Genomic DNA, 288358 nt, shown 5'->3' with positions numbered 1-288358 from the left:
ATGAAGACATTTTTTGTTTGTATTTGTGTTTCGTGTGCGAGAACAAACATGCAGATATTAGGCCTTGTTTCATAAGCATATATTTGGCTCGCATTAAAAATATAAGAAAACCCAAATAAACATCGCTCTATCATCTCACTTTTCCATGAAGATTTTAGTATTTTTCAATCGAATATTTCAACACTTAAGGATTTAGAATTATGATGACACATCAGCAATCTAGAAGTTGCACAAATGCAGAGGTGTTGCACTTTGAAGTAATCATAAGTGGTGATTTAACACATATCAATCAAAGTACTGAAGTACTGAACATCGGATGACCGCAAGTTCTTCTGGATGGTCCGACAAGCACTTGTCTCAGAAAATAATCACATCTCTATACCTGAAAGTGAGGTTAATGTACAGATATAATTTTTTTCTGGGACAAGTTCGTGCGTGGATGATAAATTAATGACAGGGAATTCAACCTCACCGTAATGACTATTATATTGTGGTGATACAAATCAGTATACTCTGGTTTATTGTTATATATTATATTAATACTTACAGTTACATGTATATATAATTTTCATGCATTTGTATATCATTCTATTCTACTATATTAATAATAGTGCAGTGCAAGTGCATGGTGGACACTCTTCTGTAATAATTCGATTTTTCTAATAGAATGGATTTGAGTAGGCATTCGTATTTTCCCGCAAAAAATGTTTAATCATCCATGCAGAGTTATCGTTCCTTGAGATTGCAAACGTTCTTGAGATATTCTTCCGCATGCGTGTGTGTAGATAATAATGATTTTTACTTATATGTATATACATACAACAAAACATTTTAATATTATTAATTTATCTTCTTTAAAAAGTATGTGATGAGTATTCATTAAAGAAATGAATTTATAACCAGCGATAAGGAATGTTAGTTTGCACTTGATGATGTCTACGTATTCATCATGTTTATAGATCGGTTAAAAACCCAAAACGAATATTACGTAATGGAAATCTAGGCGATAGCAATACACCGGAATGCCCTCACGGTCATCCGATGTAAAAACTCTTGTTGAATTTTTTAAACGCTCAGTTAATCTGAATAGATTATGAAATTAAATAAAGAAAGACCATGCATATAAAAACAAGGAGATGTGGTATGTTTGCCAAAGAGACAACCAAAGAGACAACTATCCACCAAAGTTCAAATTAAGTGGATATAAGCAATTATAGGCAACCGTACGGTCTTCGACAAAGAGAAAAACCCATGTCGGCTATGAAATACCCCGACATTAAAAATTTGAAACAATTCAATGGAGAAAACTAAATGTACATTTTAACCCAACAAGCACAAGTATTTAATGCTTATTTTACAGTATTTGCATTTTTTTTTTATTTTCATCTTCGCTATTTTTGGTTCATATATATACCATAATATATCCTCAATAATAAAGAAAGATCATGCATGTACATTTTAACCCAACATGCACAAGTTTTTAAATAGATAACCTTATAAGTGCATTTATTTCTACTGTAGAATAACAGTTTTTAACGCTTATTTTACAGTATTTGCATTGGTTTTTGTACCTTCATCTTCTCTATTTTTGTTCATACTATTTCATAATATATCCTCAATATTTGTTTTGTAGCATGTTGGTTGAACATCAGTATATGAACCAAATTTTATGGGCACATATGACGTCAGAAAACGTTATCATTCGTATATCCAAATGTTATTATCGCTGTTCTAAGATTTTTATCTTTTTTTCATATTTGGTTTACGTCCGATATACAAAAATGTACACATGTTATCAAAGTGTATAGTTCTATGATTGTCAATGAGACAACTACAAAACATGTATCCTCCTACGACAATGAAATAAACTGCATGTCACCGTACGTCATTCAAAAAGTAATACCCAATGGATGAAGTAAGATTAAAACGGAAATGAGATTCATATGAGTGGGAGGATTTAACAGTGTATGTACTAAGTCAGGACTGTGACATTTATGGATTTGGTGATTATGTTACGTCCTTCTTTGGTCACATTTCAGCTCTTATACATCCTTGGCTTTCAAATATTCGGCTTTGGGCGTTCCTGATGAAGGTAAATCCAAAAAAGCGATTCGGACGCAAGAAATATATAAATTGCTGTTTTCATTTTTGTTCAGTCCATGGATTTTCTTTTTGTAATCGATTAAAGATATTATGCAAAGAAAGTCGCCAGTGTTATTCACTTTGACTATATTTGGGATCTTTTGAAATATTTGTGTATTTTTAGTTATTTCCTTTTACTATTATTATTATTTGTATGTATTTTCCATAAATGGTATTATGGGGTGGTGAATTCATTTTTCCGTTTAGTGGTTCAATATTTTAAAATTTCTCCACAGTATATTCGTTTAATCTATGTTAAATTTGATTGTCTTTCAAAATTTCAGAACGTGAAACAATCTGTTTTCTTAACCCCTGATTTTGTTTATGATTTTCAGATTACATATTGTTCAGGTTTTAAAATGATGGCTTTTCAACCATGCTTTTATTGTCAAATACATCGGGTAGTCGGTACAATGTAACGGGGTAATTCAAGAAGCTTGCACTCTTGATGAGTTTTGCACAAGACAAGCTTTAAAGAATGAAATTTTGATTTTGTTGTTCAAAAAAGAACTTTGCTGTAAAATTATATATTTCGAAATATCATTTTATAAAGATAAGTTAATATTCTTATTTCATATATTTTTGGTATTTTTATACTCTAATCTGATAAAAATGCAGATCTCGCTTACTCTAACGAGCACAGCAAAATCAGAGATCTATAATATTTTAAATAGATTAGCAGTACTTTATTGTATTTTTAATTACGGACCATATAGTCTAAGAATTTTGGACCATACGTTTATGGTCATGACCATATGGGTATTTACTCATATGGTCCGGGTACTTTACGATACAGTTACAGGCGAGGTAATAACGTCGTTAACGTAAAATATTGTTTTTTATTATTTCTCGACGTCAAACTGACACATTGGGATGTATTTTTCGACTGATTTTTATCATTCAGACTGATTTAACTTGAAAACGAGCTCATGGACCCCTCTTTTTAAAAATCACGTTTGGCTTGATTATGTGTGAAGATTATTTGTGCCAATTTTTATGAACAAATCACCGATGAATTTTTTTAAATTATATAAATATGCAGCAAGAAATGCCGTTTTTTTTATTAAAATCAGGAAAATATGATAAAAATGAATTATTTTCAAAGAATTGTAAGGTACTGGGGAATGTTATATTGAAACAAATAGGTATTAAATTGTGCAGTGTAATTTATAAGTAAATACTTAATTTGTGGCAAGACTGACAAATATTTTATATAGATTTTTTACAATTGTGGCAGTAATCCACTATACTTATTACTATGATCACAAGTCAAAATTCAAGTTTTTACCAAATATTATCTTTTAAACTTAACGGTTGTGTTCTTACGCATAGTAACTTGGCTCGCAGCGAGCAAGCGAAACATTTTACATTTGTAATCAAAGATATGGCATTAATTTACTATTTTTATGGATTTCACAGTCCAAAGTTTCACTTTTTGCCAATAAATTACAGAGGGAGGCATTTCATTAGCCAAAATATAGTTTTACAAAAGAGGGACGAAAGATACCAGAGGGACAGTCAGGTGTGTACATATGTTGGTACTAGGGTGATATATATCCAGTAAAGCAACTGATTTTATGTGAAAGCTCTGGAATTTGAAATGAGTTTATCATTGTTTACATTTTTTTTTGTACAAGTGTTACGGCAGGGAATGTATGAAATTACTCATGGGTTACCTTCTTCATGCTATATATCATGTAATTCCCGTATTAAGGATCATTTCTGGTAACCAAATATTCATATTTAAACGTCTGATATGCCTGGTATACATAGGGAAATACTTTAACAACAATTGTTTACTGACCGGCGATTTTGCCGTCTGCCATTTTGCGGGGAATGAAACGTTGATTTTATCTCTCTTAATACCAATTCGTCCCCTGGACAATTGATCTAATATTGTATTTTTAATACCACACATTTAATATTTTATGGTTATACCCTGCCGGACACAAATATATTGTAAATATCTAGATGGTTGTGATGAAATATGTTTTATGTTATTTACTTCTATGTACTTGCGAATATCGTCTGCTAAATTAATGCGCACGCAGTGGTGTCCGATTGCATATTTCAAGTTATTTTATTGATATTATGAGCTCTATTGTTTAGTTTTAATGTTTTATGTTAAAGGACAATCATAGGACGAAGCAAGATGATTTCAATTCTATGTTTTTCAATATCGTAATTTTGTATAGTTCCGGCTTCCCGGAAAGGACAAGTAACTATTGGATTAGTATGTCACGTGACACTTATGACTTTTGTATATAAACGCGTGAGCATTCAGTAATGGCAGATAGCCCAAAGTTCTGCTGGCGGCAAGTTCAAAAAGTTCACTATCATTAAAATTGTAAACAAAGCAGTAAAATAAGCTTAAGGTGAGCATAAGGATAAATATGGAATATTAGTAGCCGTCTTTTTGTACAGTTAGCTATCTCCCACCACGTCGGACATCACAAATATGAATTTAGATCGTAATTTAGTTCCTATGCACTATGATATATTGTACTGTATGCAAGTATTAGAATTGTCATAATTCGTTATTTATTCAAATATATTTAAACAGTTCCACAAATAAAACTGTTAACATTGAAATGATATTCTATCTTTATCAATCTTGGATACATATAAAAAGGAATATGCATTTACACTGGTAAAACAACTTGAGCTGGAGGACGCTCGTTCGAAATTAAAAACTATGGAAAGCCGTTAGCAACACAAATAGCACAGTAACAAATAAATACAAAGGAAGCCGTTTAATACACATACATTAACCAAACAGAGGAACTATATTTAAACACAAACTGAGGTGCTCCGGGGAGCAGATACTGCATTTTATGAGTGTTCGTATGTAAACTGCCCAGTATAGGACAGGATACTCTCGGGTGGCTTACAGAATTATTAAACAAATTCAAAGCAAACTTATGTGGAGAAGATATTCCAAATATTTTTTACAATAATTCACATGCGTTTATATTTTAAAACAGAAAGTTAGGTATGACTTTCCAAAGGATAGAAATGTCTAAGAAACCGAAATTTCTAGTAAATGTTCAAAATTTCGACCCCATTTATTTCTAAAAGTAGCACATGAAGGTACATTTTTTATTACATATTTGAATAGACTAGGTGAAAAATAGCTTGTATGCAAACTTTCGTCAAAAATTCACCTTGGGATCTAAACTTATCGTATGCCCTGAATACGATGAACGTCGAAAAGTTACTTTAACTGTAAATTGCATAAGAATGGCCCTTCAAGGTGCCATAAATGAAGAGTTTTAAAATGAAATTTTGACTATTTAATCTCAATATATTAATCATTGTTGCATAACGTGACTTTTACTAACAAGTTAAAATATTAGTAAAAGTATTTTAAATGGTGATTATGCCTTACGAAACATAATATGTCGACTTTCAAATATAACTTCAAAAAATATCTAAGTGAACCGTTAAACAAGAAGTCAGCTTTTTTACTCACAGGCACTCAGGGCATTGAAATTAACACCTTTTTTAGTCTTGTGTTTGATAAATTATTTTGGATAAATTAGAATGTCTTAAAAGAGAGGCGAAAGATACCAAAGGGATATTCAAACTCATAAGTCTAAAACAAACTGACAATATCAAGGCAAAAAAAAAAAAAAATTGATTTAGATAACTAAACTTATGGAGAGTTGTCTCATGGGCACTCATACCATATCTTATTTCTATATAATTTGAAATATTTAAATGTTTTCCTGTTTATTTACATATGGTTTTACAATAAAAGTAGTTGATATGGCTATTATTCAAATATTCTTATGTAGAAAATAAGAATTAGAAGATTGTATTAAAAAAATACAATCACAGGGGAAAAAAAGAAAAAATGTCCATGTCCCAGACGCCTGTAGGTTCCCTTAATGACGAAAAAGATGGACAGGATAAAGGTGCTTTTAGTTGACCTTCAAGAGGCATGCTAACAGATACACCAAAATTCTGACAAAATGTCCTAGACAAAAGATTTCAGTTAGTATCTTGTGCCACTTTTGGTTCCGAGAACGAACCGCTGTGTGTTCTTTCGAAAGAAGTAAGAATTTATCCGAAAAATACCTATATGGTCTAAATATTCATATGATCTTCTCCATTAATAACCCAACGAGTATTTACTCATATGGTTTTTAAGGTGACCTGCACGAACACCATGTTATTATTGGATCACTGTAATTCTAAACGTAAAAGATCAAAGTATTTTTTGAATTACAATGGTAAACAAAAATAGTGCTCTGATTAGACCGTTTTATCTCCAGTCTCCGAATCTTGGAACTGAACGTGGATTTTTTTCTTTATCAAGTTGTGAATCGACTCAATGTCGGCACTTTTGCAACTTTAGACTTCGTAAAGAAAAGCATTAGTTAAGTTATTTTCAGTTCCTTTAGGACAAAATTGTGATGAATTGCCATAAAAATCAACTTAAAACCATTTTTATGATTATCTTGTATGATTAAGACCAATCATTGTAGTAGATGTCAATTTGAACGACATATTCTGTATACAATTAGGTAACACGTGATGTTTTCTCCCATTTAATGGGGATAAAAGTGATAATAAACGAAAGTTTAGCACACTATTCAAGGACAAAAAATGTTCATGTGTTATAAATATGAATCCATTTGCACTAGACCAACATGCTTAATCTGATTTATGACTTGTGCGAGTTCAAATAGAACCAGCGGAACGTTGAAGCAGCAACCCTGACCTCTAACACTCGAAGCGATCACAATACCATTTAAAATTTTGTTTTTTGTTTTTGGTTGTATATTTTGGGTTGAGAGTTGTATAAATACTTTTTTAAACATGTATTTTCAAATTGTGCAATAGAAAAGAATACTATCAATTTTAGTACACACGACAGTTGTTTTTGGGGTAACCTGATTAGGTCTTCAACAGACTTATAGTTGGAAAAAACATAATAAGTTAAAAAGAGGCCAAACTAGCTCAACTCTGCCTACAGGAGTTGCAACGTTAAATGACATTACATTTTCATTTATGCATAACAGTGTGTGTGTGTTATTTATGAATAAGAACAATCGCAAAAGGGCAGATTTATCAAAAACGCAAGTCAGTTATATAAAAGCATTTATACTGCAAATACACTGTTTTATCAAATAACAATTATAATAGTAAATGGAAGAACAATATGCAATCAATAATAATAATACCCAGATAACATTGGCTTTGTTAGAGTTAACACCACTAGACATATAATACAATTTTTTTTTCAAAATTGAGACGAATCGAATCTGTCAAACATGCAAAAGAAATGGAATAAGACAAACTGAATGAAACAGTTAATTTTTTAGTAGTTATGTACGATCAACTCTCGAATTACCTTGCAATATTCAGTATGGTAATCAAAACTATCATTAAACATTACTGGAAGCTTGCGCTTTCTTCTCTGCAAATCGAAATGTTGTAGAAAGAAGAAAAATGAAGCTGATCTTCTATATGCACTCTGTAGTATATGATTTCAACTAAATAGGTAAATTCAATAACTAGATCAAAATTATTGCTGGTATATCAAAAGCTTTATACCATTCAGTTCATAAATTTTCTATTAGATACAGGTTTAAATCTTATAATATTTTCAATGTAATGTCCTTGGAAAAGTACGATAAGCAAAAACTGGGAACAATACCCAATATATATATATAGAAAAAAACGTAAAAAATATTTAGTGAAAAGAAGAAAATAACAAATTAAGTGATCGCATACTGTAACAAGAAGAAACATATGTGACCTTTTTTTAACGTTGATTTAAAAAAGGGTAATATAGAATTAGGATTAGAACAGAAACGGTTTATAAAAATATTACTAGTGATCAGATATTGATCCAATAAATGAACAGACAGCGAAGTGGAAGAAAAGGAAATAGACAACATAAGAGATGTGTATTGAGAGAAAGTGATAATCATTATTGTAGTTAATGAGGAGTTCTACTGATGAGTGTGTATTGGTTGAATTGTCTTAGATAATTATATTGATCTGCCATCCACGTGGAGATTGTCCCGCCTTCTACAGAAAACAACTTGATTCCGTTGAAAGTTCGGAGAGGTGTGAAAGTTAGAAGAATTTCTCAAATGAGAGTTACGCCAAATATTTAGTTATACGAGGGCTTATAAACAAATAAAAATTCCAAGATGATGGTTGTCTGAAAATGGAAATTTTTATTCTAAATGTTGGAAACGAAATTCAAAATTTAAATATTTGCTTTTGACTTTTATTAACTGGTATATGCATTATGATACACAATATGGCTGGCGAAATAGACATTGAAAATACAACGAATACATATTTGACTGAATTACAGGCAACAACTACAAATACAAATTCTTTTAAAACTTTAGAGTTTACTTTTTGGAATCGAACCAAAACGAATTTTCTTAACGGCTCGTCGAATGGTTCCAATCATGAAATAAGTTTATCGGACGAGTCGTTGGCTGGACTTATCGTACTTTATACTTTAACAACATTATTTTCTGTGACCGGAAATATCTTTGCCGTCCTTGTTTTTACAAAGGGACGCCATTCTAGGACGGATTTGAGACACTTTCTGGTCAATTTAGCTGTAGCAGATTTAGTAATGGCAATGTTTTGTATGCCATTTACCTTTGCTGATGTCATTTTAAACGAATGGATATTTTCCAAACCAATGTGCCCTATTGTTTTGTTCGTACAGCTTCTAGCAGTGACAGCAAGTGTTTTAACAAACATGGCTATAGGAATAGATCGTTTTTTAGCCGTAACATTTCCTCTTCACCTGCGTGTGACATTTTCGAGGAAAAAATACGTCATCAGCGTCATTTGGATATGTGCATTTTCCTTAGCTTCAGTTCAGTTCTTTGAAGGACGTGCGGTGGACGTTGGTGGTGGGAACCTGAAATGTATAGAGACTTGGGAGAGTGCAGAGTCTCGTCGTATATATACAATTTTTATATTACTTTTTACGTATATTATCCCATTATTGATATTAGCTATAACGTATACTATTGTTGGGATTATTTTATGGAAGAGAACGGCGCCAGGAAACGAAGACTATGCTAGAGACAGACAACGGCTGAAATCCAAAATAAAGGTAACTTTAAAATGCTTTTCTTCTCAGAAACATATATGTTTAATTCCAGGGAGGAAATAAGTAGGAGCAAGTTTTTAGCCCACAGTCCCTAAAAGTTGATTTTCAAATTATTTAATTGTTAAAATATATATGGTAGGACTCTCCAAGGACAAGTTGCCATTATAATTTTTTTTGAACTATTTATGTCCCTTTGGTTCGATTCTACTAGTTATAATAGATAGTTTCATGTGCTCAACACGCACCTCCGAAATAACCTTCATCAATACGAAAAGTTGGAGCACCAAAACTATGAAACATTCGAGAAAATACGACAAATGTGGAGCTGCAACCTTTATAGTTACACATAGTTAATGAATTTGTCTAATGAAATTCACAAACCAAGTGTATCATATAAATAATGCAAGTACAAAAGTACTTGCAACTGGGGGACTGATAGTCCACCATTACTTATACCGAACCAGTAGTAGTGATAAAACGTATAATACCGATTTCCGTATCCATCTTACTGTTTATGTTCATCTTTGTTAATATTATAGTGTTATGTGCTTTAAGGCACATCATTGGAAGTCTCTGTTAAACGTGTTCATAACTTGTAGAGACGAGGGTCATTGTGAGTATGGTATATGGTGTAGCGGCTACACTGTAGCCTCTTGTCTATGGTTGAAGACATGTCGATTTTGGTGTGATTTAGTATGGTATTACTAGGTTACTGTATGAGTGTCTGGAGGGGGGTCCTCGATTTTTGTATTCTTTAATTTTTTAGGCCATTTTGCTCTATTCTTTATACATTTTGCCCTTTATTCTCTATTCTTTATATTTTAGCACCTCATTATTCTCTTTTTTTAATTTTTTGGTCGATTTATCTCTATTAATTATATATTTTTTGCCTATTATTCTCTATTTCGTAAAACCCATCCACACCCTCCTGTATTAATAAAAACCTCAAATCTTCTTTCATTTATATTTATAATGAATAATTCAGTACTGTAACTGCTTTAGAAATTTGTAAACTTGTAATGGAAAACTATGTACAATGTAAACTCACAGCTTCTCAATGCGATGAAATTCCAATGGAGGGATAGTTGTATGAAATTAGTATAAATAATCCTCTTTCGTGATAATATGGTAACCAAGGGATTCTACTGGAATTTCCCTGAGATTAATACTATTATATGCGGCATCTTGATTTAATTGGTCATTGCATAACGTTTAAATCTGTGATGTTTGGGAGAGTGTGCCCCTGGACACAATGCTTTGAGTTTCCGTATTAAGAACAGAAAATCTAACTAATAATCTCTGTATCATATGTAATGTAACGGTTGATATTGCTAACATTTCTGTTTTATCTCACCTTTTTTAACAGTCAATTTAAAGCACAAAAAAAATTCAGCTTTCTTAATGCTTAATTTGTATTACATGAGTGGAAATGCTTAATTAGTTTAATATAACGCTAAAATATATCAGACATAAATGAATGTGTAATGGCAATATGGAATGTCTTAATAATTTTACACGTAATTCTCGAATCATAAGAAAATATGAAAGTTAACCTGAAATTTCACTACTTTATCTGATAGACACTTATGTTAAGAAACTTTATTTTGATTATTGTCAGTACGAAGTTGGTTTTTATGTATATGTTGCAGCTAAGTTAGGTTTTTTAATTACGAGGATCTTTCACTGTCAGAATTTTAGCAATTATGGTCTATTTAAAAATGAGAATATGCTAGTATCCTTATCCTTTCAGTAAATGCATGACTTAAAACGATCATTTATTTTTCAAACCTTCTTTTTATTAATGAAGCAACATTTTATTGATGATTATACGGAATACATTGTCATAAATATAACGTAGAATAGTGGCTTTCGGCAAATTGGTAAAAACGTCTCTTTTGGTAACGTACCAACACGTTTGTTTTTCTATTTGTTAGAACGAAACAAATACATTTGATTATTATTGTTGCAGGTGAAAACGTTCAATTGATAATTTAGAAATGTTACAGTCGATAAAAAAAGTTTTCAATATCCGAGAAATGAGAACGAAGTAATTACGTTAAATTAATGGTTTTACATCTTTAGGGGAAGCGATACGATGAAAGTAAAATATTGTATCCGTTGTCATTAAAAGCATGCAATCATCATTTATGCAATAAACATGCCCTCCAATGAAGTTTTTCATCAAAACGGATGAAAGCCATCTGTTACAATACAAGTTACCGTTATTCTACAGAATGAAACAGAACAAAATATATGCTGAATTGCGTATAATTAATTTGTTAATGATATTATGATGGTTGAAACAAACTAAGAAACATCTTAAATGATGCAGCGTTAAAAAGGCAATACATAAATACAGTTTAATAATGGATCATTTATTTTATGACTCTTGCAATTAAAATTAATGATTTAGAACACAAAGACCATATTTCTATCGAAAGCATACATCTGATATGAAGCTTATTATTTCTTATCAACATGGGTAAATTCATTTTTGACGTAATCGCAAACGACATACGCTACAAAGTCTAATAGAGAAAAGTAAATTGAGCTTTATTCCTAATCAAATAATAGAAAAGTGATAACCATTTTCAAAAAAAATAATTAATTTTAGGAATTTGAAACAAATTAGTCTATATTATGATCTATAATGTCACTAAATATCCTCGCGTGATCACATTGGCCTCTCTTTGAAGATTTAAAAAAGTCATCGTTTATGTATAACTAATGATAAAATGTAATGCAAATATTGTTACGACGTTATTTCAAATACAAGCGAACTAAGAAGGCCTACATTTAACAGGGCATGCATAGCTTACCTTTAGAATATAATTCAGCTAGATTTCATTCAATTTTATTTTCTTTGAATCAGTATTTATATATAGTAATATTTACACTTGTAATTTGTATATTTCGCGATGATTTTCTAAGTAGGTTTGGGTAAATTTTATTCAAATGACATTGCCTTAGGACGAGGACAAAACAAATACAAAACATTATTGATTGACCCTGAGTAACACTAGACCTGCGTATGTTAAAGTTTACAGCAGAGTGTTAGAAGAAATTTTAGCTCTAAAATCGTCTAGATGCATATGGAATATATATTTATTATATACTTAGTAGTAAATACAGATAAATTGTATGTGTAATACAGTCATTGGCAAGCGTGCTGTATCAGCCACCCGTGATGATATCGATATCAACACGGTTGCAAAGGCTTTATCACACCTTTAATCTGCATGACGTCACGTCATCGATTGCAGTCACTGTTGCAAAGGCTTTATCAAACCCCTAACCTGTATGACGTCATGTCAAACCTCTAACTGTATGACGTCATTTCAAATCCCCTTATATGTATGACGTCATGTCAAATAAAAAACATTTACATGAGGTACATGTATATAATAAAGTGTATATGATATGGCTTTTTCAATATCACACACCGTATCAACCCTCAACCAATATAATCCCTCGAGCAGAGCTCTTGGGATTATATTGGTGTCTCGGTTTGATACGGATGTGATATTGAAAAAGCCATATGATATTCTCTATATAACGTCAGCTTATAATTACCGATTATCAGGTTTTCTGAATATTGATATTGTAAATTATCCCCGGCTTAGTATATTTCTAGGATTTTGATTGGTTAACGCACGTCAAAACCCATAGCCCCGGGTGTTGCTAACCCATATACCCGGACGTTGCTACCCATTACCCCGGGGAACTTCACGCGCGTTTTCCTTAGTTTCATGGTTGTTCTTGTGAAATATTTAAAAATTCTGTAGATTATCCATGATGTCTGTAATTAAATCCACTAAAGAATTTATCCTTTTATACCGATCATTTGCACTTATTTTAGTAAATGCAGCACTTGGCTGCCACATTATCAATAAATGGGACTACTGACCAAGCTATGCAAATTACCCACGTTAACGTCACACCAGCTATGACGTACCTCTCACAACATTGAGCGCCAAATTTTAAAAACGTCTTATATTTGACTACCTGTAGGGTTCTACCACAGGTAGTACCCTACACCCAGTTAAAAATATGTCAAATTCCCAAATTTCATAAAACCTTTTTTTTTTAAATGAAAAAAAAGTCGTTTCTTTCACGTTACACTTTGTTGTAGAATTTCCCTAAAAATCGCCAGATTCGGAATAAGACCGGGGATAAATTCGTTATATACTTTCATATCCGTAGATAACTTATAGTATCAAACTGCGAGTCATAATACGAGCTTGTTTTAGCGAGTAAGCGCAGCTAACACCGTGTAAAATACAATCGAAAGAACGTTATCTGATTAAAGATTATCGTAACTATATTGTATCCTTGTACATACAGTCAAATCAATACATTACTTATCGACGATTATATCTTACCACTAGATGGCGTCACTAGTGTTGCAGGAACGCTTTACTCTTCCATAGCACCCGAGTTCACACCGAATTTTTTAGTAGGTTGAAGATTTAAAGTTTAAGATCATTTCTGAAAAAGCATTAATAAAAATCTATGTTATTTTCATACATATTTGCAGTACTATTTTTGACATTTTCCTTGTAAGAATATATATTGGTATCATCTGTACTTTTGATTAAATATTGACAAATATAATTAATACGATTTTTTCCTAAGCAATATGTTTATACCTGTAAAAATTGAAATGGTGATGAAAAAAATCGCATTCCACGTAACACCGTTGATAGAATGCATATGGTTAGGGTTAGGGTTAGGGTTAGGGTTAGGACTCAAATCCCTCTTCGGCAAAAGCGAACTGAAAATATTGTATAACTGACACAGAAATTGTATTTGACTTTTTTTGTTTTCTAATTCAATACTGGAATGCAGGCAGAGATTCAATACTTGTCGTTTATTTGAATAGCAGTCACTCAATAAAAGATGTTTATTAAGAAGTCAATTAATACAGGGTGTTTGTTTACTAATCAGTTAATACGTATTGTTTATAAGGTAGTAAAAATAGAGGATGTTTATCATGACATAGGCAATACTATGATATTATTACGTGAGTATTTCTGTATTGGCCTTGTTATTGGTCCGAGGCTTGCCAATACAGCTGGCTGAGGACCAATAAAAAGGCCAACACAGAAATACTCACGTAATGATATCTTTATTAATTAACTAGTGTTAACATATTTTTATTTCATTTCACATGAGATTAACATTTTTTACCTTGAAGTGAACTATCCAAATCTGAGTTTCTTGTTATAAGCTGCACTATCAAATGATCTGGTGCTGTTTCCAGGTATCTTCTACATTTTCTGATGATTTGTTTTACCCTTTCCAGTCACTATAAAGTGTTACAATTCATATTTAATAGTAATTGGAAAGGTACTGCCATTGCATGAGTAACAAAAGGATTATTTAAAAAAAAATAAAAGTAGGAGTTGAATATGATTGAAAATGATACTACTATCCATAAACAAACTGACCGAAGAACGAAGACTTGAACAATTACAGGTCACCCTTCAACAATTCATATGCCTGGTTCGGGTTGAAAAATAAATGACAGAAGCGAAAGTAAACAGTAAATCGATTTGTACCTGAGGTCCACAAGAAATGAACTTTGTAATAAATTTTTCTACTATACGTTGCCCAAACCTGACATAATTCAATTGTCTGCTTACAAAATGCTTTTTTAAATGAATGTAATTGTCTTCAGCCTGAAATATTTGCCACACTGAACGTTTCGGCATGTCTATGATGAGTAAATAAACAGCGTCTTCCAAACAACATTTTACATTAAGATTGTGTTTATCCTGACTTTCGATCTAAAAACTCGAGACGTTCCGAAATCCTGCATTGGCCGGATCAGAACTCGGCCAATACAGAAAAAAAATCAATATTGGCCGAGTAATTCTGTATTGGCCGAGTTGACACTTTTGTATTGCATAGGCAGTTTTCATCATATTAAGTCCAATAACAGAGTAGTTAATTAATAAAAGTGTTTATGCAATAGGTCTGAATATGATACATATTCTTACCAGTGTAAACTTTATCTTTTCCTTTTGATACCATTTTATTCTATAATTAAAGCAAAATCTGTGGATATAAGGAAGCAATCATAGAAGTTGATTTGTTATTTTATTGTCCAACAGAAACAACACTGCTACAATACAAATTTCTGACGACTATTTCCTGCGGTGAAACTGACATTTTGTCAATGAAATGATCGAAAGGTTGTACATAAAATAAATCGACTGTATTTTGTTTTACCAATTTCAATTATCTTTGATGTTCGTCATCCTCGGTTAAAAATAAATTTTAATGCTGGGAAAATTGAGGAAATACTTGAAGGTGAAGGAAGTGACAACTAAAGACCAAAGCGAATATTTAGAATACAAATTGTAATCTCCGATGTCACTTCACTCAAAATAGTACTGCAATTTTGCTATCATGCATACTTATCTTTATTAATAATCAATTCAAGCGCGTACAATACGTCTTACTCGTTAATATTTATCCAGTAAGTCTCCACTTTTACTTCAGTTTCTAAGTCATATTTATCAATTATGGACTTTCGACGAGGTCAATACGTTATTTATGGACTTGTTCAGATTACTTTGACCGAGGACGAAGTCCGATGTTCAATAAAAACTAACATGTCCCTAATTTTTATAATAGATACGTGAATAGTGTACTGTGAAGATGGACCTCAATGTTCTTTCTATGTATTTAGAGACATATATATATGTATATGTTACAGGCATTTTCTAAATTTAGGCATTTTGTAAAATAACTGAATTTTCAGGCAATTTATAAAATGCCTAACCTTGACAGGCATTATATAGAATGACTAAAAATACCTAGTCATTTTGTAAAATGAATGAAATTTTGAAACAAAATTCAACAAATTGCCTATTCAGTTTCAGGTAATTTGTTGAAAGTTGAAACAGGATATCATTTAGATTCATATGACAAAAAGTGTGAAAAAACACAACATCTTACAAAGAAAATAACTAATGAGTCGGTAAAATTGATTTATTCTTCAAAAACTAGATGGGAATGTTCGTATGCCTATTATATGATCTTTTTACTTAAACTACGTTAAGTATGTACTCACTCTGTATTTCAGGTAGTAATTTTATGATCATTTTGTCAAAATGACAGAAGGACAATTTGCTATTTCAATAGAACAAAATTTACAAACGAATTTTAAGAAAATTTCGATTCAAAACAGAAATGAAACATATGAAGCAGAGAAAACGAAGTATGTTTTTAATTGACTGATTGCTGTTTGTTTGCATTCAGTAGCAAATATTTCACAATTTAAATAGGTTAGTTATGCAATGGATTAACCTGGAAAAAAGGACAGGAATTTCGACTGCCGCTTGAAATGAAGGTATTTTGGATAGGGGCAGAAAAGTCCATCTGCAGAACGGTCAAAGAGTTCTTAACGTGCAGACAGTGTTGCACTTTACTTATATGCGGCAACATATTTAATGTCCCCATTCAGATAGAATGCGTATTTATACACCCACATCCAAACAAATCCCCCTCTATAGCATGGGTTGCCATACAAGGCCGTGTTTGGTTGTGTGACGCAAAGATATGAGTATATTCATCTTCACTGCCTCAAGGGAATTCTTGGGTCTTTGCAATCTGATTAATTAATGATACAGTAGGTAACTGTGGTTAAAATTCGACCAAGAAGGGACAAATAACGGTGCATTAACAGGGTACGCGTCTCCTGCTATAGATGCATCATCCGTCATGGGCAGATCTGCTTCAGTCCGTTAAAAGCTATGATAAGCCAAAAGATTTAAGTAGAGCTAATCATTATAATGTACTTTGAATCTTTTGAGAACAGATAAAAAAGAAAATATTAATGTGTGACGTGTGTGCTTATTGCGAACCCAATGTTGTCGAACGTTAGATAAAGGCAACAGTAGTATACCGCTGTTCAATAGTCATAAATCGATTAAGCGAAAACAAATCCGCTTCACAAACCAAACCCGAGGGAAACACATCAACTATAAGAGGAAAACAACGGAACAACAGAAACACTGAACTGCAACAAAAACAAACGCCAGCATACATAGAAACGGACTATTTAATAACAACTGCCATATTCCTGACTTGGTACAGGACATTTTAAGGAAAAATGGTGGGTTGAACCTGGTTTTATGGCTAGCCAAACCTCCCGCCTATATGGCAATGTTAAAAATACCGCTAAAATGACAACATTACGTGACAGGAATACAGTACAGGTTAAATGTTTTATCAGAAAAGGTATCATAGTGAAAGCGATAAATGTGTCATGATCCAGGTTTCACCAAAAGTGCTTAAACCAGATTTTACGTCAAACAATGTATTTGTAAAAAATCAGGACAAATATTGTGTAACAGTTCTGCCATCCAAACATTTTATGAAATAACAAATAATTGTCGAGTTCTGTGATTGTGTGAATTTGGAATAATTCAGTAGAATTCATTTTTGATTATCAAAACTCTTAAAATGCAAGCTTTAACATTCAGTATAATTATCATAGATAAAACTGCTCTATTGTTCAAAACTTTCAATTTTTTTAACATTTCATTCTATAAAATAATTTCAGGCATTTTGTTAAATGCCTTTCAATTTAGAAAAATTAGTCAATATATAAAATGCCTGAATCTTACAGGAATTTTAGAAAATGTCTAACGTTTTTAGGCATTTTACAAAAAGACTAATAAATTAAGAAAATGCCTGTAACATATATATATATATATATTATAATATATATGTCTCTGGTGTATTTTACATTGTATTTTGTAAGACGTTTAACATTGACCGTGAACATTTATATAAATAGAAACATAACGTTCATTTGCCTAAATACCCTTTAAATCACGTGACCGTAATAACCAATGAAAAAAGAAGAAAGCTACACCATTTGTAATATAATGTTATAGATGTCTGCAGGTAGAAGATATTGAATCCATAAAGGGCCTAAAAAGGTTTCAATTATGAAAACGAACAAGGAGATATATTTTGTTTCATTAACATGACTATTCGGTTTGTTATAACTTTTTTACAATGTGGAATTCTTTTACTGATCTCACCCTTTTTCGTTGTACCTTTATATGTTTCTTTCCTAGATATATAATCAACTTAATTAAACGAATTTCATTGTTGCGATAAATGTTTACATTGAATAGCATTATTAAAGGCATTCTATTTACCTCGAATTCACGTAAATAGTTTTTTCGTGTATCTATAATTTACAAATGTCAGATATCAATGTTCTTCTAGATAAACAGTTAATTGATCAGCATGTCCTATAGACAATAAGGTCTGGTCCCTTTAAGTCGGTTAATATATTTGATCACATTCCGAATGAAACCAATAAATATGAACACTCCGTCGTTTGGCTTTCTTTCTACTTTAGTGAATAGTGGTACTGATCTGTTGTCTCTATTTGTTGTAAAAACAGAAAACTATTTTAACTAGTAACGAAATACAATAACGTAAATCGTGTTTACATTTGTTTTATATTAATGGGAACACTGTATTCTTCAAATCAGACATGACGTGTCTATTCTGGCTTTTCTCTTTTAATAAAGATAGGATATTGATGATCACGAATCATTTTGTTTTCACTTAAAACATAATTTCGCGAAGCAGTGTCTGGTGCAATTATTGCGTAAGTGGCATAATCAGTCTAAATATAGTCATTACTGTCATTTGAGTCACGGTAAGCCTCTTTCTCTTGGAAATTGTGGTCAAAACTGCATCTGCATAGTTTTAAAAATAGCTTTCTAGCAATTAAGATACATGTTTTGAAAACTATACAGGCGGTATACCCAGGACAAATAACTGATTAAGAATACTCTCCTGTACTTCTTAGGGATAATGTTTGACTGAGGGAATAAACATATAAATATAGAAAAATACAAATCAGTTAAAAAAAAACACCGTTTTTGGTGCATGATATGCACAGTTTGTTCAACCTTTATAGAACAATTTCGATTCCAAGGAAGGATAAACATGTATCAATAAATAAAAAGAGGTATAAAAAGAATATTGAAAACTTCGTCTGAAGGTTCTTAGAAAAAATGACAGCATTCATTAACTGAGAATAATATGAAGTAGTGAATCATATCAAAGCCGAAACATTCACTATCGGATTGATGTCACTCTTTCAGTCCATCAATATGGGTATCCATCGAGTGGTAGTACTGCAAAGTAAATCGTACCTTTCTTGTTGCACTCGCTGCACATTACTGGATTAGCCTTCTGGAACGCACACAAATAAAAGGACAGATTGTACCTTAATAAGTTAGAACCACAACCTCCTGGATTAACCCTCCACCAATAGTTATACCGACAAAGTAGTATCAGATAAGAGTAAAGTGTACTGTTTTGCTACTTTCGATGATCACTGCTAAATTAAAAAAGTATGATACCTTCAACAGGTGCGCTCCAGTTAAAATGTTTGAATAGCTAAACATATAAAACGTTCGAAAGCATACAAAATATATCCTTCACCCGAAACGCAAAGTGCCAAAAAGAATAGATCTTTTATTTTAGTTTATTATTTAATTGTTTAGTGAATAATTTGGATGTCATTGTTAACAAAATTGGCTATAACAACGTAGGACTTAAACAAAATTGTAAGATATAAATAAACTCATTATAGATACCAGGATTGAAATTTTGTATTTGCGCCAAACGCGCGTTTCGTCTACAAAAGACTCATCAGTGACGCTCGAATAAAAATAAAGTTAAAAAGGCCAAAATAAAGTACGAAGATGAAGAGCATAGTACCAAAAATTCCTAAAAGTTTTGCCAAATACAGCTAAGGTAATCTATTCCTGAGGTAGAAAATCCTTAGTATTTCAAAAATTCAAAGTTTTGTAAACAGTTAATGTCATTCTTTGTAAAACATATATTATAATAGATAACAAGTGTGGACACAGATCAGTGTGGACAGTATGATTGGATGTTTGACAGTGTTTTATATGACAAAAGGAGTTCTATGTTTTATGTTTTCTATGTATTAACTGTGTTGCACAATGACAACCAACATGAGCATTAGGGGTGTTGTTTATGTAATATTTAGTTTTTTATGTTCAACAGATACTAATTGCATTAATTACCAAATGATTATGATAGAATATATATGTTCCACATCTTTGATTTTGGATACATTTTGTAGCTAGGAGAGGAACACATAATAGGTTCATTTTTTTCTTAATGTGATTTTTTTTTATATGGGAGATGGTATCTGAGAACATGTATTTGCTTACTATTTGTATGGTTCTATTTATATTACTTTGTGGGGGATTGTCAGTATCATAAGTAAAAGATTTCGGTTAAATGTGGAAATTGTTTCTCAGTTTAGAAGACATTTAATGTTTTTTAGTAATGACAATGCCTGACATGATGATTGGGGCTAGATGAGCTAGAAAGTGAATTTCTGTGTTATTTTTTTATTAATTCTTTGAAAATATCTCCTCCAAAGCTGGTCAAAGCAAAAAAAAAGTTTTGACCAGTATGAAAATGATATCAACAAAAGAACCTTTGTGAGCATGCTTCAAAGACTCATAACTAACTACAGAAGTCATATGATAAAATGTCAAGTGGATATTATGAACATCTACTTAATATGTCTAAATATCTAAAAAGTTTTAGTATTCAATATGAAAAAGCTATTGCAAAAGTATTCTCTTTTCAGTTTTTTTGTTATATGGATACAAATATAAGTGATACCAATACAGTAAGGCAGTTTTGTTATGGTATGAAAGTGTAGTAACTTACATTTACTGTTAATTCACACAAATTAAGAAATAAACAAATGGATGATAAATGTTGAACATGTACAATGAAATATATTTTAGAAATCAATTAGGCCAGATAGGCCTTATAAATTCTGATCTTTTTCTTAAAATACTGAATGACCATTTACACTCAGAACTGAGTCACCAGTAGGCAGTACAGATGTAAAAAAAAATAAATGTGGATAGTGTCCACATGTGGACACAGATGATGCCCCCACCTGCATATCATATAGTTATAAAGGGACATAACTGAAGTGGTAAAAGTGACGCTACCCAAATTTGAACTTGATCCTAGTTTTGTGGTAATAAGCATTGTGTGCAAGTCTCATAACATTTGGTTGAGGCTAACTTAAGTAGAGAACAGAAACTAAAAATTCAGCAATTTCTATTTGTAAACACGCAATAAATAATTATAACTCTAGAACGGTTGTGTATAAGTTTTATAACATTTGGAAGTTAGAGAACGGAAACGAAAAATTCAGCAATTTTTATGTTTATAAAGGGACATAACTCAAGAATGGTAAAAGTGTTGCCACCAAATTTCGTACTTAATCTGTATTATGTAGTAATAAGCATTGTGTATAAGTTTCATAACATTTGGTTGAGGCAAACTAAAGTTAGAAAACGGAAACAAAAAATTTGTACTTGATCTTAGTTTTGTGGTAATGAATATTGTGTATAGGTTTCATGTTTGGTTGGGGCAAACTTAAGTTACAGAATGGAAACTAAAAATTTTGCAATCTTTCAATTTATAAAGGGGCATAACTCAATAATGATTAAAGTGACACTACCCAAATTCAACTTGATTTGTGTTTTATCAGTGGAAGTCAAAATTAAACATTGCATTGTATAAAGCATTGATTGTAGCTGATTCAACTATAATCATGGACAAAGGAAGATAACTCCAATAAAAAAATTACTTGATATTTAGAAGAAAATAAAAATTTTGAAATTTTTGCATTTCTTAAGGGGCATAACTCTAGAATGGTTAAAGTGACGCCACCAAAATTCAAACTTGATCTGTGTTTTGTGGTAATAAGCATTGTGTATAAGTTTCATAACATTTGGTTGAGGCAAACTAAAATTAGAGAACGGAAATGAAAAATTCAGCAATTTTTCCATTTGTAAAGGGGCATAACTCTAGACTGGTAAAAGTGACGCCACCAAAATTCATACTTGATCTGTGTTTTGTGGTAATAAGCATTGTGTATAAGTTTCATAACAGTTGGTTGAGGCAAACTAAAGTTAGAGAACAGAAACGAAAAATTCAGCAATTTTTCTATTTGTAAAGGGGCATAACTCTAGAACGGTAAAAGTTACAAAACCAAAATTCAAACTGGATCTGTGTTTTGTAGTAATACGCATTGTGTATAAGTTTCATAACATTTGGTTGAGGCAAACTAAAGTTAGAGAACAGAAATGATAAATTCAGCAATTTTCCATTTGTAAAGGGGCATAACTCTAGAACGGTAAAAGTGACGCCACCAAAATTCAAACTTGATCTGTGTTTTGTGGTAATAAGCATTGTGTATAATTTTCATAACATTTGGTGGAGGCAAACTAAAGTTAGAGAACGGAAACCAATTTTGGGACATACGTACGTACAGACGGACAAGGGTAAAACTTAATGCCCCCTCCGATACGGCTGGGGCATAAAAAAGTGTAACAAAAGTGATTGGCATCACATTGCTAGTAGCGCCAGTAGCATTGTTTGTTAAATTTGTGCTTCTTTTTTTTAGTTTGGCTAATGGACAAAAAATGTTTGGTTCAAATCTAAATAAAATGCTTTTATCTCCCTATTACTTACATTGTTCATAGAATGGATACTACTTTGACAATTCCTTGTACATGAGAGTTGTCCGTCAAATCTTTATTTCACAATGAATGAATTGCATAACAATGAACTGAGCTCAAAGCAAAGCAATTTAATAATACACTTAGACAATGAGCTCAATCCAGTGATATACTTTGTACTACAGGTCCTTCATGAACATCCTACTGGCCAAAACCATATCTCACAAACATGCCATACTACATGGTTGGATCAGAAGTCCTGAAAAAGACATGAACTTTATTTACATATTTTAAGTATATACACCGGTTAAACCTTTCACAAATTTGTGATAAATTATTCAGTATCTAGCAACTATCAATCACTTCATGCACAAATTGATATAGGTTGAGTACCCCTCTGTCAGAAATAAGAACATACCTCCACCTAATTTTAGTTAACTGATGAAGAAACATTCAAAACTATAAAATGTTATCTAATAGACTAGCTGCAATGAAATCCCAGTTTTCTAAAATGGTACCTAAAACTCAAAAGATTTTAAACTATGCATTTTAAATATTGCAAATATACATGCAATAATAATTCTCAAAAATTCGCTATATTTTTCCTCATTTTGTCTTTTGTTCGAGACTGTATATTGACCTCTAGATGTCTTTTAATTACATCCAGTTTGGCGTGGGTTGATGTTTGATGTTTGATTGTGGTACATGTTATATATCGACGTGGGATTTGTTTATATAAATTAGGCGTGAAATAATTTTGGTTAACTGAAATCCTTTAACTTACTTCCAAATTATTTGGTTAACTGAAATCCTTTAACTTACTTCCAAATTAATGTTAATACTGAGGGAAAAAAGCTACATTGCTAAATAACCACTTTAAAACACATGCAAACTTTTTGAGAGGAAGGCATAATGCATGTAGCATCTATTAGATCTTTTTTTAAACCATTCTAAACTACTGATAAGTGATAAAGTTTGTTAACTGTTACTTACCTTCAAAAAGGGGGTTGCAATCACTTTACTACATATACATATAAATATAATCAACAATACTGAGTGCAACACCTAGGATAAATAGAGGATTGTTTTGTAAGAATAGTTGCTGAAATAAGCAGGCAATATTCAAAGTAGAATAAAAAATATTACAGGACTGTGTTTTAAAGTAATAAGCATTGTGCAGGGCTCACGTTACCATGCTACTGGGGCGACAAAGTCGCTTTCCCGGTCGCCACTTCGCTTTGACCGACCTTCAAAAGCGAAATCTAGTCGCCCTGTTGTTTACGATACTCGCTTTCAGTCGCTTTCGTCATCGGCAATATTCAACATTTACCAAGTCGATGAAACAGCAATTTTTCATTTGAAAGTAAAGAAATTCAAAGACGTAAACAATTTATTTTCTTTAGGGGGTTAAAGCATTGATTTTAAAGTTGGTTGCATGTTATTTTCATAAAGACAATTTTTTTATCACTTCTGGTACTTGTTACTCAATTGTAGATCATATCATTCTAACTTTCGGCAAAATAAGCTTGTTAAACTTCATTAGAACGTGATGAAATTAAAGATTTCTTGCTGTTGTGCAAAACACTGTGCTGTTGCGCAATACTTAGTAAATCTGTCGTCAGACTATAAACAAATAAAGTTCAATTAATTCCTAGTGATATTAGAAATTTATGAAACTGTAAAGGGAGCTTGCATCAATAGATATAAACAATTCACTTAAGTTTCATGAGAATTGCTGACAGCATTTTTGAGCTATTGTCAGAAAACTGGAAAATCACCCCTTTTTTAATAAATAAAACCCCATAACTCAGAAATGTAAAATGTAAAATTTATAAAATTTTAAACGGAGCTTACATCAATATAGATATAAACAATTCACCAAAGTTTCATACGAACTGCTGAAAGCATTTTTGATTTTTGTCCGAAACTGGAAAATCCCCCCTTTTTCCATGAATAAAACCCCATAACTCAGAAATGTAAAATCTAAAATATATAAAAATCGAAAGGGAACTCATGTCAATAGATATAAACAATTCACCAAAGTTTTATGCAAATTGGTTAAAGCGGTTTTGAGTTAATGTCCGACATGTTGACGATGGACAACGATATACCATAGTACGTCCCGTAAACGGGCGTATAAAAATGACAGGGTGTCATACCACACCAAAACCTTCTGAAAGAAACACTAAAGTTGGCAAACAAATTTTTTTTTTTTTTCATTGACAACCCTGTATAACCTTGCAGCACTATCGAGTCTACATACATTACCTTGTATATTTCATGTACATTGAACTTAAAAATATGTGGTCATTGTCAAAGTTAGTTATGTCAGTTATAATTTACACATTTACTGAAACATGCCAGAGAAGTGCATGTACAAACTTTTGAATTTAATCTGCAAACTGGGAAAGCCATCCTTTTTTACGAATAAAATCCCACAATTTATTAAATTGAAAGGGAGCTTGCATCAATAGATATATATAAACAATTAACCAAAGTTTCATGACAAATAACAACTGCTTAAAGCATTTTCGAGTTAATGTCCGAAAACATGGAAATCCCCCTTTTAGAATGAATAAAACCCCTTACATTGTAACTGGGTAATGTAAATTCTAAAATTCCAAAACAATCTAAAGGGAGCTCACATCAATACATAAATACAATCCCATATAACTCTGAAACGGGAAACCTAAAATTTATAAAATAATCAATTCACAACAGTTTCATGCAAATTGGTGAAAGCGTTGAAGAGTTGGTGAACAAAGCATTTTAGAGTTAATGGGCGTTCATGAAAATCCCCCTTTTTTAATGAATAAAACCTCACATTTTGAAAATGTATATTATAAAATTCCTAAAAATCTAAAAGGGAGCTCACGTCAGTAGATATAATCAATTCACCAGAGTTTCATGCAAATTGGTGAAAATATTACTGATTGATTGATTGATTGTTGGTTGCTTAATGTCCAGTGGCAAATTTGTCATGCATATTCAGGACGAGAACAAATTAACAATAAATACAATAGGTAGGTTATTTAAACGGGGCGTCCGGGATTAAGGTCGGAGAAATTTAGACTGCCACGGGAAATGAGGGTATATTGGATAGGGACAGAAATTTAGCCTTGCAACTGGTCACCTACGGACCCCTAAAAGAGTTGTTGCAAGGGTTCTTAACGTGCAAAGAGCGTGGCACTCTCTTTACACGAGGCATCGGATTTAACGTCCACATTCTGACCGGACATGGCTGCAAATTTGTACATCCCGCACAGCCAAACGGACGCCCCACTTTAGCAAGGGTTTTACTGCCGGTCGGAGGAAGACCAATGGTGACCATACTTCTATTCCCCAGTCACCCTTGGGGGCGAAAATATTACTGAGTTAGTGAACAACATGCTAGAAACAGACAGATCAGGGCAGACAGACGGACAAAGGCATACCATATTTCTCATGAACAGGCGTATGAAAACTGCAGGGTACCATTCCAGGCCAACACCCTCTGAAGGAAACACTATAAGGGAGCTTCCTTTCCATTTTTATGGGGGAAAAAGAGGGGGGGGGGCTTGGATGAAAAAAAATTTTCCTGCATTTTTTTTTAGTTCGAGATGTAATCTGTCCTGCCTTTTTATTTTTCACTCTTTTTTGTCCTGCCTTTTTTTCTATTAGTTTATCCCGACTTGTTTACATAAATTGTCATCCTGCCTTTTTTTTCATATTGTCTCATCCTGCCTTTTTTTCAAATTTCATCCTAGACCCCCCCCCCCCCCCCCCCTAAAAATCAAATGGTAGCTCCCTAAGTTAGCAAACAAATTATTTTATTTTTACATTGACAAACCTGTATAACCTTGAAGCAGTATTAAGTTCATGTATTATCCCGCATATTATTACATGTACATTGAACTAAAACAAATTGTGGTCATTGTCAAAATTATAGTTTACAGTTTACTTTTCCAATGCTTTCAATTTAAGATTAGGGCATTTTTGTCATTGGAATTGAGTTTTGAAGTCGGAGATTACTCTAACCTCCGACTGTTTTGCGACACCAGCTAGGGCAGTGGGACTTCAGCCGGTCCCATATCAGATAGATGATATTTGCCTGTCCGAAGTGGAGTGACTGGATTCATATAAATCAAGCCTCAATTTATTCATTTTTCTCTTCATTTAAGTAAGTTTCATCAACCTGCCACCCGTTATCTTCTCATATTTGGACAGTTTTCACATTGACCCATCAATACTGGCATTTTAGAGGGTATGAATGCCCTTTACCGTCAGGCGTCAAACAGTCATTTTCGGTTACCGTTAGCATCAAATTGGTTAACATTTTACCGTGATTCGTCAGAGGTCTCAAATAATTATCGTTACCGTTATTTTTGGGGAAAAATTAACATGATTCGTCAAAATCTATTTTTTTATCGTCTTGAAGAAAGTATTTTATCGTCATGCACCAAAAATTACCGTTATCGTCATTTGGCAGGATTTTTTACCGTTATTCGTCATGAAGGTACCCCAATTACCACCCTCATTTTAACTTTCACTTTATAAGAATGTCACATGACCAACATTATGGGAACTGATTTAAGCAAATGACCCATATTCCATAGGAAAACATAATCTATATAAATCGAGCCTCAATTAGTTCATTTTTCTCTTCATTAAAGTAAGTTTAATCGACCTGCCACCCGCTATTTTCTCATATTTGGACAGTTTTCACATCGACACATCAATACTGGCATTTTTACTTTAACTTTAAAAGATTGTGACATGACCAACAGAAAAAGTAATTTTACAATGCATTACATGTATCAGAGAGCTGATTTATGAAAATGACCCTTATTCAATAGGAAAACATAATCTAACACCTCGTTCATTTATGATGCAAATAAGCTGAATGGCCGAGTGTGTTCAATTTGAAAATAAAGAGTTAAAATGCCGGAATCGCAAAAACAGATGTTGGACACCAGAGTAATCTCGGACTATGAGTATGAGTTTTGGGCAATTTGTAAGGGGGGGAGGGTTCAAGGGAAGCAAATGCTCTTTAAATTATGCATGTTTCAAAAATTGGGGATAAATTACACAGAGAGTTGAGTCATTTTTTTTCAGACTTAATTCAAATAATGACTAATGCAGAATTACCTTCTAATTCTATAAAAAAATTCACAACTACTGAACAGGAACAATCATGGTACTTTTTTACCTATGAAACTACACTATGACATCTATCGATGATCTGATCTGCAAAACCTACAAACAGACACAGAAATATCATCAAATAGTGAAATAAAAGATTGATTGCACCTTGTATGGATAGTTCCGACACGTGTTACATGGGGAGCCCGTTTGTTTACAAATAATAATGTCACGTGATCACGCACTGACCGTCACAAATTTTTATCACACAATATTACTGTACTTACACAATTCACAAATGCATAACCCATTTATCTTGCGGACATGCAATGGGAATGTGCACGGTCATCAAAAACTACAAAAATATTGCAAGTACAGTTAATGAAGAAGTTATTTCATCAAATAGATAAGATTTTCACTCATGACACAAATCGACTGGGTGTCATCGCCATTGATAAATGGGATTAAATTGACCGCCAAGAAGGTGTAGAGAACCACCTCTGGAGAACCTTAACATTAATAAGTAATACTCACCAAAATTTCTCTATAATTAACGCTATTTTCTGTTGGAAAATTTCAAAAAGATGCTGATAAACTTATTTGGTGACACAGATTATTTTCTTGTTTTGGCGCGAAATATATTCTTACTCTTAATGCTTGACGTAACAAAATTTGTATAGAATTATATTTAACTAAAGCTCAGCGTAAATATGCAGAAGCATGACAATACATTAATAATAAAATGTGTAAATATTTCTGTAAAAGAACATAATTTTACCAGTATACTTCACTTAGAATTACATTTGAGCGCAAGAAAATCTCTATGTGAATCGGCTCGGGATCGAAGTTCAACATATCAACGGAAATTTTTGCGTGTACTTGCGTTGCTTTAGATCGAGGCCACAGCTTTTCAACCAATCGGGGAATGTTTACTTGGGGCATACATCTATTTTTACTGCAGGTTTCGACATGTTTAAATCGGGATTATAGAAAAATGGAATGTTGTTGGTAGATACAGAACAGAAAATGATTAATACTTTTAGCAAAAGATAAATTGGATCGGGGGTCTGTGAATTCACATTATTTGTACAACTCTCCTTACTCTTGGGAAGCGTGTGCTTTACATCGAGGCTTGCGTTGCTTTACATCGAGGCTTTCGTTGCTTTACATCGACGCCATAGTAGTTCAACCAATCGGGGAATGTTTATTTGGGGCATACATCTATTTTTACTGCAGGTTTTGGCATATTTTAATCGAAATTAGAGAAAAATGGAATGATGTTAGGAGATATAAAACAGAAAATGATAAATATTTTTAGCAAAAGATGAATTGGATCGGGGTTCTGTGTATTCACATTATTTGTACAACTCTCCTTACTGATGGCAAAAAATGGAATTTCCGTGACCTAAATGGTTCGCGAAAATTAATATTTTTATATATATATAGTAATTACGTTTTAAATCATAATATCATCCTGAATACCTTTTATCTTTAAACCGGTTTACATTGATTTAAATCTCGAATCTAGACAAGTGAATGGTGAATAAATTTTTATCATCTGAGATCTGTCATGAACACTAAATTCGTTTTCACTATTGGTGTATGATTCTTGTATACTTTCTCTGATCATGTTTTGAAGTCATTTTATTTTACAATGCCTAAATGCATTATGACACCAAAGATTATAACCCTTTAAACCTTTGTATGAACCATTTTATGTATCCGTTTAACATTGTACTTACTTAGCTTGCATTTGCTTCGAAAACAAATATTGTAGTAAAAATGAAAATAAGTCAGTTGAAATTGACGAAACTAAATTCATGTAAAACCAATACCAAAACCGCTAATTATACCTAAAAATTGCAATAGAGATATTAAAGCAGACGGTGGTTGCTACTAAAAAATTATTATGCAAAAGAGCATTCTTTGCTGCGTTTTAAACGAAAACAATTTAACATGTCAGATAGCTATATAATAGATGAATCATAATAAATTTCACAGAATATGTCCATATTTTACCATTAGATGTACACAGTAGCATAAAGGATCACGGAAGATTTAAATGAAATCAATGCATTCAAGAAAATGCAGATCAGTGACGCCTTATCATTGAAGTTGTGATTGGTTTTGATAAGAAGAGGACTTCTACAAACTACCAGACTTATGATTTAGTACGCTAGGCGTGCGTGTCGTTAGTAAATGTCTCATCAGTGGTGCTCGAGTCAAAACAGTTGGAAAACAAAATCAATGACGAATGTCATACAAGTGGGAAGTTTCACTAGCTATAAAACCAGTTCTACCAAGTCAGGAATATGGCAGTTGTTTTTCACTTGTTCCGATAATTAATAGCGTTTGATTTTGTCAGTTTTTATGGACTTTCCCTTTTTGAATTTGCCTTGCACTTAAAATGTATTTTTGTTTTTTAACTAACATTGAAAACGACTAGTAAAACATTCCAGTAATTTGTGCTAAATCTGTCTATGGTCTTAGTTGCATGATTGTAAAACAACCTTAATGTTTTCAAATTATTTTAAAGTCGTACAAATATTAAATTTACCCAAAATGACTGAATCAATAGTTCACATCAGCATTAGAGTGGTGACTATTAGACTGAAAATTTCCAAGGCGACGAAACGTCCACCAGCAATGGTATCGATCCAGCGGTTGATAAAAGTTTTATCAAAGATACCTGTAACAGGCTTATCCTTTAGTACGCCAGACGCGAGTATTGTCTACACAAGACACATCAGTGGTCTGAAGAGCACTTATAACTTAATTTGTAATTCCAAAAACATATCTAACACATTCCGATCATGCAACGGAATAAAACTAGCCCGAAACTATGTAATTAAAAGTATTAAAATCGTTGAATATTCTTTGAAGTTGGCTGATATGGATGGAACCATACTACTGCCTCCAACAATTCTCAGTCAGTTTTATTTTATAAGGTAATATGACGGATTTAGCAAGCGGGCCATTATATCCTTACTCTTCCGGTACACTTTCCTATTTATAACTCTCAAGGTTCAGATGGTCAAATATTTAGTTTTGTAGTTGTCTGTCGTTTTTATGTGCTCACGTATTGTTTTTAAGTGTATCTTGATTTTTTATAGGTTTTCCTCTAGTCTCTAATTGGTAGAGATATAATTTTAGACTCACTCTTAAGTTTTATGCCTGTTAATCAGGAATTATATATTAAATTGAAAAACGTCAAGGTGGATTCAGCGGGATAGGAGATTGGTTTATAGGCATGATAGAAAAAAATGATTTCCAATCTGATACCTTTACATTGCCATTGTACGTCAAATACGTAAATTTTAGCAATTATATGGCGTCATAGTGACACCATAACTGACATTTTAGTTAAAATTGTCCAGACTATATCAAACAATTCATTTTTCAATAAAACAAATAATTGTAAAAGGATTGATAAATGGCTTTCATTTTCCCCCATTAACAAAACATATGCATTTTTCTTATACTTTAAGTTCAATATGCATAAGCTATACGAAAATATATAACTGAATCACCACACGTTTACGTGTTGGTTATTTTAGACTAGTTGTTGCTAAATTTTGCAAAATATAAAACAAACTGACTCTGCAAGCAAACCTACCAGGATTTGTTGAGAGAACAGCTAACTACCACCTTTAGTATAGTAAGGGCAAATAGTTTAGATTGTGCCAAGTATGAAGCAGAATACATTTTATATTCTCAAAGGTGCATTCATATCTAATCAAAAATAAAAGAAAAACTTAAGTTCCTAAAACCCATGCTAACGTGATGTGTGGTAAGTAAAAACAAGATGTGTAATGTTTTTGTTTATTTATATGATTTATTTACCGGTCTTTGATAAACCAGAGTCAGGTAAAACTAATCAAGGCAATTGCATGGATATATATAAAGGTGCAAACCTCTAACGAAGGTCATATTATATTTATCATTTAATTACCTACAACATCAAAGGTGTCAGGAATTAATCAAGTCTTGAAGATTACAGATAGTATGTAATGACACACATTCATCTGTTAAATAACTGTTTGACCCTGTATCTTTATTTTTAGCTCACCTGGTTTAAAATGCCATGTGAGATTTTGTCATCACTTGACGCCCGTCGTCATATCACTAGCCAGTCAACACTGAGGTTGTGAGTTCGAACCCCGCACGTGGCAGATGCATTCGACTCCAATCTTAATTGTTCAGGATTGGCAGTTTTCCTCTCGAGGGTCGGTGGTTCTTTCCGGACACTCCAGATTCCTCCGCCAATAAAAACTGACCGTCAAGCATCCGTCATCCGTTGTCCGCCCGTTGTTAACATTTTTACAGGTCATCTCCTTTGAAACAACTAAAGCAAATTTTTACCAAACGTAAGGTGAATGATCCTTAGTGTATCTAGTATAAAGTTTGTGGTTTTTATTCCGTTCAGCCACCATGGCTAAAAAAAAAACCATAAGATGGATTAAATGTCAGATATCTTGAAAACCACAATAGACCGAGAAATCTGACAGTTTACCAATGCTCAGAATGTCCAGATCAATCTGCTTCATATTTTCACAAAAAATATCCGAGGACTCCTTAAAGGAGTTTTTGCCCTTCAATGACGATTGTTCGCTTATTTTCATGTGTTTGTCTATCATCTCGAAAACTATAATAGATAAACAGCAACAGTGATCAGTCATGCAATACAAGATATACAACAATACAAAACGACAAAAAAACATTGGATATCTCCTTAAGGAGTTGTTGCCCTTAGATGACGATTTTTATCAAATTTTCGTGTTTAAGCTAATTATCTCGAAAAATATGATAGTAAATAGCAAAAGTTATCAGCCGTACTTTTATTTGAATATTGAAAAAAACCGGATTGTAGTAGACGACATAAAAAAGACTATTATATATAAACAATGATGAAATAATAATTTCTAGGACACTAGTTATATAGTGTTTATGAACTAGACTTAGCCGTGTTAATACAACTGAATTGCTTCCTTATTGTGGGAAAATATAATTAAGTATGATTTCACTCTTATCTCTCGCTATACTTTGATGTTTTTTTTCTATTTTATTTATGGCTCAATTACGTGTGTAAGTACCTGTAGAAGAATATGCTGAATGTGCAACCAATAAATTCTTGTATCTAGCTATAATATAGAAATCGCGTGATAAAAGTAAATAATAAAGTAACATAAATTGACAATAATTGTCCTCTGTACTATAGTGGATTCTGTTGAAATTTTCCCCATGATTTAGTTGTACGCTCTTATAGTTTTACAGTTATGGCGTATTATTCTTGAGAAACAAGTTACTTGTCTTAAGTAGAGCACCTCTTTCCTGTTAGTCTATATGTTTATCTATTAATACACAATGTAGTCCATTTAAAGGGGCATTAGCTGTCAAATACATGTTCACCGATTTGATTTAAATTCTCATATTGAATTAAAACATACTAAAACGTATATCCATATTAAAAAAGTCTAAATTATACAATTAACAATGCATGCAAATCGATAATATGTTTCAACATTTCGTGTGTATCTTTGTCTAGACGCCATCTTATTAACCATCGAGATGACATCCGAAGACTGCCGACGTTCATATAAAGCGATATAAACATAAATATAAATATAAATAGATAGTGACCACGTGCAATTGGATTTTTCTTAGTCTGTTTGATTTCATATTGTAGGTTAAAACTATGTTTATCATCATTTTTACCTGTATAAGATTGATTTTTTTGTGGATTGAATCAGTCAACCAAATGATTCATCCTTGTTTCAATTTCGATGTTGACATTATTTTCCTTTTAATAGCTGAATACATGCGTAACCCATGTCTAGCTAAGGGGTTAAATTGTAGGTCACATGAATACGGATTCAATGAGGTCGAATTATTCACTTGCAAGTGAATAATTCATCAGCGATGTTTCTTAGCTTATTTTTTTCAAAATTGAACCAAATTGGTTGCTAAAAGCGAATTATTATTTCACTATTGCACTGCCATTAATGTTTGAACAAAAAAAAATCATATTCTATTTTTGTTTTATCTAGTAGCTAATGGCCCTTTAAATTGAATATGCACTTAAATTGAAACTTTCACGTGTAGCAGTGATAAAATGAACTATATGCAACTCTGAACAACTTAAGGATTTGGAAAGCTTGATTTGTTATAATTACATTATTTAATAAAAAAAATGTTACTTTCAATCAAGTCCATATTGTCTAAACAAGGGAATATAAACATCGCCTTGGTCTAAATAAAGAAAAAGAATTCCAAAAGCCATTATTGTATTGCAGATACAAAGTTTAATTTCCTAGTACTAAGCCTATCATCTTGTTTTAGTAGGAAAATGATCTGGAGAGGCATATTTAGATATCGTCCTACGACAGAATTCAAAAGCATGTCTTGGACTAATAAAAACATATCTTATACGATATGAAATGGAATATTTAATATCCAAATCTTATAACACATTACTATAGTATGAGAGTATAGATAAAACATGATCGAATTTTAATATACCTTGCCCAAATGTAGTTTATATCGTTATATCAAAGATATGAAAATATCATGATAAATAAAACATAATTACATAGCTTGATTTCGAGATACAGGTTGTGTAAAATTCTCATATTTTATATAAAAACAGGACAAAAGCTGGTTACTGAGATAACATTTCAGGTTGCAATAGATTACGATAGTGTATGCGATCATGCCTTACGTTAGTCCTTAAGCTTAAGTTACATTAAGGTGGCTGGGGCGTCTTAATTAAAATCCATAGAATTTTTAAATAATTTGTCAAAATGAAGTTTTATCATGTTTTTTTTCAAAAATATAATAAAAAGTATGGGTCACCGGACTTTTTTTCACGCTACAGATTGTGCAAAATTGTCCGATTTTGTATAGATTATGCATGGAAAATCCAATTTTGTGTGATAAAAAGAAAACTACATGATAGAATTTTCAGATAAAATGTGAGAAGATAGCTTTTATAACATGCTTTCAGATAAGAAAAAGAAAAAATAGAGTCACCGAACTTGTTTTCATGCTACATACTGAAATAGGTAAATTCACAACACTTTCTATTATAAAATTACTTTATCTGAGTTATCTCCCCTACTATCTGAGTTATCTCCCCTTATTTGGCAAAGTTGAAAAAATGAATCAAACACAAATATGGTGTTTTTTTAGAAACTACAGCCGTAAATATGATAAAACACACAATTTCTATATTGACATCAAAAGTCTTACACATGAATTACATACTACTTTCAAAATTTGCACATTTCATTAAAGATCTAGACCAACTGTTATCTGCTACTTCAAAATCAATGATGGAGGAAGACACCCGAGCCACCTTAATTAAGCTAGACACATCCCTTTCAATTAATATCACTACGTCTGTATTTTTACAGACTAACTGTAAGTTTATAGTATTTAATACAAAGTAGAAATGGCAGTATGAACTATCAACCATTACCGTTGACGTCAAAGCGAATAGTTTTTGTCAATGAAACTATGAAAATGTTGTATTGTCTTACTGATAAATGTAACCATCCAAAACAATAAACGTCTGTTAATATCATTGTCTATTATCTAGCTAAGTACCTCCTATTGTTTACGATAATTAGAAGAATACAATGCTTACATGTATCTCAATCTAGTGTATCATCAGTAATATATTTATATACAACACGTGTGATCTACTACTGCGTATGTTATTGCACAATAAAAAAATACAACAGAAATTATATACCAAAATATGCAAAAACCCGTTGATTCCATTACACAGATCAAATTATTATATAATCTTTATGTACATGGAAAAAATAATATAATTACTTGTGAAATATATGGCGTACAGATGGTCGGACTAGTTTAACATGTGGTATTTATACCATAAAGAAGCAATTTTTGCAACACTTATAAGTTTTTTCTTAATATTATCATTCTCCCATTACGAAAGTAAGATGTAAATTAAAGGCTGTTAATTGTTATCAAAATAATTTGTTTATGTAATATGAAATATGTATGTTATCATGTTATGGTTCTGAAGAGATAAAAGAGACAATTCTCTGAGATATCTGGCATTATAAATTATAATATTTCACATTTGTGTATTTATTACTTTATTAAAATCGGAAAGAAGAGGAATGATATATAAAAATAGTCTTTTAGATGAAGAAAGGGCATTCATTTTAACTAGACTTTCGATACTTTTCACGGTTAGAAGTCTTTTGGTACAGGGAAAAGCAGACTTACTACCGTCACTTTTTTCTTGTGCTGGCTAAATCTGTGCAGTCATTGGTATCGTATGAGGACGAAAAGCAAGGGGATGTTCAAGAAAGAAAAAAAACAACATTAAAAAAAAATTATTTATGATTCTTAATGAATAGTTAGCTATCTTGGTTTTAATAGAACCATTTTCACGGAATTTATCGTGTGTCAGTGAAAAATCTTTGTCGACACCATCGTGGTGAAATAAAAGTAAGAAATATTTGAAGCAAAGAACACGATTATTTAGCAATATGTATCTTTGCAATACCCATAGCCCCATTGAGACATGTTGATATTATTACTGCTCCAATTGAATGAAAGGATTCCAAAGAGGAAAGTGACAACTATGCATACAATGCATATTTATGTAATTTAATGGTTATGTACAGAAGAGAAAGCATATCTATTATATGTAAACCGCATTTTATGTTCAGACGAAGCACATTACACCTAAATGCTCCTCTAATTACTGTTCTATTGCTTCTGTGCTTATATGTTAATGAATTTTGATAGAACGTCAATAAATAAAAAAGCAACAGATATATCACAGCCAGTAAGCAATATGCAGGCAGGGTCTGACTACAACAGATTAGCAACACAAAAGATAACAATTGAAACGAAGACTAAAAACAAATACAATATAATTGGAATATTCCATACAAAGTCTTGTAAAACTAAATATAAATTACATAAATTGGTATGGTTCCTCAATATAAGAACATAATTACATGCTTAAACGTCCATGTATAAAAGCAAGTGAAGTTACAAACATACCACAGTTAGGAAGTACTTTTATATAATAATGTTGGAATGTTATTCTTGGTACATATGTATCAATTCATTCCGAAAGTCTTCATCAAAGTTACCTTTAATGCCATCTGTTTTAATCTGTCAAGAAAAGATAACTCTGAAGTCAACACAAATTCAAACAAAAATATCTTTTTCTTTACAACAGCATCCTGTGCTGAAAAATCATAAAATATTCGTTAAAAGCCGTTTGAATGCGCAAAACACGAGTAATTGGTAATAACCTGAATAATCATAAGATATTTGACTTTAGGTAAAGCAGAACAAAATCCTTTCTGCTTCAGAATCACACAATTTTAAAATAAAATAGCGCCTAAAAGCTAATAACTACAACTTTTATGTTAATTTTTCTTATTGCATCATCTTGTTTGAAATTCATTGTTTGATTATATTGCGTACATCAAACCACAACCCTAGCGCAAACTGTATCCCAAAATCATTGAATTATGTAAAATAATGCACCGTCTGTGATAAAGTAATATAACGTTATTGTAAGAATAATTTAAAGTGAAAACAACTAAAGTGAGGTAATAAATCTATGAGTGGAACCAACTGAATCGCACTCTTTATTGAAGACTTATTTGAGATATATGATAGATGAATATATAATTGAGAGCATGAAAACAAAAGGGGAGCCAGTCTATCTAACACTGTCTAACACAGCTAACTCATGAAGAAGAATGGCCTTATGTTCAGAAAAAGTTATACAACTTCAGTAAACAGTTAGCAAATTGTATTTTTAATGTTAACCATCTTAGTGCCGTAGACCATGCAACTACTGGACGGTGTGTTCCTCCAGCAATCAGTAAGCTGTATATTATAGGGTTATTGCATGAATATTGGGGAATATTGTCCCGAGTAGAATTTTATATTGCACGAGCTTGCGAGTGCAATATATGTTCTACGAGGGACAATATTCCCCAATATTCATGCAATAACCCTTTTATTGTATAGCAATATAATATTTGAAAGTAAAAATTGGTTTAAACTAAGATTTTGTCGTTGATGACGTCATAAATTTTAAAGATTTATTACACTAGTGCAATATTAGAATTTATTGCACGCTAACTTTTGGTTACTTTCTGTGGGAAATATTATATTGCTATGCAATAAATATATATATAGTATTTGTAAAATTACTTTACATAATATAGGTAGCGTTAAATTGTGTGCGATGAATTGCACTTGTTTAATTGACACGAAAGACTTGTGAAGATAAGTAATCACCATTCATATACTGTGAAAATGTGTTTGTAAACTTGAAGCTCAGCATATAATTCTAATTTTTTTTTAGTAAATAAAAAATTAATTGAATCACCGATATGACGCTGTGTCTGCTGTTAACTGAACGTCATCATTTCCATAGGGGAAAATGTCTATATCAAGGTCAAAGGTCAACCGTATATATATATATATATACACCAAAAAAGTGAAAAAGTATATTTAAACAAAACGCATTTGACTAACAGGTCGAACAACGGATGTTCTTAAACCCTACTGACTGCAATTAGCGATTGCCAAATAAACGGATCACTAGATGTAACAAAATGGATCTTTATTATTAATTATCATTTAATAAATAATAAAGATCCATTTTGTTATATATATAAATAGTCTGATTTTTTATAACATTAACACATTCATAAACAAATTTTTAAAGATTAGTTCCATAAACATAACTTGAAAATATTTACATAAACATTCCCCTGTCGGCTCAATTACGTTTTTATTTATCTTTGCCATGAACACGCTTTAATAGTTTTGAGAAAAATAGGGCGACAAAAAGAATTCTGCTTTCCCACAGGGAATAGAAAAAAGCTTTACAATAGCAATGACCGTACATCAAACTTCCGATATACAGTTCTGTAAAGAGAACAACATTATATACAAACAAGATTACAAACAGGCTTTTAGATGGTTTTACCGAATTGTTCTGATACCGCACGTAAACCAAATAAAAAATAGAAACAAATAATATGTAATTACAACGTTGTTTACAGTTTTTAACAAACAACATCATACGGTTCAATACATAATGTCATTTAAATTATCAAGCAAGGTTTCTTTCATTACTTAAATTATCAGCAATTATGTATGTTTATTAATTTGTATCAAAAAAGCAACATTTGCCGCTAACATCTTCTGATGTCATAAAAATCTGGCTGTACTTCCATTTTAATGCTTTTTTGAAATATGTTGATTCCTGTTCCTATTGAAGTTGGTTATTTCTACAGATCAAGGAGTCTATTTTTAATAGTAAATTAAGATAAAAGTCAAATACTTTGCTGCATTTTGTTTTGAAGCAAACGTTTCCAGTTTGTATGTTGAAGCTATTACAATATATCTGCAATATAGTTATAAGTTTTTTATTTTGGGAGTTTATTTCCCACCTGAACCACTTTGAACAATCGTCATGTAATTTTTTTATGACTCAATGTAACTCAAAAAAGGCATCAACTTTAGGTTTAGGAATATGACAGTTGTTTTTCAATCGTTTTTTGGACTTCTCCTTTTTTAATGTACCTTGGAGTTCGGTATTTTTGTATATAATTTTTAGATTTTGACAAATTTCTAGTAATGATCGCTATAATAAGCAAGACGAACATTCTCACCTAAAATAAGATACTATTGGAAGGAAAGCTATGGGTTTAAGGTGCCTACTTTCCAAATTAAAACTGCTTAACCTATATCAGTTAAATCTTTAGTGTTAAAACTTTTGTTGTCTTCGGATTACGAAATTTTTCGTTGAATTTAAAATTAAAGCTTTTGCACACATAGTACCCATTTAACTTAACGCATTGAAACGGAAATTAAATTGTTTGTTTCTAATTACATTGTCAATTTATGTTTTAAAAACTGGCAGGAATTCGTATACCTTAATTATTTGTACTGAATTCTCGATCATAGATGTTTATTCTTTAAAGATTTTATGCTTTACAGAACGGTTTTGTTGAATATTGCGTTTACCTGCATATGTGATATTTTAGTCTAAGATACATGATTTTTTTATTAATTGTTATTGGCTTTGAACTAGCTGTAAGTAACTGCGAGTACTCTCAGATCTGTACTTAGTATCTTTTTTGTTGTTAGGGATGAGGAATGGATAAATACCCTGCCACGTCATGTCTGTGTTTTTGTTTGATGTTTTTGTTTGCTTTGTATCGATCTGATGAGTTAAGCCTTTTTCAACCGATTTTTATAGTTTGTTCTTATGTTGTGCTGTTACACCACTGTCCCAAGATAGGGGAGGGTTATGGCAAGCCGTTCTCGTCAAAACTATGTTTAATAAAGGCAACAGTAGTATACCGCTGTTCGAAACTCATAAATCGATATAGATAAAAACAAATCCGGGTTACAAACTAAAACTGAGGGAAACGCATCAAATATAAGAGGAGAACAACGACACAACAAAAACACAACATTAAAATGTAACACACACAGAAACGAACTATAATATCACAATGGCCATTTTCCTGACTTGGTACAGGACATTTTAAGAACAAAATGGTGGGTTGAACCTGGTTTTGTGGCATGCCAAACCTCCCGCTTTAATGGCAACGTCAAACACAACACCAAAACGACAACATCACATGACAGGACCACAATACAAATAAATGGGAGAACATATAGGACAAAGAAACACACGAATAAAAGCTAACAAAAGGTACTAGGCTTAAAATTCAATACGCCAGACATGCGTCTCGTCCACACAAGACCATCCAGTGACGCTCAGATGAAAAAAGCTTGAAAGCCAAAACAAGTACAAAGCCGAAGAGCACCGAGGACCAAAACTTCCAAAATGTTGCGCCTAACGCGGCCAGGGTTTTCTGCCTGGGACAAGAACATCCTTATTATTTAGAATAATTTATAATTTTGCAAACAGTAAATTTTATAAAATGACTACATAATAGATATACATGATTGATAAAACCGAAGTGGGGACTAACTACAGAATAAAAACGGATACATTACATAAAACAACTTAATCCAACATATAAAAATACACAGCCGAGTTAGCCAAAGCATCAACGCACAAAGTGACGTCACATTTGAAATTCTAAAAAAACACACAAAGTTTAAACCATTTTTCGAAAAAATTACACACTGAGAATATTAAAAAAATACACACTGAGATTAAAAAACGCAAAAACATACACTGAGAATTAAAAACTACACACTGAGATTTCATAAAAACGTACTGAGATTACAAAAAATGAAAAACACACACTGAGAATTGAAAATTACACAATGAGATTTCAAAAAGACACTCAGATGAAATAAACTGAAAAACACACACTGAGAATTTTAAACTACACACAGAGATTTGCGCGCACTTTTTATGCGCACATATCTAATTAGCATACTTAATCTGAATCTATTACAAGCTTAAAACAACTAGGGGACAAAACTCGTAAGTCCTTCAATTTGGCGCTAAATGTTTTATAAAAAACATTAAAAATACAACGTATAGAAAAACTACGTTATTAAAGACCAACAGAACAAGAAAAATACCCACTAACTCTCATTACAAAATATAACCAAATAGTGAAAAACTTTATTAAAATTATAAGAACACATTGGAACAATCTGCAAAATGCAAATGCAGTGAATTTTTTTCCCCAAGTGCCTATTATAGCATATAAACGTAACAAAAATATAAAAGATTACCTTGCGAAATCAGGGTAACAGTGGAAAGACTTTTGAAAAGGAACCATGCTTAAACAGTTTTAACTTACGGCAAAAAATCCCGATATACTGTTAGTAATAATCTGAATTGAAGGCAACAAACTTATGAATATGAGTTAGCAAATAAAGTTGAAACCGCATTTCATTATAATGACAAGAGTTCGGGAGACCAAGATATTAATCTGTTGAATTGTTCATCTCATGAATATTCATTAGTAATTTGCATATTAATCTCAGTGTGTATTTTTGAAATCTCATTGTGTAATTAACAATTCTCATTGTGTGTTTTTCAATTTATTTCATCTCAGTGTATCTTTTTAAAATCTCAGTGTGTAATTTTAAATTCTCAGTGCGTGTTTTTCATTTTTTTACAACCCAGTGTGTAATTTGAAAATATCAGTGTGTAATATCGATTTCTCAGTGTGTTATTTTAGGTTCTTAAATCTCAGTATATTTTTTTTAATTCTCAGTGTGTAATTTTTTCGAAAAATGGTTTAAACATAGTTTTGACGAGAACGGCTTGCCATAGAGGGTTGAGCGCTCACAAACATGTTTAACCCCGCCATATTCTTCATGTGCCTGTCCCAAGTCAGGAGCCTGTAGTTCAGTGGCTGTCGTTGGTTCATGACTGTCATATTTGTTTTTCGTAAATTGTTTTGGCATAAATTAGGCCGTTAGTTTTCTCTCAACTGAATTGTTTCATATTTTTCATGTCGGGGCCTTTTATAACCAACGATACGGTATGGATTTTTTTTCTCATTATTGAAGGTTGTATACGGTTGCTAACATCCACTTTATTTGAACTGTGGTGGATAGTTGTCTCATTGGCAATTATACCACATATCCTTATTTTTATACTGGACGATGTGTAAATATTTTTCTTCATCAAAAGTAAAATAACAAAAATACCAAACTCTAAGGAAAATTCAAAACGGAAAGTCCCTTACCAAATGGCAAAATCAAAAGCTCAATCACATCAAACGAATGGAAAACAACTGTCATATTCCTGACTTGGTACAGACATTTCCTTATGTAGAAAATGGTGAATTAAGGTGGTACCCAACACCTTGACTAATATTAATTTGGCTCGTTTAATTTTCATAAAATTTTGACAAAATGTTTACTTTGACCCTTTGACAAAAATATAAAAATTTCAAAAAATTTGAACCAACCACTTTATCAGAAAAATTTCATTGGTTATATAGCAGTTTGACAAACACTAATTTTGATCATTGAGAAGCTTAATATTTCCTTTACAATACAACGTTATTAAAACGTTTAGCTGATTTTTACAGAGTTATCTCCCTGTAGTGTTAGGTACCACCTTAAACCTAGTTTTATAGCTAGCTAAACCTCTCACTTTTATGTCAGTCGCATATAATTCCATTATATTGATAACAATGTGTGAACAAAACAAACAGACATAATAGGGAAAAATTTTAAAAATAGGAGTACAGTAGTCAACATTGTGTTATAAAGTATAATACTCAATTACGTGTCGAAATGGTATGATGTTCTTCTTACAATGAATGTTTTACTCAGCTGTTTTGTTGCTATATGAAACATTAACAGCACACCATTTGTACTCATAATTTCATTTGGCTATTGTCCTTTACAACTAACCCAAAACGTACGATATAGGTACAGTGCTACATCTTAATTGACCGGAATTGTTATAAGGTATACACGGTGAATACACAGATAAGCAAGAAAACTTCATTAATCACCATGATAAAGCTATTTTAACTTAATTTATAACGTATCGAGGGAATGTGATTGTATCTGTTATAAATGTTCTTCTATTAATACCGAATCACAAAAGTACTTAAAATGAGACTTAGTGTTGTTTATCAATTTGTATGTAGGTCAAAATTGTGAACAGTCTTTAAGAAATAAGAGATTTAGTTTGTTGTAAAAAGAATGGTTCTATCCTCGCTATCTGTCGTCAGATAGGAATAAGGTATTGTAATCAGTGTACATGACTCTTTTTCTGGAATAACCTTCATATGTTTTTTGGGGGAATAAGCATCATACATGTACGCTCTATGGTAGACCAAAATTTAGGCATCCAAATACACATACTATTTTGGAGGATCTAAACCTAATATGGACATTCACAGAAAGTATAATTTGTCTAATTTCAGATTAATAACATAATTCATCAGCTAAGAATTAACATTGAAATGTAACATTTAAATCAAAATAGTTCGATCGGTTTGAAATTTTATGCTCTATTCTTTTCACTGCTCTTTTAACGCTGTTGTTTTACTTATAAAGCTTAACCCGAGCAGATTGGTAAAATTTCTTTAAATAGTTTGGCTTCACGATACAAACTACAAGTGGGTCAGAACTTTTTATGGACTATGATAAGAATGAATTTAACACTTTGTGTCAAGTGAAATGGACTGCTTACCCTTCCAAAACATTCGAGTTCACTCCCGGTATTTGGAAAGGTTCGTGTTACCTTTCTTTGTAGTGTTTTGTGGAACAACATTTTCATATTAAATATGATGCACTTATGTTAGAAGTAATTAGATAAGTACAATGAAGTGTAATTTCGAATTCAAATAGATATAGGAAAATGTGGTATGAGTGCCAATGAGACAACTCTCCATCCAAGTAACAATTTATAAAAGTAAACCATTATAGGTCAAGGTACGGCCTTCAACACGGAGCATTGGCTCATACCGAACAGCAAGCTATAAATGGCCCCAAAAATTACTAGTGTAAAACCATTCAAACGGGAAAACCAACGGTCTAATCTATATAAAAACGAGAAACGAGAAACACGTATGAACTACATAAACAGACGACAACTACTGTACATCAGATTCCTGACTTAGGACAGGTGCAAACATTTGCAGCGGGATTAAACGTTTTAATGGTACCAAACCTTCTCCCTTTTCTGAAACAGTAGTATAACATCACAACATAGAAAGACACACTAAAAAATATCAATTGGAAGGTTTATCTCAATCAAAAAACGTAAATTAACACACAATGAACGAATAAATTTGATCTGTGATACCTGAATGCAAATACATAGCTAATAAAAATTATAAGCCTAGGGATAAATAATTAAGGTCAAAAGTAAATAAACAGGTTTAAACAAAGTTAAAGTATGATACCACTGTGAAATGTAAAACAATATTTAGAAAATCATCACTTTTGAAAAAACCTGCGTCATATTATACACAGGTAAATGAAAATAATTTTGTTGTTAAGTATACTTCTTCTTCTGTGTGTATAAAATCTTCCGTTTAGGAATACCAAGAAATTTCTTTAATATCAATAAAACTAATTTAACACTTGGTACATATGGGGTGAATATCAACAATAAAACTATACAATAAGTGCTAGATAAAACTTCCTGTACAGTATTTAAGGAGAAATGAAATAATTTTGATGTTCATAGTACGAAGAAGTGAAAATTAGTAGTAATACCAAATAATAAAAGCTGGTATATAGACAAGATCAATGTTAACATTAAATAACAAAAAAGCATTAAAAATAGTATCAACAGGTCAAATTAAAAAGAAAGTATGATTTGAGAGTACTCGCAGTTACTGACAGCTAGTTAAAAGCCAAAACAATTAATAATAAAACATCATGCATCAGAGACTGAAATCAACTAAAACACATCCAAGGGATTTAGTATTTTTACGTCATGAACAGTCAAAGAAGACATGACTTGTGCAATGCCAAAAATAAATGTATCGACAGGTAGTAGGATAGTTAGGAGTGACTTCTTTATAGATAAAAATGAACGTGTGTGTGTCTCTATACATCCCGTTTGAAAAGAAAATACAAATTTAGTTATGTTTTAATTTGCTAATGACAAAATCGATATTAGTGTCAATGTAAACTATATTCAGAGATCTAATTACTACATTGGTACGATAACCCTTACTGATAAGTTTGTTTAAAGGTTCGATGAGTTTACACGGATCACATAGTGATTTCCACGCTTTAAGTACAATATTACCGTAAAATTTACGTATGAAATACAATTAAATTCATCTTAATCAATTCAGCATCGAGGTAAAAATCTGCAGAATTTCATAAACTGAACATTTCAAGGTCGAACTTTTATATATTTGTTCTCTTTTACCATGAACTTTAGTTTGCATATTTACGAGTGCAATATGAACACTTGCTGAAACATTAGTTTTAAAATAAACCGGAAAGAAAACTAACTAAGTTAATTACTTATCGTCAATTTATAACATAAAAAGGAATAATCTGCCAAATTTGAAACGAATTCAATCAAAGCCGGGCTATAAATTTATTGTGAAACTACCTTCTCTATGTGATGTGGATAGTAATCAGAGAAAGCTATTGGAACTGCAATTTTTATTTTATTTTGATATTCATGTATAGTAAACAAAAACGAGCCGGTCAATAATTCTAATAAAATTTGAAAATGTGATAATGTGTAAATGTAAATAAGTATTCAAAAATGTTATGCGCTGGAAAATATAATAAAAGTAACTAAACAAACAAACTAACTTACTAATAAAACAACAAATAACCAAAAGCAAAAAAAAAACAACACAAAAAACAAAAACAAAACGAAAGTCAGGTGTTATCGGAAGTTTCACATTAAAAGAGATGACATGATGTTGTGTAGTTTTTAAAACGTTAAGTAAGTTAAGAATTGACTGGAAGATGAGTTGGACAAAAGAATAAATCAAAAACAGCAGCAAAATTGATTGTTTTAATCACCAGGACATCCTTTACACATTGTGGTGAGGTAAAATAGTTTTGATGTTATTAATGTCGTTTGAGAGAAAAGTATTTTCAAAGTTAATTATTTTAAACGGAATGCAAATTGAAAAACAAGGGTAAAGTTATGCTAATTATGGTTGATGTACATGTTACACAAACTGCGCAGGTAATTGACGAATGTTTGTAAGTTAGAAACAAGTTCAATTATATATATAACCTTATAATACAACGTTTCAAGTAAGATCAGTTTACTAGAAAATCAAACAAAAAATGTAATTTTGTCTGATTTCACTGATGTTTATGTTGTAATTAAATACCAATTAATTGTGCATGATCTAGCATAATAAAAATGTTATAATTGTCGAAATGTAGTTATATAATAGCATTGAATTGATTTACAATGCCAAATGGAGTAAAAGGATCATAACATGTTTTTGTAGCTTTTCGTAACCAGTAAAACTTAAGCGGTATAATCGTACTTTTATCTCCTGTGTTTTCCATATTGCAGTATATCTATATCTATAGCCAAGAAACACATAGAATCAATGTTTTCGCTTTATCAAAATGTGTTTTTATAAAACAAGTATCCCAATGGAATTGGCTATAGTGATTGCTTAGAGGGCAACACTCAAGAGTACAAGAAAAAGGAAATAATCCCATTCATAATCTAAAGTCTGTAGAGATCACTTTCAAAAATTATTCATAGTTAAAATCTCACAAGACCGACGATATGGTCTATTAAACGCGAATTGAGAATAAGAAAAACAGTTAAGGAGCCATAACCCGAAAGACCTTTTAAGCTGAAACGGAAGAAATAAACCTAATGTCAACCCATTCTATCACGACAACTCATTTCCGGTCGTCTATATTCCAATCACCAATCTGCTACGACACCGACACTCCTAGAAATTGACATTATTTTAGTTAATGAGACCTTTGGAAATGCCTTTTTCGTAGTTGTTTGTGCATTGAATAGATATCGCTGTGTACAAGTATCCGACTATTTAAATCCAATTCCCTCCTACTTATATAGAAACGTCCACAATTCAATAAGATCTTACACAACTTGTAGAATGTGTCAGACGCCAGCAAATGATTTTCCATCCGGCAAAATGCTTCATGCTTAGGCTAACAAAAAAAAAATCATATATCCAATGTAGCATAACAGCTAGCAGAACACTTTTACTAATAATGTACTTAAACAAGGGTCTCCAAGATATAAAAAAAAGAGTGCATACAAATCATTAGTAAGACCACACCTCGAGAGTGCATCCGCAATATGGGACTCATACAAAATCGAAATGGTACAACGGAAGCTACCTGCTTTGCAACATCAACATATACCGGGAACCAGGAACTGTTACCAACAACTTACATAACCTTAGGTGGGCGACTTTAGAAGAACACAAAATATGATTCTGGCTCATACTCCTGTATAAGATTTTGCATGGAGAAGCATCGGTCACCATTCCTGATTATATCAAGAGACCAAAGTATCAACCAGGCAATATCACATAGTCAGCACATCAACGGATACATACCTCCAAGAATAGATTCATCCCTAGAATAATTGTTGACTGGAATCAGCTATTGGAAAATGCCATTCAAGCTCCAAAAACCGAACCTATCGGGACTGTTCATGTGTGGGAGCTCCTGGTAAAACTTTAGATGCCTGTTGTTAACCCTATAAAGTTGTTGCTTATCATCACGTTTGTTTTTAACTTGGTTGACACACACGCTCACTATATCTATGTTATGGATCTTTCTTGGCTACTTTATATTATTCATGTAGAAGTTGAAGTAAAATTATTCAAGGATAACATTTAACATAGTGCATCTGGCTGAAGACTTCGATATAATTAGTTGCCGTACGACGATAGGTTTGAAACTCATGTCAAAAAGCTTAATATATACTTTTTCGATTTTCATTGAAATTTCCAAATTACACAGTTGCATTAGTGATTTCCAGAATTCATTCCACTCAGAAGTTTGTTAGTAATTAAATTCAAACTTTTTACTGTTTCTTCTCTGCGATCTCTCGCCGGTAGCCGAAGTTGTAATGCTTGAGCATTTGACTGGAGACAGCAAGGCGATAATGTCCCGTGTTTTTGACCAACATGTCACGAGACTTGATATACATCATGCTTTTTAATGTGAATTTCAAAATTATGCAGTTGTACTGCTAGATAATGGTAACAGACATTGCAGAAATTTGATATATATGTATAACTACATGATAAATAGTTATACCAATAAATAATTAGAGACTAAAAAGTTTGTTTGTTTTGATTGAATGTCTTATTGTCACATTTTGGCTTGCATGCAATGTTAAAAAAGAACAATAGAGTTAGATAGACGTTGTCGTTAATAAATAAAATATTATGAGCTTGTTTTCCCAAATCACCAATGTGTCAATATACTTATATAGTCTTCCCTTCACATTTCTTTTGTTTTATGTTAAATGAAGCCTTTTGAGAGTTCCTTAAGAAACCATTAAAATGCCAAACCATCAATGAATATATAATTGTAAAAACAACAAAGGGACGAAGTTGAAGAGTTCATGTTTTTCTCTCTGATACAAGTACTGTACTTGTATATAAACTATTGATTAAGAATTTGTTAATCAAGGCAATTTAACGACTAAACTCAGGAAAGTAAGCGGATGGTGAACCTAGTTAATTTTAATATTTCGACGTGATTGCATGTGATGGATCGTATTCGAGTACAATTTGTTACAGATTTGTTGACTGATTAGGAAGATCTCTTTTAACAAGAGATCATCAAAATGCATAGTATCATTCTACAAAACATGTGCATTACAATTCCATAGTAAAAACATAGGGTTGCCAGAACAGCGAGCTTGACTGATATGAAGTGGATATCTAATTACTCAAAAATATTAATTGACTGTGTTTTAACAGCCCATTCGTTAACAGACAAGTAGTGATCACATTACAAAATGATTGATTGATTGATTGTTTGTTGCTTAATATCCAGTGGCAAATAATTCATGCATGTTCAGGACGAAAATATTACAAAATGAACATATAGATTTTTTTTTGTTAGAAAGTTCAGAAATCGAAACCTATTAAATAACAGTATATATGGTATGCTAAATGTGTCGTTTATTTAAAATATCATGAACAATGGAGTTGCAATATTTTCCAAAGACATCGGTTCCGTTTGTTGGTTTTCATAAGAAACCAAAGGAAAATTGACAGACTACTGACATTTCTATTACTTCTTTAATAATATCATCTGCTAAAACATTTGACATATGACTAACTGAACTCTTTCTTAGCATTACGTCTTTTTGACGGACACTATCTCGATGCAAGTGATACCTGGCTGTGGTCTTTCATTTTGATAACCTAAGCATGATAGGTTCAGGCATATGTAGGTCGCTTACGTTTCACTTACGTAATGCGTTTTAAAACATAAATAATTAAATTAGTTTTTGAGAAGAACCTGCAGCGTGACCGTATGTTCTGTTTCTACTAAATATTTATATATATTGCATATCTGGTATTTAATATTAATTCACACGTGTCGTTTTCTATTTGATTTGTTGATTAAGAATGCTGAATGAATATGCTTAAGTTGATATCAGATTTCCTGCAAATAGAACCACAATCGCCTTTTCTTCTTGTCTTCTTTTCTTTGTTTTTGCCAACACATGATTAAGGTGGAAAGGAACATTGTAATACCTATACAATCACGAACACACAAAATAAAAACGAGATGTGGTATGATTGCCAATGAGATAACTTTCCAACAGAGTCCAGATGATTCGGATTCATGAAACTGTAGTTCAACGTACGGATTTCAACAATGAGCAAAACGTATACCACATTGTCGGCTATAAAAGGCTCCGACTTAAAAACAAAGGGCCTGATGAATGACAAAAATAAACGAAAACAGAAATGCGACAGACAGCAACCACCGACAGCCACTGAATGACAGACCCCTCCCTACTTTTGACCGACACATATTGAGTGTAGCGGGTTTAAATGTTTTTGTGAACGCTCAACCCTACACTTATCTAGAACAGTGCTGCATAATAACATAATATTTTATTTCGAGTCTAATACTTTCTATTAATTTTCTCACAACCTGCCATTTGTTGAAATACTGTACATATATCTAAACCGATATCCAACGATCTTTCGTACGCCTCTAATTTCAGTTTCTTTTTTCAATTTTCAGAGGATACATTTGATATAAATACCATCGAGTAAAGTATCCTTTATTGATTTTGGTGCCAAAATGTTCATTTAACTTTTATTGTAAAAGTTAATTGCAATATCATGGAGGTAAAATGAAATACCTCCATGGTTATATTAACTAACTTTATCAAAAATGAGTATACTCTCTTAATTGATATTGTCCTAACTACGTCAAACAGGCTGAGTTTTCTTCTTTCGAAGCTTTTTTCTGGATTTACTCATACCTAGAACCCTTGGAACCAAAGACGCACAATACATTGCGATCCTCCCTTGTAATTTTGTAGATTTAACTATCACCCGTCCTCATGTTTAATTGGAAATAATTAAGTCTTTCGGGTATAGAAGAATAATCAGTCACTTTTAAATAACAGAAATTACACAATTACAATCAGTGATGGCAATAAATGATTCTCTTATTCACAATTGATCCAGTTATTTATATTCCATTCTTTTTTAAGCGTAAAATCCTGACACAAATGGTGGTTAACTAATTAACGTATAAATAGTTTTTATAACAATGGCTTAACCAGAATAGACTATTGTGTTTTCAAGCTTTGTTGTATATCTAAAAGTCTGTTAGAAAAAAAACACTTTGTTTTACATTATGCTTGGCCACCATTATAACAATGATTAGTTTCCCATACTACATATTTACGATAGTTTTTACCAGAAATGTTGGAATTAATCACGTTCTTTCCAATTATTATATATAAAATACAAGCAATGGTACAACAAAGTTTAAAGGTTAAAATAATACAATTGATATATTTGAATGGGAAAGAATATAGCCTAAATATTTCGATCTAAACAAGATTTGACCAAGGATATAGTGAATAAAAAGACCAGACTGAATGAGGACAGAACGACTTTTCCAATACCATCTTATTTATACACCCCAATTTATGTTAGTATATAACAAAATGGTTTACTGTCATTAGAAATACATGTTATGCACAAATGGTTAAATTAGAAGCGCGACACTTTATTTACCCTCGTTCTAAATATCAGGGACTTGAGTATCGTCTTGAACATCAACCTGCAGTCTGCCTCGACTAAACACATACACACAGATGTACAAAACATGTGTGCCATATTCGTATAGTTCACAAATATCGTCTTATGGTATTCATTAATTTTGGTGTAACATTAGTGTTCCTCGTCCAAGATATATAGATTTATATATAAACAAGAACAACGGCTGTGAATTGTGAACTAAAAATTTATCTATTTGGTTGCAGAATAAAAGCAATAAACGTACCGCAGCTAAACAGCATAAGAGATCGGCGAGCTTCACGATTCCCCCCTGTTTATAAGAGTCACACCAATACATTTCATATTTTCAAAACATGTCGGAATCTATAATACTGAATAGGAAAGCTTGTTTTGTGTTTCTGGTCAGTATAAAACGAGCTATAACAAGACAGAACCTAACATTTAATAAAATATGTACATGTATTACATTTATTTCTATGCTTTGATATTTCGCCAGTGTGTGTAAAAAGGTAAGACTATATGATGTAAAGATCCTTAATTTCGGATCGAAAAAGTTCAGTATTCTACGTTTCCTCTTACAGTTTCATTTCTTAATCCTCCGATATATAATAGTAAAATTTGGCGTCCAAATATTTTCGATAATCGAAACATACCTATTTGAAATTACCAAATACACAAGTAAAATAATCATTTGTTTCTATCACGATAATTTCAAACATAAGTGATTACGCATTCGATTTAGCATCCGTCTATCGCTATCGATTTTAACGAAAACGACAGAATTGGTCGCGATCGAATTAGACTGGTTCTAATGATAACAGATAAATCGGGATCGTTTTATAAGTAAAAACTTTTCTTAAAAGCTTTTCTAAAAAGCTTGCCGTTTTTTTAGCTTATTATGTTTTGTTTTGTAGTTTCATCCATTCATAATATTGCCCTGCATATAAATCATAACGGGGTCATTTATTTACTCTCTGTTTGTTTGTTTGTGTTTGAGAAAAGTGTGATCAATATCTTTCATTAATTGTCCCTATACAGTGGGATATCCAGTGAACGAAAACAAAGGAAACTCACTCTTCTTATGATAGAGTCGATAAAGTCAATAATAAAACAATGCCGGTGACGATACTGATCAAAAGTTATTTCCAAATAATAATTGTTCATTTTAAATAAATTAATTGTTAATCTGTGTTATTAGAAATATACATACAAATACACGATGTTTTATGTTCAGTATTTATCGAGATAAATTGCATTAGAAACTTGTGAAACTGAAATTTAAAAAATGACAATCTTTGCTGCATATTGATAAAAAAAAATGGAAAAAATCATGAACATACAAAATCTAAAGATCTTTCTGGTCACCAATTTTTGGAGTGTTCCACAAAGTCCTTAGCATGTTACAAGTTCCCAAAATATACTCACTTTTTAACACCTAAGTTATCGAGCACACCGGTCTGCTCTTGTCACATGTACATTCAATAGAGAAATATTGTCTTTTTGTGAATATGAAAATTTAAAAGTCTGTGCAGGTTAAGAAATTAAAAATAACTATTTTTATAAAGTAGGTATCTTTCTACTATATTTTATACAATTTTAAGAAAAGGTCGTCTCGATTTTTGTACATGTATTTGCGGTCTTCTCAGTCTATTCACATTCAATGTTTACATCGAGATAAGGTCCGTTTGAATTTGCATAGTAACTTAATTTCAAAAGTGCCAATCTTTGCTGCATATCAATCGATTCCTTTGGAATTTTTTCCCTGACTTTCTCTGATTTAGCTGTATATATATTCGGATAATCAGAATGTTCCAGAAAGGTATACAGCCAGTAGAAAAATAAATTGAAGTTGCTACTCCAGGAATTTATTCGCATAGCAACATTTTAAACCAATTTGACATTAAGCTTCTATAGCCTGCTGTAATCGTCGTTTGCTACTGAAGGAGGAAAATGATAACATTGAATGAAAGTTTTGTTTTTATTTCAACTTATTTCTATTTTTACTATTTACCAGAACGTTTTCCCGTGAATCCATAATTGAAAGCTTCCTTGCTAAAATGGGACAAACATTGAGAAGATCTAGTTTTCAATATTTACAGGGGAGGAAATATTTTGTCACTAGATTTCCCACTGTATAAACCAAATCACAAACACAAATTCCGTTCCTTAAACCTAAGTTATTGGTTTTGTTTTACTTCTGGAGTCACAACATATTAACAAAGTTCATCTGTGATTTAGAGATGAATAACAACAATAAAAGCGCAATATGTTTTCTATATATCTTTTTCCTTTTGTGCGTAGTGATTTTCCCTGACGTTTTCTATATACACACGTATATGAGTGTATGATGTAATTTTAAATGTTTTCAACTTGAAATTGAAGGAGGTGTGGCATATATGTCAATGAGACAGCAACTAAACCACAAAAATAACCAAACGACATCTAGAGCGCAGCGTTAAGTCTCTAACAATAAACAGGTGTCCCAGTCTAATGACTATCTATATAACAAATTATTGAAAATACTGAATTGGACTAATTTTAATCTGATTACTTAAATAGCATGTCAAGTCAAAATGTCAACGAGATAGAGTCTGTGTTTGTTTTGAACCTCATGGTGCTTTGTAGCCAGTATTGCATGATATCAAATTTTATATAAATTCTCTGCGCATTTTGAAAGAGTATTGTTTTTGAGAAGACATAAGCTAGTTGTAATGTATACAGGATACGAAAATTACAGAAGCAAATGCATGTAGTATGATGTAAACCATTATTACTTCAATTAGCTTTTGAGAGGTTAATGAATTTACTGTTCAATGGACACATCGTTATTATTCACGTGAAATAAATGCACGGATACAGTGCATAACAATAGACAACACGTATTCTTTCTTACTTTGACAAGTCGAAATAAAAAGTCGAATACTAAAGCTTGTGAACAATACTTTTAATATCTGAGCATGTAAATTGAAGATTATGTTATATGCATTACATGTCTTACAGTAGATGAACAAAACAATCAGATATGAGATTCCGAGAAACAATAGAAAATGACACTGTTTAACCAATTCCATGTGTTATTAAGTGATAGTAAACTCGTAGTAGACCACAATTCATTGTGGTTCATTGAGTCGATTGGCCAATTTCTCAGGGCCATATTTACATTTTGTATTTGGGAAATTGCTACTAGTATGCAACAGTATTCTGACGTCAGAAATCTAGTGGTCCTGACCTGGTTAAGGATGAAAGCAATCGGTTTTAAACGACCGATCTTTTTAAATCGATCCATTTGATCTAACATTGAACATGGTTTGTTTAAGAGTCAACGTCAGCTCAGTAGATTTCTTTTTTTTTCTATGATATATTTCAGCTTCAGATAGAACCTGACCTAGTGCCAAACAATAATCAATTATTTATGTTCTCCTTAATATGTACCACAAGAGACGAGAATAATTGAATCTGCTTACAAGCTTAGTACTATAGCAATGTTTATATCATCATTGTACTCTTTTTAGCTCAAGTCCTAGCCAAAGCGCATGGGTAAATCATTATGATCAATCAGACAATACTGTAAAAAATTAAGTCTCATTAACTTAAGAATGTGCAACATTACCCAGTTTTCGGAATTGCAATAAATTAAATTACGAAAAATTATCAAATCGCAGTTGACTTTCTAACTTTTTGTGTTAAGGTTATCATAATGTTATGAAAATGCAATTGCTTGGGAAGAAGCCATGCATTATATTAAATGGTTTAAAGATTAGATGGTTCAAATGTAAATAAAATGAGATGTTGGCTATACGTGTAAGAAATAGCATACAACGAGAAGTAAAAAAGATAACTAGAGGTCAACTGCTGGTTTATTTCCATTCACCCTTGCGAACAATGATTCTGTATGGTGATACATCTGTTTCAAATATTTCTTAACCCGATTTCAAAGATAGAAATTAAATAAGACACAGTTTTACATTCTCTGTATGTCAATACATGAGACTGGAGTCAACTTTTATTTGGTACAAGGTTACAATGGGTTTGCCTAAGAATAAGGCAATTTATCAGGTAATACATTATCTATATAAAGGATATAAAATGAGAAGTAACATTGGATCAAATTAAGTTTATCCATAAAGACTTACAATATATTCTTGGAACTTACTGAATATATAATTTGTATAGAATGCACTTTAAAATATCAATGAAATGAGGCTTTTTCAAAATTATCTATTGCTATCCAAATTTAGAAAATAAATACAACATTTCAACCAGTTAGAGATATAAAAACGGTGATTTTTGGGGGTAAAATGTTTTTAATTCATGTTTCTTCTACTAACTACATAAGCTATATATATATATATCTATATCACTTGTAATATGAAATTTCAGAAATATCATCAGTTTCCTAGAATTCGAGTCGTATTCACTGCATGTTATTGGTAGTTCATAGTTTTCTTTGATGTATACAAATAATTTGTTCTGGATCTTTTCATCGCGGGCAGAGAATTGGATTTTTTGCTATCCATTAAATAGATCAAAGTTATAAAAGCAATAAATGTAATTTTTTTGTCAAGGCTTTAGAGTCTGCTGGATACGCTTGTCATGATCTAGTCCGATCTTTTGCGACCCGATTAGCAGTTCTTTTTTGTTCTTTTGATATTTGGTTTCTTCAAGAATGGGGAATATAATTTCTGGTTCATTCGCCCTATATATGTTTTCCTCCGATGTTATCCCTGCGTCTTTTCTATTTTAATTATTTTTATGCTGTCTTGCTGTCATCTTTTATTTTATTTCCCAATGTTTTCACACCTTTGGCTATTTCAGTTTTATGTCACGAAGTATGTTAAAAAAACACTCTTCATGTAATATATGTGACTTTAATAGATCAATGGATTAACTTTTACGTCCGTTACAATTTGTATTCTTTCCTGGATTTTCCAACGACTGCAACTGCACTGTTTCAGGATTAAAGATCGAGATTATTTTGTAATTCAATCAACAGATAAAAAAATAAAAATACATTTAAAACATTTGTCAATTTACTGGATCTCCCTTCAATGAACATACGGTGTAAAATAACTGTTTCAAACCATACCAAAGCTTTACACTGAACGACTTTCCATGACAATAGCTTTGTCTGCAATTTTTGGCGAATTGTTCTCTTGGGTACATCAATATTATCTCATATTACGGATTCTTTGAAAGCCTTCTATAAAAGTGTGCAGCCTAAAATGCGTTACTCAAATAATCTAATTTTGTATTTCCATTATATAGCGATTTGTAACTGTTTTACACTTTAAGTGGCTTGGGGTTTTTAACCAAATATAACTTTTTACTATATCAAAATATAGTTTGATAATATATTTCTAGAAAGTATCTCCTTATTTTATATAAACAATGCTATACTGAGATTGTTTTCAAGCTACAGATTGTGAATTATTTTCTATGAATGTGGAGATAATACAATAGAATGAAAATTAAAAAAAAATGACAACTTTTCTGTTCAAACATGGTATCTGAAGATAGCCTCTTAAAGTCTGGGGGAAATACTCTATTTTTCATTTTTAAGGTGAATCGAAAAATAAGGCCATATTTATTGTTGCTTTGGGACTTTATCATAAAATAATGTTATCGGGAATACCTCCTGCAATAAACCAATTTCTACGAATATTTCAATAAGTCTACAAAGATGTTTTTATCAAATTAGGAAGGGCTAATTTCGTCGGAATTTAACTTGGGCAATTTTCAAAAGTGTATCCAACTTAACTTAAATTCGAAGTATCACAGCATAATGCGTGTATAGATTAAGGTTCTAAGAATATTATGGCTTATTTCTAAAGAGATCAACAAGTAAAAAAACGCCCAAAGATAGCCCGAAACTGCAGTTTTGACAGATCCCAAACAACGTTAGAATGTCATCGTTAACAAAAAATAAAACTATGCATTGTCTTTATGATTCACATTAAATAAATTTAGCGACATCCTTGGGAAATGTTTTGTACAAATTTACAAAAACATGTTACATTTGCTATTTTGTATCAATTCAACAGCAATATGTAGCACTGAATAAAATTTCGATTTAATGTGAAATTGTTAAAATATGGTTTAAGTATATGGTATAGACTATTTAATACATGTATTCACATGATTTCCAGTAGAATTTGCCAACCTTAAGAGTTTGACCATGTGTGTGAAATAAAAACAGGGGAACTTGGCTTCAAATGTACGTCTTTTTCCAATCCAATTACAGCAAAAAGCTATACCAACAATTTTCAAAAATAGGATGGTCATCACACCTAACCTACCTATATCTATCTACCGCAATAATGTCTATGCTTAGACAAATTAACCTTAATGTGCTGAGTTCCAAAAAAGAACCAAAAACTTAAGATATGATGTTTATTGTGTAGATTTCAGTAAAAGAAATTTTCATGGTTTCATGAAAAAAATTTCAACCAGTGCAATTGCATTCAAAAGATGCTGTGTTGGACTAGATACATATATAATATGTCTCTGGTAGGACGTTATTCATCTCCAACCGATCGATGGGGGTTTAAACTCAGTTGATTACTACAGGGCCCTAGATATGCAGCCTGGTTTATTTAGGTCATTATACATCAGGAATTAATTGAATAAACAAATTTTTGAATAAACAAAAATGTATATGGTACCGAATATTGTTTCACTGAATAGTAGAGCAACTAACTTTTTCGGTTGAGTAAAAATATCAAACATTGCAATCATCGAATATCTAAATAATGAACTAGTTTGTTGAAATCATTAAAAACGGATAAAACAGACATAATAATTTTATGCACACTTGATTACCAAACGCCTAGAACATAATCTCCCAATCGTGAAACGTTCTGTAGGAAAATTATGATATATAGACACTTTGATCTGTTCTGGCGAAAGTAATGGAGTCAGAATCTCCATTACATAAGTAACTTTAGAAAAAATGCCGATTGCTTGACATGATGTAAATATGACAATTAGTGGAATGTCAGAAAGTAATAGAAACTAATACACCAATTAGATTGATACACCTTCAGTATTATCCTGGGTATCAAACTATCACCAGCTGTTTTGTTAATCAATACTTATCTGCCCTGTGTAAATTGTTTCAGCTCAACAGCAGCAGCTCTTTTATGAGGTATTATTAATAAGAGGTAGAGTAAGAGTCAAGTCGAGGCATATTAAGAAAATATATTTTTTATTTTTATGAGATTGGCAACAAAAAACCACAACAAACAGAGATTACAATTAATAACTTTTTTACGTTGATCTATGTTTTGAGAGTCCATATTCGTGTGATCTAAGAAGGAATGTTCAAATAGATTTTAACCGGCGATGCCGCTACTTTATTGAACTTTTATCCGACAATAAAATAGTGAACTTATTAACTAGCATCAGCTGCTTCCTTCGACAGTGGATGTTTTTACTTATAACCAGAGTCTATATCGTGCACCAGTAAAAGCTATTACCCGCACGATTCTGATTCTTTGTAATTACCGCTAATATTGTTTATGGAAATCAGTAATTGAATTACAGAATACAAATAAATAAAGGAATAACATATAATAGTGCTCTAATTCTTCCGTGTAACAGAAAAAAACCCAAAGTACACGTATATATACAATATAAGTACATGAAAAAAAAATACATCTTGAAAATTAAGGCACCTACAAGATCAAGACATCCAGACAAAAATGAATAAAAATAAAATGGAAAAAATAAATATAAGAAATGAAGACGTAATTTAGAATATAGAAATAAGAGATGTGGTATGTTTGCCAATAAGACAACTATTCAAGATGTTTAAGTTACAATCAGAAGTTTATTATCGCAATTATCCTCACGAATTCAAGTAGTTGTACATCCGTGAATTTCACATTTTTGCGTTCCCAATGAAGGTAAATCCAGAAAGGCGATTCGGACGAACCATTAAGTGTTATTTGTATTATTTATATAGATTTGTAAGACTTGTTTATCGTTAACTGTTAATTGTTGTTTCTGTATTGTTTGTTTGCCACTGTGACTGTGGATACATTTTGTGACAATAACACGTTACGAAATATACTGAAAATCTAATAGACGGTGTTCTTCATGTTGCTCTGTCGAACGTCTAAAACAGTTCTCTAGACGGGACACTTCTTTCATATTGTTATAAATTGCAGTAGATAAAATAACTGTTCACATTTTGTACACCTGTGATACTTAATAACATGCAAATTCCAATGCACAGCTGATTCAACTATTGATTTAAAATGTGTATGCATTACATTGTAACAGTTATACATCGTAATTAGTGATTAGTAAAAAGACTCTTTCTGACAGTAATTTTTTTAGGTAACGTTATACCTAAATAAGTAAATCACAGGATTACCGTTTGGCTAGTTGTAATGCGCTTTCGTGCTATGAACACTAACCGATTTTAAAACTTTGCGATCAAACATTTTGTGCATGTTAACCATCATAGTGTGCTTCTTTTATTTTAAGTAAATATGTAAACTTATATTCAACATACAGTATAGCAATTACATTTTAATGTATTCTTTTGATTTCAAGATCTTTAAAAAAATCATCTTTACTACATCTTAAAGCAAAACATCTTATTGCAAACGTTTGTGTCAGTTTACATTTTTTGTTTATTATATCTTGACCTTCTAAAAAAATATTTATTATAAGTTGTGTAAAGTTCTTCACCGATTTTTCTTTTTATAACGCTTAATAAAGCACGAAACGCTAGCTGAAATTTTTTAAATATCTTATAAATAATTTGTAAATTTAGTTTTCAATGGACAAAATTCTATAAAAACCCGATCAGATGGTCTTATCTTCACTGTCTTGATTACCTGCATAGCCTGAAACTCAATCATGACATAAGTACTGTTAATTTCTTATCATTTATAAATGAAAGTGACCAATGCGTTTTAGAGCTGTCCTAAAATCTGTAGAAGTCGCTATCTAAATTCATTACGGCAGTGGTGAAATAACACTTTCTTTAAACATTTATAAGTTGTCCTCAACGTGTCAATATTTCAATATCATTTGTCAAGCTTATTATTGACTCGAGTCTAGACAAGTACTGAACAAATTTAGCAGACTCAAAAATCTGCCACAAAGCCATTAGGATATGAATAAGGACAACACACTGACGAATTAACAGACATGGACAAAGCGTTACACTAGTTTTTGAGTACTTAACCCCCTCTTTTAATTTCCAATAGTTTTAAATAAATAAAAGACAAACATACAATAGGGATAATATACACGATGAACTATAAGTATATAACTGTCTGGCCATTATATTAAGTAGCTCATTTAATTTTGTCTGCAATTGAGTATGTTTACAACTCCAAGTCAAAGTGAATGCATATTTAGTTACATTAATTAATATTTATCAAAATGTTTTTTTCTTAAAATAAATTAAACAGACAATCATGTTCTGTCATCGAGAGCAAATTTCCCAATTGACAAAGGAAACAAAAAAAAAAAAACACCACAAAACACCAAGATGTAGCAAACAATTGCTATTGACGTGTGCTACATGCATGTACACATGTGCATGGCGGGGTTGAACTTGCCATTTTAAATTCGCTAAATAGATTAACAAAATGTACATTAAATGACGTACAATGAAAATCAGAACGTATAAAGGACTTTACTTTATTTTACCAGTATAATTTAAAAGAATTTAACGCGTTCTCCGCTCTTTGTACAAAATGTACTTTGATTTTACGTTTTAACACGACAATAAAACAAAAACAAAAAAAACAGCAAAATAATGCTCGCAGTAAATGACAGCATAGTAGCAGTAAATGAATGCACAGAAAGTACTTAAACTGCTGATATGGAGCCATGTCGTCCTACTTTCTAATAATGGACTGCATGTACGTTGGAGTAGATTGTATTTAGCAACTTCATAAACAGTGTAAAAATTGTTGGCTTGCTTCAAAATTACATGGCGAATTAATTGATGTTCATTAAAAGTACATATAAATAGTTAAACAACAGTATAGTAATAAATTTTATAAATAAGTCTGGTAAGCCCAAAGGAGTTGGCAAAGGTTGAAAGTTTATGTTGTTAAGTGAACTTAGAATTACACGCGGAAAATGTTTATCGGTTCTATTTTTCCTTCTGTTGCTTTTGTTTCCACTAGTTAACTACTATTGTAGTTTGTCGATTTAGAGATGTATTTCCTCAGCTTCAAAGTTTACTTTTATTTGAACTACTTGAAAAAATCTTAGAACATGTGCGTTGTGAGAGAACCAAGGCCATGGAGGGAATATTTGTTTCACAGGTGAAAGGTGCAAAACAATCAAATCGTATTGCATACCATTAGGATTAATTGGTATTATCAGGTTTATTTGTTATTTTGCATTTTATGTCTATTTCAGATCGTAAAGATGCTAGTTATAGTAGTTGCAGTCTTTGGATTGTGTTGGCTTCCTATTCATGTATTTACAATGATCTTGGACTTCAAGCCTGAAATACTTCATTACGAAACGATGGAAGACGCCATGACTTTAATGACTATTTATCTCTGTGTTCATTGGCTAGCAATGTCCAATAGTTTTGCAAATCCATTAATATATGGATTTACGAATGCAAATTTTAGAGTAAGTAGCTATTACTAGAAAGGTACTTGTATATGTATTGTTGTCAGACCCGTTATAAAGCGAGTTTTTTTCCAGACAGGTTGACCTGAATTATGTTATGTGTTTAAAATCAAAATCAAATTAACAAGGAAATGAAGAAAACGACACATTTTGATATATTAGTTTCTATCTCTCGAATGTATTCTAATGTATTTTTTTTTAGAGATTTTGTATTCGCTTACTTTTCAATAATTTTGTAGAAACCTCAAAGTCTATGTTCTGCAGTAGGAATCCAGTAAAGAACTGGATATCAAAACATGTCTAGCACAATTTCTATTTCTGCTGTTTTTCTGCTTTGCTCCATTTAAATTCACCAACACACTTGAATATATGTAAACATTGTACAGATTAAGTTTGGCATGGGAAACGACTAAAATCATTACAGATTATGATAATAATGATAATACTTTTGTAATACGAACCAGCATAGTGAGTGTTCCTAATATAGGGTTTTGCTCATTGTTGAAGAACGGGGACCTGTAGTTATTTACATCCATTATCCGTCGGTCTTCGGTGAGCGGTTGTTTCATATGGAAATCATACCACACCTCTTTATTTTGTTTCCGATGTCTGCATGAAAAAAACTGCTAATCAGCATTTTCTCACTCATCAGCCGAAAATCAGATCTTTACTTCCGCGAAATAACTATCCTTACAGCACATTCAGTCTCGGAATTCAGAAATGCAACTGTATCACATAAACATGTCATCATAATAACTTCTTTGTTGAAATAATACTAAAGTGCTACCCTTACTTTCAATGGCTGATTATGTTTTACTCATCAATATCATTAAGGAGATATATCTTGCTGTTTGACTGACTTCTTGTGACTTTAAAGTTAAAGGCACGTGAGCCGTCATCCGGGATTTTCCATATGTCTAACAATATGTGTTGAAGTCGAATCATAAAATGTACTTGGTATCTTCTGATGTTTTTATGATATACTGTAAACTTTTGTTTGTTTTGATTTCAAACTGTCTTAATTTTCTTGGTTTAACAAGTGCAATGCATTTCTAAACTACCTAATGAATATTGCCAAGAATGCTCATGATCTCTTTTTTTTTCATTTAAAATGCCGTAAAATCTGACAAGCATTGCAAATTAATACCTGCACAGAAAATGAAACTAACAATACATTTCTGTCAACCTGGTAAAAAATAAGATATATGTGGATATTTAAAAAAAAATTATATATTTCTAGGTAAAAAAAAAAGTTTCCAAAAACGTTTTGTTGTAGCATTCCATTGAGATATATTAGGATAATACGAATATTAAACTTCGCATGAAGTCACTCTAAAGAGTGCTACTTAAGTAGAAAAAGAGACTGTTAGAAAGAATAAGAATAAGAATAAGAATATTTATTGAATCCAATTAAAGGGCCCGTTTCCGAGCATATACATATATATATATAGTATTAACTATACAATAATTTTTAAGATATATTACCTTAAAAATAAATGATTAAATAACTATACTCCATACCAGATGGTGTTTGAAAATAAATAAAATAGAATATTAACCCTCTCTAATACATAAAAATAAATAAACTACTGTAACATCACTACTACATGTATATTTAGTTAGTTACTGGAATGCAAATTTTCTCTTATTTCAAAACAAGTACTTATAAATCTTGACACTGACATATTAACATTTTCAGACTCACATGACATTAACCAAATAAATTGTTCATACTTTGAAATAAAAGGGAAGTTTTTACATTGAATGCATGCTTCATTAAGAATAAAATTCCGTTCCTTTTCATATGCAGTGCATTCCATTAAAAAATGAAACTCGTCTTCAACCTGCACATACTTACACTGCCCACAAAATCTTTTATCTTTATCGATTTTTTTTATATCTACCTTCCTCAATAGCTAACTGATGAGCACTGATTCTAAATTGAGTTAAGCTTTTTCGATACTGAAATTTATTAACTTGACATAAATATGCTTCCCTTTTGAAGATGTTTTTAAATTTAAAATAAGTACGCAATTTTCCTTTTTTAACATTTGCATTATCTTCTATAGTATTTTTCCATGATTTCAGCTCAAAAATATTTTTAACCTTTTCAATGTCAAAACTTTCCATATCAACATCAATACATCTTAAAATATTTACAATATTAGAATACCAAAATGACTTATTACATTTGTGAGTGTCAATACTTGTGAATAGGGCTTGTTTTAACAAATGATCCCTTTCTAAATCATTAATTCTTTGTAAAAATTTAAGAATAGAACAGATGATTTCAATATGCAATGGAGTACGACCTAACTCTCCCGTAACAGCTAAATTAAATGACTTTTTATTTACCCCGAGAATGTATTTGTAGAACTTTAAACTTAAGTAAGTACTTAAGAAAGTACTTTTTAACTTGAAAAAAGCTTTTAATCCCCTTTGATACAAATCATATTTAGCCGTAGAAAAACTTCCAGAAGCAGAAAAAATAACACCTAGATATTTATAATTTCTAACATTCTCAATTGGTTCACCATTAAAATAAAAGTTACTTTCAATTATTTTACCACCTTTGTTAAAAATTACAATTTTTGTTTTCTTAAGATTAACCTGAATACACCAACTTTTACAATATTCTTCTAATTTATTTAAACATCTACTCAAACCTGTTTGACTAGTAGAAAGAAGCACAACATCATCGGTATACATTAAACAATTAAGTTTTGTATTTCCTATTTCAGCTGGTACACAGTAATCATTAAAAATACACGGCAAATCATTGACAAATATCTTGAAAAGATTGGGACTTAGATTATCCCCTTGTCTAACTCCAATGTTAGCTTTAAGTTTATCTGTTAATTTATCATTTAATCTAACTTGTAAAAAAATATTATTATACAGGTTCTTAATAATATTATAAAAATAACCCCCTATCCCAATGTTTTGGAGTTTTAACAACAAGGCTTCATGAACTACAGAATCAAAAGCTTTCCTAAAATCTACAAAACATGTGTATAAGTAAGTTTTGTTTGCTATACACTTTTCAGTTAGGGTCCTCAAAATAAACATATGATCTACTGTTCTTGATTTTTTCTGAAAACCAATCTGTGATTCAGAAATTACATTAAACTTAGTCAAATAACTATCAAATCTATTATTAAGAATGGAATTAAACAATTTTCCAATACAACTTATAATAGCAACACCTCTATAATCAGAAGGGTCATATTTTGAACCTGATTTAAATATTGGTATAATATACCCTGTTTTCCAATGTTTTGGATAAAAACCAGTGCATAATATAATATTAAATAGTTTTACATAACATGGAAGCAAAATTAACTCACTACATTTGAGCATTTCGTTTCAAATGCAATCTAATCCAGTAGATTTACCATTTTTTAATGCATGTATTGCCTCTGTCACTTCTTTCTCTGTAATTTTATAATCAAGCTCAGAAAAAGTCTTTCTTTGTTCTAATGTACAAAGCATATTCTTAAATTCTAGCATTTTTGATTGATATTTTGAAGAGACCGTATTTAATTCTTGAAAATGTTTAAACCACTCATCAGCTGAAATTATACTATTACTTGACAATTTATTTTCATCTTCATATTTTAATTTGTTTAAAAGTTCCCAATATTTTGATGAATTTTTTCGAATAAATTATCCAACTTTTGAATTATATCCAGCTTATATTGTCTATACTGTAACTTACATTTTTTACCATATAATTTACGAAATTTAAAGAAATTTCCTCGTATAATTGGATCCTTTGGATATCTTGCTAGCATTTGACTTTTATGATCTAATTCTTTACGCATACTACTTAACCCCTTATCAAACCACGGCTTAGACTTAATGCCGTTACGTCTGGATTATGTTTTCCTTTAATGATTTATTTGCTGCCATTTTTAAAATATCATGTAACGAATGTAATGCAGCTTCCACTTCACTTTGAGACTGAGTTTGAATATTTGTTTTTTAAAATCTTGAATTTTGACTTTTATCTCTTCAGACTTAAGAGCATTTAAAAATAATTCTGGAGATATAGTTTCCCCTTTGAATTTCATAGGGAAATCATCCAAATTCTCTTTTAAACAATTAACTTGAACGGAAGCCAATAGTCTTACAGAAACTTTTGCATGATCTGACAATCTAAGTATTGGATCATCAACATGAAAATACAAAACATTTTCTATAAAATCCTCAGATACCAAACAGTAGTCAATTACACTATTACCATTATATTGGTAAGATGTAAATTTACCTTGGTAATCCCCAAATGTTCTACCATTTAATATACGAATTCGACTTGAAATACACATATCCAATAAATCTTTACCTCTGGAACAGAACTTATTATCGTTACTCACTCGTGACTGCTTTATTTTATCCGATTCATACTCCTCAGGTACAGGGACATAATCATTATAATCGTCATCATTATTACTTATAAAATCTTCAAGAATGCCTGTCCTTGCATTAAAATCCCCTAAAATCATAACTTGACCTTTATCTTGATAAGTTGCTATTTCATCAGAAAGATTAGCCAAAATATCAAAGTCTTTATCTTTTAAAAAAGAAGAATTAATGGGGGGGGGGGGGGGGGGGGGGGGGGGGGGGGGTATGTAAGCAAAACATAAAAATATATTGTCTTCATAACCAAAAAAGGTTTTATCTAATATTAGCCATTGGTACTCTGAGCATGTATTTTTAAGGAATTTTACACCCTTTCTTACATTTTTGTTGATTAAAATTGCTAAACCACCATATACTTGCTTTTGTTTTGGGTTTTGTGCCCTGTTAAAATTATTAACAATGTAGTTATCCAGTTTTATACCTGACAAATCACATTTAGTTTCAGACAATCCAATAATATCACACTTTCCTATAGATTTTAAAAACAAATTATCATTTAGTTTGTTACATTGTTTTGAAATAAGTTTGTTTACATTCCAATAGCCTATATTTATCGAGTTCTTCACAACCAGTTTTGATTGATCCGACATTACGGCCTCCGGATGTATACCAAGTCCGATTTTGAACACCAATATGTCCTATCTCCAGTCTGTCACCACGAAGCTCTAAATTATGACCAATTGCCTGCTTAAGATTTCCTGACAGTATATATGTCCCTTTCTTAGTCAAATGTATACCATCATTTACCAATATACCGTTTGCTGGTTGACCACGAAATGACAAGTTACTATTGTCACACAGGAAAATATCACTGGCATCACCAAATTTGTCTTTTATCATGATATTCAGTTTTTCTACATTTCTATTTTTTATCCCATCTTTTTTAGGCAGTCCAAGTGAAATGATAAGTTTCTTGCTAAATTTTTTCTCTCTTTTATGATGTATCAAAGTTTGAAAAATTGCAATACATTCTTCTGGTGTTTTGTGTTCAATGTCATTTCCCAAAATGTGTAAACTGATTGCATCATAATTGGCATTCGGATCGTCAATGGTACCTATATATTCCATACACTCCTGTATTTTGTATTTGATAATCTTGTTGACATTTGCACTTCCAAACGATAGATACTTTGCACTTATATATTTTGTGTTTGAGGTTCCTATCATAAGTATTTCTTTTCTATTTTCCCTCCCTTTATTTAAATTTCCTGAAGATTGCAGATTTTTCTGTTTTCCATTATTTTTAACCACTGGTGTGGAGTTTGATAAATTATCAATAGATGCGACATCAACTTGAAAGTGAAGTCACATGACCTCAAAATTACATGGCTGATAATTCTAAGTCTCGTACACTGTCGACCCTCGCATGTGGATAGGATAATTTCACCTTTCCAGTTCACCTGAAAATATTCCAAACTCGTATTACCTAAGCCATGATATTCATTGTGGTCTGGTGTTAATACATGCATATTTGATTGGTTTTGTACTAGCGCTGGACTGTTTGTTCGTTTTTGTTCTGCGTTTTTATTGGACTTTTCGACAATTTTGTTTTTTTCCTTCTAAAAAGTTACTTTTGGTATTTTTCTAGTCTTTGACTGACTTGGTTTAAAATCACACATCGTATAATGCTAGCAGAAACCCACACAGTCATTTCACATTAAAACAGGAAGTTACACGAAGGCTGATACATTGTAATAGCACAGCTGTTGCTGTAAGGTTGACGTCTAATTGAAATAAACACTTTATTTATATTAAACTGATAATAACTATTCTTTAATATTATAGGCCGACTTAGCAACTTTGATGTTCCTATGGTTTCCATGTTGTGGATGTCTAAGAAGAGTCATTCCGAAAAGACAATACAGCTCAAGTACACGTGATAGTGTCATAATGAGGCGACAAAGTACTTTTAAATCGAGCCGAGTAGGAAATGGTTTCCATTCCGTTAAGAACGACGTCAGTCTTGTGACTACTCCTGGGTCTTCTAAACATACTGCATTGCGACAGATAAGTAAAGACAGTACATTGTCGGATTGTAGTGCATGGTAACATCGATGTAAATCATCCTACCCGTTTTAATTTAGAGATACATTTCATTGTTGGGACCAGACCGATTGGATAGAATTAGAATTTAGACATATGTCAATGAAGAAAGAACATGCTCATACTGTCGTTTTTGTGGTGAGTATTTTAACACTACAAATATATGACAACAAAACAATATATTTGCTCTAAAATTGTTTTCAAATGGAGAGATAGAAGATACCAAGGAGACAATCAAAAACTAAAAAGTACATAAAAAAACGCAGACAACACCATGACCAAAAAAGGAAAAATGACAAATAGACAAACAACAACGATAAAACACTACACAAAACCTAACAGTCAGCAACGCGAAACTTCCAAAAAACCGGGAGTCATATCAGGTGCACCAGTAGGGGGAGTTCTTCCTGTTCCTCTTGTGACACCCGTCATGCTACTCATAGTCGGTAAAATACCTTGATAAAGTCGCCTTCGATAATATCACGAACCTTGTCCTACATTTTATCTTGTTATCATATCACTCAATAAAAGAAAATGAACAAAACCACATTAATAAATCGATAGAAAGCAATTTACATAATGCGACATGGTTGATAATTTGACGTCATTTGCATTCACATATGCTTTGTTATGTCATCAAAACAATTCAAAAATAGAACCTAATCATTCATCTCGGCCGTTGCTCTCAGAGTTCGTGTCAACTTGATATAATGATCTGCTTGCATGCAGTATATATAATTACTGTGTTTGTAATAAACAAAATATATTGCAATCATCATAAGTTTATTCTACTGTACTAACAGTATTACTGGAACAGGAAAATATCTTGATCAAATATCATATATGAAATAATCTGGGTTTAAAGGACAAACATAAGGAATATATAATCATCCAATTCCTTCAGAATAATCTTTAATATGAGGACAAGGTTCTTGGTATTTTTATGATCAAACTATAATTAAGATGCTGTAGTGCTAAAATGAATCTTTACAGTTCATACTTTTTTTCAAAAAATATTTAATATAAATAAGAAGATGTGGTATGAGTGCCAATGAGACAACCCTCCATCTAAGTCACAATGTATAAAAAGTAAACAATTATAGGTCAAAGTACGGCCTTCAACACGGAGCCTTGGCTCACATTGAACAGCAAACTATAAAGGGCCCCAAAATGACTAGTGTAAAACAATTCAAACAGGAAAACCAACAGTATAATCTATATAAAAATTGAGAAACGAGAAACACTTATGAAACACACCAACAAACGACAACCACTGAACAAAAGGCTCCTGACTTAGGACAGGTGCATACAAATGCAGCGGGTTTAAACGTTTTAACAGGCGCCAACCTTCACCCTAACTTGAGACAGTAGTGTAACATTACAACATAAAAAGACACACTATAAGATATCAATTGAAATGGCTTAACTCGATCAAAAAGACATTTAAGCAAAAACAATTAAACATACACTGAACGAATAAGTTTGATCAATGACACAATATAAATACAATATTAAAACGAAGGTGCCTATATAACATAGATTTACAGGTAGTAATAAAAAAGATGTAGGAAGAGTGTCAATAAGACAACTCTTACATGGGACAAAATGGCGTTAAATAAAACAACGTACACAGATAAATTTAAGTATAATAATTTTGTTGTTAGGAGTACGAGTACAGAAGTGAAAATTTATCGTCATACTAAATACTTATCAAAGGTGGTATATATTAAAAATAGTGAGAGGAGATATAACACAAAATAAGTAAACATTGAATTACAGAAATGCATTACAAATGATGTCAACAGGTCAAATTAACACGGAAGTACGATTTGAGAATACTCGCAGTTACTGAAAGCTAGTTAAAAGCCAAAAATAATTTACAATAAAAAATCATGCATCAAATACTAAAATCAATTAAAACACATCCCAGGGATTTAGTGTTTTAACGCCATGGACAGTCAAAGAAGACATGACTTGTGCAATGCCAAAATAAAAGTATCGACAGGCAGTAGGATCGTTAGGATATAACCTTATAATAAATATGTATCAAGTTATATATAGATAAAGCAGTCTCTAGATAGAAAATTAACGTGGATGTGTACTTATACATCCCCAAAACCATTCGAAAAGAATACAAATTTAGTTATGTTTTGATTTGTTGATGACAAAATCGATGTTAGTGCCAATGTAAACAATATTCAAAGATCTTATTACAACATCAATAAGATAACCTTTACTTATAAGTTTGTTTAAAGGGTCGATGAGTTTACACGGATCACATAGTGATTTCCGCGCTTTTAGTAGAATATTACCGTAAAATTTAGGATGTGAAATACCGTTTTTAATAAGTTTTCTACAGGTATAGCCAAATTTACTTATCAAATCTTTGTATCTATGAAAGAATTTAGTAAATGTTTTAAGTAATTTATGGTAACGAAATCCCTGACTTAATAATTTACCAGTGATGCATTGGTTACGTTCGTTAAAATCTATGACATCACTTCACACACGGGCATAATGAACGAGTTGGGATATATAAACACCGTATGATGGAGCCAAAGGAACATCGCCGTCTAAAAAAGGAAAATTAACAATAGGGAATGAAAAATCGTCTCTTTTGTCGTAAATTTTAGTATGGAGTCAATGGCGGATCCAGAAATTTTCATAATGGGGGAGGGGGGGGGGGGGGGGGGGTCACTGATTGCCTAAGAGGGGGCCCGCTCCAGTCATGCTTCAGTGATTCCCTATATAATCAACCAAATTTTTCCCACAAAAGGGGGACCCGGGCCCAGGATTGATTATATATGTTTTTCTATACATGGTATTCAATATGTGTACTGAAAAATAAAAAAAAAATTAAGTCTATATCAGTAGACAAACATAGACATGATGGTGTTGTTAGTCATTATAATTGTTGCTGCTAATAAAGCATATCACCAGACCGCAAAGGATAATTGCAAAGACGTCGAACGACAATTATTTATTAAGTTTACTTTGAAAATTTGAAGTTCTTTTTATAACTCATAATTTTTCTTCATTTTCAGATGTTTTTATAACAGATAATGGATACCAAAGATCATTCCTGTTTCGTTGTTGTTATATTTCAATTATTTAATATATGTAATCACATTTTTGTTTGACTTCATTTTCAATCCAACTATAAGCCTATGTAAATTTAATATATAGCTTGAATAATTTATGGAGTTATTTTTCTTTTCCCAAATGTTCATGTTGTGCAAATGCATTAGTGGGTATATCTGCATTTCTCAATTAAAGATCCCCTTAGACACAATAACATGTTGATTAACGTTACAATTACTAGTTGTCTAATAAAAAAAATACAATTTAAGGAAATTTATCGAACAATACTGAGTAAGATCATTCCGAAGTTAAAATCTCATTTAATCTATTAAGAAGATACACATTAAAGTAAAAAAAAACCAAAAAAAAAACAAAAAAAAAAACCGAAATTAACGGAGGGAATGACGTGAAAGGAGCGAGACAAGATGTGTCTCCGACTATGAATGCATCACCCACCATGCGAACCCACACTCGATTAGTCCAAATGTCATGATAAGGACTATGGCACAATCGGTAGATATACAGCTCAGACGACTAATCAATATCTATCTAAAGATTTAGGACCGCAATAATGTGTCGATAGTTAGTTGAGACAGAGACACATCGTATCGGTAAACCAATTCGTGATAGTAAAACGGTAAATAAGAGGAACTAGTAGAATTAACAACAACAAAAAGCTAAAACCAATGATCATTGAATACATTACACAATTTTGGCTGCTGAATCGCAAGTATTGTCACATTTACCTGTTATGTCCGTTTGGGTTGGCCCACCTAATTTTGTCAATAAAACGGAAATATAAACAACTGCCATACAAATGGTAGGTTCAGCTACGTTTGTACCCACCATTTTCTTCGGAAAATGTCTATACCAAGTCAGAAATATGACAGTTGTTTTTCACTCGTTCCGTTCATTGATAACGTTTCATTTTGTTAGTTTTTATGGACTTCTCCTTTTCAAAATTTAGTAATACTTTGGATTTTGGTATTTTTGTTAACCCATTTTTACATGGAACAGCGTGAATTTGTTGTCGCCTTAAGTGGGAACTGTCCGTAAGGTGCCTTTAATAACAATACCGTATAGTTAGCTATAAAATACTCCGCGATAACAAAATGTGAAACAATTTAAAATAGAATATGTTTAAGGCCTGATTTAATGTAAATAGTACCATATAATCAACAACAAGGTCAACATGTTGTTGTCGTTATTGTCGCCCGTATGATTACAAAAAGAATTTCAATACACCCTTGGTTACAAAAAATAAATAAGTTTCACACTTGGAGAAGCAAGTTTATTAAAACTGACATCACGATTGCTCTAGTATACAGGCCACTGGCTTATGTTGTCTTAACCTCATGACTACTGATTGAATTAGTCTAAACACTAATAGCATTGGCAGTGTCTGTCTGCAAGTGGTAATTTCTATTAAATGAAAATGTTTTTCTTTACTGACACAACATGTTTAATAAAAAAAGATTTTTGTCTGTATTCAATGAACAACCGTTAGGACATTTAACTTTTAAGAAATACTGGTTTTAACGATAAATGAAAAAAAAACAAAATACTAAGAAAATATGGTTCCATCTCCCTCCGTCAAAGTAAACCTGGGATGCATCGGCTATTGTTTAAGGTGAATTGTTGTCATACATGCATAGGTCCTAATGTTTTTATGAAGGACCCGAGTGAATTATTAGCACTTACTAGCACTGAGTTAATATAACTACTAGTGGACCTCAGTAGTTAGTGCTTCGGTACTAACATGGTTTCTTGCATGTTTTCATCCGTTGATGAAGTAAGAAATTACAAAGAAACTAAGGTTTCAACTTTCTCAGGCAAAGTTGACCTTAAATAAGTTTCATTTAGGTCCCTTTTGGTCATATTGTTCCTAACATTTCTACGTATTAATATACATTCTGGATTTCAAAATGTTCGGGTTCATTTTCTAGCACTGGGTCGATATCACTGCTGTTATACTGTTGGTCCCCGAAAGCATCACCAACTCAGGAGTCAGGGCTTCAGTACTGAAATAAAATAAATGATAACACATGTTTTTCTAAAATTCCCCGTTGATATATTAAGAAATTAGTTAAAACTAAGTTTCCAACTACCTCAGGCAATGTTGACCTTGATGAATTTAGCTATTCTTTTAGGTCCGTTTTGGTCATAAAGCTCCTAACGTTTCTACGTATTTATATATTCATGACTTTTAGAGCGTTCCTGATGAAGGTAAATCCGGAAAAGCGTTTCGAAATCACGAAATTTATAAGGCGTAGTAAACTTCTGTGGATAAACTTAGAGGTATATATTTGGAAAGTTATAAAATGTTATTTTCATTTTTTAATAAGTTGAATACATTATTAGCAAAATGAGATGAAGAATAACCGTCAATGAGAAAACAAACTAACATCAACAAAAAAACAAAAAACATCAGTCTTTTCGATCAAAGTTAATTTTGTTCATGAATGAAAGTTGTTCGTACTCAAATGTCACCTGTGATGTAATGGTGACGTCATGAACATGTAGAAATGTGAATGTAGAAAATGAATTTCGAGCCAGAATGCGATCATGAAGAATTAATCTAGTCAAGCAGCCATTTATTATAACAATGCTTAATTTTACTGAATTGAAAATTGATGCTGATTACTGATGGCAAGCTAAAGGTTCTTCAGTGGTTGAGTATGAAATAATGTCTAAATTTGACAGAGTTTAGGACTTTTACGTAATTTTGTTTAGATATATTACCATCTGATATAGAGCCGATCTTACATTGTTTGCATATGTTCTGTCTGATGAAATATCTCTTAATACACAAGTTATGGCTCGAAGCGTTACTTAAGAAAATGCATTTCCAGATTTTCTAAGCTATTTCAGCAAAAACTAAACATTTTACTTTGATATACACTTAATCGGCAACTGAACATATAAATAGCTGTCATAAATTGAGAAAGAAAAAAACAGACATTGCAAGGACAAAGGTGTACAGTTTATTGATTAAAATATTAATAAGCGATTTTATATTAACCACAAAATAATGGATGTCAAAATACACGTAGTAGTGAAAAACTATAGCCTGTGTTTGCCAACTATAAAGATATAGATAACGACTTTCAGAATAGTTTTATGTGTAACGACATAACCACAAGATAGTGTGTTGGATATCGGTAATCTACTGTCGCTTTTATTTAAAGTTATTCCTATGATTACTTGTAGATCTTTTTTTTTCTATTGAAGTAATCCGACAGAACGATCAAGGTGTATTGCGTACCTCAATATAGTACTTTCATCATATCAACATTATATAGTCGCATTTGTCGACTCATACAAACACACATCACATTCTTAGCTTCATAATTGTCTTTAATTGTCTTTGATATTAAATGCATAAAGATTTATAGATCTTGGCTAGAGTATTTTTAGAAGTAATGGTACGATAAGAACGTTCACTGCATCAATCGAAGAAACAAAATGGTTCAATGTGATTTATGGAGGTGGACGATATTTAAGTCCCCTTTAAATAATTATAACTAGATGTATCTAATGATCATCAGTATTTTTCAATTATATTTATATTTCATTGATGCATTACTGTATAAATAGGAGATATGATGTGCCTTTTTATAGGACAATATTCTAGAAATAAACGAACAACTAATTACAGTTCTCACGTCATGTGTTTCTGGAATAATTTTCATCAAGTATAATGAGTCCTTATATTTTTGAAGCTACTGCGAAAAACATTTAAAAGATTTGAGAACAGATCCACCAATGGATCTTCAACACAGCGAGAAAATCCCGTACCCGGAGGCGGGCTTTAGCTAGCTGGCCCCTAAATAATAATGTATACTAGTTCAAGAACATAATACTTCAAACAAGCCTGAACAGAACAACAAAAAGCGTCTCAAGTAGACAATGTGAATGAGCTGCAGCCGTGAGTTCTTTTTTGTACAATTACATACACAAACAGTGACAATTAGATATTACCAAAGTGACAATCAATTACCATAAATCAAGACAGACAGACAATATATTGATAAAAAATGACGAGGAGAAAAACATGTAAAAAAACAACACAGAAAATTAAAAGATCGCGCAACATAAACCCGACCAAAAAAGAATAATCTCAAGTGATCTGGAATGATAAAGCAATTATTACTCAATTAGTTGCACCCGTCGCGAAGCTCATACAAGTAAAACACGGTATTGTACTAAAACGGGGAAAGGAAGACAGAAATTTGGCTAAGACAAATGGACCATATTCGTGGCCATCTTCGACACAGACATTCCATTGTGCCTTTTTATAGGACAATATTCTAGAAATAAACGAACAACTAATTACGTCATGTGTTTCTGGGAATAATTTTCATCAAGTATAATGAGGTCCTTATATTTTTGAAGCTACTGCGAAAAACATTTAAAAGAATTAAGAACAGATCCACCAATGTGGGTCTTCAACACAGCGAGAAAATCCCGCACCCGGAGGCGGACAGAATTATTGCTAAGACAAATGGACCATGTTCGTGGTCATCTTCGACACAGACATTCCATAGCATGAAGGATTCCGTATATCCTTCCATATAAGATAAGATGAATTACACTTTACAAAAAAAGCAACCTGGATCAACAGATTAATTGGAAGCATTAACCTTCCGTCAAATTTAAATTTTAAATGCATCTTATGCTTAGTTTAATTCAAATCATGCTAGTACCGAATCATTGGCTTCTGAGTAAATTGTATCTCTGAACTAAAAATCCACCATCAGTGGCACCAACCTAAAAATTAAAATATAAACGTGCATACATCACCAACTATGTACTTACCAAGAGCAACATGACGGATACTACAAGCGGATCAATACTTCCCTTCGGAGCACCTGATATCACCCAAATATGATTCTGGGGTTTAATTTGATCCGTCATAAGTAAAATATATCTATGTAGTGTTTTATGGACTTGTTCTTCTTTTCGTCGTCTTTTTGTTTTTTTCTCTCACGGCGTTGTCCATTTCTCTTCGACTTATAAAAGAGAGGCGAAAGATACCAAAGGGACATTCAAATTCATAAGTCGAAAATAAACTGACAACGCCATGGCAAAAAACTAAAATCGACGAAAAGACAAAGTTCACAAAACACAACATAGAAAACTAAAGACTGAGCAACACGAGCCCCACCAAAAACTGGGGTTCATCTCGGGTACTCTGGAAGGGTAAGCAGACCCTGCTCTACATGTGGCACCCGTCGTGTTGCTAATGCAAGTAAAAATCCGGTGATAAGTCAATTCAGTAGGTCACATTTGAGGTAAAGAGGATGGGATCCTGGTTACGACAATTGGAACATATCCGTCGTCATCTGTGAAACAGATATTCCACAGCGGTCAACCAACTCTTGATGGCGTCCTTTTCGAAGGGATGATTTCAACTTCAACCCTTGGAACTCCTGGTTTAATAGCTTCCTTGTGAGCAGCAACCCTCTATCAAGGAAATCGTGATAGTAAATGCAAGCTCTGGAGTATCGTACTAACTGAGATAAATACTCCATAACTTAATTAGCTTGATTTGGCTTATTGACTAAGAATATATTAGTTCAATAATTATGGACATTGCTAACCATAGGTTATTCAAACCCGTGACACTCCTTTCAAAGACGATCAAAAAATAAATTTGTTAAAGTAGAATTTGCTAATAAGGTTTTGGATGCCATCAATATTAGCAATATCTTCAACAAAAAATCTGTGCTCATACAAATACAGTCCTGCTGGTCATGTAATAACAACTGGGAGACCCTGGCATTCTAAACAATGAACAACTTAGAGAGTTGGTAACAACTTTTATTTGCACTGATATGAAGCAGAATTCATTCCTTTTCAAAGGCAAAAAGAAAGAAAAAAAAACAGCCCCCAAAGTTCTTTTATTTCACTTTCAGATTTATTAAGGATGATCTGCGTCTCAATAACCTACATTTCAATGAGTGCATACATCTTGGGATTTAGGATATAAACTATAGTAGAAGGTCGTTTTATTGATATTGACACAGATGGACGACTTCGACGAACGCGATGATTTCAACTTTCCAATTGTTAATTTCCCATTTTCAGCAATAACATATCCTCTTCTCCATCGTATGACGTTTTCGTATTTCAGTTTTACATATATACGTTACGCTCATGCATGTTCACACTATACGGACTTCATTAGCAGGTGTATACTCCGTAAAGGGTACGATGTGACGGAGTCTCAACTCACGAGCGACATGTTTTTGCTGTCTTAGATCTTTAGATACAAGTACATTCGTGTGATCTGCAATTTTACCGATTGTATCCTAAACCCGATTGTGATATTTTGACTGAGTTTAAATTCACATGGCAAGTGATGCATGCATAGCAAGAGACGCTTATCCTGTCGACTCAAGCTATCTCGCTCCTTTTAGAATTCATGCGATTTCCTCAGAATTTGTTTGTTACATTGATTTGTATCTTCTTCAACGATTCACGATCTTTGAACGTCGGTAAACTACATTCATGACTGTTCCTTGATTTACATTTGATAGTGCAAAGTTAGGCGTGACTTCCCTTCTTGAGGTCTATAATGTGTATTTTTTTATAAAACACATTGGCGAAACCTCTACCAACTGGTGGAAAAAAATATTTCCAGCAAATATCCTTGTCAATAGAAATTAATTTGATAATGATAAAAACAGTGCAATATACATCCAGAACCCTGCGTCTTTATAAATGTAAAAAATATCTTTGTATGCTGTTTGTTACCGCAGTGTTTAAGGGAATTTAAGAGTTCACATTGGAAGCAACACGAAATACAGATATATGGTCGATTCTATCTTTTTTTAACTGTATGTGTTATTATTGTTTTTTTTTTTTTGGCAATTAGAATAGAAAAGAAATGATATGCTATATCAATTCATGACACATACCAAATACAAAAGGTAAAAGATCAGTGCTTTTATCATTTTTATTTATTATCTTATTCTGCATATAGAGAAAGGATACTTATTAATTCCCTTATTTCAATTTGTTATTTTTTGTTTATTTCAAGGAAGCTATGATATGCGATAATAAAATATCTGTGTCACAGATTATCACTGATATGTTCCACTTGGCGTAACCGCAATCCCCTCCTCTTCATTTTGGTTTTGACTCAATCGGATGCGACTAATCGTCGAATTTAATCTTGCAAATATGTTGCCTGTTCTATATGGGTTTTTTTTTTATTATCCCTTTGTTTCTTCTCTCCTTCTTTAATCTGATATAATATTTATCCTTACACATCCTATTTATGTTCTTATTTTTTGTTGTATCTGTTGGTTTTTTGTATCAAAGTATATCTTTTTTACTAAATATCGTAAGAAAAATTATAAGTTCTTTTATCTGTCATATTCAGTTTGAAACACATATTACAAACTTGTGTCTTCAAGGATCATATGCAAAAAAACTCTGAATTTATTATATAATAATTCTTTGATACAATACTATTTATATATGCGGTATTGAAAGATCCAAACACATATTTAGAAGAGCCTAGACATTAATATACCACCAAGTATCTGCATGCTTGTAATCTGTGTTGACTACAGTTTATAGCGTTGTCACTTCATCTTTTGCTCATATCATTCTATACTGCTATGCGATTGATTTCTATTGTTTACATCAAATGCAATTACATCAAAATAAGATCTTGAATGTGAGAAATCACTGATTGCTTTTGAACAGATTGACATGAAATACAAGGAAGCATTTTCCTTTAATAATTGTAAATAAATAGTACAAAGACTCTATCATATTTCACTTGAAATTATATAATAACATAACATAAATGACATAATGTTACTCCAGTTTTAATTTTAAAACATAATGAAATTGTCAATTATCTTATCGGACTGTAAATTGTATTTCTTAAATTAGTCTTGTTATCTTCATTTTTTTCACAGTGCAATACATTTTGATAAAGATGTTTTTAAATCAACAATAAGTTCCTATAAACACTGCATATACTAACTGTGAATTCTTTTTCAGCTTTTACCTGGACTGTCAGTGGCTGAGCCTTTCGTTGTCACTCTCAGTTGTTAATTTCAATTAACAATCGACTAGAAAATAACTGCAACTATGACGTACAGTCATGTTTGGTTCGTTTTGATAACACTGTGTCTAAAGTACACCGGCAAACATTTTTTAGTCTCGATAGTATCTAATATCTGGTATGGTGACGGACAACCTAGAGACAGAAATGATGAATTGAGTGAACCTCGAATTTGTTTAATTTCTCATTAAATTGTGCACATTGTACGGAAAGAAACGTGCGAAAAGAATGATATAAACATGAAGATTTCAAGACTAGTCCCTTTGAAGACCTCAATATTTGTACTTTTTTGCATGGAAAGAAAGAAATGGGTCATGTGAAGATGAAAGGATTCGGCTTTGTCAATGTGTACGACCCAGTGAGTCCTTAAATTTCACAAAGTAGGACCCGGTTTGTCATAGTAAATAATGCATAATCACATAATGTAAATTAAAATCCGGCTTTCAATATGCGTTTTTAATGGCTCGTTGCAAAGCAGTTTCATTCAAAGGAAAAGTTATTGTCTATTTGAATCGCTAAATTACTTGCATTTCGGTTTTTTTGGAACATAAATAATCTTAGTTTTGCTTTGTATGAAAACGATTACTTTATGGACAAATGAAATTAAATTTGAAAATTGTTGCTTTCATTTATTACATCAATCGGTGGATACTACTAATAGTGGACTATCAGTCCGCGAGGGTATTATCTCCCCAGTAGTCAGTACTTTGGTACTGACATGATTTATAACAAACCCATTTTAAATTGTCCGTTTATAAATTTATAAATTTTGAGAAAATTTGAAACTCCCTCGTGCAAAGTTGACCTTAAATGGATTTGGCTATTATTTCAACGTCCTTTATAGGCATATAGCTCTTCAACTGTTTCGGTTCTTATACATCATTAGCTTTCAAATATTTGGCTTTCAGCGTTCCTGATGTAGGTTAATTCAGAAAAGCGCTTCAAACGCATGCAATTTGTAAAGTTGTTTTCATTTTTTTCACCGGCGAAATACAAAGAAATAAAGATTGTGACGCAATTTGATGTTTTAAGCTCTCTCTATACGTTGTAAGATTGCGTTATAAAATTAAGTGTTCAAACTTGGATAGTGTACAGCCTTGAAAATTGAAGCACGCTCATTTGATATGTGTTTTTCAAGGACAACACGATGGTTATCTAAGTAAATGTTCCATTGTACCTAGGGGTGAAATCTTTTCTATGATTGTGTGAAAATAAATATTCTGAAAACTAAATGTTGATTATAAAGCAAGAGAATAAAAGAATACATAAGCATGCAGAATCGCCCTTGAAAATGAATTTTCATGCGGTGCAAAGGATAACAATAATCATGCATTAAAAAATCTTCTTATCCCTCCACGGGATTGTTGCACTAAGTATTAGCTAATATAATAGTCTCAGCCCAACTAGAAAATGCAATAATGACTCTTTTAGTAAAACAGGAAAAATAAACTTTTTTTTATCTTTCCTTTGTGTAATGATTATCATTCATTGACAAATGTTTTATATTTTGGTGACATTCCTCAAGTTTATAATTGTCAATATAACATAACTATATCGTAAACCCTTTTTAAATTGTATAAGAAACTAGAAAACAAAGACATCCGCCAAATTAGTTGTAGGTTGCACTTTGTAAATACAGCTGATTCACAAACCACGCCTCTTTTGGGGAGATATATAATATTCATAGATATTTTGTTTGTTTACGAACTGGTTCCCAGATATGATATCTATGTTTCATCTCATAGAGACGCAACTTGGGAATGTTACAAGTATATTTACACATGGTTGCAGGGAATTTTGAATTCTGAGGGTCACCTAAAGTAAAGGTATGGGTAGTGCAGAACTTAAGTATAAGTTTACTCTTAGAAGTTCGGGGCATATAAATGTTGAAAATATGCCGCACAGCCCTATGTTTTGACCTTTGAATAAAATAGTAGTGCATATCAACTTTCCATTCTAGGATATAATTTTTTCAAGAAACTTCATAGTAAAAGTGGCACAGTTTTAGCCGTAAAGGGAGTTCCTATGGGAAATTGCATTGTCTATATTTACAGAAATGCAACCTATGTATGTGAATTGGATTATCAGGTTATTATCAAAATTCACATTGGTATTTTGGTCTAGCCAGAATTCGGCGGCGGCTCCAACTATTTTTATAAAGCTTTATTTTTCAGAAGTTAGAAGGCCTGAATGCATTTTACATTGCATATATATCTCTTATGTTACGAAGTTTCTGTCTGTCATATGTCCATTACTCTTGACGTCATTTTCATGGTTTACCAATTTCCTGGAAAATATATTGTTGTTTTTGTCAAGTGAATTTCAAACTTATTATGATTGATGGGATAACTGTATTTGATTTATGGGTTCCTTGCAAGTTATACTTGTGCGTCAGACAGAGGTACCTGACCTTGACCTCATTTCATGGATCAGTAATCAAGATTAACTTTTCGTGGTCAAGTCCGTATTCGGTTGAATAATGTGTTATGTCGTATCGTTTGTTGTCCAAATAATTATAATATTGCTTTTCAATACCATCATTGTCATATTCCCGAATATGACTGTTATACTGAATGTGAATTTGCATTGCTGTGCGGCGTGTCTCGGTATTTTGTACATCCAACTTTAATGGATTTATTTTGATGTTTCTGTTATGGTTTCGGTTGGATAATCTGTTATGTCTTATCGTTTGTAGTCCGAATAATTATAAAATTGCCTTTCCATATCATCATTGTTATGAAAATTGTTTAGACGAATATTGTGAAAATAATGGTATAAAGATCGAGATTGCATGTAAGCGCGTCACTGTTTTTGTGGTGTTTTTCGTTGATGGAATATGTTCGTTGTTGTTCTGTGGTTTGCATGTTGTGTCGACTATTATATTATTTGTCTGTGCGTTTTCTCTGTTATGAATGTTCTTGTGTGTGTTTGTGCTGTATTTCTGTCACGTAGTGTTTTAGCGATATGTTTTAACATTGTCATAAAGCGGGAGGTTTGGCATGCCATGAAACCAGGTTCAACCCACCATTTTTTCTTAAAATGTCCTGTACCAAGTCAGGAATATGGCAGTTGTTTTATCAAATAGTTCGTTTCTATGTGTGTTGGCGTTTGTTTTTGTTGCATTTTGGTGTTCCTGTTGTCCCTTTGTTTTCCTCTTACAGTTGATATGTTTCCCTCGGTTTTGGTTTGTAACCCGGATTTTTCTCTCAATAGATTTATGACTTTTGAACACCGGTATACTACTGTTATTTATTTGTAATACTTTTAGTAATATGTCAATTATATTTGATGTATGGTGTATATGTATCGCCGGCATGATTCATCTTACCATGACCTCATTTTCATGGTTCACTGGTCACCGTTACGTTGTTGTTGTTTTGTTTGTTTCACATGTACTATAAGCATTATATCAGCTGATTTTTTTTCATTTTATGATTGAAAGGTACATGTCCATTTGGCAGGTTTCATCTGACATTCACCTTTTTCATGGTTGATTGAACAATGTTTAAAAGTTTATGTGATACTTTTAGTAAAATCTTTATCTTAAAGACCTTCAATATAAATTCAATCATGATCATTTAAGTAGTCGTGTGTGCACTCTTGTATAAATAATATGTCGTATTTGTTTATGTTGAAAGACGAAAGTGAAGTTTTTTACCATGTCCGATTACTTTATTTCGTTTGTGAAAGACTCAATTTTGAATTCTCAGACAAATTTTCTTTTTAAATTTCAGAACATATTTATATTCCATTAAAACTTAGTTCGAAGAAGAGTGCAACAAGGTATACTTAAAGCATTCGCAAAATGTGTATTTCTATTCTCAATTTTATTTACTCCCTATTTCAATGTATTTCGAAATGTTCCCGTTTAACATATATTGAATTTCTTTCGACGAAAAATGTTCAGATCCGTGTCCATGGTGTTAACGTTACTTTTCACAAACTTACATATCCAAGTTTACGATATGGACAGAGTAAAGGAAGAAAAGGCTACATTATCGCCTACCTGAAATTAATTGCGCATCTTGATCCTTTTATATTCTTCAATTTCAGAAAATCATTAGTAATTCGACAAGTTTGAAGTTTTATAAACAGTTAATTCATAATTATATACACCTCAATGATAATTCATGTCAACACAGAAGTGTTGACTACTGGTTGACTGCCTGGCGTTTTTAGGACTTTTTGTTGTTGTTTGTTTAATTATAATTGTGAATATCTCCGTGGAGTCTTCTGCCACCCTTTTACACGATTCTGAAGGAGGTATTTACATCATAAGAAATATGATCTCAAATAGTGATTGAAGAAGTCAATAGTTGCATTTTAGAATGAAAAACAAGACTAGAAATATAAAAGTCTCTTTTATCTAAGATGTTCTTGTCACGAAAAATTATAAAAACAAGTTTATATACAAAATTTACACAGTGTCCAAAATAAAATTAATGATAACAACCTTGGTTAAAAAAAATATATATTCCTGTGATCATTTATTATTTTAACTGCAATGGTAATTGTAATGGCATTACTGTCACTAAGGCGTAATTGAATAGTCCAATGACAACAGAACGTGCATCTTTCATGCATGAGAAATTTAAATATGCCATTTAAATTATATATTGATACATTTAAAAAAAAAAAACAAAAGTCCAAATATCAATACATTATGATTCTTGAAAGAATAGTAAAAGATGTCTGGCAGAATATGTCAATGAAAGGAAGTGGTATGATCATTATCTGTTCCATGTAATTACAAGAAAAAAGTACCAATCTTCAAATATTTGAAAATCATGCTAATTTAATTGATTTATGAATCTGTATCTGTATCTGTATCTGTCTAACTTCTGCCAATAAAGGCACACCTCCACTAATTAGGAGTAATGGAATTCATTTTTAAATTTATGTACAACACACTGTATCCACAAAATTAATGTCTCTTTAGTGGGATATAGTTATTTACACTTTAACCTTAAGCAGGGATATAATTTTAAGTGTAGAGAGATAAAAAAAAGATCAAAACAGTCTTATATAACTAATAAGTATACCGTAAAATCTAAAAGTATAGAAGCATGGGATTCTGGTCGATACCAAGATGCGAACATTCTACTTTAAAAGTTTTCTAATAGTTCTAGATTTGGTTGGAATATCTAAAAGCTGGTATCTTTTAGCGTGAAGCTTGTAGCATAAGCATCTAAGAGGTTCTAGCAGTTGATCAATGTCTGATATAATATCCTTAGTGTTCAACTGTGAGCAATAATATTATGGGTTGATTAAAACTGTAAGCAGATCAAAGTTAGTGTTAAGCTCATATTTTGCAAAAAGCACACTGCACACTTCAATAATTTCAAGAGTTAGTGGCATTCGTAAAGTGTCCAACTCGGTACACACCAGAAGAAAATGACTTAGAGTTTCATCACTTTTTTCGCATAACATGCAGGTTGGATCAGGATTAGTGTTGTTGAATACGGCTCTTTTGGTTTGCAGTATATAGCTGCCAGTTAGGATCTTTAAACGGATTGTGATTCTTGAGATATCTCTAATGTTCGCAGAGCAAGTAGTTGCGGTTGGGTGACATTTTACATGCGATACATTCCACCAAGGTATTGTAGAGAGCTGAACATCAAGGTGTCTTGTTGTATCCGCTTGATTTAGTAGGTATTGACATTTTGGTTAATCAGGTGTTTCCATTTCATTTTTGTCATTGTTTCGTCAAATAAAGATGTATAAGGGTCTTGCATTCCATATTTATAGAATATTGTTTTGAGAGCAATAAATCAACTTTTGTTGTTTTTATACCAAGTTCTTTTTCTGCAATTTTCCATTCTGTTGCAGTACAGTCTGCTCTGCAAATACTTCAAAATAAAATTAATGGTTTCTTGTGTATTATTGCCTCTGCCGGTAATAAGCTAGCGGTTATGTATATTGCTGGATCTGCTACATTTACTGGTAGTGAAAGAATTTGTTTGATTATTTTCTTGTATTGTTTTGTTATTAAGTCCAGATTTTTCCCATTAGGCAGCAATACTTCCAAACCATAAAACATTACTGAAAAGACAAAAGTTTGTAGGAGGCTAACAGAAGTTATAGGATCCAGTCCATTTTCTCCGTGCAGTCCTTGATGCATTAGGCTATACATATATAGTGTTCTCCTGGCTTTTTTAAGGTTTTCTTCAATGGTATCTTTACTATCTCTTTGACTTCCAATGTGAGATGTTTTATTTACGACAGGCATTTGTTTATTCCTCATGAACCATTTTCTTCCTCATATGTTACTTTTTTATTTGGTTTTACTGGTAGAACAACGCTTTTTTCTGGCTGTAGTAAGTAACATTCACGTTGGCTGTAGTCGAATGCTATGTTGATCAAGATTTGTAGATCAAGAGGGTTGTTTCCTAATAGAGCTATATCGTCTGCACAGGTGGGTGCACAGCAGCTAATCGGTCCTATTTTTCCACCAATATTGGACTCATTTAAGTAATCCAAGAGTTGGTTGACGTAGACCTTGTACAAGTCGGCACTGAGAGTTCCACCTTGTCTCACACCTTGCTCAATATCACATGCTCCAGAAATTTGTCCTTTCCGTTTTATTTTAGTAGTGGCTTCCTTATAGATCTAGAGGTTGTCGATTAACAGTAAACATTGTTCTGAATTCCCCATATGATATAATTTTCTGATTAAATTTGAGTGTCGCACCACTTCAAAGGCTGATTTTGCATCTAGCATTCCAAATAGTGTAGGTTTTTTTAGATTTTTGTTTTCTCTTTCATATTCCTCCATAATGAGGGAAGCAGTAGATGAGCAGTATTTTCTGTGAATCCTCGTTGCATAAGATTTTGATTAAAGATTATATCTGGATTGATCCTACGTTTAATGATGGTTTCTACCAGTTTTGAAATAGTTGGTGTAATAGTTATGCCTCTGTAGTTCTTTGAATTCACAATATCACCTTTGTTCTTAAATATAGGTAAAAGAGTGCCAGTCTTCAAGGAGTTTGTTATATAACAGTGTTTAAAAGATGCATTTGTGATATTAAGCAGCATGTGTTCCAGTTTGCCCATCCATATATTAAACATTCTGTTGATATTCCAAAAATATCAGCTTATTTATTCTATTTAGTTATTGCATTGCTTTTTCAAATTCTTCAGTAGAGACAACTTCATGGTCATAAGCTTCTTGGCATATCTCAATGATTTGGGGATATTCAGAGTCAATTAAACAAAAATATTCCTGATCAAAGTTTGTGAGTTCTGATTGTTTAGCTAGGTTAGCGAAATGTGACTTCGTCAGGAATATGACAGTTGTTATCCATTCGTTTGATGTGTTTGAGCTTTTGATTTTGCCATTTGATTAGGGACTTTCCTTTTTTAATTTTCCTCGGAGTTCAGTATTTTTGTGATTTTACTTTATTCCAGCCTTCTAAGATGTTTTCCTCGCCTTTATAACAGGCATTGCCTACTTGTAGCTCGTCGATACATCTGTTTAATTTTCCTCTTTGCTTCTTAATTAGCTGATAATTAAGTTTGCTATCCATAGTTCTTGCCTCAATAAGCTTTTGTCTATCATTTATTCTTAATTTTGCATTTTCAGCTCTACATATCTTTCTAAGACCATAAGTTGTAATCTTTTTGTGTAGAAGTAAAGAGTTTGATTGGTCTTGTAGTCTTCCTTGGACTTTCCATTCACAATATGCTGTTTTCTTTGCCTTATTTGCTTTATAAATATCATGAGTCATAAATTTTAATTTAGGTTTGTGTTTTTTAACATTCTGAGGTGGAGCAACAACTGCTATTACATCAATTACTGCAGTGGTGAGTTTCAAAACTGCATCATCTATCTGTTCAGTATTATCTGTTTAAATGTCGCAGTCAGTCAGCCGATCAGATATAGCTTGTTTATGTAGGCCTTTATCAATTTTGCCCCAGTTCACTTTATGACTGGTATGTTCATTACTTGAAGATATTTTTTTCTGTATTTTTCATTGAAAAGGAAAATTTCATATTTGCTCCAACAGGATAGTGATCAGAGATGTCACTAGTAATTTCTAGCCTTCTCATTTGTAGAATATTCTCATCAAATTCTTCTGGAAACAAGATGTAATCAATGGCTGTACTGTCTTTGCCACTTGTATGTATAAATGTTTTTCCAACATCTTTGGTCTTTAAAGTTTACAAGCAAATTTTCATTGTAGTCACCTCCAATATTTACAGTATGAGTTGCTCATACAGGATATCTATACATTCTTGAAGTTCTGATATGCTATTAGCAGAGCTTTTACATGGTACATAAATGGAAATGAGTAATAATTGTTTAGAAATTCCTTTCAATTCAACACATTGTATTCTTTCATTACCAATATGTATAGGTGTAATAAGATGATTTATTTTTTTCCCGCCACAGAATTGCAACACCTCCATATCCTCTAGGCATATGTGTTGGTGTAAGTGGGTCTTTATCATCCACTGATTTTCCAATACCAATTAAATTTTCATTTAGTTCATTCAAAAGGTTAATCTGACAGTTAAACAGGCAATGTTCCTGTATCAGACACACATCAAAATTTATAATAGCCTCATCAAAAAATGGTCCACATGTTAAAACATTTTTCTAGTTAAAAGTTAAAACTTTGACAACATTATGAACAATATCATCATCATTATTTACACTATGTACAAGATCATTGTTAGTATTTTGTGCACTATTGGTTACATCAGTTAGCTGATTCGATTGTGTTGGCTCACTCTGGATAAAAAATGGTTATTGGAAGGTGCTGTATAAAATATAGGTTGACCAGTTGTAGAAAAGTACTGTGTATTGGTAGGAGGTTGGATTGGTTGATTATATTGATGTCTGTGATGTTGCGGCTGGTGTGTCCTTGGAGTAGTTCTTATTTGTGATGGTCTAGTACTTTGCTTTACACTTCTATGCGGCGTTTGCTGTGGAGTGGCATAACATTGGGTTGGGTTGTGGGTCATACCATTTATATCATTTGCGGTAAGCTGATTTTGAAGTCTACTTGCATTGTCATTGTTCATACAGACGCCTTGACTCATAGATGACGAATTGATACCATGGTTGGAATTATCTGGCATAGAGTCAGAATTTAATACAGGAGACAACTGGGTTTGTTCGGACTGTCCAAGTAGTTTGTCTAGCTCAATATCCATCTTTGAAAGTACATAACGTGTAACTTTGTCACGTACACCAGTTATCAATTCATCTGTTGAACCATTAGAACAGTTGGTATGTGTTGAAGATGTTTGTTCTGCCGCAGGATGTATCGGCTGTTCTTCTAGCAATGAGTTTCTATTTTCAGCTTTGAAAAGTCGCTCAAGTATTTTTTCTTTTTCTTTTGAGTCGTTATTTAGCATTGCCTCCTTAATTTTGAGTTGTTCCTCCTTCTTTTTTAAGTTTTGTTCAAGTTGACGTAATTCTTTAAGTTTAATAGATGTTTCTTGTTGAGCATGTTCATTATCATTTGAGATAGAGTTTAGTTCTGCTGAGTTGTTACGGGATGTTTTGGTATGCGGAGCTCTACCTATGATGGTATTGTTGTTCTGAGTATGTAAAGACACTGCTGTAATTTGAGAGTTTTGAGCTACAGCTGTATTCATATTGGCATTTGTATTGATGTTTTCTGATTGTTGTTCATTCGGAAGAGCTGTAATTTGCGAATAATTTTGTATAATAGTGCCATGGCAAGCATAGCATAAATTTGAATCTACAAGGAAGCATTGATCATGAATAAAGGCAACAGTAGTATACCGCTGTTCGAAACTCATAAATCGATAGAGATAAAAACAAATCCGGGTTACAAACTAAAACTGAGAGAAACGCATACATGAAACTGTTGGCAGGATGATGAGCATGTAGATTTCTCAATTGTTAATACATTTAAACAAGCTGGACAGTCCTCCATATTTTCATCCACAAGTATTTGTTGAGCAAGTGTAGATTGGGAACTATTTGATGAAGAGAGAGTATATACAGTGTCAGTGGTTGTTATTTCTGTATTATCCAAATTTTTTAAAGTGTTACATATAGAAAGTGGCTGGATTCCTTTATGTAGGCTATTACGACACATTGAACATTCATATGTAGAATTATCTTGCTTTTCAAGTTGTTTTATATCAGTTTCAGAGAGCCTCTCACATGTAAAGTGTACCCAATGTTTGTTCATGTAGTAAACAGCTCTAGTTCTACAACTCCTTTTACACATCTGGCATTTCTCTACATCATTTGTGTTGTTATGCTCATTTACATGGTGATGTTTACTTGAGTCACAGCTTGAGTTTTGAAGAATACTGTCTAGTTTTTGGGCTAGAATTTTGTTAGTTTCTTGTTTATCTATATTTTCTCCATTTTATGTGGTTTGACTGATAATTTCATGTAACTTTGTTAGGTCTCTGTTTATAAAATTGGTTGAATGTTTGCCATTTACTAGTAAAGAACATTTTGTCAGATAAAGGTTAATTGTGTAACTATCAGTTTCATTCTCTCTGATTTTATATGTTCTTTGAACAGTGTTACCAGATTTATCTACAGACACATCTTTTCTAACATAATGAAAGCTGTTGGCAGATTGAATATAAAATATTTCACATGCGTTGGAGAAAAGCTCAAATGTTAAAGCATCTAACTCAGCAGTAAATTCCCCACCTGTGCAGTTGTATGAAATATGATTCCTTTTTGAAGAGTTTGATTTTTTCAGCAGAGATTTTTCAATATTTATACTTTACGGTTTTGTAAATGTGATTCCAATTTTTGCTACTGACTGACTGTTGCTAGAGGTATCTGTGGATTCTACACGATTAAGAGCCATTTCAAGAGGTTTGAGATCAAGCAATAGAACTAACACGTCGTGGATAATCCCACCGTTGGAGAGCTCTATCACTTAAATTCAAAGAGTGCTTTATAAAGATTAGACAGGTAGGTTTTAAGCAGAAAAGGATGCAGAGGTCAGATACAGTGAGTACGTCGTGGATGCTCCCACTGTTGACTATGTACCTAGCCCCAACAGTCCTTCTGAATATGCACAGCTATCTTCTTCAACCAGACTCTTCCAAGCTCTGTGTTAGGGTGAATCCCGTAAAAGTATAGATTAAATGAATAGCTATCTCGTTATGTTATTTTCTTTGATTTAGAAGTTTTAGCGTTGTGATGATGACTAATGTCGACTGCAAAATTCGGGGAGAAAGAATGTATTGATTCGTTGATTTGCCTGATTTAACTGTTGATATCATGAATTTTGGCTAATAAATCCTCCTTCGGTAATTTGAAACTTGAGGGGTCACTGTGTCTTCTACTTTTATTAAAGTCGATAATTGAATATGGAGGTATTTCTAGATAGTTATTTTGCAAGCAGGATATGTCTTTATGAGGGTTATAAAATTTTGTAGAACATCGATCAGTATCTTTGGTTTATCTTTATCATCTGAGAGACTTATATATTGTCCGTCGTAATCAGTGAAGTCGCAAGTACCAAGCCAGATGTATAGATGAATATTGTCTAAATGACCAGTAAGTCTATCTATGTTGCTGAGTAACCAATTATATCCTTGGCTTGATGTTTGGCCAGATTTAAAACGCCATTCAATTTGTTTTTCAATATATGATGAGGAATATCCTTTTAAGTATTTGGATTTGCTATCAGTGAGGATTATATGCGTTAAAGTTTGTGTACCGAGTACTGGAGGTAATGGTTTTCTCAAATATTTCCGTAATTTATTTTCTGACATTGATTTTTTCCAACCAAAAAGTAGCTTGTATAACTACGCAATAATATACACAGTCTCAAGATATATATATTCAAAATATACACTTAATCAGAAAGTTCAATATATATATAAGGCAAGAGTCTATCCTAAATTGAGGTAAATTATATGGCCTTCCAAATACCGTTTCGATTCCTAACATCACTGAAGAGATATTAATTGTCGAAATCCGGATATGGTGTACTAATTTTTGCACCTTTTGTTTGCGGTATACCATCTTTTCCGCAAGTTTATTGTTTTCTGTTTGGTATTAAATTAATAGTTATGATCCATTTTGTTACATCTGGTGATCCGTTTATTTGGCAATTGCCAAAGGCAGTCAGCAGTATTTGTTGAGCAAGTGTAGATTGGGAACTATTTGATGAAGAGAGAGTATATACAGTGTCAGTGGTTGTTATTTCTGTATTATCCAAATTTTTTAAAGTGTTACATATAGAAAGTGGCTGGATTCCTTTATGTAGGCTATTACGACACATTGAACATTCATATGTAGAATTATCTTGCTTTTCAAGTTGTTTTATATCAGTTTCAGAGAGCCTCTCACGTGTAAAGTGTACCCAATGTTTGTTCATGTAGTAAACAGCTCTAGTTCTACAACTCCTTTTACACATCTGGCATTTCTCTACCTCATTTGTGTTGTTATCCTAAATTGAGGTAAATTATATGGCCTTCCAAATACCGCTTCGATTCCTAACATCACTGAAGAGATATTAATTGTCGAAATCCGGATATGGTGTACTTATTTTTGCACCTTTTGTTTGCGGTATACCATCTTTTCCGCAAGTTTATTGTTTTCTGTTTGGTATTAAATTAATAGTTATGATCCATTTTGTTACATCTGGTGATCCGTTTATTTGGCAATTGCCAAAGGCAGTCAGCAGGGTTTAAGAACATCCGTTGTTCGACCTGCCAGTCAAATGCGTTTTGTTAAAATATACTTGTTCACTTTTTTGGTCTTTTGGAAAATGTTGTTTGTGCTGTATTTAGACCCCTCTACCAAGAAATTTGTTTTGCATGCACACGTATTAAAATTGCAGTTTTTATCCAACGCATAGGTTTGAACGTTGTTTTCAATTTAGACTTGTTTATATAAGACAAAATATATATTAAAAGTCTCACATTGGTTTAAAACAGCAGGCTAAATGTTAGAATTTGAACTCTCATCCTCAGAGTTAAAATAATTCAAGTTTTGAATGAATATGCATAAAAAGTTCATAAAATGACTATAAGCGCTCCACCATTCATAAATGTCTAATGATTTGTGCTATATACACGTACGCATATATCTAAAATGCTATCATACACTAAAAGGTCTATTGTTGTCAGTATATACATAAACTCAGCAGTTCATAAAACAGTACAACACAACACACATATAATGACTAGTAAGATCGCACCTTTGCACCGGCCAGTCCCCTGGGAAATCAAATGCCCATTTTACGTACTAAAATTATATTTTAAATATGGAGTATAATTGGGACAGTTTATAGTTTAATGTTTGTCACTGGAAATTTTGTTATTACAGTGGAATTATTATGATTAAACCAAATAAAACAAATAAAAAGACAGTGTGTGAATTTTAGGTGTCCGCCATGTTGAATGGCTGGTGAGTAGCGTGGGCCAGGATATCAAATAAAAGTTTGTGTTTCCTAATAAAAGGCTAGTTTGCTTGAAAATTTTGCAGTATTGTGTGACACATCAAATGTTAATGATATTGGAATTGAAACAGCTGTCTCCACTGGATAAATCAGGTAAGTATTCGTCAAATTCTTCTCTCACTGAAAAAAAATGCCACCTTTCACAATAACCTTGTTTTCAAAATCAAATGAATGAAATGGTATGATTTGAACACTTTAGTGCATATATGTCATCATGCTGCCCTATTTGACTTATATTGGCAATTTTACTAATACGTTTTGGAAAAGTAAGATATGATTCAAGCAAGCACACAAAAAGATATTTTTTTTACCTACATAAACATCTTTGTTTAAACAACTTGCGACAAAATAACCTAGACAGATATTTGACTAATAGTTTTGGAATCGGGTCAATATCACTTATACACATAAAAGTGAGGAACACAAAAGTAGTGCGTTAACAAAAAAACTCTGTGTTGTGAGATTTGACATGTTCAATGTTTAACAAGAGACTGGCCGAAACCATTTATGTGATTTGGAGAGCAGAGGATCATCGAATGAAGTTATTAAAACTATGGAGTTATTAAATGTATACAAAGAACTAAATTTTACCTCAAAAAGCCGCATCACAAAATGCCTGTCGGGGTATGTTAAATTTCAAAAAAATGAATCTCACTTCGTACCCCGAAAATTTAACCACATATGTGAAAATGTCTCAGCTCCGAATCGAGCCATCATACATATCCAAGTTTACGAAATGTGCAGAGGAATTGAGGAAAAGGCTACCATTATCGCCTACCTAAAATGAATTGCGCATCTGTATCCAATTAAGAGGACCAAAAAGTAGCCTAATCATACCGTGAAAAAAAATCTCAAAAATACAAAGCTTACAATTTTGTACGTCAGATTCGTACGAAAAAAAATGTCAATTTTTCAAGGGAACCACAACATTCCTAGACGTTTTGTGGAGGAAATGAAACATGAATGATTTCCTCTATTGATTAGGTATGTATTTGATTCTAAGTTTCATATCATTTTGTTATCAGTGCTGTCATACTGAAGGAAGTAACGGTATGCCCTTTCCAATGTATCACGATCTAACTTGTAGTATGAATCAAAAACAAAACCACTTCATGACGTTAATCAGTAATTAAGTAGGAAAATAGTTTTTGTATAAGTATAGTGTATTGTCATGTATCAGACGGTAACCTTATATAAAAGCCTTGACAATAAGCGAATCACATTGATCAGTGTCTTGTTCCTGGAATTATGTATCTCATCCATTTCGACATGTAAATCAAATTAAATCTTGTAGATGTATGATCGCACCTTGATTTATTGTATTTTTCATTATTCGTTTTATTATATTTTGTGAAGAAAAAAGATCTTTGGTTTCTATATGATAGGACAATAATGTAGCCATTTAGTCTACAAAAGAATATTGTGCAGACATTATAGGACAATGTAATCCAGTTATAAGCACAGAGTTCACTGATGGTAGTACAATGCCATAAGTTTTCATAAATGAAAAGAAAATATAATTTATATGTTCATCATACTTATTGATTATTAAAGATGAAAAGGAAATTACAATAGATACTGTGCCAGCATCGTCAATGACCGAGTCTTGTAATTGTATGAATGGACGTCACGTAGCATCGTTTACAATGACTGTAGCGTAAACATGGAATAGCCCAGGGAATACTAGAAACGGCTTTACATTTCACCCTTGATTTATGTAAATAATGTTTTTCAGTCCTTTTTCTGTATCATTTTGTTTTAGGAAAACAAGTTTACAACATCACGTGACACTTAAGGACGATATTTAAAATTTATTAAAACTGTGAAAACTGTTTATGAATGATTTTGAATTTGTTCAAGGTTTGTTTAAATTACTTTAAAAACAAACCTGTACTTATGAAAAAGCATATGTGAAGCTTCAGGTATTATTTTGTGGAAGCTTAAGCCCTTTTAAGGCTTATGAAAATAAAGTTGGAGTTCGTTATAACGAATTATTTTTAAGATTGTTTTATCACGTATGCAAATTGTAAACTAATTGTTAACATTTAAAGGTTATTTTACAGTTACACCGGCTTTGAATTACGAGTTGTGTCACATGCGAATCAGGAAAAAGCTGGTTTCCAATCTGGTTTTGTCTTTTGTATTGAGTTGTTATGGCCCTGGGGTTTTAATTAGTTTGTTTATAGTTAAAATACTTGTAGCATCAATGCAAACCATTCATACTGCTAAGTACAATTCAACTCGTGAAAAAATAAATAACAATATCTCTTTAATCGAAAAAAATGTAAAAAAATAACAATACTAATGATAAATTCCATACAGATGTAGAAAACATAATAAAGTGTGCAAGCACAAGATTAAATAATCTTAAAAATATTGAAATATGTATTGAATAGAAATTATCTTGCTCGTATATACCTTACATTTATTAGACCAAATATGGAATATATATGTGAGTTATGGGATGGCTGTATTTAACAAGATTCTGACAACTTAGAACATGTTCAGTTGGAAACAAGAATAATAGTAACTGGGTTGCCCGTGTATGCTAGTCGGGAAGCTATATATTTCGAAACAGACTGGCAATTGCTAGTGTACAGAAGAAAGTCAAGAAAGCTCAATATTTTCTATTCTTTGCATATTGGGACTGCCCCTAATTATCTCTGCGATTTGATGCCCCACTTGTTGGTCAAATATCTAATTATGATTTAGGAAATAGTAACAGATATGTTGTACCCCGATATAGACTAGAAATAACCAGAAAATCCTTTTTTTCCATCTACTACTATTGAACGGAAACGGAATAGCCTAAACCCCGACACACGGACTTCTCGAGATATAAATATATTCAAACGATGATGATGGGAGTTTTTAACGACCTTGACTGGCTATACAGCCCTCGCACGGTCGGTATTCAAACGAAAGATGTAAACTAAGTTAATACAGCCACCATCCTACTTTAGTTGTGGTGATAGAAAAACTTAATATTATTCGCACACGTTTGAGAAATATGTGCAGTTCTTTAAATGCAGATCCGCATCGTGTTAATATTAAACTTAGTCCCGCATGCAGCTGTGGCCATCTTGTTGAGGATAGTATTCACTATTTTTTTAGTGCTCTTTTCATAATGAAGCAAGAAAAATATTGTTTTTGAAATTAGAAAGATATGCTAAATCAATTGAGCTTCTTTTGGCTGGTGACGGTGACCTTACATTTCAGCAAAATAAAGACATTTTTGAGTCTGTACAATCTTAAATCAGAATTACTCAAAGATTCAGTATTCTGAAATTCCTACTTTCTCACACTTCACTTCAGTCCAGTTTTATCTAATATACCATATTGTATTGTATTTTTGTTTATACTTTGTACTACATGCATTCCTATAATGTTTTTCGTCATTATCTAATGTATTTTATGTTTATATTTGTATAGGGAGAGAACGTCACTAATGTTGTTATAACTTTTGTCCAATCCCTTTTGCTTCTATATGTTCAAACTAAAAATAACGAATTTTTTTTTATAAAATAAATTTTCAAATTTCGACATACATCTGCTTCAATGTATCCTTGATGAGTTTTTTAATCACTAATGTAATGCCTTTGGTAGTGGACGTTTCATAACTCCAGCTAAGTAGTCAGTACTCATGTTCTGACATTAAATATCATTGATGCGGTCATTTCTTTAACTTAGACAGTTCATTTGACAATTAAATCCTTCGAAACAGTGAGGTTCTTTTAATCCCCATGGCCTTTTTATTTTGAAGTATTTTTGGTTTTTCAATGTTCTAAAACTTCGTGAAAGATTTGGTTTTCCAACTATTTTTATTTGGGCACAACTGATGAGTCATGAGTAGACGAAACGTGCGTCTGTTGAACTAAGTTGAAAGCGTGGTATCATTAAAAAGCTTACATAGGGCTAAAATTCGAAATGAAATTAAAAACAACTTTGCATATATCCATGAAATCAAAGAGTGATACAGTTTTTAACAATGCTGTTTTACACAATATTGAAAATGTTACATCGTTTTGTAGATTCGAAGGACAGTGATTACCAAAATGAAAGCATTTGTACAGGAAAAAAATACTTGTGCCTTTACTTAACTTGTTTAAGAATAATCTTCATATTCATTGACAATTACTTAAATTTCAGCTTTGATCCATCCTTTAATACATGTTCAGAGATATGACATAATTGTGTTACCATCGCAAAGAACACACAGGTAGATATATAACATGAAAATTTGAGTATAAGCTTTTTAAAAATGGTCCAATTGCAATTAGAAATTCATTGGACATGAGACATTTTAGTACCAATTTAACTTATTAAATGTTTTTTTTTACCCCTTTTTTGTCATGGTAAGTGTAATTATCTGTCTTTCTTGATTTAACAATTCAGATTTGTCAAAAGCTATTTGTCATTCCTGCACATTAATGCTGCATATAAAAGGGAATCAACGGTAAACATTGTTATGCAGGGAATATTAGATAATATTTGAACCATCTGATGAATAAAATTTTTCATCACGCTACTTGTACACAGGCATAACTGTCACCACTATTGCCGCTGTAAGGCAATACTAAAATTAAACTATATTATTTGTTACTTTCATCTAGACGTTACTAATTTAAATCTTTGAAGAATTAGTTTTATTGTACATTGTCGAAAAAAATGTGCTGCTATTAAAGTTGTTTTTATTGCTTTCTCGTATCAGAAAGCACTCAACTTGATTAATAGAATATATAATTTCTATGTATGTCAACAGAATTTTCCCATTGCTCTAGTTTAACAGACTATGATGTAATAAACTATTTTGTTTTGTTTTGTAAATGTAATTGTAATTGGCACTTGAGGTCAGAACTTTAAGTTTACATCTCTTTAGAAAGGGATTACACTTGTGTAAAATGAAGTGTCATATGGGAGAAAACGGATTACACATGTGTAAAATGAAGTGTCATATGGGAGAAATTGCATCATTAATCAGAGTTTCAGTATTATTATTTCTAACTGAATGAAGCATGGTAAAATCATAAAAGGAAACATTATTCCCTTGACATACTTAGGCTGGTGATTTTTAATAGATGAATGAACTATCTTGCCAAACTTATATAATTTCTAAAAGCAACTTAAAATGACTTTCGGTTTCAATCATTTGAAATGACAAAATCTACTGTTTACTGGTGGTCATTTTGTATCAAAAGTGTACACGTTTGTAGAATGTTGATTGATATGAAAATTCTCTTAAAATTCGTGACTCAAGACTGATTCAGTTTTATGTAAGTGTTAAAAGTATTTAGTTATCATGCATTAATAGGAATGAAGCTTCGGTTACTGGGTTCGTAACCTGATTTACCGTTACACGGTGATTGATAATGAAGTCATCAAAATAGACAAATGCAAATGAATTTTTTAGCTCACCTTGCCATTTGTTTCATGTGAGCTTTTGCATACTTTTCGTATCCATGGTATTCCGACGTAAACTTAAAACAAATATCATATATTGGAAAATTTTAGCCTGTGTCTAATTTTCGCTATATTCGCGATATGAATTTTACGAAAAAATTTTCGATATGCGAAAATTCAGTGTTCATTATAATACATTATAAAAGGACACGAAACGCGAATTATGAACATAACGAAGATTGAGCTGCCCATCTAAGTTTTAAACTGCGAAAAAGTCCCAACGGAAAAAAAACATATTCGGTACTCTTATTTACCACTGAAACAATTTCAACCCAAGTTAACCCGAATCGAAATGATCCTTAGGGTATAGTCTATTTCTCAAATTATGTCTTTCATTGGAAAAAATCGTCAATTACGCATGCTCTTATGACGTCATTTACTAGATAGAAGGGAGGCCTATCCCCGCACTATTTAATTGTCAAGCTTCTTGAGGATCGTCATTCTGAAGGGTACTCTAGAAATGATTTATGTTCCGTAGGTACGTAATCTCAATTCCCGGACGACTGAAGGTTGTTTTCAATTTCCCGAATATTTCTTTTAATATAGCATCAGACTTTTTCACCCATTCGCTCAACATGCGATGCAAGTGACGATGCCTACATTTTGGTCTGGTGATGGAAGTCACATGACAGATATAACTAACTATCGTATCTCGGAACTTGCGTATATTAATTGATATAAATTATATAATGGGACATTAGGGTTAAACGAAAGTAATTATTTTTAATTAGGAAAAAAGGATAAAGCAGAAATGCCCAAAATTTCACTATCTAGCCACTTTCTATTTCTACCTCAATAATCAAATGACTTCTTATAAGAAATGACATTTTTTGGTCAATTTTAGCTTTTTTGCTTTTTATGGAAATATGTATGAGCTTTGTAAACTGTATGCGTCCGAAGCTTTCCTCTTGATTAATTAAAATCAGGAACGCTCAAAACCGAAAATGCGAAAGGCAAGGATGTAAAAGTATCGAAACACGTGAAGATCTATAAAATAACCAAGTCCATCTAGGATCAACCTTTCCGTAGTGAGTTTGAACCTTAGTTTCGTAAAAACTTCTAATTTATCAAAATAAAATTGAAGAAAGGCATTAAATAAATCATATCAGTTTCTGATCACTTACTACAGAGCTGATGATACTCTCGGAGACTAATAGCCCACTAGCATCGGATTCAACCTTGTGCTAAAAAATGAAAAATAACATATTTGGAATCTATGCTCAGATGCGCTTTTCCGGATTTACCGGAGAACGCTCAAAGCCAAATGTTTAAAGGCAAGCCAGTTCGAACCTCAGCTTCATAATAAAAAATATTTGGCAACGGACAATTGAAGACAGGTTTGATATCTTGGCGGAAATTTTCCGTAAAGCTTGGATACCAGCAGCAATGGTTGTAACATTGAAAAAAGTATTAACAAAAATACCGAACTCCCAAGTATATTAAAAAAGGAGAAGTCCATAAAACCTGACAAAACCGTTTTTGCAAAGTATATTTCTTGCATTTAATACCGATTGAATGTTAGAAGTATAATGACAACTTGTAAAACTAGTCTTGCAAGTTGTGCATTATGTCCCATTATTGTAAAAATATTTTCATTTGTTATGAGCGGTGCTTTAAAATAAACCGGAAAAATTCAATCTTAGATCTAGATAACAGATTTTTCTATTGTCATTCAAACGTTATTCAGATACACATTTGAATTATATAAAATGCCCATACCCCATCAGAGACTATAAGTTGTCAAAATAAATGTGACATGCATTTATTAATTTCACTTTAAATAACTATTCCCTACAAGAATTATACATATTTACGATTGGACAAATTCATAACTGGTTTTCTAAGCAATTATGGTGCAAACAGATTTTAAACATTAATTTTCAGATGAGGGATTAGCTCTGTTGACAAGTTCTTACACTTTAAATATTAATCATATCTTAGTAGACAAATTCAGTATTGAATAACAGTTTCATGAAATTGTTTTGAATTTGTGGACAAAACCTTCTAACAATGTTATCTTCAGTGTAAATGTTTTCTGTGTTTGACTCATATCAAATTGATTTGGAATATCAAATTGGTAGCATACTGAAAAATAAAACTCCCTTGGCACATAGAGATGAATGAATACCTTACACTGCTATTGAACTAATTCTGTACAAACGCTCTTATTTGATTGATTTGAATAAAATCAAACAATCAAGTAATATTATTCTTTATCTAAATCGTTTTATTTGATGTCATATGATGAATCAGGGAACAATAATTTATCATTATCCGCACAAAGCGCCGTCCACGAAAACTAATTTCGAAAGAATTATCTTAAACTGCTTGAAGTCTGTTGTGTTGGTGTAATGTTTGTTTCTTGGCTGATGTAAGCCCCAGCGTTTTGCTATACAGGAATTTAATTCATAAAGACCCTATACCTGGCATCTGAAAGATAAATAAATAATTTCTCTTTAAAACTTCAATGAAACAAATCATACAATTTTCAAATGCAAATACTGTTTTCTTGTCTTTGTTTTTATTTTAATTTTTTTTTCAAAGTGGAATATTTCTTCTGTATTTACCTTCCTTATTTAAACACTTACGTCTTATTTCATTATATGTTTTATGGAAAACATCATATAAATTAGATAGAAAAACACTAAAAATCAGGACTGTATAACAAAACCATCTACTGATGATACAAACGTCAATTTACGAAGGACAAAAACGCTTGATTTCTTAAAAAATATCAGTTATTCAAATGAATAACTGAATAAATAAATTAGAAGTAAGTATTGATAAATACAATGTCGTCACATGTTTAGAATAGATTTAAAAAAAATGATTAATACTGGTTCTCTGTAACTATTTAAACTCTTACATAGGGAGTGTGGCACGCATGGTCATGGATTTTCTTCAAACTTCACACACTTACTAGTCTTGATGAAACAAACAAAAAATGACAAAATTTTGGTTGCTAAGCATATCGGTTGCCATAGTAATCGATGACCAGTTTTACCTCTTCTGGATATCTATGATTTTAAGCTGAAAAAGGCTATTTTCAACATAATTTTTCATAATAAATAATTAAGAGAAAGAATAATTTTTATGATTTTATTAAATATATGCATTTTAATAATGTAATTTAATAACTGATATTTTCATATCCATTTTCAATCATAATCACATATACCCCCCCCCCCCCCCCCCCCCCCCCTTTATGTAGTTTACATTAGGTAAAACATACCCTTTTGAGGTCATTTTTGAATGCTCACCATAATTTTTTGCGGACACCTGAGTTAAAGTCAACCATGAATTCATAAAACCTTAGTCTTATCTTATCAATGATGCGAAAAAGAAATGGGGAATTATGTCTCATTATTTTGTTACCATGGATACAAAATGCTTAGTTTTCATTTATTCAGAAAAAAAAATTTTGAAAGATTTTGAAAAAAAATGTTTTAAAACCTAATTCTGCAGTCAGAAATAAATAATAAATATACAATATATAGAAATTATTGTAATCATCAAAATTTTAAACATATTCATATATAACGGTATTATAGTTTTAACTGTGTTGCTATGGAAACAGTTTCATGATGATACACAAGTTTTAAACAATTTTGAAAAAGTTTCAGTTAGTTTTTTAAATGTGCACAAAAGTAGGAAAACTAAAACAATATGAAGTTTCACTGTATACACACATGTGTATATATAAATAATTTTGCTAGTATAGTATATCGATAATGGTGTTACCACTTGAAGGAAACAAACACAATTTCTCTAATCTGGATAAAAGTGCTGAGTATGAAGAAATTTCAGTCTGTTTTCATGATCATGAAAAATATACAAGAAAAGCAATTACTCAATCTAGAAAAAAACAAATAAAATCATTTAAAAAATTATATATTCAATTGTGCAATATTTGCCATGGAATATGTTGCCATGGAAACAAGCAGTCTATTTGCAAAAATACTGATAAGTGCTATTTTTTACTAATTCGTTTTAATGAACTTCGATACATATAGTAATGAATGTATACAATTTTGCTTACATTATGCAGGTTTTCTTGTATTTGAGAAATATTAATAATATTCCAGACATTATTAGTGAAAGTGTTGCCATAGAAACAACAAATTATATGCATAAACTTGGAAAACACTTTAAAATAGACTAAATCTCTCATACAAAAACTCTTTTCTGTAAGTTTTCAATTTAATTTAGTGTCAAAGAATGATGGTTTTTACAAGTCAGTCCATCAACTATTATTCAAATGCTGTAGTGAAGACTAAATATCAAAGTGCCACTTGGTGTTGACAGTTTGGAATTATAGCTACTAGCTCCTTACTATTTATACATAATATTAAGAATCAGAAAATTGACAGTTCAAGAAAGGCCAAGCTTAAAATTGTTTGTGTGAGGCACAGAAATAAATACTTATCACAAATTGAAATAATCAATATCGTTGGTGGGGAGAGGAGGGTAAGATTTTGTAAAAAGGAAATAATCGATTAGTTGTGTTTTGTTTTATGTCCAGTGTCAAACATCTCATGCATATTTCAGAAGAAAACAAAATCAATAAATTTAATAGGAACATTGTAGGTCCTGTGCTAGTCTGCTGACCAAAATTAATTAAAGGTAATAATTCGATACAATTCAACACAATAAAAAATAGAACAAAAAGAGTCAAACGTTGATCCTCTAAATAAATGATAATTGACCATCTAACCTTTCTTTCTATAATGGAAAAAATACCATTATTATGAGCTGTTTATTTTTCTTATTCATTCTTAAACTCAATGTTGAAATGGCAAAGCATGTATAGCTATACGTTTTGAATAATATTGTATTATTGGATGATGAGTATCTACATGAAGATCATTTTTGAGGTGAAGTTGAAAAAAATAGACAATTTCAAAAAGGTCCTGCAATAGGGGTAGGCTGGGATGAAGGCGGACAATTTGAAATATCACTGGAAATAGGGATCAATTGGACAAGGACAGAAATTTCAATAGGTCAACTAGGGAGCCCAATAAAGAATTAACACAAGGGTTCTTCAGAAAAACAAAGGGCGTAACCAGCAAGGGCGGGTACGGTCGGCCGTCGACCCGATGGTCCCTGCTATCCATCCAACATATTTCTTGTTATCCGTTCTGGCCGGGGAGGAATTTTCGAGATTTTCCAAAAAGTTCCGTTTCCCTGCGAGGACCCGCGGAAAATCTGTCAGCGGGTGGCTGCGGGTCATACAACGAGCAGTGGGGGAAAAATATACCATCTAGACAATTTTCATATAACTAACTGGAAGTGTTTAACGACCTTGACTGGATGTACATCCCTCGCACGGTCGGCTCGGTGCCCGAAGGCGTTTGGTGAGCATTAAAATATTTTCTGCAGTGGGTCAGGAACAGGTGGAAGACGCCATTTTGATAGGTCGCCATCTTGGTTTTGCTGAGTTGATTTTGGTTTGTTTACTATTTTGTTGTTTCTTTACAGTCGAAACTCCACAACGGCTGTTTTGAGGGCCAGGTTGATCAGCTGGGCAGCCCACTAACCACGACGATGTGTTGTTGGTAGATGAATCATTGACTCTGTAGTAGATGACTGCAACCTGCACGAAGCTAAATACACATAGCCCTCGGACGTCTGGGCAGCATGTGACACTCACCCATCCACAATGGGTTTCAGAGTGTCGCTAACGCGGGTCTACTTGTAAGGTAACATCATAATCTAGTTTGTCGTTGAACCATCTGGGCAGCGTAACATGTTGTAGCCAACGGGTAATCAGGAGCTGATCCAGCACGTCCTTTCAGCTGTAAGGACTGAGACGTGACTGAATGAATGTGATGAATTCATGATGTTTTCATATAAGGGGTCCCACTGACTGCCTTAAGAGATGGCCCGCTACATTCATGCTTCAGTGATTCCATATTTAATCAACCAAATGTTTCCAATGAAAGGAGGGGGCGGGCCCTCAGGGCCCCCCTGGATCCGCCTATGGTAGCACTATCTTAACATTAGTAATAGGCACTGGATTATTGAAATTTGAGAAAACAACAATTATCTTTATGGTTTTTTAGTAGCATATTTAAAAAATATTGACAATATGATAACTCTTTACACAGGGTAACTTTAAAAGAATTATATACATGTACATATAATTTGATTTTCACTGAAAGCCCATTACAGAAAGATGTTTCTCAAAATTAGTATATTGTCTTTCTTTTAACAAAAATAATTTAGATTTTACCTTGAAACAGGACTCAATGTTTATAACATATTTTACATGCGACTTTTTGTCCGTGACTTTTTGTCTGTGATTTTCTGTCCTACATACTGACCGTTATCATGACTAGGAAAAATGATTTTATACCTATTTATATGTAATAGGCTTTGCATCAAATTTATAGAAACACTTAGATTGAACCATTAATTTTATCAAATAAGAAAATATAAAATGCTTTTCAAACATATTAGCAAACGATAAATGTATTGACTTTCGGGAACATTTTAAACTAAGACAAGGCTCTGGCATACCTCAAGTTAAGTCCGCGAATGTGTTTACTTATATTTTATGAAAATATTTTAAACTACCAAGATATCGTGCATGCAGGGGCTCGGGCATACCTCAAGTAGTTCGCGAAATGTTTATTTGTTTTTTATTAAAATATTTAAAACTACCAAGATATCCTGCACAAGGCTCGAGCATGCCTTAAGTAGTACGTGGAAATAATTATTTACTGTTATGAAAATATTAAAAAACAAACTATATTGGATTTATCAACTTACATGTATTTATGGCCTACTACACAACTTTTGTGTGTTCCTTTATATTTGTGATCAAACGTGTCAAATTATAACCGGTAATATACAACATAATTTACAACACAGTTAAATACAATATACTACTCAATACCATAAAAAGTTTAAATAATCCGGTGCTCGTCATAGTACCCTATACTGTTTTTCCCAGTTTTTTTTTATTATTTGATAAAGACTTTACCATTCAATCTTAATGTTTTGGTTTTTTTTTATAAATTTTAAGCAAATCCTATAAGATATAAATAAGTATTAGGTATTACATCGATCAGGACACAGTCAACGTTGGTCAGGTCAAGTTTTTTACCCAAAAACATATATTTTCCTGTTTTTTTTTATAATATAAAATAACACAGAAATTTTCATCGGTAAGGTCATTGCTGTTGTTGGTCAGGTCATTGTCAACGTTAGAAAGGTCACATTTTCGGAATTGTTAATATTTTGTCTATATATTTTCATATATTTATATATTAAATGATCAAATTTTATTATATTTAAAATTTAAAATAAATCCTTTAAGAACTAAAAAAAGTTATTAGCATTTTCATTTGGTCCTGTCATTGTCAGCGTTGGTCAGGTCACGTTTTATGAAGATTTAAAAAAGTTTCTATATTTTTTCTTATATTTATGTATTAAATGGTCATAATTTATAGCAATTCAAATTTGACATAAATCCTTTGAGAAATAAAAAAGTTATTAGCATTTTCGTTTTTGTCCAGTCATTAGTGTAACCCACCAAAGGGAGATAACTCGTATTGTAAGGAATATTGCACAATGATCATTTTTTAGAAATTAATTTCACATGTTTCTATGTAGATTCCCCATAACTTTTTTTGATTTTTGATAAAAACAAGACTGAAATTAATTGTTTTTGTGTTTCTTTTTAATAGATGTAGCCGCATAATTTCACAACACTACACCAAATATTGTATTTTTCTCAAAAATCCCAACTTTCTCCGCTGTTACCATGGTAACCAACCAATATAAATATATCGGTTGGCATTATTTTTCAGACTAGGCTAAAAGGATCTACATATCAGCCAATTTTCAGAAAGATCGGTGACTATGTGTGCCGAAAAAGTTTAAGTGGTTAGAGAGAATGAGTATTAAAATGCCAAAATATACAGATATTGAAATTAAATTAGTTTCAGAAGCAAGTTTAGGTAATAAATCTTTTTCTTTTCAGTATAACTTTTTGTACCGTTAAAAAACTATGTGTATTTTGTACATCATCTGGTATATGAACAAAATAAATGTAGTTTTGGGTCTAATTTACCAAGATGATTAATAGAAAATATATTTCCGTCTCTTTATATTTGCTGCAATTTAACACAGAATGAATGACAGATTCAATATCATCACAAGCACATACAGTTAAAGAAGTCCACTAAGAGCACTAACATATATTGCTCATCCAACGAACTGCTAGCAACTAATTCTTAGTCTATAGTGTAATATTTGACCTATATTGGGATCAATACAACAAGAGACAGGACATTTTTGCTTTGATTACGAAAGTGATTTTTGAATATAAAGGATCTGATATTTCGAATACAAAGGTGCAATTTATGGTAAAAAATAATCCCAATAAAATATTTTCTGAGTACGGGGTTCTGTTTATTTTGCGGCTGTCTTGTATTGTGGGAGTGAAAATTAGCATCAACGAATTTGTACTTACCACGACGAGCAACGCGACGGGTGCCACGTGTGGAACAGGATTTATTTACCTTTTTTGAGCACTATAGATCTCTTCTGTTTTTGTTGTGTATGTGTTGCTCAGTCTTTAATTTAGTGTTTCGAGGATTTGTTGGTATTTCGTCTTTTTTCGTTTTTTGCCAAGGTGTTACCAGCTTCTCGTCGACTAATGAGTTTTGAATGTTACCTTGGTATTTTTTGCCCTTTTTTCTGCAACCAAATAACGAATCATATTTTATAGATACACAGGTGCTTCAATATGTATGATTCAAGTTTAAAAAAAACCCAAGACAATTCAAGCGGCTTCTACATGATCGTCTTTGTTTTTTTGTATAAGAAACTGGTTTTTATTATCCCAAATAATATCTTCATATTCCGGACTGGATCTGATGAGCGACATGTACATGTATATTCTCTCTCTCTCTCTCTCTCTCTCTCTCATGCATAAACCTATCTTCCGAATATCTCTCTCTTTAACTGTTTTGACAATATATTTTATGTCATCTTGCAACGAGCCATTATTAAATAAAATTCCCCCATAATGTTTGTGACCCACAAACTTTTGTAATACATGCTGGTTCATATTTAGCTTTGATGATTTTGGTGAAATAGTCCTAATTTCTGTTTATGAGGATTAAAATTCACTAGCCATTTTTATGACTACTTATGAATTATATCGATATCTCTATTCATCATCTCCAATGACTTACGAGGACCTTCTTTACCAGGAATATGCATAGTCTAAAACAGGAAAACTGAATGTGAAATGCAATTTCATTATCAAATTCAAGCAGGTATCAATCATAGTGTACATCATATATCATAATTCCGTTGATTGGAGCTAATTGTGCCATATCCTTTTTCTTCATGGCAAATCTTCTTTCAGACCCAACGAACCATTTTTGTAGACTTTTCGTCTTTCAGATCTGGCATTGGTCGGATACAATTCATGAACAAGAAAGCACATAATTTTGGATTATTTGTATTGCTGTCTTGTTGACGTTTTCTCTCTTAAGGTGGTTCATAACACTAAAGGGCGATAACTCTGTAAAAATCAGCTGAACGTTTTAATCACGTGCTATTGTTAAGGAAATATTAAGCTTCTCAATGATTAAAATTAGTGTTTGTCAAACTGCTATATATCCAATGAAATTTTTCTGATAAAGTGTGTAGTTCAAGATTTTTGAAATTTTTATATTTTTGTTAAAGGGTCAGAGTAAATATTTTGTCAAAATTTAATGAAAATTAAACGAAGCAAATTAATTTTGGTCAAGGTGTTTGGTTCCACCTTTAGTCGCTATATATCTATTTTTATTTATGTTTATTATTCAAATTACAAATTGAAAGTTGAATAGAGAATGAGATGTTCCACTAGTAAAACATATTATACATAATCACAAAGCAACTGCTTGTTTTTACAGATTGCATAATTTAAAACCAGAGATACATTTTGTAAATAATGGATATAACATTAGGTCGATAGGCCTATCAGAAAAAAATATCTATAAATATTTCTTCATGATGAACGTTTTATTGGTTGTTTTTGCCTTTTCTTTGTAGTAATTTATTATATTAAGTAGTTACATCGCAGAATTCTAATTTCCATTTCTCACGATAAAACTCATTCCTACTTTCATGTTGACTTACGATATAATGATAGTTGAAAAGATTTCGATATTTTATTAACTGAGTATAATTTAAGAGTTTAGCAGTATTAATATTTATTATTTTTAAGAATTATTATCGCTACATGTCATGTAACATGTTTTGATGGTAAAACACATAAAGTATAGTGTTAAGCATTAGCAGATAAAACTGTTTCATTCCAAAATCTTAAGTGTTCCCTCTATACAGAAAAACATTAGAAAACCTTTTACATTATAGCTTTAACGGTATATAGTACTATTGTATACATCCTGTTAGGTCTAAAAGAGGGACGAAAGATACCAGAGGGACAGTCAAACTCATAGATCGAAAACAAACTGACAACGCCATGGCTAAAAACAAAAAGACAAACAGACAAATAATAGTACAGATGACACAACATAGAAAACCAAAGACTAAGCAACACGAACCCCACCAAAAACTGGGGGTGATCTCAGGTGCTCCGGAAGGGTAAGCAGATCCTGCTCCACATGTGGCACCCGTCTGTTCATTTATAAAAAAAATGTTTTTTGTGCCATGATATTGTCAGTTGGTTTTGACTTTAATGTATTCAACAGTATCTACAACGATAAAAATGACTTCAACTTTCCAGATGTGAACTTGCGCAAAATTTCAAGGTCATTAAATTTTGTTATTATATTTAAGCTTAGGTTGTATCTCGTTAGACAAAGAGAAAAATCCTTGAAAATTGATAGGCTCTATGACCTAAACTTCTTGTTTAGTACATTTAAATTCGAAATCAATATGATTATAATCTTAGCTTAGAAAAGTTTGGACACATGTTTAAAAAGATATAATCCAGAACCCAAAATTTTGCCCGAAATTTCAGTTTATCAATAGCATATGTGATATTGACCTCTGATATAATGACTTCAAACTAGACAGGAGTCATTACAAACCATGTTTGAAAAGAGTTGAACATAAGATTAAAAAGATATCATCCGGAAGCCAAGCGATTGACAATAATTCAGTCTATGAATAGCTACAGTTACCTTGACCTTGGACCTAGTTGTCTCGAAATCAACGGGTTTCTTTTTTTTCGCTGAATCGATTTTTATGCAACAAACTTCATGAAATGTTTAAGTAGTGGTTTAATTGATTTCATCCGGAAATTTTTTTTCCAGAATTTTGGTTGATCAATAGCTGCTGTATCCATGGCATTTGTACTTGTGAACTAAAAATCTGTAGAGGTCTTTTTCGTTCCCTGGGGCATTATTTAAAAAACTTGGTTAAGATACTGTTAATGCTTCAAATGTTTTTGTCTAGAAAACGAAATGCTGGTCACCCAGACAGACTGACGGCATTCATGAAATAATAAGCAGTATAAGACTTGGCTAATGATATGTTTTATCATTGGAGTAATAAACGATTTCAAAAGTATAACAACTATATCAAAGTATATATTATGCAATTTTATTAAACAGTAATGTTTGGATTTAAATATGGTTTATTTCTTGTAATTCGAGATCTAAACAAACAAAGTTACTTTAAGGAATTTGCAACAGCAATATTGAAATTGAGTTAAACTACTGAAATATCGTAGTGTTTTCGTTTTTGTCACAGTCATGTATAAAAAAAATCTGAGAACGTGCATTCGAAGTTTCAAGATTTTCGCAATATGGATTTCTTTAGCATGATTGTTATAGTTTTATGCTATTTTAACCTAATCTAGCTCAAACTATTCTTATTAGTCTATAGTTATAAATGTACGTATTTCTAATGCATTTGGAATTGATTTTTAGCTTGTCTATACAATGTTTTATTGAAGCTGCTTGGCATATAACACTGACCCATACCATGATAAGCTAGAATCATCTCTTTGTTGTAGAAAACTTCATGCCCGTCTTATAATTTGAATCAATGAAGGGAATGCAATACAGTCAATCCATTACTTAAGGCAGTAGTAATTACCCTTGATGTCAAGGAGATCCTATTTTGTTTCTAAAAGTGAAGTGTCAGCTTTATCGAGTCATCGCACTGCATTTGACATGCAAGGTTATAATAAAAATAAATATCATACCTAAAAGTATTGCACTAAACATGTGCCGTGTTATAACTGCACATGCTTAGTGCAATACTTTAGGTATGATCTGTATTTTTGATGTTGAGAAAATAAGTATAACATAAATACCGAACTCCAAGATTAATTCAAAAAGGGGAAGTCCACAAAAACTAACAAAATAAAACAGAATTAACCAACGGAATAAGTGGTACAGGAATACTAGCGTTAAATAATATATATAATTTAAATTCCCCAAATTTCTTTTCTGTGTAATATATCTGTACCACAAATGCATATCATCTACATTTTACAGACAAGGGTCAATAATTGAAAACCATGATGTAGACCTCTTGCTATATTTCTGTATATGGTTTTAGTTTTCTATGTACTGTTGTTTGTCTCTTGGTTTTTTTTTTTGCCTTAGCATTGCCAGTTTGTTTTCGAACTTATGAGTTTGAATGTACCTTTGATCTTTCGCCTCACGTCAAATGTTTTAACAGTATATTTTATGTCATTGTGGAACAAACCTTTATTTAATATGATCACCCGTTAATGTTTATGATCCACCACCGTTTGTAACACATGCTGGTTCATATTTAGCCTTAATACTTTTGGTGAAATAGTCCTAATTTCTGTTTTATGAGGATTAAAATTCACTAGCCATTTTTATGACTACTGATAAATTGTATCGATATCTCTATTCAACATCTCCACCGACTTACGAGGACCTTTTTACAAGGAACATGCATAGTCCAAAACAGGGAAGAGATGAACATGAAATGTAATTTCTTCATCAAATTCAAGCAGGTGAAATCATACTTACACAAAACATTTCTATAAAAGTAAATGAAATGTCCATTCATAGTGTGCGTCATATATCATAATTCCGTTGATTGGGGCTAGCTGTACCATTTCCTTTTTCTTCATGGCGAATCTTCTTTTAAGACCGCATCGAACGAACCATTTTTGTAGACTTTTCGTCTTTCAGATCTGGCATTGGTCTGATACAATTCATGAACAAGAAAGCACATAATTTTGGTTTATTTGTATTGCTGTCCTGTTGACGTTTCTTCTCGTAAGTCGCTATATATCTCTTTTTATTTTTGTTAGTTCCTCAAATTACAAATTGAAAGTTGACTAAGAGAATGAGATGTTCCACTAGTAAACCATATTATACATAATGACAAAGCAGCTGCTTATTTTATAGATTGCATAATTTAAAACCAATTTATTATTTGTTTATACTAATCTATCTGTTTTGTTTTGTATAATACTTTTTTATATGATTTTCTCTATCATCGTTCGTTTGCGAAATACTAAATAAAGAAATCGTGAGGTAAAATTAGAGTTTAGAGACATGTTTATTACTATTGTTTTTGTTTACCTTTATATGATTAAAATCACAAAATGTGTATCTTGTCTACTCAGAGTACAAGTTCATAACAATGCTTTCATAGTTATTGCGGATGTTTTTGCATCTTCAACCTAAATGAGAAACAGAAATACATTTTGAAAATAATGAATATAACATTAGGTCGATATTAGAAAAAAATATCTATAAATATTTCTTCATGATAGACGTTATATTGATTGTTTTTACCTTTTCTTTGTAGTAATTTATTAAATTAAGCAGTTACATCGCAGAATTCTAATTCCCATTTCTCATGATAAAACTCATTTCTACTTTCATGTTGACTTATGATATAATGTAGTTGAAATGATTCCGATATTTTATCAACTGAGTATAATTTAAGAGTTTAGCAGTATTAATATTTATTGTTATTAAGAATTGTTATCGCTATATGTCATGTAACATGTTGTGATGGTAAAACACATAAAGTATAGTGTTAAGCATAAGTAGATAAAACTGTTTCATTCCAAAATCTTAAGTGTTCCCTCTATACAGAAAAACATTAGAAATCCTTTTACATTATAGTTTAAAGGTATATCCTGTTAGGTCTATGTTTCTGCTCATTTTAAAAGCAGTTTTTGTCATGGCACTGTCAGTTTGTTTTTGACTTATCAGTTTAAATATCCCTTTGGTATATTTTGCCTTTCTTTTCCATGAAAGCAAATAAATGTTTGACGAAAATTACCTTTTACAGTGAGCATAGTATAATTTCAAACTATTGGCAAACGAGAAATCGGGAGGTGTATAAATAGCTTACACGGTTCAACTCAACACTTTCACGCTGCAGACAAAATATAAGATCATTCCCTATCACAGAAGCCAAGAAAACTGACAAAAGGTTTGGACGACAGGTCTGTCAGACGGACGGACGGACAGACGAACGGACGGAGTCGAGCGGTTACTAGACCGGGTTTCGCTATTGGCGACGCAGGTAACAATACTTTAATGTATTCAATAGTATCTACAACGATAAAAATTACTTCAACTTTCCTGGTGTGAACTCGTGTATTTGGTATTGGGCTGATTATAGTGATAAATTTTGTCTGAAATTTCACGGTCATTTAATTTTGTAATAATTGTTGAAGCTCGTTAGTCAAAGAGAAATATCCTTGAAATTTCAACCTATCAATAGGCACTTTGACCTTAACTTCTGATTTAAAACATATAAATTCGAAATCAATAGGGTCATTATTAAAGATTGGAAAAGTTTGGACACATGTTTAAAAAAATATAATCCAGAACCTAAAATGTTGCCCGAAATTTCAGTTTATCAATAGCATATGTGATCTTGACCTCTAATGTAATGAAATCAAACTAGATAAGAGTCATAATTACAAACCATGTTTTGTAAAAGTTGAACATAAGATTAAAAAGATATCATCCGGAAGCCAAGCCTTTGACAATAATTCAGTCTATGAATAGCTACAGTAACCTAAACCTCATCTTGAAATCAACGGGTTTTTTTTCGCTGCATCGATTAGTATGCTACAAACTTCATTGGAAATTGATTTTGTCATGTCTATACAATGTTTTAATGAAGCTGCTTGGCATATAACACTGACCTATACCATGATTAACTAAATCCATCTCTTTATTGTAGAGAACTTCATGCCTGTCTTATAAGTTAAGTCAATGAACGGAATGGAAAAGTCAATCCATTACTTAAGGCAGCAGTAATTATCCTTGACGTCAAGGAGTACCTTTTGTTTTACAAATGAAGTGTCAGCTTCATCGAGTCATTGCCCTGTATTTGACATACATGGTTTTAACAAAAATACAGATCATACCCAAAAGTATTGCACTAAGCATGTACAGTTATAACACGGTCGCTCATATTGATGTTAAGAAAATAAGTATCACATAAATACCGAAATCCAAGGTTAATTGAACTAGAGGCTCCCAAGAGCCTGTGTTGCTCACCTGATTCTAATTTGGTTTTTGAAATCATGTAAAAATAGATTAAAATCATATTAGATACCGTAATAATTATTGAGACCAAATTTGGTTTAATATTAGCCCCGTAATTTAATCAAAAGCAGAAGACTTTTGTAAAGTTTACAGAAATTGCTAATAAACTCATTGAAATTGTAGAAAATGACTTTATAAGGACAATGACAAATCAGCTACAAAGTAACAACACCTGGTCAGCACCTCAAAAGAAACATTCATACCATGTTTGGTTTCAATCCATTAAGCGGTTTTCTAGAAGAAGACATTTGTATATATTTCCTATAGGATCCTTTGTTAAACTAAGTCCCCCGTTGGCAGCCATCTTGGTTGATGGATTTGCTACAAAGTAACAACACTTGGTCAGCACCTCATAAGGAACATTCATGCAATGTTTGGTTTCATTCCATTCAGTGGCTCTTCAAAAGAAGACTTTTGTATGTATTTCACTTAGGGTCCTTTGTTAAACTAAGTTCCCCGATGGCAGCCATCTTGGATGATTGATCAGCTACAAAGTAACAACACTTGGTCAGCACCTCATAAGAAACATTCATGCCATGTCTGGTTTCATTCCATTCAGTGGTTCTTTAGAAGAAATTTAAAATTAAAAAGTTAACGACGACGACGGACGACGGACGCCAAGTGATGAGAACAAAAAGGGGAAGTCCACAAAAACTAGCAAAATCAAACAGAATCAACCAACGGAATAAGTGGAAAACAACTGTCACATTCCTGAATTGGTACAGACATACTAGCGTTAAATAATATATATAATTTAAATTCATCAAATTTCTTTTCTGTGTACTATATCTGTACCACCTATATATATCATCTACATTTTACAGACACATGTCAATAATTGGAAACCATGATGTGAACTCTTGTAATCTTTCTGTATAGTTAGTTTGGCTTTTTCACATTGACGTATATGCAACACCTGATTTAAAAAATAAATGTATAACCGATTTAGAATGGTCGACCAAACTTTGTTTTTGTCGAAGTCGGTGAGTTTCTCTCTAGCTTTGATCGAGTCTTGATCACTTGCTGAACAAAAACCTACAGTGGTTATAGTAACATAACAGTTAAGTGATGACGACTAAACGTTTGTATTGTTATAATATTGGAAATAAAATGAAAACCGGCATCAAAACTGAATTAGGATGACAATAATTCACATTTTAATATAAAAATTAAATAACGACAGCATCGAAACCAATAGAATTATGTACAGTTACAAATTAAAGATATTGGATCAATAATTCAATATGCCAAATTAACGATTTTAATCCATGGAGACAATATAGGACTAGACAAATCAAAAGCAAAAAGACAAAAAACAGGCACAGAAGTAAGGACCTCTATAAATACCGAACATTTATAATTAAGTTTTTTATAGTACGAACAATCATCGAAACCAATAGTATATCAGGCACTCTACGGAAGTGAGCATATTCTGATCTGCAGAATGCGGTATTCGTCGTATTATCAATTGGTTAAGTTGAAAAGGGTTCAAAAGGCCTACGTATACTGTAATTTTTGACACTGTTTTCTCAGAGACGATCAGCAAATTCTTGGCGGCAACAAGATTACTTGTGTAATAACGATATCAGTTTGGGACGAACACAACACTCACTTTATGTGTTAGTGATAGCAGAAAGTCGCTGTGAGCAAAGCTCAGTCTTTAGTTTTCTATGTTGTTTTCTGTGAACTGTTGTTTTTCTACTGGTCCTTTTCTTTTTTAACCATGGTAATGTCAGTTTATTTTCGACTTATGAGTTTGAATGTCCCTTTGGTATCTTTCGCCTCTCTTTTAAAAAAAAATTGGCCAACTATGGTATTAACACAAATGCATCATGGAAATCACGTTTGCCCTATGTTTGTGTGCAGTATCTTTGATTTCATCTGATAGTTGAATGACTAGGCATCTATCCAATTCTTGTTAAAACTTTTAATGCCAAGTTATTATAGGATTTCTATAATTTCAATTTCAATTTCTAAAACCAGGACCAAAAAAGCATTTCGTTGTTGTTTATCCCTCGTAAAACAATCAGTTTTGAAAAACCTTTGTCGAATGATATCTATTATAGGATTAAACACATTTTTTCTAGAGGTTATTGATGTGTAAACCGGGGCGATTAACTCACAAACTGAATAAAAGTCCGAAGGACTTTTATGTAAAGTTTGTGAGTAAGAGACCCGGTTTACACATCAATAACCTCTAGAAAAAAATGTGTTTAATCCTTATAATTCTTAAGCCAAATATTCGCGATTTTTAATTAACATTTTTTTGTGTAAACTACGCTACTATAACTACCATCAAATGAACAATTGGCAGGTCGTAACTAAGGAGTTGGCCGCCATATTGACTTTCTAAAATCCATAAATGTTCACCGATAAATGCAACGGAATCTAAAATGAAATAGCACCTACCTCCAAAACTTCATTTTATTTAGATATTATCCGAATTGAAAGCGTACAAGTAACGAAATGGTCTTTCCCTTGAAAGTTTTCATTCGCATGACGTCGTGTTTTGCCATGACGTAAATTCGCCAAATCATTCATGAAATTTCGCGGAATTTTATTTAGATTTTAATTTTATACATTTTCGAAGCTTTAGTGCATTTATTTTATTCATTTCTTGTTATAAATACATTAGAATAGAAACAACTGTTATGCATTTGTTTTTTTTAATCTCAATTTGCTTAAATTCCCGGGATCCCTGCAAGCATGTGTATCGCGCATGAATAGATTACGAAAGTAGTTTCGGGAACATGGTTTATCGAAGTGTAAACCAACAGAAAAATTCTAATTGACCAATCCAATTCAAGTATTTATAGATATGCAAATCATATAAGAATTATACAGTTATATTACTTTGTTTACAATTAAGACTTAGCGAATATGTTTTCAATATTGACATGTAGAAAGATATCCAAGTATGATTTTTCTGTTTGTTTCTGTTTTTCTGCGGGGGTTTTTATTATTAATTTATCTGATAACCAGTGAAAACATTATCCAGTAGAATTCTTTAAATGCAAAGAAACTGCATATTCGAATATTAGACTTCAGTTGTTATATAGCTCAAACGATTCTTTTTTTTTTAATTATGTTCACAAAGTACATATTTCTAATGTATTGGAAAATGATTTCATCTGTCTAGAGAATGTTTTATTGAAGCTGATTTGCATATAACACTGACCCATGCCGTGATTAAATAGAATCCTCTCTTTAATTTAGAACACTTCATGGAAAATTATCGTCAGAAACTAAGGGCACACGTGACCATGAACGACCTCATAGACAAAATAGCGATAAACAGATTATCAATGGTCTTTCAAACTAGAGGATGTTTCTCAGCCACATCGCTGTCGCCCTTCGATGAGATTGTAGCTGAGAAACACCCTCTCGTTTGAAAAACCATCAATAATCTATAAATATCTGATTAAAATTTCTTTGCAACCATTTTTTTTTCTGTGTAATATATCTCTGCCTCTATTATCTATATTTTATAGACACTTGTCAATTATCCTGAACCGTACGTAATGTTGACCTCTAGTTATCTTTATGTGTATTTAGTTTGGCTTTTGTCACTTGATGTATATTCAAAAAGAGAGGCGAAAGATACCAAAGGGATATTCAAACTCATAAGTCGAAAACAAACTGACAAAGCCATGGTAAAAAAAGAAAAACGATGAAAAGACAAACAATAGTACACAAAACACAACATAGAAAACTAAAGACTGAGCAACACGAACCCAACCAAAAAATGGGGGTGATCTCTGGTGCTCTATAAGGGTAAGCAGATACTGCTCCACATGTGGTACCCTTTGTGTTGCTCATATAAGTACAAACCCAGTAATAAGTCTAATTCGGTTAGTCACATTCGGGGAAAAGAGGACGGGATTGTGTTAATGACAATTTGAGAATATTCGTCGTAATCTGTGAAACAACTCATAATTTTGATTTTCAACTGTATAACCGATTTACAATAATTGATAAAGCTTTGTTTTGTGGAAGTCGATATGAGTTTCTCCCTGGCTTTGATCGAGGTCTGATCAGTTGTTACAAAACCCTGCAATTGTTAATTATATAACATATTATCAATAATGAATAAACAAAGTCTATATTGATATAATCAGAAGTAAATTGCAAAACTGAAACAAAACTGAGTTGGTATGAAAATGATCACTCACATGTTAATTTCAAAATTTGAATTATTACAGAATTTAAATCTAGATAATTAATTCATCATGTCAAATAACAGGTAGAAGGTAACAGATTTACTATTTTAAAGGAGAAGTAAACTATCTTAATCCAGTGAACAATACTGGAACTAGAAAAATCAAAAGCAAAAACACATTTGTACGGATACACATCATAAGACGTTTGTTACACCGAAAATTCATAACGTTTAACATTTTATGTAGGATACACATTTATAGAAACCCATAAGTCGAAAACAGTGGCATAGTATGTTAGATACTTTGAAAAAGTAAGCATATTCTGTTATGAATTCTTATTTTTCTTATTCCTCAATGGTCAAATTATAAACGATCCACACATTCGTTGCTTCAACCATAACACTTATGTAGTGTTGATGTCAATTCAGAAAGAATACAAGCCTGAATTAAAAATTTATATGATAGATAGGGCAGTGCAGAAAGCCGTTGAGAGCAAAGATTTTAAGGAGTAGCTAAATACGATATTAATATATTTCATGCAGGTAGTGAAGAAAGTATATTGATGCTCAAAAAAAGAATATCACTATGTATATCATTAGGTTTGTTCTAGATTTGTTTTCACAAGTATGTAGGTATCTTCTAAAAATTGATAGACCAGATATATTTGCACATATTTTTTTAAAACCTTTTGATTGTACAATAGAATACATAGATCCATTTAAATCTTGATATTCAAAACTAAGAAAAAAAACCCATCTTTTTCTTGTTCATCATTCGTAAATCCACCAGGTTTGAAAAACCTTCGGTGAATAATATCTGGACAGTTACATTACTGTATGCTCATATAAAGATTTACGAGTATTTTTTCAATGTCGACAAGTGGGAAATGTGCAATTATGATTTTTCGGTTTGTTGCTGTTTTTGCGGGTTTGTTTTAGTATCATATCTGATGACTAGTACATTCCGAAAATTTCGATCCCTTCAGCGAAACTAAAAAAAAAAAAAAAAGAAAATCTGTTTGCATATCTATACATGTAATGGGGCAATATTATCTTTTTGCATATCTACACATGTAATGGGGCAATATGATGGTACAATAAAGATGACACACACAGATGCCGATTGACGAGTTTGAGACAAGATTCAACAGCCATCGGGCGTACTCGTAACTATTCCAACACTTCATTTGAAGTCTTTCCATAAATATTTGCAATGAATAGGATTTTTTTTTCATGTTTTCTGTTTTTCTTCCTAATTGTCACTAGAGATAACCCAAAAAACAAATTTGAAAGAATATTGTCCAATTACTGTGAACTTATTGATTATTAACAACCATATATCTCATGCTAAAGTGATATTCAAGTTGTTTACGACACATGTCCAGCTCCCAGATGTAAATCATAACGCTTATATTTCCTTATTGCATTAATACGGTCATGATAGAGGAAGTCGGTCAGCTAGTCGTTCGTGGCATACATTGAGTGAACTGGTAACATGTAAGTCTATGTTTACTGTTATTGTGAATTTGACATGTATTCCATAAAAGGATTGGCGTCTTACGAAGTTCGTGTTTCAATTGTAATTATTTATCACATTTCATGACGGGGAATCTTGATAAAACGGTTTCAATAAGCTTTTGCTTCTTGATATCGGAGACAAATTGGATAAAAAAAAAATCACATATTTAAATAAATGTATTAATATTGTGGATATTCGCATATCACATTTCGTAAATAATTACGAAATTAATAAAAAAAAAAGTTGATAATACGCCCATTTTAATAATTAGAAACAAATTGCAAGTTTTGAAATCGTATCGGCCTATAAAGTAGTCTACAATGTTGTGGTTGTATGACTTAAACACTAAACAGAAGGTCTCTAAAATAAAAATATAAATCTTCTACATATATATAACGTTATAAAGGGACATAACTAGAGAACTGTAAAAGTGCGCCACCCAAATTCGAACTTGATCTTTGTTTTGTGGTGATAAGCATTGTGTATAAGTTTCACAACATTTGGGTGAGGCAAACTAAAGTTAGAGAACGGAAACAAAAAATTCAGCAATTTTTCCATTGATAAAGGGGCATAACTCTAGAAAGGTAAAAGTGACGCCACCCAAATTCGAAATGGATCTCAGTTTTGTGGTAATAAGCGTTATGTATAAGTTCCATAACATTTGATTGAGGCAAACTAAAGTTAAAGAACGGTAACTAATTTTGGGACTTACATACGGGCAGACAAGGGTAACACTTAATGTCCCCTCCACAAAAATCTCTGAAACTGACATTATCAAGATGCTTGATTTCTCGATGGACAACACATTCGTTTTCAACACCATTCGGCATTCCCATGGGAACCAACTGTGGCCCTTTTCTTACCAACTTGTTCGTGTATTCATATGAGGCTGACGTATTACAGAAGCTTCTTATGAAGAATGAATGAAACTAGCATTATCCTTTTTAACTTCACATTCCGCTATATAGATGATATCATATCACTAAATAATTCAAAGTTTGTTAACTATACTAAACGCATCTATCTTGTTGAACTTGCAATAAAAGATACAACAGATACAATTAAGTCTGCCTCATTTATTGACTTACATCTAGAAATTGAAAATGAGGGTCGGTTGAGAACAAATTTTACGACCAAAAAAAAGATGATTTCAGCTTCCCAATTGTAAATTTGCCATTTTTATTTAGCACCATCCCAACAGCACCTGCATATGAAGTATATATCTCCCAGTTGATCCGATATTCCAGAGCTTGCATTCCCATCATGATTTCTTTGATAGAGGGCTGATGCCTACAAGGAAGCTATTAAACCAAGAGTTCCAGATGGTGAAGTTGAAATCATCCCATTCGAACATTTTATTGACGCAATCAAGAGTAGGTTGGTTGTAATGGAATATCAGTTTCACAGATGACCTACCGAATTAGACTTCTCGCCAGTTTTGTACTTACAAGAGCAACACGACGGTTGAACGTGTAGAGCAAGATCTGCATGCATGCTATCCCCTCCGGAGCATCGGAAATCACTCCCAGTTTTTACTTGGGTTCGTGTTGCTCAATCTTTGGTTTTTGATGTTGTGTTTTGTGTATTGTTGTTTGTCTTTTTGTCTTTTTTCGGTTTTTTTTTTCGACTTATGAGTTTGATTATCCCTTTAATTTGAATCTTTTGCATCCTTTATGACCATTCGTCTCTCGACACTACACTTCCATACAATCAAACATTTTCTCATTTAATTGTATAGTCCTTTGAAAATCTTATTGTAAATGCATTTGCTGCAACTCATTAAAAGCCTTCTGCAAAGAAAAAAGTATATGTGCTAGTACTCTTAGATTTGTACTTTGTGTTATTTTTGTGTTTTTGTGCATTGTATCGATCTGATGAGTTGAGCCTTCTTCAACTGATGTTTATGGTTTGTTCTTATGTTGTTCTGTTACACCGCTGTCTTAGGTAAGAGGAGGGTTGGTGAGAATCGCAAAACATGTTTTGTCCCGCCACATTCTACATATGCCTGTTCCAAGTCAGGAGCCTGTAATTCAGTGGTTGTCATTTGTTGCTGTATATCATATTTGTTTTTCGATTATTATGTTGTACATAAATAAGGCCGTTAGTTTTCTCGTTTGAATTATTTTACATACTTTAATTCGGGGTCGTATAGCCTATGCTTATTGTTGAATGCCATACGGTGACATACAGTTGCTAACCTTCTATGTCATTTGGTCTCGGGTGGAGAGTTGTCTCATTGGTAGTCATACCGCATCTTCTGATTGTTATATAGATATACTTACTTGAACTGTAATGAGATGATTAAAGCTGTTAATTTTCTGTTTGTCGGCATCTGTAAACGTTTTGGCATTTAAGTTTTTCCTATGAACATCAATTGCACCCCTTTAATTGAGAGATGACTTGTTCCTGTATTGTTGTGAGTCGCAGTTTTTTATGACTTAACTCATAATAAAATGCTCCGCTGGGCGCAGCTTGATACGACCGCAGAGGTCGAACCCTGAACAGTTGGGGCAAGTATGGACACAACATTCAAGCTTGATACACTACTAAATTTAGATTGTGATTAAATATTTGACACAGCATAGGTTTCTGACACAGAATGAATGTGGTCTAAGAACTTAAAAAATTTTAATTTACCAATTCAAACCATATCATTATTATTTGCTTTTATATATAAATCAGAAATAACCAATTTAAAATGGAAAATTTCAAAGAAAAAAAAAAGGAACCCCCTTATAATTCATCACCCCAAACTCAATCATGGTACCTTTCAAAACAATTTCAGAGAGATCCATACACTTGAACACAAGTTATTGTCCTGAAACTAGAAAAATGCTTGTTTTTTGCCCCTTTTTTGCCCCTAATTCCTAAAATTTTGAGGCAATTACCCCCAAAAGCAATCCCAGCCTTCCCTTAGTGGTATGGTACCTTGCAGAACAATTTCAGAGAGATCCATACACTTGAACACAAGTTATTGTCTGGAAACTAGAAAAATGCTTGTTTTTTGGCCCCTTTTTGGCCCCAAATTCCTAAACGTTTAGGGCAATTACCCCCAAACTCAAACCCAGCTTTCCCTTTGTGATATGTAACCTTGTAGTACAATTTCAGAAAGATCCATACACTTACACACAAGTTATTGTCCTGAAACTAGAAAAATGCTTGTTTTTTGCCCCTAATTCCTAAAATTTTGAGGCAATTACCCCCAAAATTAATCCTAGCCTTCCCTTTGTGGTATGGTACCTTGCAGTACAATTTCAGAGAGATCATACACTTCTGGAAACTAGAAAAATGCTTATTTTTGGTCCCTTATTCCTAAACATTTTGGGCAATTACCCCCAAACTCAATTCCAGCTTTCCCTTTGTGATATGGAACCTTGTAGTACAATTTCAGAAAGATCCATACACTTACACACAAGTTATTGTCATGAAACTAGAAAAATGCTTGTTTTTTGTCCCTTTTTTGGCCCCTAATTCCTAAAATTTTGAGGAAATTACCCCCAAAATCAATCCCAGCATTCCCTTTGTGATATGAAACCTTGTGGTACAATGTCAGAGAGATCCATACACTAACACACAAGTTATGTCTGGAAGTTACAAAAATGCTTATTTTTGGCCCCTTATTCCTTAACTATTGGTACCATAACCCCCAACCTTCCTCTTGTGGTATTGAACCTTATGGTGAAATTTCAGAGAGATCCATTCACTTAATCTAAAGTTAGAGTGCGAAAACCAATGTGTCTTTGGACGACGACAACGACGCCGATGACGCCAACGTCATACCAATATACGACCACAAATTTTTTTTGCGGTCGTATAAAAACCCAGTTTATTTAGCTGCATATTAATTTAAAAATATGATTAGAAAATGGATCAAAGACTCAAATGGCTCGGTTGCGCAGATCTTTTCTAAACAATGGAGAACGGTTAATACTGAACCTTAACATATATGGAACTATTTTAATTGTAAAAAGATTGGATATTTAAACAATTCGTTTGGATAATGAACTGCCAAAGATCTAGGATAGATACTATCTTTTGAAAATGTTTGCTGAAAAATCATTAAGTTCCCAGGCCTGAAATTCCATAATACCAGATTTACAACTTCAATGTTTGTGCAAGCATTCTCTGAAGTTTAAAGATCTGGATGGAAAACTGTAGGAGTTGATTACACAAAATTTGTACCAACTTTTTAAAGTTTTGATGAAAAATGAACACGTTCCCAATTTCATCAGAATAGGAAAAAAATCCTCAAACACTTTCATTTTCACAAATTCTTCTGAAGTTTTCGGGGTTTGGGTTGAAAACTGTAGAAGTTGATTGCATAGAACTGGTACCGTCTTTTGTAAATTTCCTGAAAAATGACTAAACAGTCTGGACAAAATAGGAGGAAATCCTCAACCAATTCTATCATAGCAGTTGCACAATTTCAATATGTGTGCAACCTTTCTTTGAAGTTTCAGGGATATGGGTATATAATTGTAGAAGTTGATTAACAAATAATTTCATACAAGTAGTTGCACAATTTTAACATGTGTGCCATCTTCCTGTGAACTCGCAAATATCTGTGTTAAAATGTAGGATGAGTTATTAACCCTAAACAGGTACTGTCTTTCTTAAATTTTGCTGAAAAATGACTCTAAATTCTGTATTTCTACATAAGGAAATGTCTGTACCAAGTCAGGAAAATGACAGTTGTTTTCCATCTATTTGATGTGATTGAGTTTTTGATTTTGCCATTTGATAAGGGACTTTCCATTTTCAATTTTCCATGGAGTTTTTTTTTTGTGTTTTTTTTTACTTTTTCTCAAGTCTGGAAAATGAGAAAAAATATTCAAACAATTCCATAATAGCAGGTGCACAACTTCAACGCATGTGCAATCCTTCTGTGAAGTTTCAGGGATGTGGGTTAAAAACTATTGGAAGAATGATTACACAAATTAGGTTTCAACTTTTCCCCTCCGCTCCCATGACATCACCATACTGCATGTGTTCAGTGTACTTAGCTAACTCAGCCAAAAATTGCAATAAAGAATTTTCAAGATCTTGTACACACCAGTTTGTTAGTTATTTGAACAGGATATGTTTGTTTTGATAGGTCTATACTGTGCATTAAACTTATAGGTAAACATTCTATAAATTATTATGTGATGGTTGCAGGAGATATTTTTTTGAATTGGTTTATGTTTAATCAACAGTCTACATGAGTTTTATAATGGAACATAAAGTCATATTTAAACGTTTAAACAGTATACTGATTAGGCATAACTGATTACTGAAACAAAGCAATATGAATAACAGTGATATTTAAATGCATTTATTAAGACCTTTCAAGCATAAGCCAGAGACATATGTCTCTGCATAAGCTCATTATAACATTAACATTTTATAAATATATAAAAAAATGTAACTAATCAATATTGTAAAATTTTGTAATAATATAAGTACCAGGCGTTTTATAATTGCAATATGTTTATATATGATGTAGTCTTTAATCTCCATCTAAAAGTTTTAGATACTCCAATTGGTATCTTACTTTTTTTTAAAAGTAATTGAAGTAACACAATAAAGGGTGTCCTATTTACTGGATATAACTCAATAAACTCATTATTCATTGTAAAAAAATATTTGATTCATATCATATTTACATGTAAAGTTTAAGTCTGTTATGTTATTCAATATTACAAAAAGTGGCTTAAAATCTGTTATCCATTTTCTATTGACCAAATCTGCTCCCCCAATAAAAAAAAAAAACCACCCAAATATCAACCTAAAATATTTTCTGACAAAAAGATTTTTCATTATTCTAGACTGCATAGAATTTGCACATGGAATTCAGTCAAAATTAGTTAAAAAAATGATTAAACAATTTTTTTCTTCTTCCATCTTATTATATTAATATCTAATACTTGCCTAAGCAGCTTAATGTGCATATTTAAAATTAGGGACTATTTATTTTTACATCGCGATGACCTTGAGGTCATCCCGATGTATTGCTATCGCCTAGATTTCCATTATGTAAATTAGTTTTGGGTTTGTAACCGATCTATAAACATGATAAATATGCGCACATAAACGAATGCAAAATAACATTCCGTATCGTTTGATATAAATACATCTCTTCAATGAATACTGATAAAAATATTTTTGTTTACAACATAAATTAATAATATGAAAATGTTTTGTAGTTAGATATATATATATATAAGAAAAAAATCATTGATAATATCAATGCACACGTACCGAAAAATTGTGTTAAAGCATGCGGAAGAATATCTCAAAGAACGTTTTGAAGGACCGGTAACTCTGTAATTGTTTTTGCGGGAAAATATGAATGCCTACTCGTATCCAATCTTAGAAAAATCGAATTTTTACAGAAAAGTGTCCACCATGCACTTGCATTGCACTATTATTAGAATAGTAGAATCGAATGATATACAAATGGATGCAAATCATATATGTATGTAACTGTTATTTTAATATAATATATAACAACAAATCAGTGTATACTGATTTGTATCACTACAATATAATACATGTAGTTATTACGGTGAAGATGAATTTCCTGTCATTTATTCATCATCCACGCACGAACTTGTCTCAGAAAAAAATATATCTCTGTACATTAACCTCAGTTTCAGGTAAAGAGATATGTTGTTTTTTTTCTGAGACAAGTGCTTTTGACCATCCTCAAGAACTTGTGGTCATCCGATGTTCAGTACTTCAGTACTTTGATTTTCTATTAATGCCAAAACAATGAAAAAGATGATATTACTAAATGGCAAACTTCTGGATGGTAAATTCTATAACAGTACAATTCCGTAAGATAAACAAAGCGATATAATGTATGATACATCGGCAAATCAGAAAAATCCGATAACTGAATCATCATTAGAAATACTTCTGACAACAATCAATCTACCTTGTCATAACTTCAATAAAGTTATTTTTTTATTTAATTTATCTGTTTAAAATGATACTTGAAAGAGGCTGAAAATAAATGATCAAAGATTCCATGAGGATCAATTTAGAATACCAGATGTATATTTCGTGTGAAATAGTTTTTATGCAAACAACCCCAATATGCACATTTTTATTCACACTTTAATGGTCAAGAGCTATTCAATTTTAATTCTTACGTGAAGTTAACTGTAATGTTTTTTTGGCTTCTATTCCCATTTCAAAAGTTTGAAAATTCAATATTGTATAACAAGCACTTGGATTTCAAAAGAATAAAATGTAATAATGAATAAAATATATATCATGGAATATTAATGTATTTCATAATTCAATAAATAAATGTATAAAAACGCCATGATATAAAAATATAAATTTTGTGAATATTAATATTGGAATGTATCATGTATAATTTACTAAAAACAGCATAAAATTAAATAACAATTTCACAAAAACACTAAATTTACTTTATATTTCTTTTATATCTTTGGTAAGTTTAGTTGGGAAGCTCTAATTATTTTTCACTGTATTAAAGTCAACACCATACAACATAAAATACATGTTTGACATCAAAACACATGAAGGTTATCAGTATGATCTAGAAAAAAAAACTTGAACAAATATGTTATGTTTAGTAATTTGTAGGTTAAACTTAGTGTTGTAAGTATTAAACCAGCCTCTTTTGGCTGTGAAGTTCCTCAAATATTTACACATTCCAAATTCATTAAGTGTTATTTTCATGATGGAAAAAAATATATGGAGTATATTTCAATGAGACAGCAACCCAACAACAAAAACAACCAAGAGACAGTCTCCTGCAATAAACCAACCTGTCAAGCTTTTAATCGTCCAGTATCTATAATAATTTGTGATTAAAAACAGTAAGTATCAAAGATCTAACCTTGATTAGTAGACTAACCTTGATTAGTAGACTAACCTTGATTAGTAGATGAAAGAAAAATATACTGTATGCACTGTAAAAATCAAACCAGTAGAAGCATTAAATCAAGTGTCTCTGTATCATGAAATACCAAATACAACAAAATATAAACAAAGTCAAATTATATTGTGTCATAGCAGATACTGAAAGCAGGCTCAGAGTGCTTTAACCTGCTGATTATGAGACATACATTATCACAAGTACATAATTGGAACATGCTGATCTCAGCAGATCCTGAACAATTAATATATTCACATCTATACCGTAAAATGTTTTTGACATTCTTCCATGCATATTTGCTTTTAACAACTAAAAGCATTAATTTGCTAATTTTGATACATAAAGATCTTTCTTCTTGACAGATTACAAAAGATGCATGGGTTCATTTACATATTTCTTACAGATGTTAGAATGTAATACAAAATGGAAGCATTATATAACATCATAAATGACAAAATATGGTACAAAATTATGAACAGCATGTAGTTTATACCGACATTTTAAAAGTAGTCAATAATATCAATTTTCATTAAGCACAGATTTCAGTATCATAATATTACACCTGGTGAAGAGTTTGTATCATTATTTCTTGTATTCATATGGATTTACTAATCAATAATAGTGCTTTTTAAACGTAAAGAATGTGTCTATCCCTTTACAAAAATGTTTAGGAGGAAACAAATGACAATAAATAATAACTTGCATTTCATTGTATCTAAATAATTCAAACTCATATTGTACAAATCTTGTTATACCTATCAAAAAGATAATAATAAATCTTCACTTCATCATACTATGTATAATTATGGTACATCCATTATAAATAACAAAACTATGCATTCAACATAATTATTTCTTTTAAATTTTATTGCATGATTTCGTGCATTTTACAATATCATGGATAAAAAGCTATCATTTAAAGTGTAACCTTGAGATTTAAAATAGCAAATGATAAATAATGTGTTACTTTCATTACAATTAAACCTATGAGCTAAGTGGTACAAGATGTGCACTATGTATGTCAGATGAATTAATACTTTTTCTATGGAATGGAAATAATGGTGATATTCTAATGCATGCCCAATGATTTTAAAATTAAAAAAATTGATGTTGAATATGTTTTAAATGTTGACAGTTTTATTCACTTGTGTCCTTGAGAATACTTTTTCAATAAAAGTCCAACTAAAATATACACATGTATTCATTTATTTCCATGGGTACCAATTTTCATGGATTGAAGAAAACTTGTATCTTCATTGATACTTGATTTCTTTGTTTTGCCAAAGTTTGCATACAATCCTATGAGAAATTTATTATTCCTTTAACATTTAAATTGGTGGTCTAATTTAATATATTATCTAATACCCACAAAATCCATGAAGATTGGTAACCAACAAATAATAATGAATCCACAGTACTAGAAGACATCCATGATAACATGGGTATGAGAGTAGAATTATTGGTGATTTTCAAAATTTACATTGTTAACAGATAAAATGAAATTGAGAATGGAAAAACATGTATTTATTACTAATTTAAACAATTTGTGTAAAGTTTATTTCTTTTGTCATAGATTAAAATTGAATTGGATGACAAAAATGACTTTTAGAAATCATTTTCTTTTTCAACTTTTTCCCATACCAAAACTACTAATTTAGGTAGAGTGACAATAGCAAACAAAAATGTTCATGCTAGCTTCAGGACACAAAGTCATACTTATTAATTGATTGATTGATTGATTGATTGATTGGTGTTTAATGCTACTTTTAGAACATTGGAAATTTTGTGGCGGTCAGTTTTCAGTGGTGGAGGAAGCCAGAGTGCAAGGAGAGAACCACCTACCTTTAGTAGGGAAACTGATTAATTGAATCTGGTAGCTGGAGCAGTAAGACAAAAACCAGGTCTCCTTCATCATGGGTTCATGTCTATTTAACAATATTATGGCAAGAATAAGTGGCACTTCAGAATCAGAAATTAAATGGCCATGAACAGCAATAATCATATAACGATGTAAAGTAGGTTGGAAGTATTTTTTTCCAATACTTTTTAAGCATTAGGTATTTATGAGAATTATATTACCATTGCCATAAAAAAAAATTACACAAAAATAGCCATACATTATCCTTGACATAAAAAGAGGCTTAATAATTTAAAAATTGAGTTTCTCTGTAAATCCGTTCAGTGATTGAAACTAGAGGCTCTAAAGAGCCTGTGTCGCTCACCTTGGTCTATGTGAATATTAAACAAAGGACGCAGATGGATTCATGACAAAATTGTGTTTTGGTGATGGTGATGTGTTTGTACATCTTAATTTACTGAACATTTTTCCTGCTTACAATTATCTCTATCTATAATTAACTTGGCCCAGTAGTTTCAGAGGAGAAGATTTTTGTAAAAGATTACTAAGATTTACGAAAAAATGGTTAAAAATTGACTATAAAGGGCAATAACTCCTAAAGGGGTCAACTGACAATTTCGGTCATGTTGACTTATTTGTAGATCTTACTTTGCCGACATTTATTGTTTTTTACAGTTTATCTCTATCTATAATAATATTCAAGATAATAACCAAAAACAGCAAAATTACCTTAAAATTACCAATTCAGGGGCAGCAACCCAACAACGGGTTGTCCGATTCATCTGAAAATTTCAGGGCAGATAGATCTTGACCTGATAAACAATTTTACTTCATGTCAGATTTGCTTTAAATGCTTTGGTTTTTGAATTAAAAGCCAAAAACTGAATTTTACCCCTATGTTCTATTTTTAGCCATGGCACCATCTTGGTTGGTTGACCATGTCATGCCACACATTTTTAAAACTAGATAACCAAATGATGATTGTGGCCAAGTTTGGTTTAATTTGGCCCAGTTGTTTCAGAGGAGAAGATTTTTGTAAAAGATGACTAAGATTTACGAAAAATGGTTAAAAATTGACTATAAAGGGCAATTACTCCTAAAGGGGTCAACTGACCATTTCAGTCATGTTGACTTATTTGTTAATCTTACTTTGCTGAACATTATTGCTGTTTACAGTTTATCTCTATCTATAATAATATTCAAGATAATAACCAAAAACAGCAAAATTTCCTTAAAATTACCAATTCAGGGGCAGCAACCCAACAACAGGTTGTTCGATTCATCTGAAAATTTTAGGGCAGATAGATCTTGACCTGATAAACAATTTTATTTCATGTCAGATTTGCTTTAAATGCTTTGGTTTTTGAATTAAAAGCCAAAAACTGCATTTTACCCCTATGTTTTATTTTTAGCTGTGGCGGCCATCTTGGTTGGTTGGCCGGGTCACGCCACACATTTTTTAAACAAGATACCCCAATGATGATTGTGGCCAAGTTTGGTTTAATTTGGCCCAGTTGTTTCAGAGGAGAAGATTTTTGTAAAAGATGACTAAGATTTACGAAAAATGGTTAAAAATTGACTATAAAGGGCAATTACTCCTAAAGGGGTCAACTGACCATTTCAGTCATGTTGACTTATTTGTTAATCTTACTTTGCTGAACATTATTGCTGTTTACAGTTTATCTCTATCTATAATAATATTCAAGATAATAACCAAAAACAGCAAAATTTCCTTAAAATTACCAATTCAGGGGCAGCAACCCAATAACAGGTTGTCCGATTCATCTGAAAATTTCAGGGCAGATAGATCTTGACCTGATGAACAATTTTACCCCATGTCAGATTTGCTCTTAATGCTTTGGTTTTTGAGTTATAAGCTAAAAACTGCATTTTACCCCTATGTTCTATTTTTTGCCGTGGCGGCCATCTTGGTTGGTTGACCGGGTCACGCCACACATTTTTAAAACTAGATACCCCAATGATGATTGTGGCCAAGTTTGGTTAAATTTGGCCCAGTAGTTTCAGAGGAGAAGATTTTTGTAAAAGTTTACGGACGACGGACGACGGACGCAGGACGACGGACGCAGGACGACGGACGACGGACGCAAAGTGATGAGAAAAGCTCACTTGACCTTTCAGGTCAGGTGAGCTAAAAAGGAAAGGTAGGATCTTGACTCAGACCCTCTGAATAAAGAAAATTCAACAGTGGCTGACCCTTCTTCTATTAAAATTTTAACAGCAGATGAATACTAATAATATAGGGTTATTGCATGATAGTTCGTGAATCTTGTCTTGATTAGATTTTTATAGTGCAAGAGTGGGAGTGCAATATTTATTTTAAGATGGATAATATTCACCAATTTGCATGCAATAACCCTTGTATTGTAAAGCATAGCTTTAAAAAAAAATTTAAAAATGCTTTTGTGACAATGATGTGATGCATTATTTGCACAAGTGCAATATTATATATTATTGTGCACCAACTTTATGATCTGTATCAAAAATATATTAACTATTATTGCTATTTAATAACAAAATTTATTTAAAATTGAAGCAGGACTACTGGGTATGCTCTTGGTCATGCAAAGTCCACTTTCACAACACATCTTTAGACAATCAGTCTCAGTGATCCAATATTCAAGTTTATAACTGGAGTTATTGATTGAAATGAGACAGTTGCACAATGAACATGATCAAGATTCTATTAGCTGAGTCTAGAAGTGATAATTTTATTACAAAAAAGGAATTAAATTAACAATCTAATATACATATCTTTATTTCTTACCAATAAATATGAATTACAGTGCCTTTATTTCTATGTAAAGAGTACCCTAAAAGTGTAGTCCACCGCGCAAAGGGTGCCCTTAAAGTGTAGCCAATCGCGCTAAGAGTGCCCTCTGAGAACAAAATTACCCTGCCCTTTTCAAAAGCTGCAGGAAACACTAGTATACTGTTGTCTCCTTGTAAACTAAAGCTTGTGCCACAAACCTTACAAAGGTTGCAATCAGTTTTAGATTAATTTGATATCTCCCTTTAGTGTGTCTTAATTATGAAAAATTGATATTTAGGTGCTTAAATCACAATGGTACAAAATGAGCATGCTCAAATGTTTGTAAATATTATTATAAAACAGAAACTTCACCACCTCTGACAAGAAACAATAAAAACAAGTAAAACTGTGAGCTACTGCTCACTGATGATACCCCTGCCGAAATATTTCGGTAAACAGGAAGTTGTTGAGTGATGAATCTGAAAACGCATCACACGGTGTAACTTACTTATATAAACCCTGAAACCAAATTTCAGAAATCCTTGTCAAGTAGTTCCTGAGAAAAATGCGACAAAAATATTCATGGGACGGACGGATGGACTGACGGACTGACAGATTGACTGACGGAAGGACAGACAGAAGTAAAACAGTATACCCCACCTTTTTTAAAGAGGGGGTATAATAAAACTGTTTAGCTATGAATTCAAAGTGCAATGCGACTCTATGATCACCTAAAAATTTATGTGGCCCTGGTTAAATTTTGACAAAGTCTTAAGAAAATGACTTGTTTTTTGTTTATAAAACTACCCAATAGCGCAGTTAAAACTATATTTATATAATGAAGAGAACAGACAACAATCCGACCAAAAAGCAGAAAACAGCCCAACGCCACCAATGGGTCTTCAACACAGCGAGAAAATCCCACACCCGGAGGTACATTTTAATGATGATGTGCACAGTCACATAATTCTTGTCTAAAAAGGGACAACTTGATCAGGGCTATAAATTAAGAATTGAAATAATTAAATAAGTAAATGTATTTTTGCGTGATTTATAGTATTTTGGGATAGTAAAAAGCATGTTACATAAGTTAATTTGTTTGTGCATTAGAAACAATATATTATCTTTTAGAAAACAAAATTGTGTATAGCATAAAAATGAAAATCACTGAAATGAACAGAAAAATATCAGGTCAAAATTTTCAATCAAGACCAAAGATCTTAAAGTCTTCTAAAATGAAAAACAGCACTCTTGAAATAAATTTAAAGCATCAAGTTTAGCTTGTAATTTTTCTTTGTCTCCCATTTCCAATTATATAATTATCAACTCTGATATTGGAATAAAAAAAAGGTTTTTAAGAATAAGAGTTTGCAGTTGTCTCTCTTTTGCCAATACACTTGAAATGAGAGAAAGTCTCACATTAATTTGTCTTTTATTCATCAGGATTGACATACCAGAGATAATAGTGGAGAAACAGTATAAATGGCTTTAGGAAAAACTGTTTCAAATAATATAGAAAATGATGCTTAACAGCATATATATGGAAAATTAATTAATTGCTAAATGGATTTTTACATCATCTTTTCCTGTCAGCTCAAAGGTTGAAATCTTGGTATTCCAGAAAATGCAGGTCCGTCTGAAAATAAAATGAGATCATTTTCCTACACATACTTAAAACTTTTGATCACCTATGTTTCGCTCACAACAGACTAATGGTTCCAAAACTTTCCCTGTCACTTTATAACATGGGTAATTACATGCACAAAATCTGAAAATCCAGAAAAATTTCAATATTTTGAAAAGAAATATATAGGGGCAAAATCAAGATACCCTGCAAATTACTGAACACTTTCATGCATACTTTAAGTTTATTTTTGTATAGCCAATTTACAATATCAGAGGCCGTGAATACATTGTTGTATCTGAAATTATGTTTTTTTGCTATGCAGCTGTACTAAAACTAAGGATGAAACTCCCTCAGGCTGAACTTTCAATTTATTCTAAAGTAGCAATCTAATAATCAAAAAGATGCTGGAGAAATGGAGGCATGTTTGTATGCAGGCCTATTAAGTTTTTCAACCTTTTTTCAATACTGTGAATGTAAACACTTCCCCCGAATGAATGTTTCACTACTGGAGTTTTTGGTATTTCCAACCTCATGTACCCAAAACCCCTGATTTGAAGAGGAATGGCTTAAAGTGATATGATGGCAAAGTTTTTTTAATAACAAAGACCTTAGACCTAGTGACTTCAAAATCTATATGTCTAATCACATATCCAATACAGACCATAAATTTTGGTCACCTATTATTTTTAGTAACTTTGACCATGACCTTAGACCTAGTGACCTTAAAATCAATAAAGATCTTCCTCTCCTTATTAGTGAACATAAACTCAAGAAAGAATCCAATCCCATATTCAGTAATGGATTTAACATCCAGAAAACAGTTTTCGACACAATTTTTTGTCTACATTTAGTAACTCTTACCTTGACCTTATACTTGGTGACCAACATCAGTAGGAATATTCCTTTCATTGTATGTCACCATATATCCCCTTAAGATACAATATGATAAGAAGTATTTGAGTTAGCATCTGGAAGCCAAAATGACTGACGGATTGACAGGTGAAAATTATGATCGTATCAATAACAAAGAGTTGAACATATAACAGAGCCTAGTTCTCTGAATCATATTAATGAAAAGAAATTCACACATCAACCTAAAGATGATAAATGTTAAATAGCTGAGATGACATGAACTTACTTAACACATTTTCTGGTACACTGAAGCGAGAGCTCGATGTCAGTATTTCTGTGTCATACACCCACTGTGGAGCCTGCCATTTAGACCACTGTAAAGAAACAATTAATTTAGAAGATCTTGAGATGAAACGCTTCAGAAACACAATTTTATAAAGTGTTATTTCCATTTACCACTTGGTAAACTATGGTACATTAAAAATCATAATATGGAAGAATATCTATTTATTTTATGAGTAGAAAGTAAAACACAAATTCAAATCATTCTGAATATGTAAAACTTCTATAAATTCGTCAAGAAATTTTAAAAAATCGTGAAAAAAAATAGCAGCTAACATGGCTAAGTTGGCTAAAATGGGATAAACTCGAAATAACATTTTCACAAATATAATTTGGTTTGCAGTAAGTATCGGGTAAATAGGGAGACGATGAGCAATGAATATGAAAACAATGTAATGGGAACTAGCTAGGAATTACGAGTCCTTAATGAGTACTTACCGTGTCATCCTGAGTGTGTCTAACACAGTGAAGAGGTAGCATCAGAGAGGCTCTCTTCAAATTCTCTAATTCCACTATCACTTCTATTTCATATGTACACTGAAAAATTCATCATCAGTAAAGTTAAAACTGTTTAAAGATAAGTCAAATGTAAAAAATAAAATATTTCCAAGTACTTTTTAACTCTTTTCCTACTCTTTTGTGTAAATATCATGTACAAAATTAAACAAAATACCTTGTAAGTCAAATGAATTTATATCAAGTTTCCAGGCACATAAGGAAAAAAAGAGTTCTTTTCGAGATTTAAAAAAAAAAATTTTTGATGACCATCTTTAATTGCATATTTGAATTTACCAGTATAATGCAATACCAGTTTTTATACATGATCAGGAAAATATTGGGAACATATCAGAAATATTTCAACAGCTTTTAAGGATGTATTCTTCTGATGTTTCAGTCTCGTTAAATCTCAATCGGAAATTATTTCCAAAACATGTGATACAAGTGGATAATATTAATGAATTTAAATAATATTATAATCAAACTAAACTATGTGAAAAAATTGTGTACTTACAATAAGTAGTTTTTGAGTAATAAAATTTTCAATTTTTATAAGCAATCCGGTCAGTGTCATCAGCCAAAATGTGAGAAAATGGGTGAAGTGTACAAAGAAATGATTTCACCAAAAATATGTACATCCCAACATACACTTTTTTCTTTTCAAAATTCTTAAATTTGTATTTTTTCCATCATCATAACAAAGAAGTTGATAAAATATGCTTTTTGTTCTAAAAAAAGGAGAAAAATCCATAATTTATAAAATTTACAGCATGGTCAATTGGACACTAAAAAGCAACAAAATTTTATAAAACTTTCTTTATATTAACACCTACCTATAGTTTTTTTTAAGTTAAATTTATTCAGATTGGTCCACTTTATCTTCAGTGAAAGTATGAAAAAAAGTATAATTGTGAAACTGTGATTTTTTTCATGATAATAGCCTAAAAATGCGTAAAAATTGATGAAAAATGGGAATATAAAAAAAATGGGGTACTTTCAAATGGCCGTAGCAAAAAAAAGAAGTGCACCACCATATGATTTTTTCTCCATCAATTACTTTTTTACAGTTATATAAACCCAATAAAATGCTCCGCTGGGCGCAGCTTGATACGACCGCAGAGGTCGAACCCTGAACAGTTGGGGCAAGTATGGACACAACATTCAAGCTTGATACAGCACTAAATTTAGATTGTGATTAAATATTTGAAACAGCATAGGTTTCTGACACAGAATGAATGTGGTCTAAGAACTTAAAAAATTTTAATTTACCAATACAAACCATATCATTATTATTTGCTTTTATATATAAATCAGAAATAACCAATTTAAAATGGAAAATTTCAAAGAAAAAAAAAGGAACCCCCCCCCCCCCCAATTTTTTGAACCCCCTTATGATTCATCACCCCCAAACTCAATCCCAGCCTTCCCTTTGTGGTATGGTACCTTGCAGTACAATTTCAGAGAGATCCATACACTTGAACACAAGTTATTGTCTGGAAACTGTAAAAATGCTTGTTTTTTGGCCCCTTTCTGGCCCCTTATTCCTAAACGTTTTGGGCAATTACCCCCAAACTCAAACCCAGCTTTCACTTTGTGATATGGAACCTTGTAGTACAATTTCATAAAGATCCATACACTTACACACAAGTTATTGTCCTGAAACTAGAAAAATGCTTGTTTTTTGCCCCTTTTTGGCCCCTAATTCCTACAATTTTGAGGCAATTACCCCCAAAATCAATCCCAGCCTTTCCTTTGTGGTATGGTACTTTGCAGTACAATTTCAGAGAGATCCATACACTTGAACACAAGTTATTGTCTGGAAACTAGAAAAATGCTTATTTTTGGCCCCTTATTCCTAAACGTTTTGGGCAATTACCCCCAAACTCAATTCCAGCTTTCCCTTTGTGATATGGAACCTTGTAGTACAATTTCAGAAAGATCCATACACTTACACACAAGTTATTGTCATGAAACTAGAAAAATGCTTTTTTTTTGCCCCTTTTTTTGCCCTGAATTCCTAAAATTTTGAGGCAACTACCCCCAAAATCAATCCCAGCATTTCCTTTGTGAAATGGAACCTTGTGGTATAATGTCAGAGAGATCCATACACTAACACACAAGTTATTGTCTGGAAGTTACAAAAATGCTTATTTTTGGCCCCTTTTTGGCCCCTTATTCCTTAACCGTTGGTACCATTACCCCCAAAATCAATCCCAACCTTCCTTTTGTGGTATTGAACCTTATGGTAAAATTTCATAGAGATCCATTCACTTAAACTAAAGTTATTGTGCGAAAACCAATGTGTCTTCGGACGACGACGCCAACGTCATACCAATATATGACATCAAAAAGAAAAAAAGTTTGATTCAAGAAATTTTTGGCTCCTCAGAGGTGTACATCTTTAAAAATATAAACATGAGAAATACAATCAGATGATAGAAATAAATCTCAGTGATAACAGCAGGTAGGATACTGAATCAAGTGCCACTGATTAGTCTTATGCAGATGAAACACACGTCTGGCATACAAAATTATAATCCTATATCTTTGATGAGTTTTATATACAAACACAATGGTACTTTACCTTTATATGATATTTACTACTGACTGTAGGAGGTAGTGGTGAGCCATCTTTATACTGTAGTGGAACATGCACATTGTCAATACCCCTGTTGAAAAATAATCGTTTTTTTTTGTTTTTGTTTGTTTTAATGAAGCAAATAAGGAGATTCTGTAGTCCAAAGTTCAAAACTAATATGCAATCACTTAAAAATATTAAAACATATTTAAGAATCAAGTGATTGGCCAAGAAATAACAAATAAAGACTGAATATTAAAGGATTTCAATTTGATATGACAGGTGGTAGACATAACTGTTTTTATAAGATGATGATGACGAGTGGCTGTTATAAACTGTTTGAAAGAATTTGATGAACTGATTACAGTCATTGCTACATTTACGTTTTCGTTTTCGCAAACAAATTTTTCTTTCCAGTTTTCTGTCTAAGATAACACCTCATTAAACCTTATTCAAGTTCAATGGACCCTTTAATTTCAAATTCTATATTTGTCTCATTGTCACTGTATAACAATGTCAAAATTATAAATTTCAATAATTTTTTCACTGCTTGTACATGTAATAAACTATAATTATATTTGTGATAAACCATACCAGCTATGCATACTGAAGATAATTTTTCTCCATCTGACATTATTTGATTTGGATAGAATATGATTTTATTCACACTTACGTATTAAGAATTTCAGAATTACATCCTTCAACTGGCATGGCCTCCCAAATAAGATGTGGATTTTCTGTAGGTTCAATAATAACATTATCATCAATCTCTGTCACACATGGATCATCTGGGTTCAGTTTTTGTCCTTTTGTCATAAGGGCAAAAACACCAAATAACTATAAATGGAATATATAACAATACAAAATTGTTGAGAGACTCAAATGACAGGCTTGCACAAAAGGTTTCTTGAGCAGTGGAAATGGAAATCTGTAGCAGGAGTTGATTAATAATAATAGACAATTCTCCACCCGCCTGATATCATCATGTTTAAAAAATTTTTGAACTTCATGCATCTTTGCTAAAAATTTTGGTTTCCAGTTATCACACTGACTCTTAACTCCCAAATGAATATTTTTTTATTTCAGAAAGTAAAAGCAATAAATCGTGTACCATTTGTGGACTTGCAAAATCAGATCTCTTGTTAGCTATTTCAATTTCCATGATGGCCTATTAAATTAACAGTCATATTTTTTGAAAAAATATAAAGCTGTCTTTTTTCAGCTTTGTTGGTACTTAAAAAGAGTGTGCTTTTTGTATTTTTTTTCTAAAAAAAGTGTTAATGTTGTTTTGGGCAATTAAATTTTGAATCCAATGACTGCAACTAGTAGACTGGGGCATAGTTTTATCCTCATACATCCTTTACTAATTTTGTTGTTTAGTCCTTCCTCTTTTCATATATTCTAAATTTCTGTATCTAGTTTAATAACGCTAAGTTACATATTTATGTTTGTGTTTTATTCTTGTTGCAATAAAACTATCTGAATTGAGGCACTTGGACACAAATTCATGAAAATGGCACATAAATACACTCTCTAGGTTTGCTAGGTCTGTAGACACTAAATACAGGTAGATTTTTACTCTGTTTGAACAATAATGAAAGAAAATTATATACCGTAGAAAGGCTTGTATAGTCCGCGGTTTTATTCTCCAAAATTGGACCTTCCAGACGGGGTGCGGACTATAGAGTACAATAAGCAAGAAATAAGAGAAAAATTTCAATTTCGCGGGCGAGGTGGTTTGTTTACGTTCCGCCATCTTTGTTATTTATATTGTAGAGGGCGCTCTTATCATTTTTCAAACTAATAATTTTAACTCATCCATATTAATAAGTTATTTCTATTCAATATCAAATTAATACTGATAAATATAAAAACTAAACCTTTCATTACAAATTTCTCGTTTCTTTTCAATGCATTGGTTGAAATAAACTGGTATCTGCTTGATTGAAACGAAACAAACATAGTGAAAAAGACAACCGTAAACCAGCTTAGAATTTGTAAACTACAAAACGCAATCGGTTATTGTTCGTTCTGTTTTGGTGTTTCATACTGACTAATATGATTTGTATTAGCTTAAGACCCTTCAAACATTAATGTGATAGATATATTAAAGACTGCTTTACAAAAAGATGGAACTGTTTTACTTTCAAAGTCGTATTATAGTGATATCTGTTATGTACGGATTTCGACTCTCACCGGTTAATTTCTTCTTTTACACGTTCTTTTTAAACTTCCTGTTTAAACATACACAAGTTTCTAAATTGTTTTTTAAGTGAATTAAACTTATTTTAACAATCATGAAGCGTTCTAGAATCATTTACAAGCAGTTTCAGCTTCTGTTTGATGATGAAAAACAGGTTTTTCCAAGAAAATACCGCAAACGACCGCACAGGATTTGAAATTACCGGAGTTTCATTAGACCTTTTCTAACAGTTACAAAAAGTTTTTTTACCTAAAATTTCGTGGGGAGAAGGGGGTGCGGACTATGTACCAGTGCGAACTATACAAGCCTTTCTACGGTATCAAAAAAATATGCAATTGTGCACTGTGACAATATAACTGACAGCCTGTATACAAGATATAATGGTATGGTCAGGATTTGATTAAGACATAGAAACATAGAAATAATGGAGAAGATCCAAAAGTGCAAAGTACCGGGTACTTACTTTGACATATATTGTCTTCACATTGACTTTTGTGTTATTTGTGATGATGATTCTTAATCTAGCTACACCACCAGATATATGAATATGTTCAAACAACCTAAAAATTAACAATGTTAAACATTATGTTTTATATATGTATTCAAGTGTTTTATGTTTTACAAGTGGTGAAACTTTAATAAAATCTGAACATAGAAAAAAGTCTTTTCATCTTTTTTTCTAAATATCTATTCAATTTAAAATTTATTCCTTATATTACATATTAATACTGCTTTTATAATTTTTACCAAAATAAGTAACAAATTTTTTTTTCTCTATTTTCTGCTGTTTTAACATAATTCTACAATATCCAAATAAATACAAATCTAAAAAAATCCACATATTTTAATTTCTTGCCAGTTTACACTTTTTGAAAATGGGAGATAACTCAACAATACTGGTGAATTTCAAACAGATTTCTTTTCCTGGTTGACTCATATTTTCCTCTTGTGTAACCATTATAATCACCAGCATATGAACATTGGATTTATAGTCATGAAAATACCTATTCAATTCAAAATTACCATATTCTTACGACAAATAAAGGAATATGTTTATTATCGATCTTTGTAAGACAAATTTTGTAATACAGTATCTGAGAACTTACATAGTTGGTTTGTCACTGCATTTCCATATAAAACCTCAGAAACAAAACAATACATTAATATAAGAATATGAAACTAACCTGGCAGTCACAGATAATTTCCTACTATACAATGGAAGTTTAGCTATATCTATAGTTTCTATTGTATTCTGAGTTGGACCTGATGGTCTTACTGTATTAGGCAAAGCTTGATTTATTACAACATCTTGGGTAACCTAAAAATAGTAAAGCAGTTTTAGCATACAATCTAAAATAATTATCAATATATCATATAAGAATTATAAGAGCAAAGCTACATAATATTGTACTTTAGTCTGAAAAATGATTGTCGGGATATAGCCTTTTTGAGCTGATGTGGTGTAAAGCAAACACCAATCAATCAATCTGACAAACAATGCTGAAATTACATTGTGGTAAGATTGTGTACACAACACTTGTCAACAGGTCGTTAAAATGATTCATTGGATACTGTTAAATATCAACTGTTGAAATCCTAAAACCTGAGAAGCAAGAATAACGAAAGGATAATAAACAAATCATTGTTATTAAAGATATGTAAAAAAAATCAAAGAAGATGTGGTGAATATGTGAATGAGACAATGTAAATCAATCACACAATTCAAGGAATAAAGATTGGTACATATAGTGGTTACAAGACAGTCTTCAAAAACAAGGACAATCGACAAGTGACTATATCATATGTCAAGATCTAAATCGCCCTATGCTGTGAACAAATTAATTGATGTAAATAAAAGGAGATATGAAGCACACACAAAAAAGATTATCATAAAGAGACAGCAACCATTAACATATGTGACCTAGACATTTACCAGTAGATGACAACAAATAGTCTTTTAACAATAGACACAAATTGTCTACCCCAAAAATGTAAACTGATGAGTTGAGCCTTTTTCAACTGATTTTTATAGTTTGTTCTCATGTTGTGCTGTTACACCACTGTCCCATGTTAGGGGAAGGGTTGAGCGCTCACAAGCATGTTTAACCCCGCCACGTTCATGTCAGGAGCCTGTAGTTCAGTGGTTGTCATTGGTTCATGTCTGTCATTTCTGTTTTTTGTTAATTGTTTTGTTATAAATTAGGCCATCAGTTTTCTCAATTGAATTGTTTCATATTTTTCATGTCGGGGCCTTTTATAGCCGACTACACGGTATGGGTTTTTCTTATTGTTGAAGGCCCTACGGTTGCCTATAATTGCTTACATCCACTTTATTTGAACTTTGGTGGATAGTTGTCTCATTGGCAATCATACCTCATCTCGTTATTTTTATATTGTTCATAGGATAGGACATTGAAAGGATATAATCAAGTATTTTTGTTTAGTTAATATTGTAGTTTTGCTATCTTTTGTATAAATGAACTTAAAACATCTAAAGAGTAAATTTTCTTTTTCTTATATTTCAACCTTTTCTTTCCTTACAAATGTTATTTGATCTATACCTTTACAGATTCAGCATGAATCAATTCTGCTGATATCCAGTACTGTATTCTGGCCTTCCACCATTTGTCCCCTCCTGCACTAGAGGCTTTGTAAGAACCTGTAATGAAAATATACATTGATTTGATTGAAATGGTCAATCTTGGAACATAGTTTTCTGTTTCTTTGACTGATTTAACATACCTTTATAGTATTATGATATCCATTAGATACATAACAAATTTGCTGTTCTGACAATTTTTTTTTTAACTTTTCAGAAATAAACATATGTGGACCATGTGATGGTTGTTTTTTTTGTCTTTGTACATCTATTTCTGAGAGAGAAGATGGGTGTTAATGGGTGTTTTTTTTGTCTTTGTACATCTATTTCTGAGAGAGAAAATGGGTGTTGATGGTTGTATTTTTTTTGTCTTTATACATCTATTTCTGAGAGAAAAGATGGGTATTGATGGTTGTTTTTTTGTCTTGGTACATCTATTTCTGAGAGAAAAGATGGGTGTTGATGGTTGTTTTTTTTGTCTTTGTACATCTATTTCTGAGAGAGAAGATGGGTGTTGATGGTTGTTTTTTTGTCTTTGTACATCTATTTCTGAGAGAGAAGATGGGTGTTGATGGTTGTTTTTTTTTTGTCTTTGTACATCTATTTCTGAGAGAGAAGATGGGTGTTGATGGTTGTTTTTTTTTGTCTTTGTACATCTATTTCTGAGAGAGAAGATGGGTGTTGATGGTTGTTTTTTGTCTTTGTACATCTACTTCTGAGAGAGAAGATGGGTGTTGATGGTTGTTTTTTTTTTGTCTTTGTACATCTATTTCTGAGAGAGAAGATGGGTGTTGATGGTTGTTTTTTTGTCTTTGTACATCTATTTCTGAGAGAGAAGATGGGTGTTGATGGTTGTTTATTTTTGTCTTTGTACATCTATTTCTGAGAGAGAAGATGGGTGTTGATGGTTGTTTTTTTTTGTCTTTGTACATCTATTTTTGAGAGAGAAGATGGGTGTTGATGGTTGTTTTTTTGTCTTTGTACATCTATTTCTGAGAGAGAAGATGGGTGTTGATGGTTGTTTTTTTTGTCTTTGTAAATCTATTTCTGAGAGAGAAGATGGGTGTTGATGGTTGTTTTTTTTTTTGTCTTTGTACATCTATTTCTGAGAGAGAAGATGGGTGTTGATGGTTGTGTTTTTTTGTCTTTGTACATCTATTTCTGAGAGAGAAGATGGGTGTTGATGGTTGTTTTTTTTTGTCTTTGTACATCTATTTCTGAGAGAGAAGATGGGTGTTGATGGTTGTTTTTTTTTTGTCTTTGTACATCTATTTCTGAGAGAGAAGATGGGTGTTGATGGTTGTTTTTTTTGTCTTTGTACACCTATTTCTGAGAGAGAAGATTGGTGTTGATGGTTGGTTTTTTGTCTTTGTACATCTATTTCTGAGAGAGAAGATGGGTGTTGATGGTTGTTATTTTGTCTTTGTACATCTATTTCTGAGAGAGAAGATGGGTGTTGATGGTTGTTTTTTTTTTGTCTTTGTACATCTATTTCTGAGAGAGAAGATGGGTGTTGATGGTTGTTTTTTTTTTGTCTTTGTACATCTATTTCTGAGAGAGAAGATGGGTGTTAATGGGTGTTTTTTTTTGTCTTTGTACATCTATTTCTGAGAGAGAAGATGGGTGTTGATGGTTGTTTTTTTGTCTTTGTACATCTATTTCTGAGAGAGAAGATGGGTGTTGATGGTTGTTTTTTTGTCTTTGTACATCTATTTCTGAGAGAGAAGATGGGTGTTGATGGTTGTTTTTTTTGTCTTTGTAAATCTATTTCTGAGAGAGAAGATGGGTGTTGATGGTTGTTTTTTTTTTGTCTTTGTACATCTATTTCTGAGAGAGAAGATGGGTGTTGATGGTTGTTTTTTTGTCTTTGTACATCTATTTCTGAGAGAGAAGATGGGTGTTGATGGTTGGTTTTTTTTGTCTTTGTAAATCTATTTCTGAGAGAGAAGATGGGTGTTGATGGTTGTTTTTTTTTTTGTCTTTGTACATCTATTTCTGAGAGAGAAGATGGGTGTTGATGGTTGTTTTTTTTGTCTTTGTACAGCTATTTCTGAGAGAGAAGATTGGTGTTGATGGTTGGTTTTTTGTCTTTGTACATCTATTTCTGAGAGAGAAGATGGGTGTTGATGGTTGTTATTTTGTCTTTGTACATCTATTTCTGAGAGAGAAGATGGGTGTTGATGGTTGTTTTTTTTTGTCTTTGTACATCTATTTCTGAGAGAGAAGATGGGTGTTGATGGTTGTTTTTTTTTGTCTTTGTACATCTATTTCTGAGAGAGAAGATGGGTGTTGATGGTTGTTTTTTTTTGTCTTTGTACATCTATTTCTGAGAGAGAAGATGGGTGTTGATGGTTGTTTTTTTTTTGTCTTTGTACATCTATTTCTGAGAGAGAAGATGGGTGTTGATGGTTGTTTTTTTTTGTCTTTGTACATCTATTTCTGAGAGAGAAGATGGGTGTTGATGGTTGTTTTTTTTGTCTTTGTACATCTATTTCTGAGAGAGAAGATGGGTGTTGATGGTTGTTTTTTTTTGTCTTTGTACATCTATTTCTGAGAGAGAAGATGGGTGTTGATCAAGGCTTCCAAAACGGTCATATATTCCGGACAATTGTATAATGTCCGGTAAAAGTCCGGCTGGGCAAAGCATGAAACGGTCATCTACTTTTTAGTTGTCAAGGCTTTCTTAAGAGACGGTCATTTTAGCAAAAATGTAGAATAATTCGCGATCTTTTTGACCCAACCTTTTGCCTTTAACAGCCACACATTTCCGGTCATAAAAGTAACATGATGATTAATTACTATCAAAACAACCCCTACTTCAATACATTCTAATTTTAATCAAGGCTAATTAGTTGTTGGACAGCTGAAATCTACCTGTTCAGGTGACAGGTAAACTATTTCCAGTACTGGACATCGTATAAATTGATCGGTCTATTCAAAGTGAATTTCTTACATTTCAGCGGTTTCTATCTAATTGATTTTGTCCAAAAGATTGAAATTATAAGAAATACGTTTATAAACATGATTTGATGAAAAATTTAAAAAAGGTTTTAAATGAAAAATCGTAAGAACTACGTTGTATGAACTAGAACACGTGTGCGCATGTGCGCAGTAGGGAAATTTAATTATGCATCCTACATTTCTTAAAAAATGATAAAAATTATCATTGATACTTGTATCTAATGTTCATTTCAAGTATTTTGTTGAAGAAATAACGTGGAAAGAGCTTCTTCACTCAGTCCTGCTTTGTAAACGTATACGGATTTTACGTATCCGTTTCTGGTCCATGTTTTACCATTGTCAGGTCAACATCCGGTATAAGGAAAATGTGATTTTAAAAACGAAAGTAAAGTTTTTGACAACGTAATTTTGCACAAATAAAGAGTCTAAGGCATTTATGAGCTCTTCGAATTATGCACTGCCAATTTAACAGTTTACGTCCGAACATCAAATTCACATCAAAGTAAAGTTTAATATCGTTTTTTTTTAATCTAATGTCAATCATTGGGATGGCCATCTGATTACCATGATTGCCTTTTGTTACTTAGTCTTAAGGGATTAAAATCCGGATCAGATATAAAATGTCCGGCTGGCTCAAATATTTTTTGGAAGCCCTGGTGTTGATGGTTGTTTTTTTGTCTTTGTACATCTATTTTTGAGAGAGAAGATGGGTGTTGATGGTTGTTTATTTTTGTCTTTGTACATCTATTTCTGAGAGAGAAGATGGGTGTTGATGGTTGTTTTTTTTTGTCTTTGTACATCTATTTTTGAGAGAGAAGATGGGTGTTGATGGTTGTTTTTTTGTCTTTGTACATCTATTTCTGAGAGAGAAGATGGGTGTTGATGGTTGTTTTTTTTTTGTCTTTGTAAATCAATTTCTGAGAGAGAAGATGGGTGTTGATGGTTGTTTTTTTTTTTGTCTTTGTACATCTATTTCTGAGAGAGAAGATGGGTGTTGATGGTTGTGTTTTTTTGTCTTTGTACATCTATTTCTGAGGGAGAAGATTGGTGTTGATGGTTGTTTTTTTTTTGTCTTTGTACATCTATTTCTGAGAGAGAAGATGGGTGTTGATGGTTGTTTTTTTTTTTGTCTTTGTACATCTATTTCTGAGAGAGAAGATGGGTGTTGATGGTTGTTTTTTTTGTCTTTGTACACCTATTTCTGAGAGAGAAGATGGGTGTTGATGGTTGGTTTTTTGTCTTTGTACATCTATTTCTGAGAGAGAAGATGGGTGTTGATGGTTGTTATTTTGTCTTTGTACATCTATTTCTGAGAGAGAAGATGGGTGTTGATGGTTGTTTTTTTTTTGTCTTTGTACATCTATTTCTGAGAGAGAAAATGGGTGTTGATGGTTGTTTTTTTTTTTTCTTTGTACATTTATTTCTGAGAGAGAAGATGGGTGTTGATGGTTGTTTTTTTTTTGTCTTTGTAAATCTATTTCTGAGAGAAAAGATGGGTGTTGATGGTTGTTTTTTTGTCTTTGTAAATCTATTTCTGAGAGAGAAGATGGGTGTTGATCGTTGTTTTTTTTTTGTCTTTGTACATCTTTTTCTGTTTGTCGTCTGTTTGCCATCTCTATATATGATGTCCAATATTGTTGGTAATTTCTGTTATCCTTTTGTGTACTATACCATGGTATGATGTCCATCTGTCGTCTGTTTGCCATCCATATATATGCTGTCCAATATTGTTGGTAATTTCTGTTAATCTTTTATGTACTATATTATGGTATGATGTCCATCTGCTGTCTGTCTGTCTGCCCTCTCTATATATGCTCACCAAAGAGGTATGTATAAAGGTTTACCTTGTATGTCTTTCAGTCCATCAAATGTATCTCAGAAAAAATTATTTTTTCTTTGTTTGATCCTTACAAAATGATTATAAAATGTTTTTCTATTGTACTAGACTGACATGCTGAGTCAGATATCTAATGCTCTAGCTTGCAATTTAATTGGCTGGAGGAATTCATGTCTCCCACAACAGACACACTATTGCTCTTACTGCTAAATGTCTTTTGCTTGGCAGAGAAGCAGCAAATATACTAATCTTAAATTCTTTGATTTGACACAGAAAAACAAGAGATAAATTAACTGTTTTTTTTTACTTTTCACAGTTTATGTTAAACATACCAAAATTACATATCCAAAATCTTCATAAAAATCTGTGGTATATATTTTTATCTAATCTATATACAATAAATAATACTATAAATGTCACTGTAAGTATTGTCTTTGATCACAATTAATCTATACCTGGTAAATCATTCAACAGCTGGAATCTGAAGGGGAAAACATAACTACCAATACCAAGATTATCTGAAAAAAAAAAATTATCATTTTATGTGTTTACCATTGATTGTCTACTAATATAGGACATGTTGGCGTAATTGACCATCTTCAGTTCATATTATTCACTTTTATGTCTACATGGTAGTTTCCGCCCACCAAACTAGAGTATATAATAATATAAGGAAAACCTTGTTTCCAAATCCCATTGTATTTATATATTACTGCATTTATATATATATGTCATGTACATGATTTTTTGAAATAAAATATGATTATTTATAGTAAACTAGGGTAGCTATGAATACGCTTAGATCAGTTCTTATGTCTTTTAGTTAATGATTCCATCAATCCACTAATCTTTCAAAATGTTTTTGCTTATTTGTTTTGAAAAAATCTGTAAAAACTGGCCAATCAGAATCAAAGGCTGCCATTACTTTGATATGATCAGAACCAAAAATAGATCATTTGTAGAGAACCATTCTTATATAATTCCTGAAAAGTTTTTCAGTGTTGGCCAAGCACTTTCAGCGAAGAAAATTGTCCATAAGATTAAGCTTGCAATAGGAACTATGTGCCACCAATAACAAAATGTACATTGTATGCCACCTTATCAACATTAATGAGTGACTTCAAATCATTAACCCCTTAAAAGTTCAAAAATTTTGCCTTCCTATTTTGGAGATTTTTTTTTAAATTGATAATTTGATTTGTGAAACAGTGAGAGACTTTTGCCTCCACATAGAAAAAAAAATACAACTTTCATGACTGGCCTGCTTTTTATCTATGTAAATGGTTAACAGTTCCCACAATAAATATAGAGAACACATATGTGTATTACTTTTGAAAGTTTATTAGATTGATGAAATCAAAACCATCAGTAGGTTCATTTGTTAGAAGTAATCTTCTCTTGATTTGCAAGGTAAATGACACAAGCTACTTGGACATGTAGGAGCTTCTATAAAAATGACGGGATTTCCATTAAAGACCAAGGACACAAAGATGTGAACAATTACAGGTGACCCATAAGCCTTCAACAATGAAAAAACACAAACTGAATAGTAAGCTATGAATACCCAATAATGAAAAAAGGGGGGAAATACAAAAGAGAAAACCAAAGGTCTAATCTTTGCTTCATCCATAAAAAAAAAATGTTGATGGACATTGCTAGCCCCAATGAAAACCACTGGATTACACACTCCTGGGTTGAGACAGGGACATGAAGAATGTGGTGGGGTTAAGAATCTTCATGAGTACTCAACTCTTCCCATAACCCGAGACAGTGGTGTAACATAACAACATGAGAACAAACTATACAAAGGATCAAATAAACACTTACCTTGAGATTTATAAAGGTCAAAAGGACAATCTATATACTGCTTCTTTACCAAATATTCAGGATCATCTCTTATACCAGAATTGTAAATAACTATAAAAAACAATTATTTTACATTTTATACATATATATAAATAAACATGATAAAAAGAGACGGTACATGTAGGCATACATTAATAAAACAGCAACCCAACTACACAAAAAAACAAATTATTATAGTATTATTTCAATACCAACATTTCAGCAGAAGGCTTTTTTCAAGGATTATCCACAATAAAAGTCCTTCACTTTCAATTTAAATGTTCGGTTAACAGTTCTTGTGCACTGTTGCTGAATATTCCATATATATATCTATCCTCATGCTGTACAATGTTCTACATGCACACAGACAGTTCTGTTATACAATACTTTAAATCACTTTGCTTGAAAACTGATAAATGACTTATTCACTTACAATGTTCATAACCTTCAAATCTGACACAAACTCCAGTACCTGCTGTAGGGTTAGCAATGTTCAAGTATACCACTCTGAAATGTATTTAAAAAAAGGCAATCGTAAATTATATTTACATCTACATATCAGGGGTCACTTATATACAAATTATTATCTTATTATATAAATGGAGTTTGAGTGGTTTTTTTTGTTTGTTCCATGTGTTGTAAACATGATAAATAATAACAAATGTATATGACATGTCCGGCAGTAAAACATTAAAAAGTTTCAATGTGGTAGTCCATATTAACCCTTGCAAAGACAACTCTGACTAATTTAAAGACAACTTGGAACAGTAAGAAAGACAGTCAGACCACTTTGAAAGACAGTCAACTTGGACCACTTTGAAACACTGGTTGAATCCATTTAAGGATGCATCAAATCAGTTTCAAAGACATCTTAAACCGCTTTTTGGTGACATTTTTAAAGACAAATGAACTGGGATCAAATAGATTTATTATAGACAACTCTTAGACGATTAGACAACTCTTAGACAATTAGACAACTCTTAGACGATTAGACAACTCTTAGACGATTAGACGACTCTTAGACGATTAGACAACTTTTAGACGATTAGACAACTATAGAAAATTAGTTGAGAGATCATGACGGATTCAACAAGATAATGTTAACAGTGAATATATTGTTATTTGTTGGAGAAAAAAAGTGCCATATAAGTGGTGCGAGTTGTCATTAAATTATTGTGTTGTCTTCATTATGAGTGGTCTAAGTTGTCTTTCAAACTTGTCAGTGTTGTCTTTGTTAAATGTATAAGTGGTCCAAGTTGTCTTTTACCTGGTCTGTGTTGCCTTTATTATATGTGGTCGGAGTAGTCTTTCAAACTGGTCTGTGTTGCCTTTATTATATGTGGTCGGAGTAGTCTTTCAAACTGGTCTGTATTGTCATGGTTGTCTTTATCATAATTGGTAAGAGTAATCTCTCAAACTGTTGTCTTAAGTATTATAAGTAGTCCAAGTTGTCTTTCAAACTCAGGTATACATGTATATTGAATATATCGAACAAGAGTGCACACGCTGAAATGTCTCGCCTGCTTTACTGACCATTGATTTTATGTTGAAAGTCTTAAGGTAAAAGTTTTACTACAAGTATCACATAAACTTAACATTTTTAAGATCCATGACAATGAGGTCAAGATCAGATAAAAACTGTCACAAATACATGTACACCTTACAATTATTCCATACACCAAATATAGTTGACCCATTGTTAAAGGTAATTGAAAACCAGACCAAAACACAAAAACATAATGTCAACCAATGAACCATGAAAATGAGGTCAAGGTCAGATGATACTGGCTAGACAGACATGTACACCTTATAATCATTCCATACACCAATTATAATTGACCTATTGCTATTAGTATTTAAAGAACACCAAAACACAAAAACTTTACATTGACCAATGAACCATGAAAATGAGGTCAAGGTCAGATGACAACGGCTAGACAGACATGTTAACCTTACACTGATCCATGAAATGAGGTCGAGGTCAGGTGAACTCTGTCTTGCAGACATGAAGACAATGCAAGGCACCCATATACCAAATATGGTTATCCTATTACTCATGATAAGTGAGAAATTCACATGACAAAAAAACTCATTTTTTTTCCCAAGCAGTCGTTCAACCATGAAAATGAGGTCAAGGACATTGGACATATGGACAGACGGAAACTTCGTAACATAAGGTATCTGCATACAAGATATGAAGCATCCAGGTCTTCTACCTTCTGAAATATAAAGCTTTATACAAATAGTTTACGCCGCTGCCGGATAGTAATACCTATGTCTCGCAGACTTTTGTCGCAGGCAAGACAATAAATACCAATGATATGTTCAAAAAGCAGATTCTGAACAACAAGAAAGCATGGTAACTGGTATTTGACCAACTGGGAATTTTACAATTAAAACTAATTTGTAACAAAAAAATAGCGACAAGAAGACAAATTTAGCATGTTTAGCAACAAAAAAGTTTATATACTATCTAAACAATAAATTTATAAAAATAAAGTCAATTCATTACAGGTTATTATAATTTTTTAACAATTTTCAGATTTTGTTGCATTTAGTAGCCATGACGTTTTGTAGTGAATTCTTAGTAAAAAAAAATTATTTCAAAGTATTTATGAATCTGAACAATTTGTTACAATCCCAGATTCTTAATGGTGTTACAACAGTAAATGCACATGGCAATTACTCTAAATATAAGAGCATATGCATGATATGGGATGAGCTAATCATTCAATCATCTGATTATATTAAGTGTCCATAAAGAATGGCTAAAAAATTAGAGAACAAAGAAATTAACCCCCCCCCTTTTCATTCATTCCTTCACTTATACACTATATATATATAGGACTCTGAGCCGCGATGGTACTTTGAATTGCTGAAGTGCGATGGTCCACACTGTAGTTCGATAGTCCACGCTGAAGTGCGTTGGTGGGTATGCTGAAGTGCAATGGTCTAGGTGTGACATTTGTATACTAGCTTAATGTGATAGTCTTCAGTTAGAACCCCATTTAATGTGGTGGTGTAGTGGTTAGCGTGCTAGCCTCGCATTTGGATGATCAGGTTTGATTTCTGGTCAGGTCAAACCAAAGACTGAATTTTAATCTGCTAATTATCCGCTAAGCACACAGCAGTATGGAGTCAGAAAATAGACTAGATGGCTCAGATTAAGTATAATGGATTCGAGTGGGAGGACATGTCTTTATATAGTAGTGCAAGTGCGACAAAAAATAAAAAGGGTTCAGTGTGGCGGTCTATAGTACTAACTAAGCAGGGTCCATCGCATTTTATCAAATATACAAGACTAACTAGTACTTATTCTTGTCATAACATAGATAAATAAATTGCTTCGCTGAGCGCTGCTGGATACGACCGCAGATATCGCAAAAATGGACATAATATTCACGCTTGATACAGGTCTGAATTTGGATTGTAATTCAATATTTGACACATAATAGGTTTCTGACACAGCATAACTGTAGTCAAAGAACTTAGAATTGGTTATATGATTTGAATTTATATTCAATTTTTTGCTTTTGTGCAATACACTATGCTGTTGTGAATTGACCTCCCCCCCACCCCCACCTTTTTTTCAAAAAAAAAAAAATTTAAGGATTTTCTTTTTGATTTCTGAAATCTTGAGGAGAAAATATTGTCCCCCCCCCCATTTTTTTTAACCTCCTCCACCCCCTTCTTTTTCCCCAAAAAATTCTTTCCCTCAGTCATGCATGGTCATAATTTCAATTCAAATTTCCAATGGAGTTTGCAACCATAATAACCCATTTAAATACACCATAAAAGTCTTAAAATAGAAAATGACAATCATAATCATAGCTAAAATTAATTTACCTTAATCAGCATTTTTGAAATTATTAAAATAGTAACTTCTAAAAATGAATTGACAGCTAATCACCTCAAGACAATACAAAAATTCTTTATACATAATTTAAAAGCAGTGTAAGGGAGGTAATTCAAAGTAGTTTTTGAATAACCTCCCTTACACTGTAATTTGTACTTAATTGTCCATTAACCAGGACACCCTTGTTTTATATCACTTTTTTGCCCCTAATTCCTAAACGGTTTGAGCCATAACCTCCCAAAGCATATCCTAACCATCCCTTTGTGGTATGGAAACTTGTGGTATAATTTCATAGAGATCCATACACTGTTCCACAAGTTTTTGTCATGAAACTAGAAAAATGCTTATTTGGGCCCCTTTTTGGCCCCTAATTCCTAAACTGTTGGGACCATAACCCCCAAAATCAATCCCAACTTTCCTTTTGTGGTTATAAACCTTATGTTTAAATATCATAGAGATCCATTCACTTAAACTAAAGTTATTGTGCGAAAACCAATGTGTCTTTGGACGACGACGACGCCAACGTCATACCAATATACGACCTCACAACACTAATTCATCCATTTTTCTGATATTGTAACAGTTTTCTAGAAATAAAAAGCACCAAGTACATTTATGCTTGAATTATAGCGAGACGTGACACATGTTCTGTCAAAAGCTTGAGAATTAGCTGCTTCTCCGCTGAGCAGCAGAAACTGAGGAGTACATGTACTGACCATTCAGGTTTATTTTAACCCATTTCTGAAGATTAATACTGTAAACACATTATACTTAGAGTGCGGGTTTTCTTATAAAGCAGGATTCATTTCAAGAATAAAACAAAATTATCTCTACTTGATATATAAAACGAAAACATTGCTAATAATAAATTTAATTATATTATCAAATTGTCCACACAAAATCATGTAAAGCATATACTTGAAGAGAAGTCAAAATTAATATTGAGATCAAGACATTTTATTTGTAGTACAAAACGTTTGCTGCATACATTTTGTACTTCCAAACACCGGTTACTCCATCTGCAGGCAAAGATCATCTTTTAGCTGCTTTGTTCCCCAGGATTTGATGCCTGACATTTAAATATTTTTGTAACCCCCACCTCCACTGCTCAACACTGTTCAGAACTTGAATCATTCGTTTCTTTCTGTTTCCTTTCCTTTGTACGCATGAAACCTTCATCTACAAAATCTTATTCTCCTTCCTGCAAATCCATGTTGTTTAAGGTTCATGTGGACCCTTTGGTTAAAATGGCTGTATTTTCACCTCAAAATTTACTCGAGTACAGACAAACCTGTGTATCTGGAAAAGTTTTAAGGCATAGCATGCCCTAGATAAATAGAATTCAAATATATTTTATGTTTTAGAAAATGAAAAAGTTAACAGGATTTTGCAGTGCACTTTTTTCTCATTCCTCCAGAAGGTGCCAAAATAAAACTAAGTTGTGAAAGAGGTTTGAGAACTTCCCCACAGGTAATAATTGAAGTGAACTGTATTGATTGACATGGACAATAGATGGACAATAGATACCTGACAATAATTGGTGATTTAAACTGTGTACCTGAGTGATACCTCAGTGGACCATATCAAGTGTAACTCAACTGTTTGTTAATTTTATCATCTTCTGCAGGGACGAAAAAAAGTGTACTGCAAAATCTAGTTAAGTTTTAAATTTTCTAAAACATACAATGCATTTGAATTTTATTTATCAAGGGCATGCTATGCCTTAAAATTTTCCAGATGCACAGGTTTGTCAGTACTCAGAGTAAATTTTGAGGTGAAAACGCAGCCATTTTAGCCAAAGGGTCCACATGAACCTTAATAACCTTGTATTGAAAATGTCACAATATCAAACGTCATGCCAAACCATCACATTTCAGCATCCCCATCGCACCTCCAAGTCGTATATATATATATATATATGCTTTAAACTGTAAATATATTATCTTAAACATATCCTCGATAGAAAAAACACTTTTCTTGAACAAATGATCATTTTCTTCTATCAGTATACTGAAATAATTAAAATACATGTATATCAATTTTTTAAAAAACACACTTTATTGCTTCTTTCTTTATTTATATTTTATTTGAATAACTAATATTTAGATTTTTGACGCTAAATTTGTTTTTTTATCACTAGACTAGTCTTCTTGTCGCTTAATTATTCTCTTGTCGCTAATTAGTAAGACCCCAAAATAAATAAACAAGTAAACAAAGTGACCACCATTAGGCCAACTAAAATTAGATTTTCATCCAGATTTTTGAAAAAAAGTGGGACGGGTGGGAGGATTTTATTTTTTTTAGTTGAAATTTAATTTTCACTTCCTCCTAAACCCTTTTGTGACGTGTTGTTCATATACAAGGGCAATAATAAGCTTATATCATGTATATATAAGGAATTCTACATTATTGTAGTGCTCATAAAATGAAGCATATGCATTGGTATGCAACACAAATAATATGAGTACAGAGTAAAATAAACTCAAACTGTGTTGAGAATACTAGGGTTGAAGCTTTTAAGATTCTTATGCAAGGTGCAAATATAATTACAATGTAAAACATGAACTGAACCAAAAAGAAAAAGTTGTTTAATGACTCTATTGAGGGGCTGGGGACAGAAGGTGTTTGCTGTTTGTCAACAAAAATGACAGCCTTTGGGTAAATCTAAGGGCTTGCTATAATACATTTTGTACGTTGGCCAACTCTTTGTACTCAATATTTGGTCATAAATCGCACAAGTTCGTGCTTGTGTCAATTGCTTTATTCCTGTCATGTTTTTGTACCAATATGTTCCACGATTCTTGCACTTGGGATATCATTCACAGTCCAAATTTCCTGACATTGTATAAATAAAAAAATCCAGTTTTCTATTCATTGAAATTTGTGACATACTGCGATTAACGTTCTTGGACACTGCCTATTACTCATAACCCTAATATTTCATGCCCTTCTAGTAATCAATCTATATACTCAGAAGATAATTTTGTCATCACTGAGCAAAGGATTTGTTGACTCGAAGAATACAAAAACCGAAATCTGAAACAGGAAGTTTTGAACAGTCAGGGGTACTACTTAAACAAGTGATTTCAGAATCACTTCTTCAAATGATTTTGGTTGTGAAATATTAAAATTTTTCACAAAAATAGACAGTATTTTTAAAATCACTGAAACAAGTAATTTGAGAAGTTAAAATGTAATCACTTCAACAAGTGTTTATAACATTTTCTTGATATTTTTCCCACAAGCTTGTCTTTTTTATTGGTAAAAAGACAAGACTTCCATTGAAAAAACAACTATGTACATGCAGAAATTGTCTTTTGCTTGATTAGCCTGTCAGTTTTTACAGTTTATTTAAAATATGCAAAAACTGGAATAATTTGTAGATCAGGACATAACCTTGAAGTAGATCATTATAACTCTAAAGAAAACCAATCAGGTTACCTAATATTGTTGACCTTTGTCTGATAGTAAGAGTAGTTAATGAATATTTGATTATAGAAAAATTCCCAAGGGTTACTTTTAAAAGCTTTAGCGCACTAACTTACTGTCCAAGCGCACTGGTGAAATTGATATACAAAAGAAAGGGATAATTAGTTCTATGTAGCAAAATTATAGAAAAGTTTGTCAAAATATGGAAAATCAATGAAATTAGCATTTGAAGATCAAAGGAAACACCAAAATCACTTAAATAGGTGATAACTGAATTTATCAAATCACTGAAATAGGTGATAATAAAATCACTTGTTTAAGTAGTACCCCTGACTGTTGAATGAAACAAAATTATCGGCGGTTATCGGTAACGGAAATGAACAAAAAACCTGGGGCGGGCGGGGATGAAAATCTATCAATTAATTTTAATTGGCCTTACAACATGTACAAATATATATTTACATATAAAAATATAATGCTGGTTGGTAGCTCTGTTTGTTCAGTAATGGCGTTTATATACAATGCTGGCGTGTAATTTCATTCATTCAATAAGTGTGTTTATTCAATTTTAGGTTTACAAATTATGATTGGACTTATGGGAGGAAAGAAATTACCAGACTTAAGGGTATTACAATCATGACAATATTACATCAATGAAATCACACACCCTAGTAGAATGTACATCAGTTATATGGATATATTGTAATGTATATACAGAGACAAAAAAACTCAGTGTCTGTCATTCTGTGAAGTTTATGCCATGCATATAATGATCTGTCCCAAATGAGTCCTTCTTAAAAAGAGACATGTTTAATTACCCAAATATTTCTTCACCAGGTTCATATGCACTTTTATGAGTTCTTAAGATAATTTGATTCATTTCACCCCATATTTGACCATGAAAGAAAAGTTGACATCAAGTTCATGAAGTAGTAAAAAAAATGTGGAAAATCCCTATCTGTTTCTTTTTTACTAGGCAACAAAAATCCAGTTTCTGGCAAGGAACCAGTAACCGCAAAATTTATCTCTCCGACTTGTTTTAGTGATTTAAAATGATACTTTCATCCAGCCCATATTTAAACACTTAACAGATTCCAAAGACCACAAAAAATCAACGTGCGAAAGACGCAATTTCCTATTTTCGAGGGGATTTTCACTCTTTTGAGAGTTTTGTCTTACTAGAAACACTTAAAATGCAGGACGTTGTAGCTCCCGTACAATACATACAGTTTGACATATGTGCATCTTTAGAGATGCAGCTTGGTGCTCTTCCTCTACCATTTCCAGGGATGGACAGTGAGTTATGAGTGTTGTTTTGAGTGTTTTACTGTTTATCAGTTTATGCTTCAGCCTACAGGCCCATGAGTCGACTCTTAGTCGAACAGTCCAAATAATTACGACGTCTTGAAAGGTTACTTTAATTTGTACTGTGACGCCTTCTACGCAGGAATGTCTCAAAACAAAAAATTAAAATTGCCTTCCAAGACGTCATAATAATTTGACCTAGACTAGAGTAGAGTCGACTCCTGCCCTACATGTTTCTGCTCTCATTTAAAAAAAAAAAATAGAAATAAAAAGTACAATACAGAGTATGTTTGCTGAACAAGTATTCACATAGTGAAATATGATAAGATGTTTGGTCTTTTCACTGTTGAACACCTTTGCACACAGGCATTTGGTTACAATAGTGTCCGGTAATTTCAACCATCCCGTAAACCCGCACACTCCCATTTACTTCCGTAATTGTCACTTCACTGAATATTTTGTCTGCTATTTTATTCATAAGAACTGTACTTATCCTCACTCCATGTCAAGTTAAAGAAAAATCCTTTATTATGAAAATATCTAGAGTTATATACAATACAGTTCCTAAAGCTAACAATAACCATATTACATTGTATTGCTTACAAAACTCATTTCTGACTTGAAATTTTTTTTTCTCTATTGTCTGGAATCCCTTCATATGTGGTCTATTAATAAATCACTATTTTCCTTTCATACATGTAATTATGTGATAAACTGGCCCTCCATACATATTTACTGCGCATGGGTGGATTTAACAATCAAACACATTTCCGATAAAAACACAGGTGACCCACTTGTTTTGTTGATTTTAAAATTTATTTCAGATATATTTGGGGAAATGAGATAAACTACTCAAAATTGAGTTGTCAGTGAATCGATTTATATTAAATTTGATACAATTCGTATATACATGTAATTAAGCAGAAATATATGTACATACATGTACAATCACAAAGCCTTATCCATGAAAATTGGTAGCCAGGAAAATAAATGAATCCACAGTAGTTTAATTTATTTTTGTGTAATATTACTGTTTTTCTGAGGCCTTGCATGGCTTATTGAGTGTTTGATGGTGTTCTGTGGTTGAAAGATTGACCCTTGGTGGGATGGGAATGGATTGCTTTTTAAGCATGTTTAGAATAGTAGATACATGTTATTAGTTGAGCTAAAAAAGTAATTCTTTAGCTTAGATAATTAGAGTACTGACTTTGCACTCAGAAGTCCAAGTTTTGTAAGGTTAGAACCATTCACCGAAATGGGGACATGTTGGATATAGTTGTATTAGTTCATAGAAATCCTCTGATTTAGCCACCCACAACATTTATTTGAAGATGAGGATATTGTCAATAGCTGCACGGCAAACTCGACACTTAAAAGTGTTAGGGTTTTATTTCTCTAAAACTTTATATTTGGTCCGGGGACACAGTTATCATCCTTTGATTTTCGTTGTCTACAAATAGAGTCCCTAGTGTGGACACTGTATAAATTGCAACTTTTTTTATACACCTAAAAATTTGGGGCATGTATTTTTAGGTAAAGTAGTGATTTGGTCCAGTTTGAAAAGGTCAAAAATTAGTATGTCTGAAGCTGTCAAACTGAATTACAGACTCCCTTAACATAAAATTATCCATATTTTGAGTTAGAGACTTTTCTATAATTTTGACATAATTTGTCCCAAAAGTAGTACACTACACTGTAAAAATCTTTTTTGGATAGAGCAGGTGCGATTTTTTTTTTGTCTTAAGGAAATGCACTATGAAATAACTGTGTTCTCGGGCCTAAGAGATGAATTCAGTAAATGTAGATTCTGTACTTTGACAACTTCCCTGAATGATTTGAGGGTATCAACTTGTCAAACTGAATGAAATTAAAGGATTTTCATCTTTATTTGATAGAAATTCTGTAAAAATGTCCAATTTTAGCATTATATGGCTGAAATAAGCTATTTTAAGCCATTTCTATGCCTGAGGGGCTAGCTGACTTTTTATCTGACAGGTTTTCATGTTTTGATATGTGTGTGTTTAGGCTTATTTCAAGTTTCTATAATCATATGTGAACCCTGAATCTAGAGAAAAGTAGATTATCACAGAAAAAATGTGCAAAATGTGCTGTATTTATGGTCCTGGTCTCACAGCCTGTTTAAAGGAAGTGAAATGTAATGAGCTATGTACATAAAAGTTGAAGTCCATTATAAAGAGTTCACTAAATCTGTATAAAAAGCACTTTACAATGATTTTTGTACCTGTTTCCTTTCATATGACACCTTTTTTCTTCTGTAGGATAAAAAAGTGGTTTAAATATATGCCTATTGAGACTAAAATTACACGCAAGTTTTCCACTGAATTGAAAAAACTTTGCATCAGACTATACTGTCTGCAAAAAAAGTTGAATGCAAGAGTCCTATTGCACTCAGACTTCTTGTATCATGTCACCTTCATGACCTTAGCATAGAAATGACCAAAAAGAAACAATTTCTATTTCCTATAGCTTATATATATGCATTTTTATATGTCATGTATGTAATTATGTGTTACGGCCTAAATTGACCCTAAATTATTTTTAGTCTTACATGGCCTAGGACTATTTTATACTCATGTGGTATGCTATTTGTAATTTTTCTTTCCATTTAAAGTACATTAGATATATACGAAAGAATTATTTATAGCAAAATTACTTCACAATTTTTAATTTGGTGGACAAAATTATAATTTTATATAAGCCCCTCTTCATTGAAAAATCTCTATTTTCAGGCATGATGCTCATTTAAATTTGACTTTTGAAGAATTGTTATAAATCTGATACATCAAATGAGTGTTCAGATGTTTAAATACATTGAAATACTTGCTACATTATATATTAAGGCATTAGAAAAGTAATTTTTTGCCATATTTAAATTTTGTAGGCCTAAACCTTGATAGTTGAAATTGTTTGATTTGAACGTCAAAAATAAACACCCAAAGTTCAAATAAACATGATATAAGAATGACCATATGGTCTCTTATACATATTCTATTGCCATGAAACTTGATAAACTGTCTTATAATTCCCTAATCTTTGTTCATGCCAGTTTTATAAAAATTGGTCAAGTCTTTCTATCCCATTAGGTCTTGGGACACAGTTATCGTCCTTTGATTTTCGTTGTCTACAAATAGAATCCCTAGTGTGGACAGCGTATAACTTGCAACTTTTAATTCATGCACTACGAAATAACTGTGTTCTCAGGCCATTTAAGGCAATTTTCTATGTCTAAGCACCACAAGTTCTGCAAAATCACTCAACTAAAACTGAAAAAAACTAGATCTGGAACTCCTTATGACATATATGATAGGACTATATACTAAATATCTAATCAATTGATTATAGTATAACAGAAAAGAGCCTTAAACTGATATTTTTCGAGTAACTTTTCTAGGTCACAACTTCAGCAAAAATCCATGAATTCGAATGAAACTCAAATCTAATCTGTGACTTCTTATGATATGACAATATTATTCATACTCATAGTGAAGTAAAATTATATTCTGTCATGTTTGTTGTGTATATATCACCTGATTATACTATAAATAGAATTATCTTTTATTTTTCAGAATCTGGAGCAGCTATCTGTACATACTATTTAAGTAATGTTTGTAGTAAAGGTGCTGCTTGTCCATTCCGTCATGTTAAAGGTGACAGAACAGTTGTATGTAAACATTGGTTACGAGGTCTATGTAAAAAAGGAGACGATTGTGAATTTCTCCATGAGTATGATATGACAAAGATGCCTGAATGCTACTTCTTCTCAAAATTTGGTATGTAAATTATTGTAATTTATATTTGTATTGGCATCAGTCAGGAATTAGAATTAGTAGAGATATGAGAATATGTAAGGATATATATATATATATATATATATATATATTGAATAAACTTTAAGTACAAAAAAATGAAATATGAGAGCTTTCCATAAGAAAAAAAATCACACAATTACCATGATTACATAAAATAAGTGGATTGTTGTAAACTACATGTATCTTGACCTTATTTTCATGCTATGTTGGTCAAGATAAGTTTTTATTAACCTGATTCCACATCAGAAATCCGGTTATTTATTTGGGGTTAATCAGTTGTTTCTGTGCAATATCTTATGAACATTTATAACCAATGCTTTTAAAATTTTAATATGTTGTTACTGATGATGATATGGAGGTCAATTCAATATTGATGATTGTGCAGTTCAGAAGTTATTGTGATTGATTGATAGGGAAAAGGCACTTTATGTCGTATCAATGGAATAACTGAAGAACTGTTCGATGATTCAATTTTATTTCGTTCCATATAATAATATATATGACCCTTTCAGCCAACTCTTTTCTAATTTTAATGTGTTCTTACTAATTACAAAATGGAGGTCCATTTTCATACTGACAATTTTTACTTTTGTTGATCAGGAGTTATGGCCCTTCATTGCATTAACAATGATACTTATAAATGTAATAAAACCAGGTTTGTTATCATTATAACAGCCTCTTAAATTTGTTTTCCAGAATTTATACATAATAGGTACATTGAAATGTACTTTATTTATTACCTTGATTACTTATGTAGTTAACAGGTCTACCTCGAACTCAATCCATTGTCCTTTAAAATTTAAATATTTCAGAAGGCAAAACATTTTGATTTTAGTGAAAGTTTTCTCTTTCTTCTGTCTGTTCATAATTTTCTTTTGAGCACAAATTCTCCAACATTTTGCTTTTGAATGCAATGAAATTTTACACAATTGTATACCATCATGTTGATATTTGCATTTGCATAATACAGCTTTAATTATATTTTTGATTCAGCCATGCTGGATCTATGTGATCACTCCAGATTTGGAGATGGTGCAGAATTCTAATTTGAAGACATATTATGAAAATACTTATGTGTTTTTATGACTTGCAGAAACTTTATACACCATTTTAATAATCAACTGCCAACTTTTAATATGTTACTGTCCTTAAATTAAGAAAAGATTGGGCGAACAACTTCTTTATTTTAGATATACACTTGCATATAGTTCCTTTGTAAATCAAAATTCAAATTAAATTGCCATTTATTAATTGATGTGAAAAAGTGATTTATCAAATTTAAGCACTTGATCAGAATTATGAAAGTGTTTTATCGGTATCTTGTATGTTCGTGTAAGCCATTGAATAAAATTTGGTTCAAGATGTGTATTGATATCAGAGTTGATTCCCACACTTTTTTTTGAAATGCTATTATTCCCATTTTTTCATTAGGCAAAAAAGATTATTGATACAATACATTTTGTACCAGTATGATTATCAACTGTCATGATTTTCAAACAATTACACTCAATGCTGTATTTTAGTATTAATTGGAATCAATTCCATTCTAATGCAGTCTTAATTGACCACAATTAAATTATATCATGAAAGTTGATAATCATGCTGGTATTGAGGTAAAGAATTTGTGTATTCAATTTATTACACATCTAACTAAATACACAAAATCTTACCCTGAATAGTGTACCTATTATTTATTTTGATCAACACTTCATTAAATTATTTTGTTAATTTTGTGTGAAAGCTGACTGATTAATAAGATGTGGTTTTTGGAAAGTTTGCTATAGTTTGCTATAGCTTGCTATAGCAATATACTTTCCTAAGGCATCGGCCTCAAACCCTAAGTTGGACAGATTATCTTACTATGTCTACTCCTGGATAATGTAGTACTAGTGTTTGAATACTAATTCTAGGAAGATGCTTTTGAAATTTTGAGTTACTTCTATTTTGATTAGCTTACAGCTTGAATTAAAATGTACTGAATGTTCATCGATAATTCAAATGAATTCAACTTCATTTTGAAAATGGCTATCACAAACATTACTTTGCGGATCTGCGCTGTGCGGAAATTAAAATCAATACACATCTACACGAGACAGCAGTTATTTAAGACGTAAAAGCCCGAGTGTATCGAAAGTAACCTGGTATCTCATCTCGGACCATAACAGACTCGGACGATAACAAACTCTGCCTATTACATTATCGGCCTCCCAAAATCAGACTAGAACAAAATTCGTATATACTATTTGTTATTAAGTCTCCGAAACAAAAAAATAGGTGGGAGAGAAAAAAAGATTCTAAAAGTGGGAGTTGGAGATAGGGGGAGGGAGGTGGGAGAAGGGTACCCCCCTGTCCAACCCCTCCCCTATGGAATTTTATTTTTTTAAATTTTCAAATGACTATAACTTGAAAACAGTAAGTGATAGACACACGCGGTCTTCAGTAATGATCACAGGACAATAAAACAAATCAAGTAAAATATAGGTTGAGTCCCTGGGGTCAACCCACCCTCTTTCAATTTGAGAATGTGCTTTATCTTGTAAACAGTCGAGATCCCACACCTAAACCATATATATTCTTGTATGGGACAATAAAACAAATCAAATGAAATATTGGGGGAGTCCCTGGGATTACCCCACCCCATTCTGTTTGAGAACTTGTAAACGGTCGAGATCCCCAACCCTAAACCATATATATTCATGTATGGGACAATAAGACAAATCAAATGAAATATAGGGGGAGTCCCTAGGGGTCACCCCAGCCCCTCCTGTTTGAGAACTTGTAAACGGTCGAGATCCCCATCCCTAAACCATATATATTCTTGTATGGGACAATAAAACAAATGAAATGAAATATAGAGGAAGTCCCTGGGGGTCACCCCCACCCCATACTGTTTGAGAACTTGTAAACGGTCGAGATCCCCACCCCTTAACCATATATATTCATGTATGGGATAATAAAGCAAATCAAATGAAATATAGCTGGAGTCCCTCTGGATCACCCCCACCCCCTCCTGTTTGAGAACTTGTAAACGGTTGAGATCCCCACCTTGAAACCATATATATTCTTGTATGGGACAATAAAACAAATCAAATGAAATATAGGGGGAGTCCCTGGGGGTCACCCCCACCCACTCCTGTTTGAGAACTTGTAAACGGTCGAGATCCCCACCCCTAAACCATATATATTCTTGTATGGGACAATAAGACAAATCAAATGAAATATAGGGGGAGTCCCTAGGGGTCACTCCAGCCCCTCCTGTTTGAGAACTTGTAAACGGTCTAGATCCCCATCCCTAAACCATATATATTCTTGTATGGGACAATAAAACAAATCAAATGAAATATAGAGGAAGTCGCTGGGGATCACCCCCACCCCATACTGTTTGACAACTTGTAAATGGTCGAGATCCCAACCCCTAAACCATATATATTCATGTATGGGATAATAAAACAAATCAAATGAAATATAGCTGGAGTCCCTCTGGATCACCCCCACCCCCTCCTGTTTGAGAACTTGTAAACGGTCGAGATCCCCACCTTGAAACCATATATATTCTTGTATGGGACAATAAAACAAATCAAATGAAATATAGGGGGAGTCCCTGGGGGTCACCCCCATCCACTCCTGTTTGAGAACTTGTAAAGGGTCGAGATCCCAACCCCTAAACCATATACATTCTTGTATGGGACAATAAAACAAATCAAATGAAATATAGGGGAAGTTAACGGGGGTCACCCCGCCCCCCTTCTTTTTGAAAACTTGTAAATGGTCGAGATCCCCACCCCAAAACCATATATATTCTTGTACAGAACAATCAAACAAATCAAATGAAATAAAGAGTCCCCTGAGAATCAACCCCCCCCCCCATTTTTTGAGAACTTGTAAATGGTCAGGATCCCCACCCCTAAACCATATATATTCCTGTTCACGATTTCAAGAAGATTTGAATGACATGCAGGGTTAATCCCTAGGCGTCACTTATGCATATCACTTTACTAGACCAAACCAATTTGTACTGGACTTTGCCCAATGTCAGGCGACCATGGGAATGACTAATTATGGGAGCTTTGTTTGGGAGACTTCGTAACAGCATCCTGTTACTATTATTTCTTGTATTAAGTAAAATATTTTAAAAGTCGGAAAAAACGTTAACCACACAATCTACTAATCGTAGTCCGAGTTTGTTCAATATATAACAATCCAAACAAGAAAACTAACTGCTTAACTAGTAATAATACAATTTACTAAAAACAAATATGAAGGACCTTAATCAATAAAAAATACTTAATCACAGGCCCTTTACATGGGATGGGCACAGAAAGAATTTAACAGAGCATTCTGTATATTTGATTATTTTAAATCTACAGTTTAAGGTTGCAATAGAAATTATCAAAATTTGACATGACAAACATATGAAAAAAGTGATTTTTGATAATTGCTGATGAGACAATGGTTTAGGGAAAATTACCAAAGCTGTGATTAAATACATAATTGAAATAATACACATCTACAACCTATTTGAAATAATACACATCTACAACCTATTTGAAGTAATACACATCTACAACCTATTTGAAATAATAAACATCTACAACCTATTTGAAATGATACACATCTACTGTTGCAAACTTTCCACAGGTGCTATCCAGCACTCTGATTTTTCAAAGAGAAGACTAAAAATAAAATATGTATAAAAAATGCAACCAGATTTTATTTCACTTGTAAAATCAGTGTCATAATCATCTGACATAAATTAGTAATTAAGGTTTTTTTAAGTTACAATTATCAGTAATTTGGTTGAAACAATAAACACAATTGTATAACTCTTACCTGAGCATTTTCTCCAATAAATTTATTTCTATACTCCCCATTATATTGCTATTTAACAGTAATTTGAATTATCTCTGTATAAGGTATTTGTACATGTATCTTTGAATACAGGAAATGTATTTTTTTCTTAATGAAGAATGACCACCAATTCGTTTAAATGGCTTATAAGAAATATGCTTCACATTTGAAGATTTCCCTTAACATTCTTCTTTAATGATTGTTGCTGTTGCATCAGTCATTCCCTAGTTTTCATTTTTGCTAGGCTTTGGAGTCACTCCAAAAGTATCAATAAATAGAAGTTAACAACTTAAGCTTTAAAAGAAGGTCATTTGTCTATGAACAAGATACATGTAGGATGTCAGTGGTATCATGATATATATTTACTTTCATATAGGTGAATGTAACAACAAAGAATGTCCATTTTTACACATCGACCCGTCATCAAAGTTAAAAGATTGTGCTTGGTATGACAGAGGATTTTGTAGACATGGTAGGTTAATACACACACAACCAGATTTTATTGAAATGTTGCATGTAGCCTCAACTTTTATCTATCTGATTAAATACAGATCTTGTCTGTCCTCACTTTACTTACAAGGATCTGAAAATGCTCGGTTCTATGTACTTTCTGTTTTACAGACCTTTTGGAGTCCTCTGGTTTTGTGTTAAAGAACTACACCTTCACAAAATAGAAGGCTGACAATTCATTGGCTGATGTAACAATGACCACAACAGAAAGTACAACAGAGTGTTGTCAGATAGTGAACAAAGTGATGACACAGGATCTGTATTACAATCAGATTGAACTTTTATTAAACTTCAGCCTTTGTCTAATACCGCATAGGGGGTTATTTTCGAGGGGTGTTTATTTTCACTTATTTTGGCGGATAAATGAAATTTGCGAAAATTTATGCATACATTCTGTACTTTCTAATAGCTAAAGCTTTTTGTGAACGAACTTTTTAATCAGTCGACAGGTCGATAATGTTGTATGTTAGTGTTAATAAAATGCCAATGATGTATGTATATCCTTGTTAATTAGTGTCAAATAATATAAGAGTGCGAGGTACTGTCTCTGGTATTTTACCCATATTAATTAGTGTCAAATTAAATAAGAGTTGTATGTCACTCTTGATGATTTTTTAACCTAATTAGTACATCAATGGTCTGGCCATTTTCGTAACTAATCAACTGTTACATTTACAAGAAGTTTGTACACCTGTGACAAATACCTGAATTTTATTGATTAACTGTAAGTTGTAACAGAATATAATCAATTAATAAGACTTCATTCAGGTAAAAAAAACATTTAACACTAACAACTTTTTTTTAAATGCAATCATTTCATTGGGTACGTCAGAGACATATATATGTCTCTGGGTACGTCTAAACACTGCTCAGGACTTCCTGAGTGCACTCAGAACATAAAAAGTGCACTTAGGACTCTTTATAGTCATTGTATATGCACACAGGAAGAATGTATATATTCGTTACACGCTGTATATTTTAGTGGTAAATTTTGGTAGATTTTAAAAACAAACTTAGATAGATATTTATAATTCTCATAAAATAATGAGGATACGTGTCACTGATTACACAAATTATCCAATCAACAAAATTGATTGGATTATCTTTGTTGCTTATGAATATCATGTTGTAAGAATAGTGTTTTGTTTTAAATGAACAATACAATGTTTTTAAGTTGTTTCGGGATTGTTTTATGTAATTAAATTTAATTTATGCATAGTGAATTTTTACGTTTATGGAGAAAAATAATAAAAACACCCATTCAATGTATTTTTACAGATTATTTGTAATGAGGACAGCTAAATCAAATTTGTTGTTGTGCGTTCTGCAGTTCATAAAGAAAATAAAAATTGATATTGTTTTATTAGTTGCCTATTTGTGTATTACAAGTTCGTTTTTGCTTTTCTTTGTGATTTTTTTCTTCTCTCCAACATCAACTTAATAAATAAAAACATTGTATACTGATTATCATATTTTATTTAACCATAAAAAGACAGACAAGTGTTTTTTTTTAAATTTGATTTTGCTAAGTCTAATATCTTGGCTGCGTACGTGCTGTCCTTGGTCTCTTTCTTTGGTTTGGCTTTCGTGCAAGTTTCTGGGGTTTTGGTCTCTGTGCATGAGGACTTAGTCTTGTTTGAACGGACTTAGTGTCATTCAACAGTCTCTGAAATAGTCTTTCTCGCTATTCCTGGGTCTTAGAAAACCAACATTGATGGGATACAACATGTTTTCTGTAAGGACCGAAAAGTTCATGATTTCCCATTCCATATAGGGACCGCTTCAAGTCGATGAGTTGTACAAGTACAATGTTCATCAGTTTGGTAGTAAAGTCTTGAACACTCAACGACCTTCTTAAATATACATGATTTATGGACTCACAATTGTTGTTTGTCCATAAATGGTCATGTTTAAGCTGCACTTTTGGCTGACAGACATTATCCTCTAGCCAGTTTCGTAGATAAGTGTTGAAACAGTTGGCAAAGAAAGAATATTTCGAGCTCAAATTACCTGCTTAAAATAGTTGTAATGGGAAATGTCAGACACATTGACCTACAAGAAATTGTTTAGAAATAATACCCAAAATATGATAAATGACAGAAAACGGAGAAGAAAACGGCCACAAATTCATTTTTATACGACCGCAAAAAATTTTGCGGTCGTATATTGGTATCACGTCGTCGTCGTCCGAAGACAGTTGGTTTCCAGACAATAACTTTAATTAAATAGAAATCTATGAAATTTAAACACAAGGTTTATAACCACAAAAGGAAGGTTGGGATTGATTTTGGGGGTTATGGTCCTAACAGTTTAGGAATTAGGGGCCAAAAAGGGGCCCAAATTAGCATTTTTCTAGTTTCCAGACAATAACTTGTGGAACGGTGTATGGATCTCTCTGAAATTATACCACAAGTTTCCATACCACAAAGGGATGGATAGGATTTGCTTTGGGGGTTATGGCTCAAACCGTTTAGAAATTAGGGGCAAAAAAGGGGGAAAAACAAGGGTTTCCTGGTTAATGGACAATTAAGACAATTTAAAAGCAGTGTAAGAGAGGTAATCCAAACACAACGTTTTGATTACCTCCCTTACACTGCTTTTAAATTATGTATAAAGAAAGAAACTCAATTTTCAAAAGACAAAAATTGGGGGTCACAATTTATTTTGCTAATTCTTTGTATAAAGTCTGAAAACAGATTTACTAAGTATTGCACAACAGCAAGAAATCTTCAATTGAATATAAATTCAAATCATACATTTGGATTCCAGACAATAACTTTAGTTTAAGTGTATGGATCTCTATGAAATATAACCAAAAGGTTTAATACCACAAAAAGAAGGTTGAGATTGGTTTTGGGGGTGATGGTCCCAACTGTTTAGGAAATAGGGGCCAAAAAGGGGCCAAAACAAGCATTTTTCTAGTTTCAGGACAATAACTTGTGTATAAGTATTTTGATTGCTCTGAAATTGTACCAAAAGGTTCAATACCACAAGTAGAAGGTTGGGATTCATTTTGGGGTTAACTGCCCAAACCGTTCAGGAATTAGGGGCCAAAAAGGGTCTAAAACAAGCATTTTTCTAGTTTTCAGACAATAACTTGTGTTTAAGTGTACGGATGTCTCTTAATTTGTACCACATTTTACAAAAAGAAAATTTCTTCAAAATTGGGGGTAAAAAATATTTTTTTGGGGAGTTCAATTTTTTTCCCCTCCAGATTTAAAAAATTGTCAATTTTCCAAAGAAAAAAATTGGGGGTCACAATTTATTTTGCTAATTCTTTGTATATAGTCTGAAAACAGATTTACTAAGTATTGCACAACAGCAAGAAATCTTCAATTGAATATAAATTCAAATCATACAACCAATTTCAAGTTCTTCGACTACATTTATTCTGTGTCAGAAACCTATAATGTGTCAAAAATTTAATTACAATCCAAATTCAGACCTGTATCAAGCTTGAATATTGTGTCCATTTTTGCCCCAACTGTTCATGGTTGGACCTCTTTGGTCGTATCCAGCTGCGCTCTGCGAAGCAGTTTATTCAGAATTTGTTTTCACATTGAAATCGTTCAAGGCTTGTATTACTGAACAAGAACGATTTTAATGAGAAATAAAATCTTACTATATGAGATTTCAGGGGCGGGTCCAGGTGAGGGCGTACCCTTTTCAAAAAAAAAAAAAAAAAACTATCGTAATCTGCTAATATTGTATTGAACCGTTACATTAGTGCATTTCACAATTAATTTATGTTTTTTAGCAAAAAAAAGGTCCAAAAAATTTTTCCCCTCACTCCGCTCAGCAACAGATTTCATTCTACGCCCCCTCTTTCAAATATCCTAGAAACGCCCCTGGCTTTGATTGTTTGAAAAACGTATTTTGATAAGTACGGCATCAAATACATTTAAGAACGGGTTTGATACAAAACCAAATCTTGATTCATGAAAATTATGACAATTTCCATCTTCAGGTTTTATTTCCCTTTTCAAACTCGTTCAAGGAATTTATTACTGGACAAGAACGAGTTTAAATGGGTGAATAAATCTTACTAAATGAAATTTGGAATTACAAATTAGTTATTTTTTTTTTTACATATAGGCTATCATTAGTCAAAACGTGTTAATTATTTGAATGAATCTTAATGACAAGAAATTAGAACAAAACACACATATTTATATAAATAAGTAAAATTAAAACACAATGATACCAGAAAATTGAAATATGAAAATATTCAACGCTATATATTTTAGTAAGTGATCAGGTTAACTGTTGTTGAAAGCTTCAAAGTAATGATGTTTCGCCGATTTTTTTAAAGGCAGTGCTTTAATGCCTTTCTGGTTGCCGGGTTTATCTTTCCTTCCGCGACATCCATCTTATCTACGTGGGGGGTCATTAGGCTCCAAGTAGATCCGGAAATGTTGAATTCTCTCCTCTTCTTATTGTGATATAAAATGTTTTTTGTTTCATTTCATTTACATTGGGAAATAGAGAAACGATCATTGTGTTTTGTTAGTTTTAAAAACTTTTGATATATTTGTATTTTGCATTATAAGCAGTCATCCGATTGACAAACTAGAATTATTTGAATTCCGTGTGGAAAGAGCTCGTGTTAATTTCGAGTGTTATCTGCAATCGAGATGTTTATAAGTCGTTGATATAATAATTAAAGGTCGACTGAACATGAATTATATTATACAATTTAAAGAGCATTTCTGTTTATGCACGTGAACCCGTCTAACGTTATTGTTATTTCGCAGTTATATAAAGTAGCAAATTATCGTTCCTGAATAGGTGGTGCCGTGGTAGCCGATCCTGTTCCTCAACTTCCGGTTTCTGCACTGTGCAACTATTTCAGTTACATTTTTAATTAACGATGCCAAGTACTTGTTTTTGTGTACCTTGATGTCATTTAAGAGGAGGACATGCATTTCCAAATGACTTAAAAAGAAGGAAAAGTTGGATCAACGCCATGGCCCATACGCAGATTGGACGAGAACACAATGAAATCGTGGAGTCCATCTCAATCAGCTGTTGTTTGCAAGGCACGTTTTACTGAAAAAGACTACGTGCAGGAAACTATTCATGGTAAAACTCTATTTTCTTTTTGAAATATATAGTTATATATGTAATCGCCATGCGAATAAACCAAAGTCTGTTTACAACTGCAATTATCGTTTTAGAATAAAAGGGGGTGGTTAATTCAAGACGTCATAATTTTTTGGATTACGATTCAATGTGATCTGTTTGAGATATTTTGGTGATTGCTACAATTATAATGATTTCTTACAAAAGGTATATCATACTGAGAATTATTTTAGCAGTAATTATGCTAATGTAGTAATGACAGGAATGCATAAGCTATGCCTCATAGACTTTCTTGAAAAATATCAATGACAATGTTAACAGGAACAAAACAATGACATGCTCTCATCTATATTATAGTTATTTAGGTACAAACAATGTACGTTTGTTGCATAAGTCTCTCATTGTTTGTCCTTTGGATTTACATAACATACATTGAATCAGGCAAACATAGTTTTATCCAGATTGTAATGAATAAATCTAGTTAATATTTCGCCAGGTAGTACAAAGTATACATTGCTAATGGAAGTTCATTTAGTAATCAAAAAATTAATGTTTTATAACCTTTTCAGGGCGCAAACCCACCATACAGAGACTTAAGTCTACTGCCATTCCCAGCCTATTTTCCTGGACCAAGCAAGAGACTGAATCGTCTGCAAAAAGAAAAATCAGGGCAGTTTCCTGTGAAAACAAAAGAACTTAACTTGATGAATATTGTAGTAGAAATCTAGAGGAAAGTTTTGATTGTAAAGTTGGTTTTCCTGAAGAAGTCATTCATACTGCAGAAAGGATTTATGACTGTCCACCACCAACTGCCGAGCTAATGTTGAGCTTCACAGATGGAATTACGCAAACACCATCAATGCCTATGTTTTCAGCAGAGAATTTTGAAATGAAGACACGTGACACAACCATGCATTTTTATACCGGTTTAGAGTTGTATACTAAATTTTTATTTGTTTTGACTACACTTGGTCCAACAGCACATTGTTTGAGATACATATATTTTCAAATTGAAAGGGTGTCAGTTGAAAATCAGTTTTTTTATGACTTTGATGAAATTGAGGCATTATACAACCAACTTTGAACTGTCTAGATTCTAGATTGAATCTAGTGTTAAGAATATTGTGTATACATGGATTGTTTTTATGTCTAAACAGTGGTGTGAGGCTAACACTTGGCCATCTAGTGGTTTAGTCAGGTATTTTTCGCCATCCAACTTCAAATTAAAGTTTCCTACGACTTGGATTATTATTGCAAGGATTTGTATAGTGAGAAGGATTGGAATCTCGCGGTATATCGACACTTCTCGCGTATCGTGAGATGTTGCGTACTCGCCACTATAAATTTATACGCGCTTGTTAGTAAATATCCGGTCGAACAGCGTGTATTGCAAGATAATCATTTCTGACTTGTATGTGTTATGTTTAGTTTGTTTTAGCATCTTTGATCAATATTTTGTTTTAATTCGCAAAGATATCACGATTCCTTCTGAATATGTCATATTGAGGACCTCTCTCAAGCTGGAAAATAAACTTTGATAGTCGTTTACATTTGGCAGATCTTTGCCGAAAATTATCGTAATTATGTTGTTGTTTTTCTTGTGAATGTTATTTGAGTAGCCCAACACATCTTTATGATACTTGTAATAGCTGTTTAAGATAACCCAAAAGAGAAGGTCAAAACAACTATTTATTTTCGCAGCTTGTCTTTGTCCTTTCTTCTAGTATATGAAACTAACCCAACTACCACACGAGCATTGACCATGTTGACAGTTAGAGGAAATCATACAGTCTTCAAGAATATTCAGTCTCCATACAATATCTGTATGTTGATTTTTCATCATAGTTAAGTTATGAATAAATTTAACAGAATCAATATACATGTACAAATGTAAGGTCCGTAACAAATGAGAAATTAAATGAATTCATTGATTTACAAGAATTCTCGTCTGTTCAAACTGCAAATACATGAGTTGTAACTGGAACTATAGAGGTTTGAGTTCATTGAAGGACTGGCAGGAAGTTAAAAATAAGTTCATGATTATAAACAACAGTAAAATAGAAACTGAAATGATATGGAGTAAATGTACATGTACATGGGACTAAATCGCACCCAATACATAGAAAACATAGAAAATTATCAATGAACATGGCTTTTATTCCTGTTCTTCATCTTGACAGTTGATGTAGGTTCTTCAACAATGAATGTATCATTCATATCCTAAAATCAATGGTTGTACCCATGGCAAGTACAAGTAAATTTCACTTGTGAAACACATTAGTAACACAAGCAACTAATAGCATTTTACGAATAACTTTGATGGGTTATCTGCTTATTGTGCCTACTCATAATTTGTTTCACATTTTTCACGTTGTGGCCTTTTAGAGACAACTATACAATATGGGTTTTTCTCATTGTTGAAGGCTGTACAGTTGCCTATAATTGTTTACATCCACTTCATTTGAATTTGATGGATAGTTGTCTCATTGGCATTCATACATCTTCTTTTTTTTATATTGGTAAAGATTTGACATTTTTTATTAGCATTAAGAGCATATATAAGTGGACAATCATTTCATTTTAGGGGGTAAGGCAGGAGGATTTCTCTTGGACAGATTATTCAAAAATAGTCAATATTATTTCATGTTTATCTGTTGCTCAGATTGTTTATGTCACATAGCTTCATTTTCACTTTTTACATAATTTTTCATGCTTAATGTGAGGCAGAAATGCAGCAGCTTATTCATTTTCATCTTGAACGGGCAACATTATTTCTTCTACTAATTCTCACCAAGCTAAAATATTCATTCCCACATCACCCCACCTTCATCCCATTGACCCAATAAATCCATTGGTTATCCACTTTCAAAAAGTACCTACATTGTACCTAGAAAACCTATCTTAGTGAACACTGACCTGTATTCGTTTACATCCTTGTCCTTTGATCTCATGATAGTTGTCTTAATAGCAATCGTACCACATCTCCTTATTTTTATACCCACATGAAATATTTTTTTACATTCCTTATGAACCAAGCATGAAAGACCAAAAAATGGAACATTGTTACAAACTAAACTATCTGGGAACACCCAACCACAGAAATGCTGGTACCTGCTATGACATGTATGAAGACATGTATTCTGGATGTCTTGTAATAAAAGAAGTTTGTTCTTGCTGACAAATTTTATTAACACACAAAGCAATATTAAAACATGTTAATTTTCCAAGTCCTTTTTTAATTCCATTCATGACACTATTTGAATAAATATATAGTCACTGGTTGGATTTTACATATTGATAATGGTGATTTCATACTCTGGTTAACTTCCGTCTTAAGTTTGTCACAGGAGCTGACACAATTTGTATTTGAATTTTTGGAACATAAAGTATCCTCTGCGACGTGTACATCATAGAAAATACATTCTACAAATGTATGTCTTCTAGAGGCTTGGTTTGATGCTTTTCCCTGTATTGCATGCAGTATGAGTGATCATTTTGTAAGTCAGAATATGTTGTTATTTCTTGCACTTTCACCACAAAGAAACATATCTCCTTTCTTTAACTTTGGTATCCTGAAAATAACAAACATTTTTTTTTGAAAGACTAAAATACATAAAATATAATTAGGGTTTCCCTGAGGGCTATTCCAGAAAAAAATGTATGGGGGGGTTGGAAGGCAGTTTTTGTCAGCACCCACAACCCAGACAATTGTAATTGAGAATCATAGTGCATTATAGTGTGAAAAGTTGCTCTGATACCCATCACCCAAGTATTATTAATATAAAGTGCCTTCCAACCCCCCCATACATTTTTTTCTGGAATAGCCCTGACATTTTCCATATTGTAAAATTATAATATTAATCCATTTAATTTCAAAGCAAAATAAATAATAAATTACATGTAAAACAAAATACACCTGCCTACTACAAATTAAAAACGAATAAGAATCTAAAAATTACATTTTGTGGCAGTACTAGTACTAATGCTGAAAGCTGTCAGAGCTGGCTAGAATTCAACTTAAGAATTTCTGTAAAAATATTAAGAGATGTGGCACACTGGTATGATTCTTGCACAAATTCTGAATATAATGATTTTAAAGTAATTCTGGTATCAGTATTATTTTATATATTTAATAATGTAGTTACCTGATTATTATCCACAGCCATAACCAACTATTGTCTTCAGAGAGAAGTACTATTAGAACACAAAATATCTTTCACATCTGAAAGTAAAAAACTTAATGCAAATATGATGTTAAACAATTATACACAGTAACTGAAATTTTATTACTTATGTATCAAGAGTAAGCTACTCTCCTAGCTGTCCATATATAAAAGCTAAATAATTATTTTTTATCAAATAACATTTAGAGAATTTTGCAGTAATTTAAAAACAAATAATTGGGCACTCGTCACTGCTGGGTTATGTATAATCTGTTACTGTTTAAACCATGTAAACAGATGTAATTTACATGTTCACTATAATAATGCTGGGATATGTATTTTATTGAAATTAATCCAGTTATCGTGGGTTTTATGGTATACATATATATATATATATATATATATGAACATTAACAAAGTAACACAGTTCATAATACATCACAAAAATAATAAAATACAAGACATGAATTTATGTAGAATATGGAGTCTGGTCAGAAAAAGTTCAGAATTTTAAAGTCCGCATTGGCACATTATGCATCCTATACAAGTACATAACCGGTTGATTGTATTGGGGTAACAAGGATTAATTATGTACTTTAGTAGACATGTAGCCATCCCAAGAATATCAAATGTTTGACCATGACAACATAAAATTTTTGACTATTTTGGTATTTCTTTATATTTCAAATGATGAACCCAGACGCCCAAGAGTCCTGACAATACATGTATGAAGAGTTTTTAGTAGTGAGCTGAGAGTTTATAACTGCTCCTTGATGAAGTGCCTAATTTTACTTTCAAATTCTCCATACATGTACATGTGAATGGACCGTTCTTTTCTTTTTGGTTTTTGTTTATGAGTGTTAAGAAATTTTGTGTATTGTGGAACACTTTTTGACAACAAAGCCTGAAAAATAGTCTTTCATAAAATTTCTTTTTATTCATTTGGGCAGTTAGAAAAATTGTACTGGTCTGGGACGAGCGCTTGTGATTTATCCTGAAGACGGCAATATATATTTTTTATTTCATTAACTGAAATAGTCGCACTGAAATCGTACCCTTATCCCCCACGCTTTTAAGCACATATATACACGTATATAAATACAAATGTAACTATCTCCTGTTATCTTTAGTACAGGCCTGAGGAATACCAAAAAATTGGAGAGATAGACAGTCTTAATATATGATAGTAAGAACATGCCTTTAACTTGTAAATTAATAGTGTCCATATATTTTCACTTTATACTACTGCCAAAATATGCTATCACCTATGACAGTAGCCTATAATAATAATAATAATATTTTATTCAATAAAATATCAAGCATATGAGTTAATACAATACTCATTATATACGATACATAAAGACATTACTAACACATACTTTGTAAAATATAATGGTATTTTATGAGTGTAGATAATCTTTAACTGCATGGAAAAAATTTGCTGATATTTTATCAGGGATAACCCATGAAAGCTTTAAAGCTTGTTTCCAATGGGGTCCCTTCATGTAAACGGCTTATAGTTTCGACATACAAAAAAGATATCACACAAATTAATATGACATAAAAAATTCATATAAGAATATTTTGAATAAAAAATGAGTTTAATAATATAAAAAGAAGTCTGATGAGGCCGCACTATAACTTTTGGTCAAGTACTCTTTAACACTAATTTTGAAATCCTTTATTTTCTTTATTTTTTTAACATTATTTGGCAACATATTCCAATCTTGTATGCCATTAAAATAAAATGTATCTTTTTGTTGACTCTTTACTGGTGGAACCCAGAAGTTATATTCACTATTTCGTGTGAAATGATGATGAAGATGTCTCACCTTTGTAAAATTTGTATACATATAATTAGGACAATGATGGTAATAGATATTATGAACATGGTTTAATCTCAATTATTTAACACGATTTTCAATATTAACATAACCAATACTATTCAATACATTATGGTCAACTTTTGATCTATATCCAGTATTTTTTATAAATCTAACACATTTGTTTTGTAATACTTGTAACTTATCTTTATATTTTTTGCTGACACCAGCATACCATGCAGAACAGGCATAGTCAAAATGACATTGAATTAGAGCTGTAACTAAAGTCTTTCTAGATTGTTCTGATAAACATTTGGCCTGTCTGTATAGGAACTTCAATCTTGAATTTATCTTTTGAATAATATTATTTAAAATTTTTTCTCCAGAAAGAGAATTATCAATATTCAGGCCTAAATATTTCACACAATTTTGAGATGAAATTGTGTGATTATTACAAGTAACATCAAAGTTACGAATTTTAGACAATTTACGTTTTGACCCAAACAGAATAGTTTCTGTTTTCCCCAAATGAAGTGATAATTTATTATCGATAAGCCATTTGCTGCAAGATTCAAGTTCCTTACCCAGTTTCTCAGATATAACTTCTGGGTTCTTATGAGAATATAGTATGGTACTATCGTCAGCATATAATAAAATTTTACAGTCTTTACTTATACTTATAGACATGTCATTAACATAATATAAGAATAATAGTGGTCCTAAAATACTCCCTTGTGGTACCCCACATGTAATATATCTTAAATCAGATTCAGTACCATTTATACTAACTTTTTGTTGTCTATTACATAAATATGATTCAAACCATTTAGTACATTTGACACTAAGTCAGCCTATGTGCAGTATGACTATGATATACTCAGTTGATGTGGTGAACGTAAGCAGGGTTCTGTAAACCCTTGAAGGCATAAAGGAATTTCCCAGTACATTTTCATATCAATTCTAAAGGAAAAAGCAATACCTTTTGGTGTAAATGTCCATGAAACGACAGATGCAAACTATGTATTCTACTGTAAACATTTTTCATCACGTTCGAGTGACTACAGGAAGTTTATTTATGTTAATTTGGTCCCGCCCATTATAACGACTTTTGGATGCATCTAGTAACCGTAGCGGTATTTTGAAAATATGATAATATCACACGTTATCATTTTGCAAGCCAAATGTTTTAGAAAGTACAACAAATAAACTATGATAAATTGATATAATTAAGTTTTAGTGTTGAAATCGACCGATTGTGGCACTTTATTGATATTTTATCAGTCCACTTTTTTTTGCACTGACGCGGGACGATTTTTGACGGTTGGTCTGAAATAACCATTAAAATAACAACAACGAAAGCTCCTTACACTATATAGTTTATAATATGCACGCACCACACACATTTATTTCATATAATTCAAGTTTCTGAACACAATTCCGTATTATGAAGGAGGAGATTGAGATTAAAGTTGTTGTTTGGACTGCCTATTTGGGCGGGATTATTACGATGACCAATAGATAAAATGCATAGTATATTTAGATGCAGACAATGTGTTTTGTAAAGATATAAAATGTTTTTTGAATCAGAACTGTCATAAACTTACATTTAAAAGTATCACATCATGTAATTTTGTTATAGTATACTTACAAAACGCCGAGTTTATCAGGGGCGTGTTTTTTTGTTCTTCGGTAGTGAGCCAGAAGAGGTCCATTTCTGTTTTTTTGCATAGGGAAGATCTTCTGGCTCTCTTCCACCTCTTCTTTTTTGATAGGTAGTTTAGACGGCAGAGGCACATAACAAACATGGCGTCGTTTAGTCTAAATGACATTAATAAATTTATGAATGCAGATATATTAGAATGTGAGCTGTGTTATAAACGTTTTTATGGTATGACAGTCTTAGTAGGACATCCCTGTAGGACGATAAGCTGGATAAATATATGAACTACACGGACAATAACAGTTAAGGGACGGCTATTTGATATTCTAGGGAAGGGATTTTGATTGATTGGTGTTTAACGCTACTTTCAACACTAAGTTGGGCTATTCCGTGGTGGTCAGTTTAAATTTATAGATGAAGGAAGGGAAGAGGGCATTATTAACTATTTTAATCTGTCGCTAATTATGCCTATTTTTCAGCTCTTACCAGCCAACCATATTCATATATGAAATCCTCCTACCCCCCATCCCAATAAATGAATGAATATCAAATGGTTTTTCCTCTTATTTAACACAAGTTTAGATTGATTGATTGTTTGTTGCTAATTTTTAACGCCCAGTGACAAATATGTCATGCATGTTCAGGACTCGGTTCAGGAAACACGAGTTTAAAAGTCAGGTAAATAAATAAAAACGAAGAAATGTATAATTGCTAATGAGGCAACTATCCACCGGAGTTCAAATATGAAGTGGATGTAAGCAATTACAGGGCAACCGCAATTAAGGCCTTCAACAATGACAAAACCCGATACTGTCAAAAGGCCCGACGTGAAAAGTGTGAGAAACAATTCAAACGAAAAAACTTGCGGCCTAATTATACATAAATTTACAAAATATCAAATATGAGTCGAGACATGAACCAACGACAACAACTAAACTACAGGCTCCTGACTTTGGACAGGCACACAAAGAATATGGCAGGGTTGATATAAAAACGAAGATTGCCAATGAGACAACCCTCCACAAGAGACCAAATGACACAGCAATTAAAAGTTATAGGTCACCGTAAGGCCTTCAACAATAAGCAAAGCCCATACCGCATAGTCAGCAATAAATGGCCCCGAAATCACAAATGTAAAAAAATTCAAACGAGAAAACTAACGGTCTAATTAATGTACAAAAAAATGAACGAAAAACAAATATGTAACAAACGACAACCACTGAATTACTGGCTCTTGACTTGGGACAGGCACATACATACAGAATGTGGCGGGGTTAAACATATTAGCGGGATCCGGCACAACCAGCCCCCTAACCTGGGACAGTGGTGTAACAGTACAATAATATGTTTGTGAGCGCTCAACCCTCCCCGAAGCTGGGACAGTGGTGTAACTGTACAATATAAGAACAACCTGCACAAATCAATTGCAATTAGATTAACTCAAAAGATCGGTACGAGACACACACAAAAAAACTTACATTAAGACAATAGACACAAAGCACCGAAATAAGAGTATTTGCAATTACTGGAAGTTTGTTCAAAGCTAAAATATTACAACTATAGTACTATAGTACTAAAATAAATCTTGTTCTCCCAGACTGAAGTATCAATCAGTACACAACCAACGGATTTACTAAAAAAAAAAAGAAGAAAAAACAGTCTGAGAAAAATGTCTGGTATACATTGTATACTTGCATATAGATCCATATATTTTTCTTGAAAAGTGGTGGTCCGAAGGTTTTGACCATCGAAATTAAGCAATAGAAATAATAGTTAGGAACAGAAGATTTTCTAAAAGGACCACCAGAGAAAAATGATTTTGAGAATTTTCCGATATCTTTGCTTTATACAAAAATAATCCAGTTTGGTTACTTTAAAAAAAATGGATAGACAAGATGTCCTTTTTGATCATATTCGAGACAAACATTGACGAATTTTTGTGCAGTTTAAGATTATTCTTAAAAATCAAATAGTGGGGGTTTACGCCTGATTTGTCTAGCAAAATTGAGTAAGAGGAAAGAACAAAGAAAAATGTCACGAACAGAGGACACTTTTACAGTCATGTCTACCGGACGTATCTTAATTTTCTATAAAATCATCGTAAACTTCATTTGATATGTCATCCAACATAACAAAAATCTGCTATATTCGACGGCAAATTGAATTTTTGTTTTATTGATCTTCCGTAGAATATCTCCAGAAGAGATCCAGATTCATTTTTTTGGACACTTCACCAGAAGACATTCTGGAGATGTGCAGAAGAGACCAATAAAACACGCCCCTGGAAATGACAAAAATTCAACTTGTAATGGTGGACGAAAAACGACTAACGAGATGCATCACGGTAAATCTCGCAAAATCTCATCATACGCAGCTTATTTCAATACAGGCAATGCAAATAGTCCACGAGATTCCAATCCTTCTCACTATACAAATCCTTGATTATTGACAGCACAGAATATCCCGTGATAAAACCTAAAGCTCCTAGAGCTCAGGCAACCTTTTCATCATATAAAAACAGAAACCCTGAAAATTCTTTAATGTTCGACACCTGGTGGTTTAGTCGCTTTCGAGACGCGACGGCCATACTTCCATGACGGCCATGGGATGTGTCGGCCATACCGTCACATCGTCCATGGGACATATCGGCCACACATTGTGAGACGTATCGTCCACACTTTAAAAAAATTTTTTTATTGAGGCTATAACATAAAATATAATAATAAAATAAGTATTTATTCATAATAATAACATTAATATGATTTTGTAGTATTTTTTTCTGTACAAGAGATCTTATTTATTCTTGTAAAAATTATATTTGCTTGATCATCATCACTCGTGTTTACAACTTGTTGGGGCCATATTATGTAAGTATATTGATTATTTCTTCATTATCAGTTATAAACAATTTCTGAAGAATAATTTTTGTTGTAATGTGATAGAAATTTAAAACAGGACTCAGTGTTAAGGTTAACTCTAAGGAAGGCAGTTCATCAAGTTCGAGTTATATTTGTCTAGTCCAAATAATTATGACGTCTTGAAAGGCTATTATATTTTTTTTCTTTGACGCGATGTAAGGCAGACAGAAATTAGTCTCCCATTCGGATATAGTCATTCATATTTGTTCATTTTGTTCTGTTTGTTATACGCAAGATATCAAAAAATTATTTAGAAAACAATATGATATTTTAATATTTTATTAGATTAAACACATTCATTTATGATATATATATAATGAGTAAACAAATGATATAACAAAATTAAACATGATAAATAATATAAAAACAGTAAAGTTTATTTAAAAGTTATAATAACCATCTATAAGTATCAAAATAATTCATATATAACATCTTTATAAAAAAAAAAAAACCATGGACGATACGTCTTCACAAAGTATGGCCGTTTTTGACATATGGCCGTTTCATCTTTTCGGGGTATGGCCGTTTCATCCTATGGACGTCATGGCAGTATGGCCGTCACGTCCTGCATCGGTTTAGTCAACTATGTCTCTAATGCATATGTTGGTTGTACCAGTGACTATGAAATGGTTGAAAGATGTAGAATAGTTCAATTATGTGATCCAGGTGATAGTGTGATGGCAGACAAAGGTTTAAATGTGCAAGATTTGTTTGCTAACTTTTTTCCAAAAAAGAAACAGAATTAGTTCCAAAACTCTTATACGGGATAGAAAAGTCTCCAATTAACACGTGCACATAGAGCGAATTATTGGACTTGGCAAAACATACAAAATTCTAATAAATCCTATGAATGGAACTGAAACAAAACTTTCATCTGAAATAACATTTAGTTGTTTTATGTTGTGTAATTTTAGAACTTGTATTGTACCAAAGGATGCATAAATAAAAGTGACGCAATGAATTTTGTTCTGATATATATATATTTTTACAATTACATGTACATGTAAATTGTAATGCATATAAAAATAAGGAGATGTGGTATGATATTCAGTGAGTTTATCGAACTAAAGTGCATAAGAAATGGGTTTAAGCAGTTACAGGTGTAACTGTCACCGTACAATCTCCAACAATGAGAAAAACTCGTACCGTGTAAAACATTTCAGAGATCTTACAACTAAGTTTTGTTGTCTCACCTTGACTTTGGTGAATTGTTTATATCTGTTGATGTAAATATAAAAAAGAAGATGTGGTATGATTGCCAATGAGACAACTCTCCACAAGAGACCAAATGACACAGAAATTAACAGTTAAGGTCACAGTACGGCCTTCAACAATGAGCAAAGCCCATACCGCACAGTCAGCTATAAAAGGCTTCGAAATGACAATGTAAAACAATTCAAACAAGAAAACTAACGGCCTAATTTATGTACAAAAAATGAACGAATATAACAAATATGCAACACATAAACAAACGACAACCACTGAATTACAGGCTCCTGACTTGGGACAGGCACATACATGTACATACAGAATGTGGCGGGGTTAAACATGTTAGCGGGATCCCAACCCTCCCCCTAACCTGGGACAGTGGTGAAACAGTACAATATAAGAACAAACTATAAAAATCAGTTGAAAGAGGCTTAACTCATCAGATGGATAAATGCAAATACAAGTGGACGTGGTCGGGTAGTTGTACATCCAAACAACAAAAAGACACTAAGTACAGATCTGAGAGTACTCGCAGTTACTGACAGCTAGTTCAAAGCCACTAACAACTGATAAAAATCTTGCATCTAAGACTAAATTATCAATCCGTAAGCTCCCTTTAGAATTTTATAAATTTCATATTTTACATTTCTGAGTTATGGGGTTTTATTCATTAAAAAAGGGGGGATTTTCCAGTTTTTGGACAACAACTCAAAAATGCTTTAATCAGTTCACATGAAACTTTGGTGAATTATTTATAGCTATTGATGTAATCTCCCTATTGATTTTCATAAATTTCAAATATGACATTGAGAAGAAATTGAACTTTATTTGTTTATAGTCTGGCAACAGATTTATTAAGTATTGCGCAACAGCACAGTGTATTGCACAACAGCAAGAAATCTTCAATTGAATATAAATTCAATTCATATAACCGATTTCAAGTTCTTTGACTACATTTATTCAGAAACTATAATATGTCAAATATTTAATTACAATCCAAATTCAGACCTGTATCAAGCTTGAATATTGTGTAAATTTTTGCCCCAACTGATCAGGGTTGGACCTCTGCGGGTGTATCCAGCTGCGCTCAGCGAATCAGTTTATTTCTTAATTAAGAACTCCTTTTTTCATTCATAAATTACTTTATAATTTTGCTTGGAGTTATAGTTTCTAAAAAAAGTATTGTCATTGAAAGAGTTGATATATGTTGCAATGTTCATTTATTCTACATAGTTCTATGGTACCAAATCAAAAGTTTATATAAAAGAAAGAGGTCAAAGGTTTCCCATCATAGTTTAGTTACATACATTTTTTTTGTACCTGAGGTCGTTGAATATAGATCATTATATAAATAAGGAGATGTGTTACGATTGCAAATGAAACAACTATCATCCATACTTACCAGTAACAAACCACATTTGCAGAGTTGAATAAAATACAGTTGATAACATTTACTTATTACTAAAAAAGAAAATGCCTAACTATTTTAAACAGAACATGTATTTGAATATCAATTATATGGTCATTTTTATAAATTTCCTGTTGCAAAACTTTGAATTTTTCGAAAAACTAAGGATTTTCTTATCCAAGGAATAGATTACCTTAGCCGTATTTGGCACAACTTTTTGGAATTTTGGGTCCTCAATGCTCTTCAACTTTGTACTTGTTTGGCTTTATAACTATTTTGATCTGAGCGTCACTGATGAGTCTTATGTAGACGAAACGCGCGTCTGGCGTATTAAATTATAATCCTGGTACCTTTGATAACTAATTTGACTATAAATATAGATAAAAAAGGTACAAACTGATCATAATGCACTAGTTCATAAACAAGTGAGAACAATCGCCTTCATATAGTGCTCAGAATATGACATTCATAAAGCTTGTTCAATATCATTAGAGAACTCTTAATCTTAAATACTGAAAGCCTCCTCTGATAAGTACACTGTACTATGCAAGATAATGATATAACTGGACTAAAAATACACACAACCTGTAATTAAATGCCTTTACAGCGCTTTCGCGCTTTGATTTATAATGGAACAATGCAATCAAAGTCTATTGTAATATATATATATAGATACATGTATATGAATATACAAAAGAAATATTTATCTTAACTTTTTTTGCATATAAACTAAAATTCTTATTGAACGAAAGTTTAATAAAATATATAAAAAGGAAATAATTAGGATATTTTTTAGATCTATTCAGTTATATACCTTGCTCAATCTCTGGAAACACTCCTTGTCATTGAAACAGGGTTTTGATCCCCAAGGATGCCACATTTTGCAATAAATTATATCTATATTTTTGAACATTTTCAAATTAAATGAATTGAATGAAAATTTCCCGACTATATGTAGATTCTGAAATTTCTCAACTGGCTTCAATAATTACAAACAAAACAAAACTTTATTTAACATTTTTGCTAAAACAATATATCTTTATTGTTTTAATTTTTCAAAAGAAATTCTTGTTTTTGTGTGTTTGCCAAGCTTACTTGTACAAAAAAATGTATGTGTTTAGTACCATCAACAATCACCCCTAATTATAAAAGATCCAACGACCTAATCAACATGAAAATTGGTATTCAATATAATCATCGGTCATGCATGACATATTCCATGAAAACGGCACATGCCAATAAAAACTTCAATAACTTCTTAAATATGGGTTTATAAAGACAAAAATTATAAGATGAAGAATTAAATTATCTATCTATACAAGAAAAACTGCTGGACGGTACCTCTTCTGACAATCCGAATGTGGCAAAGTAATGCTCTGCTGCATGAGACATCACCAATTGGTTGAGATTAGTAGAATATTATTTCTTCAATAATTTGAAAATAAGGATATCAGCTTTTTACTTGGAAATTGCCTTTCATCCAATATTATTTACATGTAGTATTTTTGGGTGAAAACCAGTGACACATGGTAAAATGCTTTAGAAAAAGTTTCAAATCTACAATATTTTATCTGTTCAAATCAAACTGAACTTAATAATCTATATATGTCATTCATGATCAACATTGCACCAGGTAACTACCATGTTATAGATTTATGCTCCTTTAAAGACTGTAATTTATTTGTTTTCTTTATTATTTTGTAGGTCCTAATTGTAAGAACAGACATGTGAGAAGAGTTATCTGTCAGTGTTATTTAAATGGTTTCTGTTTGGAGGGTCCAAAATGTAAATTTATGCAGTAAGTGAATTGTTCAGACAATTATTTATGTGTCGTATGACAGGTATTCAATTGTGTGAGGTAACAGGGTATGATTCATATTTTAAGTTTCTTCATCCTTAATCTAACCAAAGTTTATATTTGTAATGCTTGAGATATAAGGGTCCTGCCGACTAGTCATGCTAGTTAAGGTGACCTATAGTAATCACTCAGTCTGTCCATCCGTAAGCACTTCTATGTTGTATGATTAGTCAAGATTGCCTCACATGACTTTCAAAAATTTATGCACAGTGTTAATACCTATAAAAGGAAGGTTCCTTACCTAGCTTTTTAGTGAATTTTGGACAAAATTTGTGTTAAAAAATTGTTTTTCAGTTAAAAAATTATGCTTTTAAAGAATCATCGGTTTTTGCTAGGATTTGAATGAAAATTAAATTGATATGTAGGAAACTATAATTTGCTATTCCAAAATGATTTTCTGTGTCAAAAATTATAAGTTGGCCACCTTGGTCCAATCAACAACAATTAATAAAACAGCATGCTACCAATTGCTATTTGCTTGACATAAGTCTCTGGAATAACTTGCATCAATATTGAGGAATTGTACTTTGTCAGTGCTAACCTTTCAAGAAAAGTACTTTGTTAACTGCTTCAATGTGTCAAAATCCATCAAGTTTATTTATCTGTTGCCATAAATTTGAATGAAAGAAGATATTTAACAATATTTTTTAATCCTTCCTCTCAAGATCAGGATTATGCTTAAATTTCAATCTTTTTTAGCCCTAAATTTGAATTGCCAGTTTATGAGAGCAAAGAAATGACAAAGAAACCAATGATCACATGTCACTTTTGTGGAGAGACAGGTCACAAAGCCAATAGTTGTTTTAAAGTGCAACAGGGACATATCCCAACAGGAATTCAAGATGGAAATAAAATAGAAATTCAGGCACAGGATATGAAAACACAATTACAGGTTGGTATAAAAGGACAAATATCCTGAATTACCCATAGATTTAAATAGAAATACAATATCCAAACAGGATATTTGAAAATTCTAAAAGAACTTACGTGCAATGCAACAAAAATGTATGACATCAAAAATTGCACGGTTTGCATGTAAGGATTATTTGATTTTTTGATTAGATTATGGGAAATAGATAATATTGAAGAATATCATTCATTATCTTTACATTTTATAATTTCATTTCCATAACATCACCAAATCAGTGAAATTTTAACTTGGAAAAATATCATTTTTAAATACTTTTAATACTATTAACTGAAATTAAAAAAGTGGATTAATTTGAATGTTTTCAAAAATCAATATGAATAAAAATGTTAGTGTCAGTGAGATATCATTTAAAAGAAGGTTCAACATGAATCTTAAGTGGCATAACTATAGTAAATTAGATATGAAAAAAAATATCACAGTTATCAGATGTTATTCAATATATATCTATCCAGTATTTTTTTCAATTTCTATGTACCGGTATATTGTATATGATTGAAGTTCCATCATTGAACTATGAATCTCACATACATAAGTTAATTTTCAGGCATCACAACAGAATATGACTAGTTCAATAAAACCAATGCCAGATTACAGAAACCCAATGAGACCTTTAGATCAAGTTACATGTTTCAAGGTGAGTGCCAAAAATTTTATATATATAAAGAAGATATCAGGGGAAATGAAAAAAAATTGCATAATTCAACTTCATAAAAGTAATGTTTTAAATTGGAGTGCTGCAATGTGCATTTTTGCACTTGCAAGTTATTATCATTCTTCAGGTGATTACTATTACTTTGAAGCAGTAGTTACTTATCACCAGGGTTTCCCCTGGGTCAATAATTTTTTTCGCCACCTCTTTCGCCAAATCAATTTATTTTTCGCCACTTTATTAGTTTTTTCGCCATATATAACTTAAATATATATTTTTTGTTTAACATTTTCCTTCTTTCTACCCCCCACCCCAATATGTTGCCTATAATAATTCTCGTAAAATTATCTTTTAGTCTACATTATAATGAATTAACAATAAACTTTTACTTTTAAAAAGAAAAACTTTGCTTTTTTAACTTAAAAGGGGGAAAATTCATCATTGTTAATTGTATTTGGAACAACTTTTCTAAAAGAGGTGTCCAATTATTTTAATAATAAAGATGATATAAGTCCAGGAATATAACAAAATTCTTGGACATGTTTTGAACATATAATACCAGATAGATGGATAGTTCTTTGGGAAAAGTTTCTTCAAATAATATAAATATGTTGCCTTTTGTACTAAGAAGTGGTTTTTACAACAAAATTTTTTTTTATCACTTGAAATTGATCCCTCATTAAAGGGATAGTCATTACATTGAAGGGTTACCCCTTATTAGAGGGGTTGTTCCAAAAGTGTTGAATATATTTCTTCATAACGACAGTTTTCTTTTCTGGACCATCGTAAATGAAAAAGTTGAGACGTAAAATTATATGCTTGAAACTCGTGCGTCGCCAAAATGAATTTAAAGTACCCTTTCAAATCAATTATCTATTTCAAAGTCAAAGGATAAAGTTTTAAGTCGGAGATTTTTCTTGCTTTTAAACATTTTTCGTCATAACAACAGTTTTCCTATCCGGCCCATCGTTAAAAGAAGGAGAGGAGACATCAAAAGTTGGCTTCAAACACGTGTGTCACAAAGTGGTTATTACCTTTATGTGACATGTTACGGACGCCATTTTACCATATAATTTTGTCAAACAATACAATCAACACCTTTATTAATTAGTCCTTTGTTGCCTACAGCTATAAAATGCAATCAGCTGATTTTTGATTTTCTGTCAAAATCTTAACGACTTCAAGGTGAATTCCGAGTATTGTCTGATCAGGTAAAGTCAGAGAAACCCGAAAAAAAATAAATAAACAAGATGGATGAAATTAAATCGTTATTCATATTTCTTTCGCCAAATTCTTTTGCAAATGATGAATTTTAATCGCCACAATTATTATTTTTTCGCAAAACATGATGCTTTGCATGGCATTTGTTTTGTTTTTTTATTTTAGAAGTTATGCAAGTTATCTCTCTTTACCCAATATGTTGTGATAAGCAGTCGAAAATGGCGACTGCCAGCGGAAACCCTGCTTATCACAACATATTGGGTAAAGAGAGATAACTTGCATAACTTCTAAAATAAAAAAACAAAACAAATGCCATGCTGCAAAGCATCATGTTTAAGAAATATAAATTATTATTACATTGGTAGCATTGAATTACATTGATTTCCCAGTCACATAAAAACCGATAATTTTAAATGTGAAATAAACGTGGTTATTTCACTCTCTAACGTCATACAACAATAGGCGTTGTCAAGATGTCGATAACATCGGATCAAAACAAATTGTGAATGCGTAGAAAAAAGATATAGTTCCTTACATTTTCTACATTAATTTCATTAAAAAAAGCCATTTGCCAATGTAATAAAAAGAATAACTAATCAAAGAATTCAAATATCGAAAAATATTCAACTCGTGACCGAACAACACTGATAATTAACTCATGCGCTATGCGCATTCGTGAATTAATGTGTTGTTCGGTCACTCGTTGAATATTTTTCTCTATTTGAATTCTTCGATTAGTTATTCTATAAACATTTAATTTATTGTTGGAACAAAACACAAAATATTATCAATGTTAAATATTTTAATAAAGTATAAAATTGAATGATCGATGGCTGCTTAACATCCAGCAGCAAATATTACATACATATTCAGGAAGATAACATGTTAATGCTATTATTAGTTACACAGTGTGCAAGTGACCTAATACGATATATATGGGGTAAGTAAGTTCCATATGAGGTGAGACAAAACCTAATACAATATATATTGGGTCAGTAAATTCCATATGAGGTGAATATGATATATATGCCTAATATGGGGTCAGTAAATTCTATATGAGGTGAGAGCAAACCTAATATGATATATATGGGGTCAGTAAATTCCATATGGACTGAGAGCAAACCTAATAGGATATATATAGGGTCAGTAAATTCCATATGAGGTGAGAGCAAACCTAATACGATATATATGGGGTCAGTAAATTCCATATGGACTGAGAGCAAACCTAATACAATATATGGGGTCAGTAAATTCCATATATATTGTTTTAGGTCACTAGCACACTGTGTAACGAATTTATCTTACTGACTATCTTAACATGTAGCATTTAGACTAGTGGCCTATCAAAGTGATCTAGTCTTCAATATAAAGAACCTACTTCCATTGGTCTATATAAAAGCAAATGCCAACAATAACAACTTGTTAGCTTTTAATGTGTTTTCTGCATTTTTTCAATCGTTCATCATCAATGTCTTGGTCTGTTGTCCGGGTGAAACGTTTCAGATTTTTTCCTCAACGCCGTGTTGTTTTTATAAAAGGACGTAACACCACTACTAACCGTGTATTAAAATAAACCAGTTTACTAACCCCATATTAAATATACAGGGTCTCCATTCGGTCGCTTTTAACCAATGATATTCCTAGAAATGAATAGGTGGTAAGATAAATGAATTTACCTTACTTTGTACTTAACTGAATGGCTGAGTTGGATTCTTAATGTGCTAGCTCACAATGTAACAGGAAGATATGTCACATACTTGGACAAATTATTCTGACTCCGAGCCAAGCAGTCTTTGCTTCAACACCAAAATAATTTGTGTAAGAATGACAGAAGCAGAAAATGCAAATTTAAAAGTCTGGTTTTGTCCCAGTTGAGGATCAAACCCACATCCTCCTGTACTTGAGGCCAGCACACTACCATGAGACCACTGAGGCAGTAATGATGCTCAGTCTTTAGTTTTCTATGTAATACTGATTCTGTGGACTACTGTTAGTAAATGTTCACATATTTTATAATTAAAGATTTTACATATTATTAGTCATACTACTTATACATTTTGTTTTCAATATCATTGTTTATATTTCAGTGTGGAGAAAAAGGACATTATGCCAACAAGTGTAATAAAAGCCATCTTGCATTCCTTAGTTCGGGAGGACATTGATAATGTCACTTTATTGTTAATTGTTATAATGGACTACGTTACAGAGATATAAAATAAAAGTACATGCTAGATATACTTTTCTTGAATAGAATATTTAAGATGGTACTGGAAAAATTAGTGTCGAAATGAGATATTTTCCTAATGACATGTGGTACTGAACATGCAATGTAAAAAAACTTTGATGTGCATCTGTTATCAGATATTTAAGCATATGTTCTCATTGTTTAGATGAAATAAAATTTGTAATTTTGAAATAGAGGAGCCTCTTTTTATTTCACTGTTTTGGGGGTATTTTTCTTCAACTTCTTTGCAATGTAAATGGACAAAATATATGATGACAAAATGTCCTATCGCTATAAAAAAAAAAGTGAAAAAGAGGAAGGGGGTGGTATTTCAATGTTATGGAAACAATTTTTAGTACTTTTGAATGTGAATTCAAATGTTTGGATATCTTAACTGTTCTTTATGTTTAGAGTCACAAGTTTTAATTTCCAAAATTCCCAATCATCTAAAGAATGTAAATTGCAGAATAAGTTCATGATTGAATTATTTGAATACAAATAATTCTTTAGGATAGCAAAGCAAATTATTTTGATTTTGATAGTATGAATTAGCAGCAAATAACATTAGTTAAATTGCAGATAGGCAGGTTATTTAATCTCTACATCTTTCCAGATCAGAGAAAGGGTATTTTATGGATACAATACCAAGGTACTTCATATCCATGCTAGGTTTTCATTGATGACCATAAATACTATTGGGGAAAGTTCAATTTATTTTTATTGGCTTTAAATCATTAAGTGCTGTCATTTTGATGCAGGCAAAAGTTTTAATTTTCATAATTATTACATATAAATAAGTTTAATGTTATTATAACAAAATAAAAGAGTATAAGGCTATAAGCATAATTTATTTATAAGATATACTCGATTAATAACTTGTATGGATTAATGATAGAGGTACATCTAGCTGTTATTTAAAATGCATAGAGTTAAATAATGTCAATATTTAAAAAAAAAATTACAATGAATATAATGAACAATAAACACCCGTAACTTTTTAAAAACTTAAGGCAATCTAACAATAAATAAAAAACAACAGTAAAAAATGAATCTTGAGGCATCTTTACATCTGTAAAATGGAAAATACGGGCAAGTTCCAGCAAATGTGTGTTTTCACAAATTTTATTAGATTTTGCATATAACCTTGATATGTTGTACATTAAATTAAAAAAAAAATTGTTTGTGTCTGTTATTTTCTGGAAATTATTGTAATTTGTAAAAAATAAATGCACATTTGTATAGAATGTAATAAAACTGGTGGAAAACATTCCTAGATTGTCTTAACATTACCAGTTCTTCAAAATTTAACAATTCCTCAATTTTTTTATGATTTTTTCTTAAACATATCACATTTAATAATCACATCTAACAATCCACTTACTTTGAGTTAAAATATTAGTGATAGAATAAATAAATTTAGTTCATGGAAACTCAAAAAAGCAATATCATCAAATCAAGGGTTACCAAAAACAAGACAAAATAAACTAAGACAATTTTAATAAAAACATTTGTATCAAGATTATCAAAATAAAAGGGTAAAATTATATTGTCAAACTAAAGAGCCATGACAGTCTTTTCCATGACAATCTGGGAATGGGAATACATCTGGTATAATTTGTGCTTCTGTTGTATACTCCTGCACAGAACCATCTACCCCATCAAAAGTTACCTACAAAAAATAATGCATTTATTCATACATTCCTTGATAATTACTTAAGTGATTTAAGTACTAGAAAGATTCTTTTTTATTAATAGGTAAGGGGTTGACAAAAGAACGATGGTCCTGGAATCCTCACAAAGTGATTCCTGATCAAAATCAAACATTAAGTATGCAGCTTTATTTGAGTTAAACAATTTCTGGTTGTACAAATATACAATATTTTGTATAGAGTTATGTAAATAGAAAGAACAAACTAGATAATTATACTATACATTCCTTTTAGAAAATTCAAATTTTCTGAGTTATCTCCCCTTATAAAGCAAATTGCATTTTTTTTTTAAATCAATCAGATATATTTCTGAGTTTGAAAAAATGTTCTTATCAGAAGATAAAATCAAAAACATTTCTTTGCTAAAATGAAAAATATCACAAAATAATTCCAATCCTGCCTATTAAGTTGTTAAATCTGTACCAATCATTTTACATCATGTGGCCAATCGTGATACGAGATAAGAAAATTCCTGTGCAGCCTCTGTCTCATACAGTTTGAAAATCAGTGCTGAACAATTGTTTTAGTAAAGTCCCTTTGAAATGATAATTCAAGGGAAAATTGCATGGTAAGTTATCTTTTAACAGCCTACATATCTTGTCAGGTATTCACAAAATTTATATCAAAGGATTATTCCAGCAAGGTCTCAATATTCAGCACTGATCATCTATTTTTTTCTGGAGTAATGTACCTTGGAAGTGTCAAATATATGACAATTGCATTATAAGCAATCTCATGCCTACATTTCTTGAAGGAATTTAATGAAAAAGTTTTAAAAACAAAACAAACTATCTCAATTGTATGTTTGTAGAAGTATCTGATGCAGTTTTTGCCTTAGTTGATCAAATCATGAGCTATGTTTTGAAGATGCCCTGCTTTTTCAGTCATTATTTTGTACCAATCATGTCAATTAAACAGTGCATTTATGAATTAACATCGTTTGTAATATGTTTATACATACCTGAATGAAAAAGGCCAGCCATCTCCCATCTAGTGGATTATCATACTCTGCGACAAAGGTGTTGTTTCCCTGCAAATTAAATAAAACGGTTTTTCTCTGTGTATTACACAGTAACCTGGTTCTTGTTATACTTCAAGAAAAAACTTTCATTGTTAAAACCAACATTGACTTCAATGTTGGCATTCCCGCTAGACAAATTGGTTTTATACTCACATGAACTAGAATTACAGAAACGAGAAAAACATTTAGAATCAAAACTTGTCAGTTTATTTTTAAATATTTGCCCGCCCTAAAAAAAAGAAATAAAATTAATTATCTGTGCCTAATCAAAAAAAAAATAATGCTTTAATCGTAAGATACTTACATGGTCTTTAATCTTGTCTGAAAACCAGAGAACAGGGTGAGGATACATATGTGTAGAATTGCCTGGTTCACCAACAAACAATCGAAAGTCACGTCTGAAAATATTTAAAATAAAATACACTAACTAATTATTAATTCACAGCCTTTTCTTTTATTCTGCCATGTATTTGACACAAGAGTGCACACTCTGAAATGTCAAGGTCAGATGAACCATGCCAGACGGACTTGTGCACCTTACAATCATTCCATATACCAATCATAGTTGACCTAGCTATTGCTTATAGCATCTACCTAACGAACTTGATCACGAAACTTAACCTTGATCATCGATCCATGAAAAGAGGTAAAGATCATTCAAACCCTGTCTGAAAAACATACATGCCTTGCAAGGATCCCATAATATATCAAATATGATTAACTTATTCATAATACCGGTAAGTGAGAAATTCACGTAAATATATACAGACCTTAAAGCAGTCGATGAGCAATGAAAATGAGGTCAAGGACAATGGACCTGACATACAAGCATCCAGGTCAGTAACAATACAATACTTCGTAAGATCTCAACATCATGCCTGCGAAAATCAGTGTAGGTAGTTTAAGCTCAGTACACCAATATAAGTTTATATCTGGGACTATAACACGAAACATTAGTCCTAGCTAATATATACAATAGAAATTTCAATGTTTACTTTTCAATTCCGTAAACTGAACTTCAGCATAATCAACACCAAAATTGTATAGACTACCACCAAACAGTCCTGATAAGATAGCTCTTTACTGATTGACAAATACTAGCCTAGTGTAACGTTAAGCACATCGCCTCCTTTACAAGATGAAGGAGTTAATGTACAAAACTATGATGTACTTAAGCTTTTCATAGAAATCGCCTCAGACAAAAATATTTACTGTTATAATATACCTTTTGGTGTCTGTTGTAACTGCAAATTTGGCCTTAACTGTCCTCGGTTTCATATTGGTAAAAAGCGTTATTCGCCCACCATTTGAGGTCTGCAAAACGAAAAGAAAAATTTCAAAGGCGTTCCTGATACGTTCATTTAAAGTACCGTAATTATTTTAGCTCAATAGTGTTAGTGTCACAACACACTATCTAATATGTAACGGTCATAATACATTTACATTGGAATTGTATGTGTTATCCATCTAATGTGATAGGTTGATTATGACATAATTTGTCTTAATGTGTTGAACGGATGATGTTGGAAGGTATAAAAGAAATGACATGATTTTCGTATCTACAATAGAGTTTCTGAAATAATCTTCATACACTCTTGGTCAAACGTTTGGAAACCCAAAATTAAAAAAAAAACCAAGAACATTTCGTAACATGAAGTCCAAGTTGACATATTTAAAACAGCACGAGACTTATATATTTCAATAGGTCAACTTGTTTGAAGGAGTTACTATCGACGATTTAGCAGAACAGACATAATGTTGCTGTTAAAAATAACAGCAAGAAATATAGAAACTGGAGATTTTTTATATGTTTTTTAAGAAACATTTAAATTTTTTTTATTTATTTTTTTTTGGTGAAAGTCAAATTTTAACAATAAATGTTTATATATTTTCAAACAAGGGACCCCCATTGGAAATAAGCTATACTATGTAAGCTTTTATGGGATATCCCAGGCTTTTTTCTAAGCACTGTTTTTAAAATATATTATGATACTATTTTAGAAATATATATATATATATATATTATTGTTTTGTCTTGTGAATTTTTGTATATGTGATTGAATTTGCCTGAATAAAACTATACTATACTATAACGTTACAACACAATATCTATCTTTTGACAAGAATCCAAGATTAGTTTTACAAATGGCGATCATTGCCACATCAGGGTATACAAATAGGGATTTTTGTACATTTCATAAGTGACTTACAATTTCTCGTTTCCAATACATCTTCGGTAGATCTATGTTCTGGAAAAAAAATCGTTGAAACATAAAAGTATATTTAATTCTGTTATAGTCTGTTGACCATGTCTGAAATAATTTTATAGAAAATGACACCATATAATTCTCAAACCGTTGAAACTTTAGGTACATGACACATTAAAAACTAAACGACGGGTTATTGACTTTGAAAAAATCACAGTTTGTATACCATGGCATCAATCAACCGAATTGACTTTTAAATTCAGATGTATGTCTGATCATGCACGTGAAAGGAAAATATAAAACTACTCGATTCAAGAATATAAATAGAAAGCCAAATATACTCACTGTTAAGATAGACAAATAGAAGGCACGTAAAGAGAGCATAGTATCGGTGATGTGTATACTCACTGTTAAGATAGACAAATAGAAGGCACGTAAAGAGAGCATAGTATCGATGATGTGTATACTCACTGTTAAGATAGACAAATAGAAGGCATGTAAAGAGAGCATAGTATCGGTGATGTGTATACTCACTGTTTAGATAGACAAATAGAAGGCACGTAAAGAGAGAATAGTATCGGTGATGTGTATACTTACTGTTAAGATAGACAAATAGAAGGCACGTAAAGAGAGCATAGTATCGGTGATGTGTACGTAAAGAGAGAAAAGTATCGGTGATGTGTATACTCACTGTTAAGATAGACAAATAGAAGGCACATAAAGAGAGCATAGTATCGGTGATGTGTATACTCACTGTTAAGATAGACAAATAGAAGGCACGTAAAGAGAGCATAGTATCGGTGATGTGTATACTCACTGTTAAGATAGACAAATAGAAGGCACGTAAAGAGAGCATAGTATCAGTGATGTGTATACTCACTGTTAAGATAGACAAATAGAAGACACGTAAAGAGAGCATAGTATCGGTGATGTTTATACTCGTTGTTAAGATAGACAAATAGGAGGCACGTAAAGAGAGCATAGTATCGGTGATGTGTATACTCACTGTTATGATAGACAAATAGAAGGCACGTAAAGAGAGCATAGTAGCGGTGATGTGTATACTCACTGTTAAGATAGACAAATAGAAGGCACGTAAAGAGAGCATAGTATCGGTGATGTGTATACTCACTGTTAAGATAGACAAATAGAAGGCACGTAAAGAGAGCATAGTATCGGTGATGTGTATACTCACTGTTAAGATAGACAAATAGAAGGCACGTAAAGAGAGAAAAGTATCAGTGATGTGTATACTCACTGTTAAGATAGACAAATAGAAGGCACGTAAAGAGAGCATGGTATCGGTGATGTGTATACTCACTATTAAGATAGACAAATAGAAGGCACGTAAAGAGAGCATAGTATCGGTGATGTGTATACTCACTGTTAAGATAGACAAATAGAATGCACGTAAAGAGAGCATAGTATCGGTGATGTGTATACTCACTGTTAAGATAGACAAATAGAAGGCACGTAAAGAGAGCATAGTATCGGTGATGTGTATACTCACTGTTATGATAGACAAATAGAAGGCACGTAAAGAGAGCATAGTAGCGGTGATGTGTATACTCACTGTTAAGATAGACAAATAGAAGGCACGTAAAGAGAGCATAGTATCGGTGATGTGTATACTCACTGTTAAGATAGACAAATAGAAAGCACGTAAAGAGAGCATAGTATCGGTGATGTGTATACTCATTGTTAAGATAGACAAATAGAAGGCACGTAAAGAGAGAAAAGTATCGGTGATGTGTATACTCACTGTTAAGATAGACAAATAGAAGGCACGTAAAGAGAGCATGGTATCGGTGATGTGTATACTCACTATTAAGATAGACAAATAGAAGGCACGTAAAGAGAGCATGGTATCAGTGATGTGTATACTCACTGTTAAGATAGACAAATAGAATGCACGTAAAGAGAGCATAGTATCGGTGATGTGTATACTCACTGTTAAGATAGACAAATAGAAGGCACGTAAGGAGAGCATAGTATCGGTGATGTGTATACTCACTGTTAAGATAGACAAATAGAAGGCACGTAAAGAGAGCATGGAATCGGTGATGTGTATACTCACTGTTAAGATAGACAAATAGAAGGCACGTAAAGAGAGCATAGTATCGGTGATGTGTATACTCACTATTAAGATAGACAAATAGAAGGCACGTAAAGAGAGCATAGTATCGGTGATGTGTATACTCACTATTAAGATAGACAAATAGAAGGCACGTAAAGAGAGAATAGTATCGGTGATGTGTATACTCACTGTTAAGATAGACAAATAGAAGGCACGTAAAGAGAGCATAGTATCGGTGATGTGTATACTCACTGTTAAGATAGACAAATAGAAGGCACGTAAGGAGAGCATAGTATCGGTGATGTGTATACTCACTGTTAAGATAGACAAATAGAAGGCACGTAAAGAGAGCATGGAATCGGTGATGTGTATACTCACTGTTAAGATAGACAAATAGAAGGCACGTAAAGAGAGCATAGTATCGGTGATGTGTATACTCACTATTAAGATAGACAAATAGAAGGCACGTAAAGAGAGCATAGTATCGGTGATGTGTATACTCACTATTAAGATAGACAAATAGAAGGCACGTAAAGAGAGCATAGTATCGGTGATGTGTATACTCACTGTTAAGATAGACAAATAGAAAGCACGTAAAGAGAGCATAGTATCGGTGATGTGTATACTCACTGTTAAGATAGACAAATAGAAGGCCCGTAAAGAGAGCATAGTATCGGTGATGTGTACGTAAATAGAGAATAGTATCGGTGATGTGTATACTCACTGTTAAGATAGACAAATAGAAGGCACCTTAAAGAGAGCATAGTATCGGTGATGTGTATACTCATTGTTAAAATAGACAAATAGAAGGCACGTAAAGAGAGCATAGTATCGGTGATGTGTATACTCACTGTTAAGATAGACAAATAGAAGGCACGTAAAGAGAGCATGGTATCGGTGATGTGTATACTCACTGTTAAGATAGACAAATAGAAGGCACGTAAAGATAGCATAGTATCGGTGATGTGTATACTCACTGTTAAGATAGACAAATAGAAGGCACGTAAAGAGAGCATAGTATCAGTGATGTGTATACTCACTGTTAAGATAGACAAATAGAAGGCACGTAAAGAGAGAATAGTATCGGTGATGTGTATACTCACTGTTAAGATAGACAAATAGAAGGCACGTAAAGAGAGCATAGTATCGGTGATGTGGCCTATAAGTGTATGTTCTGCATCTGGAACAATTCTGAAATAGAAAACTTCACTTAACACTCAATACCTTTAAAAGAGTCCCAATCAAGTAACCGGATTCAACCATGGATAACTCGACGGATGACAGAAGTATATATAGGACTAAAACTGCCAACTCGTTAGGATTTCAAACGCAGTTTTTGTTACTCTATATGTATCTGTGTATTGTCATCGGATTGTTTTTTTTATGCCTTTTAACAGATCAGTCTTCAATGGTCTGTATATGTTATGATTGATTTCTTCCTGAATGTAACATCAATGCTACCGGTCTGATAAATCTAACTGTTATTTATGACATGCTTCAATAAAAGACTGAGAATTGCTACAACAATATTCATTCTACGACATGAAAGGCATTTACCTGAGGTATTTAGGTCCGGCAAGCTGATTGTAATAATAATGTGAATCATCAGTCAAGAAGAATTCGTCCCCAGAAGACGTAATTATCATCTTAGGAACCGTGTCATATCTATCATTATATGCTGCAACAAAAGCATGCTTATTTCATAAGAAAGAAAAATCTGTATTCAAATATTCATGACTTCTTTAAATTTTTTATGATACGACTAATTTCATATACAAGTAAAGAAGAAAAAGCCTGCAATATAATATTCATCTTAAAGAATATGTGTGATAAAGATAACTATGCTTTTGCTTTTAACATTTTCAGTTGGTTCAGTATCAAGGCAATAACTCAGCGTAACAGTGTTGACAAGATTTTAAAGCTTGCACTTAAACAAATATTGCAGATTTATTTTTACGATTGATACAAAAATTAGGCAATATAACACAAACGTATTTGTAAATAAAGCATACCTAATGGGTCGATATAAGAAGCCATTTTCTGCGTAAACGGGTTATCTAAATACCATGTAAAATTTTCTTTATAGTACTCTTTGAATTCAAAAGTCCAGCCACCAAGTGATCGATAGTGATGATGTAAGTTCTGCAAATACATGTATGCGTATAATTTACTTTTTATCTATTTAGTACTTCGTGTATACAAGTGTTACACCATCTCAAAGAAGACCTGTCAATATCTATAATTTAGACCTCGTGCGATTAAAAGCTCATTGTTTAGTTCAAATATCTTTTAGTTTGTGTCACATATACATACGCCATTAGTATAGACAGTTCAAAAAGTTTAATTAATGGACAAGTGAAATATCAAAATAGTTTATCCATGTCCATATATACCTGAACAAAATTGAGCAAATCCATCACTATTGGAGCTATTCCTATAACTCTCTTGTCTACAGCACCAGTCAACCAAGTTATCCAACCACGCTTAAAAGAAAAATCATCAGATTGTATAAATCATTTGGTTTGCTATAAATGGCACCTGGTATCTATAAAGGTTAAACGAAGTTTATATTAGTATGTAAATGCAGACTACTAAGATTTAGTGAAATTTACATAGTCTATACACCTGCATTTTTATTAGTTTTTAGATGGTTTTTTCTTGTTTTATTTTTGTTTCATTTTATATTTATGGGGTGATTTTAGAAGACACAAATTCAAACTGTAAGGTTATTTTGCTGAAAACTATTGGTTAGTTGACAAGAAACATACCGAATTTGAAACTAACCTTTGAAGCTCCTGTGACGACGAACTTGTCTATATTGGCACCAGTTTTCGTCTTTACAACATTTGCAATCGTGTCTAAGCCTCGAACAGCCGCCTGAAACAGTTTAACCAAACAATTAGATATAATAAAACGATCAAAGAGCAAATGTTTTTTTTAAATAGAAATCCTACAAAAAGAACCATTTATTAATACATACACTGATTAATAATGAACAATATTTTAAAATATATTTGTCTTAAATGCAAACGATATCACATTATTATAAAAATGTATGTTAATTATCAGCCTCCTGACCAAATCTAATACTTCGTCTACTGTCGAGCAGTGAGCCAGGATCCAGGCTAGTTAATTATTTAAACTGTTCTGTTATTTATAAGAAAATGATTTGTGTGTATCAAGGAAAACTATCAAACAACAACCTTTGTCATTGGGAATTCCAGAATCATTTCCGGGTCTGATCCATTGTTCTCGACAAATTTTCTCCATGTCCATGCAATAATAGCGTCTTCTGTTCGATGCCTCTTTGTTGGATCCTCCTATCGAATGGAAAAATAAAGTTTATTTACATATCTCTATATCTATATGACGTACCAGCTACCAATGTCCACAGATTAAATTTTACACTATAGAACTTTCACTAAGGTTTATAAAGTATAACAGCTTTATTTGTGAATCTTTGAACATATAACCCAAACATATATATGTTTAAATGTTGAAAAGTGCATGTTTCAAAATTTTCAAAATGACTTTTGTTTATTATTTATATAAAATGTATTAAAATGTATAAGAAAGACGTTGTATTTCAAAACCAAATTACATCGTAATTAAAAGTTATGTATTATCTTTTAGATATGACAATCCTTTATTTTATTATTGGTTTCCTTTTAAAAATAAAATATTTGCAATTATGCATAAAAAAAGTTTGATAACCACTTATGATTGCACAATAAGTACTTTATTTTAAATCAATAGTTACGCTATAAACTTAAATAATAAAATCCAAAATATATAGTACCTTTGAGAGCGTGAAACTTGAGGTGCCTTAAGAGGACAGTAGCAATCGTCTCAAATACACCTTTCCTGAGAGAGTTACAGTCTCAGTTTATGACTCAAATATATATAGACCTTTCCTGAGAGAGTTACAGTCTCAGTTTATCGTCTCAAATAGACGTTTCCTGAGAGAGCTACAGTCGCAGTTTAAGTATAATTACACAATTAATAAAGTTATTTGTGGAAATTCATAGGCAAATTATATTATTTTAACCATGCATGTATACCATTGGATGAATGGTACCATCGAGGACTGAATCATCAGAAGCGGTGTGGACCCAGTGGCAGAAGACACAGTTGTCATTCCGATTTTCGTGTACATGGCACGTATTTCAGGTAAACCATTCATCAAGTACGCTCAACACCAAAAGATTAAATTTCTTAGAGAAAAAAAAAATCCAAAGGGCCTAAAATCACGTGCCTAAAATATAAAACTAAGCGCTGAGCTGAATAAGTTGGGTTTCATGATAATAATGTAAAATGTCTTTAAAATATTGTAAGACTATCGTTTAGACCCTTTTACAAATACAATTTGAACGAAAAGTGCATGTTTCAAAATTTTCAAAATGACTTTTGTTTATTATTTATATAAAATGTATTAAAATGTATAAGAAAGACGTTGTATTTCAAAACCAAATTACATCGTAATTAAAAGTTATGTATTATCTTTTAGATATGACAATCCTTTATTTTATTATTGGTTTCCTTTTAAAAATAAAATATTTGCAATTATGCATAAAAAAAGTTTGATAACCACTTATGATTGCACAATAAGTACTTTATTTTAAATCAATAGTTACGCTATAAACTTAAATAATAAAATCCAAAATATATAGTACCTTTGAGAGCGTGAAACTTGAGGTGCCTTAAGAGGACAGTAGCAATCGTCTCAAATACACCTTTCCTGAGAGAGTTACAGTCTCAGTTTATGACTCAAATATATATAGACCTTTCCTGAGAGAGTTACAGTCTCAGTTTATCGTCTCAAATAGACGTTTCCTGAGAGAGCTACAGTCGCAGTTTAAGTATAATTACACAATTAATAAAGTTATTTGTGGAAATTCATAGGCAAATTATATTATTTTAACCATGCATGTATACCATTGGATGAATGGTACCATCGAGGACTGAATCATCAGAAGCGGTGTGGACCCAGTGGCAGAAGACACAGTTGTCATTCCGATTTTCGTGTACATGGCACGTATTTCAGGTAAACCATTCATCAAGTACGCTCAACACCAAAAGATTAAATTTCTTAGAGAAAAAAAAAATCCAAAGGGCCTAAAATCACGTGCCTAAAATATAAAACTAAGCGCTGAGCTGAATAAGTTGGGTTTCATGATAATAATGTAAAATGTCTTTAAAATATTGTAAGACTATCGTTTAGACCCTTTTACAAATACAATTTGAACGAAAAAGGACCTGCCTGGGTGTACGTCAATGATACAGTAATTTAACGATACACGCCAAAAATTCTGTATCTGAGTGTGTAATCATCTCAGATGTGTTTTCTGTTAATCCGAATAATCCAGTCATTATATTCCGCCCATTACCATCACTCGATACATCGAGAAATGGTAGTGGCCAGAGGGTTCTGAATTATTCCGAGTTGGTTCTCTGTGATCAGGGCCGTAAATTACATAGAGGCATGTAGGCAGGTGCCTCCTATTGCGGACTGACAAAAAAAAAAGAAAAAATGAAGAAAAAAATACTGAAAAGAAAAAAATGTTAAAATCAAGCATTATTTTAATAGCACTGGTTGTTACTTTTACGTCTATTAATGAGATTAGGTCAAAATGTACAATAGAGCAAGCAATCAAACACACGCACTTCTACCCAAATATAAAACAAATACTTTTGCTTCTGTTAGCCTTGCCAGTTGGGTCCTGCAGTTGTGAGAGATCGTTTTCTGCGCAACGGCGCCTTAAATAAAATTGAGAATAAAAATCATAGTGGGGAATATGTCAAAGAGACAACAACCCGACCAAAGAGCAGACAACAGCCGAAGGCCACCAATGGGTCTTCAACGCAGCGAGAAAATCCCGCACCCGGAGGTGGTCCTCAGCCGGCCACTAAATAAAATTGTGTACTAGTTCAGTGAAAATGGACGTCACACTAAACTCCAAAACATATAAATGAACTCAAATTAAAAAACATACAAGACGAACATGGAACAAGTCAACAATGACGGAAAGCAGATTACGAGGTCTGGCTATGCTACACATAGAAGTGACAATGTTGGCAATATTGAATGCATAGAAATGCTAAAGAGATTGGATTCGTCCGGGCACAGAAAAATCCCCTTAGCAATTGACAAAGCCTTACCGAATAAAATTGTCAGTGTAAACAAAATCTGTTACGTTATAATAATTTGAATTTGATAATTAAAAGTTATGAGTTATTAAGTATGCATTTTCATTTTAAGTTCGCAAATTGTGTCTCTGAAACGAAGTAAAAATAGCTTGTGAAGAGTCATAAAGCAGGATGAAGCGTAACAAATCTAACATTACCGGCACACGTAATCTAACTCTGGTTTATAACTATTTTCAATATATTCCAGGCGCTTATTTATTGAAATATAACACAAATTTAACAAGTGAATTCTGAGGAGGTACATTGCATACAGGGAAAAGGCCCGAAAAAATATCATTTTCTGCTTAAAATGGGTTAAAAAGAAACTCAACTGCCTCCCCTTACAAGACAGGCAATTTACGGCCCTGGTGATTTACACAAATTCAAAGGAAGTTGGCAATACCTCTTTTTCCATATTTTGAATAGGACCGATAGATATTTCTTAATTGGATATAATATTTTTTCATAATGCAGTAATGTGAAAATCTCACCAAGAAAACCTCTGTGTGTTTTTTTTTATTGTTATAAATAAGTACATTTCGTCAGTGTTTGTCTTTGTGTTCATGCAAGTTTTAAAAAAAGATTTAAAGATGTTAACAGAATGTCAGCACGTCATTTTGTCTATATGGATAAAAATTACAATGAAAAGATATCTATCATTGTACACTAGGAAGAAAAATAAATCTTGCATGTACCTTGAACACAATAGGCTGGTTAGGTATCATTTTTAAGTCAGCACAAACACTGCCGGTTGATACTGCTAAAGTAGTAGTTATAGCTACAAATGCCTCATCTACTGGTGACAATCTTTAATATATAAATTATGATCAACTAACAATTTTTAATATATATAAATTATGATCAATTAATAAATGAATAAAAGGATATATCGGATAAATGTCAATTAAACAGTAACCACACGGGAAAAAAAGACTTCTAGAGGGCAACATATAGTCTTCAACAATAAAGTCAGTCAGGTGTCCTATATTCTTCAAAATCAACAAAAGTTGTGAATAAATTAACAGAAACAAAGATCTGACGTAAGATTGTCATCAAAACGAAATACCATAACATAAGGCGAATTCACCTGTTACATTAAAAGAATTGCAGACATGCACATTCAATATGTTGTAGAGTTCATTTTTGTTAAAAATAGAAAACTGTATTTTAAAAGAAGTTGTAGAGTGTATCTGTAACTATCGTAGAATAGACTTGCCTTGTACTATCATTTCAAATGTATAATCAGCATATTATTTTGCTTACTTGGGTACATTGTGTCCGCCGTCTATCAGCATTAAAGCGGTATCTTTGTGCACAATTTTGTCAGGAATAGTGATTTCTAAATAGTGCCACCATACTGGATGGTTTGAAATAGCTTCTATTAATAAAAAAAAAATGAATAGAACAGCTGAATTGTTCAAGGCACTCTGATGTATATGTCAAGTGTTATGATAAAATAAAGACAATTATTATATCTATTTGGTATTTTGTAATTATTTTGTCCTAGTCTTATTACAATAAGTTATAAAAACTGACAAATAAATAAATGAAACGATAAACGAGTGTCATATTGTTAAAGGTATTTAACAAATTTAACAGAAAAAAAGTTTTATTGAAACACTTATAAAAACTAAAATTGCACATTTTTTTGGGTCTTTTAACCCATGAAATTTTAAGTGTATTAGATGAGAAAATAAGAATTTATCTGAACTTACAGTCTTCTAAAATTAGTCTAAACTGTTTTATTTTATTTTTTTTTAATTTTTATGTGATTATCATACCAGATTTCCATTTCAATGAGGTCATATTGTACACGTATAAAGTATAGCCTGGTCCTTTCTTCATACTAACTTCTGAGAAACTGTAATGAGAGTCTGGAGTATGTACATAGTCGTCTAATGGGGATGCCACAGCAAACGATATTGCTGTTATCCATATCACAAATGATTGCTCCATGCTTATGGTGATGATTGTGGCGTTCCGTTTGCTTCAAACAATAATTGCTGCTAGCGCTGTATCATAATTTATGTACTCTATTCAAGTATATAACAGCGGATGTTCCGTTTCCTTTCTCCAATAATGACCAACACAATAAATAGATTGAACCAATAATAACACAGGAATTTTCTTCCTGGTTTGAATTGTTGTGAAATGGGTCACATGTTTTAAGTTAAATTTAATAGGTATGGCAAACGTATAATTTCAAGTCTGCATGTTCTTAATTTTGTTTTTGTCTATAAAAAATGATTCAAAATTTCTGAATTGATAACAACTACACTTCGGATCGCCTTCTTTCAACATACACTTACAAAATATGATAAATATTCTTGAGAATATACGCTAATATAATAATTTATCTGATATATGTTGTACTATCGTGTGTTATATTTTAACAATGACAAAAGTAAAAATATTTGGCAGTCTACCACATGTAGAGCCGTTCTAGAGCGTCATAAATGTGTAGTGAAGAATAACCCCAACTTCCCAATTTTTTAAGAAACTTTAGAAGTCGAACGTTAACTATTTATACCCAGGGCCTAAACGAGAGGCCAATTTTGACGGATCTCAACCGTGCGACAAGGCAGCGGGAGTTCCATATGAATGAAATGTGTTCTAAAGAGGGACACGAAACCAAACAGATCCGCCGAAATAAACAGCGATCGATGTTCAGATGTGTCACCAGGACACACGCTCCATTATAAATACGCTACTGAACTTTATTTATATTGGAGAAAAGTGTAGTGTTTTCAGCGTGAAGGTGAAAATAAAGAAAATATATTGCAAAAAAATATAAAATAATTGTTTTTATGAAATCAATATAAATGCATTCATAGAACACCCATATTTTATAAAATGATTTATATTACAATTTATTAAGTTTTATGGAGAGTACTATTTATATCGATATATTTGTAAACAACGCCAGAGTTACCTCCCTGTTATAACGCAGTACTAAATATTGATTATAGAAACGAAGTACAATCAGGTTCAATGTACTTGTCATAATTCAGTATCGCACAGTATTTACAAAACTCTTTTCTTTGAAGAGGAACTAGCTACGATTTTTTACGGAATAAGCTGAAAAAACAAAGTATGTTTTTTTCGTGGACACATAATATGTTTATTTTTACAACAACTACATAATTTGTTAACACAAATCTATTTTCGTGTGATGTATCGTGAAAGGAAACACCAGGACTAAAAATAAGTTAGATTTAAGTGTAAATCAATTTATGATTAAACATTTTCAATTTTAGATTAAACAATTTTAATATTTGCATGTATATGAATTCAAGATTGACGTCAGTCCAGAGACATGTATATATAATTTAGACTTGTTAATATATTATATATATAATTTATATAATTTAATTTAGTAACTGCATCAGTTTTTTTTCAAACTAATCCACGCCTAGAAAGATTGAATGTTGATTGTTGCTATTTTTAGATATTATATATATAATATATATAATATACCAACAATATATATATAATGGTTTACTTTTATAAATTTTGACTTGGATGGAGAGTTGTCTCATTGGCACTCATACCACATCTTCTTATATCTATTGTATATATATATAAGTACGTCTGAAGCAGTGACAACTCTACAACAGATTTATCCATCGGATCACCAGCAGTGATGGTGATACATGGCTGTGTACATTCTGTATATACAACTCGTCTAAACATCAGCCCAACAAAATTTTTTTGTTCTTCCCTCGCCGGGATTCGAACTCATGCTACTGAGATATCGTGACACCAAATCGCCTGCACTGTATCCGACGCGCTATACATACAAGTCTAAATTGAAAACAATTAACGTTCAAACCTATGATTGCGTTGGATAAAAACCGCAATTTTTATACGTGTGCATGCAAAACAAATTTCTTGGTAGAGGGGTCTAAATACAGCACAAACAACATTTTCCAAAAGACCAAAAAAGTGAAAAGTATATTTTAACAAAACGCATTTGACTAGCAGGTCGAACAACGGATGTTCTTAAACCCTGCTGACTGCCATTGGCGATTGCCAAATAAACGGATCACCAGATGTAACAAAATGGATCTTAACTATTAAAATTAATTTAATATCAAACAGAAAACATTAAACTTGCGGAAAAGATGGTATACCGCAAACAAAAGGTGCAAAAATTAGTACACCATATCCGGATTTCGACAATTAATGTCTCTTCAGTGATGTTAGGAATCGAAACGGTATTTGGAAGACCATATAATTTACCTCAATTTAGGATAGACTCTTGAATTTTGAAGAGTCGAAATAGGATGAACGGATCATATAAACCCGAAGGCAAATATAATACAAGCCCAAACGAAAAAACATAAACAAATCTAAATTGAAAACAACGTTCAAACCTATGATTGCGTTGGATAAAAACCCCAATTTTTATACGTGTGCATGCAAAACAAATTTCTTGGTAGAGGGGTATAAATACAGCACACACAACATTTTCCAAAAGACCAAAAAAGTGAAAAAGTATATTTTAACAAAACGCATTTGACTATATATATATATACTGGGACTATTATACTATTTATAGTTAGTATAATAGTCCCAGATATATATGTGTGTGTTATGTCTCTGGCTAGTCTTACTAGTGTGGTAAAATAAGAACTTACAGACTATTTAAGGACAATATCTATATGGAAAAATATTTATTAATCTTTAATGAAGACGAAAGGCGACTAATCACTAGTTCAGAGTCAGAGTTTACACCAGGGTCACATGCCTATCGGCTATCATCGGAGGTCAGGTCAATTGTTAGTTAGATATCTTCTAGTCCTCAAATGTTGATACTTTTTACGATTTCATTTCATGCATTGTGAATTGTATCTTATGACAATTTCATAATTATAATGTGCGTTTTAATGTGTTATAAATCGAACTTTAGAGTGTGAGTCAATTTGATGAACATGACTTTGGCAGCTTTTAAGTATATTCAAATTTCAAAGTTTGTTTACTGATCGACTGACCCGTTTCTTGCATGCTGAAAAAAGATGTATAAGCAAATGGGCGCATTACAACAATGGGCAATTTTATTCAGCACATCCATGTGTTAGTGGTATTTTTGTGTTTTGTGTTTTCTGAAAGCAGTGGACTTTAAATATTCAGAACGTACGACATGTAAAATCAGTACTTTTAATCTTTAAATTTGATATGTTTTTACATTTTTATATGTTTATATGTCCCGTCCTAAGTGATTGTTCATAATAAAACGAACTTATCCTGCTCGAAAATAATAATTAAATAAATAAATATGTATAATCTACCAGTGTATTTACCTAAATTTACCTGTAAAAATATGCGCGCAAATGTAATCAAAAGCTGCGCGCAAATGTAATGCACCGAAGCAAATTGATTGAAAGAAGGGATCTTCCATTACAGTTTTACTGTATAAAATTAAAATAAAAATTGTAAAAAATTTGTGGTTTTAACGTCAAGTACGATGCATGTTTTTATATATTACTGTGGCTTGAAATCCCAAATTTCACATTTATGTTGTTTAAAATTGTAAAAGGTTCGTTATTTGAACCATACGCAGTTAGGGCCACTATACTTGTACTTTTCTTTATACTACACAAACCGAGTAACATACTCGGATTAGCTGAGTTAAGATATTATAGTTACATGTATTTTGATGAAATGTAACATTGTCTTGCATAATATAAACCAACTTGAAAAAGAGAGGCGAAAGATACTAAAAGGACATTCAAACTCTTAAGTCGAAAACAAACTTACAACGCCTTGGCAAAAAAAAAAGAAGAAAAAGACCAAAAGACAAACAACTGTACACAAAACACAACATAAAAAACTAAAGACTGAGCAACACGAACCCCACCAAAACTGGGGGGGGGGGGGGTGATCTCAGGTGCTCCGGAAGGGCAAGCAGATCCTGCGCCACATGTGGCACCCGTCGTGCTGCTCATGTAAGTATAAACCCGGTGATAAGTCTAATTCGGTAGGTTACATTCGGGGAAAAGAGAGTAATGTGTAAATATATAGTGGTTCAAATTATGTAACATCAAGGCTTGACTGGGGTATAGACATATGATCATCCCAGATAACTCCCATTCCAGCAGAAAAATCCTTGCTAGAGTTTTGCGTTCATTTTGGTTGTTCGGGATCTATAAATACGCAGTCACGTCCGGTCAGAATGTGGACGCTGAATCCGATGCCTCGTGTAAAGAGAGAGAGTTAACGCTCTCCATTGAACGGTATAAAGAACCATTACATTGAACTTTATTGAGGAGTCCTAGGAGCCCTATCCAAAATATCCTCATTTTCAGTGTCGGTCCTAATTTCCCGCAATAAATCATGGTTGGGTCCTACCTTGCAGAACCTACGAATTGTTACTTTGTCAAAGTCTCGTCCTAGGGGGGTTCCTAACCCAGGATAAAAGTGGGGTTCCAACTATATGTCCCCATTCAAATGCATTGATCGTAAAAAAAAGGGGGGGGGGGTTCCAACCACTGTATAGCCCAATCTTTAAGCTTTAGTTAAAAAGATAAGGAGATGTGGTATAATGATTTGTATATTTTATATTTTATGAACTATTGTTTGCCTCTTTTTTTTCTTTTGGACATGCGGTCATTAGTTCATTCTTTACTCCTTGTTTTGATTTTGATTAGTTTTGCTACAACAGAAAGAATTCAGAATTTTGGGTATTTGTGTGACATTCACTATGAAAAGTTTAATTGAGACGATAAAACTACAACACCAGAAACACAGATATATACAAATTCAGTCAACAAAACTTAGATAAACATAGTAATTAAATGTCACTAATTAAAGTAAAAATAGTACTAATATAATTGAAGAATCAAGGGGTACTCAAGTTCAAGAGATACTAGAGTATAAGGTTCGTTATAACACTCCAACAAATTATTGCTAACATCCGTTTGTGACATTATAGATGACACGAGTATATAAAGGAAATCTGTACAGACCAATGATAATCAGTACGGGGAATATTACAGAGAAAACTACATATGTCCGTTTTGGTTATAAAATATGAGTAATACTATGTTATATTATTACTCTTGGTGTTGTTGTGTATTTTTGCTATTGGCTATTGACTAGTGGCTATTAATTCCGATATAAAAGTTTAGTAATAAAGTAATATATGTACAACGATTTATTCTAAATATTCTAATCTAAAACCACTAGCAAAAATTGATACTGACAGTCTTTTACAATTCAAATTAGCAAACACTAAACTCTTTATTGTTTTTTTTTTATTATACATTTAAAAATTAAACAGTCATGACATTTTTGTACTCAGACTAGCGTCCCTCGACATGATACCCCAGAACAGTCAGGAAATGGAAAGGTGTCAGGAATAATCATGGTTTCTGTTGTATATTCATGAACTGATTCGTCTAGTCCATCAAATGTAGCCTATATAAAACAAAAATATAATAAAAATGTGAATGTGTGTGTGTGTTTTGGTATGGATGCATGTACTGATTTTGTGTTGTGGATGAATACCCTATATCCTTTTGTTTTTCTATTAGATATCAGTTCGCGTTTTAATTTGTTTGCATTGTCTTGCTTGTGAATAACATATTTGTTCATGTATCAGATTCAAATTAAGAGTTTCCTCTGTGGTTGATTTTGGTTTTATTTAAGGAATGACTGTATTTTTTTTCTGTCTATGAAGAAATAACCTCAAAAATGTGGTGCACACTGAATAATCCGCGTAGCGGGTTATTTGAAAGTGTGCACCACGTTTTTTTAGGTTATTTCGAATAGACAGAAAAAATATTACATTTATTTTCATATAATTTAATTTCATTTTTGAGGAGTAAATCATGAAAAAACGTTGATGACGTCACGGTCACATGACATGATTATGTCTATGAGCTAATAGACAAAAAAAAATTCAGCCAATCAGAAGACGTGTTACATCAAAAAAAAATATCGTGATGTATTTATCCTTTCAAAAAATTTGTCAATAAGACAGCAATCCAAAAAGACAAAAACCAAAACACACATAGAGGTGAAAATACGAGTTTCTATAAATACGCCAAGCCCAGGACAATTTGTAAATAGATTCAACATATATATATAGCATCAACACCAAATTATTGACAGGATAAACACATTAAGATAAAACTAATACCATCCATGCACCGAGAAAGTTCTTAATTGAATCTGGTACATGAACCTATTCCATATTTAAACAGTTCAGAAATAATATATGTATGTAAACAAACGCTGGACAGTTTATCGTTGACAAAGTCGGTAGTTTAAATCAAACAAGCTAATTTGGTTTTATTGCACGATTTATAAATTGTTATTTTCATTTATACTAGCAGTGGATCGATACCACTTCTGGTGGACTATAGGTCCTCGAAGGTATCATCAGCCCTGTAGTAATTGCTTCGGTACTGACACGATTTAAAACATTACTTAAATACTTAAAAAAAATCCACGCTGATAAATTAAGAAATTAGGATTCCAACTCCCTCATGCAAATTTGACCATTTGATAGATTTTGCTATTTTTCTATGTCCCTTATAGCTCCTTATGTTTATACATCACTGGCTTTAAAGGTTTTTTTTATAGATTTGAGCGTCCATGATGAAGATAAATCCAGAAAAGTGTTTCGGACGCAAGACCTTTATTAGTGTTTAAAGATCAATATTTGAAACATCTACTGGAGTTATTATAATGGTAAAAATAACTTAACCAGTGTTGTTAATACGTAAATGATTCTTTGCCACCTGTTCAGATTGAATTCAGAGTAATATAGTATACTACGATACCTGAATAAAGAAAGCTAACCAGCGACCATTTGGTGGATTGGTAAATTCAGCCATGTAAGTGTTGTTACCCTAAATATAAATGAAAAAGAAAGAGAAAAGTTAAAAATGAGTTGATGGTTAAAATCAGTCGTCATGAAAAACTTTGCTATCGTGAAAGTTTTCTCAGCATTTCAAGAATTATATATAAGTACTTGCTACTTTATTAGTTATATTGTACTTTTTGTTCTTTTTAAAATCATTTAGTTATTCCAAACTAAGGAAGTTACACTTGTTATAATAAGTTTACTAAAATACTGACCATATCTTTTACATTTTCAGCAACCCATGGAACAATATGTGGAAAAGCTTTGGACGGGTCACCAGGTTGTCCGATTACTAAACGGAAATCTCGCCTAAAAAGAGAATAATTCAATCTTTAACTAAATGTCATATCTAAATAATGTTTACACAAAGATTCAGAGAGTATAGAATAATTTTAATTAAAAAAAAATAGTGCATAGAAAATAATTAAAAAAGCGAACGTAAGCAACCTTGCTATTAAATGTGATGTCCTTTGAACCAATTGTCTTCATTTCAATGATATATGTCTGCATGCATATCCTCCTAGCGGACTAAAGTCAAAGGATATGTTTAACTTCTTCTAAAAATAGAAAAGAATTGAAACCTTCCATCTAAACTCCTTCAAAATTGTGACTCAGTCGTGCATTTGAAGAAAAATAAACTATATTTTTTACCATAATTACATTCTATGTTAAGCACATTTAGAACATACAGGTTACTGATTAGAAACAGTTTCTATTTAAAAAAAAAATACTAGCACCAGTATTTGTCCTAAAGAATTTCTAACGATAATTGAAGACAAACCTTTTGTTATCAGTGGTTTTTGCGTGGTACGCCTGTATTGTTTTTGGTTTTCTGTCAGTCTTTAAGTATATTTTGCCTCCTGTGGGTGTCTGTAAAGTATGAAACCGTTAACATTATGGGTAACTCAAACCAATGATAGACTTGGTTTTCTGGACTTTTATAAACCCAAAGGTATCCATTCGTTAAATGAAATAATTACTATCAGAAGCAACATCGAACGTGTTTTATTTGTCTATATAGGTTTTTTTCTTTGGCCTTTATTCCAACTTTTTGATCTTTTTGGTGTAAGCTACTGAAACATTTTTATATATGAAATATTTTAGTTTGAGGATGTATTATTCATTAACATCATGGTAATATAGATATTCTGGTTTGCTTGTTTCTGTCCCCAGTCAACCCTTTGGGTTTCGATCATTTCGACAATCAGCGAACAGTACAAATGAGAAGTTGGTTTTTCAGAATGTCAGATATATCATGCATGTTGCCAGTTGAATTTGTGAACAGAAAAAAGCAACATTTTTTAACTGAAGGTCACCCTAAATATGAAGCATTTGGCTTAATTCCTATCCTGCGGATCAACTAGATTATAATGATCACATAAGATTGAAATCCATTTTAATTCAAATTAGTTATCAATAGACGAGCACTTTTATGCTCTAAAATGTGCACCTCGTCAACCAGTGAAATAAGTGCTGAAAAGATGAGACGTGTCTGGGCACTGCAAGATCGCTCTTTCTTTTGACCATGTCAAACTGAACTTAGTGAATGAGCAGTTGTTAAAGGCATGACTGTTCATCGGCTAGATTGGATCAGTTTGTGTTGGACTTTTTTAAACGTTTTTTTTCTACATGACTGTCATACAAGTGAGATGTTTAGCTAGCTATAAAACCACTGCAGGTTTAATCCACCATTTTCTACATAAGGAAATGCATGTACCAACTCAGGAATATGACAGTTGTTTTCCATTCGTTTGATGTGTTTGAGCTTTTGATATTGCCATTTGATAAGGGACTTTCCGTTTTGAATTTTCCTTGGAGTTCGGTATTTTTGTTATTTTACTTTTTTTGACCAATCATTGTCTTTGATTTAATGAATAGTTTTAACTTTTTCGTTTATTTCCTTTCGTCTATTTCTTGGAAATCCCATTTAGTCGAGACGTTAAAGAATTCCCTAAGATATTTCAAGATTAAGGAATTGCACAATGCAAATTCTCAGCTTAATGGGTCTAGGCAGACCCATGCTCTACATGAACTGTAAAAATTGTGCTTAGAATTTAAACGTTTTGCAAGACTTAAGTGCTTAGGAAAGTGTTTAATTTCTAAACATAAAAAGATAAACATATTTTGGCTCTCAGCTCTTCGCAATAAACGTGTTGCTGTGCTAAACATGTTTAGCTACTTCGTCAAGTATATGAAGCTAAACGTGTTTTAATTCTAAACACTTTCAAAATTTAGACACTTTCCTAAACACGTTTAGAACTTACAACACATTTAGGCTAAAAACGGCATTCATATCACGTGATAATTTTTAAGCGGGAAGAAGAAACAAAGAACCCGAAGTCAAAGGCCACGCTGTTTACTACTGACCATAGCTGACTGTAACTTGTCTGTTTCAGAAAGGTAAGGAGTTATGATTATACTATTTTTTTTATTTTGTACTGCCAATTTTAAATGATTATTGACAATTATGGGGGAGGGGGGGGGGGGGGGTACCATCTCACTAAAAAAATGCTTGTAGGAGCTTTGAGTGTTCAAACTATCTTGTGTAAAGCTATTAAGAGTTGTTTAATGTTCTATCATGCAAGTTTTCACTTATTTTTAATTTATGTGCTTGGAAAAGGAGTTTGTGAGGATCATTTTCGTTCTGTACTCCTCGGCTGATTATACTAATGTAACATGAAGGGTAGCGGAATCTGCCGAGGCTTACCAGGGTGTGGTGCATCATTTGCAAATCCACCGTCATTTCGAGTTCTGTGTTTTCGTAAGCACTTCCGAGATGAAGAAACAACACTTTTCTTTAAAATAGATAGAATGATGCTTGTTTAATTCAATAGTTAGAAGAGGTTTTGCTATTCTTATAATTTTATATACATGTATTGTTTTATTCTAGATTGATGAGAGAAGTGCAGAGGAAATCATCATCTATCTTGACATGCTACAAGAGGAGATAAAGAACAGTGACAAATCTGTTGCCAGGTAAGATTCAGAAGTGTATTTGATTTTTAAAATGCCAATATATAGTGAACAAATGAATAATATTAAGCATGAAAAGAAGTTTAATATTAAAAAATATATATCAATTAATTCATCAGTAAATTTATGCTTTTATGCCACCTTGGTCTTAACGTTGTTATCTGGACCTTAAATCATGCTTTTACTTTTTGGTGTTGTAGTTCGTATACTTATATTTTAATAGTAATTCTACTTAGTTGCTTATCAATTTTTTTTCTATATTTCAGGCCAGTGACCAGCAGTTGGGTACTAAGAAAGGAGAAGCTCCATGACTAATTGTCCTGCAAAGTGAAAACAGGACCGTTTCAGATTTTGTTGTTGTAGGGGATGGGGTACAAGTAGGAGTAGGAGTGGTCATTGACAATATTATGTACATGTGGCTTGTTATGAATTTATGTTTGAATATTCAATGATCAACTGGAAATAAATGATAACATAAATTCCTTTGTTTTATATGTTGTTATTTTGTTTTTAAAGCTAGATTTAGTATTATGATAATTTCACAGAACAGTTCTAGAACATGACATCTACTTTTTTACGAATATTGGAAATGAAGACAAAATGCAATAGTCAAATGACGTGAATTGAAGTAAAGAAGCACTCATTAAGATTGAAAAGTTATTGGTCACATTCAATTTGATATGGAAATTCCATTTTCTTAACTTGATGCATTGGCTCCTTTTTGTGATGGTATGAAAACTTGAGAGCTATATAATTAATAAACGTTTGACAAACCAGCCTTCCTGAAAATTAGTTAAATTTAGGCCTAATGAAATAACGGCTTCTCACACTAAAATGATAAACATGTTTCTTCACGACCCTTTATGATCTATACATTGTTAACATTCAAAACACTTCACAGCTAAACGCATTTCCAGACAAAACACTTCACAACTAAACATGTTTCCAGATAAAACATTTCACAGCTAAACATGTTTCCAGATAAAAACACTTCACAGCTAAACATGTTTCCAGATAAAACACTTCACAGCTAAACATGTTTACAGTCTAAGCACTTTTCAGCTAAACACGTTTCTAGTCTAAACACTTTACAGCTAAACATATTTACAGTCTAAGCACTTTATAGCTTGACACGTTAAGGCTGTTAGCACATTAAATATCAAACATGTTTAGATTTAAAACATGTCAAAAATCGGTTTCATAAATGTGTTTAAGAAAGTGTTTAGGCTCTAAACACAATTTTTAGAGTGTGAATTACTGCCTCCTCCATTTTACTACTTAAGGGTAGGTTACAGCCATGACTTGGTTGGTATGTATGAAAAAATAAGGAAGAAATCAAATTAATTCTGAAAATAAATTGACAAAGATATGGATGGTTGGGCAAGTCTTTCAATTTAGGAAAATGCCAGTGATGTTACAAAATATAAGGAAAATATGTAAATGTAAGTAACTAAAATCCTTAATCAGTACTAAATATGCAAGTGCAGTACTCAAACCTATACAATGTGGAAGATGAAATAGAGATTCAAATTTACATTAAACATTTATATAAATATAACACTCCTGTCATTTAAATTTACAGATCTCAAAAATGAAAATACCTGTAAATGTCACGGGATTTTGCGATTCCGGTGACATTTTTGTAAAATCTGCTCAACCTAAATTGTTATTCTTCTAAAAAAAAGATGACTAGGTTCATTTTTATTGTGACATTTGGCTGCTTCTTTTATTATTTTTCAACAAAGCAACTTTCAAATTACGTCTTAACTTTTTCTGTATTGCAGTAAAATACTTACAAATTCTTTCTGCCAACCCATGTCTGGTAATGTTGTATTCTATAAGTAAATTGATAAAAGGAAATTGTATAAGCGACATAATGTACGTTCGTTTAATTTATGACAAGAATGCTACATGTATTTGTGGATAGAAAATGTAGTCTGCAAGTAATGTTACAGTTATAGCGTATTGTTCTTCAGGTCAATTCTCATATGTGTGGTAATTTATTTTCTCGCTTTCTGCTAGTTTGTTTATTGAAATTGTTAATATCCAATTCATCCAAATTATTTGACCTATTCATACTAATTTCCTGGCAAGTTTTCTAAAATATATCTGGTTGTCTAAATGTTTGTATTGTTTCTCTGTTTCACATTGAGATTGTCGGGAAATTTATGAAAGTATTCAATATATTCTTTGCCAGATATTATTTATGATTTGTTGATATTACCCGCAAATGCAATGCACAAATGTAGCGTGATCGACATCTAGCAAAGATGTTGTATTTGGGTTTTTGTTGTGTGCGTAATGATTTTGTCAGGCAATAATAAACCAGATCCTTTCTTTGTCCTTACAAATATCAACACTGTTATCAATATAATACGTATATATTTATAAAATTTTATCTCAGCCTTTATTTAAGGTATTTTATAAGATATGAGAAGCGATGAAGGTTTCACAAACATATTTATATTGCATTTATTTCTTGCAACATCTCTTTTGAGCATAATTTTAGGGACCTTATGAATCAGAGCCATACATTTTTTAAATAAAAAGACACACAGTATTGAGGTCTACATCAAATTTATATATATACTAATTTAATGTATATGTTTTTTTTTGTATTATAACCATACCGTGATAACAGATAAGAAGAATGCTCTAAGAGAGAACAGTAGACCTATTTCATGACCAGCCATACTGTGTTCAGCATTCGGCACTTTCCTAAAGGTAAACATTGTATATTTGTAATTCAAATAAGAAATTAATTCATTCTTCAAGAAAAGAACTTTATGATTTCATTAAATTTTCTGTATTATCCGATCTGATATATTTCATGAACACACATATTTATCATTTACTGAAATATGAAAAAAGAAACCTTCTTATAGTTCTGAAGTTCAACCCTATTTTTAGTGAGGTTCATCATTTTGTGTTTATGAAGTAACTGTATATTCTTTCATTTTGGTAAGTTCTCTAGGTTACACTTCTTCCTTTCCTTTCATTTCATTTCATTTCAATTCCTGCAGTGTAGTTTGCGTGGTCAATTTTAACATTAGTTTGTCAAGTTTTCCTGCTCAGGACTTTACAATGACATGCGATTTTCTGCTTAAACTCATGGTCATATCATCTGACAAACATTTTGTTTGTAATATGCGTTGAACATTTAACTTTTAAAATTATTATTATTTTTTTCTAATTTATTACATATCTTTTTTTATACTTTATTATATAATTTTTTTTTTCTAATTCATTATATATTTTATTTTATTTTTGTATTTATTATATATCTTATTTTCAAGAGATTTGGAGTTGAAGTTTCAACCCATGTCAACTTTCACAAATAAGCCATAAACTTCAAAGACAACGTACTTAACTCATACACTCTGTACTGACTTCACTATACAAAACCTTCTGATGTATACCTTAGGAGTTTAGGACCATCCAGCTCACCAAAGTAGTAGTGAGAATCGTCAGGTATAAAGAACTCATCTCCACCAGTTGTTACTATCATTTTGGGTATTGATGTATACCTGCTATTATATGCTTGAAACAAAAAAAAATCATATTTTAATATAAATGTACTCTTAAATTAAAGATTGAAACCCCATAAATAAATGGTATGTTTGAAACAAAAAGCGGTCATATTATTAATATTCTTTAAAATAAAATATGATGTCGAAAAGGAGGAGAAGTATCCAAGGGGAAATGAAAAACTATAAGCCGACAAAAGACTGACAACGCAAATAAAAAAGCAACACACAAATAGAGGGCCAAATCACCCATATATTTACTATGTAAAGGAAAATATATCAGTCAACAGTTTTCTAATGCTAATAAAAGTTTGGTATTGTGTCTCTGGATTTGACAACACTGGTGTCGTTATCGTAGTTAGGGAGGCGTCTGTCATGTAACATCTCTATCCCCAATATCAAGCTAACATGATTTAGGTTGAAACAGATACTTGATAAAAGCCAATTACCACCCAAAGTTAAAAGTTGGTGCTAAGATAATAATTCTATATTATATTCCTTGAGGAATAAGGAATATATCAACCTCATGCAAAGCTCTAATTCCTTGCTCGGCTTTGGCTTTACTTTTTGTCTATTTTGGTAATATCGGCTCCTCAATTTTTTAATAAGTATTGGATTTCCAAATATTTTGAACTCGAGCATCATTGACTATTGTCGCAATGCGCATCAGGTGTAGTACATTTTGTATCGTTGATGTTATTGCTTGATACACTCTTAATATTGAGACTCTGGAAAATAATAATACCAGTTGGGTTGGGCAACTTCAGATTTTATTTTGTCTACGTTTGGGAATAAAGAATGTAATTATGTATTTTGATAATGGAATACCTACAAATTGGATCAATGTATGTGGCCATTTTAGTAGTGTTAGGGTTATCCAGATCTTGAGTGAAATTTAAATGATAGTAGTCATCGAAGGCAAATGTCCAGCCACCTAAAGATCTGTAGTGGTGATGAAGACTCTAAGAATAGAAAAAAAACAATGTCATCAATTCCTGTTTTTTTTTCTTTCATTTTCTTGTTTAAGTTAGAGGTCATCCTGTTGGTATCTGCACTGTGCAGGATTTTTATTGTGTTTTCGTTTTATGACAAAAGTTATTGTTAGACAAAAGAGAAGATTTGTGCGCACGTAAAACTGCATGGTTTGACCCCAGCACATTGTGTGCCTGTACCAAGTTAGGCTATCTGAACCATGTGTTGTCCGTTGTTCTAATTTTTTTTTATGTATGTTTTTTCCGGAGGACTGTTGTTAGTGATTAGCGTGGTCTGTTATACTGTGCTTGTTTTTTTTGGCAATTCATGTTATCTTTTTCTATGTTTTATTCTAAAATTGGTAAATTGTTTTGGCTATAAGAATTTCTGCTGTATTTGTATAAGAATGCTTTGTACTTTTACGTGAATGCTTTTTTATACAGTAAAATACCTGTTATATATGCATTTAGTACTGTGCAGCTAATATTCTTACCTTTTGCATATTTAGAAGATCCATTACAAGTGGTGCCATAGCAACAACCCTCTTGTCGACTGCAGCTGTAGTCCATGTTGTCCACCCTCTCTAGTATTAAAAAATGGTAAATTATATGTTAATCTCAATATATCACCTTTTAACGAATTATTTATCCATACACTATTTAGTGGCATTATTTCTTGACGAATAAAAAAGACCGCCCTCTTTTCAACTAAATAAATGATATTTCGAATAATGCATATTTTATGGGATTAAAGAGATAAATCCATATTTAGAATAGACATGAGTTTTATTAGAACCAACATTCTGATAAAAGCTGGTATTTTACAATATTATTCATAGTTAAAACTATAAATTGCTATGTCATCATTACACCATTTTATTTTATTAGTTTAATTCAAATTTATCCCTCATCCCATGACGCTGGACGCCATACTATAGAATTGATTTATTTATGGGATAACAGCGATCCAAAATTAGCCAACTCTGAATTGATAATTCTGAAATGGATCTTTTTGTTCTATTAGCGTGATGAATTTCCGGCGAGGCATTTACGTCATTGCCGTATGACGTTTGTGTGTTTGATTCACCCCGCATAACCACAGACGCCCCTCACAAGAGGTAGTATTCGAACCCATCTGTCGGGGAAGCCAGTTCCTGTTTTTTGGAACCATTCAGGTTTCCCCCGTGGGATAGAACGACAAAAATAGAACAATATAATATATCAATTCAAGGGTCCGCAATGTATAGGAAGGTACAGATATGTAGATATTTGATTCGAGTTAGAAATTTGACTCGGCAACAGCAACCTGGCACTTATAAATATGAACAATGATATTTCGTTGGTTCTTTTTGAAGCGTGACCCTTTTTCTATAAATGCGTGGAGTAATGTCCCTAATCAGATATTAATGGTTTAACCAAGGTAATACATGCACTTATAAACCTAGTTAGAAATAAACACGGATATGGAACTTGTCATTAGGCATTTTTCTGTTATGTAAATCTATGAATTGAACTATAAAAATTAAGACTTTAAAGGTACATTATTGTTTGACTAAATCTGAATTCGCTAAATTCTTATTGATAATACCTTGGATGCTCCAGCAATGAAAAATTTATTGATGACATTTCCGGTTTTTTCTTTTGAAATGGATGCTATGGTATCCATTCCCCTTACACTAGCCTGAAAAGAATGATGTAAATGTTTAAAACAATTAACATAATGTCGAAAAAAGAAGAACGTTATGGCCTCAACATGTTGCGAACAATCTCCTGTTTTTCTACCCTTTTCTGTCTTCAAATCTATTCATACAGGGATTTCCCCTCATTGTTTTTTTAAGAGAAATTCTAGTATATCGTTGCAAATGAAACATGATCCAAAGGTATAACTATTCTAAAAGACAGCAAATGTATTCCTATCGAAATGTGCGGTTGTTTTTGCTAGCTAAACTTCCAGTGGAAAATATTACATGCATATTCACAGCTTAGAATAGAATGTAGGTTTCTCTGTTTGGAGACGTCAATTTGTATGGTTGGTGTGGTAGATGATTATTTCATTTGAAATAAAACTAATCATATTATATGTAGAACAATTTAATAAATGTTGCATACAAGTTCTAATAATATAGATATAATTTACCTTGGTCATAGGAAAGCGTAATAAAAATTCTGGGTCCGATGAATTTTTTTCAACAAACGTTTTCCATGTCCATGCAATTACGGCATCCTCTTTCCTCTTCTTCTGTTCTGGATCATCCTGTTACAAGTCAATACGGCATTCAGGAGGTAAAAATATTCATTTACAAATGCATCCAAAATAATGGGAAAACATGAAGGTTTTTTTTTTAAAGATATTAGAATATTGAAATCATTAACCTTGTGCTGTAAAGTTTATTTATTTCTAAAATAGAATTTGAATCATTTGCAAATAATTAAAAGGTATAAATCGCCAAGTTTGTGACTGTATAAGTGACATTACGTTTCCGCATTTTTTTTAAAAATATTTCCTCAAATATATGGCCCACTGTTCTGCAATTATTTTCAATAAAGATTTACAATGTATATTGAAGAATAATAAGCACTTTTCTATTGAAATATTAGATGTTTAATTATTGATGCAGATATGGTATTGATGAGATTCATTAGAAAAAAATGATTAAATAATCTTGGGAATCATTCTGATAAATATTTTATATGTGCCTGTCCAAAGTCAGGAGCCTGTAATTCAGTGGTTGTCGTTTGTTGCTGTGTAACATATTTGTTTTTCGTTCATTATTTTGTACATAAATTAGGCCGTTAGTTTTCTCGTTTGAATTGTTTGACATTTGTCATTTGGGGGCCTTTTAACTGACTATGCGGGATGGTCTTTGCTCATTGTTGAAGGCCATACGATGATCTATAGTTGTTAATTTCTGTGTCTTTTTGTCTCTTGTGGAGAGTTTTCTCACTGACAATCATACCACATCTTTTTTTTTATATTTAAACAAAAAAAAAACGTTTTATTTTCCACAATTTTCAGCGGATTTTGTCATACACACACAGTTTGAAAGTGAATTTAGATAAAATACAAACATAACGATGACCTGATGTTGTTTATACATTTGCCCTTTGGTTTTAGGTGAATAGTTTTCTCATTTGCATTTACACACCATCTGCTTATTTATATAATGTCGTATATTTTAAAAGGATCAGATATACACCCTTTAAAAAAATATTGAAAACTGACCAGGTAAATTGCGGAAAAGTAGCATGTACTTTTTAAAGTTATGCGGAAAAGTGAAACTAAGTTTACAAAACATGCGGAAATTTAATACACCAAATACACTACCTAAATAGGTTTAGATGAAATAGCTGAATAACTCCAGTAGCGAAACTATCTATTTATGATCTTATGTTCGTTACCGTGTATACACATGTAGTTTTTAAGGTGAAAATCTGCGTGTTATTGTGATATTTCCACCATTCGTTCGTTGCAATTTTGGTAGAAACTATTGTTTTTGACATTAATGTTTTTTTTTTAGATTTATTTACTGATATTTTAGAAGACATTACGAAGAACACACACATAAACAACGTATTTATATCTCACTGTTTAAAAAAAAAAACCTATAGGCAATCTTCATGCTCAAGTCTTATGAAAGTTCTAATAAAGCATGTGAGAGGAGTTCCAAAATCAAAGTGCATACTAAATGATATCAAATTTTCGAAGTTAAGAGGTGCACAATTCCGCAAAGTTTAAATTGGAAAATAGACCCAAAATTTAGTTCAGACATACATACAGACTTGTCCATTTAAACGTCCAAACTTTCAAGGGGTATAAATATAAGACTTTTTTTTGTACTTGAAAAATGAACACTAAGTCTTGTTGCTATTTATCGATCATCGGTACATCTTTTCGTCAGTCTAATCAAACCGAAAATCAATTTGAAATTAATTTGATTACCTTGAATACGATTGGTTGGTTAGGAATCATTTTTAAGTCAGCACCAATACAACCTGTCGATACAGCAAAGGCTACGGTCAGAGCCACAAAGTTATCACTAACAGTAGGTGGTCTAGTGGAAAAAAGATAAATTCAAAATGATAGAATATTTATAAAAAGTGTCTTTTAATTTTAATTGTATAATGCAATATCTTAATTTTTGATATTATAACTAACAATTTATATATGGAGATCGGGCATATTGTGGACTGTTACAGGAAACATTAAATGTATATGTTGAGCTTCAGTTTAGGAATATGTTCTGGAATCAGTTGTCTGACTTTCTATTTACAAAAAAGGAACGTTAATGCATGGTTAAAGTAAAAACTCGCTGAGATTTCATATAAGTATTTGACAATGTTTGATTAGAGTTTAACGAAAAATGGTCAGATATGTTGAATTTGTGATTTGTCAAGTTATACATCACACTGAGTCTTTACAGGTTGTTAGTACAATAAACAGACAAGAACGTTAAAATAAAGTAAGTTCCGATGCGTTACCTTTCTCTACAACATAAATTAAAGTAAGTTCAAATGCGTTACCTCAATCTACAACCTCTGTGTTAAATTTATAAAACGACAAAACACCGATGAAAACAATAGTAAATAATATCGTATCAAAGATTGCTGGTAAATACCGAGAGCAAATGAAATAAACAATATATAAATTTCGTGCGTCCACAACGCTTTTCTGGGTTTGCCTTAATCAGGAACTCTCAAACATAAACATCTGAAAGCCAGGAATGCGTAAATACGCCGAAATGTTCGCAGCTATATGATCAAGAAGGGACTAAACAGAATTGTCAATTCATCTTAGGTCAACTTTGCCTGAAGGAGTTGGAACCTTAGAGCCATAGAGAGCAAACTGCATTCCTCAATCTGCTAAAATAGGTGTTATGGGTTCTTACACTCCATGTAAGCCGCTGTACTTCCAAATTGATTTTTTAAAGCAACATTGAATGAAGAGTGCAAAACAAGACAGTCATTTGGTATTATCAAGTGTAAATTTGAGTACACAAATTACTCCTTACTGTCAATTGTAAAAGATGAGTTTTTTTAGGCAGACATCAGTAATGTAATGACTACAAAATCTCAGATCATCCATTTCTTAATAATTATTTGCTGCACATATCTGATGAATTAAAAAAAAAATTATATCAAAAGAGGCCACCTGGTTAGATTTTCTCTAACAAATGAATATTTGCAGATTGTTGTCGCTTAGCATCCACATCCAAATTTTACGCATATTCATATGAGAATAAATCAATCAATAAATCAGTTATGAACATGCTGAAGGGTGTGAACTTTTAGATTTTTGAAATATCATTAGAAAAGTACCTGTTGAAAATAATCAGAGATCTATTCTTGCTATTGGTAACGAATCACGCTCCTTTTGCTACAGAATGTAGCTGGGTATTTATATATACCGCACAGCCAAAAGGGACGCCTCTTTCGGTACGGCCACTCTAAATAATCTTTTGGGTGAATTAAACTCTCCCATGAAGATTTTATTGATAAACAAATGTGAGCAGAAACACTCTATATAAAATCATGATATGATGCGCACGCCATGGAACGTTATATCTACTTAAAGATATATATTCCATATCCAAGAGTGTTTAAACATAGAAATGGAAAGTCAAGATGGGAAAATTTATATCATCTCTATTGTCATAAAGATTAGTAATCAATTGAGCTTCACTATCATCCAATCCAACAGTAACCCTTGCTAAAAACTGTGCTGTGTGGAAGTATAAACACCAAGCCACGTCCGGTGGTAATGAGGGCGTTAAATCGATGCTCCGTGTATCGAGAGTGCCACGTTCTTAACACGTTAAAGAACCTATGCAACAACTCTACGAGGGGTCCGTACGTAGCCAATTGCAAGGCAAAATTTCGACCCTATCCAACATACCCCGGTCAATTTTTAGATGAAAATAAAATTTCAAAGCGTATGAAAAATGTGGCATTATTTTTAAAAATTCAATAGAATATATGCGATCAATACAGTCATCAAACGTGTTTTGCCTCAGATCACAGTTTTGACAAGTATATGCTTCGGTGAGTTATTCTCTCATATAAAAACTTTTTGATACTCACGCATCGTCATTTGAGCCACCATCAATCAGCATGAAAGCTGCATCTTTATACACAATTGTGTCTGGTATTGTTATGGCTAAGTAATGCCACCATATCGGATGATCTAGTCTGTCCTCTATCAAAAGCAGAGAAAATGACATTGTTAAATTTTCTAAATTACCAGTATAGTTTTCATCTAAAGAAATTGGTAAAATAACAATAATAACAATAATGGTGCAAATTTTATTAATAAAATGTGAAACAACTACAGTCAAATGTTTTGTTGTGCATTTGTAATAATCATCACGAAATTTTAATTGTTTATACCAACGGTGAAAGCTTTTAAATACTTAGAATTGTACACTTATTTTCTTATGAAGATATATTTACCCGATTTCCATTTTTGTGATGTCATATTTATCATATACATGGTATATCCAGGTCCTGACTCTTTCCCAATCTCCTCAAACTTGTAATACGGGTCATTTCGATAAACATAGTCGTCAAGAGCTGCTGGGAATGCTCCATGAATAAGAATACCAAGCACAAATATAAAGAACATGATAGTCGTATAATTCGGTACAGAAGCACGTGAAATGTATATCAAATTTTGATAATTTTATCAGATTGCCAATCTACTTTTATTATGTTTGTGTAATCAGTTATATTAAGATGTTACATTGACCTTTTTACTGTGATAATGACCTACAACATAGATAAATGAAAAATCGTTAACCCCGTTTTCTGTTTAAAGTCATATAAAACTTCAAATAAAAAAAAACCGTTGAATATGTTTTATTACTAAAATGGCTACGTTTAACTACATGCATAAAACAAGTGTACGCGAACTTTTTTGTAAAAGAAAATCCTTTATATTATCAAACTTTTCATAAATGTACTATTGAATTATTGTCTTCCCGTACACTAATTCACCGATATTTTCCAATATGCAGTGACCTTAACTACGAGATCTCTCGTTAGAACTCGGTACCGCACGGCGCAAGTGCGAGGGGAAAACCGTGATTAAAGAATATAAACAAACGTGCACTGGAAGGTAAATAAAATAAATAATAACAGATTCTTAAAGATCAAATACAACAAATCATTTAACAACTGGTAAGGAAAAGTTTAATTAACAAATAGGAACGCATGGAGAATATAAAAAAAAACAATTTCAAGGCTTTATCAGTTCACTTATTTGTCACATGCTCCACGCGCTCTGTGTTGATTATTAAAAATGTCAATGTCACGATCCGGTAAACTCGAAAGTAATTAGCTTGTGATCAACAATCACTGATAAAAATATTATTTGTCAATAATGCGTTATAGATTCGTAATAAATATAAAAAAACGTGCATATAGGACTTAGTTTAATATATATGCATGCATTGGTTCAATAATTTCAATAACATTAAAATTACTACAAGAAACTCGTTTCATATGATATTAAATACGATAACATATTTTGGTTTAAAAAAATATTCAACTAAAAATTAAAGGTAAAATCCAGTGATGAGGGATAATCATGTTGAGTCTTTTTTCTATCCACCAACTTAGCCTTATGTACACTTCTGTGCTGAAATCATGTCAGAATGAATTTAACCCAAGCTCATACAAATGGTTAATTATTTTCCAAACACTGCATAATGCCGTAAATTTGAAATTATGGATTATGTTTTTTAAACAATGATTTGTTGTTGCGCAACGTTTTTCGTCTTTAAACTCAGTCCAACTATCCGAGTGAATGCTAAAACTGTATTTTGCACTTTCAAATTTATATAATTTTTCAAGTGGGGTTCAGATGCAACTGTTGTGACATCAACATCAACACTACCTGCAATCTGTCCTGTGTTTTAGAACCACTTGGCTAACTAGAATGCAAAATATAGTTCTCGTTGGTCGAGTGATGCTGTTCCTCGTCAGCTTAAAACCTTGGGCTGTTTTCTGCTCTTTGGTCGGGTTGGTGTCTCTTTGACACATTCCCCATTTCCATTCTCAATTTTATCATAAATGATGACGACGAAGCTTTTGTTATACAGTGACATTTGTGTTACTTGCGACCAACAACTCTATAAAAATAAAACATAGCTGGGAGGGTGATAGAGCAGATTGTTACCCCGAGAAAACATTGTTAACCGCGGCGAAGCCAAGGTTGACAATGCTTTTTCGAGGTAACAATCTGCTCTATCACCCTTTCAGTTATGTGTTATTTACTTTATTATACTGAATGGTCTGTTATTATTGTCTGTTAAATTTCAAATTTAAAGTAATAAACTATGACGTCTTGTACATAACAGTCATCCCTATTTGGTAAAGCGCATAAATGATCAAGCGTCTCCGTGAAAGGTAATAGAGTATTTGCTATGGGATAGAGTAAATTGTCTCCCTCGTATTAACCAATCAGAATGCCGAATTTTGACATGAAGTATAATAATACGATATATTGTCTGCATTTTGAAGCCGAGCCGAATGCTTTCGCTATAAGTATTATTACGTTTTTCAACTATAAATAAAAATAAAATTTACTCACTTACTCTTTTTTTATTTTGCATTTGGTAGTTATGCAACGAACAATTACTTTTATCACCAAATATCATTGATCTGTATTCACCTATAGCAATTACACAATTAAAACGATAGTAGTAAGAATAGTAATTTTTAGTTTGTCAGTATCTCCACAATAGTTGTTTCATTTTTTTTTCTTATTTTAAATCCAATACATACTGTCGGTGTACTTAACTGCACCAAGGATTTTTAAAATTCTCTCAAAATTCATTAGTGATAAACGAGATTTTTCTTACCTCGTCAGTTAAGTAGTTCTTTTTTTACACCTGTTTTTTTCACTTATCGAATTAAAAATTAGCTTTACCTCGACACATGTCATTTAGACTGTACCCAAAACAGGAACATTGTCAGACCAGGTTGTCTTATGTTATATTAATGTTATATTCCCTCATGGGAATTTAGAGTTATTTATAATGTTGTCATTGACTGTATTCACTTCTTATCTGAATTCGGAGTTTTTCTACATATGATTTGTTGTATGCTATGAAATTCTGTTGATTAATATTGTATCTTAGGAGAAGACGATCTAAGTTGGAATAACTTGTGTCTAATCCTTTTTGCGATATTTCAAATACAATATGTTATTAGAACTAAAACTTTTCAGCTATGCTCAGATCAGTTGGGAGATTAAATAAATCCCGAAACTGAAGACCAATGAAAACCAAAAAGTTACAAAAAGTTATGTAAATAATGCCATCTTTGTCCGGGAATAAAAAAAACCTAAGTTTTTCGAAAAATTAAATCATATAGGTTACAGTGAATCATAAAATATATATCCTTATCCTATAAAACCGATATCATATATTCATATATAGATATTTCATACCAGCAGAGAAGCGTTGATTACCGTGCTTGTGATACCCCGAAGGACGAAACTTCCATCAGCTTGGATAAAGAAATTGTACAAAAGTGATAAAAATACATCCAATTGAAATATACAAACTGCTAAAAAGTTTATATAGCAATAACACCATTCTTGTCAGGAACGCACACTCAAAATAGAAGTTAAATATAACAATAGCACACTTAGACGTAAATACATGTAAAATACCATGAATGAAAGCTAAATTAAGTGTATTCTTAAAACATCATTTGTATTTTTAAGTATTTGCCATGGTATACAGACATGATAAAAGATGGTTCATTTGCCTGTTTTTTTGTTTTGTTTATTAAGAAACAGTAGTATGTCCACAGCCATTTAAGGAAGATTACAAGCTTTACTATATGGTATTCAGAATAAAGAGAATGACTAGCCCTAATTGGTCGTTGTGTACATCTGATATTCATTTTTACTAGACATCTAGTTGATTGGCAAAATAGATACCTAAAAATTAAGAAAAAAAAACCCAGCAAATCCCGAATGACAGTTTATCTCCCATATCGTCAAGGTTTTTGAAAATCAAAGAAACGTTTGCCAGTCACGTTGCTTTCGCCGAAATTGATTTTGTTTTACCTGAATGAAATGATTAATGAGTGATTGTAAAACCTATGCATGCTTCTGTTAGAAGAATCATTTAGGAAGGAATAGCTAGTCTTTGTAAGGTTTTATATATGGTCACATAGAAATATTTTTTATAATCTTTTATTGAAAGGAGTGTTTGAAATTCAAAATGGTGACTTAAAACCTTTTAGGATTTTTTAGTATACGGATACAGATAGTTAACAGCACATTGCAAGTAAACATAGAAATCTTGGTGTCAACGTTAATAAGCTAATACAAATAGAAGGAACTACGAAAAACAAAGTAAACTAACAATAATCAAAACATGTATTTATCCGTAAACCGAGTCATAGTGGAGATAAATCATATACGTGCTTCAAAAGGTCAAATGCACCGACATGTAATAAAACTAAATAACTTTTTTCGGACAATACAATCATTGTAATATTAATGACGTAGTAAATGATTTAATGCGTTTATAAAGAATATTTTTTTTATGATATTGATCAATCAAGTAGTATGATGAGTCAGTGTATCCAGGATACCTACTAATATAGTTTTATTTTTGCAGTTTGTCGTGGTATCCTTGATGCATTGACTCATCGTACCACATGATTGATCAATATTATTTTTGTAAATGTTCAAAGTCCAAGAGACGTTATTCGTCCAAATGTAGGTTAACCGGAACGAAATGCCAACTCAATCCTTCACTTGAAGGATTAAATGTGAATTTTCGCACTTATCTTAATTCAGGACAAGTAATAGCTTGATATTTGAAGCTTCTTCTGGGCTTATTTGTAAACCTTTTAGATTTTCAAAATAGCAGCATACATAATTGACATAAAATTGCAACCTTTAAATATAAATAAGAAAATGTGGTATGAGTGCCAATGAGACAAGACAACTTATCATCCAAGTCACAATGTATAAAAAGTTAACAATTATAGGTCAAAGTACGGCTTTCAACACGGAGCATTGACTCACACCGAACAGCAAGCTATAAAGGGCCCCAAAATGACTATTGTAAAACAATTCAAACAGGAAAACCAACGGTCTAATCTATATACTAGTAAAAACGTAAAACGATAAACATCTATGAACCACATCAACAAACGACAACCACTGAACAACAGGCTCCTGACTTAGGACAGGTGCATAAAAATGCAGCTGGTTTAAACGTTTTAACAGGCGCCAACCTTCACCCTAACCTGAGACAGTAGTGTAACATTACAATATAAAACGACGCACTATAAAATATCAATTGAAATGGCTTTACTCGATCAAGACCGTAAACAAATTTTATAAAACAAGCTTTTGGAAAATAGAAGACTGAGCCCAACAATTTCTAAAGTACCACCGCCTTCCGATTTTACACTCATTCTTAATGAAAAACTCATAATGACCGGTAAAAGATGACTGACAACGGTAGTGTAGGGCTTGCGTTTGATCCAATAAAACTGTATAGGTAAAAGTTTATTTAATTTGATCCGGAGTTAAATATAACAATAGCACACTTAGACGTAAATACATGTAAAATACCATGAATGAAAGCTAAATTAAGTGTATTCTTAAAACATCATTTGTATTTTTAAGTATTTGCCATGGTATACAGACATGATAAAAGATGGTTCATTTGCCTGTTTTTTTGTTTTGTTTATTAAGAAACAGTAGTATGTCCACAGCCATTTAAGGAAGATTACAAGCTTTACTATATGGTATTCAGAATAAAGAGAATGACTAGCCCTAATTGGTCGTTGTGTACATCTGATATTCATTTTTACTAGACATCTAGTTGATTGGCAAAATAGATACCTAAAAATTAAGAAAAAAAACCCAGCAAAACCCGAATGACAGTTTATCTCCCATATCGTCTAGGTTTTTGAAAATCAAAGAAACGTTTGCCAGTCACGTTGCTTTCGCCGAAATTGATTTTGTTTTACCTGCATGAAATGATTAATGAGTGATTGTAAAACCTATGCTTGCTTCTGTTAGAAGAATCATTTAGGAAGGAATAGCTAGTCTTTGTAAGGTTTTATATATGGTCACATAGAAATATTTTTTATAATCTTTTATTGAAAGGAGTGTTTGAAATTCAAAATGGTGACTTAAAACCTTTTAGGATTTTTTAGTATACGGATACGGATAGTTAACAGCACATTGCAAGTAAACATAGAAATCTTGGTGTCAACGTTAATAAGCTAATACAAATAGAAGGAACTACGAAAAACAAAGTAAACTAACAATAATCAAAACATGTATTTATCCGTAAACCGAGTCATAGTGGAGATAAATCATATACGTGCTTCAAAAGGTCAAATGCACCGACATGTAATAAAACTAAATAACATTTTTCGGACAATACAATCATTGTAATATTAATGACGTAGTAAATGATTTAATGCGTTTATAAAGAATATTTTTTTTATGATATTGATCAATCAAGTAGTATGATGAGTCAGTGTATCCAGGATACCTACTAATATAGTTTTATTTTTGCAGTTTGTCGTGGTATCCTTGATGCATTGACTCATCGTACCACATGATTGATCAATATTATTTTTGTAAATGTTCAAAGTCCAAGAGACGTTATTCGTCCAAATGTAGGTTAACCGGAACGAAATGCCAACTCAATCCTTCACTTGAAGGATTAAATGTGAATTTTCGCACTTATCTTAATTCAGGACAAGTAATAGCTTGATATTTGAAGCTTCTTCTGGGCTTATTTGTAAACCTTTTAGATTTTCAAAATAGCAGCATACATAATTGACATAAAATTGCAACCTTTAAATATAAATAAGAAAATGTGGTATGAGTGCCAATGAGACAAGACAACTTATCATCCAAGTCACAATGTATAAAAAGTTAACAATTATAGGTCAAAGTACGGCTTTCAACACGGAGCATTGACTCACACCGAACAGCAAGCTATAAAGGGCCCCAAAATGACTATTGTAAAACAATTCAAACAGGAAAACCAACGGTCTAATCTATATACTAGTAAAAACGTAAAACGATAAACATCTATGAACCACATCAACAAACGACAACCACTGAACAACAGGCTCCTGACTTAGGACAGGTGCATAAAAATGCAGCTGGTTTAAACGTTTTAACAGGCGCCAACCTTCACCCTAACCTGAGACAGTAGTGTAACATTACAATATAAAACGACGCACTATAAAATATCAATTGAAATGGCTTTACTCGATCAAGACCGTAAACAAATTTTATAAAACAAGCTTTTGGAAAATAGAAGACTGAGCCCAACAATTTCTAAAGTACCACCGCCTTCCGATTTTACACTCATTCTTAATGAAAAACTCATAATGACCGGTAAAAGATGACTGACAACGGTAGTGTAGGGCTTGCGTTTGATCCAATAAAACTGTATAGGTAAAAGTTTATTTAATTTGATCCGATCAAGCTGAAAATGTTAAAATGTTTTAAATCACTTTATTTCAAACGGGAAAAGTGTAAAACAGGCCGTTGTAATAGAAGTTGTGAATGAAGAAAACTGAAGACATCAAAGTTTACCTTTAATTGTAATTGAGAGAAAAATCATCTCTCATATGATAGTGCCAATATATTCGTATCATCACATGATGAAAAGGAATTATCAATAGTAAGCATTTAAAATTAACAACTTTATTTTCTAAAAAAAAGTCATAAAACAACATAAAATCGTATTTACAAAAAATACCGAACAACAAGGTTAATTCTACAAAAGGAAGAGGTCCATTAAACCTGACAAAATCAAACGCTCGACTATATCAGCCAATGGAACGAATGGAAAACAACTGCCATATTCCTGACTTGGAACTGGCATTTTTAAAAGAAAATGGTGGCTTAATCTGACAAAATTGGGAAAGAATCCCATAAAGGGATAATTGGTAAACTTGACAATCATTGGGATCTAGCAGCACAAAAAAACAAAAACAAACATGCAAATAAATCTGCAAAGACGCCAACACTTTCCCGATAAAGAACAAATTAAGTAAAATATAAATACAATGGTAAAGAAAAAAATACAACACGATTAAAACCTCATGCGTCCTAATCATACCTCTAGACCTACCCGCACCAGGAAGGCCCAAAGCCAAAAACCTGATAGCTGGATGAACAAACACCGAGTCTGATTCATAAGACCAAAAAGGAACATAATAGTACAAAGACAAATATAAGGAAAACTCTAAAATAAGTAAAATGATACATAACGTCAGCACCTTGAATCTTATTCCCAAGACAATCTTGTATTATTTGTGAAGTAGACCCTGATTATATATCTAATAATTCTTGGTATTTGCCGATGAAATGTTTGAGAAAAAGGACGAGACGTTCTTTGACAAAACCCTGGCTAATTAATTTTTTGCCCAGACACCGATGACGTGTTACACAGTCTGAGTGGCAGTTGCAAACTTTATAATATTGTATGACTTGAGAAATGTGTACTCCATACGCGGAAAAAGTTGGAATAAAAGACTCAAAGTTGTAAAATATGATAAAGGGGGAACCAGATATGTTTAATCTTTAGCCAGCTGGCAATTCCAAAAAAGTGTCGATGCAATCTAACAGTATACTGTGGTGATATAAATGTGTACGAAAAATAAAATCGGAAGTTTATGCAACACGTACATGTATAGACGTTATAATATAGTCCTGTCTACTTGTTTGTATGGCTGACAACGGTAGTGTAGGGCTAGTTTAATTTGATCCGATCAAACTGTAAATGTTAAAACATTTTAATACACAATATTTCTAACAGGAAAAGTGTGTTACGGGTCGATATAACAGAATTTGAGAATGAAAAATAGAATAAGATAGGAAGACATCAAATATCAACTTTTATTGTATATGAGAGAAGAACAATATAATGCAACGTATTATTAATAGTCAGAATTCAAAAACAACAATGTTATTTTCTAAAGAAGTCATAAAATGAGATAAAACACTCGAAGTGGTAAAATATAATAAAAGGGAACCAGAAATGTTTAATTTTTAGCCAGCTGGCAATTTCAAAAAAGTGTCTTTGCAATCTGACAGTATACTGTGGTGATATAAAGGTATATGAAAACCAAAAACTGAAGTTTATGCAACACATGAATAAAAATGTATTCTGTACAGACATAATAGTGTTTGTCCTGTCTACTCGTTTGTACTGTTTCATTTGTAAAATAAATGAAGTTTGCATAACAGTGCTTAGCACACGGAAAATGGCATTAAGTATGATTTTTACTTCACCGTAGCGAAGATTCTCTACACATTCTGCTATTATATATCCACAGGTAGCCATTGAACTAACTAAAATAATTACATGTTTCATGTCTGTGACCGTTTGAGCATTTGATTTAGGACGGAGTTGTGCAGAAAATGCGTAAAAACACTTTATTGTAAGTGGTATCCGAATGAAATTTCCACAAACATAAAATACGAAAGCTACGTGCAAGTAATTATTTCTCAGTTGATCAATGTTAAGAAACAATGTCTGAATAACAATAAATACAATCATATACAAGATACCAATAATTAAAACTATAATGGATTTTCTATTCCAAACTGTTCTAGTCGGAACATTGCTATTGCAACGTAATAACCACTGATGTTCTTCTGTGTCTTGCCTCGAAGAGGACTCTTGTAGTTGTCGACTTTGAAGTTCGGGATATTTTGCTCTCGGCCACATCTCGGATAGGAGTATCACACATAACAGACAGTATTCTAAAGACACTGGATCTAAAAATGGTTTAAATTGTTTCATCGGAACAAACGATTTTGTATCATTACATACATTTCCACTTATGTCACTGATGTTTAAAAATGATTTGGCTTCATAATATGTAAATATAGTTCGATGTGTCCACAGTGAAAAGTTTGTGACAACAAGAACAAGAAATCCATAATAAAGACACAATATATTATTAAATATGAATTTGGAAAAGTAATGAAGGAAGAATGTTTGCAAAATTTGAAATATCCAAGTTGAAATGTAATAAAGTAGAACATCTGGAAGTTGGTCACATTTGCTATAAATTGCAAATTTCACTATTTCGAAAGTAATATTTGCTACACAAAATAGCCAAAGGAATTTCAATTTCAAACTGTGACTGCCTTTTGAACTTCTTGGCACTGTCCAGTGTTTATTCCTGCAAGCTGAAAGGCTTAGGGAAATCAAGGTGAAAACTGCAATGATCAACAAAACAGTCATTACTATCCGGGAAGTAGTTTTAGGAAAGAAACACATGAGTTCAAATATCATGATAATAATTGTTGTCAAAATAACTACTCCAGCAATGCTGCCGTCATGAATGGAAAAGTCACCGTTACGATATTCTTTAATCAAACCAGTTGTCCATGGCATAACAAATGCAGCATGCAGGATTTTCTTCAATTTTTGTCTCATTTTAAATCTCGCTGTAAGATGGAAGTTGATCATGTAAAACGGATATTTAGTTATTGAGGTGACCATTAAACGGTGTCAATATTTCAACCATTTTTCCTTTCCTGAAATAGATAGTCACAGTACTTAATTTATAGGACAGCAATACTAAATGTTTTAATGATCTGATATCAATCATCTTGTATTTGTTCATAATACTAAACTGGTCTTAGTAAGCAAAATGTAATAATCATACAAGAAACGCTTCAAATGATATTAGTTATTCTTCTCGTTTCTTTCATTCATAAACATGCATCGAATGCAGAAAAATTATAAAAATATGTGTTTTACGCCTATATTTTTGTATATGGAAGTGACAGGTTGCCGAAATAGTTTGATAGAATTTGAATTTGGAAACAGAAATGTGACAACAGATGTGTTGTCCAAATTCACAATTTCAAAATTTATAGGAGTTTATTCACAGATTACAAAACATTGATCGAAATACTAATACTAAGGATTTTCTACTCCAGGAACAGAGTATGTTTGCAAGTACTAACAGAGCTGTATTTGGTAAAACCTTTCCGAAATTTTGGTTCTGAATGCTCTTCAACTTCGTACTTTATTTTGCTTTCAAGTTTTTTTCATTCGAGCGTCACTGATTAGTCTATTGTCGACGAAACACGCATCAGGCGTACAACATTATAAGCCTGGTATCTTTGGTGAGTTGTTTTGTTTGTATACCAAAAATGCAAATAAAATAACGTGACGCAATTTTAACTTTTTACATTATTTAAGAATGTTGATAACCAACACAATGTTTTGGTGTATGCTTTTAAATATATACCGGAAAGCAATAGATTTTGAAACGGGGAATTGACATAAAGATTTCTGAGAACTAAACATTTTTGAAATTGTTACTTCAGATAAACTCAATTGACAATAAAAGAATTTTTGTGATGAGCAAAACTATGTCATCGTAAAATAACACTGTGGTAACTGTTACTACGTGTTAGTGGATTGAACCCGAAAATTAATCTCCTCTTCCTATTCTAATTATACTTTCCATGTCTAGACTCTTAGACGATATACCATACATTAAACATTTATCATCACAATAAACAGGAAATACAATTCTAATTTATTCCTCGTACTATGTAACTCATCCAGATAATATGATACATTAAGTTCCTACCTTTCGTGTCGATTCAATTCAACCTAGTTCTGTATACTCTTTATTATTAGACCTGTAGAGATATACACTGCGCGATTAGTATTCTTTGCCTGTTTTATTGTGATTCACGGGAATTTTCGTTTTTAGTTTGATCTTCAGTCATCATTATCTGTATTGTTTCCTTGTAAATTAATCGAAACAGGAAGTTTTTAATATTTTAACTCACGACGACTTTTCAAAAAATACGTGCAATGTACAAAACTGTCGTTTATTGAATCATAGATGTATAAACCCATGATTGAATTGAGTAGAATTGTTTATTTTATTTTTACTTTTCCGTGCAAAGACCTGTTGAATTTGTTCTGATTATTATTTTTTTTCTTCCGCAACTTTTGCTTCTAAAATGTTGCTTTTGATTCGCAACATGTCGATTACATATTTGGTGTATGATATTGAACAGTTCATTCGTCTTGACGTTACACCAATAGATTTGGGTCGAAGTGCTCTAGTGACTTTTTATATGATTTTTCTCCCCTTAAATATTCAAATTAAGCTGTTTAGTATAGGATATCTTCTTAATCATACTTATAAGACTTGGAGGCTTTTGATTAGAGTTCCTTAACATTTGTCCTTCACATTGAAGTCAAGATCAAAGGCCATTTGATTTTGATATTTGCTATAACGTCATACTGGTACACTATAAGCCATGAAGTCTTTTGCAATATAGGACGACATAATATAACCGGAAGTGCCCTGGTGTTTCTCAGAAGAATTCAATTTTGTACTAATTTCATATAAAAGAAACCATATAATCTTTAGAATAAGTGTGAAGTTACCTATCAGGTGACACCGGATGTGACATTTTGTAATGACGTCTTTACACTAAATGAATTGGATGTTGGATGTGTGCTGATTGATACTTCAGTCTTAGATACATGATTTTTTTATTAGTTGTTATTGGCTTTGAACTAGCTGTCAGTAGCTGCGAGTTCTCTCAGATCTGTACGTATTGTCTTTCTTGTTGTAGGGATGTATAAACTCCCTGCCACGTCCGGTCTGCGTTTTTGTAACTTGTTTTTTCTGCTTTGTATCGATCTGATAAGTTAAGCCCTTTTCAACTGATTTTATAGTTTCTTCATATATTTTACTGTTACGCCACTGTCCCAGGTTAGGGGGCGCCCGCTCACATGTTCAACCTCGCCACATTCTGTATGTGCCTGTCCCAAGTCAAGAGCCTGTAATTCAATGGTTGTTGTTTTTTGCTGTATATCATATTTGATTTCGTTCATTGTTTTTACATATATCAGGTTATTAGTTTTCTCGTTTGAATTGTTTTACATTTTTTATTTCGGGGCCTTTTATAGCTGACTATGCGGTGTGGGTTTCGGTAATTTTTGAAGGCCGTACGGTGACGTATAGTTGTAGTGAAAAGTAATAATGATAGATTATAAATACACATTCTTTAAATATAATCATAATTTGCTAGAAAATATGTCCGTTTTAAAAATCATTTCATGTAGACATTACAAAACATACTTCCTTTTTGATAAAGAAAACGTCTGCTTTTCTTCACATAATGTGAATTTTTGATACGGACACTATTCTTATCTTATCTTCTTATTTTTTTATAAAACAAAACAAATAGCTTTTCTGTTAGAAAAAGTTTAATACCAGAGAAAAGATCAAATGGTTATTTAATACCTAAATGCAGATTGATTACACGGCATCTCAAATATATCCCCGGTCGCTGACGTGACCTTTGAAATATAAGAGAAGCAATGTAAAACATACATATTGCGAGGAAGTCTCTATCGATTGTAAAGGTAAAGATCAGAGATATTAAAAATAAAACTAAATCAGTTGAGAAAAGGGTTAACGGATGAGACTTAGCTACCTTACTTGGAGTTAGATCCAAACTTGGATATATGATCAAATAAAATGCTAGAAATATCCTTATTGAGTATGTTGTAAATATATTAAAGGTAAAGTTTACAGATACGAAAAGAAGTGCAGAAAGAGGGTTTCCGAAAGATAACTAATGAACCTTACGTTGGATTTGGACCAAAAACAAAATATATGGTCACATGCAATGAGAGGAATAATAAGATCGATTTTAAGGTCAATATATCTTAGATCACAAATACTAAATATAGCACACAAAAAAAACCCAACTTAATGATGGTAGAATAAGAATCTTAACTAAAGACTGGTGTCAAAATTATTAAAATTGTAATTGAAGAAAGAACCATATTGATGTTATTGTTTATAAACAATTCGTTGTTGTTGACGACCTTATGTTGATAATTGCAGATACGAAAAGAAGTGCAGAAAGAGGGTTTCCGAATGATTACTAATGGACCTTACGTTGGATTTGAACCTAAACAAAATAGATGATCACATGCAATGAGAGGAATAATAAGATCGATTTTAAGGTCAATTTATCTTAGATCACAAATACTAAATATAGCACACAAAAAAAAAACCCCAACTTTTTGATGGTAGAATAAGAATCTTTACTAAAGACTGGTGTCAAAATTATTAAAATTGTAATAGAAGAAAGAACCATATTGATGTTGTTGTTTATGTTTTTTCTAGTCTTTTGCTTACTGTCTCATTGACGTATGCACTACGTCAGGCATCTTTTGTTCATTCAAGTTGATTGATATGATATAGCTTTTATTAGAATTTACGAAACGTGCATATTCCTTATGTTTGTTTTAACGAGTTATTTCATATGATATATATATATTTTTTTATATTAGAAATGACATTCAGTTCATTTTCCCCGATGTATGTTCTAACATTTTTTATGATTATGCAGAGTGATATAATGTTAGAAGATGTTAAATATTCTGTAAAGCATTGCAATTTTAGTAGTTTTCCTTGACAACATATATGCATGATTCGGCCTAAAAGTTTACCCACAGGTTGTAGGTATTTCTATGGGCACCCGTTGTGTCCCTGTATTGTTATGGATCGCTGTTTATTGTTTATGGCCAAATTTAGGAAATTTTCGTCTTAATTCCATTTAATCGATAAGTTTAATAATACTGCAACGAAAACCGAGCGGCCGGGCCTTAGTGTAATGCTATAAGAATATGTTTTTGTAATAGCAGTGACTGTCATAAATAGAGAATAAGTGTACATCCAATAACTCTTTCTTTGGTAGCGTGGTACTCTGGTATTCTGTATACACCCTGGTAAGGTTGGATTCTCTGGTAAGGTAATGACTCGGATATAAAGGGGTAGATTGGAGTTTAGGTTTTTGGATTTCCGACCGTGCAAGGGCTGTATAGCCAGTCAAGGTCGTTAAAAACTTCCATTTATTATAGGTTTTTGGTCCGTAAAAGCGTGGTTTTGTATGGTAACTCTCCGTATCGATGTTTGTAAGAATAACAGACTCGTTAAATAAAAACAACTTATATTGTACGACTTTGCCCCCAGCAGAGCTATAGAAAAACAGTACATTAACGGGTGTTACACGGACACTCTATAGATGATACACGGACACTTTTTAGTTGTTACACGGACACTTTTTATGAATTGAATCACTCGTGCATGATCAGTGAGTTCATGGGCACTTTAAATTTCAGTAAGATTTGAAGTTTTTGTTTCACCGACACATTTCCTGTCTTTTTTATTAAAATATTTACGTTGGCATCAAATAACTATATTTTTTTCAAATAATTCCAGTATATTACTATTCATATCAGTACACTACGGAATTGACCATTTAACTTCAAAAAGGGGGGTTATGGTTTTTTCCCCAAAAAAAATATTCTGATCCCCAATTTTATGAGAAAAAATATAGTGTGGTCAAGCAGATGACAAAATAATGTTCTGATTCCTGATTTTCCAAATACAGTATATTATAGTGCTAATTTCGAAAAAATATTTGGTGATAGCGTTGAAAAAGTAAATAAAAACATACCCCCTTTTGAAGATAATGGTCGATATGTAAATGTATTTTTTCAATATATGGACATGAATAGTATTCTGGACAATGCTGAAAGTCAAGAAATGCTGGTACCGACTTTTATATATCAATATAAAAGACAGGAAATATATATAAAAAAAAAAAAAAAATCTAATCAAAAGATAAAATCCCTATCAACTCACCAATGCACGATTGATCCTATAAATAAAAAGTGTCCGTGTAATACATATTCAAATAGGCAGCAAATCTTGAAGAAAATCTTTCAACTTATGTCACCAATTTTGGACGGTAAGCTGCGATTGGATCATATTGTGACACGTGTTTAATCCTGATCAATACTATAAGAGACCTACAAGCATGAAAATTTAAAAAAAAACTAAAATATATGCCTATATATATCTAATAACAAGCCAAAATCTATTTTTTCATAACATTTCATTCACTAATGAAATAAAAAATTCTTTCTTTTTATACATTTATATTGTTATTGAAATCATATATATTGAATTCATATATTTGGGAACAAACGGACGATTTTTATTATTTTTTTAAGGGGGAATGGGGAATGGAATGGCACATCCTGCATTTTTTCAACAATATATGATATGGTTCTTTTTTATAAAATTATTAGATTTTTTAATTTTAGAAAAAAAAACTCTCGGCTGAAGGAAAGTTAAAAAAAGTTTGTTTAAACTGTAACTTACATTAACTTGTATATGGTCATTTCAGTTTCTAATCTGTTTAATTTTGCTACCTCTTCTAAATGCAAAATGTACTACTTCTTTCTTGAAACGTCGTACAAGTCAGATACAATACAAAGGTAACAAAAAACAGGCCGGAAACAAACTGCCGTAAAGTTTTTCTGCACTTGTAGTCAGGTCAAGGTCCTCGGCTATCGCCTCGGACCTTCACCTGACTACTCGTGCAGAAAAACTATCCGGCAACGCTTGTTACCGGCCTGTTTCTTTGTTACCTTTGTATTGTATCTAATACTTAACTTTAATACGCATTAAATATCAACAATACATATATATTTTAAATAACTTAACAGTGTTCAATTCTAATAAACAGACATTTTATCAGCCTTCTTCTGTAAATAAAGTAAATGGATAGCGGAAAAATATACTCAGAAAGTTTACTAATTGTAATTTAGTATTCAGTAAATGGTAAAACTCGATACCAAAAGATTCGTTAAATAGTTTAACTTGCGAAGTTATTTTGTAAGTGTAACTGGAATTGTAAAGGATTTATCAAACCCACTTTATACGGACTTTGTCTCCTCGTACATTGTAATATGTCGTCTCCCTTATCACTACTTGGGTCTGGTAACTGGTATCTATATTTATATTAAAATCGCTTGAAATTAGCGATAGTTACTTGCATAGGGTAAAATCGTGCTGAAGACTTATCTGAATCCTCCGCCGTATTTATACTTAGGTAATCCACTTTACCGATTTGGTTTACCATTTACCATTTAGGAAATACCTAAATTACCTAAACCGGAACTGGTAATTACCAAAATAGGTAAAACGTCATTGTACGTCAATTGAAATAAACAATTCAGAGGTGTCCCGAGTGTAATAACAGAGACAAGGATAATAAAAGTTTTAGAATTAACAATGTTTAAACATACTTATACAATAAATATATAATAACAAAAGTCATTTATCGGTACGATTAAAACAATGTCAACACACAATTTTTGGGGAAACAAGTTCCAGTGCAGGGAACTAACAATTCGTCACAATACTTACCTTTACCTTGATGATTTACTTACTTTTGATAATATTTTACCTGTCATAGAGTCGTGTTATTCAACTGATTTTAACAGTTCGTTCTTATTTTGTGCTGTTTCTCCATTACCTCAAGCTATGATGACTACTCACAAACATGCTTAATGCCGCCACATATTTTATGTACCTGTCCAAGGAATCTCTTATCTGGTGAATGTCATTTGTTGCGCTCTTTATCGTTTATATTTTATAGTTTAAGTTTAAATCTGGCAGTTCGTTTTCTATCTAATTTGTCACTTTGTCATCCCGGGACCTTTCATAGATTAGTTTATGGTAAGAGTTAACTCATTGTTGAAGGTCGAACGGTAGCATGTACTAGTAGTTGTTCCAAATTTTTGGCCTATCGACTTAGGTGGATAGTTGTCTTATTGGAAATCTAAACAAATCTCCTTATATTAATGATATTTTCAAATGTCGAATTGAAATTAAATATTACATCTTATTTAATCACTAGTATACCTCTTGCAGCCTCTAATGTTTTTTTCAGTTCAGTTACTGAATAGATTTCGTTACTTCAGTGTCACCAAGCAAGGTAAAACAACCTTTCTCTACTTTTATCTTGCAATCAGACCCTTTAAAAATGACGTAGTAACTAAGCATTCAAATGTGAAAAAAAATCAGGTTTTGGCAACTAAACCAGAATAGGATAAGACAGTACATGGATTCATATTGTCAAATAAAAACAGTGATAAGGTATCAATTTGATGACAGAAATAGACGCAATACATATTTCATTCCAAATCCATAACTATGAAACACCGTCTGAAAGTGTTACTGCATCTGGAAAATTTGAAATGAATGACACTATTCATAATTTCTCCGTGTTTCTCGATTACCTCAAGCCATGATGACTACTCACAAACATGCTTAATGCCGCCACATATTTTATGTACCTGTCCAAGGAATCTCTTATCTGGTGAATGTCATTTGTTGCGCTCTTTATCATTTATATTTTATAGTTTAAGTTTAAATCTGGCAGTTCGTTTTCTTTTTAATTTGTCACTTTGTCATCCCGGGGCCTTTCACAGATTAGTTTATGGTAAGAGTTAACTCATTGTTGAAGGTCGAACGGTAGCATGTAGTTGTTCCAAATTTTTTGCCTTTCGACTTGGGTGAATAGTTGTCTTATTGGAAATCTTAACAATTCTCCTTCTTTTAATGATATTTTCAAATGTCGAATTGAAAGTAAATATTACATCTAATTTAATCACTAGTATACCTCTTGCAGCATTTAATGTTTTTTCAGTTCAGTTACTGAAAAGATTTCGTTACTTCAGTATCACCAAGCAAGGTAAAACAACCTTTCTCTACTTTTATCTTGCAATCAGACCCTTTAAAAAATGACGAAGTAACTAAGCATTCAAATGTGAAAAAAAAATCAGGTTTTTGCAACCAAACCAGAAAAGGATAAGACAGTACATGGATTCATATTGTCAAAAAAAACCAGTGATAAGGTATCAATTTGATGACAAAAATAGACGCAATACATATTTCATTCAAAATCCATAACTATGAAACACCGTCTGAAAGTGTTACTGCATCTGGAAAATTTGAAACGAATGACACTATTCCTGTTTTATCAAATTAATAGGTTTTTTTTAAAGAACAAGAGAAAAGATTAAATAATTATTTATAACTTCTATGTAAATCAAATGTAGTCGTCTCATAGACTACATTTTATACAAAGAATAAAGGGATGAAATATAGTTACACTACTTAAAGGGATAATAAACAACAACAATAAAATAATATAACTATGATAAAACTATAATTATGTATGATGAGAACTGGTTTGTGTAACGTACAAATGTGTTTACAATTTATGACAAAAATTGAAAAATTCTAAAAGCCTTAAACATAACTGATATTTGGGATAGCAAAGTAAACTGTATCAAGTCAGAAAAATTAAGACAAGCAATTAAACAAACAAACAAAAACAACAAGAACGAAAACGAAAAAAGGAGAAAAAAAAGGTATTTACCCAGAGATAAAAGTATATACACGAAATTGAAGAAAATATAAGGAGTTTTAAGTTTTAAAAAAAATCATAAAGAGGTGATTTTTCAGAGATTCCTATTTGAGCCAAAATTCTATAAAAATGCAAAAAAATTAATGACCGATATGTGCAAAATTAAAAATGTAATTTCAATTAAACTGCTTCAATAATTTTCGAATTTTAAGGTCGAAAGACGGTAAAAATTGGGACATGCGTTTTCGAGTGGAAATATAGACATGCACCAATGAAACTAAGTAAATATGTTGCTATAGAAAATATAAATACAAAATGCCAGGAAGTATCTGTTCTATGACGTCATAATTACATTTGGTATGATGTCTTTACTAATTGTACTGAACTTTGTTTTATATTAAGGATGTATTCTTCTGACGTTTCAGTCTCGTTGAAATCTCGTTCTGGAATTATTTCCAAAACATGTGATACAAGTGGAAAATATCAATGAATTTAGAAAATGTTATAATCAAACTTAACTCTGTGAAAGAATTGTGTATTTACAATAAGTAGTTTTTGAGTACTAATAAATTTTTCAAATTTTATTACCAATCAAGTCAGTCTTTTTAGCCAATATTTTGAGAAAATGAGTGAGGGGTACAAGAAAGGATTTTATCAGAAACATGTACATGCCATATCCCTTTTTCTTTTCAAATTTCTTAGATATGTATTTTTCAATCATTTATAACAAAGAAGTTGAAATAATATGCATTTTGTTCTTAAAACAGAGAAAAATCACAAATTTACAAAATTGACAGCATGGTAAATTTGACACGAAAAAGCATCAAAATATGATAAAACTTTCTTATATTAACACTACCTATAGTTTTTTTAAGTAAAATTTATTCAGATTGGTCCACTTCATCTTTATTGAAAGTATGAACAAATGTCTAATTGTGGAACTGTGATTTTTTTCACGATAATAGCCCCAAAATGGGTAAAAATTGATGAAAAAATGGGAAAATCATCAAAATTTGGTACTTTCAACGGGCCGTAGCAAAAATAGAAGTGCACCACCATATGATTTATTCTTCACCAATTATTTTTTTACAGTCATTTAAACCCAAAAATCAGGTTAAGAAAAAAAGTTTAATTCTAGAAATTTTTGGCTCCTCAGAGGTGTACATCCTTAATATATACTGTAATGTCTCAGTGAAAAATTACGACTAACAAACGTCCATAATCGCACTTTGTCCTTTTAACTTATTAAAAACAAACTACAAAATTAATGCATACAATTAACATAGAATTCGGTAATTTTATAACGATAACAAAACGGTCAATGCAAGTACGTGTGTTGTCATTACAAGTTCATACGAAGTTTATTTTCATTATGCTCGAAAGAACTTGTAAAATGCGACAAAACATTCGAAATGATAGAATATTACAAATGGAAACCAAAAACTTTCCAATAAAAAATTAGATTGTCTCACACGATATCTGGGATTAACAAAAGTGTAAGACATCCATATTCCAAGATTTACCAAGGATACAAACAAAAAAGTATTTTGTACTGAACAAAAAGGCTTTTGGTCTCCTATCTTTTTGTAGTGTTTCATTTGCAAAATAAATAATGTTTGAAAAAGTGTAGCAAAAACACGGAGGACAGCATTAATTCGAAACAGAACTTCTAATGGTTTTGAATTTGGATATGCATCACCGAAACAATCTAAAATATAATATCCACAAGTTGCGAAAGAACTTGTTATAATAACAAACTGATCTAAGCTCATCCCACTATTAGTTTCCTGTTTTGGTCTTAGTTGTCCGTTCAATGCATAGAAACACTTGATTATTAGCGGCGTTCGTACTAAATTAGCACAAAAGAAGACAATGTTGGAAAATGATCTGTAATCTGTCATTTTTTCCCTCGGTCCATATATGTAAATACACTGAATTAGCATAAATGAGAAATTGTATAGTAAACCAATTACTAGGACACGTACTGAATTTTTATGCCAGACACTACAGCGCGGCAGTAGTGGGTGTTGTTCACTATCCAGGTCATCATTTTGTACCAGTAATGTTTGATTTTCATCGTCTATGTCTGTTGAAAGGGAAATGTTGAGTGTCTCAAATTCAACCTTCTTTTTTGGCCACATTTCGGAAAGAAATATCAAACTTAGAAGAGAGTATTCTAGTAATACCGGTTGCAGATACGGATTTAAAAATCCTACTGCCTTAGAGAGTCCATCAACGTATAAACAGTTTGAGACTGTGCTATTAATGAGATAGCTGATATTTATATCATGATTAATTCTGTATGTATAGAAAGTTTGCTGTGACCACATTGAAATATTTGTCACAAATAAAACCAATAAACCGTAATACAAACACAAAACATTTGCAAATTCAAATCTAGAAAAATAGTGAATGAAAACAGTTTGACATATCTGAAATGTCCAGGTGAACGCCCAAAATAGTGTGACTTGGAAGTTGTAAACCTTGCAGACGAGGTGCATCGCTAGTTGCAATGCTTGATATATAATATTCCCGATACAAAACAACCACAGAAATTTTAGTTTCAATTGATCGCTAGGTTTTACAATTTTTATTTCTACCCAGTTAGAACGGCATCGAGCTGCAACACTGCACATCACTAGACCGATTAACGCCAGACCTGCAAGTCCTATCATCAGCAATCGAGACTGATTCACTGGTAGTACAACTATTGTTTCAAATATGATGATCATGGCTGTGGTCAATAGAACTACTCCAGCAATACTGCCGTCATGTACTGAAAATCCTACATTTCGTCGCTCCTTTATCAGACCAGCAGAAAACGGAACGATGAATGTAGCACGCAAAATTTTGCACAGTTGATTCATTATATTTGCTGTAAAATAAAATATGTGGCTTAAAGTACAACTACCTATTGAATCAATTGTAATTTGTTTTTTTTTTTTCTCTTTCAAAATATGGATGAAATATCTGACATAGGAAATTAGTTAAACAACCAAGAATCAACCGTTATATGTGTATGCAGCCCAATCATTGTTGTAACGTGTAAGCCGGGGACAACAGAGAAGTAATTCTTTTTGCGATTAAATACAATTAGAAAATAGATAATTTAAGGATTTTTGATATACAAAGATAGATCTTCAGATTCGATATGCTATTTATTTTAGGTTATTTAAACAATATGCAGCAAACTTTAATATGTTTAAAGGACATTTTTAAAAAGTCTTTCAACCCTTTACTTAATTTGAAAGATTCGCAGCTGTTTGCTCTTTGAGGCTCTAACAACAGGTAACGAAATTATAGGCGTCTGCAGATTAGCCGAAAGTCACATTTTTTTAACAGTTTTTGATTATTTATCCAAACTTTGTATAAGTATATTTTTAATCAAAACCAAAATATGTTAGACTTATGCTATATATGGTTTTCTGGATACAAATTAAAATAATTTTGGTTAGCGACGTCATTCGATGCAAAATATTTAAAAAAAACACATGTTAAATTTGGAAAAAAATGTATCAAAATGGCAACAACAGATACATCGATCACCGCAAAACATTTTGTCTTACTAGATGAAATAAATAAAAGTCGTTGCCAAATGTTTTAAGTATATTATATATACCCTTTGATATTCGACTGCCAGTAATACAAATGTATTTGACATCTTTTTTTAATTTGACACTGCGAGGAGAGCAATAAATGCAGAAGAGTTTTGCCCTGCCTCTTTGATAATACGTAATTGCTGTCATTGCTGCTATTGCAAGTAAAAACTCATGAAAAATACTAACCTTATAATTCAGTACGCTAGACGAGCATGCGACTAATTGAGAATCAGCATTTGCGCTCGAATAAAACAGTTGGAGGGACAAATCAATAATAACGTTGATGAGCATTGAAAACCAAAAACCTCTCGCTGGAGGAAGAAAATCCTAAGTGTTTCAATTAATTTTAACATTGTATAGATAGTAAATTTCAGAAAATGACCTATCAATTATGTTTCATGCACGCAAATAAGCGCTGATCTGGGCTGGTGGTAGCCTCCGAAACGAAACGCCCTCCCAGCAGTACTGACAGTATTATTCACCGGGTGGGCAAAACCTCGGTATTTAGATGAGTAAATAATATTGACTTAAAATAGATTACAATTGAAAAGTAGATACTTAGCTTTGTGTTAAATTTGCGTATATAAAGGAGTTAACTATATAGCTTAATGAGAATTACTTCCTCGTATTTGTAATTGATTTATTTTTAATTTGATCATGACATTTTGTCCACGAGTATTAAACACCAATGTATATTTAAAAAGTTCTCAAAATTTTCATTACTACATATTCTTTATAAACTTAGTTTGCTTACAATTTAATGCTTTAATGTCCTATTAATTTATTTACTAGGTTTACTTACTGTTGGTAGTGTTGAAAATTATTTCGACGTATTCAGAACGATACGACACATCGTAATAATGATAGTTGACCTTTGTATAGATAAGTTCTATGGATATATATTTATAGATATATTCCTTATATTAATAGATTGTGGTGACATCACTTAAAGCTCGGAGAAAACTAGTTTTATCTATGACTCATCATAGTGGTTATCAGTTTCCTTTATCGAACTTGTCTACTGTAGTATATATTTTTTTCAAATTTCAAATTGCTGCAAAGTTAAAGTGTCATTATAACAACTAACTTCGGTTGTTTAATTAACACTGGTTGTTTATCGACCTTGGAGACAATTCAAAGTAGAACATCCAAAGGAAGATGATGCCACTTTATTGGTCCATCGAAAATTAAAAGGTATAATTAAAAATCTACCAAATAACATCCTTTTATTTTTTTAAAAGACACAAGTCTGCTGGACATCAGTATTTATATTTTTGAATTTTGTCTTACATATTCGCACTAGAGTTTCAAACTTCTTATATTTTCTGCAAAACAGCAAAAACTGACAAAATATCCTCATTTTTGTAGACGAAACGCGCGTCTATCGTACAAAATTTTAATCCTGGTATCTATGATGGGTTTATTTTTTTTTCTGCATCGTGTCCTTAACCTCTGATTTGTATGACAGTTGTATAAATCTCCGTAATAGTGTGAGTGAAAATTGTGTGAGCAATCCTAGCAGACATAATTTCAAATGTGGCAATAATAGGGATCCAGGAACTAAAATTGTATAAACAAACATCCTAGATATACATCATAACAAATTGAATTATTCAAACAAACATACAATTAAATCGAAACAAGGCGTCAACAAAACAGTTTCTGTAGGTGATAATAAATATGATCTAGTACAGTATAGTAAAACATAAGAACATATGTATACACACTTTCCCAATAAAGTACAAATTTAGGAAAATACAAATACGAGGGAAAACAAAATGAAAAAAAAACACTATGAAATCGTATGTGTCCGAAGCGCCCCCCTGGACCCAACCGCATCAGGAACGCCCCAAAACCGAATACCGAATGACGAATCGAGTCATACGACCAAAAGGAACATTCTCAAATCGTACTTTCTTTTTAATTTGACCTGTTGATACTATTTGTAACGCTTTTTTGTTATTTAATGTTAACATGGATCTTGTCTATATACCAGCTTTGATTATTTGGTATTTAATTACTACAAATTTTCACTTCTTCGTACTATGAACATCAAAATCATTTCATTTTTCCTTAGATGCTGTTCTTGGACCTGTACAGGAAGTTTTATCTAGCACTAATTGTATATTTTTATTGTTGATATTCACCCCATATGTACCAAGTGTTAGATCAGTTTTATTGATATTAAAGAAATTTCTTGGTATTCCTAAACGGAAGATTTTATACACACAGAAGAAGAAGTATACTTAACAACAAAATTATTTTCATTTACCTGTGTATAATATGACGCAGGTTTTTTCAAAAGTGATGATTTTCTATAAATTGGTTGAAATTTCACAGTGATATCATACTTTAACTTTGTTTAAACCTGTTTATTTACTTTTGACTTTAATTATTTATCCCTTGTAATTTTTTATTAACTGTGTATTTGCATTCAGGTGTCACAGGTCAAATTTATTCGTTCATTGTGTGTTAATTTACGTTTTTTGATTGAGTTAAGTCTTCCAATTGATATTTTATAGTGTGTTTTTCTATGTTGTGATGTTATACTATTGTTTCAGAAAAGGGAGAAGGTTTGGTACCATTAAAACGTTTAATCCCGCTGCAAACGTTTGCACCTGTCCTAAGTCAGGAATCTGATTACAGTAGTTGTCGTCTGTTTATGTAGTTCATACGTGTTTCTCGTTTATCGTTTTTATATAGATTAGACCGTTGGTTTTTCCGTTTGAATGGTTTTACACTAGTAATTTTTTGTGGCCCTTTATAGCTTGCTGTTCGGTTTGAGCCAATGCTCCGTGTTGAAGGCCGTACCTTGACCTATAATGGTTTACTTTATTAATTGTAACTTGGATAGAGAGTTGTCTCATTGGCACTCATACCACATCTTCCTATATCTATTATAATACAAAAAAAATAAAGGGAAAATTGGAAAAGAAATAAAATGATACACAACGTCAGCAAGCAGAATATAAATATTACTCAAGATCATTCTGTATTTTTTGTGAAGTTGATCTTGAATATTTTTCTATTAGGTCTTGGTACCATCCGGTGAACTTTTTGAGAAAGGACGAGACGTTCTTTGACAAGACCCTGGCTCATTATTATTTTTTGCTCAGACATCAATGACAATAAGTAAGAATATCAATGCAAATTTACTAAAAAAAATTAAACACCAAAACAATATATATGCAGAAAAGGGGGATCAATTCCACAAGCGCATGTGCATTTGATGTCAAATACTTAAATTGGACATGACGTCAAAGGGACCTTTCTGCAATAAAGTGTTAAGATTATATTATTAAGCCTGGTCATTTACAGGGCCAAATGCCTTCAACCGAATACGTCCCGACAGCGTCCCGATTCTGCCGAATGCGATCCGACAGAGATCAGACAATGAACAGACAGTAAACCGACGCTAACGGAAGATATCCGTTAGAAAACCGTTTCATGTGATAGTCTCGTCCTATAAAAAGAAATCGCCATATCCGGGATGATCAGGTACTACCGGAATGCAATCCTAGCACAGTCTGATGTACCGCATTGCAAACGGCTTCGTCGGGACTCCGTCGTATCGTGTTCTGTAATTGTCGGGACTCCGAGTATTAATGCCGAATTTCGTATTAATAACGGGACTGTTCCGGAACAAAGACGGTTCGTATTCGGCAAGATCTGGATGCAATCTGGACTCAATCGGCAAAAAAACAGCAGTGACAAATTTCTCCAGATCATGCCCGTTCCACAGGACACCGTCCAGAAAACACAGAACATTGTTACGATTTTGATCCGATACAGAATCTTTCACGACATAGTCACGATTGTAAAACGACTAGACAAAATCGGCTGAGTTTCCCCGAATGTTACGGGATGCACCTAACTGTCGGGGGTGCTTGGCCGACCTCTCCGGACCATTTCCGATCCGTAGGAATCTGTTATGAACGTATACGACTGCGTTCAGATAATGATAGGACATTCCAGATCATTGAGGATAGTAATCCGACTTTTTCACTTTTCGTGTCTTAGCGCTGTCTGATCTCAAACGGGAGCCATAATCGGCAATGTGTGAACGCCGCATTAACTGAAGTCCTAAACCTATACCAGAACTTGCACTATAGTCTAGGAACACACTTCTGTTTACATTTAATAGATACTAAAATCAAACAAGCTTTTTCGCAAACCAGTGCTTGTCCAAATAAGAATTTACGATACATGTTATAATCCCCTTTTCAATGACGAAAAAGTGTTTGTTTGTCTTTTCTCATCAAAACAGATGGCTTTTCTGTTTTAAATATTTCGATACATGTACTGGAGACAAAATGTAATGCTTATTTAACACTTTTATTAATTTATTGTTTCCACGGCTTCCCATTTTAACATATTATCAGTCACTAACGTGAATCTTGATGGAAAAGAGAAGCAATGTAATATATAAATATAATGAGGATGACATTTCTTAGTGTAAGGTCAACGCATCCAAGTTAAAGGTCACAGAAGCTAAAATAAATAAAACCAAATCAGTGTAGAAAAGGATTAATGGGTGATACTCGGGGAATTTACTTTGGATTAGAAACAAACTAGGATATATAGTCACATGTAACACGAGAGAGATCTTAATAAGATTTTTTTTGGGGGGTAAACATGATTCCAAGTTTAAGTTCACGGATACCAAAATAAATGCAGAAAGGGGTTCTCCGAATGATAATTCATAACTAAAAGATTGTGAAAATTAGATAATCGGATTCCGTATTTTGCAAAACAAAACCATTTATACATGAACTTTAAAAGTTTTATTCCATAAAAAGGAGGTGTACCATTAGTCTTTGTGCTAAAAGTTGCAGAAAATAATTGCGAGGTATGTGCTAATTTTAAAATGCATTGTCTATAAGATATTAACAGTATTTATAGAAGTTTAAAGGTCGACATATAGCATGAATTCAGTTGTATCTTTACAAAATGACTAACAGTTTGATATACGTGTGCTATTGGACCAATCAAACCTAGTTGATATGTTGTTCAAAGACAGACAGTGCCTTTTAAATGTGACGTCATAACTACGAAAAATTTAAAGTAATTTATTCTTTACAAATTGAGTTTAATTTTACATCATAGCAACTTCTAAATGGATATAAATTGAAAGTCTTAAGTAACTGTAATATATTACGATTTACAATCAAAAACCTCACATGTGTCCTTTTAATATAATGGAAAATAAATAACAAAAGAATGCAAATATAATCTACATAAAATTCGATAACAAAATGACGCTAACGAAATTATCCATACAGGTATTTTTAGAATATATATGTAGGGTTCAAATCTTTGGTGGGTTCTATATCTATGGCAAATTCCTAATTTATGGTAAATATGACGTTATGCCATCCCAATCTATGGCAGATTATTTAGAATCCTAATCTATGGCAATTTTTTAGTTTCCTAATCTATGGCAATTTTTTAGTTTCCTAAGCTATCGCGGATTTCTAGTTTTCAAATCAATGACATATTTTCTACAAATGGCGGACCAATGATTTCAAAGTTGCCTTAAACAAGTCGAAATTTTCAAAGGTAGCGAAAAGGCTGCTTTTAAGTTAACGCCAGTATAAGAAAAACGGATAAGAAGTACGACTAAGAAGCATATCCATAACCATTTGTGAAATGGACACAGACTTTAGGGGTGAAATGATGTGTCCGGAATAATAAGCATTTCCTACTCTGTACATGGTACCTGTGTGGCGCTTCATTTAACAAAGTCCCTTAACAACCCAAAACGCATTTCACTTTTTACCTAAAATTTTTTTTGAGCCTTAATAAATCTTTTTAACTGATCATGATTTAAGTCAAAGTCCTGTAACGAACAATGACTTGCCTCAAACACGTGGCTTTCTTATGAAAATGCTTATTTTTCCAACAGTACCGTTATTCGACATAAATATAGTGGAAAATCTCAGGAAAGATTATTTGCTACAATAGTACAGGTAGTCACTGTTATATAGCTGACAAAATGCTATTGGTTATTTTACATGTAAATTTTTTTTAAAGAGACCATTAAAAATAACAATAAAACAGCATATCACGACGAAAAATTATGAAAGAAAGCAAAAAGCAAACCAAAATAAACAGTAAAAACTCATGCAATTAGGGGTGAGGGCAACACCAGAAACACGAGAACAAGAAAACAAGGTGCGGACCCAAACACGAAACATAAACAGCAAAAACACTAAAAACATATTTATTAGTGTGAAATTGCCTGCACCAGCAATTTTGCTGCTACGAATGATTGGGTTTGTTCGCTAGAATTCTTATTTCGTCCGAATCAGATGATTACATCTTCTCATTTACAGGGATTTCTGTTAAAGTAAACTCGAATTCTGAAATATAATTTAATTGATGGATTAGAGTCCTTGAAATGGCCTTTTCTTTTCCTTCTATATAACAAAACCGTCATCGTTAACGGCGGCTTGGACGTTACATGACGTTATTAAATTGTGACGGAACATTACGTTGTTTCAAAATCTTCCATAGATTTGGAGAAAACAAAAAACTGCCATAGATTTATGATTTGTTTGGCGTTTGTGACGTCATATTTGCCATAGATTAGGAGTTTGCCATAGATCTGGAATCCACCATAGATTTGAGTCCTACAAATAATCATTCCTGGGACTCTCAAACGTGTCCATTCCCTTAAACGCGTCCGATTCCGCCAAACGTGTCTATTTCGACCAAACGTGTCCTTAAAATCCCAAATCGCCCAAACGTGTCCGATTTCACATCACCCAAACGTGTCCGATAATTGTTATTCGCCACAACGATTTTTCTTTAAAAACTATATGATGTTAATACATCAATTTCCGTTTATATGATATAAAATATTTGTATGGTCACCGACTTCGTTTTTGGTGTATTAACCAATTTATTAAAGACCAAACAGCCTATTCAGTTCTACCAGTGATTTTTCCTTAAAATTTTGTGTGAAGGTATTTCATGATTTGAGGAACAAAATATGATAAAAAAAATTGGGGGTCACCGACTTAGTTTTGTCACTATAGCAACCTCAGTTTCGTGTTTTCCCGAATATTAACATGATATTTGCTTGTTATTTAAACTCTCAAAAAATCCCATTATATCAAACCTACAAGCATAGTTCTTGTTTCATGTTAAACAGTAGATTTGTGTCTATCAAATACAGGTTCAAGAGTTTAAGACTCTTATTGTTTTGATCTTAAAAAATATGATTTATTTCATTCCCGCCAAAAATAAAACGCAAGAATGAAAAACTTTTACAAGTATTAAAAAATATCTACCAGTGATTTTTTCATAAAAATTTCAAGAAGGAAAGTGCCATGTGTACTCTTCAAAATAAAGCAAAAAAATGTATATGTCACCGACCTTTCAAAAAAGTTATTATTAATTTTCATGTTTTTTTCTCGTTCGTTTTGAAGAAAAGAGTTGTCTTTCTTCAGAACATTGAATCTGACGTCATAGTACAAGTTTTCCTTGCTGGCGTACTGTTTGAAAAAAGTTGCAAATTGGACGTTTGAAACCCACATCTAAATTTTCAAGAATCAAAAATAACAACTATATTCACCTACTTTATTATCCGGTAATACAAGAGATCACATGTATGTATCAGTATCAGATCTCATGATGTTGTTGCCACACAAAGTTAACCTTCAGAATGAAAAATTGTTCGAAATAACCTTTCACGACGCTTTAGAAAGGAAAGTCTGTTTTTGTCCTCTCCCTCTCATTAGCAAAATCATTGAAAATAAAAAGAGAAATGAAAGATGACACTGGTTAACTTACAGACTATTTGACTATATTAAACTAGATGTGTGGGTTTTTTTTTTGTCGCGTCAATTTCAGAACTTCGCCCTAGCGCACTCTTTCGCTACAGTTGACAGACGGAAATCCATTATCACGGACGGACTTCTTTATACCATTATGTGTCCCGACTAAGACGAGCGTATACAAATTATTCCATCTAGTTTGTGGATTCATTATTTCTGAATATTTAGAATATAAGAAAATTAAAATTAAAATTATAGGTGTATTGGTATAATATATGAATTAAAGTTTTTGATTCTAAAACGTTTTACATCCATTTAACCTATCATAAAATACGATCCCCGTTATTACTACCTCACGTGTTTTGAATAAACGAGACAGTAAATATAAAATACAAATAAGTTTTAAATTCAAAAATTGATTTAGAATCTAAGAAATAATTTTCCGTTGAAAACTATAAAGTATTTCTCAGAACAGGATGAAATATTAGGAATCTAAATAGCTCATTTGGAAATTAAAACAAAGACAAGGTTGTATGTATAGATTGCCGGCATTGAAAATCGAAATTTGTTTTCAATCTTTCCGGTCATTGTAGGTTTTTGAAAGTGAGAAATTTTATGTTGGATCTTATTCTTGAAGCAATTCCTGGTACCTTTGATAACTATTGTTTTTGTTATAAGTTAAATTTACAACAAGTTTAGTTTTAAAAACCGTAATTTTTTTATTTTAATTCACATTCACTGAGTATATCAATTTCTTATATTTTTTGCCTTAAGCTTCTGTGAAATCAGGCGAAATCTTTATCATTTCTCCTTGAGACAATTTGAAATGAAACAAACGACAAAAGACAATGAACCTTTATCATTTTTATTTTTACATTAAGATTTTGTCAATTAAACAGTATAGATAAAATTTAACTTCATTGCAAGATCACCATTATTTTACGAGAATCTTAAAGAAATAAGTTAATCTCAACATGCATACGTTGCCAGTATATCGAAACTTCTAGAAAGTATTGTTATCGGCCTAACCTTCTGAAAACTCAGTTTTGAAAAACACATATTAAGTTAAAATTCTAAGCGTAAGTCATATAAATTTACCAGTGTAAAGTTACACGGGCGTACGAGATTTGCGCCGATTTAAAAAAAATTTCGATCTTTAATTTGCGCCGATTTGATTCTTTCATTAGCGCCTATTTTATTTTTTTTATCACTAGCCCCGATACTTTATTTGCTATACGAGTAAATACATGTACATGTAGTAAACCTAGAATGTATATTGCATGGTAATATATGGATATAAATAGTGTTCCCTTATGTTTAAGATAATTTTGGTCATATTGTTCGAGAACTTCGTTTTGACACGAGAAAGAAAAGATGGACTTCGTTATTGGCAAGTACAACAAGTATAGAAAAGATAAAATGACAAGAAAGGAATATATCAGATGTGTGGCATATAAATTCTTGGCAAGATAATAAATCATTGTACTAGTATTACATTTTTATAGATTTAATTGTGGTGCTTTGAAATGCTGTAAATAGAATTTTACTCCGTGATTTTAGTGGATGAAAACAGAGTGCACAAATATCTTTTAATTTGACTTATCCTGTTCGAAATTCTACTCCCACCTCCCTTTGTGAGTAGGGGACAACAGTTATATTCATGTTATAACTGACAATTCATAACAGATGTACAACTGGCTAACGGAAGAGGTTTATATGATAGATAAAAAATAACTTTTACCTATATTTACCTGTACACTATCGGCGCAAATGAAAGACAAAATCGGCGCAAGTGAAAGAAAAAAAGTGAAATGCAGATCGGCGCAAATGCAAAAAGTCGAGTTCAAAATTCATATTTTTATCATTATTTTTATTAGAACGGAGGTTACAGATAGTGTAGTATCTTTTGTGTCCATTTGTGTTTAATTTCCACTAGGTATCAGTGCGACGATTAATACCACTTTTCTTGGAAGATGTAGTTTCACAATGTTGGAATCCGTGATAAACGCGAAATAGGACGTTATAATTTGACGTTTTTTCCATGGCTAGAAACAACGTCATAGAGCTTTTATGTCACTACCAAGTTGCGTTAGTTGATGTGCATCAACAATAGGCTGTTTGGTCTTTAACCTGTTGGTGGCGAAAAACGTCAAAACGTTAACATTGTAAGGTAGTCCTACAACGAGATGACATTACATTTTTTCGACGTTTTGTGGCATTTTTTCACCTAGCACACCACTTTGAATGATGTATACCGTTAAAACGAAGTCGGTGACCCTATCAATAGCTTACATCTTTAAACCGGAAATTTTTGTACCAACAACATATCGTTTTTTTATGGAAAAATCTATGTATTTGAAATTAGAGATTTTATGATTTTAAGACAAATTTATGAGCGTTTTTCGCCGATTTTATGTGCTTCCTATACAAATGTTCACATATTTTGAAAGAATTCAATCAGTAATATTTCAGAAAATAAAAGATAATGGCATTGATTTTTTCGATTTTCAGATAAAGTTCAACGAGCTAAAGTTGTATGCAAAATTTTAGGAAACTCTGTGACATAGCCCATTTACTGTAATTTGACCTTAAGAGACAAAACAAGAGAAATAACTTTGCATGTATTATAAGCACCCCTGATACCAGCCTAATAATTTATAATCGTTAGCAAAACATGTATTACAAAAAAATGGATTAACTGATTGCTGCTTGCTTAGAATTTAAAAAGAATATTTCATGCATATCTACGGCAAAGGATTGATTGATGCTGGGATGCTTAACGTCAAATGGCAAGTATTTCATGCATGTTTAGAACGACATCAAATTTACAATCAATTCAATAAGAAGGACACGTTTGGGCGTTTTTTTAATATGGACACAATTGAGCGTTCACATAAAAGAGACGTTTGAGGGGATTGAACACTTTTTTTTATATAAAAAGGTCACGATTGGGCGTTCATTAAAAGGACACGTTTGGCGCCCTTTAGCAACTAGATATGTTTTTGCAGTTCAGTGACGTCATATGAACACTTTTTGGGGAATTGGACACGTTTGAGGGGATGGACAAGTTTCTGAGAGTTACATATATAATAAAATTATGCCCGAAAAAACTTGTAAAATGCGACAAAACATTCGAAATGATAAAATAAAACAAATGGAAACCAAAAACTTTCCAATAAAAAGCTAGATTTTGTCAGACGATATCTGGGAGTAACAAAAGTGTAAGACATCCATATTCCAAGATTTACCAAGGATACAAACAAAAAAGTATTTTGTACTGAACAAAAAGGCTTTTGGTCTCCTATCTTTTTGTAGTGTTTCATTTGCAAAATGAATAATGTTTGAAAAAGTGTAGCAACAACTCGGAGGACGACATTGATTTTAAACAGAATTTCTCCTAGATTGGTACTTGCTGGTGAATCACTCAATCTGAAACAATCTGCAATATATAATCCACAAGTTGCAAAGGAACTAGTGATTATAACAAACTGATCTAAGCTCATTCCAGTATGAGATTCTTGTTTTGATCTTAGTTGTCCATTTAAGGCATAAAAGCATTTGATTATAAGCGGCGTTCGTACTATATTAGCACAAAAGAAGACATCGAAGGAAAATTTCCTGTAATCTGTCATTTTTTCCCTCGGTCCATAAATGTAAATACATTGAATTAGCATAAATGAGAAGTTATAAAGAAATCCAATCACCAGGACACATACTGAATTTTTATGCCAGACACTACAGCGTGGCAATAATGGATGATGTTCACCATCTTGGTCATCGTTTTCTACCAGTAATGTCTGGTTTTCATCGTCTCTGCTTCTTGAAAGAGAATTGTTGAGTGTCTCAAATTCAGCATTCTTTTTTGGCCACATTTCGGAAAGGAAGATTAAACTTAGAAGAGAATATTCTAGTAGTACAGGCTGCAGATACGGATTCAAAAATCCAACCGCTGTTGCAAGTCCATCGCCGTATAAACAGTTTGAGATAGTATTATTAATGAGGTCGCTAATATTTATCTCGAGCCTAATTCTGTTCGTATAGAAAGTTTGCTGTGTCCACATTGAAATATTTGTCACACAGAGAACCAGTAAACCGTAATACAAACACAACACATTTGCAAATTTAAATCTAGAAAAATAGTGAATGAAAGCAGTTTGACAAATCTGAAATGTCCAGGTGAACGTCCAAAACAGTGTGACTTGGAGGTTGTAGATCTTACATAGAAGATGCGTTGCTAGTTGTAAGGCTTGATACGTGATATTCCCGATACAAAATAACCAGAGAAATTTTAGTTTCATTTGATCGCTTGGTTTCACAGTCTTAACTTCGACCCAGGTAGAACGGCATCGAACTACAATGCTACACAACACTAGACAGATTAACGCTAGACCTGAAAGTCCTACCATCAACAAGCGAGACTGATTCACTGGCAGTACAACTATTATTTCAAAGATAATAATCATGGCTGTTGTCAAAAGAACTACTCCAGCAATACTGCCGTCATGTATTGAAAATCCTCCATTTCTTCGCTCCTTAATGAGACCAGCAGAAAAAGGAACGATGAAAGTAGCACGCAAAATATTACATAGTAGATTCGTCATTATTCTGCTGCAATTAAGATAAAATGACTTGAAGTATTGCTACCCATTTATTTTTTGTTAATTTGATTTTCTTCCCTGAGATGCATTAATTCTTTACAATAACAATTTATCAAACACCAAGCTAGCAATTGTGTTATATATACATTCAGCCTAAACAATGGGAAATCAGGTACTAATTAGCCGAGAACTATAGTAAGTGACTCCTATTTGTTTTTATTTGTTTTTCTTCCTGAATATGCATGAAATCAAATTCTCCAAAAAACGAAAAGTATTAAAATATGACATATGACAACTACTGCAATTAAATACAGTAAGAAAATTATTGTTTTGTGGATCTTGCGTTTCTATCAAGATTTGTTTCTCGGTTGTATTTAACAAAAGCAAAAAGATTAACTTTTTTTTATCATATCAGTACGACTTATTTAATGCATATTTTCATGTGCCTGTCCTAAGAAGTTGTAATTTTCTAATTCAAAAAATTATGGATAAGTATATACCATGGTTCTTACGAGTTAACATATATAAAAAAAAAACGAATGCGTTTGGCCTAGGAATAGTATTATAGTATGTCTCTTATTTGACTTACAATGGTGGTCTGGCAAATATGAAGAGTTGAAACAAGCAGATGCGGATCCAAGAGTGTGAAAGGGGGGGGGGGGGGCACATTAGACAAGATTAGGAGTGGAACATGTAATAATATGATTATCCATATATGCAGCTCCATAAAAGGGGGCTTGGGCCACCTTCCACCCTAAATTCGCCTCTGACAAGGATATTCAACATTATTGTAATGACGATACGTTTTGTTTTATTGTAAATTTTCAAGATATCGTACAAATATTTATATTTTTCAGTCTTATTTTATTTGAAAAAGTGTGTGAATTGTACCTTTTATCTTTTCGTACAAACGGCTTAGTTATTTGGTTTGATTTATTAATTTACATCCACAGGCTTTTAAATGAGCATAAAATAGATTTGAAAACGAAAATATTAACTACATTTATGTATCATTTAAAAACCACTATACGATATGTTTTCCTTATTTTTTGTATGGTTGGTTAATGGTTCTCATTTGAAATCATATTTATATAAATTCTTAAGAGGCGACAAAACACAATTTATAGGATTATTACCAAACTCTTAATTATTAAAGACAACAAAAATATTACAAATGGATTTTTCTCTCGGTTAATCTTTGTTCAGTTTCCTAAATAGTTGAGAGCAGGATATATTTCAGAAAAAAAGGGATAACAAAAACACAGAACTCCAAGGAAAATTCAAAAAGGGGATGTCCATAAAAAACCGACAAAATCAAACGCTATCAATCAAGTGACATAGTGAACAAGTGAAAAACAACTGCCATATTTCTGACTTGGTACAGGCATTCAGAAAATGGGGTGAAGCTTCAGCCATGGAAAAACATCAAAATGAACATGGTTTACTATAGTTAAGATCCCCCAACTTTCCTCTAGATTCTAGTTGAGTTTCATGTTTCGTTATCAAAGTATGGTACAACATAAAATTGCAGATAGTAGACCATGGTTTACCCTCAACACAGTTTTAAAGCAAATTATTTCATTAAACCATCACAAGAAAAAAAGCAATTTATATTAACAATTGTGCTTAAACTTGGGTTACAACTCTCTGAGGCAAAATATACCTTAGACGACTTTATTTGTTTAAAGTTGACCTTTCGGTTACAATGCCCTAAAATGATAATATTTTGTCTCTCCAATCTTGTGGACACGAACGTGGCTGATGAAAGGTATTCCATAGTGAATATGTTGTGCGCACCAAAAAAATCATGTTATTTTTTTTTATACATTTTATCGTTTTATACTAACCGCTGCTTGTGGAATATCAATCCCCTACCTTACCATTTGCCTAGTAGCTGGTGCTTCGGTATTGGCATGATTTAAATGACACATTTATTTTCAAATTTTCAATTAATAAACTATATGTAATAGTGCTCAAACTAAGGTTGCAACTCCTTCAGGCAAAACTAATCTTATTTTTTATTGTAATTGGTCCTTTGAAATTTATGCTGGAAATCCTAATATCCTTTATATGTTTCTTTGCATTTTAAAAAGATTTCTTGTACTATGAAATTTTAAATGAATCCTGATATCATATGCGACCTTGAAAATCCTTTATATGACGAAACAATATTGACCATTTGAAAAGTAAGCACTTCTCTATGTGTTAAACTTTCTTACCTTTTTATTGCGTATAGTGGAGTTAAGTTTATGGGTTTATTTGAAATACTTCCTTGTATTTGTAATTGATTAAATAAAAATTTTTACCATGACCTTTGAACACGAGTTTAAATACAAATATAGCTTTGAAATGTTATGAATTACACTATTTCGACGTATTGATAACAATCAGATGCATTCGGTAAACTGATGGTTTACCTTTTTCGATACATTCTAAAAGATATATATTTATAGCTTAAGTCCTTATTTTTAAAGATTGTGGCAATAGTACTTTAACTTTTTGGAAAACCCGGATGATTGGTAAGATCTGTGTATATAACTCATCAATGTGATATTAAGTTTTATTTACATATAGTGAATATTTGAAATTATGTGTAGAAGTGTACCAAAAATTGGATGAAAAACTCGAGCATCAAAGATACCGGGCTAATAACGTGCTACTCCAGACGCGCGTTTCTTCTACATAAAGACTCATCAGTGGCGCTCGAACCAAAAGAGTTAACAGAACAGACTAAATCAAATACGAAGTTGACGAGCATTAAAACCAAAATTTTTGAAAATTAAAGTTATTGTAAGTTACAGTATAGTTCACTTCGGTTCTTAATAATGATTGTTCATCCTAATTACTGACGATTCAAAGTAAAACGTACCAAACTTGCTGCCTTTGATTCGAATATCTATTATATTTACTTTCAAATGTGCTCTTTAAAATGCAATACCACATTCAGAAATAAAAGAAATCATTTCATTAAAAAAAAAATGTCAATTGTTGCCCTTTGCTTAGTTTTGCTACACATATTGAAAGTCGCACACATCGTATATACTAAAATCCCGAAACCGCTTCTGATTGAAAAATTTTACATTCACTTAAATAGCATTTTCAAAAATTTACAACGATGCAAAAATGAGTTTTAGTGGAATATCTGCTTTGCTATATGTCACAAATGACTCCCTAGGAAGAGTTATTGCTTAGAATCTATTTCATGTATAGAGAATGTCATTCTCCAAACAAGTGCATTGAGATATACGTGGAAATCAGACTAGATAGTTACAAGTTTTAGCAAAAACTGAATCGTACACAAATCACAACATTTAAACAATAAAATATTAAGAGAAAATGTCTGTATTATTGAATTTGCGATAATGCAAATGAAAAAATAGGTTCAACTCAATAATTTAACATGTTATCTTTATAAAAAGTAATTCTAAAAGTGCTAACCTCATAGAGTTTCGAGCTCGGGGAAAAAGAGAGGCGAGAGATACAAATGGGATCATCAAACTCATAAGTCGAATTCAAACTGACAATGCCATGGCAAAAAAACGAAAAACGACGAAAAGACAAACAACAATCTACAAAATTCAACATAAAAAACTAAAGACTGAGCAATACGAACCTCAACAAAAATCCGGGGGGGGGGGAGGGGATATCAGATACTCCCGTAAGCATATCCTGCTCGACATTTGGCATCCGAAGGTTTGCACCGGAGGTGAGTTATTTGTGAGAATAAGTTAACAATTTGATGATCTATCTCTTCTCAATTAAACAGAAGACTAAATGAACAAGGAACGAATCTCATCTTTACCATAAATGATATAAAAAAAAGAAAAGAAAAGAAGCGGGAAATGCATCAATGCAGAAGCAAACCAACAACAGATTTAAGATTAATAGTGTTTCTGCCCCATCTCGCTATGGAGCTCCACACGAGGATTCAAATATATAAGTTTTCAAATTCCCTTTACTCAGATTGAAGGGCTATCTTAATAAACAATTTTATTTGGTTGCCTGGCTGCCTAGTCTCGGGACACGTAGCAATATATATTGAATATATGAGCATGAAATATTCAGAAATGTTTTTGATTAGATTAAAAAAAAATCAAAAGTTTCTAATATAATGCGATTTTGGGTGTATACGAGAAAGATGAAATGATTAAAGCGCACGCACACATACACGTCACTTCTTATTATAGATTTTTTCTTCTCTTTTCTTGTTTTTTAAAATTGTTATGTCTAATATTATAGATTTTACAATTTTAAGTTAATATTTGCATTCTTGAAAAAATCTATTGTAATATGATGTATATAAGGAGAAGACACTCCAAGTTTGAGTAGCTTTTGTCTCGTCTTTTTTGCTTTGTTTTTGCAAATTAAATATATTTTAACTAAACCAAACCACAAAAAACAAAAAGACATTCAGGGATATGAATAAAGGAGATTTGAAGCTATAGTAAAAAAACACATCCTAAGAACAAAATGGAAACACAGAGGCCAAATTGAGTTTGTCATCAGTACATAAATTGCTAAACAATACTCTTAATCGCTTTGAGTCTTGACTCGTGAACAAAGGAGGCATGATAAGGCCCTTATATCGCAAAAATAGTAAAATTCTTCAAGTCTTTCAAAAATATGTCTATGTGATACATAAATAATTATGACGATATAAATATGGAACCTTTAGTGCAAAAATGTACTTTATGACATGTAAAAATTGACATATTTGAATCAAAATGGCATTTTTTCCCCTATTTTTCAGCAAAATAAGATATCAGCCAAGTCCTTACCCGAAAAAATATTTTACTCACATTAATTTATTTGTGAGATACATTATACAGCAGACTATCTTTTTGGTTACGGCCTTCGCTCATATCTAAATACAAATTACAAGATCTTAAAGTATGGCTTTTTTGACAGTTTTTGTAGTTTTGCACTAAAGGCTAGAAGTTTGAAGCCTCAAGAAGCTGTGTAAGACAAATTTCAGAAATATAAGAATTGATAACTGATAGGAATTATGTATTGTCAACATCTGGAGCAACAACTATACGACTGAAATGTCATGCTGCAAGTCCAGCAAAATTATGTCGATTAGAGTAGCAAAGAATTGGACGTCAATTTGGAATTCTAATTTACTATGACATCAGATTGGACCCTGATTTCAGTAACAGACGTCGATTTGAGACCGGCCGTCGATTTGAGTCCAACATATATACTCATGAGCAATTCAGTAATCAGTCAAATTTTCCAGACTTTTTATCTGATAAAATTGTTCAATTAGATAGATACAGTGTCCAGAACAGAAAACATGTTAACGCACACCTCCACTTTGGACAAAAACTCATAGTTTAAATAAAAATACTTATGAAAGGATACAAATGTAATCAATGTGCCAAACATCGTACGTAGACATTTTGGTGTACACTCGAAACTACGCACAGAGACATGATCGACACAATAGTTGAAAATAGAAAACAGTATGTCCCCCTGGAATATACATTTGAGTATCGTCTGTAAATAGGTAATTCTATACCAATATCTTTAAAGTTTAGCCAATATCCTTCTTGTAACTATTAATGTGCTATTTAAAAAAAAATACAACACAGAAGAATGAAAAGAAGGGAGATAGTATTTATTAAATATCTTGTGAATGACAAAGACCATAAACATGGTATATCTAAATCTTGACATGGTTATACATAATATTTATATATTACACATATAAAAATTACTGTGCTCCCGATTGACATCCAAGCATGTATACCTCCATCAACAATAAATATAAATGATGGTTATAAGAGTTTGTTGGAATTTTAATGTATCATAGTCATAGCTATAATTAAAGTAAAAATATGTAAATGAAGCTTCATTCTTTTGGTGAGGTACAATGTATAATAAAACAGTTATTATTAGATTTTTTAGTTCGTACCTATTGGCAGCGCTTAAGTGTTAGCTGTTCCCTGCAAAGACAGAACGTGAGAATAAAATATAAGAACATTTGTGTTAAGATTTAGTCCAAAGTCATAAATGAATGCGATAAAAGTCTGTCCAATATTTTTGGTCATTCCTGGTATATATCCTTTTAATATATAACTTTCAAATTTATATTTTTATCAAACTTTGATAAAACCAAGCATTTATGTCATCAAATAGCACCGCCTTCCATTGAAGTCGAGTTAATTTTTCAATCGGTCATACAAACCATAAAAGGATACAAAAGCATTGAATCTGTAAAAGATCACAAATGGGTATAAAAATCCAAAGATTTCTGTCCAATCAGATGACCCAAAGAAATGATATGGTGCGTCATTTTTGTAAACATATTGTGAAACTATTAAAGTATCAGCCGCCCATGAGCATAAATTCACAAAAGACATTAATAAACAAGTGTATTCCACAGACGTCCACGAGGATATATTAAAGGCCTTCGAATATTGTTTCATTTGTAGGATGAAAACTGTTTGGAAATAAGCAGCGAATATATCAATAACCAGTTTATAAAAACCTATAGCATATGTGGTTTCAGAGTTGACATTGTAAATATCTGACATAAGTTTTACCGTGGAATATGAAATTGCTGCAACCACACTTGCAATTAAAATGTAATCACTAGAATCAAGCGAGGTACATTCCCTTTGTTTCAAAGGTTTACATTGAGTCTGAAGAGAGTAAAAGCATTTCACATACAAAAGCAACTCAATAGTAGCTACTACAGCTATTGATATTGTTTTGCCCAACTGCACAGATGGTACTTTCGAAATTTGTAAACAATATAATATTACTGATGGCATATTTAGAAGAATAGGAACAGTTATGCTTATAAATCTTCTTATACGATGTTGTCGGTTGTTACTTGTGTTTCCAGTATTGTCTAATAAAGGAATGCGCTCATTATTCCGCCTGCTATTTGTCGATTCTGACCTCTCATTTGTCGACCCTCTCAAATTGCTCGTCGACTCTGACGTTTCTTTGTTTCCGTCAAGCGAAATATCATCAAGCACGAACGTTTCCCTTTTCAATCCAAATGTAGGCCACATATTCATAATAAATGTAATCGAAACAAGCGAATATTCACAAAATGCCGGTAACAAGAAAGGATTAATCTTCATCAATACCTCGTACATACTTGACTTGAAGCAAGAAGTATTACTCGAAGTATGGTGGCTTATTGTCGACGAATTTAAAATTTCATTATCCATGGGTTTAAAAGTAGAAGCCAAGGCATGACATATTACAGAAATATTTGTCAGGAATATAATAAGTAATCCATAATAAATACCAAGGTGGCTGGTAAATCGCGAATGCGAAAAAAATGTAATGAATGCAGTTTGCACCACGTAAAATACTATACAGACAAGATCATACACTATTGTGTCTACTGTAAATTTCAGGGTCATTGAGTTTGTTAGACAATCGATATAAAAGGTCATGTCCAATGTTCTTGAAATAATACAGCTGAAACAAAAAATCCACAAAAACCTGAGTCTTATTGTATTACATTTATTCCAAGGTAAAACATGAAACACACTGTTCCCTCTAGATGACACGTATAAACTGATACACACGCAAAGTGCAATCGCTAGAGCAGATAGAAATGATAAGACTGCTAACCCAACGCTGAATTTAGTTGAAATAGTCTCGTTAGTTGAAAATCCAATCATCAGTATCTCAGAAAGGATAGCTATTGAAGTGGTCATCAGTAAAAGTCCAGACAAGCTGCCATCATGTGAACCATTCCCCTCGTCTACATTACCTGCCGAAAACGGTAGAACAAATGCAGCTCGAATTACTCCTTTAAAGAATGTCATTCTTTTCCTTCTGAGGATAGAACTTTAAAGAAGTCTAACACATTTTATTGTTGTTTTGTTGCCAAAATAATCTGATACAGCGAAAAATAAACTTTCTAAACACATTCATTTGTTAACTTTAAATATTTTTTAAATTATGATCTAACAACTGAAAAAAATATAAAAGACGCACTGTCAATGAAGTGAAAATAATAATACAATCGGTAGCTAATTTATCCAATCAAAGTTCTTTACCTCACCTGTTTATATGCGGAACTAAACAAGGAAGGAAATATTACTAAAATCAAAACTACGGGAAGGATAATTGAAATGTTAAAACTGATTCGCTCACCTGGACCACAAGCCAATGCGATTTAATGTAAAAGAGAGGCGAAAATTACCAAAGGGGCATTCAAACTCATAAGTCGAAGATAAACTGACAACGCCATGGCAAAAAAAGAGAAAAAGACCAAAAGACAAAACAACAATATACAAAACACAACATAGAAAACAAAAGACTGAGCAACACGAACCCCACCAAAACCGGGGGTGATTTCAAGTGCTCCGGAAGGGTAAACAGATCCTACAAATGTGGCACCCGTCGAGTTGCTCGTGTAAGTACAAATCCGGAGATAAGTCTAATTCGGTAGGTCACATTTGGGGAAAAGGAAGACGAGATTGTGGTTAGACGATTGCTCCTATCAATAAAAAGGAGCATTGTTGGTGAATTGCAACATGTTTTGTTATTTTAAAAAGCAATTTCTTTGTTTTATATCCTACTATAAGTGTAATATGTGTAATACAAGTGATCTTAAATTAACGATACTCTTATAAGAATATAAGATAAAAAAAAAAGTTTTATACTCGATTCGTTAAGTGCTTGGCACATTGTACAAACACTTGTCTTTTGTTGAATATCTTGTGCTGACCTCTAAAGTTATTTTGTAGAAGCATTTGCCACTTTCAATTCCGTTAGAATAGCTAGATTTTTTCCAAACAGTAGTTATTTTTAGGATTGTTTTTTTCAAAGTCAGTCAATCGATACATGATAGCATACTTACAATAAAACTATTCCCTATTTTGTGAATTTGTTAAAAGAATATTAATTTACTTCAAGGCGAACCATATCTTAATATCCTTGCAAAGTAAAACAATATTCCAAAAGATAATTTAAAAGAAAACAATAGTAAAAAAAAAGAGAGATAATGCTATGGCCATAAAAAAAGGACGAACAAACAAACACCAATCAACAAAACACTAAAGAGAACACTGATGATTGTTCAACACGAACCAAAATAACAAAAAACTAGGGGTGAACCTCTGTCCTCTGGAAGGCTTTGTAGTGCCTTCTCAAATAGTACCACACGTGTTATTCCTAATAAAATCCATTACTGAAAGATATCCTGTGATAAGTTAATCCATCACAGCTTATTAGTAGAGGTCGACTCTTTTTTTTGCCACAAAACCTTCCAAATGTATAAAGCATTCGTATACTTAAATTTGATTACCTTTCATGACTGAATACGGAAGTTCGAAATAGAAACTATTCTTTTTCCGACAAAGTTTTCTGTCTTATATACGTATATCCCAAATTTAATGTTATTTATATTAAATCAAGAATCACATAGACCATTATTGATAGAAATATCAGGTAAGTTCTATGGCGTTTTAAGAAGCAAGGCGAGCAACGATTTTTTGTTCCAGGGGAAACTTTTGATCAATAAATCATATAACGATCATGTTTACATATGAAAAAAATATAGTAAAAACGCCAAATAAGTACAAAAATCGCCTGTTAACGATTTTGATTAAAACTAGAAGAAAAATGTACTTTTCTTGCTCAACTAACCGGAAACAGGAATTTAAACTAGTTGCAGTATCCGTCTTGATTTAATGAGCAAAAATGTTATGGAAAAACAACACTTTACCAGTAAAATATTCTTTAAATAAGAATAGACTTACGTTTTCAATTTTTTTAATTGAATTTATGAGGAGTAACACCCACAGAAATGTACACTTTGATCTGCAAGCGTCGATCAAAATATAATTGCCGTTGTAGATTCAAGTGTGACAACCAACATGTGTACTCAATGTTTTATTGGATTTAGATCATGAACTTGTTTATTAAGCAAAAGAAAAGCGTCGAATATAATTAACTAAATATGTTATCTTCATAAAATAAAACTGGTGTCATTCAAAATATTCGGAGCACATAAAAGTAAGATGACTAGAGAGGAATGTGATGACCTGAAACTCACAATAAAATTGTTAATCATTTATATAAGGAAAATTAAAGACTTAAAAGAAAGTAATACTCTCTTAATTTCCTCGTATAAGAACAAGAGAACAAATATATTTCCACTGTTTTATTATGGTATAGTAATTGATGCTATAACGAGGAAGCATGTTCATTGTTAAATTGAAAATTAAGAAAATTAATTAGAAAATAGGGAAAATATTTTCTTGTTTTATTTCTTTGTCTGAACTGCTTTGATTTAATCGTGCGAAAGAGAGGAAAGCACTGGTTACTATCAGCATATCGAAATATCGGTAAGTTTTTTGTGATAGGTTATGAGGAGGGTGTTAGTATTTAACAATGGAAACATATCGATCAAAATGTAGTCCTTTTTGCATTTTTATGCACTTGTCCTAAGTCAAGAGCCTGTTGTTCAGTGGTTGTCGTTTATTGGTGTGGTTCATAAGTGTTTCTCGTTTCTCGTTTTTTATAAAGATTATACCGTTGGTTTTTCTGTTTGAATTGTTTTACACTAGTCATTTTAGGGTCCTTTATAGCTTGCTGTTCGGAAGGCCGTACTTTGACCTATAATTGTTAACTTTTTATACATTGTGACTTGGATGGAGAGTTTTCTCGTTGGCACTCATACCACATCTTCTTATTTATACTTAATACAAATTGGAAAATTACATTGAAGAAAATCTTAAAATCGAAATAACATAAAAGGTACCAAATTTACTGGACTAGATACGCATTTCAACAACTAATGTCTCTTCGGTGATGCCTAAAGCCAAAATACTTGAAAAACCAAAAAGGACCATGTAAAGCTGAACACGGACAAGGAATAAAAGCCATTCAAGAGGGAGATGCATTCCTTAATTTAATTTTTTTTTGAGATTACTCTTGCAATTCATACCATAATGTTATGTTGGCCTCACTATTACAAATCATTTGTAGGTTGCTTTCCATAACTATTATTAAGCTTCAGGATTTTAGCGTTTGTTTGAACGTTTTGGTCCTAAAATATAGAAAATTGCCTGAAAATATCAATTTCCGCTCACTTTTGCTGCAATTCTTAAACCAAATGGTTTACTATATGGTGTACAGTATATGTACTATCATAGTACGTTTCAGATCAAGTTAGTTTGAGTTTCGTTCCGGTTGAGGGATTATTTGCTAGAGTTTTCTTACTTTGACATATAAAAATGCCTTGAAAAATATCAGTTCTCCGCACTTTTTTCTGTAATGCCTGAATCAATGGATATAACATTTGATGTATAGTAAGCTAAAGGAGATACAGATAGATTTGAGCAATTTTTGCAGGAATTGTGGTCATTGGATATAGAAAATTGCTTTAGAATGTAAGCTTTTAGAGAAATAAAACCTTAAGATCTAATGGTTCCGTTGGGTCTGCAGTTGTAAATAGTATCCGTATTTTTTGATAAACAGTCTGACCCAAAACAGTCTGACCCAAAAACACTTTAACTTTCGTGCGTCAGAAGCGCTTTTATGGATCTTCCTTCATCGGGAACGCTCAAACCAAACCATTTAAAAGCCAAGGATGTGTAAGACTAAAACACTCGAAGAAGAATAAGGGCATAAAATATAGCCGGATTCATCGGAGGTCAATTTTACCATGATATTAAAAGTCCCAACTACAGTAGTAAAAACTTTTAAATGCTTGTCCCATATAAGTGTATACTCATCCAATATTAACGTTATAGCTAAAAGGAGACATCATGTTGCACATGCAATATCCTCAGAATGTTTGGTTTTATTGATTGTTGATTGTTGGTTGTTGGTTGTTGAACGTCCAGTGGCAAATATATCATGCATGTTCAGGTCGAATGTTTGATTTTGATATAAATATACAGCATCTAGTAAATGTACAATAAGGTTTTATGATAACCAATACGAAATTTTGTAATACATTTCTTTTTATTTTTATTTTTATTTTAGAAAAAAAATCATCAAAGGTACAAGGCTAATATTTGTTACGCCAGGCGCGCGTTTTAAGTTATCTTCAATAAGGGGCTACATAAGACTCATTAGTAAATACTAAATTTAAAGAAATAAAAGTTTATTATATTTCAAATTTGAACATTAATTTGTGACAAAACTTTGCCTAGTGTTTTTATTTTTTTAAATTGCATTTAAATGCAAAGAAAAGTGTTATGTAATTTTCAATCACATTAAGTACACAGAAATTTAGAAAACATATATGTATTGATTTTCATCGTCTTCCGAAATCAGGCAACAAAAATATTTGAATTCGAACAATCGATCGGAACACTTACAATATGAAAATGATGTATCTACTGTATATAAGATATAAAAAATTTATTAGTATTAAATCCAAACAATGAGATTGTTACAAAATACACATGTAGCACAAAATACAAATAAACAATACAAATATGAAACATTGACAAAAAAATCTAAGTTTGTTTGTTTGTTTGTTTTTTTTCTTAATTGCTACACAACATGCCTCTCCTCAAATTAGCATAACAATTATTACATTAAGAACTGTTATGAAAAATGAAGAAAAATCCTGCTTACCTTTATCATATGTTCATTTATATATTAGGTTATTCGAAAGAGAAAAATATAGTCATATAAATCCATACATGTAAAATACACAGTTCATGAATATATGTTAATATTATTTCTGTAATTATACATTTTACTTATGGCATTATAATAATCATATTCCTCACAAAATTTTTTTTTTTCAATTAGTCATTGAAATTAAACTAGGAACAATGTCAAAAATTGCATTTCTCTTCCACCTCTATATTCCATAGGGGACGCAATCTATTTTCTAAAGCTGTTTTAATGTATCTACCACGTTAAATAGATAGCTTGCTGTTTCTTCTTATTTTGGGATATTTTGGGATATTTTTTTATATCATTTTTAATCTAAATTCATTAAAAGATGATTTTCAAGTTCGTACTTCACTTTAAATTTTCTGTAAGTTCTTAACTTATTTCCATTAATCAAATTCTCATCATTAAAAAGACAATTTTTCCAAAATGTATTTTAACTTTCATTTAGCTTCTTTGTTGAAACAGAAAGTAATCGTTTTCTTTAGAAAAAAGTACTTTGTTTTCTAAAATGTCACTTTGGAGAATAAAATTTTGATTTTTGGAACAAAACCTCCACGTAATTGCTGGGTAACATTATAAACATGATATAATAAAGGCTCATTTGAGTTTAAAATATTCTGCCAGATTCTTTGGAAGACTTTGGAGGCTGTTTACAAACGGACAACTCACAACATCCACAGTTTAAGTATACTGTATGAGAAACGTGACGAGGAAATAATTCCTTTGAAATTTGTTGTCTATTATCAGTTCGAAATTAAACTACAGCACTTAATACTAACAATACAGTTTCGTTATAACAGAAAATGAGAAAAAAAAAAAAACAATATGGTGTTGAAAAATAAGGAAATGATTACAGAAAACAAATACTTTCTATCATAATTTACTTCTTTTTGTTGTTGTTTAAATTCTATATTTTCCGAAAAAAGGAAGAATATGCATAGCGACATGCATGTGTACCTTCATCTGTAGACCTTTAATATTCTCGGTTTCGATTAGCAGAATCACATTTCACCGAATGAAAGCTTTCATATGTTAAAAATCCAGCGGAGGAAATTTCAGTCTACTGCGGATTCTCATGCATTGTAAATTTGTACAGCAACTTAAGTGAACATGCGAATAGTAAATTGAATGATTAATTTCTTACAGACACACAATGATGCTAGATATGCTACGAAGGATTATACATGCTGCATTGGTAATGCCTTTTACAGCAGGACTAGTGACAAAGCGTGAAAATGGCAGATTTTCGGTTCATGATGCAAGTATATCCGGTCTAGTGCTATTGACGACTCTAGTTATAGCGGTTCTTGAAGTGATGTTGATATTTCCAACCAAAGATTCTAGATGGGTGATGGTTGGATTACTAGCTTTTGCCATATGTATCTTAATCACTTGTAGCTTTCTAGTTCACATAAAAAGCGATTGGAAGGTTTTTCATAGACGAAAAGTTACTGACAGACTGAAATTAGCGTTTCTGTGGCTCTTTTGCTTCGGAAATATAGTATCACAGGCGATGAAATTAGCTCTTCATATCCAATGCAATGTACGTGAGTCATTATCACAGAAATCAATTTACTATATAATTACTTGGCTTTTCGATCTCGGACAAACCATATTCATTGTTTATTTTTCACGATTCAGATTTGCAAATATTAGGTGTTTTTATTATATACTGATGTTTTTGTTTGTTGCAAACATTTCTTTGTGGACACGTAACAATTTAGACTTGTACTTTGAAGACATAAAAGACATTTTGAATAACTCTGGACACCTATGCAATAACGCCACAACTCTGTATAAAGCAGGAAGGATACTAAAACCATTTCTGGATCCGGTGTTGCTTGAATATTGTCTGTTAAGTTTGATATTCATTTCTCAAATGTGGCCAAAGCAGTACGTGTCACTTGACAACATGCATTTATTTGATTCTACTTCCCTTTCTCAAGACAATGGAGAAAATTATCCGCTTTTATCGAGAAATATAGCAGTTCTTAACAGGCATACACCAATGAATAGGAAATCAAAGTGTATAGTCGGACTTGTTATATTGTTTTTTTTATCCTTCATTATGATCCAGTGCATTTTAATGTACATAACAAAGTTTAACCAAGCTGGTGCACCCAGTGCATACTATCTTTTCGGAAACATTTTGCGAATACCACTCACAATCAAATGTTATCATGCATTAGCTGGAGAACTACAACCAAAGGAAAGGCCACGGAAAATAATCAACATTCAACATTTTATTATCCTTTCAACATCTCTTGCTACTTGTGGTTACTACATTCTTGAAAGTCTCGGGATATTTCGTAATGACATCAGAATCCATCTTAATACAGTTGTTAGAGTTACCGTCACGATTTTACAGACAACTTTTATTCTACAGATGAAGCAATACCGAAAGTTTAGCAGTTCCAATTCTGTATTATCAATCCGAAACATCTTTCTTGTGATGTGTTTTGTAAATTTCAGCACTTGGTTTTCGTATACATTTATGTATGTTCCGTACGAGGGTTTTATTAATCAACCGCTGTTTGACAGTACCACTTGGCTGAAATTTAAGCATTTCTGGGTTCCGTTTGTAATTTTCTATCATTTTGAATGCTTTATAATGTTTTATCATTTCTATAAAGAATGAAATTTCACGATTTGCAGTAAAATTCTAATGAATGGCCACCAGACTCAAGCTATCGAACAATAAGCCAGCGAACAATAAGATGCATCAAGCTAGCGAACAATGAGCCAGCGAACAATAAGAAAAACGCGCCAACCTGATCATGCCCAAAAACCGAAGACTTGCAATAACATGAAACGTGCTTTGAAATCTGATGAGAATCATTTCCAGTAGGAAGACGATATGCAATTCATTTTCACAGACACGTTTATTTGATACAACTTTTTTTTAAGCCGGGCATCTAAAATTACTTTAAGCTAATCCATTCTCTTTTTAGTGTTCTCTGATTAGAGATGGGTTTATTGTCTGTATAATAATGAACCAAGTTATAACAATAGTTTATTCTAAACTAGTGTAACGATACAATTAAATCTTCTAGCTTATATATGCGTTTGAAAAGAAAAGAAAAAAAAACGGACTGATTTTTATGTTAGATTTTCTGTTGAAATAAAAGCTGATAACTATTATACGTAGTTTCTTCTTTTGTCAAAGAACGAGTACATTGTTCTTATGATTCAAAAGTATGTCGTTACACTGGTAATTTATTTATTATATTTCAATAGGAAGAGTGATTAGTGTCAGAGTGACACACAAATAGAACGAGAAACGAATTGAAATAAAGATTTTGGTTAATCTAAACGACTATTTTTTTGGATCCAAATCACAAATGATAATACTAAGGTTACCTGGACCCAAAGAACCAGGTGGGTAAAGTTACGGAACTTTTATAACTGAGTTCCAAAGTTGGGGTATGGTGACCCAACCCCCTCCCTTCTTTAATTCATAAAAAAGTCCCTACGGCAAAGCTTTTGTCCACACTAGGTACAAATGATAGGCAATGGCCTAAGGTTGTCTGGAACCAAACAAATAGGTGGGTAAAGATACGGAACTTCAACAACTGAGGTCCAAAGTTGGGGTATTGTGACCTAATCCCCTCCCTTTTTTAATCCATAAAAAGTCCATACGGTAAAGCTTTTGTCTACACTAGATGCAAATGATAGGCAATGGCCTAAGGTTGCCTGGAACCAAACACCTAGGTAGAAAAAAAATATGTTGTTATAAACATATATATAAACAAAAAATCAATTTGTCTTTGTGAAAATGTGTTTCTACTGAAAATGATTGTCATCAGATTTCAAAGGACGTTTCAGGTTAATATAAGTCTTCGGTTTTAAGGCGCGTATTTCTTATTGTTTGCTAGCTTGATACACCTTATTGTTCGCTGGCTTATTGTTCGCTAGATTGAGTCTGGTTGAATGGCCTTCAGGTTTAGGCAACAATTTACATTGTGTATCCGCGCTATAAAAATGGAAGATTTCTGTTGTCAAGAAATTATATTGAGATGAATGTAAAGTGTATCTGAAAATATTGTCATCCTATAAAACAGACTGAATCTCAATCAATAGTGTGTATAGAGATGCATCCTACGGTGTTCGAGAAAGACAGCCAAGAGACACACAAAAAAAAAAACCACTAAAGAAGGTAATATAACAATAGGGCAGTTGTTCTGAAATGATTACAGTAATCATAAGAAATAGAATATATCCAATGAATAACAAGACGTTTGTTAACTAACTACAACTCCACATTTTAACTTTACAATAGTAATCACTGAGTTGATTTCATCAATTAGTATTTAGTTTATGCAATAATTTTTTAAGGTTCAAAACCTTGCGAATGTCTACGTACGTTAACTATACTGAAGCGTCATTTCAATTCTTCTTAACTTGATGGCGATGTACCGTTTGCTTCTTCATTTCCCTATTGATTCGATGTGAACGTGTTCGCAGTGATGTCTTAGATTTCTATGAACGTAATATTGTTTATCGAAAACATCTGCAATAGAGATATTAATATTAGTATCATAAACTGCTTCAATATAGGAATTTGTTTAGGTAACGATTCCACTTAAAGGATATAACAACTATAGACTTCATAGTCTCAAGTCGGCCACCTGGTAAAAATATAATTTTGATATTTATTTTCACTCTTTATGAGGGTGTGGATGGGGTTTACAGAATAGAGAAAAATGGGCAAAAAAATAAAGAATAGAGAAAAATGGGTTAAAAAATAAAGAATAGTGAATGATGGGGTGCTAGAATATAAAAAAATAACTGCAAAAATTAAAGAATTGGGTAAAAATATACTGATTACAGAGAAGAACAATGTCCAAATACAGTTACCAATTAATTACAGAATAGTCATTACTTCTAAAGATAAAGAATAATGTTCGAAAAAATTAAAGAATACAGAAATGATAGACCCCCATCCATACCATCCTTTATGTCATGAAAAAATTCTAGAAAAGATAAAAAAACAAAACAAAATGTTTCGAATCCTCTACTAAATAAGCTCACCATTAATACCAAGCTTAAGATTGTGCACGCCAGACGCGCGTTTCGTCTTCAAAATTCTGATCATTGACGCTCGAATAAAAAAAGTTGAACTAAGCTATCATCACACGATTAAAGAATTTACTTGTTTAAGAGTGTTTTGCGGTAACTCTCTATTCATAATTGTTTTTAAGTCAATATCCGAAAACGTTTAAATTAATGGACAACAACGCAAAAAAAGAAATGATCATTTGACAACTCTTATGTTCAATCTTTTCCTTCTGTGCATTTTATCCAAGTCAGAATACAACTTGTGGTCAGTTATAAGGCATTTAACCCTTACCTTCTGTCTCTAGTCATTGCGGCCATGATGGAAGATACACTATACTATAATTTATAGTCTTTTTGACAACACAATAGGGATCAAACATTATTAGTTTATTAAAATTCGTTCTGTAGTTACAGGGGTAAAGATCTTTTCCATTGAAAAAAAAAAAATAAGAAAAAAAATAAATAAAACCACATAATTGGTAAAAATAGTCAGTCAAGAAATATAGCAGTTGTGTCATTTTGAAGGATATCAGATCAATAAATAATTAAGAGAAAATCTATCAATATTTATTTGCAAGAGCATTCACGACATGCTTCGGCAATACAGAATATATGCACAATGTGACAAAAGACTGATAGCAGAGAACAATACAATAATAACATAACTAAGAAACAATATCCATGCATTCTTCAAATAGATACAGAACTTAATTGTAAGCGATCTAGAAGTAGGTTTCAACAAATTAAATAGTTTAAAAGTATTTGGCCAAGAACAATAATAAAAATAATAACGTGGCAAAATGAATTTCTGATTGTTCTGTTGCATGTTACAACATACACATAAACGTAGTTCTCTTGGTTATATCACAGAGACGACCAACTGCAACATTTAGTTTCAATGTACCACACATTTCTATATACACTTAATTTCTCACAATCATATATATCTGCTGAAAATTTCTGCAGATATTGGTCTTTAATGTATGTAACATCAAATAACATTAAACAATATATCAATATCATTCTGGTCAATCCAAATATAGTTCATTCCAAGACTAAATAACAAATCACGCATATAAGATGGCCAATTTATTTTACCTTGATTTGCATCGTCATATAAATTTTCATGTACATCATATACAATAGCTGGTTTATATCTAACTCTACGTAGCCAATATTTCAAGATTTATTTTATATTTAAAACATAATCCATTGCATGTTAGATGTGTACTGATTGATATTTTAGTCTTAGATTCATGATTTTTTTTATTAGTTGTTATTGGCTTTGAACTAGCCGTCAGTAACTGCGAGTACTCTCAGATCAGTACTTAGTGTCTATTTTGTTGTAGGGATGTATAAATACCCTACCACATCCGGTCTTTGTTTTTGTTTCTTTTGTTTCTGCTTTGTATCGATCTGATGAGTTAAGCCCTTTTCAACTGATTTTTATAGTTTGTTCATATGTTGTACTGTAACACCACTGTCCCAGATTAGTGGGAGGGTTGGGTGCCCACTAAACATGTTAAAACCCGCCACATTCTGTATATGCCTATCCCAAGTCAGGTGCCTATAATTCAGTGGATGTCATTTGTTGCTTGTATATCATATCTGTATTTCGTTCATTGTTTTTTTTTATAAATCAGACCGTTAATATTCTCGTTTGAATTGTTTTACATTTGTCATTTCGGGGCGTTTTATAGCCGACTACGCGGTATTGGTTTTAATCATTCTTGAATGCCGTACGGTGACCTATAGTTGTTAACTCCTATGTCATTTGGTCTCTGGTGGAGAGTTGGCAATTATACCACATCTTCTTATTTCTTTATAGATAAATGACAAAGCTCGCCACAAAGAAAATTAATAGGAGCACGTTTACCTACTTTTTAAAACTAACCTACAAAAACGGTTATGAATAATTTCTATGTCGTTGGGGCGATGAAAACACCAAATTTCTGAAGAATAGGTCAGTACCTATCAAACCATACTATCCCAAAGAAGACACTGTTGATGTGTAGTAATGTAGATAATTATTCAAACAGTTTAAGAGTGATGATTGAGCTCTTGACCCTTGTTGAGACAGTCAATTTGGTGTGTACATATGGCAAAATCAAAGGTACTTTATTCAAATGATTTGCACCACGTGACTTTGTCCCTTTTGATCAAATTACTTCCCTTAGCTTAAGATTGAAAATATAATTTATTTTAGATTGGCGGATAATCCAGTCCTTTTCCGTCATGTATCTAAAACTAATGTATCTTTAAAAACTTCCTTTGGCAGATATTTAAAAAAATGCTGTGTAATTCTAAGGGAAAATGCTTAAAATTTGACGTTTTACGAAATGGGAAGGTTGAAATCATCATGTTTTTAAAAGAATTTGGCCGAAAACTTAAGAAAGCAGGTAAGTTAAAAGTTATTCAACTTTAAAGTTCAACCTACAAGGTGTTTTACTATATGCGAACAAATCATGAACAATATCTTCTTGCATATGTATTTCTGTTTTGAATCTTGCTATTTTACGATTTTCCTTCAGTTAATAAGATCTTATAGAGCAATTATACTATGGTTACGCTTCCGATTTTTAAACTAAAAAGGCCGAAAGATTTCAGAGTAGACAATGTCCATTTGTACACGGACAGAAGCCTAAAAACATGTACAATTCACCTATATGCGAACAAATTGTTCATTCAACATAGGTATTGGCATATTGGCATTTTTATTGAAGGGGCTTATATAATCCTATTGTAATGGCTGCCGTCATGATAATGCAAAATGGCCGCTATGCAAATTAGCAAATTATCCCAAATTTTGCCATATGATGTGTGTGTAAGAATTTCCCGTAAACGTATGGCAAGGTAAACGTAAGAATTAACAATTTGAAGTTCGTGGTTATGATGTATAAACGATTATTAACAAGTTGCAATCCATTTCTAAACACAACAGCTTTAGTCTTATTAGTGTTTATTTCTATGTTCCATTTTCTACAATATTTGGATAGATTTTAAGGTAAATTGAAGAAGCTCTGGAGACATGGCATAGAATACAGTACAGTCTACAAAAAGTATCAAATAGATTAAAATACATTCAGGTTCACCATATGTTCATTATTTGTATCATTTATATCTTCAATAACATCATTATTCAAAAACAGGAATAATAATGAAAAAGGAAATAAACGTTCGCCTGGTTTTAGTCCTAACAGGTTGTCAAAAAGCATCAGATAGAAGTCCACCATTTCTTACGTGGAGACGCACAGAAGCATGAATAGATTTGATAATGGCCACAATTTACTTCTGACTCCATTTAATCAAAATTCTCCTGTTTAATTTATCGAACGCTTTTCGAAAATCAAGGAAAGTGCTGTATAGTTTCATCTTTTGGTAAAGAATATGTACAATTATACCATGTAGGAAAAAATAGCATCAATAGTTGAAAGTCCGTGACGAAAACCAAATTGATTGTCGATTAGTTTATCTTCGTCTTCGGACAATACAAGCAATCGAGTCGTCAGGATAGATGTGAACAGTTTGGATAACACACTCACTAAAACGATGGGTCGATAGTTATTAGGGTCGGTCAAACCTCCACTCTTGGAAACAGCAATACCAATACCATCTGCCCAGGTATCAGAAAAAAATCCACTTTCAAATAAAATGGGAAATGTGTCAAAGAGAAAACAACCCGACCATAGAGCAGACAACAGCCGAAGGCCACCAATGGGTCTTCAATGCAGCGAGAAACTCCCGCACCCGGAGGCGTCCTTCAGCTGGCCCCTAAACAAATATGTATACTAGTTCAGTGATAATGGACGTCATACTAAACTCCAAATTATACACAGGAAACTAAAATTAAAAATGATACAGGACTAACAAAGGCCAAAGGCTCCTGACTTGGGACAGGCGCAAAAATGCGGCGGGGTTAAACATGTTTTTTGATATCTCAACCCTCCCCCTATACCACTAGCCAATGTAGAAAAAACAAACGCACAACAGTACGCACAGTAAAACTCAGTATAAGAGAAGTCCGAGTCCGATGTCAGAATAGGAAACAAAAGAAAATAAACAAAATGACAATAATACATAAATAACAACAGACTACTAGCAGTTACTGACATGCCAGCTCCAGACCTCAATTTAACTGATTGAAAGATTATGTCTTCATCATATGAATATCAGGCACAATCCCTCCTGTTAGGGGTTTAGTATTATACCGTCATAAAATATATGAGAAGAATATAACCCGTGTCATGCCAACAACTGGTTTTAAAATAAATGTGTTTAATTCCGATGCAAAGACCCTATAAGTGAATCAATATTAAAGCCAAAATATGCAATCTTTAATGACCTGACAACAGTATCGTAACTATATCCCTTCTTAATAAGTCTGTTTAAAGGTTTTGTTAGCTTTTGAGGTGAATACTGACATTTTTGTGCTTTGTAAAGAATATTACCATAAAAGATTGGATGTGAAATACCCGAACGTATAAGATGTCTGCATGTTGATTTATATTTACGAATGATGTCCTTATACCGATGATAAAATTTAGTAAATGTTTTAACTAGCTTATGATATCGAAAACCCTGGTGTAATAATTTTTCAGTAATACATAAATTTCTCTCGCTAAAATCTTATACGTTGTTACATACACGAGCGAATCGTACAAGTTGAGATATATAAACACCATAAGATGGTGACAAGGGAACGTCACCATCTAAAAATGGATAATTAACGATAGGAAATGAAAAATCATCTCTTTTATCATAAATTTTTGTATTAAGCTTCCTGTTAATGATATAGATATCAAGATCGAGGAAAGGACAGTGGTCATTGTTAGTATTAGCTTTATTTAAAGTAAGTTTAACAGGATAAATTTCTTTAGTATACATACTGAAGTCGTCATTATTGAGAACCAATATATCATCCAAATATCTAAAAGTATTGTTAAATTTTTGTATCAGATGTTGTTTCGATGGGTTTTTGCTGATTTTAGTCATAAATTGTAACTCATAACAATACAAAAACAGGTCCGCAATAAGTGGTGCACAGTTAGTCCCCATTGGAAGAACTCCGATAACTTGACAATATACGGAATCTCCAAAGCGAACAAAAATGTTATCAAGTAAAAATTCAAGGGCAGATATAGTATCAAAGCATGTCCTATTGACATAGTTCTTTTGTTTGTTGCTACTAAAATGACCTAAAAGAGTTTGAACATATGTATTCGCATTTCGACTTTTTAAATGCCCATTTAATTAGGTGTGTCAATTTTTTCTTAATAAGAATATGAGGAAAAGTGGTATATAGGGTAGAAAAATCAAAACTTTGAACAGATTCAAAATCACCAATATATGCATGCAATTTATCAAGTACTTCCAACGAGTTTTTGACACTCCAAAAGTAATAAATTCCACTATTTTCAAAGGCCTTATTTTAACAATTTATTATCAGGTTTTTGATTGTACCAAGTGTACTAGTAAGTAGAATAGACAATTTAGTAGTGGAACAATGACTTGAAGACGAAATAAATCTATATTTGTAAGGTGATCTGTGTAGCTTCGGAAGCCAGTACATAGTTGGGACTTTCATTGTATTTGGTTCTGCTTGTAAAGAAGTAGCTAATAGTTTATGTTTGTTACAGATATCGTTTTCTGAAAATGAAGTCAGTTGAAATGTTGGTGAATTCGTGATTTCCTTTTGCAGAACCTCAATGTAAAATTTACGTCAAACTATAATGATATTATTAGCAGCTTTATCAGCCGGGACAAAAACAAATTCCTTGGCTAGTTCTTTTAGTTTATGTTTGATACGAGAAATAGGATTTTTATGGTTGTTGTTAAGAGTAAAATGTTCTTTAAAATGTTGTATACGTATATCAACTATCTTCATTACTGAATTAAAAAAAGAGTCCAAAGATTTTTTGTCAGCTTTTTCCCGTTTTATCAATTTCAAACAGTAAGCACTAAGTGAGTCATGGATGATATTACGACACTCATTCCAATTAATAATTGACGGGGGACGATATTTAGGTCCTTTATTGAGGAATGATTTTAATTCTCGGTCGCGAACGATGTTAAGGTCTCCTGTTATAACATGGGAAATGGGGCCATAAGTGTATTCGGAATTACTACAATTACATGACGTAGGTGTATTTTCACTGATATTTACATCTTTACAGACTTGGCTATAATTAAACACAAATTTCCGGGTAGATTTCTTGTAAATATAACAAATAAGAGGGAGTTCAGTATTATCAAAATATTCAGGAATTTGTTCTTTAACAGAATGGTCGTTAAAAATACCGGCAATATTTACAAAATCAAAACCTTTATTGACATACTTTATTTTAATAAAATGTTTTTTATGATCTTCAGGGCGATCAATTTTGGGAAACAGTTGAGAATAACAATATGCCATTATAATTTGAATGATCTCATACTTAGGACTGCAATATGAAATTGTGTTGCAATCCTCTAAAATTTTATTTAATTTATTTATAGGTAAAGAACAGAGCTTGGTTAATAGATAATGTCTGCCGTTGTTTTTTGAAATAGAAATTAGGCCCGAAATATTTGTATGGTTGGTCCGAAATTTTCTTTGATTGCGATTATTTCTACGCTGATGAGAACGGTTTTTACGAACAGTTTTAGAAACTATATCCAAAATGTTAACATAATCAGTTCTTGATATATTACCAATTCCCATGATATTATCATTAAGACCAAGAGGGTAGACTGTCTGTAATTTTTTAATCCAATTTAATTCAATTATTTTCCGTGATCGTACAAACTTTGAATGCGATTCACCAGGCTGCTTATTTACTACTTCTAATGGTTGAATTGTTAAATATTTAATAGGATGATTGTGCATTTTAAGATGTTGATAAATGATACTTTTGAATTTATTGGGTCTTTTAAAACGATACAGGTGTTCTTGCGTGCGTTTAGATAAATATCGTCCAGTTTCACCTACGTACTGAATACCGCATCCCGGTTTGTTTCATGTGAGTAAATAAATAATACTGTTTGTTTTTCAAGTTATATCAGTTTCAAAATTTAAAGAAAATGTGC

The 288358-nt window shown here is 32.1% G+C and overlaps 10 protein-coding genes and 4 long non-coding RNA genes across 15 annotated transcripts; 3 read left to right on the top strand and 11 right to left on the bottom strand.

The window, feature by feature from the left end:
• The first annotated feature begins 8073 nt into the window (after positions 1 to 8073).
• On the top strand, positions 8074 to 72193 carry LOC127707971 (neuropeptide Y receptor type 5-like). The gene is made up of 4 exons (XM_052212741.1): positions 8074 to 9244; positions 62043 to 62264; positions 68472 to 68867; positions 71774 to 72193. The coding sequence occupies exons 1-3, from the start codon at positions 8411 to 8413 to the stop codon at positions 68733 to 68735; spliced, it is 1320 nt and encodes a 439-aa protein (XP_052068701.1). The 5' UTR covers positions 8074 to 8410; the 3' UTR covers positions 68736 to 68867; positions 71774 to 72193.
• A 54541-nt stretch (positions 72194 to 126734) lies between these two features.
• LOC127710218 (uncharacterized) lies at positions 126735 to 130081 on the bottom strand. Its single transcript, XR_007986061.1, has 2 exons — positions 127894 to 130081; positions 126735 to 127857 (listed from the first exon to the last, which is right to left on the bottom strand). It is a non-coding gene; the product is annotated as an uncharacterized LOC127710218 (long non-coding RNA).
• A 1829-nt stretch (positions 130082 to 131910) lies between these two features.
• LOC127710216 (uncharacterized) lies at positions 131911 to 158110 on the bottom strand. The gene is made up of 12 exons (XM_052215977.1): positions 157970 to 158110; positions 150300 to 150373; positions 149849 to 149938; positions 148477 to 148539; positions 143186 to 143283; positions 141809 to 141942; positions 141088 to 141184; positions 139095 to 139258; positions 138428 to 138512; positions 135784 to 135882; positions 135290 to 135377; positions 131911 to 134160 (listed from the first exon to the last, which is right to left on the bottom strand). Exons 1-12 carry the CDS (start codon positions 158029 to 158031, stop codon positions 134114 to 134116), a joined length of 1101 nt encoding a protein of 366 aa, XP_052071937.1. The 5' UTR covers positions 158032 to 158110; the 3' UTR covers positions 131911 to 134113.
• Positions 144076 to 145791, bottom strand: LOC127710217 (uncharacterized). The gene is made up of 2 exons (XR_007986060.1): positions 144547 to 145791; positions 144076 to 144155 (listed from the first exon to the last, which is right to left on the bottom strand). It is a non-coding gene; the product is annotated as an uncharacterized LOC127710217 (long non-coding RNA).
• A 133-nt stretch (positions 158111 to 158243) lies between the features above and the next one.
• On the top strand, positions 158244 to 192986 carry LOC127709837 (cleavage and polyadenylation specificity factor subunit 4-like). The gene is made up of 7 exons (XM_052215500.1): positions 158244 to 158447; positions 162044 to 162247; positions 167511 to 167606; positions 187612 to 187705; positions 188465 to 188657; positions 189241 to 189330; positions 192654 to 192986. The coding sequence occupies exons 1-7, from the start codon at positions 158345 to 158347 to the stop codon at positions 192726 to 192728; spliced, it is 855 nt and encodes a 284-aa protein (XP_052071460.1). The 5' UTR covers positions 158244 to 158344; the 3' UTR covers positions 192729 to 192986.
• On the bottom strand, positions 175891 to 180378 carry LOC127709838 (uncharacterized). Of its 2 annotated transcripts, none has more exons than XR_007985780.1 (3): positions 180361 to 180378; positions 176872 to 176948; positions 175891 to 176298 (listed from the first exon to the last, which is right to left on the bottom strand). It is a non-coding gene; the product is annotated as an uncharacterized LOC127709838 (long non-coding RNA). The 2 variants fall into 2 exon arrangements; XR_007985779.1 differs by lacking the exon at positions 180361 to 180378 and adding an exon at positions 179692 to 179949.
• On the bottom strand, positions 191351 to 192647 carry LOC127709839 (uncharacterized). The gene is made up of 2 exons (XR_007985781.1): positions 191741 to 192647; positions 191351 to 191689 (listed from the first exon to the last, which is right to left on the bottom strand). It is a non-coding gene; the product is annotated as an uncharacterized LOC127709839 (long non-coding RNA).
• A 1284-nt stretch (positions 192987 to 194270) lies between the features above and the next one.
• On the bottom strand, positions 194271 to 208123 carry LOC127709836 (autocrine proliferation repressor protein A-like). Its single transcript, XM_052215499.1, has 14 exons — positions 207772 to 208123; positions 207254 to 207368; positions 206686 to 206797; positions 203008 to 203124; positions 202589 to 202681; positions 202198 to 202287; positions 201817 to 201946; positions 201362 to 201482; positions 200908 to 200995; positions 197731 to 197769; positions 196746 to 196834; positions 195825 to 195918; positions 195461 to 195529; positions 194271 to 194459 (listed from the first exon to the last, which is right to left on the bottom strand). Exons 1-14 carry the CDS (start codon positions 207944 to 207946, stop codon positions 194340 to 194342), a joined length of 1452 nt encoding a protein of 483 aa, XP_052071459.1. The 5' UTR covers positions 207947 to 208123; the 3' UTR covers positions 194271 to 194339.
• A 5016-nt stretch (positions 208124 to 213139) lies between these two features.
• Positions 213140 to 228982, bottom strand: LOC127707845 (autocrine proliferation repressor protein A-like). The gene is made up of 14 exons (XM_052212596.1): positions 228781 to 228982; positions 228412 to 228526; positions 226274 to 226385; positions 224471 to 224587; positions 223922 to 224014; positions 222828 to 222917; positions 222195 to 222324; positions 221255 to 221375; positions 220466 to 220553; positions 219632 to 219670; positions 215644 to 215732; positions 215078 to 215171; positions 214780 to 214848; positions 213140 to 213409 (listed from the first exon to the last, which is right to left on the bottom strand). The coding sequence occupies exons 1-14, from the start codon at positions 228950 to 228952 to the stop codon at positions 213290 to 213292; spliced, it is 1449 nt and encodes a 482-aa protein (XP_052068556.1). The 5' UTR covers positions 228953 to 228982; the 3' UTR covers positions 213140 to 213289.
• Positions 228983 to 237224: 8242 nt separating this feature from the next.
• LOC127708557 (uncharacterized) lies at positions 237225 to 240601 on the bottom strand. The gene is made up of 2 exons (XM_052213463.1): positions 239962 to 240601; positions 237225 to 238891 (listed from the first exon to the last, which is right to left on the bottom strand). The coding sequence occupies exon 2, from the start codon at positions 238854 to 238856 to the stop codon at positions 237309 to 237311; it is 1548 nt and encodes a 515-aa protein (XP_052069423.1). The 5' UTR covers positions 238857 to 238891; positions 239962 to 240601; the 3' UTR covers positions 237225 to 237308.
• A 6815-nt stretch (positions 240602 to 247416) lies between these two features.
• LOC127708538 (uncharacterized) lies at positions 247417 to 252126 on the bottom strand. Its single transcript, XM_052213435.1, has 2 exons — positions 252041 to 252126; positions 247417 to 250514 (listed from the first exon to the last, which is right to left on the bottom strand). Exon 2 carries the CDS (start codon positions 250504 to 250506, stop codon positions 249010 to 249012), a length of 1497 nt encoding a protein of 498 aa, XP_052069395.1. The 5' UTR covers positions 250507 to 250514; positions 252041 to 252126; the 3' UTR covers positions 247417 to 249009.
• A 9023-nt stretch (positions 252127 to 261149) lies between these two features.
• LOC127708280 (uncharacterized) lies at positions 261150 to 265875 on the bottom strand. The gene is made up of 2 exons (XM_052213124.1): positions 265837 to 265875; positions 261150 to 263627 (listed from the first exon to the last, which is right to left on the bottom strand). Exon 2 carries the CDS (start codon positions 263618 to 263620, stop codon positions 262115 to 262117), a length of 1506 nt encoding a protein of 501 aa, XP_052069084.1. The 5' UTR covers positions 263621 to 263627; positions 265837 to 265875; the 3' UTR covers positions 261150 to 262114.
• A 3345-nt stretch (positions 265876 to 269220) lies between these two features.
• On the bottom strand, positions 269221 to 271565 carry LOC127708522 (uncharacterized). Its single transcript, XM_052213421.1, has one exon. The coding sequence runs from the start codon at positions 271411 to 271413 to the stop codon at positions 269782 to 269784; it is 1632 nt and encodes a 543-aa protein (XP_052069381.1). The 5' UTR covers positions 271414 to 271565; the 3' UTR covers positions 269221 to 269781.
• Positions 271566 to 277222: 5657 nt separating this feature from the next.
• On the top strand, positions 277223 to 279929 carry LOC127707817 (uncharacterized). Its single transcript, XM_052212566.1, has one exon. It carries the CDS (start codon positions 277389 to 277391, stop codon positions 278871 to 278873), a length of 1485 nt encoding a protein of 494 aa, XP_052068526.1. The 5' UTR covers positions 277223 to 277388; the 3' UTR covers positions 278874 to 279929.
• The last annotated feature ends 8429 nt before the right edge of the window (positions 279930 to 288358 follow it).

The sequence above is a fragment of the Mytilus californianus genome, unplaced genomic scaffold, assembly GCF_021869535.1.
Source record: "Mytilus californianus isolate M0D057914Y unplaced genomic scaffold, xbMytCali1.0.p SCAF_7, whole genome shotgun sequence".
Taxonomy (NCBI): Eukaryota; Metazoa; Mollusca; class Bivalvia; order Mytilida; family Mytilidae; genus Mytilus; species Mytilus californianus.
This window is presented reverse-complemented; position numbering and strand designations above follow the sequence as displayed.

What these genes read in the sequence shown, in the direction of transcription:
- LOC127708522 (XM_052213421.1), bottom strand. Translation starts at nt 271,413, where the DNA reads ATGACATTCTTTAAAGGAGTAATTCGAGCTGCATTTGTTCTACCGTTT.
- LOC127708280 (XM_052213124.1), bottom strand. Translation starts at nt 263,620, where the DNA reads ATGACGAATCTACTATGTAATATTTTGCGTGCTACTTTCATCGTTCCT.
- LOC127709836 (XM_052215499.1), bottom strand. Translation starts at nt 207,946, where the DNA reads ATGGAGCAATCATTTGTGATATGGATAACAGCAATATCGTTTGCTGTG. An exon ending in GGCGGACACAATGTACCCAA is followed by an intron (nt 206,798 to 207,253) that starts GTAAGCAAAATA and finishes TATATATTAAAG; the next exon opens with ATTGTCACCAGTAGATGAGG. An exon ending in GTTACAACAGACACCAAAAG is followed by an intron (nt 195,919 to 196,745) that starts GTATATTATAAC and finishes AAATATTTTCAG; the next exon opens with ACGTGACTTTCGATTGTTTG.
- LOC127707971 (XM_052212741.1), top strand. Translation starts at nt 8,411, where the DNA reads ATGATACACAATATGGCTGGCGAAATAGACATTGAAAATACAACGAAT. An exon ending in GGCTGAAATCCAAAATAAAG is followed by an intron (nt 9,245 to 62,042) that starts GTAACTTTAAAA and finishes TGTCTATTTCAG; the next exon opens with ATCGTAAAGATGCTAGTTAT. An exon ending in TTACGAATGCAAATTTTAGA is followed by an intron (nt 62,265 to 68,471) that starts GTAAGTAGCTAT and finishes TTAATATTATAG; the next exon opens with GCCGACTTAGCAACTTTGAT.
- LOC127709837 (XM_052215500.1), top strand. Translation starts at nt 158,345, where the DNA reads ATGCAGGACGTTGTAGCTCCCGTACAATACATACAGTTTGACATATGT. An exon ending in ACCATTTCCAGGGATGGACA is followed by an intron (nt 158,448 to 162,043) that starts GTGAGTTATGAG and finishes TTTATTTTTCAG; the next exon opens with AATCTGGAGCAGCTATCTGT. An exon ending in CCAAAATGTAAATTTATGCA is followed by an intron (nt 187,706 to 188,464) that starts GTAAGTGAATTG and finishes AATCTTTTTTAG; the next exon opens with CCCTAAATTTGAATTGCCAG.
- LOC127708538 (XM_052213435.1), bottom strand. Translation starts at nt 250,506, where the DNA reads ATGAATCAACTGTGCAAAATTTTGCGTGCTACATTCATCGTTCCGTTT.
- LOC127708557 (XM_052213463.1), bottom strand. Translation starts at nt 238,856, where the DNA reads ATGGTCACCTCAATAACTAAATATCCGTTTTACATGATCAACTTCCAT.
- LOC127710216 (XM_052215977.1), bottom strand. Translation starts at nt 158,031, where the DNA reads ATGAATCAAATTATCTTAAGAACTCATAAAAGTGCATATGAACCTGGT. An exon ending in TGAAGACAATATATGTCAAA is followed by an intron (nt 139,259 to 141,087) that starts GTAAGTACCCGG and finishes TTCCATTTATAG; the next exon opens with TTATTTGGTGTTTTTGCCCT. An exon ending in TGTACCAGAAAATGTGTTAA is followed by an intron (nt 134,161 to 135,289) that starts GTAAGTTCATGT and finishes TTTTATTTTCAG; the next exon opens with ACGGACCTGCATTTTCTGGA.
- LOC127707817 (XM_052212566.1), top strand. Translation starts at nt 277,389, where the DNA reads ATGATGCTAGATATGCTACGAAGGATTATACATGCTGCATTGGTAATG.
- LOC127707845 (XM_052212596.1), bottom strand. Translation starts at nt 228,952, where the DNA reads ATGTTCTTTATATTTGTGCTTGGTATTCTTATTCATGGAGCATTCCCA. An exon ending in TCATTGCTGGAGCATCCAAG is followed by an intron (nt 222,918 to 223,921) that starts GTATTATCAATA and finishes TTTTAATACTAG; the next exon opens with AGAGGGTGGACAACATGGAC. An exon ending in TGGGTTGGCAGAAAGAATTT is followed by an intron (nt 215,733 to 219,631) that starts GTAAGTATTTTA and finishes CATACTTTACAG; the next exon opens with ACACCCACAGGAGGCAAAAT.